At 42.8% G+C, this 288,358-nt stretch overlaps 1 protein-coding gene, 1 long non-coding RNA gene, 1 other non-coding gene and 2 pseudogenes across 12 annotated transcripts, besides 16 other annotated features; 1 reads left to right on the top strand and 4 right to left on the bottom strand.

Moving 5' to 3' along the window:
• Positions 1-51,308: 51,308 nt before the first annotated feature.
• Positions 51,309-74,521, bottom strand: LINC02283 (long intergenic non-protein coding RNA 2283). Its single transcript, NR_147160.1, has 2 exons — positions 74,479-74,521; positions 51,309-51,889 (listed from the first exon to the last, which is right to left on the bottom strand). It is a non-coding gene; the product is annotated as a long intergenic non-protein coding RNA 2283 (long non-coding RNA).
• Positions 81,356-82,013: an enhancer, noted in NCBI's record as "H3K27ac hESC enhancer chr4:55191567-55192224 (GRCh37/hg19 assembly coordinates)". NCBI's record gives its function as "activates a minimal SCP1, AML or CMV promoter by ChIP-STARR-seq in naive H9 embryonic stem cells {active_cell/tissue: H9 hESC(naive)}" and the evidence as "EXISTENCE:reporter gene assay evidence [ECO:0000049][PMID:30033119]".
• Positions 82,014-82,671: an enhancer, noted in NCBI's record as "NANOG-H3K27ac hESC enhancer chr4:55190909-55191566 (GRCh37/hg19 assembly coordinates)". NCBI's record gives its function as "activates a minimal SCP1, AML or CMV promoter by ChIP-STARR-seq in primed H9 embryonic stem cells {active_cell/tissue: H9 hESC(primed)}" and the evidence as "EXISTENCE:reporter gene assay evidence [ECO:0000049][PMID:30033119]".
• On the bottom strand, positions 109,168-178,120 carry PDGFRA (platelet derived growth factor receptor alpha). Of its 10 annotated transcripts, none has more exons than NM_001347828.2 (24): positions 177,998-178,120; positions 167,298-167,375; positions 148,596-148,656; positions 146,001-146,318; positions 143,486-143,746; positions 142,364-142,494; positions 139,953-140,124; positions 139,672-139,861; positions 136,665-136,780; positions 134,893-135,019; positions 133,683-133,876; positions 132,788-132,882; positions 132,440-132,572; positions 129,921-130,025; positions 129,407-129,517; positions 128,898-129,051; positions 126,931-127,097; positions 121,927-122,042; positions 121,450-121,572; positions 119,872-119,983; positions 118,515-118,614; positions 118,299-118,404; positions 116,859-117,100; positions 109,168-112,288 (listed from the first exon to the last, which is right to left on the bottom strand). In NM_001347828.2, exons 2-24 carry the CDS (start codon positions 167,358-167,360, stop codon positions 112,141-112,143), a joined length of 3,345 nt encoding a protein of 1,114 aa, NP_001334757.1. In that variant the 5' UTR covers positions 167,361-167,375; positions 177,998-178,120; the 3' UTR covers positions 109,168-112,140. The 10 variants fall into 10 exon arrangements, with proteins under 10 accessions (NP_001334757.1, XP_047271723.1, NP_006197.1 ...); XM_047415767.1 differs by lacking the exons at positions 167,298-167,375; positions 177,998-178,120 and adding exons at positions 176,807-177,047; positions 177,282-177,546; NM_006206.6 differs by lacking the exon at positions 167,298-167,375.
• Positions 112,329-112,521: a silencer, noted in NCBI's record as "fragment chr4:55161059-55161251 (GRCh37/hg19 assembly coordinates)". NCBI's record gives its function as "represses an EF-1alpha promoter that drives an FKBP-Casp9 reporter gene in an ReSE screen in K562 erythroleukemia cells {active_cell/tissue: K562}" and the evidence as "EXISTENCE:reporter gene assay evidence [ECO:0000049][PMID:32094911]".
• Positions 125,121-126,320: an enhancer, noted in NCBI's record as "BRD4-independent group 4 enhancer chr4:55147260-55148459 (GRCh37/hg19 assembly coordinates)". NCBI's record gives its function as "activates an origin of replication core promoter dependent on BRD2, P300/CBP, MED14 and CDK7 cofactors, and independent of BRD4, by STARR-seq in HCT116 cells {active_cell/tissue: HCT116}" and the evidence as "EXISTENCE:reporter gene assay evidence [ECO:0000049][PMID:35650434]".
• Positions 128,734-129,257: an enhancer, noted in NCBI's record as "OCT4-NANOG hESC enhancer chr4:55144323-55144846 (GRCh37/hg19 assembly coordinates)". NCBI's record gives its function as "activates a minimal SCP1, AML or CMV promoter by ChIP-STARR-seq in primed H9 embryonic stem cells {active_cell/tissue: H9 hESC(primed)}" and the evidence as "EXISTENCE:reporter gene assay evidence [ECO:0000049][PMID:30033119]".
• Positions 150,746-150,972: a silencer, noted in NCBI's record as "fragment chr4:55122608-55122834 (GRCh37/hg19 assembly coordinates)". NCBI's record gives its function as "represses an EF-1alpha promoter that drives an FKBP-Casp9 reporter gene in an ReSE screen in K562 erythroleukemia cells {active_cell/tissue: K562}" and the evidence as "EXISTENCE:reporter gene assay evidence [ECO:0000049][PMID:32094911]".
• Positions 172,881-172,988: a silencer, noted in NCBI's record as "fragment chr4:55100592-55100699 (GRCh37/hg19 assembly coordinates)". NCBI's record gives its function as "represses an EF-1alpha promoter that drives an FKBP-Casp9 reporter gene in an ReSE screen in K562 erythroleukemia cells {active_cell/tissue: K562}" and the evidence as "EXISTENCE:reporter gene assay evidence [ECO:0000049][PMID:32094911]".
• Positions 173,053-173,102: an enhancer, noted in NCBI's record as "active region_21572". NCBI's record gives its function as "activates an Ori minimal core promoter by ATAC-STARR-seq in GM12878 lymphoblastoid cells {active_cell/tissue: GM12878}" and the evidence as "EXISTENCE:reporter gene assay evidence [ECO:0000049][PMID:35858748]".
• Positions 173,540-174,090: an enhancer, noted in NCBI's record as "H3K27ac-H3K4me1 hESC enhancer chr4:55099490-55100040 (GRCh37/hg19 assembly coordinates)". NCBI's record gives its function as "activates a minimal SCP1, AML or CMV promoter by ChIP-STARR-seq in primed H9 embryonic stem cells {active_cell/tissue: H9 hESC(primed)}" and the evidence as "EXISTENCE:reporter gene assay evidence [ECO:0000049][PMID:30033119]".
• Positions 173,610-173,729: an enhancer, noted in NCBI's record as "active region_21571". NCBI's record gives its function as "activates an Ori minimal core promoter by ATAC-STARR-seq in GM12878 lymphoblastoid cells {active_cell/tissue: GM12878}" and the evidence as "EXISTENCE:reporter gene assay evidence [ECO:0000049][PMID:35858748]".
• Positions 173,950-174,059: a silencer, noted in NCBI's record as "silent region_15435". NCBI's record gives its function as "represses an Ori minimal core promoter by ATAC-STARR-seq in GM12878 lymphoblastoid cells {active_cell/tissue: GM12878}" and the evidence as "EXISTENCE:reporter gene assay evidence [ECO:0000049][PMID:35858748]".
• Positions 178,822-179,647: an enhancer, noted in NCBI's record as "H3K4me1 hESC enhancer chr4:55093933-55094758 (GRCh37/hg19 assembly coordinates)". NCBI's record gives its function as "activates a minimal SCP1, AML or CMV promoter by ChIP-STARR-seq in naive H9 embryonic stem cells {active_cell/tissue: H9 hESC(naive)}" and the evidence as "EXISTENCE:reporter gene assay evidence [ECO:0000049][PMID:30033119]".
• Positions 180,476-181,301: an enhancer, noted in NCBI's record as "H3K4me1 hESC enhancer chr4:55092279-55093104 (GRCh37/hg19 assembly coordinates)". NCBI's record gives its function as "activates a minimal SCP1, AML or CMV promoter by ChIP-STARR-seq in naive H9 embryonic stem cells {active_cell/tissue: H9 hESC(naive)}" and the evidence as "EXISTENCE:reporter gene assay evidence [ECO:0000049][PMID:30033119]".
• Positions 180,770-180,957: a silencer, noted in NCBI's record as "fragment chr4:55092623-55092810 (GRCh37/hg19 assembly coordinates)". NCBI's record gives its function as "represses an EF-1alpha promoter that drives an FKBP-Casp9 reporter gene in an ReSE screen in K562 erythroleukemia cells {active_cell/tissue: K562}" and the evidence as "EXISTENCE:reporter gene assay evidence [ECO:0000049][PMID:32094911]".
• Positions 181,302-182,129: an enhancer, noted in NCBI's record as "H3K4me1 hESC enhancer chr4:55091451-55092278 (GRCh37/hg19 assembly coordinates)". NCBI's record gives its function as "activates a minimal SCP1, AML or CMV promoter by ChIP-STARR-seq in naive H9 embryonic stem cells {active_cell/tissue: H9 hESC(naive)}" and the evidence as "EXISTENCE:reporter gene assay evidence [ECO:0000049][PMID:30033119]".
• RPL22P13 (ribosomal protein L22 pseudogene 13) lies at positions 185,941-186,290 on the bottom strand (annotated as a pseudogene).
• Positions 259,952-260,149, bottom strand: LOC124900925 (uncharacterized; annotated as a pseudogene).
• Positions 265,303-265,521: a silencer, noted in NCBI's record as "fragment chr4:55008059-55008277 (GRCh37/hg19 assembly coordinates)". NCBI's record gives its function as "represses an EF-1alpha promoter that drives an FKBP-Casp9 reporter gene in an ReSE screen in K562 erythroleukemia cells {active_cell/tissue: K562}" and the evidence as "EXISTENCE:reporter gene assay evidence [ECO:0000049][PMID:32094911]".
• On the top strand, positions 284,209-284,313 carry LOC124900899 (small nucleolar RNA U13). Its single transcript, XR_007058541.1, has one exon. It is a non-coding gene; the product is annotated as a small nucleolar RNA U13 (small nucleolar RNA).
• The last annotated feature ends 4,045 nt before the right edge of the window (positions 284,314-288,358 follow it).

Genomic DNA, 288,358 nt, shown 5'->3' with positions numbered 1-288,358 from the left:
CATCGCTTATCATTAGTGAACCAAAATCAATATGTCATTAACAAAAGTCCTCACTTTTTCAAATTTTCTCATTCTTCCCTTAATATCCTTTTTCTGTTCAAGGATCCCATCCAGCATCTCATGTTACATTTAAAGCTCACGTCTCTTTAGGCTGCTCTAGATTGTGACAGTTTCTTAGACTTTCCCTGTTTTTCATGACCTTGATAGTTTTAAAGACTACTGGTATTTTGTAGAACATCCCTCAGCTGGAATTTGTCTAATATTTTTCTCACAATTACACTCAAGTTATGTGTTTGGGGGAAGAATATCACAGAGGAAAATGCCAATCTCATAAAGTGTCATTTTTTAAATCCCATTTTTCTTTTTTCTAAAGTAGATATGAGCAGGTAGGAGTGAACATGTACAGAAAAAAATGACTTACGGAGGAATAAATCAAAATGTCACCCATATCACAGGGAGGTGGCCCTCTCTTAGCAGAGTCAGAATATGCCTCCATCCCATATTACAGCTGCTACTTGGTCAATCATCAAACCTGAAAGAAAGCCAGGGAGCAAGTCTGCAAGGGAAGAAGGATGAAAGATTTGTTACAAGAATCATTTCTACTTCAAAGAAAAACCTTCAAGCATAATGGGACCACCAGAGTGTTCCTCTCTTCTTTCTTTCTCTGTCTGCCTGTCTTATGTCTCTCTCTTTCCCCTTGTTTCATTCATTCATTCATTGTTTTATCCTCTCAACTAGTATTATTGAGTGCACTGAAAAATTGAATAGACACCAAAACATCACCCCTATCCTCAAGGTACTTACTTTCTAATGGGATAGAGGTAACTGGTAACAAATAAATGTCAAGAAGAAAAATAAAACAGGAGAAAGAATAGATCTGGGTGGAGAAAAGGGGATTTTTCTGTCTTAAGGAAGGGAAAACTTTCCCTCTACCCTTTAACGGTTTGGTAATTGAGTCTGAAATAAATTGGCAGTAGGCAGATTAGCAGGAAAAAAGAATAAAGATGTATCATGTGCATGGGGAGATCACAGGGAAAAAAAATGAATATCCACCAACCCACTGAGATGTAGATGCTTACGTACGCTCTTCACAGGGGAGAGAGGTTGGGGATGTAGGCAACTTAGGGGAGCAGAAATAATTTCTGGAAAAGATGAATAGGCCCTCCGAAGAACAGGTGGTATCCTGTGACGAAGTCTATCTGGGTGTGGGGTCAATCCTCAGTCTCCTCTCCTGGGAGGCGAGTTGAATCTTCCCTAGTTGATGAGATTCCTTGGGAGGGGACTCATGACAATTGAGATCTTTTTGAAGGATCTGTCTTGAGGCAGACAAAGTTCAGAGAAAAGCCCCTCAAGGCATTTGCTGTTCCCCAAGTGCCCTGAGTTTGAAGTCCAAAGTGGCATATTTGGGGGTGGCATTTCCTGAACGCCTTCACTATTTTAGAGAGTGGTCAGGGAAGTCTTCTCTGATGAGAAGACACCTAAGAAGGGATTAAGGTTCCAGACAGAGGAAATGGCAAGGGCAAAGGCCCTGAGGTAGGATTTGAGGTCTTAAGAGGTGTTTTGGAGAGATGGGGCAGTGACAGATCATGTAGCATCTTGGAGATGGAGATGGTTTAGATGGAAAACCACTGGTGGCTTTTTAGATGAAACAGTGTTATAATCCGAACTAGGTATTTAAAAGATTACTTTGGCTTTGGTTTGGTGATTTGTTTAGGAATAGGAGAGCTGGTGGTGTGTCTTGGTAGGAAAACTTCTTAGGAGATAATTACATTAGGCAAGGCAACAGAAGACCACCAATTGAACCAAGGTGATAGCAATGGAGGTGGAAAGGCGTAGGTAGATTTTGTATATAATTTGAAGGAAGAAAAAAGGGATGTGCTAATTAATTGCATACAAAATGTGAAAGAGTTTCCAGGTTTCACACACGTGAAACTATTCACTACTAAAAAAATAGAAAGTACATTACTTCACCCAAATTTTCAGCCTTTACATACGTCGAGATCTGACAAATTCTCACATGTACACTCTGAGGAAATAATGGAAAGGAAGACTTTTTTCATTTATTTCTCTTTTCAGTTCTCTCCTTTCTCCCCCAAAAGTCATCTACTCTAATATACTTATATTTTTAAACATGCTCGTATCCTTGTTAAATCCATTGTGTTATTTTATGTATATTGTATTTCTAATTTACCAAGACATTGACTTCAATATCTTTTTTTTTCAACCTAACACTGTGGTTTTAGGATCTGTTCATATTGATGTTTGTACATCTAGTTCAAAGATTTTCCTTACTGTGCAGTAATACAGTATCTATAACCTTACTGATGAATATCTAGGTTGTGCACAAATTCGTGCTATTACATCACTTTTAGAAATATCCATGTACAGATTGCATTATGGGCCTCTTTGTGGGTATCTCTGTGATAAGGAATCAATAATTCTCTACTCCTATTCACATCTTTTACTTTTTTTATTTTTGGAGTTACTCATATTCTAGATACTAATCCCAATCAATTAATCACTTATTACATTTATTTCCAGTCTGTCACCCATCTGTTAACTTTATCTATAGTTTGTTCTATTTGAACTGAAATATTTAATTTCAATGTGGTCAAATAATGTTATTTTTTTAAAAAAATCCTTAAAGTTTATAGAGTTCAGAAGAATCTCAAGAAAGGACTTAGACTCCTGGTGGGAATGTGACACAGTAAAAAGAGCATGTTTTAAACTGGCAAGTTGAATTTCCATTGACTGGGGTATGATGTGAAAAACATCAGTATTGTAAATTTCATCCACTTATGGAGTTAGTTATGTTCCACCCTATTCATCTTCCATCTCCACACTTTCTCCCTTGAGGGGTCATATACTTACTCTCTTATTCATTCCGCAGACTCTAGCCAAGACCTCTTTTAAAATTCTAGACTCACATTTTCAACTGCCTGATCGAGGGTGAAGTAGAAATATGTGTTTCCCTTGCCTGTCATTTCTTCTCCTTTCTTCTGACCAACAGAATATAATTACAGCAGTAAACACTTAAATACCACTAATTACATAACAGATTTTGTTTCTGTGCTTTACAAATATAAATTCTTACATTAACCTTGTTTTAACAACCCTGTGACGCCACACTCTTATTATTCCCATTTTATTGATGAGAAAACTGAGGCTCAGAGAAATTGTGACCTGTCCAAGATGATACAATTAGTATGTGGTGGAGCCAGAATATGTCTTTTTTTTTCCTGTGGGGAACCAATTACATATTTCAGGAGTGGAGTTGACACCACACCCCAGGGATATCACCCAGGTCCCCCAGTACGTGATTGGTTCAAGGTTAGTCACGTGATCACACTGAACCAATCAAAGTCCCTTTATGGATGCATTTTTGTCTGAGCCCTGGGGAAATTCTCTATTTCTGCTAATGAAATTGTATTGGTGTGTGAGGCTGCCAAGGGGCTATTATGCTATCCACACAAAAGAACCTGAGGACAGAAAGAGACTGATACCTGATGACATCATTTGAGTTCCTGGATCCAGTTACGACAGGGGCCAGTATGAACCTGGACATTTTGGTTTTGTGAGCCCATTAATTCCCTCTTTTCCTTAACCTACTTTGTATTGGGTTTCCTTTACATGTATTCAAAACAAGTTCTCTCTACTATCAATAACCTACAAGCACTTTTGTCCGGTCCTTGTTGTCACTTATCTTTTTTTTTTTTTTTTTTTTTTTTTGAGACGCAGTCTCTCTCTGTCGTCCAGGCTGGAGTGCAGTGGCTCGATCTCGGCTCACTGCAATCTCTGCCTCCCGGGTTCAAGCGATTATCCTGCCTCAGCCTCCTGAGTAGCTGGGATTACAGGCGACTGCCACCACGTCCAGCTAACTGTTTTTTTGTATTTTTAGTACAGGCGGGGTTTCACCATTTTCTTCAGGCTGGTCTCGAACTCCTGACCTCGTGATCCACCCGCCTCGACCTCCCGAAGTGCTGGGATTCCAGGCGTGAGCCACGGCGCCTGGCCACTTATCATTTAAATAGGCTTCTCTAATGAGGGAAATTCCCACATTATGAATTCAGCCTCATCAATGCAGAATTCAGAACCCAAATTCCAGCTGCTTTGGCAGCTAGGAGGCAGGCATGTGACCCAGGCTCTAGCAACCATCTGACTGTCTGCACACTGGGTCCCACATGTGCATGCAGCCTCCATCTTTGCGGATGCAGGTAGCAGCTGATGAGTTCAGCTTTCAGGAGCGGCAGGGGTTACAAATACAAGTCCTTGGCTCAGAAGTAGCACTGGTGCTGGAGCAGTAGGAGCTACACTAGTCAATTCCTTTCATTTCCTACTTGGCAGCGGCAATAGCAGTGAAGGTGGCTACCTCATCAGCTCAGTTCTGCGACGTGATTTGGGGCGTTGCTCTTGAAAGCTTAGCCTTGAATCTATTTCTCCAGCTCTCCCAACAATTCTGGGGAATAATTCCGGAGAGAACCATCCTTTAATACATCACATTCTACTTAAATTAGGCAGCATGGTTTCTGTTGTTTGCAACTAAGAATGCCGGCTGATATATCCAGTCATAAAACACAAGCTCTAGGAGAACAGAACATGATAAAGTGTTTGACACATAATAGATGATTAATAAATTATAGATAGAATACAACTATGATCATATACGTATTCTGCTCACAGTCTATGAAGGAAGAAAAATAGAAAAATTATGCACCATCCCATCACCAGAGATGATTATTAACCCTTTGGTGACTCTACTTCTAGGTTTTCTTTCTCTATAAGCACAAACATAGATAGACATATATATAAAGAAATGGAATATTTTAAAGCAAAATGTGATTATAAGATACATATTGTTTATAATCTGCTCTTTTTTCCCCTCATTTCTTACTTTTTAAAACCTCAGTATGTCATAGGCATTATTTCACGTAAAAAAAAATTTTCTCTTTTTGAGACAGGGTCTCACTTTGTCACCCAATGGCTTAATCACAGCTTACTGCAGGCTCAGGTGATCCTCCCACTTCAGCCTCCCAAGTAGCTGGTACTACAGGCACATGCCACCACACCCGGCTAATTTTTTGTAGAGACAGAGTTTTGCCATGTTGCCCAGGCTGGTCTTCAATTCCTGGGCTCAAGCGATTCTCTGCTCCAGTCTCCCAAAGTGCTGGATTACAAATGTGAGTCACTGCACCCCCACTTCATGTAAACAAATTTTACCTCCATCATCATTCTTACCAGCTATAGCTGCAGGTATTCCATTGCTTGTATAAACTATATCTTGCATTTTGAAATGTTTAAATTAGTCCCAGTACCTATGTATTACATATGCAATACCTTTTACATATGTATTAAATTATTACATATGCACTTATGCATATTGATTATATATAATTATGTAATAATCAATTCTTTTAGAGAACTATTCTGGACAATATATCTGCGCTCACTTGATTGGAACCTTCTCTCACTTTCTATTTCTCTGCAGGAATTTCCCCCATTTCTATACCTTTTACTCTAAATCCTTAGAATCAAGGCAACAAAAATGTGGAGTATATCAAATTATCCACACTAAGTATTAAATGTTTGGGAAGATTATTTGTTTATTTCCCTGCTTATGAGACCTCCTTATCCATCCCGTCTCATCCCTAAGGCTTTTGTTTGATTGCTTGTTTGTTTGTGAGACACGGTCTCACTCTGTAGCCCAGGCTAGAGTGCAGTGGTGCAATCATTGCTCAATGCAAGATCTAATTCCTGGACTCAACTGATCCTCCCTCCTCAGCCTCCCTAGTAATTGGGACTACAGGTATGTACCACCATGCTCATTTATTCATTTATTTTGCTAGATTTGTAAAAAACCAAAATTCATTACATTTTAAGCCTAGCTTTTCCATTATGTCTTCCGGGTCAAACAAGACGTTTTCTCAGGTGAGTTTTTTAAAAGCCATCTCACTTTTGCATGTAGTGGCATATTTTAGGTGATTAAGTATAATAAACCATGCACTATGAGAAAATCCTGAATCGAAAAGAAAAAGATCTGGTAAAGAAGAAGAAATGTTGGCCTACTCCTGACAACTGAGTTTGATAAGTGAGACTTTCCCATTTCCCTGTTCTGTGGCTAGCAGAACATCTTCTTGGATATTGAAGATTTCCCTGAGGGCTAGGTGGAAAGAGACTGTGCCCCTGGTGATTAGGAAACATGTATTTCCAATTTGGGGCATCTTGTGGTTAATTGTCTCTTTTGTCCAAGGGGTAACTACTTCTCCCCATATATATATCATCCTCTCAAAGACGCCTCAGTATAAATAATAGAATAATTGTAAAAATGAACAAATGTACTCCTCTGCATTCAAGTGGTTACCATGGCAATGAGTGAATCACCAGTGTAAATTTCCTCTGAGCCAGCCATTCTCTGAAGGATCCGGTGCTGCCTCTCTTAACCAGAGGCTGCCTCTGCAGCTGAGCTTCTCAGGCCCTCTCTTCATGGAGTTAGAGGACACTCAAACCTATCAGAGAAGAGCTGCCCACCTTCTAAATCACCGATCTCTCAACATCTCTCTCTGTAATCTCACTCAAATTGCACACCCAATAGGTTTCCTAATGGAGTCAGCAGAGAAATGATTCATTTCAGCCCTAAGTGTTCATTAGAAATATTGGTACTAAACGAAGTGAGATAATTTATCTGAAACGTGCACTTAAAATTACTCTTTTTTTTTCTATTTCCAGTTTAGTGAACAATTTTCCCTTTATGAAACCTTAGGAGCCTTTCCATTCAATTGCCTTAATCCTTTATATTAATATATTTCGGAGCCAGTTTCATATTCTACTGTCTTTATTCTCTTAAATCTTTCTCTTTCTTCTCCTCTTCTTCCAGCTCCTCTTCTTCTTACTCTATAGTGTTGATTACTAAGTGTTTGCCTCACTGTCAGCCATTAATGGCCAGAATATATTAAAGAAATCATTGTTGTCAGAATTCATAACTGAAATAGCTGTTAGAGGCAAAGTCCTGGAGGAAGGCCAATGCCGAACACACTGCAGGCTTGAGTTGTATTTGATAACCACAGAGGTTCTCTGTGTATAACTAGGCCCCAGAGTCTTCAAGTGAAATTGGACTTTGATCTTTGGCCAACTCAGAGCCCTCCTTATCCCATCCCATCTCATCCCTAAGGCTTTTGTTTGTTTGCTTGTTTGTTTGTGAGACATGGTCTCACTCTGCAGCCCAGGCTGTAGTGAAGTGGTGCAATCATTGCTTACTGAAAGTTCAAATTCCTCGGCTCAAATGATCCTCCCTCCTCAGCCTCCCTAGTAATTGGGACTACAGGCATGCACCACCATGCCCAGTTAATTTTTTTTATTTTTTGTAGAGACCGGGTCTGGCTGTGTTGGCCAGGATGGTCTCAAACTCCTGGCCTGAAGCAATCCTCCCAACTCGGCCTCCCAAAGTGCTTGGATTACAGTTGTAAGCCACCACACCTGGCCTCTAAAACTTCTAATGTACATTTCCTCATGTCTGCAAGACCTTGACTGGTTCAAAAAAAGTGCTGAGTCCTTGCACTTTTCATCTGCCAGCACCAAGGGAAAGGAGAGAACTCCTTCCCTGAACTCTTGAGGATTGAACCCCTTTGAATCTGATGCAGGCTGCAGACCGGGCAAACACACACACCATACACCCACACATATTTTCTCACACACACAAACACACACTAAATTTTTGGTGAGTTCACGGATCGCCAATGAAGGTTGGGGTGATAATTGCTGAGCAAAATGCATTATTCAGGATGAAAGTGTGCAACACTAGATCCTACCATCTAGTTTTTTGTCCTAACATAATTCATCCATGAGTGCTGATTAAACACTTCTTTTATGCCTGGATACTCTATCTCTGGCTAGGTACTTTGAAATGAAAAACAAAAGAAAAAGATATAATCCTTGTTTTGTAGTATTCTATAAGTTAGCAAGAGAAATGAGGGGAGACAAATACATGAACGAGCAAATAGAAAACATAAGAGGATAAAGGAAAAAGATAAATCTTTCTCTCTCTCTCTCTCTCTCACACACACACACACACACACACACACACACTGCAGAAAGGAAGACAAGGAAGGAAGAGAAGAGAACTTGTGGACAAAATTAGTCACAGACGCCTTCATAGAAAGAATTATTGGATGAAAATCCAGATTACAGGTCACACTCCAACCACAAATGGGAAGGAAATTGGAAACTTCCAAAGTAGGCTCTCTGAGGTTAATAGTGTGGTCATATACCTTCTTCCTTACTAACTCCAGTGTTAATTTTTCCCACATACAGAACTGGGAAGGAGACAGGATGTACAGTTTAAAGAAAATAAGGAACTCTCTAGTCACCTAAAAGTGGTGTGGTTCTGCATATTTTCTCAATGTTTTAGTTGTGGAAAACCAGAAGTGCCAAGAGGCTATTTCCTTGTCTGTCTTCAGGGTTACTGAAGTCAGAGAACTGCTCTGTTATGGGAAGAGTTCATGAAAGTATTTCTTAGGCAGAGAGAAAAATAACAAAAGGAGTTTTTTCAACCTAAAATATTTATATGAACAGGAATACTGTGCTGTATCACTCAAATGTTATGCTAAACTGAGAATCCAAGCAACCTTCCTCAGGACTGTGCCTCAGCAAAGCAGCTGAGCTATGCAAGATCAAGTTTATATAAAAATGCGTAACCAACACTTGATGATCCATATGTAATGGTCCCAAGAATGAGGGTCTTGCATATGAAGTATGTGCCACTGGCTTTCCAAAACAACAGGAGAGGATGTATACTTTAGATAGCATGTTCTGGTTTCTGTCATTTTTTTTTAAAGATTTTAATACAACTGTCAGAGCTGACCAATGATTTAAACAAATCTATCATGGCTGTAAAAAGAAATCATTGCATTTTAGAGTCTCACATTAAGTTTGCATATCTAAAGTTCAAAAAATGACATTTAAGAAACATGAAATTTTCATAGAAATAGAGGGAAGTGCACACCCAATCTAAAGTCCTCCAAGGCGATATTCTGCTTCCAAATTGTGTGGATTACAGCACTATTAATAGCTACAAGAATAACCTAAAATATCACATGGAAGCAAAGAGGAAAAGGGAACGATATCATTAGAACCTGAACATTTCTGTTTTTTAACCTGATGTTTAAATTGGTGACATTATTGTAAACATGACAAATTGAGGAAAAAGTCACTCCTCAGTATTGCATAAATGTGCCTATTTGATTTTGCATTTAATTAGAATTATATGTGATTATTTGCTAATTATTTGGATAAGAAAGTGGAAAACAGTCAGAAAGCCATTCTGATGGAAGAGGATGGGGGCTGCAAGAAAGTTTTCATCCCTACTGTTCTCCAGGCTGTCTCGTGACACTCGCTGCCACATTAAGTAGGCCTTTGTGATGCTCTGTCTACTCAAGCCCTCTGCAGCAGCTAGTACTATTACTGCTTTCTTGAAGTTACCTTGCAGAGCCTGTCTGCTACAGTCTTTTTTTTTTCTCACTCTGTTACCCAGGCTGGACTGCAGTGGTATGATCTCGGCTCACTGGAACCTCCTTCTCCCAGGTTCAAGTGATTCTCCTGCCTCAGCCTCCTGGGTAGCTTGGATTACAGGCGCCCACCACCACACCTGGCTAATTTTTGTATTTTTAGTAGAGACGGGGTTTCACCATGTTGGCCAGGCTGGTCTCAAACTCCTGACCTCAGGTGATCCACCTGCCTCGGCCTCCCAAAAGTGCTCAGATTATCATGAGCCACCGCCCCCTGCCGTGCTACTGTATTAACTGCTCTTTATCTCCTCTCCATCTCTTGGCTCATCTTCTTAAATCCCACCACAAATGTGGATTTTCACCTGTCTCTATTTTCTACCCTTTCTCCTCTTGTTCCACAATTTCACAGGTTGATCTGAACCATCTCATGATTTCAGCCATCTTATAGACCAATATGTTCACAACTCTATTCCAGCCCAAAGTTCTCTCCTGAGTATCAGGCCCAAATTTCCATGTTCTACATGAGACATTTTCACTTGAATATCCCCTAGGCTGCTTACATTCAGCATATCTAGAATAAAAGTATTATCTTCATCCCCAGATTTGCTGTTCTGTATTATTTCCTTCCTAGTGTAATGTCACCACCATCCATTCATTCAACAAATACTTATGGGGCTCTTACTATGTGCCAGGCACTGTTCTAGGTGCTGGAGCTACATCAACATACAAAACAAGTCCCCTGCCCTAGAGCTGACATTCTAGTGGAACCACCCAAGTAACACAAGCCAGAGGCCTTGGAATCTGCCCTCCTCTCCACTCCAAGGCCCCAGTGAAGGTTATTTCTATCTCTCTACCTCACGTCTTTCAATAGGCCCAGACTGTTTCCTGGCTCCCATCTCTTCCTACTTCGATCCATCCTCCACCAGAGTGATCTTTCTCGATTGCCAAGTGGCTTCTCATTGCCCATAGGATAATAGGATAAATTCGTAGTTAAGCCTTGTGCAGCCTGGCTTCCTTCTTCCCCTTGTGTACACCCTAGTCACTCAGCAACCTGTGTACCCATCCCCAAACACATCAAGTCCTTCCCTACCTCTCTGTCTCCTTCAGAACAGGGACAATGTCCCCACCATCATTTTCTTTCTTAGCACAGAAATGAATAATCACAGTAATACTTACTGTGTATTAAGTGCTCACTGAATTGCCAGAGACTATGTTAAGCACTTCAACATATATTATTTAAACCCATAACACGAGTCTGTGAGGTAGGTTCTACAATTATTAACTCGGTTTTACAGAAGAGGAATTGATGCTCAAAGATTAACTAACTTTTTTAAGTTACACAGCTAAAAGGTATTCCAAAGCCCCTGCTCTCTGCATAAGGCTGAACTCCATGCAACCCAGTACTTTGTACATATTAGACTCACACTTAATTCTAATTAAATGATTTAATTTTCTTATATCTGCATCTTTTGTTGGAAGCTGCTAATTAACATCTTAGGAAATGGATACATAAATAAATAAATTCCAATCAAAATAAGTTTAATTACTAGGGCTATCTTAGCACTCTCTCTTCAGATCCCAGAATGACAGTTCTTTTATGGATGTAGTTTTTTCTTTACTTATCTCCTTCCCTTGTTTCCTTGTTTTCTTAACTTTAGAGTGTGCTTGCGTAGGTTGTGAAGGCCAGAAGCCAGAGATAATGGAGATAGAGATGCAGAAAGCACCCCAGAGACAGAAGAGGAAGAAAGCCCCATCCTATGCCTCAGGAATGATAAACTCCTGCGTCTTGGCCCACACTAATTTTCTCTCTTTGTCTTGCCTTCTCTCCTCATTCCAGTCTGCCTGTCTGTCTGGGTGACAATAACTCTGGGGAAAAATGACAAGGACAAAATATGAGTTTCTCCCCACCCAGTTTTAGAAGCCCAGGTCCCACTGATGACACCCAGAAAGACCCTCTGGGAAAGTTGTCAGACAAGATCTGTCAGCTCCAGGACATAGATTTTCTTCAGTAACATCAAATCCCAATATTTTGTTCTGTTTTTACTCACTCTAACCCAAGCATGATGGAGTTGCTTATGGCCCTGTAGGCAAGTCAGAAGGCAGAAACTTGCTGTTTGTCATTTCCCCAACAGAGGTTGGGTGGCAGCACTTGACAGATATACTTGGAGGATGAAGACCATTTGGGGGATTCAAAACTAATAAAATTAAAAACTAAAAAAAGACATACTTGGAGGGGAGGGTCTCCCAGTGCATGACCAAGAATATATGGCCTGAGACAGCTGAGACAAGGGTGAGGCATGCCAAGGCCAATGTTGGGCACTGTGGGTTGTGGTTTCCCATGCCAAGGTAAGGATAGGGATGAATGGACCAATCTGTTTCTCCCCCTGGATCTGAGTTATCACCACAAACTAAGATGGACCTTAAAAGAGGGGTCTCCCACCTTGTCCCCTGGGACTTAGGGTATGTGAAGGTTTCTCATTACTGAAAGTCCTCCCTGTTTCTGCAGGCTGGAGATGAGGCTGTAACCAGTGTGGAGGCACCAGCCCTCAGGGAGTGTCCCTGCTACTGGTCAGGAAGGAGGGGGAGGCAGCACTGGCCTTGCAAACCAGAGGTCAAGGGTCAGCCAGGAAGTGGTGGCAATTGTGTGAGCTTTGATCTGTGGCACATATGAGCCACTCCAGAAACCCCACCCCGTTTATAGAAACCAAAGTTTCTATAAATGACCTTACCCATGGCTCTGAGGCACAGGCCTCCTCTTCGAAGGAGTCAGCCCCCAACATTGATGGAATAAAACTCTCATCCTCCCTCCACTGCTCTCAGCCTCCCCTGACTCAGAACCTCATTCTTATCCTTGCCAGGCCACTTCCCCTGCTTGAGGAAGAAAGACGGAGGGCTTCTGGTTTTAAAGGAGAGTGTGCAACAAAGATGGGTGGTGGGGAGGGGAACGCTGAGGAGGCCTTCTCCTCCAGGTGAGCACTGAGAAGGTGTCCAGGCACGGCCATGCCTCCTTCCTCCCCTGAATGCCATCCTCTTTGTGCAGGTAGCCCAGAACTCCCATGATTATAGAGAGGCCCTGGCAGGGGCCAGTGGGTTCAGTCTAGTATCATTGGCTGAGTCTCAACCCAAACTCTGCCACATGGACACCTTCCTCACTGCAGCTTCTTGGAGGAGAAGTGAGAGGAGGTGCAGGAGAAGTGGTGAGCAGCACTGAAGGACTCCGGAGAGAAGGGGATGGGACTGGGATAGAAATGTGTCTTCACCACTGTTCAGAGAGGGAGGCAGGGCTAGGCAATGGTTGAACATGAAAAGAAGTCCATAGCTTTCCAGGTAATCTCATTTCATCCTTATTTTGTTGCCCCCCTTTTATAGATTACGGAATGAAGACTTTAAGAAGTTGAGCTTTGATATTTCACAGATCATTGTAAGTCTTTAGGCCCCAATGTCTTCACCTGCCATGAAATAGCACGTTCTGGCCCATGTGCCACAAGGAATATTCCATAAGGCTGAGGCTTTTGCTCAGGCCCCATGGTGTTATCATTTCTACCATGCTTGTTTGCATGACCCTGGAAACCATATCCCATGATGCCATGCCCTGTCCCCCTGCCAGTGACAGACAGGCTGCACCACAGCTTTCCCAACAGCTCTTCTTAAGTTAAGCGTGTTGAGGCCAAGAAGGTAGCTTCTATGTCTTCCATGTTCAGTGTCAATTTACCAGTGTACAAGAACTCTCTCAGGTCTGGGAAAAGAAATTCAAACTCTTTGGCTTTAAGGAAGGGAACAAACAGAGGAAGCAAGAGGGAAAATCAGCTGATTGTGGCAATAAGAAATGTCCAAGACAGCTAATGTCTTATTTTGAAAAAATAATTCAAGACTGTGTGGATAAAATAAATATTTAGGCTGGTAAGAATTTAATCCTGTAAGACCTGTTTGGTGTTGGGGTGGACCAAAATTAAGACAGTATTAACAGAACAGTAAAACTTTCACCTATGTGTTTTGATCATTCTTCAGCTTCCAAAGAGTTAAACATATATACAACTATATGGTTTCAGTTACTCCTTGGCTTTATGAAATAACTAATTGATGGATTCCCTTACTTATGCTGACATTCATGGAAGCTCTGCCTTGAAGACAGGGTTGCCTTAGGCCCTGGGAGAATCAACATTGCATTTTTTTTTGCTTCAATCTTTTATGGATATCATCATGCTGATTTTTAATATAGATCTTTTTATGATGAGTTTGAGGATAGCAGAATGACTTTTATGAGGACAAACCTGGTTACTCTGTATGTAATTCATCGGGGCTTTTAAGATGTAAAAATTTGATTGCCTGCCTAGTGTGGGGGCTTCCTTTTATTGCCCATTCAAGTTTGTTTATGAAATTCTCTGGCATCAGATAATATTGCTGTATGATAAGAACAGGGAGTGTTTGTGTGACCTTGTGGTGATGATGCTGGTTGTGGTTTGAGGGTCTCTTCTGTCAAATTCTCACTTTGCATAGAACATTCAGTCACTCCCTGTGAAGATAGTGTAATCTGATGATACACAGAAGAGGTTTTAACAGCTCCATAATCACAGTGGACTGAAATGAAGGGTACTGGTGTCTTCCTCTTTCTGGAAGCCCGAAAATCCCATGCCCGTTACACCATGAGGCAGACCAGACTCCTCTCCCGACCATGGATGTGCAGGTGCCGAAAGTCAAGTGCACTGTTCAAATGGGCAAGCCCAAGATCAATCGGACAATTGTATGATGGAAGTTGTAGGCAGCATTTCCAGGGCTCACCAGGCAACACCTGCCGAGCCAAGGAAGATAACCGTGGAAAAGGCACATTCCTGGGCTCTGCCCTCTCTCTCCAATAAAATGTCTACTCCCACTAATCTAGCACTCTTCCTGTTTCTCAAACTTTATGTTCAATACTGTGCATGCGTTACCTCAAGTAATCCTTACACAGATCCCTAAGGAAGGGGAAATTGAGGTTTATGGCAGTTAGGTAGCTTGCCTAAGGTTGCACAGTGCCTGTGCTGCTAACTATTAACACTTCACTAATCTGCTTTCCTACTGCCAAATAATAACCTGGCTATCTGTCTTCTTCAAACTAACTGTGTCCATAATCAAAGGCACCATCTTTCCTCCCAATTTGGCAATTTCTTATGACTCCCCTATTGTTCGTGGTCATACTCATTTCCTGCATCATCATCTCAATTCAAGTCCTTACCAAAACCTGGACTTTCACAATCACCTCCTTGTCAAACTCCCCATCAGCAGTCTCTCTTCTCTATGCCACAGTTTGCTTGATCTTCTTAATGTGTTGTATAACTGTGTCATGTTCCAACCCACAGTCTTTGTGGACAGTCAGTGTGGTGTGACAGAAGAGGCACAGCTTTAACACCAGATAGTCCTGGGTCTGAATTTCAGCTCTTTCCCTTATTACCAGATGACCTGTGAGCCTCAATTTCCTCTTCTATAAATAGGGTTATTTCTGCTAACCTCTGAGAGTTGGGAAGAAGCTAAAATATGCTAATATATGTAAGGTGTCTAACATTGGCCCTTAAATGGTTAGTGCTTCATAAATGTTAAATGGTTAGTGCTTCATAAATGTTAAATTGTTAGTGCTTCATAAATGTTTGCATCCTTTCAAAGGCTCTTATTGCCCCTTGGATAAATTCTGCACTGGGAACTACATTTTTCTGCAATGTGTTTCCCACCAATCTTTGTTTCTTTCTTTTTTTCTTTTTTTTTTTTTTTTTTTGAGACGGAGTCTTTTACTGTCGCCAGGGCTGGAGTGCAGTGGCATGATCTCAGCTCACTGCAACCTCCACCTCCCAAGTTCAAGCAATTCTCCTGCCTCAGCCTCCTGAGTAGCTGGGATTACAGGTACCCGCCATCATGCCCAGCTAAGTTTTTGTATTTTTAGTAGAGACGAGTTTCACCATGTTGGCCAGGTTGGTCTCTAGCTCCTAACCTCATGATTCACCTGCCTTGGCCTCCCAAAGTGCTGGGATTACAGGCATGAGCCACTGCTCCCGGCCCCACCAACCTTTCTTTCTAACTACCGCTCACCTATACAAAGCCCTGTTCTAGTTAAACTCTACTTGGGCTTTTCATTTTCCTTTCTAAACACCTTTGCACACGTCATTTCCCATGATGTCCCTTTTCTCCATCAACCAAAAACTTACCCATCTTTTAGGGCTAAAGAGTTTACCTCTTCCTTTTTCACTCCTGGACTTCTCTTACCAGGGGAGCTTGCTTTTCCTCTGTAGCTGCTGTAGGACGTGTCCAAATCACTCACTTAGGCACTCATCATTACTATGTTTTGATCGTGATATTTTCCCTGCATCTCTGTCTTATCTCTCTTAATATCTTATAAGCACCTCGAGGGTGGGCCAGCCCTTTGTTTTGCTGTATTTCCCATGTTGACTTCACTGTTTTCTTGCACTGAATGAGTGCCCAATAAGCATCTGTGGTTGAAAGGCCGGATCATGCTGAAAACGAATCCTCTCAAGTGTGAGTGTGTCCCAGGCATGTCTTATCCCCTCCCTGCTGTGCATGTACCTCCCTGGTTCCCAGGCTCTCCCAGGGAAGAATTCCATCTGCTCCTCACTGGGCCCCTCACACAGACAGATAGATGTTTAAATAAATTATGGGGCCAGTGATGACAGCCTTCACTAGAACTTTAAAAATGATGAGCTATTACTACCCTGGTTCTCGTCTCCCAAATAACATCTTTACAGTCCCTGCCAGACCCCTGGTAATGAATTTTTTCAGTGTTCACAGCAGGGCCATGGGAATTCATCACTCCATTCATCCTCTAGACTCTAAGGAATCCTGCTGGAAGCCCAGAAATCACATCTGCTGTGTTCTACCATCTGCTGTCCTTATCTCTCCAGCCAGATAGTAAGTAACCTGAGGACCAAGGTGGAAGGGTATGTATCATCGTGTCTTCTACTGTGCCTGGCACAGTGCTTTGCATTGTGGTTGCCATGGTAGTTCAAATATGCCCAGTTCTCCCCCTTCCTGGAATTGCACTGCCAGATTCCTTGGGCCTGGGTGGGGCAGGCGACAAGTGTGGTCAGTAAGTGGTGGGCAGAGTGGTGAATGCCCTCTCCAGGCTGAAGTGCTTACCTCATTGCTGGATTGAAACCATCCACAGCTCTTTTCCGTCTGGCCAGGGGCAACAACAACATTTCAGATGATGGCCACCCATTCCCTAGGGCCACTGAGGGACTTCAATGGGCAGAATCCCCTTGCCAACCCCAGGCACATATCATGAACAGAAATAAACCTTTGATGTTTTGCGCTGCTGAGATTTGGAGAGTGTTTGTTATTGCAGAATAACCTGGATCATATCCCTACTCTCCTTGAAAGTGTTTATTGAAGGGAGGAAGAAAGGAATTGGGGTTAGAATGCAGTTGATTTGTTTGTTTTGAAGTCTTTTAGAGAAGTTAAAGGGGCTATTAATATTAAGGAGGGTATTTGTTGCACTGCTTTCTCCTGCTCAAGTTGCCAATGAATACCATCCCATGGAGTCAAGCAATTAGACAAGGCCACAACTGGACTCTGTATAAAATAGAAGTTAAATAATAATAATTGTTATAATTTATGGAGTGTTTACTATCTTCCAGCCACTGTACTAAAGGTTTTGCATAACTCTGCCATTGAATTCTCACTATGACTTAATGAGGCAGTTCTGTGTGCAACTAAATCCCATTCTGCAGATGATAAAACCAAGAGATGGAGAAACTAAATAACTTGCTCAAGGAAAAACAAGTAGTAAATGACAAGACCTTGTGCTGAGTTGTCGAGAGAAGATTTTCATTCTGATTGAAACTACTCAGAATTTCCCTCTGGCTAGATCTAGAGAACATGAAGGTGACCAATAAGGTTAATGCATGGTGAAGAACTCACCTGAATAATTCAGCTCTAAATATGGTGTCAATTTATCTAGATGGCCAATCTGCAGTAAACCCCACCTTTAAGTCATTCCAATTTCTATATCCTTGGGTTTCCCAAACAGAATGATTCTAGGCTGAGATATTAAGGACAAGTAAGTGTCAATCAAGGCACGGGTGAGACAGGCAGGGAGGAGAAGGAGTGAATGGAGGGTGGAGTTCCAGGTGGAACACACGCACAAGGAAAGAGGCGCCTGCAGACAGGAGTTTACAAGCTCATTACTTCTGGGGACAACCTGAGTGAGAGATAAGAACAACAGCTAAATGTGAAGTCTGTACCTCTGTTTTCTCAGCTGTAAAATAAACTATTAGATAATAATAGCCAAAATTTGTTCAGTGTGTGCTATGTGCCAGCCATTATTCTAAGTGTTTAACGTATTTATTGTTCAAATAGCCCTATGAAGTAGGGACTATTTTTAATCTCCATTTTACAAATGAGGAAACTGAAGCACAGGAAGGGTAAGTAATTTTCCCAAGGTCACACAGTTAGTAAGTGATGAAACTAGGAATTGAACTCAGAGCCCACTGTAACCACTACACTCTGCCTTCTAAAATATAAGTTCCATGACAGCAGGAATTTTTATCTATTCAGTTTGCTGCTGAATCCCTGGTGTCTAGAACAATGCCTAGCACATATTAGGCCTTAAATAAGCAACTGTTAAATTAATAAACAACACAAGTAAGTAGTCAAGTAAAACAGTGTAGGTTTTATACCCTAAGAATTCTACAGTTTCTTCTTCAGAGTTACTTATAACTATATTATACGGTTTGGCTCTGTGTCCCCACACAAATCTCATCTCGAATTGTAATAATCCCCATGTGTTGTGGGAGGGACCTGGTGAGAGGTAATTGAATCATGGGGGTGGGTTTTTCCTGTGCTATTCTCATGATAGTGAATAACTCTCACAAGATCTGATGGCTTTACAAAAGGGAATTCCCCTGCAAATGCTCTCTTGCCTGCCACCATGTAAGACATGACTTTGCTCCTTATTTGCCTTCTGCCATGATTGTGAGGCCTCCCCAGCCATGTGGAACTGTGAGTCAGTTAAACCCCTTTCCTTTATAAATTACCCAATCTCAGTAAGCAAAAAGAACAAATCTGGAGGCATCACACTACCTGATTTCAAACTATACTATAAGACCATAGTCACCAAAACAGCATGGTACTGGTACAAAAATAGGCACATAGAACAATGGAACAGAATAGAGAACCTAGAAATAAATCCAATTACTTATAGCCAACTGATCTTCGACAAAGTAAACAAAAATATAAAGTGGGGAAAGGACACCCTTTTCAACAAATGGTGCTGGGATAATTGTCAAGCCACGTGTAGAAGAATGAAACTGAATCCTCATCCCTCACCTTATATAAAAATCAACTCAAGATGGATTAAGGACTTAAATCTAAGACCTGAAACTATAAAAATTCTAGAAGCTAACACTGGAAAACCCCTTCTAGACTTTGGCTTAGGCAAGGATTTCATGACCAAGAACCCAAAAGCAAATGTGATAAAAACAAAGATAAATAGCTAGGACTTAATTAAACTAAAGAGCTTTTGCACTGCAAAAGTAACAGTCAGCAGAGTAAACAGACAACCCGCACACAGACTGGGAGAAAATCTTCACAATCTATACATCTGACAAAGGACTAATATCCAGAATCTACAAGGAACTCAAACAAATCAGCAAGATAAAAACAATCCCATCAAAAAGTGGGCTAAGAACATGAATAGAGAATTCTCAAAAGGAGATATACAAATGGCCAACAAACATGAAAGAATGCTTAGCATCACTAATGATAAGGGAAATGCAAATCAAAACCGCAATTCAATACTACCTTACTCCTGCAAGAATGGCCATAATCAAAAAATGAAAAAATAGTAGATGCTGGCATGGATGTGGTGAACAGGGAACACTTCTACACTGCTGGTAGGAATGTAAACTAGTACAATCACTATGGAAAACAGTGTGGAGATTCCTTAAATAACTAAAAGTAGAACAACTATTTGATCCAGCAATCCCACTACTGGGTATCTACCCGGAGGAAAAGAAGTCATTATACAAAAAAGATACTTGCACACACATGTTTATAGCAGCACAATTTGCAATTGCAAAAACATGGAGTCAAACCAAACGCCCATCAATCAACAAGTGGATGAAGAAACTGTTATATATATATATACACACACACACACATATATATCACAGTATATATATATATCATCATATATATATTTCATCACATATGTATTTCATCATATATATATATGATGGAATACTACTCAACCATAAAAATAAATGAATTCATGGCATTCACAGTGATCTGGGTGAGACTGGAGACTACCATTCTAAGTGAAGTAACTCAGGAATGGAAAACCAAACATCATATATTCTCACTCATAAGTGGGAGCTAAGCTACAGGATCCAAAGACGTAAGAATGACACAATGGACTTTGGGGATTTGGGGAAAGGGTGGGAAGGGGGTGAGGGATAAAACAGTATAAATAGGGTGCAATGTATACTGCTTGGGTGATGGGTGCACCAAGATCTCACAAATCACCACTAAAGAACTAACTCATTTAACCAAACACCACCTATTCCCCAATAACCTATGGAAATAAAATAAATAAATAAATAAATATATAACGCACTCTCAGGTATGTCTTTATTAGCAATGTGAAAACAGACTAATACACTATATAGGCCTATTCTAAATCTTGTCAGAACATACCATTGGGTCTTATCCATCACTTATGGATTTGATGTTATGTCTCTTCTTTAACATTCCATTCCATTCAGTCCAGCAAATGCTCACTGAGCCCCTGCTATGTGCCAGGGCTTTGATGAATATGGTCAGATATCAAGACTGGAACTCAGAGTCCAGCAAAGGAGAGAAGTGTGGGCAAACAGTAACAATGTTGTCTAACAATGTTATAATAGAGGAATTGATAAAGACTTTTGTAACATGCATAGGCAAGCATGAGTTCTCCTGCAGTGGTTTCTCCTAGAGGGGTCTGGATGTGAAGAATGGGTCAGAGGAGGCCAGGCACAGAATGCATGGAACAGCATTCCAGCAGAGGAACAGCATAAGCGAAGACATGTGGTATTAAAATACATGAGAGTCCCAAGTGGTCAAATATAATTCACACACAAGTGAGCAGCTGACAAGGAGCCCAGGAAAGTATGATGAGATGTTAGGTAAAGGACTTGCATGCTAAAAAATTTGTGTTTTTTTTTCTGTGAACACTGAGAACCATCAGAGGTTTTTAAGCAATGAGGTGGCAGAATGAGATCTGACATGTTCAGAGGAGATATATTTGGAAATAAAGATATTTGCAATGACTATTTCTATTCGACTTCTTTTTTAAAAATCTCCTAGGGAGACCAGAAGGCACTGATAAGCACTGTCAGCAGATCTGCATGGGATAGGCCCAGGCAGATTACAGGACTTCTGGTCATTTCTGATAGTTTCTTAATCTTACAGAAAATCACAACAGCCTTTGTCTTTGTCATTCACCATACTTTCTATTCCCTGCTTTGGTGCCTGATTCTCTGCCTCCCTTTAATCTTTTGAAAGATTTATGGCACCAGCACTTTTGCATGTGATGTGCTCATCTGATGTCAGTTACCATAGACGGAGGCTGGCAGAGAGATAGTCGGTTACAGTTGAGGACGTGTGACTCTATGTGAGGGAAACATTTCTCTGAGGAAATAACTTGGCATTTCAGCTTCATACGAGGGCCCATTGGGGAGAAGAGAGGATGAGATGCCAATTCGCTAATGGGAATCTACAACCTTGAGCCCCCCTCTCCACAGAGAGCTCAAACACTCGTTGGCGGGGATCGTTTGCATTTACTTACATCTCAGAGGCTCTGGTGGAAATACAATCTCTAAATATTGAAGGCAGAGCTGGAGACACAAAAATCGCTTTGCTTTTATTTGCCCCAAACCACATACACTCAAACAGATGAAATATGTATGAAGTGAGAACCATCTGTGGCACGTACAGAGTGTGTCCCATGGATGCATCCGGGGGCCTCATTGTGAGATTCGGTTACCTGTCTGACAGAGACAGAGAGCCAGTGGCAACTGCATCTTTGATTTGGGCTTTTTTTTTTTTGTCTTTCATGCAATTTCTCTCCATGTAGTCTTGACAATGCCCTTTAAAAATGTATTTTAATCTTGGATCTCTCTGTCTACAGGATGATCCTCTGAGAGAGTCTCTTTTGGACAGAGGACTTGCAAAGTAAGACTAACACAGCTGGGGAGCACTGGGGATAGGTAAAAGTGGTGATGCAGGTTGTTTGCAGCAGGTGGCTACAGAATGGCTCAAGGCAGGGGTATCTGTCTGGTTTGCACGGGCACCTGATAGCCTAGCAGTGGGGCTGGGGTTTTTCACTCCAGTTGGGTTCCTTATGGTGGGGAGCCTCCTACTACTGTTTCTGCCAGTCTGGCATCAGAAGGTGAAGGGAGGAGCTGGCTATGGGATCACACCTGGTGTATTGGAGGTTTGGGGGTGTGTATGGCACAGAGATAGGGAGGTAACATTACACATCCAATGTATGTGATGAGTCTTCAGGGTACTGCCATCCTTCAGAACAGCCTCCTGGCCTCCTGCCATCCTCTTTGCCTAACACACAAAAGCCCATCTTCTGTGTTGCTCTTTGCTGGAGATGTGTGGAGCTCATAAACTTCTCATGATCCCCAAACATTCTCAGGGCATCTTCAGATTCCATTCTTCAGCATCCTCCACCGGCTCCAGGGAGACAGGGATCCCAGCTCCTCCTCCAGGCTATGCTCTACACAATCTCCCTTCACCTTGCCTCAGGCCCACCTCAGAGTTTGTACAGTTTCCTACCCAGCAAACCCTAAATTGGTACATGCCACTCGGAGAGGAGCTCCACGGTTTCAGGAAAATGAGCAGCGGGGATTCTGGGTGTGTGGGAGAATGACAGAATTAAAAAGGAAAGAGAAGATGGCCTGCCCCTCTACAGCTCTGCCTGAGGACAGGGTAGTGGGGAGGGTTGGAAAACTCACCCAGGTGCATCCCCATGCCTGGCAGTGACCCCAGACCTCTAAGGCCAGACATCTCCCTGCGAAGTTACATGATAGATAAAGAGAACTACGTTGGAAGGAAATGGAGGAAGCATGTCTAAGATCTGAAGACCCACTTACCACTCTGATTCTGCCACCTGCTGGCAAATCTACGATGCCATTGCCCACACAGCCGAGTCTGGACTTCCAAGCGCAGTATACAGGCCCTGCATGATCCCACCCCTGTTTATCTCTCCATCCTTACCTCCTTTGTGCTCCACTTCCCTCTACTCCAGCCATCCTCTCGCCCCTCCTCACTACCCCACCCTGCTCCCATGCCCCACACATACACAAACAATATCAGACAGTTTAGAATCTTTCAAACATCTCACACTGCTTCTGGCCCCAGGACCTTTCTACATACTGCTTCATCTGACCTCTGCGCTCCTCTATTCATACACTCCACAAAGCACCACGGAGGTACCAGGCACAGAGAAAAAGAAGACCTGGTTCCTGCTCTCATAAACTCACAAGAGAACTTTCTCTCTCCTCACCCACTCGGTGAACTCCTATCCATACCTCAGAACGCAGCTTTAACATCCCTTCCCCTGAGACTCTTTGCTTCTGCCTGGGGAAGAGCCTCCTCCCATCTCTGAAGCCCCTGTAATGTTGCTCTTCTCATAGAACAAAGAAGTTCTCTGACTCTCAGAAGCCTGTAGACCCTTCAGCAGACAGCACAGTGCAAAAATCCTGTTTCGGTCTCTGTGGATAAAACTTGGCTCAGATTTTATTTGGGGCCGGTGTTTATGTCTCTCCAAGCATTACATGCACATAAATGTACATTTAGACATGCTCCCATACTTCAAATGCTTCTTGTGAGGATCTGTTGATTTTTTTGGTAGGCGTTAGATGGTAGCATTTTTTTTCATCACAAAAAGAACATGAAATGTAATAAAATTGAACAAGATGCAGCGTACATTTCTCCTTTTCTGTGGCATCTTTTCAGAAAAACTGTGGCCATGGAATTTAACCACCCATCTTAGTCTGTTGGGCTGCTTTTTAAAAATGCCTTAGACTGTGTAGCTTAAACAACAGACATTTATTTCTCACAGTTCTGGAGGCTGGGAAGTTCAAGATCAAGGTGCTAGCTAATTGGGTTTCTACTGAGGGCCTGCTTTTGGGTTCATGGATGGTGCCTCCTCATGCAACCTCACATGGTGGGGAGAAAGAGAAAGAGCTCTCTGGTGTCTCTTATAAGGACACTAAACCTATCACATCACGGCTCCACCTTTATGAGTTTATTTATCTTTAATTACTTACTTACTCCAAATATAGCCATACTGGGAGTTAAGGCATCCGTACATGAATTTGGGGAAGACATAATTTGGTCTATAGCACACCAGTGTTTTTTATTCTTTTGAAGCCCCTGCCTCACAGTAACCTGATCCCATACTGTTCAATTCCCAAATAAAAAGGGCATGCATGCCTGGTGCCTCTGACACTCAGTTATATTTTTAGGGAGTTCTTAAAAAAATTACTTCCAGAAAACTTGAAAAATATAAAATGTACCAAAAAAGAAAATCAAAAGTCACCAACAAATCCCTTAACAACATTTTGATATGCATCCTTCCAGCTAATCTACATGACTAACTAGTTGTCTATCAATATTTTTAATAAATATTGTATCATCCTTTACAATCTTGTGGCTACAGATGGCTTATATACTAATTAGAATTCAGCTCTGGTTCTCTGTGGATGCATTGTGAACCAAATAACATACCCAAGGATCTGATAAACCAAAAACTGTCTTTAACATTAACTTCTCAAAGAATTATACAGATTTGCTTTTTTCTTTCTTCTTTTTTTTTTTTTTTTTTTTTTTTTTTTTTTTTGAGACAGAGTCTCACTCTGTTGCCCAGGCTGGAGTGCAGTGGTGTGATCTCTGCTCACTGCAGCCTCGACATCCTGGGCTCAAGCAATCCTCCCACCTCAGCTTCCTGAGTACCTGGAACAACAGGCGCATGCCACCACTTCCAGCTAATTGTATTATTTGCAGAGACGGGGTTTCATCATCTTGCCCAGGCTGGTCTGAAACTCCTCGGCTCAAGTGATCTGCTTGCTTCAGCCTCTCAACGTGTTGGGATTACAAGCATGAGCCACAGTGCCTGGCTGAGACTCACTTTTTATCATGACATCTGTCACCAGGGACTTGATGTGGATGAACAATCGCACCCCTGCCCTCCCACACACACACATAAAACATGCTCCCCAGTCACTGCTTTGGAATAAAGACCAAATATTTACCACGGTCTGGAAAGCTCTGCATGGGCACATGCTGGCCCTATCTACCTTCCAGCCCATCACACACCAGTCTGCACCCCATCTTTCAGTCTTTAAGACGACAGCATGCAGGGTCCTTCCTTAGATAAGTCTTCCCTGAATCCCTAACTAGCTCAAATTCCCCTTGTATGCACTCCTAACCTCCGTTTCTTAGCATTTATCTAGGTTGTAATTTCACATTTTTGCTTGTCTTCCCAGCTGAGCTATAAACTCAAATATAGTAGGCACTCAATATTTGATAAAGGAACAACTGAAGAGAACAATGCATACTTGATTTTTTACATTAGTGTTTTCTGATGAGATAAAGCAAAACTGAAGCCCTTCGTTTATTTCCTCTCTGAGATCACACAGCCAATTAGACATGTAAGGGGTTTGAGACCAGGGCCTAGGGCACCTCCAGCTGTTTATTTCTTGCAGAATGAAGCTTCCTCCCATAAACCAGTGACTGGGGATGAACTCAGGAGCTGCTTTCCCAAACTGAACTTTTTAAGCAAGGTCAGGAAATTGGGGGTTATTTTCCCAGGGAAATGTGGAAACTGCAAAATTATTGTGAACAGGGTAAAAAGTTATGGCTTATGTTTGAAGGAAATTGCTTTTCACTATAGAAAATTACTGCATGTTCTCTAGCTCTGAACACAATTCCTTCTATGATTATGAAATCATATTCTTTTCTACGTATTTTTTCCCTTTGCTTCTGTCTGCAGTATATATCAAATAAAAGATTTTTTTTAAAAAAAGGGAAAGAAGAAGAGAAATAAAAAGAAGATACAATGACCAGGCAAGTTATTTATGAGAGTTCACCATCTGTTTCTTTCACAAATGCAATAGGCTTTTTTAATATAACATTTATTAATATCGATACTGGTAGTATTGAACAAAAAGAACTTTAGAGGGGAGAAAAATCAAGCAGTCAGTGATAAACATGTGCTAGGAAACAACTGCTGGCATGATCAGCATTTGGCTTGTTGAAGGTGGGAGCAAAAAGAGAGGTACAGACACTAATGACAGGCCTAGTGGCGGGGGCACTGGTCAGAGGTGCAGTGGCAGAAATCTTGGTGCACATGCTTAAGTATACAAGAAACATACCTTTTTAATTATCTCTCAGAACTTTCAACAGTAAACCTCACTTCTTTGTGAGGTAAGCATGCCCTATGTGCCATGTTAGTGCCACTGTCCTAAATCTCCAGGGTGTCAGGGCATCTGGGGGTTGGGGTTGTAGTGCACAGAGAAAGCATCACAGTCCATAGGTTGGCCCTCAGTAACCTGTTGATATGGCTGCTCAGATCCTGCACAGCCTGTGGTCTTTCAAACTGGGTGCCACATCATCGAGACCTTTCTTTCTTGAGTCTCACTGCCATCTTTCCAAAATACCAGGAAGCCAGTCAGTCCAGGAAGGAGGAGTCCACTGTTATGAGTTGAATTGTGACCTCCAAAAAAGATACGTGGAAGTCCTAACCCCCAGTACCACAGATGCAGTGGCTCACACCTATGATCTCAGCACTTTGGGAGAGGTAGAAGGATAGCTTGAGGCCAAGAGTTCAAGATCAACCTGTTCAACAGAGCCAGATCCCATCTCTACCAAAAAAAAAGAAAAAAAAGCCAGGTGCGGTAGTGTGTGCCTATAGTCCCAGCTACCCAAGAGGCTAAGGCAGAAGGATCACTTGAGCCCAAGAGTTTGTGACCAGCCTGGGCAACATGAGATCCTATTATGCGTGCACATGGGCACACATAGGTGCGAGAGAGAGAGAGAGAGAGAGAGAAAGAGGGAACAGAAAGAGAGAGGGAGGGAAGGAAAGAGGGAGGGAAGGAGAGAGGGGAGGGAAGGAAAGGAAGGAAGAAAAGAGGAGCTAGGGCCTGCCACAGTGATTCACGCCTATAATCCCAGCACTTTGGGAGGTCGAGCGGGTGGATTGCCTGAGCTCAGGAGTTCAAGACCACCCTGGGCAACATGGTGAAACCACATCTCTATTAAAATACAAAAACTTAGCTGGGTGTGGTGGCGCACACCTGTAGTCCCAGCTACTTGGGAGGCTGAGGCATGAGAATCACTTGAACCCCAGAGGTGGAGGTAGCAGAGAGCCGAGATCACGCCACTGCACTCCAGCTTGGGCTACAGAGTGATATCCTGTCTCAAAAAAAAAAAAAGAAAAGAAAAAGAAAAGAAAGGAAGGAAGAGCCAGGAAGTCTTTACAGAGCTAATCAAGTCAAAATTAAGTCATTAGGGTGGGCCGTTATGCAATATGATGGGTGTCCTTATGTAAATAGGAAACTGGACACAGAGACACACATGTAAAAGGGAGTATGATATCAAGACACACAGGAAGAAGACAGCCATGTGATTTAAGTGATGCATCATCAAATCGCTTGGAGAAATCAGGAATTTATCACTGGGCTAGTGAGCTGTCTCATGGACTCCAAGAACAGGAATGTGCTTAGGCTTCAGAAGCTCTTAGATCGGGGTCATATTAGTTTGGTAGGGCTGCCATCGCAAATACCACAGACCGGGGTGACTTAAACAACACAAACTTATTTTCTCACTGTTCTAGAGGCGAGGCTCAAAGTCCAAGATAAAGGTGTTGGCAGCACTGGTTTCTTCTGAGGCCTCTCTCCTTTGTTTGTAAGTGGCCGTCTTCTCTGTTTCTTCATGTGGTCTCCGCATTTGTGTCCTAATCTCCTCTTCTTATATGACACCAGTCAGGTTGGATGAAGGTCCACGCTGATGACCTCATTTCACTTTGATTAACCCTTTGGAGACCCTGTCTCCAAATATAGTCACATTCTGAAGTCCTGGGTGTTAGGACTTAAACATAAATTTTTTAGGTGGGGTGGGAGGCAGGGGCGAGGCATAATTCAGGCCATTCTGAACCTCCATCTCTAACCCCTTCTTCTCCATTCAATCCATCTGTCTGAAGTCTTGCAGACATGGCTGCCAACAGCCCAAACTTTTTCATCTTATGGTTTCTGTCACTAGAAAGACTCTCCCATCTTTCTCATCCCAAACCCAGAAACTCCTGGGGAAGATACCCACTGGCCCAGGTGAGATCAGAGCTGTAGGGCACTATTTCCAAACTCTGAGTTTCTAGGGAAACATGGTGGAAGAGATCCCCTGCCCACCCTCAATTTTGTGCAAAATACATGTAGAAAAACTCCAATTCCTCATTTTCTAATTGTCTCACCAAATCCAGCTTTTTATGCCAATCTCAATTCTTCCTTTCAGCAAAGTTGATTAAGAAAACATTCATTTCTCGTGTAGGCTGTCTTGCAGAATGCTTGTTCCCTCATGCTAGGTTATTTTAATTTTGACTAAGCTGAGAAGATGGAATCTGGGAGGCAGGAAGATATGCCTCCAGATGCCCACTCCAAATAATTGTTCTCCACTTGTAAAACTAGTAGAAAGTATATTCTCGCCCCTACCACAGATACATGCTGCCCACTCCACCCTCAACTCACATCTTAGAGCCCATGGGACTTTCCAGTAAGGTCCTGTGAGGTGTCCCTTGTCACACGTGCCACTCCCCACACTGTTTCTGTCCTGCTCTGAGACACAGTGACTGCTCTGAAGAGGACAAGCTTTTCTGGACCCAGAGCATACAGAAGAATGACCATCCCTGGGTTGTTACTACAGACTGAATTTTGTCTCTCTAAAACTGAAACCCCAACCCCCAAAGCAATGACATTTGGAAATGAGGCCTTTGGGAGATAACTAGGTTTAAATAAGTAATAAGGGTGGGGTCCTCATGATGGGATTAGTGCCTTTAGGAGGAGAGATATCAGAGCTTTCTCTCTCTCTTGCTCTCTTTCTCTCTCTGCCATGTAAGGACACAGAAGGCGGCCATCTATAAGCCAGAAAGTGAGCCCTCATCAGAAACCAGCCATGCCTGCACCCTGATCTCAGATTTCAGCCTCCAGAACAGTGAGAAAATACATTTCTATTGTTTGAGTCATTCAGTCTGTGGTATTTTGTTATGGGAGCCAGGGCAGGCTAATACAGTTGTTTTTTCCAATTCCTTCTTTTTACTTTGAAGGATTAAAGAGTTCTTTAGGGATAGAAGAAAATAAATGTAATATTAAATTGATTTCAAGTTTGTGTGTGAGAATGTTTTAACTGGTTTAGTTCCAGATTGTAAAAAAAGAAGAAGAAATGAGAAAGAACTCAGGTCTCAGAGGAAAGGTAACACCCTTCCACAGGGCTCAATATAACTTCTTTCTTTGTTTTCTTTTCTTTTCTTTTCTTTTTGAGACAGAGTCTCTCTTTGTCACCCAGGCTGGAATCCAGTGGCGCAATCTTGGCTCACTGCAACCTCCACCTCCCGGTGATCAAGTGATTCTCCCACCTCAGCCTCCCGAGTAGCTGGGACTACCGGCACCTGCCATCATGTCTGGCTAATTTTTGTATTTTTAGTTGAGATGGGGTTTCACCACGTTGGCCAGGCTGATCTCAAACTCCTGACCTCAGGTGATCCACCCAAGGCCTCAGCCTCCTGAAGTGCTGGAATTACAGGCATGAGCCACCATGCTTGGCCTTTTGTTTTCTTTAAAGCAGGGGTCAACCCTTGGGTGGGTGAGTCATCTGTGATCAGAGCATTATAGTTGAAAGGCAGAAAAGCACAGTATTGGGCTCTGGATCCAGACTACTTGGGTTCAAATCCTAGCCTGGTGAGAAACTGTCACTCTGTGCCTCAGTTTCCTCATCTGCATAGGAGATAACATTAGTGATATTTTAGAAAGTGGCAGCTCCTGTAGGCACCCCATGAATGACACAGGGAACATGGTGAGTCTTGGGAGAAGGAAGGGGTGCTTGATTGGCCATCCTTGGTCATTCCCTATAAAGGCTGAGAGCACCTAAAGCCTATTTCAGGAAGGCTTCTGGCATTCAGAAGGGAGTCCTGATGATCAGAACATAAAGCCCCACAGGGCAGTTATCCAAGGAAACAGGAAAATTGTATATATGCATCCTATTAGTTTACACATGCTTCAACTATTGCTACCCAAAGTGTGATCTAAGGACCAGCAGCATCAGCATCTCTTGAAAGCTTGTTAGAAGTGCAGAATCTCAGAATCTCAGACTTACTAGAATCAGAACCTGCCTTTGACAAATCCCCAAGTCATTCATTTGCATGTTAAAGCATGAGAAGCATTGGTTGCAATGTTTCCCACTATGTTGATAACAACCATTTGCACCACCATTCCTAGAGGAAAGTGGAAGGAGTTTCTCTACTCTTTGCAGCTGATGAGGTTCCTCACACCTGCAGTCACTGGCCACTATGTGTCTGCGGAAAGAAAACCAAAGACACCAGGGGAGCTGCTTCAAAAACGTCTCTTTCCTGTAGGCTTTTGTTATATTCTCAGCAAATCCAATAGCAAGATATTGGGTTCTGAATATTGCAGTATGTATAAAATCATGACATACGTGAAATGTGAAAATCGAATATGCAGTGAAACTTGATCATTTGCATGTAATACAACCCACTGGACCAGGTAGGGTGCACTGTCTTCCCTAAGCTTAATGCCCTCCCCCTTAGCCTCTATACACAAATTACAACCCCTTTATACCTCCATTCTTTCACTCATTGTACTGTTCTCTAATCCTGTTTTACTTACTCTTTGCCCTCAAGAGAGTGAGATCTTTGACAACTGGGCTTGTGACTTTCATTTCACTGTCTCCCACACCTAACACAATGCCAGAAACACTGAGATGTACGGACTAAGCAGTCACCTAAATTTTTGTTGAAATGAAAACTGTCAACATAGAGTATAAGAAGACTAGACCACACCTTGTAAAAGGTGTCATAGGAACCCTAGCATTTGTATTTTTGTGTAGGAAATTAATCTAGACATTGTCTATGTTTAAATAATTGATTTATTAGGAATCTAAGGATACTGAAATAAAATGCATCATGGGGGGAGAACAAGAATATACAATGTGGCAGGGTCAACCAAAGAAGAATTTCTGGATGGAAAGTTTGGGGAAGGGAATGCAATGGAAAACAGAAGGGATGGGTGTGGTCTCTCTCCAGCCTTGGTAAGTGCCATGAAGCAGAGTGGAGTATACCCGTGCTGGGATCGTCCAAATTATCCCAGAGTCTACAGCTTCTTGCCCACGTAGGCAGGGAGCAAAAGACTACCATGGAAGCACTTCAGCAATTCACATCCTTCCTATGATGCATGTCCTGAGCTTACAGGTTCTGGATGAGAGTTGAGGATTTCCTGTAGTCATTGGGATTGTCTCTACTGCTGCAAGGACTGTGCTTAGAATGACTCTGGTTACAACCTTGGAAATGTCTCCTTCATCTGTGAGTAACAGCCAAACCCAAAAGGATCATTCAAGCAATGTACACACTATGATTTTTCTATAGAAAAGAGAACAAAAGATAGACACGTGAGTCAGACAGATGGGGATCCCTGATCCAAAGCTATGCTAGAGGATGTGGCCCCAATGTCTGACCAAGTGGGCCAGCTAGTGGACTCTGCTTCCTTGAATTCAACCAATCCACCAGCCATGGGTAGTGATGGGGCACACAGTATCCTCTGCATGGACAGGACTTGCTTTGCCACACTTACCTGTGGCTGTGCATACATAGTAGAGTGTACCTTCTCAGCAGGCAGGTGGAGCCCAAGAGAGAAGAGCCTGTTCCCAAACTCACCACTCACATAGGGCAGAGAGGAGCTAGGGCTGCTATTTGAGGAAAACAGTATCCTTGAGTCAGTGTTGTTTCCACTTCCATGAAGCAGTACCCCAGTAACCACCCATCACTGCTCCTTTGGGGACCCTCCTGGGTCTACAGGTGAAAGTGCAGATTTACCCACCGCAAGGTTCACAAGTAGATCTAACCAGCACATGAATCAAAATCTCAAATAGGGCATTAATCTAAGGTTGAAAATTCACTCTCTCTTGTGTTTTCCATACCAAAATACATCATCCAATACGGCTCATCAGAGGTTCTGAAATTAGATTTACTGACAACATGAACATATTCCAATAATAAAAATGATTCTTTATTATTAAATTCTTGGGGAGAAATTTAAATCCAAGGACTAAATCCTCTTGTAAATGAAAGTCGAAAGAAAACAAATTTTTAAAACAAATGATGTTGCCCTTATGAGTCCCAAGCCCAAAATTCTTAAGTCGAAATTAGAGAGTTCTTGATTCAAAAAACAAAAACTCAGGTGAGGGGCAGGGAGGGGATTCAGGTTCTTTCTGCAGTGATTCTCACCTTCCTCTCATTGGGATGGATACAGTTTCTTCAAGCCTCAAAGTCTCGCATAATGCCATCTTTTTAGAGAATCCAAAGATGTAATATGACATATAGTTATTATAGCACTAGCTTCCTACCCACAAAATTTGGGAAACAAAAGCACTCTCAGCGATTCCTGGAAAAAATTAGGTTCCTGGAATTAGTGTGTCATGTTGGCAAAGATGATAGCAGAGACTTGGGGGGATATCTGAGGAGGGAAAAAAAATTGCAGAGTTAGTCTTCCCAGGATCTGCACTAAAGGCCCAGAGCTGGAATTTAAGCTGAGTTGAGATATTCTTCCATGCAGGGCATAATGGTGACGCAGTCTTAGGGAGGAAACATCTCCACGCTGAGCAAGGCCTTGTTGGAAATGTGCAGTGGTGGTAGTCTTAGGCACTGGGCCTTATTTGAGAAATTTATTTTCCTTCCAGCATATCTTGAATTTTCATTTCCCTTTGAGTGCTGTGTTTCTGACATCTCAGACGTGAATGGAGCGTAGGCTTTTAGGGACACTGAGCCCCAGATCCTTTCCGAACGGTGAGTAGGGAGTTAGTACTGGGCCACCATGGTGCTTCGCTTGTCTCTCGCTACAGAATTGCTGAGGCCAGAAAACCTGCTTCCTGGGAGATCCCATTCACCTTCATGTTTGCCAGAGTTGGGACTTGGACTAGGGGATTCATGCCCCTAACAGCTCAGGGATGTGTCACCTCTGTAGACCTAGGGTTTAACCAGATGACCTCTGAGATATCCTCAAGAACCAATGATTCTGTGGCTGCCGAGGTAACAGGTCCCTTCTGTTTTGTTCTCCAGACCTGAGCTATTTCCGAGTCTCAACTTTTGCCAGGTAATTCCTGAAGCTCCAAAGGCCCCTGTCCAACCAGCTTCCATCCAGAAAGCTTCACACCTTCCACCTCTAACTCCTGTTGCTGGCCATCCCATCCTAACTCAGCCTCACTCGCTTTTCACTGACTCCTTCCTGCCTTTCCTCTCCTTTCACAGATGTCTCTGGCCTCTGGAGCCTGGTCTCCTTTTAAATTGAAATCCTGGCAATCTCAGATCCTACTGCTCCACTCCAGGAGCCCCTGTTGCTTCCCCATCCCTTCCTCGGGTCACATAAACATCACAGAGCATCTCCAGGCCTCAGGACAGAAAAGGGATTAACCAAAATCCACATATTACACATGCCACTCATAGAAAGACATTTCTTTTTAATCCATGAGCCTGCCTAACACTGCTTTGTCCCCTCTCTGATGGCTTGCCCTGGGGATAAAACTGCCAGCTTCTCCAGTGAGGGCAGTTAAACTTTAAAGACCCTCTCATCTGCGGTGGCGTTGTGACCCCAGGGAAGATGTTATTATTTAACATGAATCAGGGGCCTTCAGCTCCCTCATGCTCCCCACTGATCTCACTCTCACTAGTTACAGGCTTTGTACATCCCCTGCTGGCATTTCTGTATGATATCGCTGCTATACGGATGCTGATAAATGCTACATAAAAGTCTATTAAATTAATCTGATGGCTGCCATGCTGGTCCCCTAATGACACAGCAGACAGGAGGGTCTTTAAAGTGTAAGTGCTTCTAGAAGGCTCAAAATTGTTTCCTCCACTGGACAGTGGTTTAAATAAGCAACCTATAGCTATTAAGGGGATTTTCTCAAAACCTCAATTTTCTGTGCCCAAACTAGAGGCTCCATATAGGGAACCACTTTGCCAGGTTCCTGAAAACAAACTTGAAAAATATTCAGATTTATTAGTTAAATTTTCCCTTTTATGGTTTTTCATCCCCCCTTCCTGTGTCCTTCTCACTTCTGTCATTTTCTCCTTCTATTCTGCCTTTTTATTAATCTACTTTCTGCCTCTATAGATTTGCCTATTCTGGACATTTCATATACATGAAATCATACAATATGTGGTCTTTTGTGCCTGGCTTCTTCCACTTCATGTATTTTCAAGGTCAATCCATGTTGTAGCATGTATCAATACTTTATTCCTTTTTATTGCTTATAATATCTCACTGTATAGCTATACCATATTTTATCGTCCATTTTTCAGTTGATGGACATTTAGATTGTTACCATTTTTGGCTATTATAAATAATGTAGCTATGAACACTTGTGTACAACTGCTTGTGTAGACATCTGTTTGTGTACAGCTGCTTGTGTAGACATCTGTTTTCATTTCTCTTGAGTGTATACCTAGGAGCAGAATTGCTGAGTCATATGGTAACTCAATGTTGAACATTTTGAGGCACTGCCAGATGGCTTTCCAAAGTGGCTCCATCATTATACATTCTCACCAGCAGTGTTTGAGGGTTCCAATTTTCCCATGTCCTCACCAACACTCATTATAATCTGTCGTTTCAGTTCTACCCATCCAGTGGTTATGAAGTGATAGCTCACTGTGGTTTTGAATTGCATTTCCCTGATGGTTAATGATGTTGAGCATCTTTCCTTGTGCTCATTGGCCATTTGCATAGTTTCTTTGAAGAAATGTCTACTCAGATCCTTTGACCATTTTGCAATTGTCCTTTTTTTTTTTTTTGGATACAGAGTCTCGCTCCGTCACCCAGGTTGGAGTGTAGTGGCATGGTCTCAGCTCACTGCAACCTCCCCCTCCCAGATTCAAGCAATTCTCCTGCCTCAGCCTCTGGAGTAGCTGGGACTACAGGTGCATGCCACCATGCCTGGCTAATTTTTGTATTTTTAGTAGAGATGGGGTTTCACCATGTTGGTCAGGCTGGTCTCGAACTCCTGACCTCAGGTGATCCACCCGCCTCAGCCTCCCAAAATGCTGAGATTACAGGCGTGAGCCATCGTGCCTAGTCTGCAGTTGTCTTTTTAGCTAACCTCTTGAGTCCGTCCATCTCTTTTCATCTTCCTAGTCAAAGATGCCATCATGTTTTTGCTGGACCACTACATAAGCAACCCAAATGATCTTCCTGTGCCCACTCCTGCTCCCTTCCAACCTACTCTTCATACAGCAGCCAGAATGTTATTTTTAAACTACAAATCTGATCTCATCACTTTTTATTTAACACCTTTTGGTCATTTCCCATTGCCCTAAATAGAGCCCCAAATCCTTCATGTGGCTCACAAGGCCCAGGGTAACTTTTCCATCCTATTTTGAACCTCTCAACCCCCCACTCTGTGCTCACCAACAATGACCTCCTTTTAGACTCTCAAATGCTCCAAATTCCTTCTGAGCTTCCACACATGTACATTCAATAGGTTCTAACTGAGACCTCACATGTGCCAGGCACTAGGATGGACACTGAACATGTTGCAGTAACCAAGTCCAATACATCCCCTGACCTCTTGGAGTGGGTAGTCTGGATGGGGAGACAGAGAATCAACCAGTAATTAAATAAATGGCTACATAATGCCAGGTGCAAAAGGTGCCAGGAAGGAAGAGTACAGTGTATTGTTCCCTCTGCCTAAAATGCTCTTCTTTCCCACCCTGTCCTGCATAACTCTTCAGCTAATGCATCACATCTTCAGAAAATGCCACCCTGATTTCCAAGTTATGTCAGTTTCCTATATAATGCACCTTGTAACTCTTCTTCACAGCATATGTCAGAAACATAAATCAATTATTGTACTTTTTATAATTATTTAACATCCTTCTGCCCCACTGCATCATAAGTCTTCTTCCCTACTGTGTCCACAGTACCTAGCACAGTCTCTGGAATGAATATTAAAGGTCTTGAACAGATATAAATGAATAAATGAACGCAGTAATAGAATAAGCGAATGACAGCTAGAACCCTAAGTGCCTAGCAACCCTCCAACAGGACATCTGTTGTCTTAGACTCCCCGCTTCTTTCACTGCCACTGTTCAAGTTCTGGAAGTGCCTTCTTTAACTTAGTCACTGGAATTCAGATTGTTCCTTTTTATTCCCTCATTCCTAATATGTGCCCAAGGCAGAACAGTTCATCTGCCCTCTTCGTAGATGACTCATTAGTAATGTCACACTCAGACATACATTGGAGTGTAGGATCAAGGACAGCACTGCAAGACTGGGACAGACACTATATATAGCATTAATCACAGTTGGAGAGCCCAGTACATTCCAGAGACAATCATGAACATGACCTGGGCTTCCATCAGCCTGGCTGGCCAACATATCGTTAGCCTCTTAATCTCTTGTTTCCCCTTTATTCTGGGTCCAACCCAGAACCCTCTGTTGGCAACTATGTAAATAAAAAAGCTGAGATCCTTCCTGCCTAGGTTTCCAGGCATAATTCTTAGGCCAAGACAAACTGGGACCTAGGTACTTATGCCGTTCTCTAGGTTCTCCCATCCTCATGCCCTGAATCCTTCCTGTAGCAGCTCCTCCCTGGCCTTCACCATCCTAACCCATTTAAGGCCACCAAGTAATGCCCCTAGCTGGAGCCTCCCCATCCACTTATCCCCGACTAACCCCCAGTTCCTCTTGTTCCCATTTCTCTGTTTCCTCATGACTTCTCTCACTCTACATTTTTAGGATCTCAAAGTCATCAATCTTTCATTAAATTTTTTTGATAAACCTTACTGGGCTACTTTTGATTAATATTTTGGTGAGTTTTAGCATACAAGAAAAATAGGATTGGGCAAAAATAGATACCCGAGATATGAATATATTTTTTCACTGGGCACTGACTGCATACCTGTTCTCCTACAACTTGTCACTGTCTTCCCAACTTTTGCTGGTTCCTAGAGTTGGTTTTGGTTTTTCTTTGCTGATTCCTAAAGAGGCTGTATTTAGTCTCTGCTCCCCAGTGCCAAACACAGTGCCCGCAGGTGGTAGGTACTTAGTGCAGGTTTAAGGGAGGATAGACAGAGGATGGGAGAGATGAAGGGGAGAGGAAGGGGGAAGGGACAGTCTTAAGCGTATACAGAATTCTATTTCTTAAGTACACTGTCTTGAAACAGTGTAGCTAGTATGACTATCCAATACGGTGGCCAGTAGCCACATGTGGCTATTAATATTAAAATTAATTGAAATAAAAAATTCCATTTATCATCAGTCATATTTCAAATGCTCAATAGCCACAAGTGGCAAGAGCTACTGTATTAGACAAAGCAGATGTAGAACATTTCCATCATTGCAGAAGGTTCTATTGGACAGAACCTAGAAACCTCCTAAATGCCCATAAAAGTTTTGTTTTGGGGAAATAGGGAGGTGCTTGGTGGTGGTTTTGTTAAGGATGTGGTGAGAAAATGAAGACCCCAGATCTTAGACCCTGAATATAATGTAGGCAATTCTCTTTATATTTCTTTGAGAAGACAAGATTTTTGAAAAGAAAAACAAACAGAGAAATAGTTGGCTTATCTGAATTTAAGAAGGTAAAATAAACTTATGATTTCATGGACCTAAGGCACAAACTTGAAAAAAAAGGTAATTACTCCTATTACTCTTAATTTTAACCTATGTTTGAAATGCCATCGCCGCGCCACAGAGACCGTATCTGTTAGGCAAATTAGCAAGCCCTGTAACAGCAAGGGAGCATCAGGCATAAAACCTCATTGATCTTAATCCACTAACACAGACTTTGTGAAATTGCAATTTTTTTAATGTACCAATTTAGTTAATTATATAGAAACTCTAAAGGAAATTCTCTTTTTAGGCAATCTTTAAAAAGCACTTAATGTGCACATATTATATATTTTTACACTTATTAAAGTATATTCCAGCAGAACTTCTGCTTAAAGAATTTTTATTAGCTTAGTTTTTGTTGTATTTACTCAAAAGAAATAAAGTAAAAACAAAATTCTTTAGCGCAGAATTTTTATTAATTAAGTAAGGGCCTCTGTCTCTACCTCCTGACCCCTCTCTCCTGCAAGCTCCATTCTGAAATAGTGAGATTTTTGGCTGGGCACTGTCCTCACGCCTGTAAACCCACCACTTTGGGAGGCTAAGGCAGGAGAATCGCTTGAGCCCAGGAGTTCAAGGCGGCAGTGAGCTGTGATCACACCACTGCACTCCAGCCTGGGTGACAGATCCTGTCAGAGAGAGAGAGAGAGAGAGAGGAAGAGAGAGAGAAGAGAAGAGAAGAGAAGAGAAGAGAAGAGGATTTTATTGTTTTCCCAGACACTGAAAAAATCTGCTCATTCAATTGGAAAGCAGTGCGCCATTTTCTTTTTAGTCAGTATCTTCAACATAGTGAAGTAAGAAGAGCCTCCGCTGAAATTTTAGGAAGAAAGGAGCAGCGGAAACCACACACCAAATAGACAGCAACATATTCTCTGCAGAATAGCAAGAGGATCTGTGACGAGGAAACCAAGAGAACAGTCTTAACAACATATTCCAAACTTCCTGCAGTTGTTTATATCTTCAGACAGATGAGAAGTTTCTATATATAGCTGTGCTTTAGCAAAATACTTTTCAGCTCAGGCTCTATCCAAAGGATGTTAGGTAAAGCACAATGGACTTTTTGCAAATGAAGAAAATGGTTTTTTTTTCAGTTTGATAAATCAGATATGCAAGTCATTCAAGTGTCAGTTTCTTCTCCAAACTATGCCTTCCTCTTCCGTGTGGTGAAATCAAACATTGAATAATTAAGGCAAATATGAACTCATAAATAATTCAATACAGACCCAAGGCTGTGGACATCAGAGACTTGGCTCTGGCCCATTGCTTTGATTCTAAAGGTCCAGAGACATCCTGTTGACCTCTCTGATAGGAAGAATCTACAGTGCAGGGTGACCACTGACCCTTACTGAGATAAGACATACCTAACCCTAAGTCTCAAACCTGAGAAGACATGACTGCCTAGAATATATCTGTGGCCCCAAGGTCCTCAGAAGACTTGGCAATGCTTCCTTTCCCTGTAGTGATTAGAATACCATTTATATCTCCATGAACTTAGCCATTAGCTCCTTCCTGTCTTTTCTGAAATTACATAAGCAATGTGATACATATACTGAACTCCAGTCCAGAACTCTCATATGAACTCCAGGCTGCCCTGCCCTCAAACCCTGTTCCACCAATGGTCTTCCCCATCTCCGTAAATGGAAACTCAATCCTTCCCCTCACTCAGGCCAAAAACCTTGAAGTCACCCTTGATTCCTCTCTCATCCCTCATGCATAAACTCAACAAATCCTGAATCTGATCACTTCTTACATCTTCACTGCTATCACCCTAGTCCAGTTGGTCTCAATCCCATTTGGCAATTTTGCATCTCAGTGGACATTTGGCAATATCTGGAGGCATTTTGGATTGTCACATGGAGAGGGTTCTACTGGCATCTGGTAGAGGTGCTACTGGCATCTAGTGCATAGAGGTCAAGGATACTGCCAAACATTGTGCAATGCGCAGGACAGCCCCCCACAACAAGGAATTATCCAACATAAACTATTAATAGTGGTGAAGAACCTGCCCTGGTCCCAGACACTATCTCTTCCCTGGATTATCTCTGTAGCCTTCTAACAGTTCTCTTTGCTTCCATTCTTGCCTCCTTCTCCATAATTATTCTCTACATAGCAATAAGAGTTATCCTGTTAAATAAGTCAGGTTTAGGGGAGTGGTAGGAATCCCCATAAATGAGGGAGTGCTGAGGTGCCTAGGGGTTCAGTACTATGTACTATCAGGCTTCTTAGAGTCTCTCTCATGCAATCCCACCCAGTCATGCACCTAGAGCTCTAGTCCCCAAACCCAATCCTAGACTCGGGTCCCTTGGCTAGTGGAGCCAAACATCATAGTCCCCCCTCAATCCCAACTATGTGCTCAGGGGAGAAGAAAGAGTCACATAGAGAGACTAAAGGGATTGAAGAAGTGGCTCTCCTTTAATACTGCTTCATCTTGGATCACTAGGGACCAGGTGAGGCTGGAATGTCCTGAGATCAGACCACTAGAAGGGCCAGGGGCACCAAGTCTTCCCCCTCACCCACTACTCCTAGCACAGACTTTCTAGAGACACTCTAAACAATGTGTTGGCTGCCAGCAAGGCTCTTTAGCTGTCTCTGTGAATAATGTAAAATGGAACATTTCCATTTCCATGATATCTATCTCTCCACAATTTGCACCCCCTCTTAGGATATTAAATTTCCTTGAATTCCTTCAAAATAAAAATGAAAGTCATAGTGTGCATTTGGGGAGTCACTGGAAAATTAGAGAGACCCCTGTAAATGCTGCCACCCTCAGGCAAGTTATAAGAAACACCCAGTAATAACTTATAATAACAAATGCTTGATAAATCTCCCAACTGTTGCATTTTAAAATAGCTTGGAAGAAAAGTAAAAGGATCCTTTATAAGCTGCTAATGAGTTATTGGCATCTTTCTTAGAGATATTCCCCGGGCAAGTTAACACCCAAATTAAACAGTGAGCTGAGGTAGATGCATAGTAGCCAATCCGTCAATATTTTAATTATAAATAATGAGAACAGATGAACCTTCCCATCAACAGGACTTTGAACGAACAAATGAAGAAATCTGCATTCATGGCCCTCCTCTCTGCCTCAGCAAGACCTGAACTTAATATGGTTTGGAGGCTCTGGGCTGCTTTCTCCTTTTCTCCATTTTCCCTCCAGGAGCAAGAAATGGAAAAAGAGAAAAAGATACTACCTTCCTCCCCACTCCTGGCCTTTGAGGTGACAATGGGTGTGGCACTCCTGCCACACAATGGTAGAATGATCCTTTTCAGGATTTGCTGCTGGAAGGAGCTGACCAACTGCCCACAGCAGCCCACAGCTGGAGGCAAGGTCCTGAGCCTTCCTTCAGGGAGGCAGTCTGTGCCTCTCCTTAGGTCTTGGAGTGACTGATCCCATAGGGCCCACTTTTTTCTCCCAGTTCTCATTTTGCTGTATGCTATTCCATCCACTTCTCCTTCCCTTGTCCCAAATGTTATTTGCCAATGCTTGAAGTACATACTTTATATTGTTCATTTTTTTCTCAACATGTAGGTGTAATGAGGGGCTGAGTTACTGTTATTATTACTAATAATAAAAAAAATAGCTAACTCTTTTGAACTTTCACTAAGTGCGAAGCCCTGTTCTAAAGACTCATTTAATCCTTATACCGACGCTATGAAGTTGGAATGACACGGTGAGTTTTGAGGAAGTCCAATGATTAACCTCCCTGTTCCCACTGGAGCTGAGAACTAATTGATAGATAGGCATGAGTATCTGGAAAATGAGATCAAAATATCCTTTGTTACAATGTAGCCAATAAGGAGAGCATGGCTTAAGGCTTAGGCTTTCTAATGCTGCAGCCCAGTATTGGACTCCTCACCGAAGCCCCAGCAACAGGGGGTTATCACAGAATTGCTTCCAGATGCCTGGCCCCATAAAACTTAGAACAGAGCTGAATGTGTCTTTCCTGTGAGCAACCAGGTTAGGAGCAGGCAGGGGGATGAGTGAATAGTGGGCAGAAAGAGGACAGAATTACCTGCTTCATGGAAACTCGAGGCCTGAGCAAAAAACATCCCAACACTATTGCTATTTCCAGGGCCATGTAGCTGATACACTACATGCAATGCACTTTTCCTGGCCAAACGCCATCCTTCCTGAGCCACAAGAGGAATCCGCACTCTGAGTTGCATGGGAAATGAATGAGGATGATGCCTCCCTACTCTCACCCATCTGGTTGTCAGAAGCCCTGGGACTTCTGGGCCTGCTCCTGTGTCTATGCAAGTCCATAAGCATTAAGTAGCTCCTGTCATTCTGGAACTGTGTTGCTCAATATTTCAGTCATACTTTTATGAATGAATAAATCTCATGGAACTCATCATTTCTGTTCCTTCAGTTTTTCTCATTTATTTCAGCACCCTCTGTGCCAAATCTTGTTATGACCCAGACTCTGTCTTGGTCAAAGAGCACACTGGGAATACCAGGACTTGCTTGAAATGGAAATGAGAGAAAAGCAACTGAGGCAGCAGCAGAAGGCAAACCCTTCCAGCAGCCCAGATTCAAGGCCAAGGGGTGCAATGAACTCAATTCTGATGTAGTGCAGGACTCAGGTCTGAGCCAAGGGTGTGGGGGCATGGAGAGGGCTTCTGGCAAAAATGTGGGTGCTTCATATTTAGCACCGTAAGTCAGGGAAGGATCGGAAAGCTGGGTCCAGCCCTAGAGAAAAGGGGCTGGAAGAAGATGAGAAGGTCAAGGCGCCAGCTGACCAGGGGTCTGAGACACCTGGGAGTCCCAGAGGAATTTGGAATGGAACCTGGGACAGGAGGATGGACTGAAAGCTAAACAAGTGACGGGCCAAGCACTCTGCTAGTGTAGGGAGGAAGGCAGGCTGCAGCGAATTTAATGGGAAAGGGGTGCCCTTCCCTGGCCCTCTGGGTGTCCCGCTCTCCTGTATAAATAGGGATGAAGCCAGCTCCTGACCCTGAAGTCTTAGATCTCATTGGCTTAGAAGATTCTGAGCTCAGGAAGTGATCCCAGTAAGCAGAAGTGAGGGAGTAGAGGAAGTGATTTGGGAAGAGAAAAGTCCATGAAGGGCACATTATTGAGTGACCTGCTGCTGTGGGCCAGTGGGCTCCGTCCGCCAAGGGTTCCATGGGGAAGCTTGTGCAGCCTTCACAGAGTCACCTATTGGCTCCGAAGATTCTTGTTCTTTTTTTTTTTCTTGAGACAGAGTCTAGCTCTGTTGACCAGGCAAGAGTGCATGGCGCGATCTCAGCTCACTGTAACCTCTGCCTCTTGAGTTCAGGCAATTCTCCTGCTTCAGCCTCCCAAGTAGCTGGAATTACAGGTGTGTGCCACCATGCCCAATTTTTGAATTTTTAGTAGAGACAGGGTTCCACCATGTTGGCCAGGCTGGTCTTGAACTCCTGACCTAAAGTTATACACCTGCCTCGGCCTCCCAAAGTGTTGGGATTACAGGTATGAGCCACTGCACCTAGCCAGCTTCGAAGATTCTTGGCTCAGAACAGAGGTGGACACAGAACACACGTGCAACAAGCTCTTAGTGATGGGAGTGGGAATGGGTGGGTGTGGTCACAGTTACCGTCTAATGGTATTGTGACAATTTATTTTCCAAAGCAGAACTCTTTGGAGAATGGAGGTGTCATTAATAATTACTAAAACTAATGACTAAAAATACTGATCTTTCTTGTGTTTTCCAAAAATAAATTGTCAAGCCTGCCTCAAAGAGACTGACTCCAGGAGCAGATGTTTTTCAATGAAAAACAATGATTTTGTGCTTCCTTCCCCTCCCGATCCCAGAGGCTGGGGTAGCAGAGCCCCTTGCTGCCCACCCCCGCCACATCTCAAGTTGCCTGTGTCCACCTGCATCTACCTGCGTTCACCTGCGGCGGAGGTGGACAACTAGCTTCAGCCTGCTGACAGCTTCCCATCTCTGGCCTGTCACACTCTCTGCTCCTCCGCCTGAGGGCTTCTCACATCCCAGAGCTTGCTCTGATGTCAGGAACAACCCAGAAGTGTGGCAAATTAAGTCCCCAGGGAGGCAACCTTGTTTTTTTGTATTTATTTATTTATTTATTTTTGCAACATATAACCAATGGGACTGGAGTTGGCGAATTTGCCCCAGCCTCCCTGTGTTCTGGTGGGTGACTCTGTGGAGGCTGCACAAGCTTCCCATGGACCCTTTGACAGGACTAAGGCCACTGGCCCACAGCAGTAACTCACACAATAACGTGCCCTTCGTGGACTTTTCTCTCTTCCCAATATCACTTCCTCTACTTCTGCTTCCTGGGATCACATCCTAAACAAACGACCTGCACCCAAGTCTTGTCCTAGGGTCTGTTCTGAGGAGAATCCAAGCTAAGACACTGGATAGCAATGGAAACCCCATTCAAACCTACATTGATTGAGGTCCTGCTTGTGCTGGACTCTGGGGATACAAAGTCCCTGCTCTCTAGAGAAAAAGGAGGCAGCCAAAGCAAATACATGTGCCAGGACCCAGTCACCAGAGCTGGGTCTCCCAGATGGCCTACAGATGGTCCTGCTCTCGTTTTCTTATCAAAGGGTAGTTATGGTTACAGATGACACTCTTGCTGCTAAGACCCAGCTGCTGTGGGCATCCTTCAGTCCACTTCCTCGGGGAATGCTGGGCAGGTCGTCCATCCATAGGATATTCATCACACTCCCACCATGCGCAACACTGCTGGCATACAGAGAAAAACAAAACGCAGTCCTGCCTGCAGAGCTCCAGCAGTTAAACACACGAAACAGGTGGAACCAGTTTGAGCCCAGGCCTCAAGCCTGTCTGATGCATCTATGTGCATGAGCCGATTTGCACGGCAGCAGGGGTCTGCTTGGAGGAGATTAGGGATTGGAGAAGACAGCAAGGGGCCCATTTCCCAACCCAGACTCGCAAACTATCAAAATCAATGAAAGACTAGGTCTTTTAACAAAATAGGACTTGCAATTGTATTACCCTAATCACAACAGTGATTTCCCATCACCTTTGCCATATTCTATTGGTTAAAAGCAAATCCCAGGCCAGGTATGTTGGTTTAGGCCTGTAATCCCAGCACTTTGGAAGGCCGAGGCAGGTGGATCACTTGATCTCAGGAGTTCAAGACCAGCCTGGGCAACGTGGCAAAACTCTATCTCTACAAAAAAACACAAAAATTAGCCAGGTGTGGTTGTGTGCACCTGTAGTCCCAGCTACTAGCGGGGCTGAGGTGAGAGGATCACTTGAACCTGGGAGGTAAAGGCTGCAGTAAGCTGAGATCGCGCCACTGCACTTCAGCCTGGATAACAAAGTGAGATCCTGCCTCAGGAAAAAAAAAAAAAAAAGCCAATCCCACATCCCCACATCCTGCCCACACTCAAGGAGAGGGATTACACAAGAAGGTGAGCACCAGGAATCATTGGGGTCATTTTACAATCCACCTGCCATGAGGGGTAGGGAGGTAGTGCCTGGGAATTTTACTTATAAATGGTACCATTTATCAAAAGAGTGAATTAGGCTGAGTGCAGTGGCTCACACCTATAATCCCAGCACTTTGGGAGGCTGAGGCAGGAGGATTGCTTGAGGCCAGAAGGTCAAGACTAAAATGAGCTATGATTATGCCATTTCACTCCAGCCTCAGTGACAGGGCAAGACCCTGTCTCTGAATAAATTGATGAATTAATTTATTATTTCTTTTAAAAAAAAAAAGAGGGTCCGATTTGAGGGGCAAAGAGTAGGGTGGTGAATCTTAGAGTCAATGGAGATCAAAATAGGATCTGCAGAAAAATTTGGAATTTACCTCAGTTTAACTGTGGAAAAAGAGACTAGGCTGTGGAAAATGAAACTTGGGTTTCTGGGACAGAGGACAAGAGGAGGCCTCAGGGACTCTGAAGATAGTTCTGCTGCTTCTGTTCATTTGTTAGAAAAACCAAGTGATAAAATAGACCTGTGATCAAATCTCTGTAGCAAGGATGAAGGGGAGGAAAACACAGTTGTATTTTCGAGAGCAGGAACTGTGTGTTTTAATGGCTGCATTTCCATATTTGTTGAAAGCAAGAAGCAGGCCAATTGTCTCAAGTTCTGAATTTATTCCCTGAAGAAAAGACTTCAGCTTCTTCTGAGAGAAAATGGATAATCACAGGAGGCTTCAGAGGGCATACAAGTGAGGGCTTTGGGTTCAGAGACAAGGCAGCTGGAGGGCTGAGCAGGGTGTGGGGCGAGAGATGCACTGAGATAGGAGAACGGGGAACCACTGTCCAGCCCCAGCCATGTGGTGTCTTAGCTCTGTGACACCCAGCCTGTGACAAGGCCTCCTCCAGCCTCCATCTCTGGGCCTATTCCATGGAAATGTCATGGAATGCTTATATTTCTGAGCTGTCCTAAGGACCAAACAAGAGCATTCATCCCATAGGATTTTAGAAGCACCTGCAAAGAGAAATATGACTCAGTCCCATCCTCCTTCAGCTCACAGGCCTGTTGATTTGTGTGAACCTGCTTTATCAACCAGAGTGTGGCCAAAACACGTGAGACATTCCCAAAAGACTACCTGTTCCATAGCACTGATACTATTCCCTATCTTGATACCCAAAGCAGGAGTGGGTGGAAAGTTAACTGAAGTGTTCACAGGAGTTCTGTTTAGTAGGACAAAGTCTAAAGTGTTCTAACATGACTGCTTTTTTTTTTTTTAACCAGTACTACCCATTCGTTTCACAGGTATGTCCTAATGTAATTTTTTAAATCGATCTCGCCAGGTGCAGTGGTTCATGCCTGTAATCCAAGCACTTTGGGGGACCAAGATGGGTGGATCATCTGAAGTCGGGAGTGCCAGACCAGCCTGACCATGGAGAAACCTTGTCTCTACTAAAAATACAAAATTAGCCGGGCATGGTGGCGCGTGCCTGTAATCCCAGCTACTTGGGAGGCTGAGGCAGGAGAATCGCTTGAACCCGGGAGACGGAGGTTGCAGTGAGCCAAGATCGCGCCATTGCACTCCAGCCTGGGCAACAAGAGCGAAACTCCGTCTCAAAAAAAAAAAAAAATCGATCTCAATATCATGGAAGTAGAGGCAGCAGAGAACCACCTATCATTGATATGTCCTTGAATCATACCCATAATCTCCTTGCATCTCAGTTTTTCATCTGTAAAATGAAAATAATAACAATAATACAATAATTATCCACTTCAAATGAGAGGCTCAAAGGAGAGAATGGGTATACAGTTGTTCCCTGAACTGAAATGAGAATACAAGCAGAAGCAAAGTGTGCTCTCTGCTGTGTCTGTTTCACCTCAGTCTGAGGATTCTGAAGATCCTAGCACCATGCAGTTGTAGTTGACATTTGTAGAGAACTTCATGATTGTTAAAAGTTATTCTTTCCCCCAAATACTGTGGCATCCTGCTCCTTCTGGCCTTAATGGAAATGGAATTGGAAGCATGAATGCTGAGATAATTGAAGTTAGAGTTTATCAATGTAAGAGCTGGAATTAGAAAACCTAAGACCTGGCACCCTGGTCCAGAGGCTTTTCCTGTGACCGTGCAGCTTTCTGTGCAACCACAGACACCATCGAAGGAGCACATGATCTGCATCGGCTTTCAGTTTCTGCACTGATCCTAAAGATGGCCAATGGTCACGAGGCCCTCCTGAGCTACAACATCTTGGTTCTGAATTTCAGACAAACTTCAGCTGAGTTCTAAAGCAATCTGGATCCAAGTATGCAATTACTATATGGATCCAAATGTATGAAACAATTAAAAATACAATACAGGCATGATACTGTTTATCCTTGGTTTTGCTGGATGACATCATTTTTTTTAATGGTAGGGGAAAAAGGTATGTACTCACTGTTTACTCAAAACCTACCACCTGCAGGCTCAAAGAAAGCTCTGGGCATCTGTCAGCAGTTGCTTTTCTCTAGTGGCCATTGGCTTGCCCCAAGCCAGTCAGTCATACCCTCATCTGGTTCCATTCAGACCAAGAGTGTTAAGAAGTCTACTGCCCCCACTCCCCTCCTCCAATATCCTTGGTCCTCATCTTCCTTTTAGTGATAGACCTCCAGTTACTAAGTTTTCACAGAGCCTACGGCCACTCAGGTAAAGATAAAATTTTGCAAGCACCCTTGGAGCCAGGCATAGCCACATGACTAAGTTTGTGCCAAAAGATTAGGAGCAGAAGCAGTTAATGCAACTTCTTTGAAACGAAAGGATAAGCTTTTGACTTCCTCTCTCTCCCCTCAGACTAAAGTGTGGATATAGTGGTGTTGCTCTCCTTTAGATAGTGTGGACAAAAGTGTCACCCTAGGGAATAGTGGAGCAACAAGAGAGGAGGAACCTGGGCCTCTGGATATCCTTCTAGATCAGAGCCACAAATTCAGCCCAGCCACTTATTCCCAGATTATCATGTAAGAAGACATAAGCTCCTATCACTGAGCTACTGTGTTTGGGAGTATTTTTGTTACAGCAGCTGAGCCTTTGACTAACACACCTGTGCATTGGTAAAGATATGGGCTGAATTATAGTGTGACTCCAATACAAGAAAAATATTAATTGATGAGCTCTTATGGATATTAGATCTGTGACCAGGATATTGAACATAAAAGAACATAATAAATGAGAATGAACTCAGAGATCATAGACTTTATTTTCATAGTCCTCACAATTTCCAGGCAAGTATTAATCTTGTAGACCACTAAGTACCTGAAAACTACCTTTCATAATGGCAGATGTGGAGGAGGGCTGAGGAAGAAGAAAAATGTTGAACGTTCATTGAGCATTTACTATGTACTAAAGACTCTACTCCACATGTTATATCCTGTCAGTGGTGAAGGTAGATATTATCCCCTCATTCCCACTGCCCCATTCCCATCTTAAATGAGGACATGGGCTCAGCAAGGCTTGATTTGCCCAAAGGCAGCAAGTATGAGAGCCAGAATTTGAACCCAAATCCACTGGTGTCAAAGTTGCTTCTCAAGAGTAAAGAATCAATAATAATAAAAGTGGGTTGCCATCTCATGACAACTGTGACCCTTCAAATAATAAGCACTTTACACTCATTTTAAAGCTCTGATAATACCAAAGAAGCACAATTTTGAGCAGGTGAAAGGACCCTGTATTTTTTTCTGCAAAGTGTTGGTGAACGCTACCTTTCTTGTCTCTGTCACCTCTGCTTCAGGATGGGGACCAGGGCTAAGGGCTTTGTGTTCCTAGCACTCCGTCCATATGCCATTCTGTGTGGTCACACATCTCATCCAACTTCCTAGGACTCTCCATTCCCACCATGGTCAGAGTCTGGCACTCCAGTGAGACAGAGGGCTGACTTGGAGAAACCAAATCTAGAACCAGACGCACTCACTGAAACAAGTACCAGGAGGGCCAAACTGCCTGCAGGTGTTGGGATCCTAGATAAAGCCCTCACTCTCCTCAAGCTGGCGTTCAGTGGGGAGAGAGAGACAATAAACAAAACCATATATGCAGCAAAGAAATTACACGGGTAAGGGGACAGAGACTGGGCTAGAACGTGGCTACTTTACATCAGAAGGTCAGGGAGTACCTCTCTGAGGACACCAAGGATGTTTCACCTGAGCAAAATGAGGAAGTAATTTGTGCAAAGTCAACAAGTTCAGTTACCTGAGGTAAAGGTGTGTGGATTGGGAGACATCAGGAAGACCGCCTTAGCACCAGGGCTGAAGGAAGAGCTCCTGGATTCCCTGTTGCAGTCTCTCCTCTTCATGGTCCTGTAGTCCCCGCAGGGTATGAACTGGGAGCACTCTCCAGCCCAGACCAGGATTCCATGACACGTCCCCATTCCCAGGTAGCAGCTGGGAGAGACCAGGCTACAGAGCTGGTTACCAAGACAGGGAATGAGGCTGGGACACCGACACCAGTCATGAGTGCTGGATGGGGAGTGGGGCTCAGGAACCAATAGGTAGGCCAATTAGTAGAACTGGGACTTCAGTGCCAACAAACAGCAGAGCAAACAAACAGCAGTGTCTGGATGTGGAATTTCCAAGGAAATGCATGATTATTTCAGCACAGTTCACACCGCCCTCACTCCCACACAAAATGTGCATTCCCTCTGTCTTTGCCTCCTGCTTCTCTCCCTTTTGTTTACTCTATTCCAGGCACACCTGCCACCTGGCCTGGCTCATGTCTGCCTCCAATGCTTGAACTTGCTATTCCCTCTTTCTGGAATTCCCTTCCTTCAGATGCCCTCAGGGCTCATGCTGTCACCTACTTCAGGCTTTGCACAAATGTCACCCTCCCAATCAGGCCCATGTTGGCCACCCTCTTCCAAACACTAGATTGGAGGAAAATTGCAAACACTAGATGGAGGAAGAAGCTCCCTGGCTAAAGGAGAGGACTTCTGTAAGGGAACCTGGCTCAGCCAAGGACAGAAACTATATGTCACTTAGGTGCAAGTCAGGCAGTTGAGGAACCCATCCTGGCACCCAGCATTCCCTTCTAAGTGCCTTGGGAGAGTTAAGGAACCAAACTAGAACTCCACCATTGATATACCATTAACACTGGGGTCTGGGCACATGAGTTTTGGTTTTTCTTTGTGTGTGTGTGTTTTTAGGGGAATATAGACAATACATTCCCAAAAAGGCCCAAAATTTAAAACATACCAAGGGACATTCAGCGAAAACCCCTCCTGTTCCTCTTGCCTTTTGACTACCTGCTCCCTCCACCGAAAGCCATAAATCTTATCAGCGTCTGGTGTATCTTTCCAGAAATATTTTATAGATAACAAACCAAAGATGTTTCTATTCCCTCTGCCCTTTATCCAAATGGTGGCATCCTATACATAGCCTCTTTGCTTTTTTCACTTAAATGTCTTAAAGATTTCTCCCTCTCAGCTTCTTCACTCCTGTCACAGCAGCTTAGTAATCTCTTTAGGTGTGCTATCATGTTTTATTTAAGCAGTTCCCTTTTGATGAACATGTGGGCTATTTCTAATCCTTTGTTGTCAAAAACAGTACTGCAGAGAATAACCTTGAACACAGGTCATTTCACCTTGGGTAATTCTGTTGGGATTGCTGTACCCAGGGTGTGAGCATTTTCAGTTTTGATCAACAGCACCAATCTGTCCTTCCTAAGGAAGACCCCCTATATAAGCAAGCAACTGAAATATGAGTATTTCAGCACAAAACCCACACTTCAGTGCTCAGGGCTTGGCACCTAGTTGGAGCTTAATAAATGTTTGTTAGGCGAGTATATGGGAGGATGAGAGGATGACTAGATGTGAGGTTGGGTAGATGGATATACAAACTAATGATGAAATTCAAGACAGCGCAAGTACTGCCTCCTTCCAGAAGGTCTCTCTGAAAACAAGCCTACACTTACTCCTCTCTTTTTTGTTTTCAGGGCCACAGAGTTTAAGACTTAATTGTTCTCTGCTTCATATGTGTCCCTTTTGTGTCCTTAAATTAAGGGTAAATTCCCGGAGGGTCAGGACTACAGAGACTGGCAGGAAACAGCAGAGCAGATGGAATCCCAGCTCTACCGTGTACTAGCTATAGGACTCCGGGCAAGTTGCTAAATCGCCCTGGCACCAGCTGCCTTGGATGTCAAATGGGGGTGATTACACTTGTACCTACCTACCCCATAGGTGGTGCTGAGAGAATTAAACATGCTAACGCGAGTAATGAGCTTAGAACATGCTGGGCCAACAGCAAGCCCTCGGCAAATGTTTGCTGCTGATCGTGATCATGTTTCTGTTGTATCTCTTCCATTGCTTACAGTAGTGGTGGGCACACAAAGAGATATTCTGCCAGTATTTCACCACTGATTCTATACACTATTGTGAACAATCAGTTTTAGTTGAACCATGCCATTCTTCCAGCATGCACATTGCTTTTGAATGCTGTTGAATATCTCAGCGCTTATCTGCCTAGCTTGAGTCAACACAAGTATACATTAACTTATTCCATGAATATTTAATATTATCAACCAGGAGCCAAGATTGGAGCCATGAACAGGACAGCAAAATTTTTGCCTTCATGGGGGCTTCATTTTAGTGAAGGAGACACAGCCGAAGGAGCTAAGTGAAAGAGGCAGCCACTCTGGGGAATTCACTGCATGAAATGACTTTGTTTTGAAAGTTTCAGAGGCAAAATTATCCAGATTGTCTGTCAGCATCTCCCAAATGTACCTGGCTGTTTGCTTTGCTCACGAGTTCATTCATTTTAGCTATGAAGCTTTTACCCAAGTGCTTGGAATTTCCTTTCTTGAACATCCCTTTAATCAGATCCATTCCCCTCCTCACCTCCTTGATCATTCTTCTCCAGCATAGTTGCTAATGATGTGTGCATGTGCCAGACTTGCACAAACGTTGGGCTGCCAACCACTCTGTGCCTGTTAATTCCATCCTCAGCTCAAGCCGGGATCCTTGAGTTACAACAGATGCTTCTTCCCTGGGGCTTCAGCCCCCATCGATCAGCTTTGTTGATGAGGAAGAAAAGTTTCCTCCTTGACTGCCATTTGAATATAATTTATTGTGTTCTGAAAGAAAAGTGGAAAGACGAAAAGGTATGGATGGGCAATAATACAAATGAATTGTGATGGATGATACTCAGATTTCAGTTTCAAAGGAATATGCTTTTAAGTCGATAAATGATTGCAATGGTGAGACGAAGTCTCCACAGCTGTGCCAAATGGGCTCCTTCAAAATGGCCAGAGTGCCTATTGGAGTCCATGAGGGAGTGAGATGAACAATTACGATAAAGAAAATAATAAAATGAGCACATGGTGTTTAAGAGAAACAACACCATAAACAGACTGTGAATTTTAATCCAGGCTCCAATCTTGAGCAAGTTACTTAATGGCTCTGTGCCTCATTTTCTCAGGTGTAAAATGGGAATTCTAGTACCTGCTTCTAGCAGAATTGTTGGGAGGATTAAATGAGTTAAAATACAGGAAGTCATTAGAACAGTGTCTGGCATGTAGTAAGCACTAGACTGATGTTTGCTCTGTTTGTTGTGATTAATGGTGAATTTTGCACTCTACCAGGTCCTGAGCTAAGCCTGTCTGTCCACGACTTCACTTCACTATCACCACCACTCTCCCTGTGACTGTCATTGTGCTCACCCTTTACAGGGGGAAATGGGTGGAGAGCTATGCACTTGTCTTCCAAATACAGAAGAATTTCTGACTTTGCTCTTATCCTCGCTTAGGCTTTTGTTGTTGTTTTGTTTTGTTTTGTTTTGTTTTTGGAGATGAAGTTTCGCTCTTGTCGCTCAGGCTGGAATGCAATGCTGTGATCTTGGCTCACTGCAACTCCCACCTCCAGGTTCAAGCGATTCTACTGCCTCAGCCTCCCAAGTAGCTGGGATTACAGGCGCACACCACCACGCTAGCTAATTTTTGTATTTTTTAGTAGAGACAGGGTTTCACCATGTTTCCCAGGCTGGTCTCGAACTTCTGACCTCAGGTGATCTGCCCTCCTCAGCCTCCCAAAGTTCTGGGATTACAGGTGAGAGCCACCATGCCCAACTTCTCACTTAGGTTTTATATGAGTGTCTTCTGTTTATGTATTTGCAGTTCCAATTAGGTATAGGAAAAAATTTTAAACACTGGAAATAAATATTCCAAGCTGTTCATAGTGGTTGTTTCGAGGTGATAGGATTATGAGAGGCTAGTTTTCTTCCTTCTACTTTCTGTATTTTGATAATTTCTAAAACTAGTTGTGTGTGTATATGTTTATGTGTTTATTTACAATAAAATGTAGAAAATGAATGTTTAAATGTAAGAGAAGGGCAGATTTAGTTCACCTCTTTCTTTTCCTGAAATAACTCAATCAACTTCCTCATCAGAGCACGTTAATAAGAAATCAGGAACCTAGTGTCACATATAGGACCAAGACTAGCTCATGCTGGGCCTGGTCGTTGAAGAATTATTGCTATTTCTGGGGAATTTCTTGGTCTATGAGATACCTAAGCCCATACAACAACATAATTTTATATGATGAATTATGTAGTTATATACATGCTGTACTAAGAAATGCTACATCTGAGATAAAGGTGAGTATAATATCATAAATAATTTAAAATTAGAATGAAAATAAATAACAACAAAGCAACAGCATATTTCCTATGTAAAGAGGAATTGCTTACATTTCAGGTGGTTTGTGAGTTTCTTTTGAATTGAGCACTTCTATTATCTGAGTCCTGGCCTGAATCTGAGGTTAATTATATGTTACCTTACAGCCGTAGAGACCATTTCTCCTTTAACAATACCACTCAACTTTTCATTTATCTTTCCTGGTTTCCTGCTCACTTGAAAATCTGTTGAAAAGACATTATAGGTTCATAGATTGGATTAAAAGGAGAAAAAATAAAATAAAGGTAGTCCTACTTCACACTAACCTTATTTAAGAAAGCAGCAAGAAAGCTCTAAGGTCGGCTGTCTGAGCTCAAGAATTCAGGGGCAGGGGCAGTTAGAAGTCCTCCTCATTCAATCTACAGCCTCAAAAAATCTTAGGCCTCTCATGGAATATAAGTAGTGGTAATGGGAGGAAGGCATATTCTCTCTCTCTATGGCCCCCCACCTCAATTTCGCAACAAATAGGAACCCAAGAGGAAAAAAATAATTGTCTAAAATGTGATAGAACCTTTTATTAATATGTATTTCCAAAATACTGCTGTACAGTAAATCACCCAACTACGTAGTCACTTAATAAAAAACAACAACTGTTGACAAGGATGCAGAGAGAAGAGAACACTTTACACTGTGATGAGAATGTAAATTAGTACAGCCTCCATGGAAAACAGTATGGAGGTTTCTCAAAGAACTAAAAATAACTACCATAAAATCCAGCAATTCCACTACTTAAAATCTACCCCAAAAAATTTTTATATTAAAAAAAAGACACCTGAATACACATGTTTATAGCAACAGTATCTACAACAGCAAAGTCATGGAATCAACCTAAGTGTCCATCGGTGGATGATTGGATAAAGAAAATGTAGTGTGTCTACAGAGTGGAACACTATTCAGCCATAAAAAAATGAGATGATGGGTTTTTCTTTTTTTTTGCAGCAACATGGATGAAACTGGAGGCCATGATCTTCAGAGAAACAACTCAGACACAGAAAGACAAATACTGTATGTTCTCATTTGTAAGTGGAGCTAAATAATGTGTACACATGAACTTAGAGTGTGGAATGATAGACAATGGAGACTCAGAAGGGTGGGAGGGTGGCAGGGGATGGGTGATGAGAAATTAATGGGTATAATATACATTGTTTGATAGATACCCTAAAAGCCCTGACTTTACCACTACACAATATATCTGTGTAACCAAAATTACAATTGTACCCCATAAATTTGTACAAATAAAATAAATAAATGCACATAACTTATTTAACCACTTTAGACTGTTTCTAGTATTTTACTATCATAAACAGTGCACCAAAGTCATTGTACTTTGTCATGTCACATGTGTAAATGTATACATATTTGTAAATTCTAGATATGGCATTGCTGGGTCAAAGGGCATAGGCATTAAATGTGTTTCATTAACAAAAAATGGAAAATGAATAAATAATTTTTAAAAACAACGTAGGCTGGGCGCAGTGGCTCACACCTGTAATAGCAGCACTTTGAGAGGCTGAGGTAGGCGGATCACTTGAGCCCAGGAGTTTGAGACCAGCCTGGGCAACATGGCAAAACCTTGCCTCTACAAAAAACACAAAAATTAGCGGGGCATGGTGGTGCACACCTGTAGTCCCAGCTACTTGGGAGGCTGAGGCAAGAGGATGGTTTGAGCCTGGGAGGCAGAGGTTTCAGTGAGCTGAGACTGTACTATTGCACTCCAGCATGGGTGACAGAGTGAGACTCTGTCTTAAAAAACAACAACAACAACAAAAAACACCTACTTGCTTAAATAGCAATTAGGTATGATTTCTCAGCTAGACAGTTCTGCTTACCTGTACTGGGCTTAGCTAAATTTGACTGGGCTCCCCCGGGCATGTGTGGTCAGCAGGTTTGGGGTCTGGGCCTCAGTTCGGTTGACTCGTTCCTAATCCACATGATTCTCCAGCAGGCTAAGGCAGTCTAGTGGACATGGCAGTTAGATAGTGTTCCACCAGGGAGAGAGGATGTGGGCACAATCTCTTAAATTCTAAACTCAGAACTAATCCTCCATCACTTCTAATGCATTCCATTGGCCACCCCAGATTCCAAATGGGGAATAGTCGTAAAGTCATGCTGCAAAGGGTATGGATACAAGAAGGGGGGAAAATTGGGGCCATGTTTGCGATCAATCTACCACAAACTGGAAACATAACGGTACAGGAAATAAGCAACAATTATGAAATATGCTTCATTGTTGTAATTATCCTGAGACAGGGTAGATCATAGGATTTTCACCAAGATGAAAACCAAAAAGTACTCAAAATTTTAATTAAGGACCATCTGAGAAGACATGGGAGACACTCATCAGATCTTGTCCCTGACCCACCCCCTAAGAGGCATTTCCCGCTCTGGAAGAAGAGTCCTTTGATTCCTGATGATTCTATGGAAGATGATTCCAAGTCTGGGGCCCCTTCAGAATGAAATCATAGCAGCCCTGTGAGGGGTTTATTAGGTACCCAAGGTGATCAATTATTTCTGCAGTCCTGAAGGAGCACAGAGCAGTGAGATCATTGAAGTTGTTTCAGATGTCTTAACAAGGTCTCCTGATCTCAGGCTTTGTTTGACATAGTCAAGTTTTGACAAAAGGTAGAAACATGAAATTATGCTGTAGCCTGAAAAAATTCTCTTTTAAATGAAACCCTAAATTTATATTCAAAATTGTACGCATACTGAGATTGAAACCATGTAAAGCTATGTACATAAAAAGACAAAGGTAAACCAGGAACACACAAAAGGGAAAATAATTATATTCTGATGATGCAGTGGTCGTGTTTTTCTCATTTTTCAAAATGTTCTTTAATGCTGGGGTTATACTTTCTTACCATAAAAGGGTGGGGGGCTGTAAGTAAATTGAAAGCAAAGATTAATAAGCATTTATCTTCAATAGTATACACATTGTAGAACAGTGAAAGCTCGGTATTGTCTTTTTATTTTATAATCTTTAGGCTGACAATGAAATATTCAAATGCCAAGAAACACAAAAGCAGTTCAGAATTATACTTGAGGAAGAGTTATGTGACTCCACTATCATTACTTAATTCGTACAAAGTGCCTTAAATAAGTGGTTTTATCTTTATCTTGTGATTTTTTATTTAGTAGATTTCTATGAATCTGTCTAATGATGACAGGCCAGCAGGACCCATGTGCTGAAGCATATCTAACAATGCAATCACAGTAATTTGAAAAAATAACAAAAGAATAATCATAGCTATATATTCTCTGGCTGGTTTTGAATTCAAATGCAAAAATGTGGGTAAATGTTCAAAATTAATGTATCTAAAGCTAAAAAGAAAAACCTGGCTCACTAGGAAACATTTTAACTTAGAGTGTCAAATAATAAAGTTAACTCAACGTAAAAGCAAAGGAAACATATTTTGTGTTTTGTTTTCCAGGGCTGAACACAAAGCTTTTAATATTAGTCAAAAGTTTGATAAAAGGATGCAGCACTATCTGAATCAGAAAAGTAGTTTTTGCTCTTACCACTATTGAATAGTTTGTAAGGAATGAGTTGATGATTCCAGCCTATTCTTAGATCCCTCCCCTGCCTCCTACTTCCCTACAGAGACCAGAAATAACCACAATAGGAACATTTTCTATCCATGCCATACTAGTTCCTTTCAAGTTATTTTTATATACATTTTCTCATTTAAGATTCTTCCAGACCAGTGGACTAAATAGCACAGACATTATCATCTCCGTTTACAAATAAGAAACCAAGACCCCCCCAAAATAAGTAACTTTGAGATTACAAATATTTTAAGAACCCTGATCTGATCACTATACATTATATGTATTGGAGCATCACTATGTACTCCATGAGTATGTACAACTATTTGCCAATTTAAAAAATAAAAATTTTAAATTTTGAAAAGTTAAAAAAAAATGTAAGTAACTAGTTCAAAGACATACAACTGGTAAGTGGCAGGTTAGGTTCATCCTTATAAGCAGCAGAAAAGGAGGGCACTTAAAGATGCTGCCTGTCATTAAGAAAAGATGTATCATATTAGAGAGAAATTTAAAATATTAAAGCAAAAAAAATGCCTGTAATTCCACTTACTAGAGAGAGCCACTTTTAACACCTTGACATAGCTCCTTCCAGCTATAATGGTCTAGCTTTGTATTTCACCGAGCAAACTGAATCAGTAAAAAGAGAACTTCCACATTCTCCCCAACCAGTCTACCAACCCCACATCTGTGTCTATATACCCTGCCTTCCCTCCTGGTACAAGGGATGAACTGACCATGTTCCTACTGTTTATTCTGCGCTTGATTTTATTTTCTTTTACCTACTCAGAGATTCATTATGCAATTAGCTCCTAATCAGTGGTTCCCCCATGCCAAATGATTTCTATCAGTAAGCAAACATAGTGTAATCTCTCCCATCCAGAACAAAGAAACAAACAATGAACAAATCTTTGTGGCCCCCACATCCTTCTTTCACGGCAGCCCTGTTTCTCTGCTCTCCTTTTTAGCACACAATCTTCAAAGTTGTCTAGACTCCCTGGCTCCTGTTGTGCCTTGAACACACTCCACGCAGGCTTGCATTCCTGCCACTCCACTAAAACTGCTTTTGTCCAGGCCAGTGACCTCCCCATGTCCAAATCCAATGGTCAGCCCTCAGTGCTCTTCTTAATCCTGCAGGAACACTTGACATCTATCCCACTTTCTTTGAAACACGTTCTTCTTTTGTTTCCCAGCACACCAACTTTCTTGGTTTTACTCCTATCTCCACGGCCACTTCTCACTTTTGCAAGTTCTTCCTCTCCCCAACCCTAAGATTGGCCCAGTGCTCAACCTTTTCACTTGCTTATCTCTATACCAACTTTCTTGGTGATCTCTTCAGTCCCAGGACCTAAAATTACCACCTATATGTTGATAATCCCCATATTGTATCTCCAGCCCTGATATAAATTTCTCCCCTGAACTCCAGAATTACATATCTCCACTTGGACATCTAATAGGCATCCCTGGTAGGCTCCAATATGGCCTTACTGTTTGTTTATAAGTGGTATCAGCTCTGATTCATTGAAAATCCCTTCTGATTAACCAGCCTGTTGGACACCAGTTGATACTTTTAAATATAGTCCTTTGATGAAGGCATCTCAACTTTAAAATGGCCACACTGAAATCTTGATTCCAGCCCGCTAGTACTCCATTTTCTCACAGTCTTTCCCATTTCTGTAAACATCCTTGGACTTACCGTTCCCTCTGCCTGGAAATCTCTTCCCCCAGATACCTGCTTGGCTTGCTCCTTCACTTCGTTCAAGTCCCTATTTAAACAGCAGCCATGAAATCCTCCCTCAGCACCTACTTAAAAAAGGGGCTCCCCATTCCCCCCTCATTGTGCTTCATCCTTGGCCTTTTCTGTTTTGCTGTGTTGCTCTTTTCATTAAAGCACATATGAGATGATAAAATATGGAGGGAGGTTATATATGATACGGCAGATTTGCTCATTTGGTTGTTTGTTTACAGTCTTCCCTCACTAAAAATTAAGCCTCAGGCAGACAGGGGCATATTTTAGATTTTCGTTCGGTGTTTGATACTCAGGACCTAGAAATATGTTTTATGCACAATAGGCTTTTGTATTCTCGGGGGAGACAGAAATTGAACAAATGACTGGGCAAATGTATCATATTATATGTTATATAATTGAATGATTTCAGCTAAGAAGAAAAAAGAAGCAGGGAAGGGACTACAGAATGAGAGAGACATGGGGGTCTATGTACATACACACATACAACACATGATTTAGAAAAATAGTACCAAAAAGTCCATTTGGTTACCTGCTTTTTTAAAAATAGTATATATATATATATATTTTTTTTTTTTTTTTGGCCAGGTGTGGTGGCTCACACCTGTAATGCCAGCACTTTGGGAGCCGCCTGAGGCAGGCAGATCACTTGAGGTCAGGAGTTGGAGACCAGCCTGGACAACATGGTAAAAACCTGTCTCTACAAAGAATACAAAAATTAGCCAGGCATGGTGGCACACGCCTGTAATCCCAACTACTCGGAAGCATCGCTTGAACTTGGGAGGTGGAGGTTGCAGTGATCCGAGATTGTGCCACTGCACTCCAGCCTGGGCAACAAACAGAGTGAGACACTCTCAAACGAACAAAAAAACAGTATTTTTAATGACTACATAAGGTTCCATTGTATAGATTATTGTTTATTTAACCAATCCAGCATTGTCAAATATTTAAATAGGCTCCTTTTTTCACCTCTATAAATATTAGTTAGGTTTTTTTTAATTTATGGTAATTTTATTTTATAATTTTTTTATTTTTCCATAAGTTATTGGGGTGCAGGTCATATTTGGTTACATGAGTAAGTTCTTTAGTGGTGATTTCTGAAATTTTGGTGCAACCATCACCCAAGCAGTATACACTGCATCATATTTATATTCTTTTATCCGTCACTCCCCTCCCACTGTTCCCCCCAAGTCACCAAAGTTCATTGTATCATTCTTATGCCTTTGCATCCTCATAGCTTAGATCCCACATATCAGTGAGAACATACGATATTTGGTTTTCCATTCCTGAGTTACTTCACTTAGAATAACAGTCTCCAATCTTACCCAGGTCACTGCAAATGCTGTTAATTCATTCATTTTTATGGCTGCATAGTATTCCATTGTGTATATATACCACAGTTTATCCACTCGTTGATTGATGGGCATTTGGTTTGGTTCCACATTTTTGCGATTGTGAATTCTGCTACTATACACATGCGTATGCAAGTATCTTTTTCATATGAAGACTTCTTTTCCTCTGGGTAGATACCCATTAGTGGGATTGCTAGATCAAATGGTAGTTCTACTTTTAGTTCTTTAAGGAATCTCCACCCCATTTTCCATAGTGGTTGTAGTAGTTTACATGCCCACCAGCAGTGTAGAAGTGTTCCATGTTCACCATATCTATGGCAACATCAACTATTTTTTTATTTTTTATTATGGCTATTCTTTCAGGAGTAAGGTGGTATTGCCTTGTGGTTTTGATTTGCATTTCCCTGATCATTAGTGATGTTGAGCATTTTTTCATATGTTTGTTGGTCATTTGTATATTTTGTTTTGAGAATTGTCTATGCATGTTCTTAGCCCACTTTTTGATGGGATTGTTTGTTTTTATCTTGTGGATTTGTTTGAGTTTGTTGTAGATTCTGGATATTAGTCCTTTACTAGATGTATAGATTGTGAAGATTTTCTCCCACTCTATGGGTTGTATGTTTACTCTGCTGACTGTTCCTTTTATCATGCAAAAGCTCTTTAGTTTAATTAGGTCCCAGCTATTTGTCTTTGTTTTATTGCATTTGCTTTTGGGTTCTTAGTCATGAAATCCTTGCCCAAGCCAATGTCTAGAAGGAATTTTCCAATGTTATCTTCTAGAATTTTTATAATTTCAGGTCTTCAGTTTAAGTCCTTAATCCATCTTGAGTTGATTTTTATGTAAGGTGAGAGATGAGGATCCAGTTTTATTCTCTTACATGTGGCTAGCCAATTATCCCAGCACCATTTGTTGAAAAGGGTAGTCATTTCCCCACTTTATGTTTCTGTTTGCTTTGTCAAAGATCAGTTGGCTGTAAGTATTTGGGTTTATTTTTGGGTTCTCTATACTGTTCCATTGTTCTATGTGCCTATTTTTGTACCAGTAGCACACTGTTTTGGTGACTATGGCTTTATAGTAAAGTTTGAAATCAGGAAGTGTGATGCTCCAGATTTGTTCTTTTTGTTTAGTCTTGCTTTGGCTATGCAGGCTCTTTTTCGGTTCCATATGAGCTTTAGAATTGTTTTTTTCTAATTCTGTGAAGAATGATTGGAGGTATCCTGATGAGGATTGCATTGAATTTGTAGACTGCTTTTGGCACTATGGTCATTTTCACAATATTGATTCAGCTCATCATGAGCATGGGATGTGTTTCCATTTGTTTCTGTCTTCTATGATTTCTTTCACATTGTTTTGTAGTTTTCCTTATAGAGGTCTTTCACCTCCTTGGTTAGGTGTATTCCTAAGTATTTCATTTTTTTCAGCTATTGTAAAAGGAGTTGAGTTCTTGATTTGATTCTCCACTTGGTAGCTGTTGATGTATAGAAGAGCTACTGATTTGCATACGTTAATCTTGTATCTGGAAAATTTGCTGAATTCTTTTATCAGTTCTAAGAGCTTTCTGGAGGAGTCATTAGGGTTTTCAAGATAGACGATCATATCATCAGCAAACAGTGACAATTTGACTTCCTCTTTATCGATTTAGCTGACCTTTATTTCTTTCTCTTGTCTGATTGCTCTGGCTAGAACTTCCAGTACTATGGTGAAGAGGAGTGGTGAGAGTGGGCATTCTTGTCTTGTTCCAGTTCTCAAAGGGAATGCTTTCAACTTTTCCTCATTCAGTATTATGTTGGATGTGGGTTTGTCATAGATGGCTTTTTTTTATTACATTAAGGCATGTCTGTTGTATGCCAATTTTGCTGAGAGTTTTAATCATAAAGCAATACTGGATTTTGTCAAATGTTTTTTCTGCATCTATTGAGAGGATCATGTGATTTTTGTTTTTAATTCTGTTTATGTGATGTTATCACATTTATTGACTTGCATATGTTAAACAATCCTGCATCCCTGGTATGAAACCCACTTGATCATAGTGGATTATCTTTTTGATATGTTGTTGGATTGAGGTAGCTAGTATTTTGTTAAGGATTTTAGCATCTATGTTCATCAAGGATTTCAGCCTGTAGCTTTCTTTCTTGGACGTGTCCTTTTCTGGTTTTGGTATTAGGGTGATGTTGGCTTCACAGAATGAATTAGGAAGGGTTCCTTCTTTCTCTATCTTGTGGAATAGTGTCAAAAGGATTGGTACCAATTCTTCTCTGAATGTCTGTTAGGATTCTGCTGTGAATCCATCTGGTCCCGGACATTTTTTTGGTTGGTAATTTCTTAATTACCATTCCAGTCTTGCTGCTTGTTATTGGTCTGTTCAGGATATCCAGTGCTTCCTGATTTAGGCTAGGAGGGTTGTATTTTTACAAGAATCTATCTATCTCTTCTAGGTTTTCTAGTTTATATGTGTAAAGGTGTTCATTATAGCCTTGCATTATCTTTTATATTTCAGTAGTGTCACTTGTAATATCGCCTGTTTAATTTCTTAGTGAGGTTATTTGGATTTTCTCTCTTCTTTTCTTGGTTAATCTTGCTAATGGTCTATCTATTTAATTTATCTTTTCAAAAAACCAGTTTTTGTCTCATTTATTATTTGTGTGTTTTTGTTTGTTTCAATTTCATTTAGTTCTGCTCTGACCTTTGTTATTTCCTTTCTTCTGCTGGGTTTGGGTTTGGTTTGTTTTTGTTTCTCTAATTCCTTGAGGTGTGACCTTAGATTGTCAGTTTGTGCTCTTTCAGACTTTTTGATGTAGGCATTTACTGCTTTGAACTTTCCTCTTAGCACTGCCTTTGCTGTATCCTAGAGGTTTTGATAGGTTATGTCATTATTATCATTCAGTTCAAAGAATTTTTTAATTTCTACCTTGATTTTGTTTTCGACCCAATGCTCATTCAGGAGCAGGTTATTTAATTTCCATGTATTTGGATGGTTTTGAAGGTTTCTTTTGGAATTGATTTCCAGTTTTATTTCACTGTGGTCCGAGAGAGTGCTTGATATATTTTCAATTTTCTTAAATTTATCGAGGCTCATTTTATGGCCTATCATATGGTCTATCTTGGAGAAAGTTCCATGTGCTGTTGAATGTGTACTCTGTGGTTGTTGGATAAAATGTTCTGTATATATTTGTTAGGTCCATTTGCTCCAAGAAACAATCCAATGTTTCTTTGTTAACTTTCTGTCTTGATGACCTGTCTAGTGCTGTCAGTGGAGTATTGAAGTCCCCTACTATTATATTGCTCTCTATCTCATTTCTTAGGTCTGTTAGTAATTGTTTTATAAATTTGGGATCTCCAGTGTTAGGTGCATATATGTTTAGGATTGTGACATTTTCCTATTGGACAAGGCCTTTTATCATTATATAATGTCCCTCTTTGTCTCTTTTTACCATTGTTGCTTTAAAGTTTGTTATGTGTGTACTTTTGTTTTTTTGTTTTTGGTTTTTGCTTTATAACTTGTATTTTTGTTTCATAGGTCCTGTGTGATTTATGCTTTAAAGAGGTTCTGTTTTCATGTGTTTCCAGGATTTGTTTCAAGATTTAGGGCTCCTTTTTGCAGTTCTTGTAGTGGCGGTAATGGCAAATTCTCTCATCATTTGTTTGTCTGAAAAGACCTGTATCTTTCCTTCATATATGATGCTTAGTTTCACTGGATACAAGATTCTTGGCTGATAATTGTTTTGTTTGAGGAGGCTGAAGATAGGCCCCGAATCCCTTCTAGCTTGTAGGGTTTCTGCTGAGAACTCTGCTGTTAATTTGATAGATGTACCTTTATAGGTTACCTGGTGCTTCTGTCTCACAGCTCTTAAGATTCTTTCCTTCATCTTAACTTTGGATAACCTTATGACAATGTACCTAGGTGAAGATCTTTTTGCAGTCAATTTCCCAGGTGTTCTTTGTGCTTCTTTTATTTGGTTGTCTAGGTCTCTCACAAGGCCAGGGAAGTTTTCCTCAATTAGTCCCCCAGATATATTTTGTAGGCTTTTAGAATTCTCTTCTTTTTCAGGAACATTGATTATTCTTAGGTTTGGTTGTTTAACATAATCCCAGACTTCTTGGAGCCTTTGTTCATATTTTCTTATTATTTTTTTCTTTGTCTTTGTTGGATTGGGTTAATTCAAAGACTTTGTCTTTGAGCTCTGAATTTCTTTCTTCTACTTGTTCAATTCTATTGCTGAGACTTTCCACAGCATTTCGCATTTCTAAAAGTATGTCCAAAGTTTCCTGAATTTATGATTGTTTTTTCTTTAAGCTATCTATTTCCTTGAATATATCTCCCGTCACTTCTTCTATTATTCTTGGATTTCCTTGCATCGTGCTTTGTCTTTCTCCGATCCCTCCCTGATCACCCTAATAACTAACCTCCTGAATTCTTTTTCAGGTAAATCAGAAATTTCTTCTTGGTTTGGATCCATTGCTGGTGAACTAGTGTGATTATTTGGGGGTGTTGTAGAGCCTTGTTTTGTCATATTACCAGGGTTGGTTTTCTGATTCATTCTCATTTGGGTAGGCTCTGTCAGAGGGAAGGTCTAAGGCTGAAGGCTGTTGTTCAGATTCTTTTGTCCCACGGGGTGTTCCTTTGATGTAGTACTCTCCCCTTTTCCTATGGATGTGGCTTCCTGTGAGCCGAACTTCAGTGACTGTTGTCTCTCTTCTGAATCTAGCCACCCAGCGAGTCTACCTGGCTCTAGGCTGGTACCAAGGGTTGTCTGCACAGAATCCAGTGATGTGAACCATCTATGGGTCTCTCAGTCATGGATACCAGCACCTGTTCCAGTGGAGGTGTTGGAGGGTGCAATGAACTCTGAGAGGGTCCTTAGCTTCGGTGGTTTAATGCTCTATTTTTGTGCTGGTTGGCCTCCTGCCAGGAGGTGGTGCTTTCCAGAAAGCATTAACTGCAGTAGTGTGAAGAGGAACCGGCGGTGAGCTGGGCCCTAGATTCCCAAGATTACATGCCCTTTGTCTTCACTACTAGGGTGTATAGGGAAGTACCATCAGGTTGGGGCAGGGCTAGGTGTGTCTGAGCTCAGACTCTCCTTGGGTGGATCTTGTTGCACCTGCTGTCAGGGATGGAGGTGAGATTCTCAGGTCACTGGAGTTGTGTACCTAGGAGGATTATGGCTGCCTCTGCTGAGTCTTGCAGGTTGTCAGGGAAGCAGGGTAAAGCCAGCAGTCACAGGCCTCACCCAGCTCCCATGCAAACTGAACGGCCAGTATTACTTCCACCGTGACCCCCAACCAGTATCCCTGAGTATATTTCCAGGTAGAGGGCGAGAAGGGCTTGAAAACTTGCCTGAGGCTATCTGTCTCCAAGCTGTGGGGGAAAAAAAGGGCTTAAGTTCTTCCCCTGCCTATGAAGTCTGTACTCCAGATTTGCACCCTCCCCCGAGTTCTGGCCAGGAGGCTTCCCGCCCGTTCCAATTGTTACAAAGTTCAGCTAGAGAATTCTTTCTCCCTGTGGAGTTTTACCACCTGCCCCTCTGGCCGCCCTCCCTATGGATCCCCGTGGTGCCAGTCAGGAATTGGCTGCTTGGGGACCCAGCGAGCTCCCAGGGCTTTTCTGCTGCTTCCTCTACCCCTGTATTTTGCTCAGCTGTCTAACTTGACTCAGTTCCAGGTAAAGTCGGAAACTTCTCCCGCAAACAAACTTTCAGCTTCTCCAATGGGGGTGTGCTTTCGGGAGAAGAGGGTCTACCTTTCCCACTTCTGCAGTTGGGGCACTCACAGTATTTGGAGTGTCTCCCCGGTCCTGCAGGAGTAGTCCACCTCTTTCAGAGGGTCTGTGGGTCCTCTCGGGATTGCTGGTTTGTTCTTGCAGTCAATCCGGAGCTAAAATTCACAATGCAAGCCTCCACACGCTGCTCTCTCCAGAGGTGCAATCTAGTCCTGCCTCCCATCCGCCATGATCCTCTAGTTCCAATTTCTATTTAGGTTTATTTTAGAGTCCAGACCTGGTATTCAACATGTAGCCACAGCCCCACAAGGTTACCAAGCACTTGAAATGTGGCCAGTCCAAATTAAGATACGTTATAAATGTAAGATGCACTCCAGATTTCCAAGACTTGATGCCAAAAAGGAATATAAAATATCTCATTAATAATTCATTATGTTATATGATAACGTGATATTTTTGATATGTTGGGTTAAATAACATGTTATTAATTGCATATAATACAAAATTTGTTTCACCTGTTTCTTTTTACTTTTTAAATGTGCCTACTAAAAAAATTTAAATTATATAGGTGCTTTTATTATATTTCTATTGGACTAGTGCTGGTCTAGACTCTTAAGGGAGGACACAGAATTTCCATTAATTATTTGCTACTTTGAGCTAACAAGCCATTCTTTTAGAAATCAACACAATTCAAAGCTCTAGCCTTTCAGATTATAGTCTTGATTTGTTTGATTTGATGCTTCCTTCCATTTACCTGGGGGAAACAAGATTTTTATATTGGTATATACTAAAAGTAGTTTTTGTATTTCATGTGCCCATTCTGATGCTGTTTGATCTCTTGGCACCTCCAATCTATAGTCCTGTGGTCCTCTCCAGACAAGCTGGGTGTTCCCTGTATTGATAATTCAGGAAGAGGTAGGTGGGCAGACAGGAGGCTGAAACTTGGAATATGGGCCTTTTGGGCAGATGAGGAGACTTGGTTATTTCTCACTCCCAAAGATACTCTCCTATCAGAGGCTTAACCATGCCCCTTGCCCATCACCAGGGTCAGAGAAAGAGGCATCTCCTTATGGAGTCACAGCTGAATATGAATAACCTGCGATTCACAGGCCAGCCTTTCTAGTTCTTATTACTCTTTCTGTTTGTATTTTTCATTTTCCCTAAACCTATAATATGGTCCAGTCAAATGCTAGAGCTGTATCTTAGCTCTACTGTGGGGTAGCAAGGGAAGGATAAAGTAGCCAAGCTTGAATAAGAGTATATGCTTTTTCTTTGCACTTTAAAAATATATCTTCAGCATTTCCTTGTTATTATGTTATATGTTTTTTCCAAAGAGTGATTTGTAAAGGCTGCATAACATTCCATTATATAAAAATACCACAGTTTTTTAAATCCCTTACTGGATTTCCTGCCTTCCTTTTTTCTTTTTTATTTTGTAGGTATAACTACAATGGCCATCCTTATCTGGAATTCAACAACCTCGAACTGGGCTCAAGCAATACATTCACTTTAGCCTTCCGAGTAGCTGGGACTATGGACACATGCCACCGCACCAGGCTAATTTTTATTTTTTGTAGAGATGGGGTTTACTACGTTTCCCAGGCTGGTCTCAAACACCTGGCCTCAAGCATTCCCCTCACCTAGGCCTCCCAAAGTGCTGGGATTACATGAATGAGCCACTGCACCTGGCTTCGTGCATGATCTTGATTATATATTTTCCTTGAAGAATTGTGGAATTCTAGGATAAAAAGATTTTTGAGTCTCTTACTACATTTTGGAAAATTGACATTCTGAAATATACCAATTTATTCTGCCACTGATATCCCTATTTTCTTATAATTTTAGGATTTGGAAGAACTGGGCCCATATCAAACCCATATCAGCAAATGGAGGAAGTATATGTGGTCCCTATTAGGCCACTGTTTGCTCAGTTCTTGGTGTACCTGAGAGCCCCCAAAAACAGCTTGTTGACATCTCTTAAATTGAACCTGCATTTTTGGTGCAGTAGGAATTATGTGGGCTGGGGAACCACTGAGAACTGAAGAAGGAATCCTAACACATCCATTTGTGAACTGTGTCACTGTGGGCGCAGTATTGAACCACTTGCACCCTTGATCTTCTCATCTTTCACATGGGGATGGCCCTACCTACCTCACAGGACTATGGTAAGGTTGAGATGAAATCACACATGTAAAGCACCTGGGAGGAAGCTTGTCCTTAACCAGTATTAATATTCCACCCAGAACCCCACCCGAACCCCCTTCTCCATTCCACCAGTTCCTCCGTCTCATCCCTGCCCCCACCTCATAAACGACAGCAGTGGCTTCTCTAACATCTTAGGATTCTGAGTTTGAATAAATTACTAATATTTTTATTTGATTTGATGTTCAAAGTCTCTGACCAAAAGTGAACAATTTAATTATTTTATTTTATTCTATTTTATTTGAGACAATGTCTCCCTCTGTTGCCTGGGCTGAAGCTTAGTGGCGCAATTATGGCTCACTGCAGCCTCGAGCAATCCTCAGGCTCAAGCAATCCTCCCACCTCAACCTCCCAATTAGTGGAGACTACAGGCATGCACCACCATGCTTGGCTAATTTTTTAAAAAAATTTTTAGAGATGGGGTCTCACTATGTTGCATTATGTTGTCTCACTAGGCTGGTTTTGAACTCCTAGACTCTAACGATTCTCCTACCTCAGCCTTCCAAAGTGCAGAAATTATAGACCTGAGCCACCACACTCAGCCTGAAGGTGAACAGTTTACAAGTCAAGGAGAGAAATTGTCCTTTCTGTGATATTGCCAGACTCCCCCTGGCTGAAGATTACTATATCAGCCCTGTGAGTGATAATCAGGCTGTTTGGGCCAACAGCCTCTCAAATGAAACTTCTCTCTGGTTTGAAAAGAGCTTTTTTTGGGAGGAATGCCCACATGAATATATGGTTTTCTGTACTGAACATCTATCAACAACAGTGAAATTAAGTCAAGAAATTTTTAGCTATTTACAAAGTCATAACTGAAATTTGTGTTACCATTCCTTTCTATTTGCGGTCATTTAATGCATGAGTTCGTGATGAAGTTATGACCAAATACGACTTGAATTCATGATTTGTTTGGAGGGGAGGGGGCAGATTTTGCTCAACATTTATTACAGTATTCATTCAGTGAGATTTTATTTAGCACTTGCTGCATGCCAGGTGATGAAACAAGTACTGCAGATTAGGGCCAAATAAGGAAGACATGGTTTTAGATTCAGAAGCTTCCAGTCTAAAGTAAAGACAGACAAGAAACAAAAGACAATAAACAAAAATGTTACATAAATTACTGTATATTGTGAAATTATGATAAGAGCCACAAAGGAGGAGAGGAATGCCTTGATTGTATTTGTGTCTGGGGTACCTAACCTAGAGAAATGGGTGAAGTTTAAACTAGACTCTCAGAAATGACTAGTTAAAAAAAGAGTGGCAGATTGTATTTTCCAAAACTAGTCACAACCATAGTCTGCCCCACATGCCCTTCTGGAACCTGCCCCTCCTCCATCAAGTGCCAGAGTCCATGTCCCTTCCTTCTGTCCCTGGACAGATCTTTGTGACTGCTTTAACCAAGAAAGCATATTTGAAATGATGTCGTTTAACTTTGGAGGTAGGTCATAAAAGGTGATGCAGCTTCCAATCAGCCTCCTCTCCTAGAAGCTCACCCTCGGAACCCAGCCACATGGACAGGCCCCTGTGGAATGAACTGAGACCCCAGGCCTAAGCCGTGGCTGAGTTGACAGCAGCAGATTTTTAGCCACATGAGGGAACTGCCTTGAGGGGATGCTGTGACCCTTAGTCAGTCCACCCTAGGTGATGCTGCATGGAGCAGACGAGCCTTCCCTCCAATCCCTGCGAATTGCAGCTGCGTGAACAAAATAAATGATTACAGTTGTTTTCCAACACTAAGTTTGGGGTGGTCATTTATATAGCAATAGGTAAACAGAAGACAGAGTACACAATGAGAGTGACAGACTGGAGGCAGGAAGAGCTTCACCTGTCCAAGGACATGAAAAGAAGCCAGTGTGACTGGAGCACAATGAGCAAGGGAGGTTGTGCAGTAAAAGGAGACAGAAGGGGCTGGAGGAGGCAGGCCAAGGCATCCTTGGAGGCAGGGCTACCAGTCAGCTAATATACAATGGGCTGGATGTACAGAGTGCAAAAATATCAGTTCCTGTCACTCCCACAGCACACGGCAGCTCCTCCAGACTTGTGCCGCTTTTGTCACACCCATCACCAGCCCCACCGTGTCCCACCTGAGGTGCCAGGACCAGTAGGCAGGAGTCTCTCCTCTGAGTTGCTACTTTCTGGCCCCACCTCTTCCCTTTTAATTGCTTCAGTCCTAGGAATGGTAGCTGCTTCCTGAAGTTATTCATATCCAGGCATCTGTGTAACAGATTTCCTGATTACCCTTGTGTTTGAAATACCTAGGGTGATTTTTGTTTTCTAAACTGAATGCTGACAACAAATAGGATGACACTTCCCGACTCCCTGCTGCTGTGGCCCTTCTCAGAAGCCCCTTGGACTCCCTGGGATTAAAGAGGTGACACCAGCACCACAGGCACCCATCTCCAAATCTTGCTCCAGCACCGAAATTAACATCAGTTCTAATTGGTTTGTGCTTCTGCTGTATAGGGGAGTAAATATTTTGAATATCATCCCCCTGCAGAATATGGAAATAATTTTAAACTTGATTCTAAATCTAATGAGAGGCTACTAGAAGATTGTAGACAGTGGCCTGACATAATCAAATGTACATTTTAAAGGATTACTTTGACTACTGTATGCTGAATATACTGGAAAGAGGGCAAAAATGAATGTTAAGAGTCTAGTTAGGAAGTTATTATACCTCCTAACTAAAGTGAGAAATAATAGTGGCCTAGACTAAGCTGATGAATGTGGGCATAAGAATACAGGTTCTGGCCGGGCACAGTGGCTAACGCCTGTAATTCCACCACTTTGGGAGGCCAAGGTGGGTGGATCACGAGGTCGGGAGATCAAGACCTTCCTGGCTAACACGGTGAGACCCCATCTCTGCTAAAAATACAAAAAATTAGCTGGGCGAGTTGGCGGGCACCTATAGTCCCAGCTACTCAGGAGGCTGAAGCAGGAGAATGGCATGAACATGGGAAGCGGAGCTTGCAGTGAGCTGAGATCGTGCCACTGCACTCCAGCCTAGGTGACAGAGCGAGACTCTGTCTCAGAAAAAAAAAAAAAAAAAAAAAAAAAAAAGAATACAGGTTCTGCTAATCCAGTTTAGGTCATCAATAACCTTGCTTTTTTCTCTCTGTCTCTCTCCCCTACATGAAATATAAAGATTGATCTATAAAGGCTATAAACTGGCAAAGCGTAAGAAAAAAATATTTTAAGAGACAGATTGGGTGACTATCACTGCCAAGGGTCAAGACCAATTAAAATGGAAACAAGTCTCACAGCCTCCCTAATTTTTATCGACTATTAGCTGGCTTCGCACACCAGAAAGCATTCCAAGGAAGGTGTAAGTACTTCCTTCCCCACTCTTCCCCCTAGGAAACTTGTCCAGCATGTCAGTAACCAGGTCTTGCTCTACAAGGTGACAACCATCGCTGCCCAGGCCAATGTTAGTAATTCTCCATATTTGCAATATCCTCAGAGCCCGATTCTTTTCTTCTTTCAAGAATAACTACTGTCAGAATTGCCTAGATGATTCTCCAGGCTCCATTGTTCACCCACCTCCTGTCCCTCACCCCCTTTTAGAGTTCCTGCACAGCTCTGGCATCTACTTCTAATCCAGAAGCTTCCAGAAATGTCTTTCTGAACTACTAGGACCTTCTTGAGAACTTGGGACCTGAGTTCTTTATGGAGGGCCTTCAAGGGTAGATATCGAAATGTGTTGAAAAGAACAAGAGGCTTGAATGAATAGCTATGTGATGCTGGGAGAGTAACAGACCTCTCTTAGCCTCTGTTTTCTCACCTGAAAATAGAGAAAACCATCCCTACCTGCCTGGGCTTTTAGGCAGTTCAAATACCTTTACCAAAGCTGTACCTAGCTCACATTAGTTGCCCAATAAATAAATCATCTCATTAAAATAAAAAGAATACAGGTTCTGGACAGATTTATGAGGTAAAGCAGACAGTATCTGGGGACTCATTGAATGTGGGGATGAGAAGGAGGCCGCCATCAAGAAACACCCTAAGGTTTCCGGTGTGAGAAACTTGGGGCATGGACTTCATTTGCTGATAGAAAACTCAAAGAAGCAGGCCGAGGAATGGGTCATAAATTCCATCTGGGCCATATTTGGGTAAACGACTATGAGTCATCCAAAGGCAAATGTTGAATATATGATTTTACACATAGATTTGAAGTATGGAAGACAGAAATCTTTGCAAGAAATAAAAATTTCCAAGTTATCAGACTGTAGAGATGGTATGTAGAGCCTTGGAAATGGGTAAAATAATCTAGGAAGTGACTGTGGAGAAAGAGAGGAGAGTCCAGGTCCAGGATTATGCCATGAAGAAGACCCAGGAAAAATGAAGGAAGGAAGGAAGGAAGGAAGGAAGGAAGGAAAGAAGGAAGGAAGGAAGGGAGGGAAGGAGGGAGGGAGGGAGGAAGGAAGGAAGGAAGGAAAAAAGGAAGGAAGGAAGGACAGGAAGTGTGGTGTGGAAGGAAGGTAGGATTTGTTTTTTCTTTCTTATTTTTTGTAGAGACAGGGTGTTGCTATGTTGCCCAGGCTGGTAGTGAACTCCTGACCCCAACTGATCCTTCTGCCTCTGTCTCCCACACTGTCAAGACAACAGGCATGAGCCACAGTGCCTGGAGAGTAGGATTTTCAATTGGAAATTTCAGGAAGGCATTGGGATTGCTGCACTATCCTTGGCCCATATTTTCAGTCTCATTCCTGCCTTAGTCCTTAGTATTCTAAAGGTTGAAATGGCAGGGAAGATGGTGACATGGAGAGAACTCTTTGGTTCAGACAGACCTGAGCCAGTTCCCAAACAAGTCTCAGCTGCTCTCCCACTGTGTGACCAAAGTAAGCCTTCTTTTTTCCCACTTTCAGCCTCTATTTCCTTTTTTCTCTCTCTTTAAAAAAAAAAAAAATTGTTGTAGAGATGGGAGTCTCACCATTTTGCCCAGGCTGGTCTCAAACTCCTGGCTTTAGGTAATCCTCCTTCCTCGACCTCCTAAAGTGTTGGGATTACAGACATGAGCCACTGTGCCCAGCCCATTTTCTTTTCTGTTTATCAGCATTAAAAGAGTATTGTAAAAATAAAATAACTTGATGTGTATAGATATATTGATATACATTCAGATATATATCTGAAATATATATAGCTATATATCTAATATATATAAAACATATATAAATTGCTATCTATCTCTAGATATACCTACATCCACAAATATCTATATACATCTATATATATATCTATACATATCTATAGATAGATGGCAATTATATACAAGATTTGCATAAAGTTCTCAGCACATGGCAGATACTATACTAATGTTGGCCTGTCACACACACACATACGCAAACACACTCCTGACCACCCTCCTTCTTTCACACTTAAGAAAATAAGAACCAGCTGATTTAAAAGATAATCCTCCACCAGCACTCATGCCTGAAGAATTGGTACTTTCAGAGCCTGAGAAGCCTTTTCAGCCAGCCAGAAGACAGAACCCATACTGTGCGGCTCCCCAGCTCATGGCTTGCATCATGCAGATGCCCACAAACCCTTCATTCAGACATTGCTGAGGCTGGGATTGGGCAGCCACACAGGCAGCAAAGAGCCAGATCTTGCATGTACTGAGACCCTAGAGAGAATTTCTGTAGGTTTTGTTGTTGTCTTGTCCTCTGGGAAGGCTGCTCTTGACTTTCTGGCAATAAATAGAAAAATATAGATAGATGGTAGATAGATAGATAGATAGATAGATAGATAGTTAGATAGATAGGCAGATATCAATTTAGAACATATATGGTCCCCAGGTTTCCCCACTGGATATCCAAATTGGCCTCACTGCATCTGTAATTTAGAAATGATGTTACTCCTAAGGCATTGGGCACAGCAGCTAGGAGGCCAGATACCTCCACTCCAAATACTCTGTCCTGGCAGCCCCCCATTTCAAATGTCCTGTAAGGCTGTGTATCAGGCTCTGTGTCCTGGTTTGGAGCTTTGAAAATATGGTCACCATTTAGAGACATAGGCAAAAGTAAGACATTCTCTTTTTTCCTCCAACTTAAAAGGAAATTATTTGTTACCAAAAAAAAAAAAAAAATTATAACAAGCAACATGACCAGACATTTTATGGAAAGAAAAATTTACCCCTGAACCCTGACATACCAAGAAATCAAAACGTTTTCTTTTTTTGTCATGCCCTTCACCATTCCTAATTTGTGAAATATTTATTATTGTAGCATTAAACAAAAACAAAACGAAAAAAAAAACAGGCAGTGCCAAAGCTGTGTGAGCTCCCAGACCTGCACTCTCCCACCGTCTTTTCCAACTCCTCTACCCAGATACATAGAAGCAAACCATGGGAGGCCTTCTTCTGCTACCCAGCCCACCTGCAGATGGCCCAAATGAAACCCCCCAAACCCTCAATCAATCAAATTTTGCAAACATTACCTACTGCGTGTTCAGCTCTCTTCTAGACACAGAGCAGGGTGAGGAGAAGGGATGTAAGAAAGAAATAGAAGACCTGGTCCTTACTCTCTGGGGCGTTGCCATGGCAACGGGAAGGGGGTGCTGCAGAGGGGGTGGAAAAAGGGCACAATTACCAAGAGAGGCCAGGGCCTAACTGGAGTTCTTGCCCCGTTTCATGTGTGCAGGATGCAGCTGCCTTCTTTGTCCTTTGTGAATGAAGCCACTGATTGTAGCTTCTGAGGCAGTTTCCCAAAAGTGTCATGAGAAAGAGGCAAGATGTTAATGTGTTAAGCAGAAAAAAACAATTCCATGGCCAGATGAGTTGGGGATGTGAGGGTTAAAGAAAAACAAACAGGTTTCTTTCTCCAGATCTCAAAGCATTTACTCTACTCACAGGCAGTGTGAATCTCAACGAGGGCGCGGAAGCCTGCTGCATTTCCCAAGCTTGCGCGGACACAGGGAGGAACACCTTGAGGATCCAGCATCTAAGAAACATACTTTGGAAAATGCAGCTCCAGAATATTCTCTTTTGTGTCTGCTCAAGGACCGTATAGCATATTCTCCCAGATATTTCTAGGCCAAAGGAAGTCATTCCCTCCCCTTCCTTCTCATGCCTGGAAAATGGTAGAATTGAAGAGAAATCCATGGTTGGGCTGGAGGGCTCCCTGTACACAGAGGCTAGGGTGGGGGTGGGGGGCTTGGTGCAGAGAAGGGAGAGAAGGCAACGGACCCAATAAGAGACACCAATTATGGAGGACTTTTGCTGCTTCCAGCACTGGGCTTGCAAGGGAATTATTGAGTAACACCTGCAGTTGCAACCAAGACGGAGGTCAGCTCCTAAACAGAAGGCTCCACGACTCAGTTTCATGGTCACTTTCCTGACATGCAGTAGAAATCCCAGGCTTTTCCTGTTTCCTTTTCTTTGTGAATCCCTTCTCCAGTGTCTATGGGAGTGAGGCGGATGAAGTCACAAAGGCTCTGAGGTTCAGCCTTCTAGGATTACTTAGGCTGTTCAGGTCCCTCCACTTCCTCCCCAAGCTTCCTCCTCTAATTTCCTTAGGCCACTCCATTCTTCCATCCTCTAGTGCAATGGTTCCCAACCTTGGCTGCACATTAGAATCATCTGGAGGTTTTCTGTATGTGGTTGTTTTAATCTCAGTGGCCAAACCTCGTCTCAAATGGATGAAATCAGAAAGTCTAGGACTGAGACTCAGGCACCAGCATTTTTATGGCTTCCCAGGTTATTCCAATTTGCAACTTTAAAAACCGTCCAAGGGTAGAATTCTCTCATTTAGCAACATTGGTCTCCCAGGAAGCAGGTTCCTTTTCATCGGAAACCCAACTCATTCTTTTTTTAAGCCAAAACTCTTCCCTCTAGAGTACCCAAATTCTAATTTACTGGTGTCTCTCATTTATGACCAGATAATTTTCTGGAACCATCATGTTCTGTGCTCTAGGGGATCCAGCTTCACTTCAATTTCTCTGAGCATCTCCACAGTCCATTACTGAGTGTAGTTCAAAGGCAGAACACAGTGCCTACTTCCAACAGGCTAACTGCTAATGAGCATTGGCTCTCCATCATTCTTGCCAATTCTCATGTTCTTTTACTACCCCCAATTTCACCATCTTGGTGCCATTAACCCACATTTCTGCTAGGCTAGAAGTAACTCTCCCCACCCACTCCAGACACTCATCTCCTACCATTTCTCTTCTCAGAGAAGCCTAAGTCCGTAATATAACTCCCCTGCAAGGTTTCAGTCAGTGCTTAGAAGGCTGCAGTGGGCTTCTCTCTGGAATCTCGGGAGATGAACAAAAAATGTCACCTCAGCTAAAATTGAAACTAACGGAATCAATATAAAACAGATGAGGTAGCCCTTCTGCCCTCTTCTAAATAACCTCCCTTAAAAGATGGGCTTCTAAGGCTGGTACAAATGAAAGTAAACCCAACCAAAAGATCAGATGGTTAAAATAGAACTGTAGACCTGAGATGGATTTAATGCAAGAACAGCAACAACAACAAAATCCAAAACAGAGATCGTTAAATGGGGGGAACAAGACTATTTATTTACTTATTTATTTATTTATAGAAATATCCATCTTTAGTTGACTTTGGAAAAAATAAATATTTATAGAAATAAACTTTCATTGAACATATAAATTAATATACAAATAAATTTTAGTGCATGTATATAATTTATAAATAAATATATATGGGATTAGCACTCCCCAAAATGTTTTTGGAAATTACTGTTCTAAATAATTGTGTTCTAAAATTTCAGCATACATAAAAGGCTAGTGCTCAACTTGGAATGAGAAGAAGGAGATGGTGAAAATGGCAAGAGGTGGTCAGTGTTTATCCAGTACTATTGAGAAGCAGTGTCATGACCAGAAGAAAGCTTATCAGGCATATATGGAAGCATGTCCAACTGTTATGGCTTAAATGTCAATTCTTTAAAGTTATCCGGTCCCTTATGCCTGCACTGCAAGGCAATTATCTGATAGTAACCTGACATCTCCTGTACTCTTCCCTACAGGAAGGTCATATGTAAATCAGCCAACTCTGGCCTCCAGGTCTGTTTGGAAATATTATAAAATTATAAATTAGCTTCCTGGTTTCTAAGGTGGTTTGGGTTTAGGTTGGGGTTTCAGTTGAGTTTGATGTGAGTCAGGCCTCCTGAGCCTGATCACCTTTGAGGGAATGTCAGACCCTGAACCTCTCAGGTTCTGCCTGGATCACCATCATTACAAACCACTGCAAGGTACTCTCTAAGCCTCTGTCTTTGGCATTACCTCAAGTGTCACTCAACACATATATAATTTGATTTGTCTGAATTCCAGAGGGAACAGGGTTTCTTAGTCCACCTATGTTTTCAGAAAAGGGAAGTAGGTCTCATTGTTAGGAGCTTAGTAGTAAAACCTCAGATGCTAGGGGACACACAAAATGTAGTATAGGAGGAAACAATCCAAATGTTCATATCTGATAAATGGATAAACAAGATGTGCCATATTTATACAATGGAATATTATTTGTCCATAAAAAGGAATAAAGTTCTGATGGATGCTACAACATTGAAATATTATGCTAAGTGAAAGAATCCAGTCACAAAAGGCTGCATATTATATGATTCCTAAGTATAAAATGTCCAGAACAGAAAAATCTATAGAGATAGAAAGTAGGCCAGGCATAATGTCTCATACCTATAATCCCAGTGCTTTGAGATGCCAACGTGAAAGGATTGCTTGAGCCAAGGAGCCTGAGGCTAGCCTGGGCAATATAGCAAGACCCCATCTCTATAATATTTTTTAAAATTAGCTGGGCATGGTGGCATGGCACTGGAGTCCTAGCTGCTCAGGAGGCTGAGGCAAAAGGATCACTTGAGCCCAGGAGTTTGAAGCTACAGGGAGCTGTGATTGCACCACTGCACTCCAGCCTGGGCAACAGAGGAAGACCCTGTTTCTAAAAAAATAAAATAAATAAAATAATTAAATAAATAAATTTAATTCAATTTAAGCAAATAAAGTAGATTATTAGTTGCCTAGGGTTGGGGGAGGTGGGTCAAGGAGAGGAAAAAAATTATAGCTAAAGCATTACGGGGCTCCCTCTGGGTGTTATGAAAATGTTCTAAAGTTGTGATAACTGCACATCTATGAATATACTAAAAACCATTGAACTGTACCCTTGGTTGAATTGTATGGTATGTGGATTATATTGCAATAAAACCCATTTTAAAAATGAAGTATAAGATGAGGCAATTACCGGCAGTTCATATGGGTCTCCCCTTTGGGATTGTCTTCCACTGGTCACTGGTTTTTCTTCCTAATTACTTTATAAGCACGAAGAAGGAAACCCAACAGCTCATGCTGTCAGAGTTCTCACAGAATTTCACAGAGGTCATCTGTGAAAGCTGATGACCCACCCTCAGCCCACAGTAGAAAAAGGGGCTGTGAGCAGAGGAATACTGATCACTACCTCACACCTCTCTGCAGTGCTCATAACCCCAATGTGACAAACATTTCACAATCAGAAGAAACTCAAAAAAATTTTCAGTAAAGCCAGTATTCTAGATTTCCAAAATATGCATCCAATCTTCGTAGGAAGATTTATCATCACAGAATTCAGGGCTGAAAGATCACACAAGATTTTAAATGTTAACTTAATTATCTTATTGCATAGGCCCAGGGTGTTTGATGAGCTCCATCCCCACAGAGTTTCAGTCAGGGTATGGCATAGACATTTCCTCTCTCCTCTCACCCTCAAACCTGCCTAGGGAGTGTCCAATGCTCACCTTCTCCCAGGGTCATTTGCCTTTTCTTGCTCTCTCCTCTCCTCTCCCTCCAAGCTCTTCTTCCCACTTCAGAAAGTTTAAAATTGCCTTCCTGTGTGGCAGGAAATTGAATTTGTCATATCCTACATTCTTCTAGCTTTTTGGTTTATAGTAAAAAATTTATGCTTGGTCCTCCAAGCTCTGTTACTAAATATTTAAAGAAAAGCTTTGGGAATTTGAAAAATATGCTATTTTTTCTCTCAAGTGTCTGGCTCTTGCAATTCAATGTGTGGCTTTCCCAACTACTATTCCTGAAATGGGCATTGAGAGTGAATTCTGGTTGTCAAAATCTTAACATTGACTTCTTAATTCTCTTCATATCCCAACTATAAAAATCCCAGTCCTCCTTGAGGGACTGTACCTCTAGTTGAATATGTGAAAATAATGTACAAATAAAAACATAGTACCATTTACACATCTAAAAACTGACTAACTAAAGCTTTCTAGTTCAAATGTGCTATGATTCTATGACTTTAACCCAACCAGCCTTGGGTCTTTGGTGCTCCTACCATGGGAGTAGACCCCTAACACCACCAATTTTTGGATTCTTCTCATAAACCCTGATACCTCTTCCTCCTTTCTCTCTCCCCTATCCATTTTCTACATGTGATTAGGTAATGGTCTTCTAATCCCCAAATGGATTGCCAATGATAGAAGGGAGTGGTCACATGGCCCCTGAGTTCTGTGGCACAGGCTAAATCAAGCCTATAAATTCTCTGAAAACACTTGTTTTGTCTCGAAATTTCATGCATGATCCCATTCACCTCCACAACCGATCACTGTTCCTTTTAAATGTTACAAATAAGCTTTAAATGACAAATTGAGCCAGGAGTGGTGACTCACACCTGTAATCCCAGCACTTTGGGAGGCAGAGGTGGAGAATCGCTTGAGCCCAGGAGTTCAAGACCAGCCTGAGCAACACAGTGAGACCGTGTTTCTACAAAAAAAAAAAAAATTCAAAAAAAAAAAATTAGCCAGGTGTGGTGGTGTGCCTGTGATCCTAGCTATTCAAGAGGCTGATGTGAGATGGTTGCTTGAGCCTGGGAGGTTGAGGCTGCATTGAGCCGTGATCATGCCACTGTACTGTAGCCTGGGCAACAGAGCAAGATCCCAGCTCAAAAAAATAATAAAATGAATTACAAATCAAAAGTACTTAGCTTTTTCTAACAATCTTCAAATAAAATTGACCCTCCAGTTTAAAGTGTTGCTTTGATTCTTGTGGCTTCTAACTGGCCTTAACACATAGCCTAGTGGCCCCTGGTAATGGACACACATTTCACAAATATGAGTAGATGATTTGCCAATACTAAGTCTATGTTGACAACCAGTAACAGAAAGTTGAGACAATATTTGTGAAATAAATTAATTTGGAATAGACAATATTAGTGAAATAAATAAATTTGGATTAGTAAGTTTGAGCATCTACTCAGAAAATGTCAAGGAGTAAAACTTGTTTTGCTCCTTGTTCAGACCACCACTTGCAGCATTTGCTGTAATCATATATAACATCTGCATCTTCATAACGTGTAAGGGGGATAGTATTTGGGGAATGGCAAACCACCATATTAATCCTCAGTTATCTTCAATTCCAAATCATGCTAGGGTATTCAGAGCACAGTCATTTTACACCTGGAGGTCTCAAATCATGTACATCTTTGGAATTGTTGAGAAAAGACTCCTTCCCACATGGCAGTAAGGCCACAGGTCTGGCTGTACTAAGGAAGGAAAAGTCTGCCTGTCCAATTGGAAGGATTGTAGGGAAGGAGAAGGGAGAAAGGAGTTGGGGAGAAAGGAATATGTAAAGGTGGTTCCTCTTCCCATCTACGCAAAGAAGGGGCAATGAATTTGTTTTCTGTACCATGTAGAAAATTATCATAAACTTAGTGGCTTAACATGACACATATTTATTATCTCACAGTTTCCATGGGTCAGGAGACTGCATGTTTTAGGTGGGCCCTCAGCCGAGGGAAGAAGGCAGAAGAAGGTGTCAAGAGGCTGTGTTTTCTCTCCCTCTCCCTCTCCCTCTCCCGTCTCCCCACGGTCTCCCTCTCCCTCTCCTGTCTCCCCACGGTCTCCCTCTCCCTCTGTTTCCACGGTCTCCCTCTCATGCCGAGCCGAAGCTGGACTGTACTGCTGCCATCTCGGCTCACTGCAACCTCCCTGCCTGATTCTCCTGCCTCAGCCTGCCGAGTGCCTGCGATTGCAGGCACGCGCTGCCACGCCTGACTGGTTTTCGTATTTTTTTGGTGGAGACGGGGTTTCGCTGTGTTGGCCGGTCTCCAGCTCCTAACCGCGAGTGATCTGCCAGCCTCGGCCTCCCGAGGTGCCGGGATTGCAGACGGAGTCTCGTTCACTCAGTGCTCAATGGTGCCCCGGCTGGAGTGCAGTGGCGTGATGTCAGCTCCCTACAACCTCCACCTCCCAGCCGCCTGCCTTGGCCTCCCAAAGTGCCAAGATTGCATCCTCTGCCCGGCCGCCACCCCGTCTGGGAAGTGAGGAGTGTCTCTGCCTGGCCGCCCATCGTCTGGGATGTGAGGAGCCCCTCTGCCTGGCTGCCCAGTCTGGAAAGTGAGGAGCCTCTCCGTCCGGCCGCCATCCCATCTAGGAAGTGAGGAGCGCCTCTTCCCAGCCGCCATCCCATCTAGGAAGTGAAGAGCGTCTCTGCCCAGCCGCCCATCGTCTGAGATGTGGGGAGCGCCTCTGCCCCGCCGCCCCATCTGGGATGTGAGGAGCGCCTCTGCCCGGCCGCGACCGGGAGGTGAGGAGCATCTCTGCCCGGCCACCCCGTCTGAGAAGTGAGGAGACCCTATGCCTGGCAACTGCCCCGTCTGAGAAGTGAGGAGCCCCTCCGCCCAGTAGCTGCCCCATCTGAGAAGTGAGGAGCCTCTCCGCCCGGCAGCCACCCCGTCTGGGAAGTGAGGAGCATCTCCGCCCGGCAGCCACCCCGTCCGGGAGGGAGTTGGGGGGGTCAGCCCCCCGCCCGGCCAGCCGCCCCGTCCAGGAGGGAGGTGGGGGGGTCAGCCCCCCGCCCGGCCAGCCGCCCCGTCCGGGAGGGAGGTGGAGGGGTCAGGCCCCCGCCCGGCCAGCCGCCCCGTCCGGGAGGGAGGTGGGGGGGTCAGCCCCCCGCCCAGCCAGCCGCCCTGTCCGGGAGGGAGGTGGGGGGGTCAGCCCCCCGCCCGGCCAGCCGCCCCATCCGGGAGGTGAGGGGCGCCTATGCCCAGCCGCCCCTACTGGGAAGTGAGGAGCCCCTCTGCCCGGCCAGCCGCCCCGTCCGGGAGGTGTACCCAACAGCTCATTGAGAACGGGCCAGGATGACAATCGCGGCTTTGTGGAATAGAAAGGGGGGAAAGGTGAGGAAAAGATTGAGAAATCGGATGGTTGCCGTGTCTGTGTAGAAAGAGGTAGACATGGGAGACTTTTCATTTTGTTCTATACTAAGAAAAATTCTTCTGCCTTGGGATCCTGTTGATCTGTGACCTTGCCCCCAGCCCTGTGCTCTCTGAAACATGTGCTGTGTCCACTCAGGGTTAAATGGATTAAGGGCGGTGCAAGATGTGCTTTGTTAAACAGATGTTTGAAGGCAGCATGCTCGTTAAGAGTCGTCGCCACTCCCTAATCTCAAGTACCCAGGGACACAAACACTGCGGAAGGCCGCAGGGTCCTCTGCCTAGGAAAACCAGAGACCTTTGTTCACTTGTTTATCTGCTGACCTTCCCTCCACTATTGTCCTATGACCCTGCCAAATCCCCCTCTGTGAGAAACACCCAAGAATGATCAATAAAAAATAAATAATAAAAAAAAAGAGGCTGTGTTTCTATCTGGTGGACCAACTAGAGAAAGGTTCACTTTCAAGTATGTTCCAGCTGTTAGCAGAATTCCGGAATTCCTTTCCTGGCAGTTGTGGGACTGATGTCTTGCTAGCTTTTGTACAAGGATGGCTCTCGAATGCTAGAGGATGCCCTCAGCTCCTTGCCATGTGGCCTCTCCTTCTGGCTGTTTCACACTTCCAATCTCTCTGACTTATCTGTCCCTGACCTCTGAACACGTATTTAAAGGGCTCATGTGAGTGGGTCTGTACCACCTGGGTAATCTCCCTCTTTTAAGATCAACTGATTTGGGATTTTAATCACATCTGCAAAAGCCCTTCACCACACACAGCACCTAGGTGAGTGTTTGAATACTGGGAGAAGGTGTGTGCACCAAGGGCCTGGAATCCTGGTGGTCATCTTCAAGTTCTGCCCAGGACAAGCCGTCACTGGTACCCAGTTGATGTGTGAGGAAGGCTGGAGACATGTTGCTAGTGCTCGTGTTCCGAGTCATTCTGGGGAGGCCGCAAGCCTTTGGGAAAAGCCCTTGTCTGCCACAGCAGCTTGTAATGGGACAAGAGCAGTGATAGGCATTGTTGTGGAGATGGATGATCAAATGAGTCAAAGGCAGCACTTCCAGCTGCTCAAGTCCTCCCCATGGCGAGCAGATGACTGGGAAGTGCACAGGCAGAGGGAGTGGCCCTGGTGGGCATGAGGGCTGCTGGCCTGGCCAGAGAGCAGAGTTAAGGGGATGGAGTCAGTGGAGACTGAGATAAAGAGCAAAAGCCGCAGACTCTAGCAGTGGGCCCCAGCATGGGAGCCCACCAAGTCTGCAAAGCCAGTCCTGCCACCCTCAAGAGAGGCAGAAAGGGTTCAGAGTTTTGCACAGAGACCCAAAGGTCTGGGCTCTTCTTTCCTGCTGAGAGTCTGGGAGCCACGGCCTTCCACAATTATACCCAGAGCCTTTTTGGAGAATAAATAAAGATGGGGAGGGGATCAGAGAGCCTGAGGAGACTTGAGTTGAGTTTTGGTTTTCCTCGGACTGATGGAGGTTCCAGGGCCCAGGACTCCGGGGTATCAAAACTGGAAAAGTCCTGACAAACAGGAAGGTTGGCACCCTAGCTTTAAAAGGCTATTTCGATTATTAAGTTGACCTAAGATTTAAACTAAATTATGCCAGGCTGAATCTCTCTCACACACACACACGCACCCCCACCTCAGGAAGGTCATGACCATCTACAGTAATGATCAGCTGCGCTGCATTTTTTTTGCTTGCCTGAGTTGTAGGTCTTGTACATTTGCAATACCTCATCACCAGTTTCATATTCTCTTGCTTCATCCTCACAGCAGCACTGTAATAAAGACAGAAAGGGGAATGACAGACGAGGCCAAAAGATGGCCTGAAAAGCCCACGACCAGTGACTGCATTGCAGGGCCCATGTTGGAACCAGATTGTTCAATTCCCAGTTTTCAGCATATGATGAATCTTCAGATCTAAGAATTTTGCCACCTACGCTTATCTTTTCCAGGGCTCTGCTTAATTTCATTAATAAATTAAATCCTGAATATTCATCACATGTCGATTACTATTCATCGAGTGTTCATTGGCTTCATGGCCATATTCAAGACATCAGGTGGGCATGGTCTCAGCTGAACCACAGCCTTCGGCAGTGGGCCCTCCTCACCTGCCTTCCTGGCCCAGATAACAATAGGAAAGTCAGAGCAAAGAGCAGGTCGGCCAGAGCACTATCTTTGTGTGATGCTTCCCCCTTGTGGCCAACTTGCCACTTTGGACAGGAGGTAAAGAATTCTCCAAAAGGTCTTCCTGTTCAGGGATTACCACTTAGGCAGGTAAGATGCCTGGGCTGAGGCCTGAGCCTGGGTGGGCTCTCCCATGCCCCAGGCTCAGAGATTTCACGTGAAGAATCCGGCTTCTTCATCCACTCTCTACTCCTTCGTGGACAAGGCAGGTGGAGGACAGATTGGCCCACAAGAAATCTGGGTGTTTGAAGATTAGGGACCCCAGAATAGTCTCTGACCTCCAAATTCCAGCCAGGAAACTCATCATTGTTTACCACCTGATGCTCTAAGACACATCAGTGCTTGACTGTCAACATATGTTCAGTGCATCTTGAGGGTGTTAATAGGCTGAAAGCAATGGCCAATTGTCCAGGATGACTGGGGAAGAGAAGAGTTGGTGGTTAACCATCCCATAATCTTCATCAAAGCTGCCCTCAGGCCTTCCTTGGTGTTTCTATTCTTTCCTTATGTATGTATAAATACAATTTATAAATTTCATATATATATTTCAGTATATATATATGTATATATATACATATATATATATACTGGAACATATAAATATGTACTTCAGTATATATATACTGGAACACATAAATATATATATAATATATATACTGAATAGAAATATATTTTTACATTCTAAAACTATATTGACCCAATTTGGCAGCCTAAGCGATGATGAAGCGGAGCAGATTTAGCTTGGCACATGGAGTCCTGTTCTACACAGGCTCCAAGACGAGCAGAGCCAGCCTATGATGGAGAGAGTGTCTGAGAGTAGAAAAATAATCAGAAAAATGGTGGCGGGCAAGGTAGAAGAATTAGTGGCAGAACGTTCCTGGATTATTTTTCTGAAGTCAGAAGCTCCAAGGAGGCAGCACTAATGGCAATTAATTGGTTAAAAGAATATTTCAACTAAACTTGTCTCACACTGGGTTTATGTAACTTGGTCTAGTGTAAGGTTCAGGGTGAAAATGGAGATAAGAATTAGAGTCAAGATGGCAGAAAATCTTCCCATTCTTGTTCTTGATAGAAAATCCATCTTCCGTTCTCCTCGCACCTCCTATGTCTTGTTTACATCGTTCATAATGCCTTCTCTTTCTGCTTGCAGGCCTGATTTTAACTCTAACAAATAAACTATTTGGGCAATTATTTCACTAAGTCTTTTTCCACTACCAAACCAGAAATGGGGACAGAAATGACAACAAATGTCTTTGAGTGAATGAGTGAATGAATGAAGGGCTGGATCACTGAATGAATAGGTGTTCAGTGCTGTGTTGGGTACAAGGGGTCCAGAGAGGAACAGAGAGAGGAGGCCTGGCCTCAAGGATCTGACAGTGGAGCAAGTAATTAGAAGGCTGAGGAATGCTTCAAAGCACAAGGGCAGTGAGCTATGAGAGTCTCCAGCAACCTGGCATGGTTTGGGGGTATATGAATTTAATGCCTCAAAAAATGCTTTGTTTAATGCACTAAACAAAGAGGTGGGAATCTGAGGAAAATGAGTGCCAGGCAGACAGAACTGTGTATGCCAAGGCCCGAGGCAGGGAAGGGATTAGCTCATTAGCAAGAGGGAAAGAAAATCACTGTGGCTGGGCCAGAGCGAAGGGGAGAAGGGCATGGAGTGAGGGGGCAGGGGCCAGATCACACAGGGCCTTCAGTCCTTACTGGGCTGGGCTTTTCTCTAAGGGTAGTAAGAAGCCATTGATGAGTAGTAAGCCATGCAGTGACATAATCAGGTTTGTTTTTTTTTTTAAAAAAATGAATTTCTCTGGCTGCTGTGTGGAGAATGGATTGGCCAGAGGGAAGAATAAAGAAGGCAAGGCCCGTCAAGAGGCTGCAGCGGCAGTCCAGGTGAGAGGTGATGCAGGCTTGATCTTGGTGGCAGTCCTGGAAATGAGGAGGATGGGGAGGATCCGGGAGTAATTCAGGAAGAACTTGTAAAGTGTATGAGTCAGAAGAAGGAGTCAGGGATAACACCCAGGTGTGCGGTTTGGGCAGCTGATGCACAGGTACTAAGAGGAGCAGTTCCTGGCTCATTTGGGAGCATCTTGAATTTAGTGTCCTGTGAGGAGCCATATGGTCAGTAATTGCTATGCAAGTCTGGAGCCTGAGAGAGGGCAGTGCTGGAAATAGAGAGAGTGTGAATGGTAAATGAACGGGGCGGGTCCAGGTAAGAGGAGCCTGAGGGAGTCCACCGACAGGCCAGTGGCTAGGCTGCCATGACTGTCTAGGGCAACGCAGCAACTCTGTGTGGTAACTCTTCCTGCATTTTGTTTTCTAGTCTGCATTTTCATGGGCATCAGATAATTAAATTCTCATATGTGGTAGAGGCTATGGTTGCTTACCCCATACCTATTCTCTCCTCTGCCTTGACAACAGACTCCTCTATTGTCAAAGGTCTCAATGTGCCCAGCTAGAAAACTATGCCTCCCGGCATCCTTTGCAGATAAAAATGGCTAGTGGGGTAAAAATGGAAATTGTTGAATGAGACTTTTAAAAAGTGTCCTAAGGGGGGCTGACTCAGCAAGGAGGCATATAACCTTTGGCTCTTCTATTTTTCTTTATTTCCTCCCTGGGACTTGGGCCTAATGGCTGGGGCTTCATTGGCCCTCTTGGACCATGAAGTAAACTTGAGGATGGAAGCTACACACTAAGGGTGGGGAAATGAGCAGAAAGATAGTTTCTGGGTCTCTGATGACTGTGAAGTTACCCTACCAGTCTGGGTGACTTCCAGGTTTCTTTGACATGAAATAAAAAATAAGCTTCTGCATTGTATAAGCCACTGATATTTGGATTTTGTGATTTATGCAGTCAAACTTAATCTGATAGATCATTCATACAATAATCAAACATGACAGTGAATTCAAGAGACTATATAGGAATACGCAAGAAAGGATAATGCAGGTCGGGTTGCTGCATGAAAGAAGAAAATGTTCTGTCTTATATCATCAGGGAAATTTTCCACATTTCTTTCAATGTCTTGAACTGGGAGTGCAACAACCAAAGCAGAACGTCCCAAGTCTCTCCCCTTGGGAGTCTATTAGCAACTGCATCTTTGAAATCACAAGGGCATGTCAATTCCATATACTGAAAGCAAGTACAAAAACTGTGCTCAATGTGATTAAGACCTAACAACTATAATTGAATAATTGCAAAGTTTATTTCAGACAATTTAGAAAGTGCAGGTATCTCAACTGCTTGGAATTCACATTCTGTACAAAGTTTGCTTGCAAAATTTCCAGAAAATTTTATTTATATATATATTTTTTTATATTTTATATATATTTTTTATATTTTATATATATTATATTTTATATATATTTTATATTATATATATAATATATATATATATAAACGTGATTCTCAGTTCCTGTTAGTCCACTAATTCTTCTAGAAGTTGGTCTCCAGGTTGCCTGACAAAGGAGGTATGTGAAGGCCAAAATCCAACCTGGTCTTTCTGCCCAAAGGCTACCTGGGGGTAGGGCCAGTTCCGCCTGGAGGCAGCAGCACTTTTTACAATTTGTCCCCCTTAAGAGGCATCCTTTGGCAATTGACACTGAGATGCTAATGCATTAGCAAGTCCCCTGGTAGATACATGCACTCACGTTGCTCCTCTAAATGGCATTCAAGAAGCTGAGGCATGGGAAGGCGTATCAGGAGTCCCTCCAAACAGCCGAGTAGGCAGATGAGCACTTTGAGGGATTGGTACACAGAAATTTATTACAGGTAGACAGGTATGGATAACCTGTGACCGAGCTGTAGCCACTAATATAAACTCCAAAAAGAGGAAAGCATTTTACTTCCGACCAAGACTAAGGAAATGAGGATGTGACAAAAAGGGGAAATTTTGAAGAAATTTCTTTGGCGCTTCTGTTGCTCTCTAGCAGCCCCTTGTGGTACTTGAAACAATCTGCAGCCCGGTGCCTCTTCCAGGGCCTGCTCTTAGCTGCAAGAGGTTTGAACCCTAAGAAACCGATACCTCAAATGCATTAGAATCCCTCTTCTAGGCACAAGAATCTCATATACCTTTCAAAAAAAAAGTTCACAGTAGCCAAAAAGAAACTAGCAATGCATCAATTTTCTGAACACCAGTGAAGCTCATTCTGTAAGAGAACCAGTTGGGTTAAGAATCTCTCTCTGTCTCCCCCGTTCTCCAAACATTTCATAAAATCTGTGCTCAGGTAAATCAATGGACACAATACCACAGTTCTGTAGGATAGACAGCCAGGAAGTAGGCAAAGGTCGGCTCATGAAGGGCCCTTTGTGTTCTGCTGGGAAATTTTAAGGCAATAGGGAGGTAGGTAGGATGTAAGTAAGGAGGTGACACGATCAAACCTATTATTTACAAAAGATCGTCCTGGAAACAGGGTGCAGCTTGGTTGGGCTGGGGGGAGAATATGGATTAGGAGACTGTGACGTCAAGACTGACTTGGGTCAGGAGACGCTGACCCAAGGCAAGCGTGGAGGCATAAAGACAGAAAAGGAGAGCTTGAAGAGACATGTGTGATGAGAACTGGAAGAGACATGTGTGATGAGAACTGAAGGGCTTAGCAAATGGCCAGATTTCCAACTAAAACAACTCAGTGGCTGGGATCGTCAAGAACTGATACTGCAAACAGGATGTGTGGAGTACGGTAAGGGGTGGAGAGATTGGAAGAGGAGAACTGGATGAGTTTAGATGGTTTCATGGAAAGAGCTTTGCCTCTGGAGTAAGGCTCCTGCCCTGATGCTACTTTGTTCTGTTTTCTATTTGGCATCCATTTCTATGTAGCATCCATTAATCAGAGGGCCAAACTAATGGCCAAAGTTGTTAACATCTCCCCAGAAATCCAGCTTCCACAGGTGCATGAAAATCATTTACAGACCTTCCAACCAGTCCTCAGTCCGTACCCCAAATCACCTCCCCTATCAAACTCACACACCCAAGGGCTAGGCACCAGGTGACTAGAGAATGTCCCAATGCCCCAAAGCCTGCTAGAAGGATGTAGACTAGCCAGTCCTACACTGTTTACCCTGTCCCGCCTTGCCTTTCCTGCAGAAATCCCAGTCCAGGCTGTGGCCTATGCTTTCCCCTTCTGCCTCTTGACCTCTTATGCTTCCCCATGTGACCCTGTGTCACATGACATGCCTTCTCCTCTTGGGAAATGTAGTAAAAATCTTTCAATGGCATTAACTTCTGTGTGATACCACTCAATTCCTTTTATTTATCTTGTTTTTATAGACAAGGTCTCAATCTGTCACCTATGCTGAAATGCAGTCGTGCTATCACAGCTCACTGCAGCCTCAACCTCCTGGGCTCAAACGCTCCTCTTGCCTCAACCTTCTAAGTAGCTGGAAGTACAGGTGTGCACCAACACCAAGACTAGCTAATTTTTTTTTTTTTTTTTTTTTGTAGACACGGGGGTCTCACCAGCTCAGGCTGGTCTGGAACTCCTGACCTCAAGCGATCCTCCTGCCTCAGCCTCCCAAAGCATTGGGATTACAGGCTTGACCCACCATGCCCGGCCTCAATTTGCTTTAAAAATTAAGACATGAGCACAAATCACACCTCTTCCTTTGTAATTCTAGCTATGTTACTACCTTTGAATTTTCTTTTGCTCACCTAAAATATATGAGTAATAAAAAAAATTTATGTGATTGTCATGAGGCTTATTTAAAATATATGATAACAGGACGGGTGTGGTGGCTCATGCCTGTAATCTCAGCACTTTGGAAGGCCAAAATGAAAGGATCACTTAAGACCAGGAGTTTGAGACCAGCCTGGTCAACATGAAGAGACCCCCATCTCTTTTTTTTTTTTTTTTTGAGACAGAGTCTCACTCTGTCACCCAGGCTGGAGTGCAGTAGTATGATCTCGGCTCACTGCAACCTCCGTCTCCCAAATTCAAGCAATTCTTCTGCCTCAGCCTCCTGAGTAGCTGGGACTACAGGCGTGCACCACCATGCCCGACTAACTTTGGTATTTTTAGTAGAGATGGAGTTTCACCATAGTGGCCAGGCTGGCCTCAAACTCCTGTCCTAGTGATCCACCCGCCTTGGCCTCCCAAAGTGCTGGGATTACAGGTGTGAGCTGCCACACCCGGCCCCCATCTCTTAAAAAAAAAGAAAAGTTATAAAAGTCTTTGCACATTATAATCATGTTCATTATTATCACTAACTCTCAAGAATGTGATCTGCTAGTGCCTTTTTCCCAGCAAACTCAGCTTCTTACAGGCACAATATTGTCAATGAATTCATGTTCATGAAGCATCACCCCTGTCCAGATGCAGGGCATCCTATAACCCAGGTAAATTCACTGTGATCTGACCAAGCAACAGATATAGAGCTATGAGAAACAGGATTGGTTGGTCTTACCTAATGCATACAAAACTCTTCACTTAAAAGAGAAAAATTAGTAAAAAGGACTCCCCCTGTGTATTTTTTTAAATGTTATATTTATGATCATTCTAGCTAGAACTTTTCAGGAGTCCAACTATTCAGAACTTGACTATTAAGCCTTTGTTTAAACCCAATTGTTAGTTTATAAAAACTTCCCGCTAGACTCTCAATTATTGTTGTTCTAAACACAATGATTTGAGAACAAAAATGAAACAAAAGATGTTTTAGAAAGAAAAGAAAGGCAATACATGAAAAAAAGCAGACAGAAGGAAAATGGCCTTTTCCAGCAGCAAAATGCTGTTCTTGTTATTCCAAAACATAACAGTAATTCTACAGAGAGCCTCCCACAGTTTCAAGTTGCTAACAAAGAAAGGCTTGTCCAATACCAGTCAGAGAGTATCAGAACCAAGATGGTGACTCTCTTTAAAGGAACTCAGCATGAGAAAATTTCTAGATTTCCCATAGCATTTAATGCTAACTCCATGTGGTTCAGAGTGAGAACAGATTGCAGCAGGATCACAACCAGAATGAGGCATGTGAGATGCCTGAGGTGCAAAATTTAAGGAGGCACATGGACTCCCAACTCTGTTGAGTGTCCCTGGTCCCCACCCTATGGTACAGCTACAAGGATAAAGAATTTCCATTCTAACACCATTAACATAGAGGAGCTCTATCAAGTGGCTAGCCCTCAGCTGTAGCATAGTCTAAATACACACTATTGTATGCTGTACTCCACGCTGAAGCAGGCCTCTATGGATGGACTGGGTCCTTTGCCAAGTAGCTTTCATAGAAATCTAACGACAGTCCTGAATTTGAAGAGGAACTGAAACTAAACATTTGCTTATTCAGACCAGAAGTAGAACAAACTCTCAGCCTCAGTGAGGTACAAGTCAGTGTTTCTGAGAAATTCACAAGTTCTACAAAAACACCTTTTATGAAAGTAGCCACCACCCAAGATCACCCACGTACTTAATTCCAGTAGTGCTTGGGGTAAAAAATTTCCCTATATCTAGTTCTTCCTTTAGCCTCACTCACTCCAGGCTTGGACAGGTTGCCAGTAAAACTCTGGGTTTTTTTTTAAATCTGGGATACAATTATTCCCATAAGTCTGATGGCAAATGAGTGCATTCTGTGGAGTGTTTGGTTTTTCCAGATTCAAGAAAAGCTCTATTTAACTGCAAAGGGTGCTTTTCAGCTGTGTCCCTACTAAAAGCTTCCCATACAGTCACTCTCAAGACTGTTGTTCTTTTTTCACTAGAGACGGCCACAGTCATTATGTTGTAAGCATTCTGAGTTGATGCACATGGGAAGGAACTTCGGGGTCAACATTCAATCTGGCTTCAGGAGTTGCCAGATTTGAGTGTTGGTTTCTCAGTTAGTCTGCTGCCCCGAAGCTCCCCCATAAATCCTTCTGTGAATGGGTAATTTATTCAATCCTGCAACAAATATTTACTGAGCACTTACTCTGAACCAGCACTGTTCCAGGCACCAGGGATGTATCAGTGAACAAAACATGCAAATTCTGTCATCACATAGTTTACATTCTAGAAGGGGAGGCAGAAAATAACCAAAAGCACGTCAATAAACTATACAGTAAGTTAGAAGATTATACGTTGTAGGGGAAGAAAGAGAAAGTTGAGCAGGGTAGGTGGGATGGGATGTGCTGGGGATGGGGGCAGCATAGAGGTGGACATGGTGGGATGGTGCCGATGGCAAGGTTAAATAGGACTGTCAAAGTCGGCCTCTTGGAAAAGATGAAATTAAGGAGATACTTTAAGGAAGTGAGAGGATTATCCAAAGATAACTAGGGAAAGAGCATTCCATACAAAGGGAACAGCCAGTTCAAAGGCCATGACAGGGGTGTGTTCTTGTTGTGCTCTAGAAACTGCAATGAGGCCCGTGAGGTTGGAAGGAAGTGAACAAAGAGAACGGAAGAGAACTTTGAAGAGGTGACGAAGGCCAGATCGTGACAGGCCTTGATAAGTGTAAGACGAAAAGACATTGCACGGTTTTGAGCAGAAGAGTGATCATGACTTCATTTTAAAAGGATTCCTCTAGCTGCTGCTTTGAAAATAGTCTGTTGTGGGAGGGAAAACAGCAAAGTGGGGAGACTTTTGAGGAGCCTACTGCAGTCATACAGGTGAAAGGTCATGATGGCATGGCCCAGGGTGGCAGCACTAGAGAGAGTGAGAGCGGTCAGATTCTGAATAGATTTCAGGTATGCTTAAGGGAGAACCAGAATCTTGGCAGATTAGACACAGAACGTGAGAAAGAGGATTGCCAAGGATGACTCCAAGATTTGGGGCATGAGCAACTGGAAAATTAGAGTTGCCATCAACTGAGATGATGGACACTGATGGTGGATCAAGCTTGAGAGAAGGAAGAAGTTAAGTTTTTTGTTTTTTTGGTTTTTTTGTTTGTTTGTTTTTTGAGATGGGGTCTCGCTCTGTCACCCAGGCTGGAGTGCAATGGCACAATCTCGGCTCACTGCAACTTCCGCCTCCTGGATTCAAGAGATTCTCCTGCCTCAGCCTCCTGCGTAGCTGGGATTACAGGTGCGCACCATCATGCCCAGTTAATATTTGTATTTAGTAGAGATGAGGTTTCACCATGTTAGTCAGGCTGGTCTCAAACTCTTAACCTCATGGTCAGCCTGCCTCAGCCTCCCAAAGTGCTGGGATTACAGGTGTGAGTCATCGCATCTGGCTTGGAAGTTAAGTTTTTTGTTTGTTTTGTTTTGTTTTGAGACAGGGTCTCACTCTAGTCGCCCAGGCTGGAGTGCAGTGGCATGATCACAGCTCACTGCAGCCTCGACTTCCTGGGCTCAGGTGATTCTCCCACCTCAGTCCCCTGAGTAGCTGGGACTGCAGGCATGGGCCACTATGTCTTGCTAATTTTTTGCATTTTTAGTAGAGACAGGGTTCTGCCACATTGCCCAGGCTGGTCTCAAACTCCTGGGCTCAAGTGATGGAAATTGTTTTGAAGGTAAGAGATCAGCTACTTTATATCCTGGCATGCCTGCAGTCCCAGCTACTGGGAAACTGAAGTAGGATGATCTCTTGAGCACAGGATCTCTTTGAGTCCAGCCTGGGCAATGTAGTGAGACCCCATCTCTAAAACAGATATATATAGCTGATAGATAGATAGATAACAGATAGATAATAGATAGATAGATAGATAGATAGATAGATAGATAGATAGATAGATCAACTATTTGACATTCAAATGAAGATGTTGAGTAGGCAGTTGGACACACAACGAGATAGCGAGAGAGAGAGAGAGAGAGAGGCCTGGGTTACAAATATACATTTAGGATCTGCCAGCATATAGATAGTATTTGAAGCCCTGAAGTTAGATGAGACCAAAAAAACAAACAAACAAGACTCTTAGAGAGTCTGCAGCACCTAACCTAGAGACCTGGGGCACTCTAACATGAATAGAGGCCAGGAAAAAAAGGATCAGCAAAGCAACTGAGAAAAAAACAACCTGTAATGCAGGAGAAATACCAAGAGAGTTTGATATATTGGAAGCACAATGAAGAAAGCATACATTAAAAATTAAAATGACAGATATCCCCATACAACTTTTTAGTTTGTTGCAAATAGGTTGTATCGCTTATGCTTACAAATGTTATTTGTTACAAAGAATGGATAACTGAAAATAGTCGCCTAAAGATGTATTTTTCTCATGCAAAAAAGAATCTAGAGGTAGATAGGTCAGGGCTAATGCACCTATGCAAGAATGTCATTTAAAAGCCTGTCTTCTGTCTCCTGGACTGCCACTTTCAGTGTGTAATTTTTAACTTCATGGTCAAAAGATGATTGCTGCAACTCCAGGCAGTAATTCTAAGTTCCAGGCAGAAAGAAATGGGAAGAGCAAAATGAGAAAGACAGAACCTTTTCCTCAAGCTTTTACTTTTTCAGTGCACTAAGGAAGTCCTCCCAAGAAATTGCACCTACATCTTACTGGCCAGAATAAAATTCCATCTGCAAGGGAATTTGAGTACATTGATTTCCAACACTTGCATTAGAAAAAAGTAATAATGGCAATGTTTAGAAAAGATGTTCAGTGAGCCAATCTACTCAGTCATATATACAGCATCTGCAGCAGAGGGTAAGAAATGATACAATAAGGATCTTATGGCTGTAGAAATAAATAGAAAGCTGGAGTGTCCAAGGTAATATCTCTCTGATAAATATATGTATCTAAATGACTTTGTACCTATACCTGAGAGTTATAACCAGACCACTACCCTATTGCTTCCATTTGAACCTCATTTTGTTTTTATTCTGATCAATATCCAAGAATTTCACATGTGAGAATTTTTGTTTTAACTCTATATTGGACCAATACCATTCTCATTTAAAATGAGATCAGCTCAAGAGGATGACTTCAAGAGCCAAACAACCTTGCAGCTCCATCATCACTTTTGGTTTATGGGAATGACTGGCTCCATCCCTGCCTTTCAAAGAGATGTTCTATCTGTAGATTATAGTTATTAAATATTCATGAACCCATCTTATAAGAGAAATATCAATTAATGAATTATGGCTTATTGTTCTTTTGGCTTAGAATACTCTTACCTTCTTCTCTGACTAGAAAAAAATATCCTTCAAAACTCAACTCAAATGCTTCTCTTCAACTTCTCCTAGCCTGACTAAAAGCTCTTTCCTTTGTAGTCTGATAATGCTTTGAATTATCTACCATACTGCATTTAATCAAAATTTGTAGAAGGCAACTAAAATAATGCTTAGACGGAAACATAGCATTAAATCCTTGTATTAGAAAGAATTGGCCAGGTGCGGTGGCTCACACCTCTAATCCCAGCACTTTGAGGGGCTGAGGCGGGCGGATCACATGAAGTCAAGAGTTTGAGAACAGCCTGGCTAACATGGTGAAACCCTGTCTCTACTAAAAATACAAAATTTAGCCAGAAATGGTAGCACACATCTGTAATCCCAGCTACTTGACAGGCTGAGGCAGGATAACCGCTTGAACTTGACTGGAGGTTGCAGTGAGCCAAGATCGTTCACTGCCCTCCAACCTGGGTGACAGAGTGAGACTGTCTCAAAAAAAAAACAAAACAGAAAAATCATGATTTCAAATAAATTATATAAGCTTCTACCATAGGAAAGTAAGGGAAAAATAACAAATTAAGCCTAAGTAGGCAGAAGGAAAGAGGTAATAATGAGTAGAAACCAATGATATAAAATGGGACAAATAATAGGGAATAGATAAACAATGAAACCAAAAGCTGATTCATTGAAATTATCGCTAAAATTAATAAGCCTCTAGGCAAAATCATCAAAAGAAAAAGAGAGACCACACAAATTGTCAGTATCATGAATGAATGAAGGGACACTGCAGATCCTACAATAGTAATGAGTAATAAAATAATGTCATCAACAACTTCATGCTAATAAATTCAATAACATATGAAATCAACAAATTCCTTGAAAAACACAAACTATCCCATCTTACTCATGAATAAGTAAATATCCTGGCTGGACATGATGGCTCATGCCTGTAATCCCAGCACTTTGGGAGGCCAAGTTGGGGGAACTGCTTGAGGCCAGGAGTTTGAGACCAGCCCTGGCAACATAGCGAGACCCTGTCTCTCCAAAAAATTAAAAATTAGCTGACCATGGTGGCACATGCCTGTAGTCCCAGCTACTGAGGAGAGGCTGAGGCAGGAGGATTGCTTGAACCCAGGAGGTGGAGGCTGCAGAGCTATGATTGTGCCACTGCACTCCAGCCTGGATGAGAGAGGGAGAGCTCATCACTAAAAAGTAATTAATTAATCAATTAATTATCCTGAATAGCCTTATGTCTATTAACGAAATTGGACTAGTAATTTATAAACTTTCAACAAAAAATTACCAGGTCCAGGTGGATCCAATGGTAAATTATATCAAACATTTAAGGAAGAAATATCAATTCTACACAAACTGTTCCAGAAAATAGAAAAGGAGGAAACTTCCCAACACATTCTGTGATGCCATTATTACTCTGTTACCAAATGAAGGCAAAAACATGACAAGAATAGAAAACTACAGGTCAATATCAGTCATAAGCATAGAGTTAAAACTCCTTAACAAAACATTAGTAAGTTGAATCTAGCAATATATAAACGTATTATATCATAACTAAGATGGTGTGAACTGGAGAATGCAAAATTGCTTTAGCATTTGGAAACCAGTCAGTGTAATTTACCATATAGTCATCCCTCAGTATCTGTAAAGGATTGGATCCAGGACCCCTCTGCAGATATCAAAATCTGAGGATGTTCAAGTCCCTTATGTAAAATGATGTGGCGTTGTATAAAACCTATGCACATCCTCCTGTATACTTTAAAAATCTCTACATTATTTATACTACCTAATACAATGTAAATGCCATGCAAATAATTGTTATACTAGATTGTTTTATTTGTATTATTTGTATTGCTGTATTATTTTTTATTTGTTTTTTAAAAATATTTTTCACCCACAGTTTGTTGAATCCAGAGATGTGAAACCTGCAGATTCAAAGGCTGATTGTATTAAGAAATGAAAAAATGAAAATTATGTGATAATCTTAAGAGATGCAGAAAACACTTTCCACAGATCCCAACATCCATTCCAGATAAAAACCTCTCACCAAACTAGGAACAGAAAGAAACGTGTTTAAACTGATGAACAATGTCCATGAAAAGTCTATAGCTAACATCATATTGAATGGTGAAAGACTGAATACTTTCCCCCTTAATATCAGGAATCAAGCAAGGATGTGGCTTTTGCCATTTCCATTCCACTTTGTACTGGAGTTCATAGCCAGTGCAATACAGTAAGCAGAAGAAATAAAATACATCCACATTGGGAAGGAAGAAGCAAAATTGTCTTTACTTGCAGTTAACATTGTCTACATCTAAAATTCTAAGGAATATACAAGGTTGCAGAAGATAAGGTCAATTGAATTTCCATAAACTGGATAGAAATAGAAATTTTAAAAATACCATTTACAATAGGATCAGCTAAAAACATGAAATATATAACTTATAAATAAGTTAACAATGTATATATAAGTGCACTAAAAACTACAACATTTAGGAAACCCCAATCTTTTATAATGAGCTGCAAGCAAACCTGACAAACGTTTGTCCCAGAAGGAGACATCATCTTTATTATATTGCACATCAAGCAAATCTGCCCTCTGCTCTAGAGAGAGACTCTCTTTCTTCCATGATAGAGAGAGGACTCTTGTCTGTTGTTATTAATTTCCAAACCTCAGGACCTACTTCAAGCAAATCTGCCCTCTGCTCCAGAGAGGGACTCTCTCTTTCTTCCATGATAGAGAGGAATCTTGTCTGTTGTATTAATTACCAAACCTCAGGACCTAAAGCAGTGCCGAGCTCAATAACATTGAAGAATAGTTAGGGAGGATGGATGTGAAGGTGGCCATGAAAGTATCTGGAATTAAAGCAAAGACAGGGACTGCAGAAGTAAAGCTACCAGGTATGGTTACCCCGGCCTTACTTAGTTCCCTGTTCTCAAATTCTGCAACCATACTTTGTGTTCTCTGGTTGCAGGAATGCTTCAGTTTTATCAGAAGGCTCCAGTAAGCTTTATTCTTTATCCTACTCCATCGGCTTTCTACTTTTTCACTCTAAGGAAGGACTGTGGCCTCCACCTACCACAGTTTTCTTCTCTATGATGTAGTGTTTCCCTCAGGTAATTAGCTGGTTGAAATCAACTGTACCAGCTGTCTCATTTACGCATTTCAGAGATCAGCTAAACAAAGAGGAGGCTGTTCTCTAATAAATATTTGTTGAAGGAATTAATAAAAAGTGACTTTCTGTGACTGGATTATTACAGCGTGTTCTCATGCATTTTCTCCTTTTAGGAAACCAAGTCGTAGTCTTTCTAGAAAGAAAGAAAGGATGTCTAATAATCTCAGGGTAATGAAAGACGAATCTACTCTGGAATTGCCTTCATATACACCTGATATTATATGCAACCCTGTGGGATAGCAAGCTGAACAAAATGAGAAGTCTGATGGAATACTCAGGAAAGAGACCAAAAAGGTTTTCTTTATTTCAAAGAGTTACTTAATTCTTAATCAAGTCTAAAACTTTGACCAGCCACACAATCTGCACCTCAAACACCACACAGAAAATACTGGATCCGATTCTGTTCAGAGCAGTCAGCATGAAATGTAATGAAATTCAAAATAGACAGGATACACATGCTCCAGAGGGAAGTCATTAATACCCATGAATAATGATAAAGCAAAATACCATCTGCCAGCATAATGTGGCAAATCTTTTTAAAATTCCAATTAGCCTATAAACCAGAAACAGGGAGCAAATATGCTCCCTCTGCCATGTGAGACCATGTGTCCTTGATGTCTCCATCACTTTATATGTAAACGAAAGTGTGAGTGATGGAAACATTACCCATAGATGAATAGATTTTGGAGAATATATTCATTATTCTTTAAGACACAGGTGCTATGTATCTAACTGCGTGGAACAGAATGTTATAATCTGCTAATTAAAGCCACATATGTATTTTCACATATATCTTAATGGGAGGGGGTGAAAAATTGTGTCTGTTATAAACACAGTATATTAATTTTGCTATAACAATGTAGTTGGATTTAATCCTTACATGTATTTAGAACGAGAGATAATGAAACATTTCTATCACTGTTATCCCAGGGAAAATTGCCTAGTTTATGATGGATTCAGATATTCTTAGCCATTTTCCTGAACTGCATTTTGTGAAGCACATAGCTATTAAAATCATAATACCCATTATTAGAACTGGTGTATTATACCCTGAAAAGAAATTGTTCTGATTACAAACGTGTAGAATAGTTCCACAGGCTGACTAGCTCATCACTTGTCTTTTGAAATATCTCAAGAAGCAAGCAACCTACTTCTGAGCGCAGATATTTTTCTGTACCTCTTCCTTTTCCCATGGTTTGTTGTAGTATAAATGACACTGGCATTAGTATTTTTGCAGTTTCTAATCCTAGTGCTGTCAGTATTCAGTTACACAATTTTTTAAAAGTCATTTGTCTTGTGCTATCTTGGTTTCCTCATCTATAAAATGTCTTCCCTTCTTTTGTAAGAATCAAAAGAAGTAAATGTGAAAGAATCTTTGAACAAGTTTTAAGTATTCGAAGAGTAAAAGTCATTTTCATTTTATTATGACTAGATAAAGTAGATGGAGTTGTCTGCATTGTATTAAGAAGTAGAATTGTACATTTTAAAAGGACAAAATTATCCAAGCAAGTTTGGAGTACCCTGTGTTGCTGCCGTATTAGGCAGCTATTGTTTAATCAGCAGGGTTCTTGTTCCCAATGATCTGTCTTCTTCCTGGAGCTGGAACTGAGATACAGCCAATATCCCACCTACAGCTAGTTCCTTGGAGGTTTTTATTTTATTTTTCCATAAGTTTTGAAGTACTGGTGGTATTGGCTACATGATTAGGTTCTTTAGTAGTGATTTGTGAGATTTTGGTTCACCCACTTCCCAAGAAGTATACACTGCACCATACTTGTAATCTTTTATCCCTCGCCCCCTCCCATGCCTCCTCCCAAGTCCCGTAGTCCATTGTATCATTCTTATGCCTTTGCGTCCTCATAGCTTAGCTCCCACAGATCAGTGAGAACACACGATGTTTGGTTTCCCATTCTTGAGTTACGTCACTTAGAATAATAGTCTCCAGTCTCATCCAGGTCACTGCAAATGCTGCTAATTCATTCCTTTTCATGGCTGTGTAGTATTCCATCATACATATATATCTCATATATGCATATGTATATATATATATCAGTTTCTTTTTCCACTCGTTGATTGATGGGCATTTGGGTTGGTTCCACAATTTTCCAATTGTGAATTTTGCTGCTATAAACATGTGTATGCAAGTATCTTTTTCGAATAATTACTTCTTTTCCCCTGAGTAGATACCCAGTAGTGATATTGCAGGATCAGATGGTGGTTCTACTTTTAGTTCTTTAAGGAATCTCAGCTGGGCACAGTGGATCACACCTGTAATGACAGCACTTTGGGAGCCCGAGGTGGGTGGATCACCTGAAGTCAGAAAGTTCGAGACCAGCCTGGTCAACATGATGAAACTCGTCTCTACTAAAAATACAAAAATTACTCGGGAGTGGTGGCAGGTGCCTATGATCCCAGCTACTCAGGAGGCTGAGGCAGGAAAATCACTTGAACCCAGGAGGCAGAGGTTGCAGTGAGCCATGATTGCACCAGTATACTCCAGCCTGGGTGACAGAGTGAGACTCTGTCTCAAAAAAAAAAAAAAAAAAAAAAAAAAAAAAAAAAAAAAAAGAGTCTCCACACTGTTTTCCATGGTGGCTGTCATAGTTTACATTCCTGCCAGCAGTGTTGAAGTGTTCCCTGTTCATGGCATTCACACCAACATCTACTATTTTCTGATTTTTTCATTATGGCCATTCTTGCAGGAGTAAGCTGGTATCGCATTGTGGTTTTGATTTGCATTTCCCTGATCGTTAGTGATGTTGAGCATTTTTTCACATGTTTATTGGCCATTTGTGTATCTTCTTTTGAGAATTGTCTCTTCATGCCCTTAGCCCACTTTTTGATGGGATTATTTGTTTTTTACTTACTGATTTGTTTGAGTTGGTTGTAGATTCTGGATATTAGTCCTTTGTCAGATGTATAGATTGTGAAGATTTTCTCCCAGTCTGTGGGTTGTCTGTTTACTCTGCTGACTATTCCTTTTGCTGTGCAAAAGCTCTTTAGTTTAATTAGGTCCCAGCTATTTATCTTTGTTTTTATTGCATTTGCTTTTGGGTTCTTGGTCATGAATTCCTTGCCTAAGCCAATATCTAGGAGGGATTTTCCAGTGTTATCTTCTAGAATTTTTATAGTTTCAGGTCTTAGGTTTAAGTCCTTAATCCGTCTTGAGTTGATTTTTGTATAAGGTGAGAGATGAGGATCCAGTTTTATTCTTCTACATGTGGCTAGCCAATTATCCCAGCACCATTTATTGAAAAGGGTGTCCTTTCCCCACTTTATATTTTTGTTTACTTTGTCAAAGATCAGTTGGCTTTAAGTTTTTGGGTTTATTTCTGGGTTCTGTATTCTGTTCCATTGGTCTATGTGCCTATTTTTATAACAGTACCATGCTGTTTTGGTGACTACGGCCTTACAGGGTAGTTTGAAATCAGGTAGTGTGATGCCTCCAGATTTGTTTTTTGTTTAGTCTTGCTTTGGCTATGCAGGCTCTTTTTTGATTCCACATGAATTTTAGAATTGTTTTTTCTAATTCTGTGAAGAATGATGGTGGTATTCTGATGGGGGTTGCATTGAATTTGTAGGTTGCTTTTGGTGGTATGGTCATTTTCACAATATTGATTCTGCCCATCCATGGGCATAGGATGTGTTTCTATTTGTTTGTGTCATCTATGATTTCTTTCAGCAGTGTTTTGTAGTTTTCCTTGTAGAAGTTTTTTGACTCCTTTGTTAGGTATATTCCTAAGTATTTTTTTTTCAGCTATTATAAAAGGGATTGAGTTCTTGATGTGATTCTCCACTTGGTCGCTGTTGGTGTATAGAAGAGCTACTGATTTGTGTACATTAATCTTGTATCCAGAAACTTTGCTGAATTCTTTTATCAGTTCTAGGAGCTTTTTGGAGGAGTCCTTACTTAGGGTTTTCAAGGTAAATGATCATATCATCAGCAAACGGTGACAGTTTGACTTCCTCTTTACTTGTTTGGATGCCCTTTATTTTTTTCTCTTGTCTTATTGCTCTGGATAGGACTTCTAGTACTATGTTGAAAAGAAGTGGTGAGAGTGGGCATCCTTGTCTTTTTCCAGTACTCAGAAGGAATGCTTTCAACTTTTCCTCATTCAGTATTATGTTGGATATGGGTTTGTCATAGGTGGCTTTTATTACATTAAGGTATGTCCCTTGTATGCCAATTTTGCTGAGAGTTTTAATCATAAAGCAATACTGGATCTTGTCAAATGCTTTTTCTGCATCTATTGAGAGGGTCATGTGATTTTTGTTTTTAATTCTGTTTATGTGGTGTATCACATTTATTGACTTGCATATGTTAAACCATCCCTGCATCCCTGGTATGAAACCCACTTAATCATGGTGGATTATCTTTTTTATGTTATTGGATTCAGTTAGCTAGTATTTTGTTAAGGATTTTAGCATCTATGTTCATCAAGGATATCGGTCTGTAGTGTTTTTTCTGTTTGTTTGTTTGTTTGTTTTTGTTGTTGTTGTTTTGGTTGTGTCCTCCCTGGTTTTGGTATTAGGGTGATGTTGGCGTCATAAAATGAATTAAGGAGGGTTCCTTCTTCTCTATCTTGTGGAATAGTGTCAAAAGGATTGATACCAAATCTTCTTTGAATGTCTGGTAGAATTCTGCTGTGAATCCATCTGGTCCTGGACTTTTTTTGGTTTATAATTTCTTAATTACTATTTCAATCTCACTACTTGTTATTGGTCTGTTCAGCATATCTAATTCTTCCTGATTTAGGCCACGAGGATTGTATTTTTCCAGGAATTTATCCATCTCTTCTAGGTTTTCTAGTTTATGTACATAAAGGTGTTCATAGTAGCCTTAAATGATCTTTTGTATTTCAGTGGTGTCAGTTGTAATATCTCCTGTTTTGTTTTTTAGTGAGGTTATTTGGATTTTCTCTCTTCTTTTCTTGGTTAATCTTGCTAATGGTCTATTTTATTTATGTTCTCAAAGGATCAGCTTTTTGTTTCATTTATCTTTTTTTTGGTTATAATTTTATTTAGTTCTGCTCTTGGTTATTTTCTTCTTGTACTGGGTTTAGGTTTTGTTTGTTCTTGTTTCTCTAGTTCCTTGAGATGTGACTTTAGGTTGTCTGTGCTTTTTCAAGCTTTTTGATGTAGGCATTTATGGCTATGAACTTTACTCTTAGCACTGCCTTTGTTGTATCCCAGAGGTTTTGATTGGTTGTGTCGTTATTGGCATTCAGTTCAAAGAATTTTTAAACTTCCATCTTGATTTTGTTTTTGACCCAATGCTCGTTCAGGAGCAGGTTATTTAATTTCCATGTATTTGAATGGTTTTGAAGATTCCTTTTAGAGTTGATTTCCAGTTTTATTTCACTGTGGTCTGAGAGAGTACTTGATATAATTTCAATTTTCTTAAATTTATTGAGGCTTATTTTATGGCCTATCATATGGTCTATCTTGGAGAAAGTTCCATATGCTGTTGAATAAAATGTGTATTCTGAGGTTGTTGGATGAAATGTTTTGTATATATCTGTTAGGTCCATTTGTTCCAAAGTATAGTTTAAATCCATTGCTTCTTTGTTGACTTTCCGTCTTGATGACCTGTCTAGTGCTGTCAGTGGAGTATTGAAGTCCCCCACTATTATTGCGTTGCTGTCTATCTCATTTCTTAGGACTATTAGTAATTGTTTTATAAGTTTGTGATCTCCAGTGTTAGGTGCATATATGTTTAAGATTGTGATATTTTCCTGTTGGACAAGGCCTTTTACCATTATATAATGTCCCTCTTTGTCTCTTTTAACTGCTGTTGCTTTAAAGTGTTTGTTTGTTTTTTTCTGATATAAGAATAGTTACCCCTGCTCGATTTTGGTGTCCATTTGCACAAAATGCCCCTTTCCATTCTTTTACTTTAATTCTGTGTAAGTCCTTATGTGTTAGGTGAGTCTCTTGAAGGCAGTAGATAGTTAGTTGGTGAATTCTTACCCACTCTGTGGTTCTGTATCTTTTAAGTAGAGCATTTAGGCCATTTACATTCAATGTTAGTATTGAAATGTGATGTACTGTTGCTTCCATCATGCTCTTTGTTGCCTCTGTGGTTTGGTTTTTTGTTTGTTGTTTTTGCTTTTTAAATTGTATTTTTGTTTTACAGGCCCTATGTGATTTATTCTTTAAAGACGTTCTGTTTCAATGTGTTTCCAGGATTTGTTTCAAAATTTAGGGTTCCTTTTAGCAGTTCTTATAGTGGTAGTTTGATAATGGTGAATTCGCTCAGCATTTATTTGTCTGAAAACAACTGTATCTTTCCTTCATATATGATGCTTAGTTTTGCTGGATACAAAATTCTTGGCCGATAAAATGTTTTGTTTGAGGAGGCTGAAGATAGTGCCCCAATCCCTTCTAGCTTGTAGGGTTTCTGCTGAGAAATCTGCCATTAATCTGATAGGTTTTCCTTTGTGCTTCTGTCTCACAGCTATTAAGATTCTTTCCTTGGTCTTAACTTTGGATAATCTGATGACAATGTGCCTAGGTGAAGATCTTTTTGCAGTGAATTTCCCAGGTGTTCTTTATGCTTCTTGTATATGGCTGTCTAGTATCTCACAAGGCCAGGGATGTTTTCCTCCATTATTCCCCCAAGTATGTTTTCTAAGCTTTTAGAATTGTCTTCTTCCTCAGGAACAACAATTATTCTTATATTTGGTTGTTTAACACAATTCCAGATTTCTTGGAGGCTTTGTTCATATTATTCTTTTTTCTTTTTTTTATTATTATGCTTTAAGTTCTGGGGTACATGTGCACAATGTGCGGGTTTGTTACATAGGTATACATGTGCCATGTTGGTTTGCTGCACCCATCAACTCGTCATTTACATTAGGTGTTTCTCCTAATGCTATCTCTCCCCCGGCCCCCCACCCCCTGACAGGCTCTGATGTGTGATGTTCCCCCCCGCCTGTGTTCATGTGTTCTTGTTGTTCAGCTCCCACCTATGAGTGAGAACATGTGGTGTTTGGTTTTCTGTCCTTGTAATAGTTTGCTTAGAATGATGGTTTCCAGCTTCATCCATGTCTCTGCAAAGGACATGAACTCATCCTTTTTTATGGCTGCATCTTATTCTTCTTTCTTTGTCTTTGTTGGATTGGGTTAATCTGAGGACCTTGTCTTTGAGCTCTAAAGTTCTTTCTTCTACTTGTTCAATTCTATTGCTGAGACTTTCCAGAGCATTTCACATTTCTAAAAGTGTGTCCAAAGTTTCCTGAATTTTTTATTGTTTTTTCCTTAAGCTATCTATTTCCATGAGTATTTCTCTCTTCACTTCTTATATCATTTTTTAGATTTCCTTGCATTGAGCTTCACCTTCTTCTGGTCCCTCCCTGATAAGCTTAATAACTAACTTCTTGAATTCTTTTTCAAGTAAATCAGGATTTCTTCTTGGTTTGGATCCATTGCTGGTGAACTAGTGTGATTTTGGGAGGTGTTGAAGAGCCTTGTTTTGTCCTATTACCAGGGTTGGTTTTCTGGTTTCTTCTCATTTGGGTAGGCTCTGTCAGAGGGAAGGTATAGGGCTGAAGGCTGTTGTTCAGATTCTTTTGTCCCACTGGGTGTTCCTTTGATGTAGTACTCTCCCCCTTTTCCTATGGATGTGGCTTCCTATGAGCTAAACTGCAGTGGTTGTTTTCTCTCTTCTGGGTCTAGCCACCCAATTAGTCTACCCAGCTCTGGGCTGGTACTGGGGGTTGTCTGCACAGAGTCCTGTGACGTGAACCATCTATGGGTCTCTCAGCCATGTATACCAGTGCTTGTTCTGGTGGAGGTGGTGGACAGTGCAATGGACTCCATGAGGGTCCTTAGTCTTGGTGGTTTAATGCTTTATCTTTGTGCTGGTTGGCCTCCTGCCAGAAGGTGGTACTTCCCAGGAAGCATCAGCTATAGTAGTGTGGAGAGGAACCAGTGGAGGGCGGAGCCCTAGAATTCCCAAGATTATGTCCTTTGTCTTATGCTACCAGCGTGGATAGGAAAGGACCATCAGGTGCGGGTGAGGCTAGGCATGTCTGAGCTCAGACTCTCCTTGGGCAAGTCTTGCTGAGGCTGCTGGGGGGAAATGGGAGTGAGATTCCCAGGTCACTGGAGTTGTGCACCTAGGAGGATTATGGCTGTCTCCGCTGAGTCATGCAGGTTGTCAGGCAAGTAGGGGAAAGCCGGCAGTCACAAGCCTCACCCAGCTCCCCCACAAACCGAAGGGCTTGTCTCACTCCCACCCTGCCCACCTCAACAGCCCTGAGTCTGTTTCCAGGCAGAGGGCAAGATGGGCTTGAAAACTTGCCCAAGGCTATCCTCCTCCCAGCTGGGAGAGAAAAGGGCTTTAGTTCTTCCTCTGCCTGTGAAGTCTGTACGCCCGATTTGCACCCTCCCCCGAGTTCCGGCCAGGAAGCTTCTTGCCCCTTTCAAATTGTTACAAAGTTCAGCTAGAGATTTCCTTCTCCCTGTGGAGTTTTACCCCCTGCTCCTCTGGCCACCCTCCCTATGGATCCCTGTGGTGCCAGGCAGGAATGGGCTGCTTGGGGACTCAGCGAGCTCCCAGGGCCTTTCTGCTGCTTCCTCCACCCCTGTATTTTGCTCAGCTCTCTAACTTGACTCAGCTTGAGGTAAAGTCAGAAACTTCTCCCGCAAGCAAAACTTCAGCTGCTCCAGTGGGACTGCGCATTCGGTAGAGGAGGGTCTCCCTGTACCACTTCCGCATTTGGGGCAACTCACAATATTTGGGGTGTCTCCCCGGTCCTGCAGGAGAAGTCCACTTCCATCAGAGGGTCTGTGGGTCCTCTCAGGATCTGGAGCTAAAATTCACAATGCAAGCTGCTGCATGCTGCTCTGTCCTGAGCTGCAATCTAGTCTTGCCTCTCATATGCCATGATCTTCTGAATCCCTCCTTGGAGGTTTAACTCCAAAGAAGTATGCTTCCAGCTGCAGGCTACTTGAATTTGGATAAGGAGTTATATTGGAATAGGGTGCTATATTCTGATTATTAACAACATAATCAATTTTCATTATCCGTGAGCTCAAAATAAGGTGAGTTGTACCATTTTTTTAAATTCCTAAAGTCACTTGCTTCAGTATGCTTCAGAACACAAAACCCACATTCTCTCACACTTACCACATTGTATTTCTTCCAATCCTATTTTGAAGACCATGATTCCTGGGCAATGTGGAGCAGAGACTAGAAAACTGCATGTAATGTGCAAAGCCAGTGATTCACGTGCAGATGCTCAAGAACTTATGTATCAATCCTATCTGAAGACTTCAGCTCAACATCAATTTATTTCTGCACACCCTTTGGCCTAGCAATTTCATTTGTAGAAATCCATTCTACAAAACACATTTTTGTATGCAAATATGTATGTTGCAAAAATGTTCATGAAATCATTTTAATAGCAAAGAACTGGAAACTATAAATCCATTTTACAAGACCATGATTGCATAAATTATGGTACATTTACATAATGGGATCCAATGGAGCTAATACCTCTGTATACTTTTCACAGAGATCGCTAAAACAGCATTAAAAAAAAAACAGAACTGTGGACTGTGTTATGGGTAATGATTTGGCAATGTAGGTTCATCAGCTGTAGCAAAGGTGGAGAATGTTAGTGATGGAGATGCTATGTTGGTGTGGGGGCAGGGCACACAGGGGAAATCTCTGTACCTTCTACTCAATTTTACTGCAAATCTAAAACTGCTTTAATAAATAGTTTTAAAAAGGAAAGAAAAAAGAACATTACAAAGGATTACATAAAGTGAGAACCCATTTAGGTAGATATGAAGCAAACGTAGAGATGTGTGTATGGGAATATATATACACAGATGCATACAAAGGGAACTGGAAGTTTAAAAGACACACCAAGTGGTGCAGCTCTGCCTCTTGGAAACAGGACAGGGACAGGGAAGAAGACACGGTGAAAAAAATAATTTAACATTTTACTTCCTACACTTTTACGACAGTTGAATGTTGTACAGAGTTACTGCAGTCCTGTATTCCTTATGCAGGGGAAGAAAACACCACAGGATAAAGATGAACAATCAAAAAAATGATGAGACCAAAGATGAGCCAAGTGCCAATCATCTTTAAGTCAAATACTGTGTCGTGGAACAATCTAGCTCATATAATGTCTTAAACCTTAGATATTCTATTGGTTCATCAAAAGCCTAATAAAGGCCAGGCGTGGTGGTTCACACCTGTAATCCCAGCACTTTGGGAGGCCGAGGCAGGCAGATCATCTAAGGTCAGGAGTTCGAGACCAGCCCGGCCAACATGATGAAACCCCCATCTCTACTAAAAATACAAAAATTAGCCAGGCATGGTGGCAGGCGCCTATAATCCCAGCTACTTGGGAGGCTGAGGCAGGAGAATTGCTTGAACTCGGGAGGCAGAAGTTGCAGTGAACTGAGATCACGCCACTGCACTCCAGCCTGGATGACAAGAGCAAAACTCCGTCTCAGGAAAAAAAAAAAAAAGGCCTAATATAGAGTCCTACAAATGTTGCTAAGAAAGTAAATAGAACAGGATTGCTTTAATTCTTATGATTAAACTAAAAACAAAAATGCTGAAACCTTAGTATAACTTTAAATTATATATCATTTATTGAAATATAAAGATCTTCATTTACACGTTTTAAAACAAAAACATGAACAGGGGCATTCGTAATACATTTTGTATTGGTAGACCCTATCAAGTTAGTTTTTCTCACACATTCACCACACCATTGTTTTGGGAACATGTAAGTATCTTTCTTTTTATTATTTCTAAAATATAAATTTTGGACATTCAAAAGTGCAACAGTTAATGTGCCTGTGGGGATTATCACAGTTAAAAAAATATAAACGAAGGCAGTGATACAGCTTGTCATAAATGTTTTGGCAGTATTCTCCAAGTCTATATAGAAATACATATATACATATTGATGTATAACATCATTTTATCTTATGTCCCTCTTCACAAAAATAGGACCATTTTGTACAGATTGGCAGACCACATTTTAAGGACATCACTAATCGTTTAAAAAGTCACAAATAGTGTTTCTCAGGCCGGCTTTGATTGTCATCATAAAAATAGAAAGTAGGAAAGATTGGCAAATTTTCTTCTGGAGACTTTGCAGGAGGCCAAAAGGAAACAAATCTGGAATTTGCTGAAAACACACACACACACACAAATGCAGTCATATACAAATTCAGGTGGGAGCATTTGTTAGGACTGGAAACTGCTGGACTGAGAAGTTTCATCCGGCCTCATGATGTCATGCAAGGCTCACAGCAATATCAAAATGCAAAGCACCAACAAAATAAGGCTGTACAAGGGAGAGTGAGCGATAAACAGAATGCTTGAGCTGTGATTCTAGAAACACAAACGTATTTCAAGTCTAATTGGCTCTACAGAACCTAGTCAGGTTTTCGTTTTTAATTGGCCAATCTGGCTCAGTCTTCGCACTTACTATGAAAAAGTTGGATAAGAAAGTTGGGGCTTGCATTGAGATTACACCAGTAGGTAGTCAAGTACTTTATTATTGCTTCTGCATCTTCCAAAGCATCATCTGCCGATAGCACAGTGATTGCAGTAATCACAGCCCATGTTTCATTCATATGGTATCAGCAATTAAGCAGTATTGCAAAGAATGCCAATGAACCCACACCAACCTGTTTGACAGTGTGGATAGATGTGACAATTCATCCTCCCATCTAACCTCAAATTATCAGTAAAACTTAAAATGTTTTTTCCACCAAAACACTGAGCTGGTTACACAGAGACTTGGAACACTGAATTGCATAATTTTTGTACATGCCTTTCCTTGGCGGGGTATGGAGTGGGAGGCAGAAGACGGGAGACGGGGAAAGTTCAATCTCCCCCATACAGTGGGAAGTAGCATCTTTACTTTTGGAAAACCTGTCAAAACCAAACTTTAGCTTTCTCAGCCTCAGCTAAGACTGGAAAGTTAAATTAAGGTCGCAATTGCTAGCTAGATGGCATTAAATGTCACTAACCTGAAGCCAAGGATTTAAATAGTAGGCTTCCTGCGTGGTTGAATGCCAACCCTGTTCCAAAGTTCAAATTATTTGTTTCCCATGGCAACTTCCTGAAACCTAAGTCAGTGTTTCCGAAAACTGGCCGATCAGAACAGCCAGGGAGTTTAGAAAAATACAGACTCTGGTTTCCCTCAGACTTCATACTTCAGAATCTCAAGGATGGAAACCCAGGATCTAGTCATCCTGGCTGCCACACACATTTGAGAACTGAGGATCCAGGCTAATGCACATCCAGCCTCCACTAAAGAATATCTTTATGGTCTCGAGTTTCAAACTCTTTCTCTTTGGGGTAAGGGGTGAAAGAAGGAGGCTGATGTCTGGGCATCCTTCTGACCCTTTTCAGGTTCATAGATTCAAAAAATACATATATTGGGGTCGCCAAAGCTTTCATCAGGCATGAAGAAAAAAAAAAAAAAAACTTCTGCAAATCCAGTCTTTTTGCTGATCATTATATTTTCCATTGGGTAATATACATGAGAAGTTATGTTCAGCACAGGTTTATGCCTCTACATTGAGAACTTTTAGGACTTAAGAGTTTTGTTTGTTTCTAATCCCATTATTTCAGAGGGCAGTTAATTGTTTTTTAATACGATGGATTGGGGAACCTATTCAGTACAGTTAAAAATTCTGACTTCCTGGACAACACTACTTTTACTTTGTTCTCTATGCTCAACTAAATTTAATTCACTAAAGCTATTACCATACTTTATAGAGAAACATGTTATTTAATATAAATGTCAAAAACTGTCAAACTCATCACCTACTTAGTAAGGATTGTTTTAAATTGTGCTTTCTCTGGAGGGAAATCATGTTACATTATTACACATTTAGCATTACTGATAACAGTAGTAGTATTATAAACATAGATTACAATATGAAAATGAGTTGTCAGGCTTCTAAATGACCCAAATCTATTAAACAAGGTTGGTTAATTATTATTCTTTATCTCTTTAACACTAAAAAAGATAGCAAAATGCTATAGTACCAGTACCTTTTAAGGTTCAAAAATGGTTTTTCATGCACTTCTTTAAAAAGTTCAACAGCAGCTGACATCAGGTTTCAAGAGGGAAGTACATGGATGGATTGAGTGGTCTCTTCAGAAGTCCAAAGAAGATAGTTAATACAATCTAAACACAGCCTTGGTTAGAGTTATTTACATAATTACAATGCTGAAGTTCTGTCGCAGTATAAATTGTGTCTGTTGGACTCTCACCAATGTCCTTGAAGCACAAAGTTCACCTTCTGTGGCCTATTATTCCCTTATCCATCTATCTCCAAACTTCACACACCACTGAGATGCTACTGAGGCATTGCAAGAGGCAACACTGACAAAGTTCATTTCAAAATATCCCATTCATTCATATTTAGAACGCTCCCCGAGGCCCTTGGCTGGGAACTTCTCTTTAAACATCAACCAAGTCCTCCTCTCAACCTCTGCATTGCAATAAAGTGGTTTTCTGAACGGGATCCAGAGGTGGCCCCAGAAGTGGAAGGAACCCCTCGAATCCGCCAGTTACAGGAAGCTGTCTTCCACCAGGTCTGAAGAGTCTATGCCGATGTCATCCATCATGTCGATGTCTTCAATGGTCTCGTCCTCTCTCTTGATGAAGGTGGAACTGCTGGAACCCGTCTCAATGGCACTCTCTTCAGAGGTCTGCGAGCTGGAGGAGGGAGAGAAGAGCAAATATTACAACTCCTGCACAGAACTAGACCTAGACTGTGGCCCCCCAGAGACAAACGAAAGCCTTTGGCATTCAAATTTGGGCTGCACAGTATGGCAAGATTCTGCCCCCAGGCCTGACATGCTGTGGTAGGCCACGTGGAAAACCAAGGTCCACCCATCATTTTTACTCTTCAGCTTTCCTGCTTTTCTGCTGGGTCTTTCATCAAAGTTACTGACAAGCTGCAAGAATTTCTACTTTCCCTACTCAATCCTAGTGGAAGAGAACATAAGCAATGCCTGATCCAAAGGCCTGGGAAGGCAGAGCAGGGGGTGAAGTCAGGCCCATCAGGGTGCAAGCTGCAGCCAGGCCCATCAGGTGCTCTCCCGGAAGCCTCCTGAGCATCCAAACTGTGTTCTCAGGATCTCCTGCCACTTGCCTGGAATGCCCTCTTCCCCTCTCTCTTGACATCAAATGCCCCCCCACCAACCCCCAACTTGAGGGCCCAGGTGACGGCTCCTTACGTACTAGAGAAGTGGCTGAAAGGGGAGTTCTGGAGTCAGAAAGCCTTAGGTCTGGAATGGTCCCCCCACTTACTAGCTGTGTGATGCCACACAAGTTACTTAACTTGAACGTGAACTTCAACTGAGAAAGTTCAATTCCTGGCGTGTCAAATTCTGCAGCTCAGCCTGTTGTAGCCCTAGAAAACTTCTGGGCACCTTTCTCATGTTATTTATTCCAATGTGACTTTCTAACTTTATATAAAAGCAGAACCCTCTTACAACTCAAATATTATTCAGAGCCCACAAACACAAAGTAACCAAATTGAGAAAGGATCTGAGACAGAGAGCCCTAGATTCACTGCCCAGCCTTCCCCGACCCCCGTGAAGTTCCATCGCAGACCCCCAAAACTTGGAGGAACACCGTATGCTCAAGAGATATAAACACGTTATAAAAACTGGCCTGAGCAAAGCATAATAAAAAACCGAAGACTGATGGGCCACTGTGTCCCATCTTCAAATCACATAACATATTCTAAAACAAAATAGAAAAGCCATACTTTCAAAATTACCCAGTCCATACAAATAAACAAGGGCTGTCTACATATTATACCTAAATTGGTTAACAAAGGTCACAGTCATAAGCCTCCAAAATAATGTTCTGATGGGAAAGAAGAGGAAAACACACACACACACACACACACACACACACACACAAGCAACTTGGACCTTGAACTAGGGGCCACTATCATCACCTTCTCCTACCTCTGTCCAAGGGCCATGCAAAGACAGCGGAGAACTGGGGCATGGTCTCCTCCATCTGACCACGTCAGCCAGTGATTCTCAGTCCTGCCTGGGCATTAGCTCCACCTTGGTGCTGAGTTAAAGAATCTAGGCCGGGTGAGGTGGTTCATGCCTATAATCCCAGCATCTTGGGAGGCCGAGACCGGCAGATCACTTGAGGTCAGGAGTTCAAAACCAGCCTGGCCAACATGCTGAAACCCCATTTCTACTAAAAATACAAAAATTAGCTGGGCATGGTGGCATGTGCCTGTAATCCCAGCTACTCAGGAGGCGGAGGTATGAGAATGGCTTGAACTCAGGAGGTGGAGGTTACAGTAAGCTGAGATCACACCACTGCACTCCAGCCTGGGTGACAGAGCGAGACTCCATCTCAAAAAAAAAAAAAAAAAAAGAAATTCTAGGTAATGATCACCCAATGACTGATAATGTTACAAAAGGCAGACAACTGGACAGTGCATACCTCTTGACAGAAGCACACAGAACCATCTATGAAGCATGTTTGCCAAAGATCTAACCTGAGTCAGGTTAAGTTCCTAGACTAACTACCAGTTTACAACACATAGAGAAGACAGAAGCACCTGAGAAGGACACTTCAAGGATGTAATCAGCAAAATGCCGATTGTGGGAACTCCACAGGCAAACACTATGGTTTCTTCACAAATAATATGTAAGAGGGCAAAAAATAGAGACATAGTGAACTTACAGAGACATAGCAACCAAGTGCAATGTGTGACTCTTATCTGGATCTCAGACAGAACAAAACAAGTGTATGATAATTTTTTTTTAACTTTTATTTTATGTTCAAGGGCACGTGTGCAGGTTACATGGATAAATCACATGTCATGGCGGTTTGATGTACAGATTATTTCATCACCCAAATAATAAGCACAGTATCCGATAGGTATTTTTTCTGATCCTCTTCCTTCTCCCACCCTGCACCCTCAACTATGCCCTGGTGTCTGTTGTTCCCCTCTTTGTGTCCATGTGTTCTCGTAGTTTTAGCTCCCACTTATAAGTGAGAACATGCGGTATCTGGTCTTCTGTTCCCGTATTAGTTTGCTAAGGATAGTGACCTCCGGCTCCATCCACGTTGCTGCAAAGGACATGATCTTGTTCTTTTTTTAATTTCATTTTTGTATTTTCCACTTTTTAAGTTCAGGGGTACATATGCAGGATGTGCAGGTTTGTTACATGGGTAAACATGCGTCATGGTGGTTTGCCGCACAGATCATCCCATCACCCAGGTATTATGCCCAGTATCCATTAGCTATTCTTCCTGATGTTCCACCCAATCCCCAACCCCTGAAAGGCTCCAGTGTGTGTTGTTTCCCTCCATGTGTCCATGTGTCCTCATCGTTCAGCTCCCACTTATAAGTGAGAACATGTGGTGTTTGGTTTTCTGTTCCTGTGTTAGTTTGCTGACGGTAACGGCTTCCAGCTCCATCCATGTCCCTGCAAAGGACATGATCTCATTCCTTTTTACGGCTGCATCGTATTCCATGGTGTATATGTATCACATTTTCTTTATCCAGTCTATCATTGATGGGCATTTAGGTTGATTCCATGATTTTGCTATTGTGAACAGTGCAGCAGTGAACATACACATTCATGTGCCTTTATAATAGAATGATTTACATCACTCTGGGTATATACTCAGTAATGGGATTGATGGGTCAAACAGTATTTCTGCCTCTAGGTCTTTGGGGAATCGCCACACTGTCTTCCACAATGGTTGAACTAATTTACACTCCAACCAACATTGTAAAAGTGTTTCTTTTTCTCCACAACCTCGCCACAATCTGTTGCTTTTTGACTTTTAAATAATAGCCATTCTGACTGGTGGGAGATGGTATCTCAGATCTTGTTCTTTTTTATCAACACATAGTATTCCATGGTGTATATGTGCCAGATGTTCTTTATCCAGTCTACTGTCAATGGGCATTTAGGATGATTCCATGTCTTTGCTATCGTGAATAGTGCTGCAGTGAACATACGTATGCATGTCTTTATGGTAGAATGATTTATATTCCTTTGGTTATATACCCAGTAATGGGATTGCTGGATCCAATGGTAATTCTGTTAAAAGTTCTTTGAGAAATCACCACACTGCTTTCCACAATAGCTGAACTAATTTGCACTTCAACAAGCAGTGTATACGCTTCCCCTTTTCTCCACAACCTCACCAGCATCTGTTATTTTTTGACTTTTTAATAATAACCATTCTGTCTGGTGTGAGATGGTATCTCATCACGGTTCTGATTTGCATTTCTCTAGTGATCAGTGATGTTGAGCATTTTTTCATATGCTTGTTGGCTGCAGGTATGTCTTCTTTTGAAAAGTGTCTGCTTATGTCCTCTGCCCACTTTTTAATGGAGTATGATAATATTTGTGAGATAATTTGAACTTTAACTGGCTGCCTGATGCCTTAACGATTTATTGTCCCTGTTTTGGGTGAGATAACGGCATTGTAGTTATTTTTAATAACTGTTGTTCTTCTTTAAAATAGAGCCCTTATCTTTAAGAGACACACACTGGAATATTTATGGGTGAAATGATAAGGTGTCTAGGATTTGCTTCCAAACAATCCAGAGGAGGCTGAGGAGAGACAGACATGGCCATGTGTGCATCCAGGCTGGCAGAGGGCATAGTCATTGAAGCTGGGTGACGAATACTGAACAGCTCACTATACTATGTGAATTGTGCACACGTTAGAAATCTTCCATAATACAAAATTTAAAAGAAAGAAGAAACAAATCAGCCAGGGAGCAGTTGGCCACCACCCCCAGGGATTCTAATTTGTTGTTTTGGGTGAGGCTTGTAGATCAGCAGTTTTTAAATCTCTGCAGGTGATTCCAATTCACAGGTAGGGTATAGCGTCAAAGGACCCAGTCCCGCCTCTCTTCACTTTTTCCCCAGTTCAATGACTATTTAAGACAATGGCAGGAGAGGCTTATATGATCTCAGTAATCACAGTTCTGTATCAATTTGATCAAATTACCTGAGAATTTAGCTCAAAGATTCTCCACCAGGGAAGCATGTCCCTCTCCCCACAACATGCACATCCCTCTCCCAGCCCCAGGGGGAACATATTAGAATCATCTGGGAAGCATTTTCAAAACCACGTGGACCTCCTGAGGATTCTGCAACTTGTCCCTGAGTACATATTTACCAACCGGGAGTGCACCATTATCGGGAAAATGGGTCCTCTCCTTCAGGGCCTATAGGGGAGGGGAAAGGTGAGACACCGAGGCTGCCCCCACAGCTACCTGTGTCTGTTCCTCTTGCCCAGGTCCTCCTCCTCAGGGACAGGGTCAATGTCAGGCAGAGGAATGATGTAGCCACTGTCAGCGCTCAGTCTCTGCTCATCCAGACCACCCTCCCAGTCCTTCAGCTTGTCTTCCTCGTTTTTGTAGGTGACACCAATGTATGCATTGTCTGAGTCCACACGCATGCGTGCCACAGCAGGATGGTCACTCTTCAGGAAGTCCAGGTGAATTTTTTCATAACTCTATAAACATTCATTGAACATATTTAATCAAGTGTTAACAACCAAACCTCAAAAATGAATAGAGACACTCAGAACTTACTATTATTTAACTGTACATATCTCCAAACTACCTGGAAGATGTGGGACTTAGTTGAAGGAGAGTCATGTCAACTATCCCCAGAGACATAGAACATGAAGAAGGGGCCACCAATGGTAAAGAGCTTCTGCCATTAGGTGCTAAGATACCAGTAGCCCCTTCTCCAAGTCAGTAGCTACAACTGAGAATCCTTCTGGTCCCCATCACGTTGCCTTTCCAGGGCTTGGATGGGTCCCATAGAGAGGCAGTGAGGCCTTCTATTGGGTGGATAATACCCAAAGCCTTCATGATCCTTAAACATTGGAGAGGTCTAACATTGGATGTGAAAAGACCCTATTTTCAACAATAACTTCAATCTCTTCCCACCAACACATTTCCACCAGTCAGAGCATCTTTGACCAACTGAGGGTTAATTTCCTTCTGCCTCCTCACTGCCTCACCTGTGAAAGTTGTAGTGGGCAGTGAGATAATTAACAGACAGAAGCATTTAACTTCCAGTTCGGCACACAATCTCCTAACACTATTCCTCCTTGAGAAGAAGGAAGAAAAATGATAAGTATAAAAAGTCTACACAGGGACTAATCTCAATCTAAGAAACTGAGGTTATGTCTGAGTTTTCCTCTCAACACCTCAGCAGAAAGTTGTTTCATTCATTTACATATCCTGCCTGGTTCCAAGAAATTACATTTGTTCCTTTGAACAATGCTTCCCATTCCACAAAAAACCAGCTGGTGCCACAGATAACAGCTGAGGTTGTTCCTTCCAGTCCGCTGGTAAAAGCCAATTTCGCATGGATTTAAGTGCACTCAAATTAGTGATGTAATGGCCATGGATGCCCTGAGTCTTCTAACTGCACACTAACTTCTGATACTCAAACATCTGGAGAATAGTGCTTACAGGTACTGTACATATAAGATGAAAGGAAAGCCCCACGGGAAGGGGAGGGTTTTCATTCATCATTGCTACTAGGGTCTCGTGGAGCACCGCCATGAAGCCCAGCCACTGGATCACACAGTCTTTTGCCTCTTTTGAAAATGCTCCTCTAGAACTGCGGAACAGCACAGCTCACTGGTATAACTTCCAGCTTTATCCAGACCTTTCCACCCACAGATCCAAACACACCTTTTTATATTGTCCAGGCAGCAGATTCTCCACAATCTCACTCAGGTGGTAAAAGGAGGGTCTCTTCTCCGGCTCACTGTTCCAGCATTTCACCATGATCTCGTAGCTGTGGGGACAGAACTCAAGAGTGGGCACAGGGGGAAGTCTCAGGGCCCCTCCCTCCCCCTAGACCCACAGACTGTGAACACAGGCCCCCGGGATGGGGAAGGAGCTCACACTTCACTGGTAGCGTGGTCAGGCTTGGCCATCCGGTACCCACTCTTGATCTTATTGTAGAAAGTAGAATCCACCATCATGCCGGGGTAAGGGGTGCCACCTAAAAGCCAAACAATAAAACACCAGGACTAACAAACGCTCAGTGCATTGCTGAAACACTTGGCATGATAGAACACTGTTAGAAAACCTTTCAGATCCTATAGCCTTGAAGCACTGGTTTTTTCAAGAAAATTCAGTGTCATCATCTCCTTGACTTCAGAGACCAGCTCAAACCTTAAGTTTAATTAGGACTCCAGGTTGGTCAAGTCCAAGTACCATCACAAAAATTCTACATCTTTAGAAATAAGCGTTCAAGTGTTTTTCAATGTGTATGACTACTGGATCAACACAGACAAAATGAACTAGAAAAGCAAGGAGAAATTCTGAATCATTAAAACCCAGAGAGTCTTTTTCACCAGGTATGTTCAAATAGCTAAAGCAAAAATCAAAGTTGTGGCCTCTCTGCTTTTAAGGGAGTACAGGACTCCATTAAGCCACTGGGGGATGATCCATTGTGATCATCCATGGAGGGAGAACTAGGATGAAAAAGGAGACGGGGCAGGAAGACACACTTTACTATTACATCCTGATCACAGATAAATTCATGAAACATTTCACACTTTCAAAGCCAAGGCCAGGTCAAGTTAAGTTCCCTCTCTGAAGCCTTCCCACACTATTCCAGGACTCCTTTCTCTTTACTCAAGACTCAAATTACAATTTTAAATCAGCAGCACACTGTTTATCCCTAAGTGTGTAAGTCTCATCTCCCCAGATGAACCATCCAGATGTCAGGGTTATGGCTCATCCTTCTCTTAGGGACCTCACCGGATAGCCCAGGGCACCTGGGTTGTTCAGCACCTGGGTTGTCAAGACTGGCCAATGACAACCAGGAATGAGAGCCCTGCCCTTCCCGCCACGTACCCCTTTTCACCTGAGCATCAATCGCCACCAGGTGAGGGAGGGCCCACTCTCCATGGGTGAACCCATGTGACCCAAAGCCCAAAATGAAAAAGCAGCTGGGATGCGAATGTCATTGGGACCACTTCCAGTGGGAGGAAGTCACTCTGGCATAGCCCAAAGGAGAGGAGGGGCAGAGGCCAGGAGTAAGACGCAACCCCCAACAAAAACCCCCATCTCCACCTGCATGGGCCTATCTCAGACACAATAAGGCACAACATGTGGTTTGAGGTGGCTGCAGCATACTGGCCTCACACCAGGTTATCTTAACACTGTCTACATCCTGGGGCTTGAAAGAACACATTTTCCTTCCAGTGGTGTTTCAGAACAGCCCAAATAAGCAGCAATGTCAGGCCCATACCAAGGGAAAAGATCTCCCAGAGCAGAATGCCATAAGACCAGACATCACTCAGTGTGGTGTAGAGGTTGTCAAAGATGCTCTCAGGAGCCATCCACTTCACGGGCAGAAAGGTCTGCAAGGAAGGAGGGAGACAGTTAAACCCATGTCTACTCACTGATGATCCACAGCAGTGGAAATAGAAAAGGGTTCCCCTTGGGCTCTTAATAACTTGTGCTAATTATCTTGTCCCATTTGAGTGTCTTTTACATGTGTTTTGTTCATTACTGAACTCTCAGTCCCTGGCACATAGTAGGTGCTCAATAAATACTAGATGAATGATGAATGGTCAATATTGCCTTTTATGTCCTCCAAAGGAATAATATCCAAAAACATTAATCCTGAATTTTCACCCAAAAGGTGTAAGCCCTGAATGGACCAGTTTCCTATTTTTAGATATTCCTGGGAACAAAACTAAGAACAGATCCAATGATCTATGAGCCGATTACAGCTATCACGGCCACATGAGTACATGAATCACACACAGCATGGATGCAGGCCCATGTCTTTCTCTAGGTGGAAGCAGCAGCTGCCATAAGCTGTCTCACATCCAGTGCAGTGAGGTGATTTGGAATTGTACCTACAGGGAGCAGATATATCCCCACAGGGAGCTATGTCATCTGCTGAGAAGTGGAAGGGATGGGAAGAATGGTTCAAGTAGACAACAAAATGAGTATCTTTAAGGAAACTGTGCCTCCAAGATACATAAACCCAAATGGTTCCAATCTATTTTAGGGGTCACAGATGGCTTTTGAAAATCTGATAAAAGCTTAAAATGTAAAGACACCATCCTTGGGAATGCATGCTTGTCCATGCATACACGCAATTGACATATTAATAGCTAACACTTGCCAGATGCAGTGGCTCACACCTGTCATCCCAGCACTTTGGGAGGCTGAGGCAGGTAGATCACTTGAGGCCAGGAGTTCGAGACCAGTCTGGGCAACATGGTGAAACCCTGTCTCTACTAAAAATACAAAAATTAGCTGAACATGGTGGTGCATGCCTGTAATCCCACCTACTCGGGAGGCTAAGGCAGGAGAATTGCTTCAACCTGGGAGGCAGAAGTTTGCAGTGAGCCAAGATTGCGCCACTGCACTCCAGCCTGGGTGACAGAGTGAGACTCTGTCTCAAAAAAAAAGAAAATAAATAAATAAATAAATAAATAAATAAATAAATAAATAAAATAGCTAACATTATTGAGTGCTGTTTCTATATGCCAGGCACTGTCCTAAGCACTTTACATGAATTCATTGATTTAATCCCCATAGCAACTCAGCAAATAGGTACTATTATCACCTCCCACTACAATCAGGGAGACAGAGGGGCAGAACAGTCAAGTATCTAGCCCCAAATCCAAATTAAGTAAGTGGTGGAGCTGGCACTCAAACCTGGGCAATCTGCTGCCAAGGCAGTGTACTGACCCCTTGAAATCTATTGATGTTTTAAAAAACAGGCACCGAATCTCTAGAAGCAACACCTGACTTTAGAGATTAAAGTGAAGGAGGATGAGCCTGACCAGTGAGGGAAGTGAGGACGTACACTGCCTTTCGACACATAGTTCGAATCATGCATGATGTCTCTGGCCAGGCCAAAGTCACAGATCTTCACAATTTTTCCTTGTGCCAGGAGGACGTTGCGAGCAGCCAGATCACGGTGGACACACTGCATGGAAAAGGAAGAAATGACTCAGGATCAAGCCATCTGTAGCTGAATAGCATCACCCCTGCAAGACTGGCTGATCCATGGTGGCACTTGGAGCTGTCTGCCTGGATATAAAGGGCTGGCCTTCTCCCAGGTTCTCACTCCACCCACTCCCAACAGAGAGAAAGCTCTAGAGAAGAGTAGATGCCTGATGATTTCAGACTCCCTGACCTGCGTAGGGGATGAAGGAGAGAGACAGGTAAGTAAGAGGCCCCTGTTATTAATGGCCTTTCCAACATCTATCTCCTAGCATCTCCGTCCACACTCCACTCACTGAAATCTGGGTCTAAAAAGGTCTGTGTTCCTTGAACTTACATTTTTTGAAGCCAAAAACTCCATTCCTCGGGCAACTTGATAGGTGAAGCTCAACAAATCCAATAAAGTAAGGCCTTCTGAGTTATCATCTGAAAGGAGGTTTTTGACTTCTGAGTCTGCAGAAAAGAAATTAAATGTATTGGTGCTGGCAGGCAGCAGGAAATCATCAGGTTGCAGAGGCATGCCCAAAGAACACATCCAAAAATATTTTCTTAATTTTTTTGTAGAATGTTTAGATCTCACAGATGAATATCACTATGCAAAGATTCTATCTTAGAAAATAGATATATAGGCCAGGCATGGTGGCTTATGCCTATAATCCCAGCACTTTGGGAGGCCGAGGTGGGTGGATTGCCTGAGGTCAGAAGTTTGAGACCAGTCTGGCCAACATGGTAAAACCCTATCTCTACTAATAATACAAAAAAATTAGCCAGGCATGGTGGCATGTGCCTGTAATCCCAGCTACTCAGGAGGCTGAGGCAGGGGAATTGCTTGAATCAGGGAGGAGGAGGTTGCAATGAGTTGCAGTGAGCCAAGATCACACCACTGCACTGCAGCCTGGGTGACAGAGTGAGACTCTGTCTCAAAAAAAAAAAAAAAAAAAAAAGATAGAAAGAATGAAAGAAAGGAAAGAGATATGCAGAAACATATATCTGGTTTAAAAATTATACACACACACACACACGCAATGATATAGTTTGGATATGTGTCCCCACCCAAATCTCATGTTGAAGTGTAATCCCCAGTATTGGAGGTGGGGCCTGGTGGGAGGTGACTGGATCATGGGGGTGAATTTCTCACAAATGGTTTAGCACCATCCCCTTGGTGCTATCCTTGCAAAAGTGAGTGACTTCTTACAAGATCTGCCTGTTTAAAACTGTATGGCACCTCTCTCTCTCTCTCTCTCTCTCTCTCTCTCTCTGTCTCTCTCTCACTTGCTCCTGCTCTGGCCATGTGATATGCCTGCTCCCCCTTTACCTTCCACCATGATTGGAAGCTTCCTGAGGCCTCTCCAGAAGCAAATGCCTGTATAGCCTGCAGAATCCATGTGCCAATGAAACCTCTTTTCTTTATAAATTACTCAGTCTCAGGTATTTCTTTATAGCAATGCAAAAACAGCCTAATAGAGAAAATTGGTATCAAGGAATGGGGAATTGCTGTAAAGATAACTGGGTAACAGGCAGAGATAAGAAGAGTTTGGAGGGCTCAGAAGAAGACAGGAAGATGAAGGAAAGTTTGGAACTTCTTAGAGACTGGTTAAATGCTTGTGACCAAAATGCTGATAATGATATGGACAATGAAATCCAGGCTGCCAAGGTCTCGGATGAAAATGAAGAACTTATTGGGAACTGGAGTAAAGGTCACCCTTGTTAAGCTTCAGCAAAGAACTTGGCCACATTATGTCCATGCCCTAGGAATATGTGGAAGTTTGAACTTGAGAGTGATGACCTAGGATATCTGGTGGAAGAAATTTCTAAGCAGCAAAGTGTTCACGATATGGCCTGGCTGCTTCCAATAGCCTACAGTCAGATGCAGAAGCAAAGAAATGACTTGAAGTTGAAACTTATATTTAAAAGAGAAGCAGAGGCTGGGCGCAGTGGCTCACACCTATAATCCCAACACTTTGGGAGGATGAGTGAGAGGATTGCTTGAGTCCAAGAGTTCAAACTAGCCTGGACAACATAGTGAGACCCCATCTCTTTAAAATAAAAAAAAAGTAAAAGGGAAGCAGAGCATAAAAGGTTGGAAAATTTGTAGCTTGGCCATGTGACAGAGAAAGTAAAAGCTTTTTTGGGAGAGAATTAAAGAGGGCTGCTGGGCAACCACTTGCTAGAGAAATTTGCATAACTAAAAAGGAGGCAAAGGCTGATTGCCAAAACAATGGGAAAAAGGCCTTTAAGGCATTTCAGACACCTTCATGGCAGCCCCTCCCATCACAGGCCCAGAGGCCTAGGAGGGAAGAATGGTCTCATGGGCCAGCCCCAGGGTCCACTGCCCTGTGCAGCCTCGAGACACTGCTCCCTGCATCCCTATGACTCCAGCTCCAGCTGTGGCTCAAAGGAGTTCAGGTGCAGCTTGGGCTGCTGCTTCAGCTTGTGACAGCCATAAACCTTGGCCGCTTCCATGTGGTGTTAGCCTGTGGGTGCACAGAGTGTTAAGAGTTGAGGCTTGGGAGCCTCTGCCTAGATTTCGGAGGATATATTAAAAAACCAGGGTGTCCAGACAGAAGCATGCTGCAGGATTGGAGCCCTCACAGAGAACCTCTACTAGGGCACTGCAGAGGGGAAATGTGGGGTTGAAGTCCCCACACAGAGTCTCCACTGGGGCACTGCCTCGTGAAGCTACGAGGGGAGGGCCACCATCCTCCATGAATAATATATCCACCAACAGCCTGCACTCTGCACCAGGAAAAACCACAGGCACTCGACAACAGCCCCTGAGAGCAGCTGCAGGGGCTAAACCCTGCAAAGCCACAGGGTGTTCCATCCCTCCCAAGAGCTCCACCCCTTGCATCAGTGTGCTCTGGACATGGGATATGGAGTCAATGGAGTTTATTTGGAGTTTTCAGCCCTGCTGGGTTCTGAACTTCTGTGGGGCTTGTAGCCCCTTTCTTTTGGCCGATTTCTCCCTTTGGGAATGGGAATGTTGACCCAATGCCTATAACCCCATTGTATCTTGAAAGTAAATAACTTGTTCTTTATTTTACAGGCTCATAGGTGGAAGGGACCTGCCTTGTGTCAGATAAGACTTTGGACTTTGAGTTGATGCTGGAATGAGTTAAGGCTTGAGGGGACTATTGTGGAGGGATGATTGTATTTTGAAATGTGAGAAGGACATGAGATTTGGGAGGGTCCAGGGTCAGTATGATATAGTTTGAATATGTGTCCCCACCCAAATCTCATGTTGAATTGTAATCTCCAGTATTGGAGGTGGGGACTGGTGGCAGATGAATGGATCATGGGGACAGATTTCTTACGAACAATTTAGCACCATCCTTCTGGTGCTGTCCTCGCAATAGTAAGTGACTTCTTGTAAGATCTGACTGTTTAGAAGTGTGTGGCACCTCTCTCTTTCTCTCTCTCGCTTGCTCTTGCTCTGGCCATGTGATGTGCCTGCACTGCTTTGCCTTCTGCCATGACTTCATGGCTTCATGAGGCCTCTCCAAAAACTGAGCAGATCTACCAGTATCTTGATTCCTGTAAAGCCTGCAGAATCATGAACTAATTAAACCTCTTTCCCTTATAAATTACCCAGTCTCAAGTATTTATTTATAGCAATAAAAGAACAGCCTAAAACACACAGAGACATACACGCACACACAAAACACACACACAGCCACAAGGACCAATCTTACACATAATTATTTTGTTTACCTCCTAAATTTCTTTTTTTCAACCATAATTAGCAAATCATCTCAGCTACCTTTAAAACACACATACACATAAACACACACTAAAATCTTCCATGATGAAATACATGGAGCACACATACAAGCTACATGAAAAAGTAGTTTCTGTGAATTGCTTTATTTTCTTTTTAAAGCCACCTTTGTAGTACTTTGCTTATAATTTGTTAATAAAATCAACCACCAATCACATGTGATAGCATCTTAGAGATCAGTGCCAATGACTTTCCTTTGAGTTTCTTTGTTTGTAACTTGTCCACTTTCCCCAGTTAGTCCCATCTGGAAGGGTCCCAGGGTTTTCGAGGAAGAAGGCAATTTAATCCAGAAGTTCTCAATTCTTTTTGAAAATGTTCAGCAAGTGAAGAGTAGCTCTAGCCATTCACGATTTTTTTCAGATAGTCACGGAAGGCCAGAAAGCAGTGGTCTGCCTGCCAACAGGGCTTGGGCCTGAGCATGACTCAGGTTCCTCTGACATCTCGTGCCAACTCCACCAGCCCAGCCTGGGAAGCAATGTAAACTATTTTTAACAATATGGGAGGGGAGAGGAAGTACTGGTTCCGATAACTCTCACTGGCTAATCTTTTAAAAGCGCTTGGAAGTTCACCCATTTGGCAATGAGAAGTGAATGGAACTTGGAACCGCAGAAATGGAAAATATTGTGTACTGAGCTTTGCAAAACAAACACATTCTTTTTTAAATGGATTGTACCTTTCACTTAAGAACCTGAAAACATTCAGAGCACATCAATAATTTCCAAAACAATGTCCAGGGCAGCTCAACACTTTTTTGCATTGACTAATGGGAAGGCTCAGACCCAAAAAGGCAAGCTCACAGGACAAGCCAATGTCAGACTTCCAGCTTCATGTCTGTGACCAGTTCAGGGCTCTGGAGGAACCACCCTGAGCAGATGTGAAGTGATCCATCTGGTCTGGGCATCAGCTGGACTCCCTGGAGTTTATAAATCAATTTAACCCTGCCACATATTCATGTACTTGAAAAACAGATAGACCCACCTTCAAAATACATTCAACAGAAACACTGGTCCAGAAAATATAACTGCAAATTATCTACTCTAGAGTTCCTATCACAAATTGAATGTTAGGAAAAGTAAAAGCAAGGGTTACTGAACTCATAGACATCAGAGACTTCTAAAACTTAAGGGAAAAAAAGCAAGGTGAGGAACCAACATAAGACAGCCAACTTGTAATTCTGCCAAGTAAGGGCATTAAAAAAAATCAATCACCATATTTTCATTAAAAAAGAAAAAGACAGCAATAAAAAAGGAAGTTCATTATATCAGAATAAATAATTATTTTTTTTAAAAAATGTTTACTGCAGGAACACACCAAGAAAATTCTTTAAAACTATTAAATTTAAAGTTTAAAAAATTTGTTACATTGTCAGCTTTTATTCTTTTCAATTTACAGGCCACAAACCTGGAAACATGTCACAGAACTGGTTGTGCAGACCTGCATTTAGAGACCACGTGGGCTGCCAGGTTCACTTACCATCCCTATACACTTCCCTCTAAATACTTTAAGTATCATATTAAACCACTGGAAAGTCCCAACACCCAGAGTGAGTATAGACACTTTTACCTAACATAGATTTCTTCTTATATGAGGCTGGACGATCATAGAGTGATCTCTGGATGTCGGAATATTTAGAAACCTCTTTCCTTTCTAGCATGGGGACATACTGTGTAGTATCAGCCTGCTTCATGTCCATGTAGTCACCATTGTTTTCAAAAGATAAAATAACATAGCTGTAAAAACAGAAAGAGAAATCTTACCCAGGGTGCCCTTCTGAAGTGGTCATTCCACTTTCAGTAGATGATGATTATGTGCCAGGTACTGAGGTAGGCATGGGAGCTAACTGGGTAAAAGCAAAACCAATCCATACCTTTCACATGAGGTGATCTAGTCAAGGAAATGAGCATTAATCAAATAGTCGCACAAATACATGCATCACAGCAATTCCACTACTGGGTATCTACCAGAGGAAAGGAAGTCATACTAAAAAGATACTTGCACACACATGTTTATAGCAGCACAATTCACATATTGAAAAAATGTGGAACCAACCCCAAATGCCCATCAATCAAGGAGTGGATAAAGAAACTGCAGTGTATCTATACATATGTATGTGTAGGTGTGCATATATATATATATATATGTAACTCAGCTATAAAAAGGAATGAATTAATGGCTTTTGCAGCAACCTGGATGGGATTAGAGACTATTATTCTAAGTGAAGTAACTCAGAAATGGAAACCAAACATCGTACGTTCTCACTCATAAGTGAGAGCTAAGCTATGAGGATGCAAAGGCATAAGAATGACACAATGGACTTGGGGACTCGGGGAAAAATTGAGAGGCAGGTGAGGGATAAAAGACTACAAACTGGGTTCAGTGTATACTGCTCCAGTGATGGGTGCACCAAAATCTCACAAATCACCACTGAAGAATTTACTCATGTAACCAAATACCACTTGTTCCCCAAAAACCTATGGAAATAAAAAAATTTTTTAAATAGGGAAAAAAAGAAATGTAAAAAACAAAATAAATACACAGATCAACTCAAACTCAGCTGTGTTGTGAAGGAAGAAAGGTTTCAATAGCTTGTAAGGAAAATGACTTGATCTGGGGGTCAAGGAAGCACTTTTCAGAAGACGTAGAATGGATCCCACTGACAAAGATGGGAAAGACTAGCGGAATATTTGTCATGGCACCTGGCACATACAAAGGACTCCACAAATGTCAGCTGCCATGATGACTACTGTTCACTTGTTTTCAGAGCCAGTTCCCTGCACATCCTTAGCAGGAGCCCGCACATCCTGAAGAGCCACATCTAAGACAGTGGGGCTGTGCTCCCATGGACCTGTAAGTCCATTACACTTAAAGTTTGAAGAATTCACTACGTTAAGTCTGTCATTATTCTTTCTCAGTTTTTCAACTCACAAGCCTTGGTTGGAACTTGAGCCGTGTGGCCATGTGGCTTGGGCATACAATTCCTTCTACCCAATCAATTTAGCACCCATTTGGTGTCCACCAAGTAATTTATTATGAAGTGAATTCATTGTACTTTCTGATCTTACAGAATTTCTTACCTACAGAGTTCTTTATAGCCACTTGTAGATTTCTGCAGTAGGGATCACTATCATTGACGTCATTTATAGGTCCAGGTTCAGCAAGGACCTCGAGCTTGGAGATCCACAGACAGTTCTTGCAAGGTTCCAGAACTCAAGCATCCCTGGCCAGAGCTGCATTTTATAGGTCTAAGTGGATCACATGTAAATAGCAGAAGAGCTCCCAGAGTCATTCTAACTCACTCTCATTCAAACCTATCAGCAAGGCCTTCCCATGTGACACCCCAGTCCAAAACACCTTTAGACATCATGCATCTCTCTGCATGACCATGGAAAGACTGGACAGGGTGGTTTGACTCTAAGTCTTGCTACCTTGGGCACTGAATCTGCAGACATGATATCTATCAGGACATGGGTCTTTCCATTTGTGATGCCTGTAAGATAATGATAGACAGCAACATCTCTCTTTGCACCCACCTCCGTGTGCTTTCATCAGCAGGGTTCAATCCAAAGATATCCAGCTCTTTCTTTGGCTTCTCTGGGTGGTGGCTCAGGAAGCTATCCCTATTCTTATGCAAATAGTTGACCAAATCTCCATAGAAGCAATACTCTGTGATGATGTAAATGGGGCCTATGGGGACAAAAGCCGTTAGGAGATGGGTATGAAAATGAAGAACAGAAAAGCCATGAATTGTCCTGCAGACCATATGGCACAGAAAAAAATAAGATACCAAAAAAGTTTTTTTTTTTTTTTTTTTTTTTTTTTTTTAATAAAGAGCCATGAATGGCTATGACTGGACTGGCAACAGATTTTGCTCAAAAACCAATGAGCTTCCATCAATTCAAGGGACCAGTCAGCTCCATTCAAGGGACTTCTATTCCCTGCCATGTGTGGGGATGGAGAGTGGAGGATTTAAGCCTGATTGAACAGTTTTCACAACCACATGTGTCCAGTGAAAATCCTCACTCCAGGTCAGTGAGCCCACCTGACTTGGTGCAGGCTCCCAGCAAGTTTACAATGTTCAAATGTGGCCCCAGGTGAGTCATTATCTTCAGTTCAGACATGAGAGCTTGTTTTTCACTGGATCTGGCCGTGGCTGTTGAAAGAATAAATCACATATCAGTCCAGCTGAGCTACCAACTTCCTGTTCTCAGAAAAAAACCAAGAATATGACTAATCCTGTGATTGGATATCATTCTATTTACCAGAAGTCTAAAAGAAGCAGATAGCTACTTGGCCTCAGTGCTAATAACTAATTCCTGGTCTTTCTAGTAAAAAGAAGTCACTGGAAATAACAAGCTCTTAATTTTCCAACATACAGGCAGCAAGAGCAATCTAAATAAACCTAATCTAAATACACATAAAACCTGGAGTCAAAATAATCAGGACCTAGTCCTAAATGTCTTATTTACTAGCTGCATGATTTTGAGAAATTCCCTTAATATCCCCATGCTCAAAAAATCCCCGTGCTCAAAAAATCCCCAGGAAGGAGCACTTACGTTTTAGCATCTTCACTGCAACTTTCATGACAGGTTGGGACCGGCTTAATCCATAGGCTGTTCCTTCAACCACCTTCCCAAACGCTCCAGACCCCAAGACCCGACCTGTGGGCAGGCAGAATCATTAACACCCAAAAACTCCAGACGCCTCCTCAGCTTTCTGCACCGTAGCCAGCTCTCTGCGGGCGGACAGCTGGGCGAGTGTCTTTCCTGTTTGGAGTAATCATAATGACTCCTCCAAGTCATCGTGTCAAAAAAGGAATTGAGCCCACAGGGAAGGAAATTAGCATAATTGCTTTTGTCGAATAACACTTGCAAGGGAAAGAAAACACAGACGGGAGAAAGGAGGGTGCAGCCCTCCCTGGTGTGAGCGCGCTGTCTACCAGCTCCGTGCTGGGCCAGCCCCTGGGATCCTCTTGCCTTCGGGGCTCTCACCCACACCTCCTGGCTCTCTCCCCTTCTGTTTTCCATATGCAAACAGGGGCATCTTTTGTCTTAGTAAATTACTAGCCACTGGAAATACTTCAGTATTCAAAATATCACTGATTCTAAGGAGTGACTAAATAAAAACTTCAGGCTGGGCTCACTGCTCCCTATTTGTTAGGAAAGCCACTCTACCAAGAGCTAAACATGCCCGAGAGCACAGCAATTAGCTTCATGTTGGGAGGAGACATACGTAAAGACACTGAAGCTGTTGTCCCACCCTGAAAGAGCTCACCCTGAGAGAAACATTTCCCGGGGTGTCAGTCTCACCACGGATAGCCAAGCCAGGAAAAGACTTGGCTCATAAAAGACACTAACAGCCAACACTGCCTCTTACTGCACGTCTGTGTTACTGAAAATCGTACCTGGAAAGGTATTGCTTCACCAGCAATGCCTCTTGGTATAATGGGAATTATGCCCTTTTCCCCATATTTTACTACTTTTTAACTCCCTAAGCTCCTCATCCCTTGTTGGGAAATAGGCAGGAAAATAAAGAAAGCTTAGATATAAATATTTGAAATTGGGGGGCAGCTCTTATAACCGCCCCATGGATTCTCCTTGTCCGCTGCCTAGACAGAGCCGATTTACCAAGACAGGGGAATTGCAATAGAAAAAGGGTTTAATTCACACAGAGCCAGCTGTACGGGAGACCTATTCTACTATTACTACTATTACTCGAATCAGTGTCTCTGAAACTGGGGGAATTTCTACTATTCTGCTATTACTCAAATCAGTGTCTCTGAAACTGGGGGAATGGGGTTTTTAAGGATGATTTGGTGGGTAGGGGGTGAAAAGGGGAGTGCTGATTGGTTGGGTCAAAGATGAAATTATAGGGAGCTGATGCTGTCCTCTTGCACTGAGTCAGTTCCTAGGTAGGGGCCCCAAGATCAGATGAGCCAGTTTATTGACCTGGGTGGTGTCAGCTGGTGCATCGAAATACAGGGTCTCCAAAATATCTCAAGCACTGACCTCAGGTTTTACAACAGTGACCCCTAAACCATACTTTCTAATCTTGTAGCTAATTCGTTAGTCCCGCAAAGGCAGTCTAGTTCCCAGGGAAAAAGAGGGTTTGTTTTGGCAAAGGGCTATTATTGTCTTTTTTTCAAAGTCAAACTATAAACTAAGTTCCTCTCAAAGTTAGTTCGGCCTATGCCCAGGAAGGAACAAGGACAACTTGGAGGCTAAAGCAAAATGGAGTTGGTTAGGTCATATCTCATTCACTGTCATAATTTCCTCAGTTACAATTTTTGCAAAGGTGATTTCACTCTGGTGCCTTGCTTGATTTCAGTTTACCTAACTCTCTAAGAAGACTTAAACTCTTCTGTATTTTGCAATGAGACCGGTGGATAATTAAAACCTGCATTTGGCATTCTTTAACATATATACTGTTAGATCATTCATCATAACACAACCTCTACCTCTACTTTCATTTGCCTTTGTCTTGCTTTCATTCATTAGGAATGTGATTTAAAAAAGAAATACTCCCTTGGACTAAAGCTTCATATACTTGGTCTCAGCCCAGGATTGAAATACTTGAAATGCTTGTGATAAGTTGGCTTGCTTATTTTTACATATTTTGCCTCAAAATGTACCTATATTTTTATATTCCATATTCCAAATATGTAAAAAGGAGTATCTAATGCATCTTCAGAATGTACTGAATCAAAATACATTTTGTGGTTGTCCTCATTCATTTCTCATCTGCTCATTTTTAGTCACAGAAATTCATTTTCAATTTGTGTCATTTCTAAAGAAAAGCAATTTTGGTGGGTATCTTTGCCAGCCCTCTTCATATTCTCTTCTCCCTTTGTAAAATTTTCCTTAACTATAATTTGTTATGGAAAGAGATTTAAAAAAATCATTGCAATGATCCAATTAACTTACTGTCAAGACAGAAATGTATTTCTGAAAGCAAATTTCCATTGCCTAGTTCTTACTAAGCACAAGCTCAGATCTCTATTCTGCCAAGGCCTATAAATTGTAAAGTTGTGTGCAAGGGAAAAGGGAGTCTTGGGAGGTTACCCCATGGAACTTACCAAGCACTAGTCCATCTCTTGGAAACTCCCATCTTGAGTCATAAGGCAGCTGCATCGGGTCCACATAAATATATTCATGTCCATCTGGGCTGATTGATTCAATGACCCTCCAGCGAATTTCATACCTCGGTTTCTATAAATGACCAGGACAGGTAACTGGTGAATTACCAAAGTCCCAGTGCACCAGAGCTTCACTGAAGCAGCACAGTGACTGGACACAGTAGAGTCCAACAACGTTCACTCCACATGTAATTGCTGAGCTCCTTCTCTGTGCCAAGCACTGAACTAGGTTGCTATGCTTGTTCTCATTGGCTTCAAAGATCTTTAGTTTTATGAGAAAATATCTACCTGTTTCCAAATGACAACCAGGACAATAAGTGAGATGATCACAATCACCAACAGCACCAGGACTGCAGCAGCCACCGTGAGTTCAGAACGCAGGGCTACGTGACAAGAGAGAGAGGCACAATGAAAAGTTTCCTGGCAGACATGCACAGGGGCAGCAAGGTAGTGTGGCTGTGTCTGAGCCAGGAATCTCTCACTGCTGGTGGGGAAGTGTGAGGGCTGCCTGGTTCATTTTAGGGATAGGCAGTACCATCTCTCAAACCATCTACACCCAGGAAACTACATCAACTCTTTCCTTATACAAGAAGGGGACAAAATTCAATCAGGAGAACTCAGTATTTTCTCCAAAGTTGCTCCAACAGTAACCTTGTGGACAGAATTTGAATAGGATAAATGCAATTGACAGCTACTATATGGGCAGACACCTCTACTTCATATGCTTTATTATAAAGCTTATTTTGTAAGTTGCATTTTGCTTATATTGCTTTTGGCTTCATCTATCTTTTAAGGAGCAATGAGACAGAAGATCCTTCCCCACACTCCATCCACATACACAGACATTCAAAGTAGAGACTGTAGCTATATTATTAGACAAGCAAAATGTTGAGGGGCCTCTGCAAAAATGCAGTTTTGGATCTGAATCTAAAACAACGTCCTAGGTAGAGGTTGCAGTGAGCCAATATTGTGCCATTGCACTCCAGCCTGGGCCACAGAGCAAAACTCTGTCTCAAAAAACAAAACAAAATAAAACAAAGTCCCACATGACTTTAAGAGCATTCATAACTGAATTTCTGCCTTGGGACCTTCATTTCTATATAACCCCTATCTGGGATTCAAAGTTCCGCCTGGGGCAGATGCGGCTCAGCTGATGAGTTGTCCTGACTGTTGAGGAACTCACTGGGAGCCACCAGCTTCAGCTCTCGGTTCTCAGCTCCAAGGAGATTCTTAGCCAGGCATCGCACGGCGATGGTCTCCTCCACTTTGGCGAAAGTCACACGGCCCTCCACGGTACTCCTGTCTCGGGAGTGGATCTCCGTGATGATGTTTGAGACATTGTTGGCCAAAATAGTCCAGGAAGTTTCATTATTACATCTAGAGAGAAAAAGGGCCTAAGTATAGGGCCAATTCCTGAGAGTCATGGCAATGAGTGGAGCCACGGGAACACTCTAAGATGGCAAGGAGTTGGGACCTTGTCTGCATTTCGGGGCAATACACACTGATTTATTTTACATGCAGATGAACATTAAAACTTGTCTGCATGTGCTGAAGAGGGAATAACTCACACATGAACAACTGAAAGCTAAGTGTTTACATAGCAGGCAGAGATAATCAAGTTTAATAAAATATGACTACCATTCCCCAATCTTGAACCTATGAGCAAACTGAACAGTTCAACTTCAACCATATTTAATGATCTCAATCTCCCACCCCTTCAAAAAGGCCTGGAGCCCTCCCTTCTCAACACTCACACTGGGAAGAGCCCCTAGGGTGTCACTAGGGTTGCGATGATCCTCAGATTGAGTTATAAGACCTAGAATCCTGCTCCACACTGGAATCTACTAGAAACCCCAGTCAACATCCAAGTCTGTTCTTAGCCCTAGAAGTTAAGATGAGGAGTCTCTGTCTAGAGGAAGAAACAACTGAGGCTTCTGAACACAACCAGTTACCATGGATGAAGTGTAAACACATTGCTCATGTGCCCATTTAAGAAGGCTGAGGACTCGGGGGAGGGAGGAGGGAATGGCGAATTAACCCACCAAACAGCAGGTGGGCAGATAAGGGACTAAGCAGTCACATTTATGTTTACATGCAGTCCGACTACCAAACAAAGTTCACCAAATAAGATATGTGAGCCAGGGTAGTAAAAATCTTCTTAGAACAGTGGTTCTTAAAATTCACTCTTGTTTTTAGATTGGAGACATTTTGAAGGTCTAATGAGAGCCCTGGACCTTCTTCTCACAGCTATTCATGACAAAAGATACACACCCTGAAGCTATCACACCCAAAACCCTATCTTATAGTCAATAAGTAAAATGTATTTGACATCATTTGTGTCAAGGGAGAAATATTCTGACCACGAAAGAAGAAGACACATCTGTTTTCCATACTTCTTAATATCTTTGCATATCATCCACTCAATATCAGGAAGCGGCGTGCCTTCAGCTGTGCACCTCACCGTCTGTCCCCCAGTTGAGCCATGGTGATCATCGACCAAGTCCAGAATGGATGAAGGAACTGCAAGAGGCAGAAAGAAGTCAGAATGGAATAGCTCGTGTCCCAGAACATATGAGACTACAAAGTGGAATATGAGTTCACAACTCATCTACATGGCATTCAAAACACTCCGGAGGGGCTGAAACCAGTTGTACAAGTAACACTCCAGTTTAGACAGACCCACATGGTTAGCAGCATTTTCACAGTTTTGGTGTTTTGAGATTTATCCCTGTGATGTTTTTAACCTGGAGTGAAGAAAGTGAAAAGTCCATGGTTGTGATGCCTCACACATGTAGCCCCAGCTACTTGGGAGGCTGAGGTGGAAGAGAAACACTTGAGCCCAGGAGTTTGAGGCAAGCCTGGGCAACATGGTGAGAAGAAAAATGGGAAGGGAAGGGAAGGGGAGGGGAGGGGGGGAGGGGGGAGGGGAGGGGGAGGGGAGGGGGGAGGGGAGGGGAGAATGAAGGAAGGAAGGAAGGAGAGAAAGGAAAAGAGAGAGTGAGGGAAGAGGGAAGGAAGGAAGAAAGGAAAGAAGGAAGGAAGGAAAAGGGAGAACAAGGGAGGGAGGGAGGGAGGAAAAGGAAGGAAGGAAGGAGAGAAAGGCAAAGAAAAGAGAGAGTGAGGGAGGGAGGAAGGAAGGAAGGAAGGAGAGAAAGGAAAAGAAAAGAGTGAGTGAGGAAGGAAGGAAGGAAAGAAAAAGAGAAAGGAAAGGAAAAGAGAGAACAAAGGAGGGAGGGAAGAAGGAAGCAAGGAAGGAAGGAAGGAGAGAAAGGAAAAAGGGAAGAGGGAAGGAAGGAGAGAAAGGAAAGGAAAAGAGATAACAAGGGAGGGAGAGAAGAAGGAAGGAAGGAAGGAAGGGAGGGAGGGAAAGAGAGAGAGAAAGTCCCTTGGTTATTTGGCTTGAAAGGCAAGGAGGTTCTTAAAATTATATTATAGCTTAGGATTCAACTAATGGATTCAGCTAAAGTATAATCTAAAGCAGCATTTACCAAAATGCATCTGTGGTATGTTATTAGGTTTTAAAGATTCTTTTCTAAATCTGTGGTCAAATAAATTAGATATACGGTGTTGCTTGTATCACAGGTTTTACTGTGAGGATCACATGAGCGCACCTCAGACAGCACCTGGCTCATGGCTGGGACTCTGGATAGGTGCTGAGCCTGAATGTAAACAGACTTGGGCACTCCCTTCTGGTAAGGACCACTGTACAATGTCTATAAGGAAAACTTGTAGCAAAACTCTCCAGAACAATCTAAGGTCATCTGCTTCTCTCTTCTCAGATTGAGAAGCAGGTGCTAAGTAAGCTGGTGGAGGCCAGGTGCAGTGGCTCACACCTGTAATCCCAGTACTTTGAGAGGCCAAGGTGGGAAGATAGCTTGAACCCAGGAGACCAGCCTGAGCAACATGGCAAGACTCCATCTCTACAAAAATAAAGCTAGCTGGTGGAGCCTAGGGATTCCTCGCCTACTCTAGAGTAACCCAGAACCTCCCAGAAATACCTGAATTCATGAGTCCAGCAGAGGTATTCCCGATATGTGACATATGCAGACACTGCTTCTCCCCTAAGTGCTGCTTTTCTTCCATGACCGGGGAGAAAAGTGCCAGGCTTTCCTTGGAAGACACTCATCTACAGAGCTAGCATTATCTTTATACTCCCTTTACATACCTTGAGTTAACAGTTCAAAAGTATAGCTCTTCACAGCATCTTCATTTTGAGCTACAATAGTATAATGGCCACTGTCTTCTTCCTTAGCACGGATCAGCTTTAATTTGCTTCGATACCTTTTAAAAAAAGGATTTTGTTTCAACAAGCAGTAGCTAAGTAAGTTCCAATTGTTTAAACAATTGTACTCTTCAATTTAAGTTTTATTTTTACTGTAAAAAGTAAAGTCATCTTTTTTTCTTGTCCATATCATCTCTTCTGGAATTCTCAATATATAGTGCACACACTGAAGGTCTGGATCATACACACAATTCTTACAAGAGAAAACCAGACATTCAGAGATGAGCAATGGCCATCTCCAAGAGCTATCAGTTCAGCCACGGCCTGACTTCTGAATGAATAAACACAGCCTACCAACTTTTCTTTAAAAAAATAAAAAATAAAAACCTTTGATTTTTACCTTTTTTAAAAAATACTTGCTTCCCCTAAATATCCATCATTTAGGTGGTTCAGCCAAAAAATGGAATATCACTGGAGGATAGAATGAGGACACTTTCTATGTATTTGTATGTAGCGGTCTGCAGGATATGACAGTCCTACTTGCTTGTATTTTGCTTAAAGAAACTCTGGAAGGTTTCATAAGAACCTAATGAAACTAATGAAGATGTTTCCCTGTGGGGAGGAGGGGAGAACTGGGCAGCTGGGGACAGGAGTACAGTGAGGCTTCTTACAATGCATTCTCTTTTTGTTTGATTATTTTTCAAGCACGGGATTCTATCACCTATTAAAAAAAAGTTATAGGCTGGGTGTGATGACTCACACCTGTAATCCCAGCACTTTGGGAGGCCAAGGTAGGTGAATCACTTGAGGTCAGGAGTTCGAGACCAGCCTCACAAACATGGTGAAACCCCCATCTCTACTAAAAATACAAAAAAAAAAAAATTAGCCAGGCATGGTGGCACATGCCTGTAATCCCAGCTACTCAGGAGGCTGAAGCTGAAGAATCGCTTGAACCCAGGAGGCGGAGGTTGCAGTGAGCCGTGATCGTACCGCTGCACTCCAGCCTGGGTGACAGAGCAAGACTCCATCTCAAAAAAAAAAAAAAAAGTTAGAAAAAATATGCCTCTTCAAAAAAAAAAAATATATGTCTCTTCAAACTTTATTAAAGAGAAACTTCCCCAAAAATATTTTACATGGATTATAAATGACATCTGGTTGTGTGTGTGTGTGTGTGTGTGTGTGTGTGTATGTATGTGCATAAATATAGTATGTGCCCATTTGATTGTCCTTTATAAATCATCACAGTTGAAAAAGCAACTGGAATGGAGAAGAAAAGCATTGGTCATGGAGTGAGAAGATCTCGGGTATTATTACAATGCTCCATGCCTCAGTTTCCTTGTGTGTAAAACGTGATAATTGTACACATAGCACAGAGTCATTGTGAGAGTTAATTAAAGGAGATTGTATGTGTGAAAGCATTTCATAGGCTCCAAAACACTTTGCAAATACTGGGGCACTCAGACCTACGAAGACAGCAGGCTGGACCATACTGGGTGTGCTCCAGGACTGGATTTCCTTAAGAGAGTACCCTGGGGCACACTAGGATGCTGATTACCAAATTATCCTCTGCTGTTTGTTCTCTTCACTTCTTCGGCCAAGAAAACCACTGGTTTTCTTGCTCCAGGAAAGCCAGATCCCCCATCCTGGAGTTTTAAGCTCCAGGAAGCCAGATCCCCCATCTACCATGTTCATCTTTGTATTCACTGGCTCATAACAGGAACTAAAAAATCCACGTTGAAGCATCCTTGAATCACTAAAAGGAAAAGGCAGCTTTCCAGAACCACTCAGTTGGCGAGCCTGTCCTGCCACTGCTATGGATTATGGCTTGCAGACAGTGCTCACACACGTGTTGGAGGTGTTAGCTGTACCAGGGTTGTTACCCTATTCCTCTCTGGCTGCACAGCCTCATGGAAGTTCCTCGTGGAAAGCTGCCCTCCTTGTTGTACACCTTCATTTTGTGTCAACAGAAAGCCTTCCAGATTCAGTATCCCACTTCATTTTTCCTTTACTATTCTATAGAGGCTGTAAAATTCCATTTTCTCAGACATTGCTTCTCAATTACACGTGGAATTTAGTTCACAAAGAAGAAAGCAAATCCTGAGGTGAATGGAACTGATGAGAAAGGCTCTGTTCTTCCTCCTGAAGGCTTGAAATACAGGACTGACTTTGTCTTTCTGAGATGATTTCTGACAAAAGTATAGGGCTGGTTAGCTGGGTGCTGTGAGATGTATCTTCTGACTCTTGGGTTCTAATCACAGCTTAAAACCTTAAGAGGCCTCATGATATCATCTGATCCAATTCCTTGCCTTGAAGGACATAAGGTATTGTTTATCCTACATTGTAGATGAGGAAACTGTGGCTGAGGGGTGACTCATTCAAAACTCCACCACCAATTAAGAGATGAGAGCAATCTACCATTCTGATTAAAAGGTAGGGATCCAAGCAACTCACTGCACATCTCTCTCCTGATTAGCCAGGCTCTACTCTTCTTTCCTGTGGAGTCCTCAATTAGGGCAAATGGGTTCCAGATTAAGCCTATGACGTTAACTTTCACGTAAGGTGATGTGATAACTGCCTCATGGGTGTAATCACCATATCTGTCTACTTGCGATATGGATGATGAACATCAGGGAATATATTCAATCTATTCAATCCTGGTGAGTCCAATTTTACTTCCTTTCTTCCACCCTAGCTGAATCCAGTGACCTGTCTTTCCCCAGGGGCCAGAGCTTTTAGTTCTTTCTTCTCATCTTCTCATTAAATACTTACCAGCATACTAATACCACTTTGCAATGTTATCATTAAAGGGATGTGATTTCAAGCATCTCTTAACTCAGATTGTTACATTTTCTAGACTGACTTTGGGTCTGGGTTGTAAGACACACACAAACCTCAGTCCGCCTCTGATGCACACTAAAAAAAGGCATACTTGGGCAGAGAGTTTCTTTACCTTATTTCCTGAATCTTTTCCACATCAGTGGTGATCTCAGTGAGATTTTCAATCAGAGTCAGATTGTTTTTCAGCCAGGATATCCTGGGAGGTGGGTAGGCCCGCACCTCTACAACAAAATGTTTGACTTCATGCAGGTTGACAGCTTCCAACTGGCTGAAGGTGGGTTTGATTTCAATGAAACCTTTCTCTGTACAGGGAAGAGTTTCCATTAAATAATGATTACCACATATGGATCCCGAGCAGCATGGACAACTGACATTTTAGAAAGCGGAATGTACCATGGACAGAAATAGTGACTTTCTTCATTTCTTTGACCTCCCTGGTAGCCTGGCGGGCAGCACATTCGTAATCTCCACTGTCTTTCACCGTGGCCTCGGGGACCGTCAAAGTGTACACCAATTTGATGGATGGGACTTTGATTTCTTCCAGCATTGTGATGCCTTTGCCTTTCTACAGCAAAAGGGGAAGAAAACCGACTTTTAAAAAGCTCGCTCCTAGGAGTGAACTCTAAGATAAACTATGGACTCTGGATGATATGGATGTGTCAATGGAGGTTCAGCAGTTATAACAAATGGATGGTAGGGATGTTGACAAGGTGGGAGGCTACACATGTGTGGGTGTAGGGAACACATGGGAAATCTCTGTACCTCTCAATTTTGCTGTAAACCTAAAACTGCTCTAAAAGATAAAACCTAAAGAATAAAAGCTAGCTGCTTAGAAAATCATGAGATTTTTTATTTTGTTTTTAATTTTTTTAGAGACAGAATCTCACTCTGCTGCCCAGGCTGGAGTGCAGTGGCACAATCATGGCTCACTGCAGCCCCAACCTCCTGGGTTCAAGTGATCCTCCCACCTCAGTCTCCTGAGTAGCTGGGGCTACAGGCTCATGCCACCACACCTGGCTAATTTTTAAAAATTTTTGTAGAGACGGAGTCTTGATACATTGCCCAGGCTGATCTCAAACTCCTGGCCTCAAGTGACTCTCCTGCCTCAGCCTCCCAAAGTACTGGGATTACAGGCATGAGCCACCACACCCAGCCCATTTTTTAAAAGGACAGTTAATGACACATATAAGGTGTTTGTGCTATACTGCTGAAGGATAAAGAATGTAATAAATTACCATTTAAAGAATAACACCTATTATTCAATGTTTATCTATGGATAAGAAATACTTAAGAGCTTTATCTCAGTCAAGCTCAGAGGCTCACATGTGTAATCAATCCCAACACTTTGAAAGGCCAAGGTGGGAGGATCACTTAAGCCCAGGAGTTTGAGACCAGCCTGGGCAATGTAGTGAGATCCTCATCTCCACAACAAAAAAAAAAAAGAAAAAAGAAAAAAAAAAGAAAGAAATACAAATGAAAAATAAAAGCTTTATCTCCCTAAAATATAAACAGTGATGCTCTGGGAAGTAGCCTTTCCTTTGTCTCTCCATATTTTACAAAGTTTCTGCAATAAACCTGCATTACTTTTATAATCGGAAAAAACATACTGTATGAAACAATACTTTGATTATATATTTGTAAGCCAAATAGCATGTACTTCGGTTTGGAAAAAAAAATTGCTGTCTCCTATAAATAGAAAGCAGTGTTTATGTGTTAAGGATTAAAGTCAATCAAGTATGAACAGAAGAACCAAATCACTTCATATTTCAGGGAAGATGTACATTTGTTGGACTGTAAATGTCCCTTCACTGTGTGAAGTTTGTGAGGCAATAGTGAAAATGCCCAACTTCCTATCAGATGCCCCAGGACAAATGAAAAGCAGCGGCAAATGCATGGGAGAGAGAAACGGATAAAAGGAGGGAGATCAATGGATAGAAGGACAGAAAGCTGTCAAATGCCTAAAAGAACAGGGAGCAGAAATTTACAAGTCAGGAGTGGAGGCAAGAAATATATATATCTCGTTTTTGTTCTCCATAAGAATATTAGTCATTCCTGCATTTGGGCATTCATAGCCTCTTACACATGGCTGTCTTACACACTTAGTGACAATGCATTAGAATGACTGAGACTCTGTAAATCTCCAGTGACCAAGAGGCAGCATGGTGGCTCCCCTTCCCCACTTCCATCTCCCCTCCTCCCTTCTTCCTGCAATACTGAACCAGCTTCTGGTACAGTGCTTGGGATTGAGCAAACTTCATTAAACCTTTGCTGAATGATTACATCATAACGGTTCACTGAAGGTGAGCCATGCAAAGGTCAGGCACATAGGAGGTGGAACAGGAAGACACATTGTCCTGGGTGCCAACAAGGCAGAAGAGGAAGGGGTGCGGGCAATCAACACTATCAGATGAATCAAACCTCAGGGCACAGAAGCCAAGACGATGAGAATCAATCACTGTCTCCGCAATAGTAAAATCCAGTGGTTTTTTTGCTCTTCTAATTTTTTGGTTGATATCTTGTAGCCAGAGAACCTTCCTATTTCTGTCTGACTTCTGAAAAAGAAGGCTTACGGCACACTCTTTATGTATTCTGAAGGGCCTGGTCCAGGAACTATCATTTCAAACTCTCCCATTGATCAAGGAGTCCTAAAGGCCATTTAATCAAATGTGTTCATCCCAGAGGTGGGAAGCTAAGGTCTAGAGAAACTCAGTGATGTGCCCATCAGTGACAGACCGAGCTCAAATGCAGGTCTTCTGAGCCCTGTTGCTCTGCTCCAAGCCATTGCACGTTTTGAGGGTACCTACCACTTCTCCAGGGTAAGTCCATTGAAGGTCAACCACCTCATTGTTAAAAACAGCACAGGTGACCACAATCGTTTCCCCTGACTTATACACGGTTTTAAGAGCTTCCATTTCTAGATCCAGCTCTGATGTTGCTATAAAAAAGAACAAATACAAGGGCCTAAAAATCCACAGGATAGCCAGGATCTTATAAAGTTTGGGTTTTTTTTTTTTTTTTTAAGAAAACCCTGAAAAATAATTTGCAAACCAGTTTGATCAAGATAAAATTTGGAAAATCTCACAAGGCTTGATTGTGAGATGGTGTACAACAATTAGGCATATAGTTATAATACAGAATTACAAAATAATAACAATAAAAATAAATTCCAATCAAACAGAACACCGCATTCCTCAGCAGTGGGTTAGTTATGGTTATACTCGTCCACAATCTCCTTGACTAATAAATTTATTCATTTAATCAACCAACATTTGCTGATCCACACTGCTCTAGACACTTTGTTTCTATCCAATTGTTTCTTCTCTTCTTCTCTTCCACTCTGCTCCTCAGTTATTCTCAGTACTTTCCCAGAACCTAGCACAGTGCCTGGCACAAAATTAGCTGTGCTCTGATTTTAAAACAGTGTACTCTTGCTGCTACCCATTCCTCCATGTAATATAGTGTTCAGGAAATATCTGTTGACCTCAGCATGTATTATACTTCCCCAAGCGTACTAACTGTGGACATCAAAGGGTTGAAGTCTAAACTACTTTCTTCAAATCACTTTTCTTAAGTTACTAAAATTAATCTAGGCATCTAACCCCCTGGGTGTATGTTTGTTTTTAGGGCCGCCATAGTCAGGAATGTGAATGAAAGTAAGAGGCTTATGTAAGAAAAGAATTCCTTACAGTATTTTGAAGTCAACTGATGAAACATGAAATCTTGCATGGGTAATCAAGCTTTGGCCTTTAGTAATTTTAAGCTTATTATTATAGCCACAGACATTGTATTAGCTGGGGTCCTAAATCCCCAAATCAGAATTTAGGATCACCAGTGATGATGATTTAAAAAAAAAAAAAAATCCTACACGCACCTTATGATTTTGCCTGTTACTCTTATTTAAAGAAGGAAGGAGATGATACAAGTACCTTTTAAAGCATAAACATTAAATGGGATGGTCTGGAACTTCTTTCCTTTGACGGTGGCCTCACAGATATAGGGCCCTACAGTGAAGGTCCCATTAAAGCCCTGTCTGCTGTCGTAGGAGGCAGGTACCACCCCCTCACTGTTGTGTAAGGTTACAGGAGTCTCGGGATCAGTTGTGCGACAAGGTATAATGGCAGAATCATCATCCTCCACGATGACTAAATAATCCGTCATTCCTAGAGGTACAAAGGCTACATCTGGGTCTGTGGTTTAAAAAAGAATGAAGACTCTATTAGACATTAATTTCACCTTTACACATAAATCCAGAAAAACTATCCCACTGGCATTATTGATATTAGGTATGAAGTTCACCTTTACACATATATCCAGAAGAATTGCCCCACTGGCATTAGTTATCATGACAGCTACAAAGTGATTTTTAAGTATGAATAATACCAAATTGCCTGTCTCCTGATGGATAATACTGATGATAAATATCAATACTGGACAGGAGTTGTGGCTCATGCCTGTAATCCCAGCACTTTGGGAAGCCAAGGTGGGAGGGTTGCTTGTGTTCAGGAGTTTGAGACCAGCCTGGGCAACATAGAGAGACCCTGTCTCTACAAATAAATAAATAAATACTAACCAGGAATCTAAATCAAAATTTAAACAACTAAAAACAAAAATTAACAATAAAATAATACAGTCCAACTCTGTTTAAAACAGGAAAAAATATTTCGAGTTTTATTATGAAATGCTTTTAAAAACTCTTACCACCTATAGTCAGTATGATTCAAAAATAGCATAGAAATCTGTTTATTAAAAAGTAATCCTTTGAGAAATACATAAAATTTAAAGAAGGAGAAGGAGCCTGAGAATTTCCTTTCCAAAAGAAAAACAGCTACTTAAGCTACGGTGGTAAGAAGTTCTAACAGTCTCAAACATCAGCTGCAGAAAGGGCCCCTACGTCTGCATGATTGCGAATAAAAAGATCTCAGTCAGACAGCGATGCAGGGGCTACTTGGATGGCATCTGTGCTGGAACAAGAAGAATTTTTGGACAATCTTACACGGATTAAAACTTCAGGGACTCGTGTGCCTTTAACACATTCACGTTCCTACCATTCTCTTCACAGCAGGGGAAAATCCCTCCACACCTAGAGGATTTTCCTGAAGGAATCTAAGTGTGAATGAAGTTGGAGTGACATTCTAAATACCTTCCCTTTTCAAAACAAAGTTTTTGGTTTTTTTTAATTGTTAAGAAGGAAGGTTCATATGAATAAGAGTATCATGAAAAAGTAAAGAGGGTCTAGATCCCTGGGGACACTCGTAGTTATAGAGGGTAGGAAGAGGAGCCCATTAAAAACTGAAAAAGAAAAGGCAGAAAGGTAGGAAGACACACCTATGCCAAAACAGCAAGGATGGCAAGAATCATAAACAGTTTAGGTTTTGTTCTAAAACCAAGGATTCTAGCCATAGTCCTTTTTAATTTACCCAACTGCATACTGAAATTGCCATCACTTGTGCTCGACCCTTTTGTCCTTTTAATTAAAATGCAGGAGTAGGCCAGGCCCAGTGGCTCGTGCCTGTAATCCCAGAACTTTGGGAGGCTGAGGTGGCTGTGGATCACTTGAGCCCAGGAGTTTGAGACCAGCCTGGGCAACACAGTGAAACCCTATCTCTACAAAAATAAAAATAAAAATTAGGGCACAGTGGCTCACGCCTGTAATCCCAGCATTTTGGGAGGCCGAAGCAGGCAGATCACTTAAGGTCAGGAGTTCAAGACCAGCCTGGTCAATATGGTGAAACCCCCGTCTCAACTAATATAAAAATTAGCTGGGCGTGGTGGTGCATGCCTGTAATCCCAGCTACTGGGGAGGCTGAAGTGGGAGAATCGCTTGAACCAAGGGAGTTGAGATTGCAGTAAGCTATGATGATCATGCCACTGCATTCCAGCCTGGGCAACAGAGTGAGACCCTGTTACCAAAAAAAAAAAAAATATATATATATATATATATATATATATATATATGTAACTTTTTTAAAAGGAAAAAGAAAATTCCTTCCAACTCTCCAAGAATAAATGTATGTTGATAGTGAATCTGAAAAATCGAGTGTTTATTTGGAAGATATTATAATGAACTATCAGCAACTCCAAGACAGGGCTTACCTATTAATTTTTGTGTACTCAACACTTAGCCCAGTGCTGGACACACTGTGAGTATGTGTGCAACTTGAATGAACTGAATAGAGATGAGTATATTTCAGATTGTTTATACAGTATCAATACAGGACATGTCATAACAAAGATGACTTTCCAAACTTAATACAGCTCTGAAATGCTAACAATGAATATTTCTTGATAATATTACAAATGATTTTTGTGTGTGTTCGCTTACATTTTTCAAACTTCCCGCAATAAATATTAATTATTTATATATATGTTTAAAACCTTAGTACATTTAACAGGAGAGACAGGAAGAGAAGAAGCTTGGTCCTGGAGACCCAGCCAACTCACCTGGCACATAGATGTAAATGTGCCTGCCTTCAAGCTCATTCTCTTCTGTCTGAGTGTGGTTGTAATAGCAAGTGTACAACCCTGTGTGGGCCGCCGAGGCACTGCTCACTTCCAAGACCGTCACAAAAAGGCCGCTGTTGTTTTCTTCATTTCTGATTTCCACATCGGAGCTCTCTTCTTCAGACATGGGGTACTGCCAGCTCACTTCACTCTCCCCAAAGCATCTCAGAGAAAAGGATGAATTCAGCTGCACAACCTTTTCATTTTCATTTGGAAGGATAGAGGGTAATGAAAGCTGGCAGAGGATTAGGCTCAGCCCTGCAAAAGGAAGCACGCTCTGAATAGGATGCAGTCAGAAAGGACAGTCTCATCCCGACAACTGAGAGAAGCAACAGTAGCAGCTTAGATGAACAATGACCATTTCTACACAAAAATCCGTTAGCCTGGATGCCCATGAAAGCTCCCCCATTATAACAGCCACTGCATCTGCTGAGAGCAGCAAATGTTCCAAATAGCTCCACCAAGCCCCACTAGATTCACCCCTCCAAACACTCAAATAGACAGAGGATGTCTGATTCCAATTCCATATTTCAGACTCTTATGTGTAACCATAAAATATCCCAAGATGGCACGGGCTCAAGCACATATGGGTTCTTTATGGTTCACAATCACTGCAAAGGTTTCCTTTAGTTAAAATGAGATGAGGCTGGGGCGCAGAGGCTCATGTCTATAATCCCAGCACTTTGTGAGGTGGAAGTGGGAGGATCGCTTGAGCTCAGGAGTTCGAGACCAGCCTGGGCAACGTAGTGAGACCTGGTCTCCACAAAAAATAAAAAAATAAAAAAATTAGCCAGGTGTGCTGGTGTACACCTGTAGTCCTAGCTACTCTGGAGGCTGAGGTGGGAGGATCACTGGAGCCCAGGGGATTGAGGTTGCAGTCAGCCTCTGCACTCCAACCTGGGCAATAGAGCGAGAGACCCTGTCTCAAAAAAAAAAAAAAAAAAAAAAAAAAAAACCCACATGGAATAAGAATGGAGGCAAGGACACAGACTGAAGAAAACACAAAGCACATCTGTGCTCAAGAATTCCACATCTTCCATTTCTTATAGCCCTCGGGCATGCCGTCTCTCCCTCATGACTTCCAGGGCCAAAGCAGGATGATGTGGATTTATTTGTTTATTTATTTCTTTATTTTTATGAGATGGAGTCTTGCTCTGTCACCCAGGCTGGAGTGCAGTGGTGCCAGATGATACGGATTTTAATTCACAATTGGTAAGTAAAACCCAAGAGTGAAAACTCTAAGTTCATCTTCGAAGCTCAAATTTCAGTCTCGCTTATTTAGACTGAAATTGCACTTACTCCTTTTGCAATAGAGTAAGTGCAATGCAGCAAAGGAACTGAAGGTTTGTGGTCATTCTGGATAACGTCCTGTAGTTTTCTATTTCTTTTCACTCTTTTGGACTGTGTAAGCAGAGTACAGATAATAAACCCATGGAGCACAGAACTTAGAAAACAAGAAACCCGAGACTGATAGAAGAGATATTATGACTTAATTATTAATTAGTGATTTGTAATCTCCCTTGGAACCTGGTGTGAGACTCCCACCCAACTTCAATATATGACCACTATAATTCCTAAAGCTTGTTAAGATAGGATTTGTAAGTACATCTGGATCACCTATTACTCTGTAGATGGGGTATACTTAGTGGAGCTTAGAACTGTTGAATCTCTGGTCTTGCTCAATTCTACCATATCCAAATGGGTAAGACAAAGACACTAACGGGCTGAGCTAACTCCTCAGAATAGAAGAGCACTGGTTTCATGGCGAACATCTGCAGTGCATAAATATCTGGAGGAAAACTAAGACAGTCCAATACACACTTCAACAAATTACCCCAATGATCCTTTTGGTGGGAAAGTTTTTAAGATTTTCCAAGAGCCAAACATTCATCTATCAATTTGATTCCTAGAGAAGATAAAGGTGACTCTGAGATTTAGAAGCAATGTAAGCATCTTTCCTCAAGAGAGTTATGATTTAAGACAAGTATGATTTCTTGGGCAAGAATTTTCTATTATTTATTTCCTTTGAACATTTTTTTTAAATGAGGTCTTGCTATGTTGCTGGAGTGTGGTGGCTAGTCACAGGCATAATCACAGTGCACTGCAACCTTGAACTCCTGGCCTTAAGGGATCATCCCACCTCAGCTGCTCAAGGGGCTGGGACAACAGATGTGCCACCTCCCACAGCTGACCATTCCTGAATTTATCTAATCCAGCTCTAATAGAAGCCTTGTCCTAGGAAAAGGAAGAGAGTAGTAAGTAAATTTAGACATTATTACTAACAACATTTCAATGCCAACATTATATATGTACTAAAACTGCCACTGGAGAGCATTCCTTTTGAAATGGAGTAAGTGCAATACAGCAAAGGGAACTGAAGGTTTGTGGTCATTCTGGATAACGTCCTATAGTTTTCTATTTCTTTTCACTCTTTTGGACTGTGTATGCAGAGTACTGGTAATAAACCCATGCAGCACAAAGCTTAAAAAAACAAGACACCCAAACAAGGAACTCAGAGAGGACTGGGCTCCGTACCTGTGAGAAGACAGCCTAAGACCAGGAACGCCGGATGGGAAGTCCCCATAGCTCTGGGAAACTAGAAAAGTCAAAAGTCAACAGAAACAGCATTAGCAAATAGAAACAACCCTGGAGCCTAGTTCTCTTTGTGTTTTGCACAACAGAAAATATTAACAGCATCATTTTAGTCAAACATGTCCCAGGTTAAAATTCAAGGTTCAAACAGTAAGACGCCTGAAAGATGAAAGAATCAATGGGGCCCCAAGATCATGGCGGGAGCTGCCTGAAGCCAAAACCTTCTGTGATTGCATGCAGTTTTCAATGGTCCTTTAAACCATTTATATTAAGAATTCAAACAACAAAGAAATAAATACATATATATATATTTTTTCTCAGCTTCCAAACTAGAGCTGATTTTCACGTTTCAATTAATAAAGAGGTCACACTCTCTACAACTTTTAGAAAAGTTGCTTGGGTTGGGGTAAATACCTTAATATTTCAGTGCCATTTTGACCTAGAATTTCTGAAACTTCCAACAATGTGTGTCATTTACAGGAGGCCTTTGTGATACTGAGGCACATACCAGGCTCAGACCTGGGCACCCAGCCGGGGTTCTTGCAGGAACCCTTGGAGAACCTGCTGGATCCCAAGCCAGGCTAAACAGGGCATGGAAAAGCAGGTACAAGCATGAAAGGAGGAGCAATAGAGAAAGTGAAGAAGGGAGAGAAAGTGGGAGAGATAAGTGTGACTAAATTCCTGTGCAGGGGGTAGGAGGGATGCAGTAGACTCTAGGATGAAATTAGAAGGAGGCTGATCATTCATTTTCATGTTAAAGTAAAAGCACCCGTGCAAACCAAGTTCAAGAACTTTCTAATTTTCTACAGCCAAATCTGGGAATGAAGAAGTAGAGAAAGAGACGGAAATTGAGTCAGACACAAATAAGGCAAAAAGTGGGCAAAAAGTGGGAAGGGAAAAGAAAATTAAAAGAGAAAGAAACTAAAAGGGGGCTCCTGTTGCCCTGGGGTAAAACCACTGAAGGGACTATTCTGGCAAACTGTGAAAAGACCTCTCTTCTTTATCTCTTCCCCATTCACTTTATTTTATCTCCCCCCTCATTTCTCCCTTGAAGTCACTGATAGTGGTCACTGGTGAAGTCAGTGAGAAGGAACTGTGAATGAACTTGTAGGTGCTAGGGCCAGTAAGTACCCAGGTATTGACTCAAGAAGCCACACTGAGGGGCCTGGGCAGAGCCCCCAGTTTTAACATAACCCCCCAAAAATCACCATGTTAGTCTTGGCCTGGGATGCACCAGATCCCTAAGTTGCTCCTAATGTCACATGGTGAATCCCAAAATTGGAGATCACCATGGGAGGCCACATGGGTTCTTGGCTTTACCCAGGAAGGAATTCAAGCAAATTTATTAAGAAAATAAAGGAATAAAAAAGGGTGGCTACTCCATAGGCAGAACAGCCACGCTGCTTAACTGAGTATACTTATGGTTATTTCTTGATTATATGCTAAACTAAGGGTGCATTATTCATGATTTTCCCAGAAACAGGGAGGAAATTCCCAGAACTGAAGGTTCCTTCCTTTTTCCACCATATAGGGTAACTTCCTGTCATTAATACAACATTTGTAAACTGTCATGGTGCTGGTGGTATCTTTTAGCATGCTAATGCATTATAATTAGCATATAATGGGTAGTGAGGATGACCAGAGGTCACTTTCATCACCGTCTTGGTTTTGGTGGGTTTCGGCTTCCTTCTTCATTGCATCCTAGGTTTTTGGGGTTTTTTAATTTGTTTATGAAACAGGGTCTTGCACTGTTGCCCAGGCTGGAGTGTACTGGCACAATCATAGTTCACTGTATCCTTGAACTCCTGGGCTCAAGCAATCCTCCCACCTGAGCTGACCCCCATGCCTAGCCCAAGAGCTGGGACTACAGGCCTGCACCACCACACTCAGCTCATTTTTAAAAAATTATTTGTAGAGATGAGGTCTCACTATGTTGTCCAGGCTAGTCTTGAACTCCTAGGCTTAAGCAATCCTCCTGCCTTGGCCTCCCAAAGTGCTGGGATTACAGGCATAAACCACCACACCCGGCCCGCATCCTGGGGTCTTTATCACCCGTATCTTGTGAAACCACCACACCCAGCTCATTTTTTAAAAATCATTTGTAAGGCAAATCGCTTGAACCAGGGAGGCAGAGGCTGCAGTGAGCTGAGATCGCACCATTGCACTCCAGTGTGGGCGACAGACTGAGATTCCATTTCAAAAAAAAAAAAAATTATTTGTAGAGGCTGGGCACGGTGGTTCATGCCTGTAATCGCAGCACTTTGGGAGGCCAAGGCAGGTGGATCACCTGAGGTCAGGAGTTCGAGACCAGCCTGGCCAACATGGTGAAACCCCATCTCTACTAAAAACACAAAAAAATTAGCCAGGCGTGGTGGTGTGCGCCTCTAATTCCAGCTACTCAGGAGGCTGAGACAGGAGAATCGCTTGAACCCCTGAGGTAGAAGTTGCAGTGAGCCAAGGTCATGCCACTGCACGCCAGCCTGGGCGGCAGAGCAAGACTCCATCACAAAAAAATAAAATAAAATAAAATAAAAATTATCTGTAGAGATGAGGTCTCACTATGTTGCCCAAGCTGGTCTTGAACTCCTAGGATTAAGCAATCCTCCTGCGTTGGCCTCCCAAAGTACTGGGATTACAGGCATAAGGCACCACACCCAGCTTGCATCCTGTGGTCTTTATGAAACCATTCCTACCCAACTCCTATCTCATCCTGTGACTACAAATGCCTAACCTCCTGGGAATGCAGCCCAGCAGGCCTCATCCTCTTCTTACCTAGCCCATATTCAAGATGAAGTCACTCTAGTTTGACCTCCTCTGATGCTAACTCATGCAATGGAGTGGGCCTAATAGGACTCAATTTGTTCCATCACTGACTTTGGAAGCTAAAATACGTATACATAATTACTGAATAAACTGTTTGTTGTTGTTGTTGTTGTTGTTTTAAAAAAAAAAGGAGGGAAGGGCGCAGTGGCTCACGCCTGTAATCCCAGCACTTTGGGAGGCTGAGGCGGGCAGATCATGAGATCAGGAGATGGAGACCATCCTGGCTAACACGGTGAAACCCTGTCTCTACTAAAAATACAAAAAATTAGCCGGGCGTGGTGGCAGGCACCTGTAGTCCCCGCTACTCAGGAGGCTGAGGCAGGAGAATGGCGTGAACCCAGGAGGTGGAGCTTGCAGTGAGCCAAGATCGCGCCACTGCACTCCAGCCTGGGTGACAGAGCAAGACTCTGTCTCAAAAAAAAAAAAAAAAAGAAAGGGGAGAAATTCAGCGTTTTCTTGTATTCCTGTATTTAGCCTGAGTTGGGTTTGGGTTGGTTAAACAGGATCCAGTAGATAATAGCCTAATTTGGTGGTGCCTGATCATGTATTTTGCTCTAAGGTGGCCTACATTGCAGAAATCAGAATTCTGCTTTATTGAATGCCACCAGGAAAATGGGAGAGGAAGAAAACACAGAGTGAAAGGTAGCAAGCTTCTAATGGGAAAGGGAGGTGGAGTAGATAGAACAAAAAGAAATCATTATTTACTAAGCCAAAGTTTGCATGTGCATGCTGTGTTTCTGAAGAATAACCCTGTGGTTACTTAGAGCTGATTTTAAGAAGGGGCAGTTGAGGCTCAGAGAGGTTTCGCAAATGACCCAAGGTCACACAGCTGGTGTCAGAGCCAAAATTCTAATACAAGGCCTGTGTGATGCAAAAGCTGTGCCCTCTCCACTTCACCATATGGTCTCTCTCAAGGGAAGGTCAGTGTTTTAGCCATGTCGCACCGCCCCCCACCCGGCCCAGTGCCTGTCCCTCCCCCACAATTTCCTAGGGCAAATTACACAACCCTCCCTTCCCTTTTCCCTCTCTGCTCCTCATAGCAGGAGAAGGACAATTACAGTGCTGTGAACCCAAATGCAATTCACACAATGCTGGCTGGCTGATCGCTTCTGAGGAGCCCGGCATGTGCCTGGGATGCAGGGCTGGTGTTAGGCACAGTGGGATCCAGAGCCAGGCTGGCCAGCCTGATTTACCACAATTAGCAGTAACACTTGTGTGCTTCTACATGTAAATATCAGCCTCCCACTGACAATCCACTCAGCAAACTTCAAAGGAGACCTCCAGAGCCAGCTTGATGTCGTCGTGGCTTTTATCACATTTAGATCCCGTATTTCTTTGGCAAGGCTTGCCAATGATGCATCTTTAAAGCATTCTCGAGCTTAAAAGAAGGGTTCACTGCTTTTCCTGCAAAACCTGAGGAGTGTTTTTCACTGGCCAGACCCCACCAGATTTCCCTGTGTGCATCCAGACATGGTGGACCCACTGCCAGGGAAGATTATTTACTGACATATAAAGTGGGCAATGAAAACAGGCTCTCTGAGCAAGCCATCAGGAGGCAAATACTGAGAATCAACATGTGTTTGTTGCTTAAGATTCCAAACTCCCTTCTCTGATAACAGCGGTTCCCTGGGTAGAAATCTAGGCCTGTTTGTGAAGTTTCATGTCATTACTTATCTATAACTCAGACAGTTTACTCATGCATAATGGCAGTGCTTGCCCCACAGGGAGGTAATGAAGAAAAATGGGAAAGATGGGGACTTTCCTCACCTATTAGACCTGTAGTGAGGCTTTCTGGAAGTGAGTCTTGCTGTTCCTGTCACTTTTTCTACTCTAAATGCTCATTCTTAATTAGTAATGCTATTCTGGAGCTCACCTAAAAGTCAGGTGCACAAATATAAGTAATTGAAGCCACAAATTCTGAGAAACATGGCACTATAAGAATCAGTGAGAACAGGCCAGGCACAATGGCTCACTCCTGTAATTCCAGCACTTTGGGAGGCCAAGGTGGGTGAATCACTTGAGGTCAGGAGTTCAAGACCAGCCTGGCCAACATGGTGAAACTCCACCTCTACTAAAAATAAAAACATTAGCCGGGCATGGTGGCACACTCCTGTAGTTCCAGCTACTGGAAAGGCTGAGGCATGAGAATCACTTGAACCCAGGAGGCAGAGGTTGCAGTGAGCCAAGATCACACCACTGCACTCCAGCCTGGGCAACAGAGCAAGGCTCCATCTAAAAAAGAAAAAAGAAAAAAAGAATCAGGGATAACAACCCCTTTACAGAAAAGAACAATGGATTTCATCTAGATTTCTTCAATCATAATTACTTCTCTCATGCCAACTATGTGTTGAACTTCAGCCCCCATTCTCAATAATCACAGCTCAAAAAGCTTTTGCCATAACTTAGAGAAACAAACTGAGAAAGAGACCCCTGCTCTGTTGACTCTCAGGCAGGTGACTTGTGCTTTACCCCCATCCTCTTAGCCTTCTTATGCTTTCTCTCAGAAGAAAGGATGGAAATCACATTGGACTAGCCACTGATCCCATATCTGACACTCTGTCCAAATCTCTGAACCTCAGTCTCTTCTAGGAAGCACGACTAGTAAGGTCTGATTGGTTGCTTGCCCTGTGACATTATCGTAAGGACTAAATTATGGAGATTAATGGAAAGTGCTTTGGTTTTCATTACTTTTTCTGCAGACTCCCATAATATTTCAGAATGATTACTTCAACTTCTCTTTAACTAAGAAAGTGAGGGATGCCCCAGAAGCCACATAACTTGCCCTGCACTTCCTACCTCTTGGAGACATGGATCTGAACTCTGATTTAGCCCACACCAGCAGTCCACTCCCATGACCCTGTTACCTCCAGCCTGGTGTGGCTATAAAGACCATTCAAAGATGAGCCAATATATACAGTCACAGAAACAGAGAAACAAATGACTTTGCAGCTACTATCCTTTCTCTTTAACAGGGTGCCATCTCCTGCCCTGCAAACAGAAGTAAAGAGCCATTGGACATGACTCTATAACCAAAGGCAATGTGCAAAGGTAGTGTAAACGGACAGTAGGCAATGCAAGGCTCTATTTCCAGAAGGACTAACAGCAAGACATTCTTCTCCTAAAGCCAGAGAGTTGGCTTCTCAATCACCAATTGCACAGTGCATCCCATTGCAGAACCACTGAATATTGAATTTCACCCCACCCTCACATGATTAAAGACCACAAGAGACTCTCTCACAGTCCCAAAAGCCACTGGTGACTTCAAGATTCAGATTTCCGAGGCTCAGTTAATTTCAGCTCTCCTAAGTTAATTCTAACTGTGAAAATTACACATCTTCTTTTTTTTCTGCAGCAAATGTTCTACTCAGTCTCCTAACTTCAGCCCAGACAACCCAAGTGCAGGCTTACACTGATGGAAACTTCTCCCTGTTTTCCAGCAGAGGGTGTGTTTACCAGGACCTCTGCACCCTACCAGAGCCTGTTGTCAGTACAGTGAGGACAAATCATAACTCTGAGTTCTGACAAAAGGTGAAATCTGGAAGATTAATAAGTGTTCAATTTAAGAAAATGTTAAGTAAGCTTTTCCTGCATTCCTACACAAAGAGGACAACAGCAATATATTCCACAACAGTAAAACAAAATCAGCACAATTATCCCAAGTAAACTAAATAAGAAGGCTTTCCATGAACTGGGTAATTGTTAAAACCAAGCTGATATGGGGTCACTAGCCAATTCTAATACATGCCTAGAATTAGAATACTAATCCAGATCTTTACGTTAGCCATCCCTCTTATTTCTTCTGAGCAACAGCCATAGATCACTGGTTGATTCTCAGGAATAAGCAGGGTCTGCCTAAATTGCAGAAGAAACTCAAAAACAACAGACGAGACTAGAATCTAATAACTGGTGTATCATAGTTTTTGAAACAAATTCTCTCTCTAGCTTCCATTTTTACCAAAGACAAATCATAGTGGGACAAATTTGTTTGCCATAAAGTTTTAATCTTATGAAATTTGGCCTGATTATTTGTATAAAGTGCAGCAAAAATAATTATTTGCCACATAGGCTCTTGTTAAAATTGGTTTCGATGGAAATTTAATTTAAAAAGAATCTCACATTAGGCTTCTTAAAGCCTTGAGCCAGCCACAGATTTATCTGTGCCTGCAAATACCTGTATAAGTTGGGTGCATTCCTTTCTTCTTGATGTCCCAAGATAACTTGGGGCTCCTGGGCCTGTCAGAAAGTGACATTCTTCACTTACCACAGGTCAGGAACCCCATACAGAGACTGCATAGACAAAGAATAAGGCCAGTTTTCCATAGTGGCTTTTATTGGCTCTATAAGTCAACTTTGATCCCTTAAAGCAGTCTGTTTGTATCTGAAAGCACACCATTCTAGTCAAAGCCTTCATAAAATAAGCAGTTTCTTTAATTGTGTCCTATTACAAAAGAAAAGATTCTTACTGCACTTAGGCAAATAACTATATTGCTATTAGTTAAGAATACTCCCAAATAGTTTTCAAATTCTGGAGAAATCAGGTAAAAAGAAAGACATATGCTCCAAATTTTGTCCATAGTAGTATACTTTTTTCAATTGTTAAAAGCAGTAAATACTTTCCAAAGGAAAAGTTTTCTTGACTCTGAAAAGCAAAACAGAAAGGATATGCAATGTTTTAAGCAAAAAGTCATTAAAAGATTGTTTTGGTCTTTTATTAGTTTAGTCCATGCTGTTAACTCTTGTTTTGCCTGATATTGGGCCACATTCCTTATGAATATATTAAGTTTCTATGAGAATCCTGGAAGTTTATTTGTGTTTTCTTTTCTGTTTCAATGGCACAATATTCTTTTTCAATTTTTTTTTTTTTTTTTTTTTGAGACGGAGTTTCCCTCTTGTTGCCCAGGCTGGAATGCAATGGTGCGATCTCAGCTCACTGCAACCTCTGCCTCCCAGGTTCAAGTGATTCTCCTGCCTCAGCCTCCCGAGTAACTGGGATTACAGGTGCATGCCACCATGCCTGACTGATTTTTGTATTTTTAGTAGAGATGGCATTTCACCATGCTGGCCAAGCTAGTCTTGAACTCCTGACCCCACGTGATCTGCCTGCCTCAGCCTCCCAAAGTGCTGGGATTACAGTTGTGAGCCATCATGCCCAGCCAATGGCACAATTTTCAAAGTTATCAGAGGCTTGCATTTTAGAGTACCCATCAGAGTCCTATAGCTGATTATAAACCACCTTTTGAAAAGGATTAAAACAAGACAATTGTCTGTGGGTGACAAAAGTCTTAGGACAGCTGATTAAAGATGCAATTGACAAAGAAATTTGGTTAACTCTGTAGCACACAATAATGTAACATAAGAACTATAATTATGACTGATAATGTACACTAAGTCATATCAGAATTATAGGAGTTTTGCATAATTTTGGAACATATACCAATAACACATTTATATAAGTATAGTCCAAAGAAAGCCAAATAGCATTTTATATTTGAAAGTGCTTCCTGTATGATTTTAATATATCTAATAAGCCAAATATGTCACTTTTGGACTTTAGGGGACCTAATATCTAGAAGGACTAATCAGGTCAGAAAAAGACTTACATTAGAATTTCAGTTTGGAACGTTTGTCAAATACAAAAGGTTTAAACAGTTGATATTACAAAATAGAATCCCAGGTCACCATAAAGCATTTATTTAGCCAAAATGATAACTCAAAGATTTCAAAAAGGTAAAAACTTTTACTCATTGATATAGGGGAGACTTGGGTTTCCAAATGATCTGTCACTTTTCTCTCCCTTATTTTTCCTATAGTTTATTTAAAAAGCAAATAAAAATCTTTCATTATCTTGTAATAATACATGAAAATCTTATTCAAGAGAGAAAGCCACATTTCACGTTTGCATTAGTGTAGTATTAATGTCAAACCCAATTCTTAATAAAACTTTATAGACAAATCTTCCCAATCTTAACCAGTTTGACCATAAGGTAAGATTCTCATAAACCTTTTAAACCCTTTACAATTTTCTGTTACAGAGTAGATCAGTGCTCTAGAAAACTCTGTTGTGCTTTTTAATCCTAATGTTTAACTTACAAAAATAATAATAATAATATCCCTTTAACTTTATTTTTTAAAAATTTTTTTATTTTATTATTATTATACTTTAAGTTTTAGGGTACATGCGCACAATGTGCAGGTTAGTTACATATGTATACATGTGCCATGCTGGTGTGCTGCACCCATTAACTCGTCATTTAGCACGAGGTATATCTCCTAAAGGTATCCCTCCCCACTACCCCCACCCCACAACAGTCCCCAGAGTGTGATGTTCCCCTTCCTGTGTCCGTGTTGTTCTCATTGTTCAATTCCCACCTATGAGTGAGAATATGCGGCATTTGGTTTTTTCTTCTTGCGATAGTTTACTGAGAATGATGATTTCCAATTTCATCCATGTCCCTACAAAGGACCTGAACTCATCATTTTTTATGGCTGCATACTATTCCATGGTGTATATGTGCCACATTTTCTTAATCCAGTCTATCATCGTTGGATATTTGGGTTGGTTCCAAGTCTTTGCTATTGTGAATAGTGCCGCAATAAACATACGTGTGCATGTGTCTTTATAGCAGCATGATTTATAATCCTTCGGGTATATACCCAGTAATGGGATTGCTGGGTCAAATGGTATTTCTAGTTCTAGATCCCTGAGGAATCACCACACTGACTTCCACAAGGGTTGAACTAGTTTACAGTCCCACCAACCAAATAGTTTACAGTCCCACAAGGGTTGAACTAGTTTACAGTCCCACCAACACTTTTACACCAACAGTGTAAAAGTGTTCCTATTTCTCCACATCCTCTCCAGCACCTGTTGTTTCCTGACTTTTTAATGATTGCCATTCTAACTGGTGTGAGATGCTATCTCATTGTGGTTTTGATTTGCATTTCTCTGATGGCCAGTGATGGTGAGCATTTTTTCATGTGTTTTTTTGGCTGCTTAAATGTCTTCTTTTGAGAAGTGTCTGTTCATGTCCTTTGCCCACTTTTTGATGGGGTTGTTTGTTTTTTTCCTGTAAATTTGTTAAAGTTCATTGTAGAGTCTGGATATTAGCCCTTTGTCAGATGAGTAGGTTGCAAAAATTTTCTCCCATTTTGTAGGTTGCCTATTCACTCTGATGGTAGTTTCTTTCACTGTGCAGAAGCTCTTTAGTTTAATTAGATCCCATTTGTCAATTTTGGCTTTTGTTGCCATTGCTTTTGGTGTTTTAGACATGAAGTCCTTGCCCATGCCCTATGTCCTGAATGGTAATGCCTAGGTTTTCTTCTAGGGTTTTTATGGTTTTAGGTCTAACGTTTAAGTCTTTAATCCATCTTGAATTAATTTTTGTATAAGGTGTAAGGAAGGGATCCAGTTTCAGCTTTCTACATATGGCTAGCCAGTTTTCCCAGCACCATTTATTAAATAAAGAATCCTTTCCCCATTGCTTGTTTTTCTCAGGTTTGTCAAAGATCAGATAGTTGTAGATATGCGGCGTTATTTCTGAGGGTTCTGTTCTGTTCCATTGATCTATATCTCTGTTTTGGTACCAGTACCATGCTGTTTTGGTTACTGTAGCTTTGTAGTATAGTTTGAAGTCAGGTAGCGTGATGCCTCCAGCTTTGTTCTTTTGGCTTAGGACTGACTTGGCGATGCGGGCTCTTTTTTGGTTCCACATGAACTTTAAAGTAGTTTTTTCCAATTCTGTGAAGAAAGTCATTGGTAGCTTGATGGGGATGGCATTGAATCTATAAATTACTTTAGGCAGTATGGCCATTTTCATGATATTGATTCTTCCTACACATGAGCATGGAATGGTCTTCCATTTGTTTGTATCCTCTTTTATTTCATTGAGCAGTGGTTTGTAGTTCTTGAAGAGGTCCTTCACGTCCCTTGTAAGTTGGATTCCTAGGTATTTTATTCTCTTTGAAGCAATTGTGAATGGGAGTTCACTCACGATTTGGCTGTTTGTCTGTTATTGGTGTATAAGAATGCTTGTGATTTTTGTACATTGATTTTGTATCCTGAGACTTTGCTGAAGTTGCTTATCAGCTTCAGGAGATTTTGGGCTGAGACAATGGGGTTTTCTAGATATACAATCATGTCATCCGCAAACAGGGACAATTTGACTTCCTCTTTTCCTAACTGAATACTCTTTATTTCCTTCTCCTGCCTAATTGCCCTGGCCAGAACGTCCAACACTATGTTGAATAGGAGTGGTGAGAGAGCGCATCCCTGTCTTGTGCCAGTTTTCAAAGGGAATGCTTCCAGTTTTTGCCCATTCAGTATGATATTGGCTGTGGGTTTGTCATAGATAGCTCTTATTATTTTGAGATACGTCCCATTTACATACCTAATTTATTGAGAGTTTTTAGCATGAAGGGTTGTTGAATTTTGTCAAAGGCCTTTTCTGCATCTATTGAGATAATCATGTGGTTTTTGTCTTTGGTTCTGTTTACATGCTGGATTACATTTATTGATTTGGGTATATTGAACCAGCCTTGCATCCCAGGCATGAAGCCAACTTGATCATGGTGGATAAGCTTTTTGATGTGCTGCTGGATTCTGTTTGCCAGTATTTTATTGAGGATTTTTGCATCAATGTTCACCAAGGATATTGGTCTAAAATTCTCTTTTTTGGTTGTGTCTCTGCCTGGCTTTGGTATCAGGATGATGCTGCCCTCATAAAATGAGTTAGGGAGGATTCCCTCTTTTTCTATTGATTGGAATAGTTTCAGAAGGAATGGTACCAGTTCCTCCTTGTACCTCTGGTAGAATTCGGCTGTGAATCCATCTGGTCCTGGACTCTTTTTGGTTGGTAAGCTACTGATTATTGCCACAATTTCAGAGCCTGTTATTGGTCTATTCAGAGAATCAACTTCTTCCTGGTTTAGTCTTGGGAGGGTGTATGTGTCGAGGAATTTATCCACTTCTTCTAGATTTTCTAGTTTATTTGCATAGAGGTGTTTGTGGTATTCTCTGATGGTAGTTTGCATTTCTGTGGGATCGGTGGTGATATCCCCTTTATCATTTTTTTTTTTGCGTCTATTTGATTCTTCTCTCTTTTCTTCTTTATTAGTCTTGCTAGCAGTCTATCAATTTTGTTGATCCTTTCAAAAAACCAGCTCCTGGATTCATTAATTTTTTGAAGGGTTTTTTGTGTCTCTATTTCCTTCAGTTCTGCTCTGATTTTAGTTATTTCTTGCCTTCTGCTAGCTTTTGAATGTGTTTGCTCTTGCTTTTCTAGTTCTTTTAATTGTGATGTTAGGGTGACAATTTTGGATCTTTCCTGCTTTCTCTTGTGGGCATTTAGTGCTATAAATTTCCCTCTACACACTGCTTTGAATGTGTCCCAGAGATTCTGGTATGTTGTGTCTTTGTTCTCGTCGGTTCAAAGAACATCTTTATTTCTGCCTTCATTTCGTTATGTACCCAGTAGTCATTCAGGAGCAGGTTGTTCAGTTTCCATGTAGTTGAGCAGTTTTCAGTGAGTTTCTTAATCCTGAGTTCTGGTTTGATTGCACTGTGGTCTGAGAGACAGTTTGTTATAATTTCTGTTCTTTTACATTTGCTGAGGAGTGCTTTACTTCCAACTATGTGGTCAATTTTGGGATAGGTGTGGTGTGGTGCTGAAAAACATGTATATTCTGTTGATTTGGGGTGGAGAGTTCTGTAGATGTCTATTAGGTCCGCTTGGTGCAGAGCTGAGTTCAATTCCTGGCTATCTTTGTTAACTTTTTGTCTCGTTGATCTGTCTAATATTGACAGTGGGGTGTTAAAGTCTCCAATTATTATTGTGTGGGAGTCTAAGTCTCTTTGTAGGTCACTCAGGACTTGCTTTATGAATCTGGGTGCTCCTGTATTGTTGGGTGCATATATATTTAGGATAGTTAGCTCTTCCTGTTGAATTGATCCCTTTACCATTATGTAATGGCCTTCTTTGTCTCTTTTGATCTTTGTTGGTTTAAAGTCTGTTTTATCAGAGACTAGGATTGCAACCCCTGCCTTTTTTTGTTTTCCATTTGCTTGGTAGATCTTCCTCCATCCTTTTATTTTGAGCCTATGTGTGTCTCTGCACGTGAGATGGGTTTCCTGAATACAGCACACTGATGGGTCTTGACTCTTTATCCAATTTGCCAGTCTGTGTCTTTTGATTGAAGCATTTAGTCCATTTACATTTAAAGTTAATATTGTTATGTGTGAATTTGATCCTGTCATTATGATGTTAGCTGGTTATTTTGCTCGTTAGTTGATGCAGTTTCTTCCTAGCCTCAATGGTCTTTACAATTTGGCATGATTTTGCAGTGGCTGGTACCGGTTGTTCCTTTCCATGTTTAGTGCTTCCTTCAGGAGCTCTTTTAGGGCAGGCCTGGTGGTGACAGAATCTCTCAGCATTTGCTTGTCTGTAAAGTATTTTATTTCTCCTTCACTTATGAAGCTTAGTTTGGCTGGATATGAAATTCTGGGTTGAAAATTCTTTTCTTTAAGAATGTTGAATATTGGCCCCCACTCTCTTCTGGCTTGTAGAGTTTCTGCTGAGAGATCCACTGTTAGTCTGATGGGCTTCCCTTTGTGGGTAACCTGACCTTACTCTCTGGCTGCCCTTAACATTTTTTCCTTCAACTTTGGTGAATCTGACAATTATGTGTCTTGGAGTTGCTCTTCTCGAGGAGTATCTTTGTGGCGTTCTCTGTATTTCCTGAATCTGAATGTTGGCCTGCCTTGCTAGATTGGGGAGGTTCTCCTGGATAATATCCTGCAGAGTGTTTTCCAACTTGGTTCCATTCTCCCCGTCACTTTCAGGTACACCAATCAGACGTAGATTTGGTCTTTTCACATAGTCCCATATTTCTTGGAGGCTTTGTTCGTTTCTTTTTATTCTTTTTTCTTTAAACTTCCCTTCTCATTTCATTTCATTCATTTCATCTTCCATCACTGATACCCTTTCTTCCAGTTGATCGCATCAGCTCCTAAGGCTTCTGCATTCTTCATGTAGTTCTTGAGCCTTGGCTTTCAGCTCCATCTGCTCCTTTAAGCACTTCTCTGTATTGGTTATTCTAGTTATAGATTCGTCTAAAGTTTTTTCAAAGTTTTCAACTTCTTTGCCTTTGGTTTGAATTTCCTCCTGTAGCTCGGAGTAGTTTGATCGTCTGAAGCCTTCTTCTCTCAACTCGTCAAAGTCATTCTCCGTCCAGCTTTGTTCCATTGCTGGTGAGGAGCTGCGTTCCTCTGGAGGAGGAGAGGCGCTCTGCTTTTCAGAGTTTCCAGTTTTTCTGCTCTGTTTTTTCCCCATCTTTGTGGTTTTATCTACTTTCGGTCTTTGATGATGGTGATGTACAGATGGGTTTTTGGTGTGGATGTCCTTTCTGTTTGTTAGTTTTCCTTCTAACAGACAGGATCCTCAGCTGCAGGTCTGTTGGAGTTTGCTAAAGGTCCACTCCAGACCCTGTTTGCCTGGGTACCAGCAGCAGTGGCGGCAGAACAGCAGATTTTCGTGAACCGCAAATGCTGCTGTCTGATCATTCCTCTGGAAGTTTTGTCTCAGAGGAGTACCCGGCTGTGTGAGGTGTCAGTCTGCCCCTACTAGGGGGTGCCTCCCAGTTAGGCTGCTCAGGGGTCAGGGGTCAGGGACCCACTTGAGGAGGCAGTCTGCCCGTTCTCAGATCTCCAGCTGTGTGCTGGGAGAATCACTGCTCTCTTCAAAGCTGTCAGACAGGGACATTTAAGTCTGCAGAGGTTACTGCTGTCTTTTTGTTTGTCTGTGCCCTACCCCCAGAGATGGAGCCTACAGAGGCAGGCAGGCCTCCTTGAGCTGTGGTGGGCTCCACCCTGTTCGAGCTTCCCAGCCGCTTTGTTTACCTAAGCAAGCCTGGGCAATGGTGGGCACCCCTCCCCCAGCCTCGCTGCTGCCTTGCAGTTTGATCTCAGGCTGCTGTGCTAGCAATCAGCGAGACTCTGTGGGCGTAGGACCCTCTGAGCCATGTGCGGGATATAATCTCCTGGTGTGCCTTTTTTTAAGCCCGTCGGAAAAGCGCAGTATTGGGGTGGGAGTGACCCGATTTTCCAGGTGCCGTCTGTCACCCCTTTCTTTGACTAGGAAAGGGAACTCCCTGACTCCTTGCACTTTCCGAGTGAGGCAATGGCTTGCCCTGCTTCGGTTCGCGCACGGTGCGCTGCACCCACTGTCCTGCGCCCACTGTCTGGCACTCCCTAGTGATAGGAACCTGATACCTCAGATGGAAATGCAGAAATCACCCATCTTCTGCATCGCTGATGCTGGGAGCTGTAGACCGGAGCTGTTCCTATTCAGCCATCTTGGCTCCAACCTCCTCCTTTAACTTTAGCCAATGTTTACACACAGAATTTCTTTTAAAATGTTAATCTTTCATATACCTTCCACAACTTGCTCATGCTTCAGCTTTCTCCTATCAAACTTAAAACAATCCTTTAACCCATTAAAGTAAGCAAAATAAAAAACTATACTGGCACACCTTCCTATAATCTTTTACCAAAAACACATTTTGCTTTCCTTACATATCTTGTAGGTAAAACTTTCTCCAGTAATCTCAATTACATATGCTATAATGTTAACTCTTAGCAACATTTCATTTTGATTAAAAACCTGATAAGTAAGTGATCTTAATTATGTAGCAGGTGTTGAGCCTAGGACATCAGGCAGAAGTGCATAGAAGTGCACTATGCGATCAGACAGTGCAATGCTTTCACCAAGCATTTCACTGCAACGATGTTCCCCAAAGGCTGGTGGCCAACCTAAAGCAAATCAGCCCATCCTCCATTCATAGGTGGATGCCCAAGAGCATGCTTTTTTTTCATTTAAATGTGAGAAGAAAGAAGTATTGGTCTGTAGTAATAACCACTCATGTAAGCAACTGCAATCCCTAAAAGTACACATCCTACCTAGGTAATACACACCAATGCTAAAGGTTCCCTCATAATGCAAAGTAATTTCTGATGCCCCCAAAAGTCACAAAGGTCAGGTAATGTGACGTAAACAGAGCAGAGCCTTGGATTCTGAGGGAGAACTCTCTGCTTACAGCTCTTGGGGTTCCATGAGGAAAACAGAGGTTTCTCCCAAAACGAGGTCTGTGGCACCTTCTGTTTCCTCCCAAGGAGTCCCAGGCTGTCAGAAATTATCTTAGGTCCTCTAATATGGTCATTAAAGGGGGTAAAAAGACAGAATGGAGAAATAATTCAGTCCACTGAGAAGAAAAACAAACAACAAACACACAAAACACTTTCTCTCAAAAAAATAAGTTCCAAGAAGAAAAAAATCATACAGGTCTTTTAAATATATATATATACACACATACATACATATATATGTGTGTGTATATATATATAAATATGACTATGGAATATCCATTTTTAATTAAGCTGACTTATAACTATAGAGGTCCTTTAAAAAATCCTTTTAAATCCCTTAATACCAGACTCTAGCCAGGACAAATAGCCAACATCTCTGGCTTTTAAGCCTTTTTTTAAAGGTATTTTCCCTAGTGAAACCAACAGGCCTTAACCAAGGTTATAACTTAACCATGGACACAAGAGGTATCTCCAAAGAGATGGCAAGCAATTTTTACAAGATCCAACATTACCCTTAAGGTAGCTCACAGAAAAAAAAATTCAAGTGAGAAAATCAGAAGCTGTCGATGGAGACAAAAAGAATAAATAAATGACAAAAGTCCCAGAAGTAGCAAACTGGAAACCTCTCATTCTCTAAGCCAGGAACTGAACCCAGGCCACCACCATGAAAGAACAAAGGCTTAGCTATTGAGCCACAGCCTGAAACAACCACTGTATTGCTTTTCCTAAAAGGAGTCTAGGGAAGTCAGTTTTGAACTTGCAAAGGCTATACCTTTTCAAGGGAAAAGGAAAAGATATAAATCTGAGAGGCCTTCAAAGGAAACAGATTCTAGAATTAAAAGTCAATATTTCTTGCAATCTTACTGAAAGCAAACCAATACTTGAAGAAAAACTTGTTTTAACATAGGGCACCAAAATTTAGATAGAGTATTATATATAAATTTCCTGGCTGGGTGCATGAGGTGGCTCATGCCTGTAATCCCAGCACCTTGGGAGGCCAAGGTGGGTGGATCAACTGAGGTCAGGAGTTTGAGACCAGCCTGACAAACATGATGAAACCCCATCTCTACTAAAAATACAAAATTAGCCAGGTGTGGTGGTGCATGCCTGTAATCCTAGCTACTCAGGAGGCTGAGACAGGAGAAATGCCTGAACCCAGGATGCGGAGGCTGCAGTGAACCAAGATCATGACATTGCACTCCAGCCTGGGCAACAAGAGCAAAACTCCTTCTCAAAATAAATCATAAATAAATAAATAAATAAATAAATAAATAAATAAATAAATTTCCTTTCAGTTATGGCTAATTACATCTAAATTTTAATAAATTCTCTTGTATAAACTTTATCGTGACTTACATAGGTCATCTACAACATGCTTGGACTTTCTGACTTGTCCTATATTTCCTTCTTTTCTAAACAATCAGTCATTCTACCTTAGGACAAGAATTTATCATATAAGATCCTTTCTCATAAAATTTCTTTATAACATTCCTTACCAAAAATACGTCTTCATATTCATAACTTTCCTCACATCTCTCTCCACTGCTTATTGTTTTTTATTTCTTTCTACTTGTTTTTATTTTCTTTCGAAATTCATATTTTAAACCCCACATATAAATGACATCTGAATTGGCCAAAAAGAATTTATTTTCACTAAGAGCATATCTTCTTTGGCACATTTATACAGAGTTATATATGAATTTTTAGTAACTCTAAATTTTAGTAAACTTAAGTTACATGAGCTTGAGAAATGCTTGGACTTATTTACTCTTTTTATGAGCACTCTTTTATTTATAAGCCAATTTGGTACCCTGTAGATACAATATATAACATAATAAATGTACATACACATAAACACATCTAGACATTTATACACACACATAAACAAAGATCCAATAGCTTTTATCTTTGAGCTCTAGCCATAATGTAGGAACGCAAACGCACTATTTTATAAAAGATAGCTGGACCCAAATTATTTCCCTGACAAAACTGGGACTTATCCAAATGGCCAAACTTAGTTTGCTAATTTGAATTTGCTCCAATTGCCTAAAAGGCACCCTAGTGACGAGTTCTCTGGGACTCACCACTGTCCCTTTGTCTAACAAGGATCTCTACTAGACACAGAAGTTTTTCTAAGTATAGGGAGAGCCCAATTATTTTCCCCTGCAAATTCCCACCTCCTGGAGCAAAGCATTAAACAAAGTGACAATAAGAAAAGAAAATGTTTTTATAGAAAATGATAACTTTAGAGTAGAAAACAAGAAAAGGCAAAACCAAGATTTCCCCTGGGTGGGACTCTAACCCACAATGCTAGAGGGGAATGTCAGTGCCAAACACCCTGGAGCATCCAAATGCCGAAAAGCCCAGAGTATCAGCTAACAAGGGTCCCCACACCAAATGCCAAAAACCCCAGAGCATCTGGGGGGTGGCCAATAGTGAAACCCAAAAGCATGAGACCTAACATAATTGGAGCTACAGAACAATGACCCTGGTGTCCCAGGGTCAACACAACGGGAGAACTCTCAAAACCAAGTGTCTTGCCTTAAACAGTTGCCAAATAGCCAAGGCAAAGACTACAAACATGAAATAAGAATTTCAGCCTGAAGAGCAGAGAAGTCAAACAGCCAGTCATTAAAAACTAAAGAGAGGCCAGGTGCAGTGGCTCACACCTATAATCCCAGTACCTTGGGAAGCTGAGGCAGGCAGATCATTTGAGCCCAGGAGTTCAAGACCAGTCTAGGCAGCATGGCAAAACCCCGTCTCTACAAAAAAAATACAAAATTTAGCCAGGCGTGGTGGTGCATGCCTATAGTCCCAGCTACTCAGGAGGCTGAGGTGGAAGGATCACTTGAGCCAGTGAGGTCCAGGCTTCAGTGAGCCATGATTATGCCACTGCACTCCAGCCTGGGCAACACAGCGAGATGCTATCTCTAAAAATAAATAAATAAATAAATAATTTAAAATTTTTTTTAAAAAAGAAACTAAAGAGAAAAGGTCCCAGAGAAGGGATGACAAGGTGGGTTGCAAAAGATGTGGCCAGCCAGGCGTGCTCCCATCTGGGGCACCCAGACAACAGGAGGCTGCTATCAGGCTGCTAAGCCAGAGGCCTCACAGCCACTTTCCCATCTGTCCAAAATGAAGAACATTAGGAAGGACAAAGGAGCCAAAATTGAAGAGAAAAAAATGTTAGCAAGTTGAATCTGGGCAAGGAGAGACTCACCCACCGGTGAAGCCCAAACAGTGCCAATCAGTTTTAATTTAAAGTCAACGGGAGGTTACCATTGTCCCTTCATTGGTCACCAGAAAAGATGTCATAGGGTGGAACTCAAAATTGGGGTTCAGCCTGGGAGGTCACAAAGGTTCTTGGCTTCATGCAGGAAGGAATTCAAGAGCAAGCCAAAAGAGTAAAATGACAGCAAATATATTAAGAAAGTAAAAGAATAAAAGAGTGGCTACTCCATGGGCACAGCAACTGCATGGCTGCTTGAGTGAGTATACCTATAGTTATTTCTTGATTATACGCTCAACAAGCGGTAGAAGATTCATGAGTTTTCCCTGAAAGGGACAGGTAATTCCCAGGACTGAGGGTTCCTCCCCTTTTTAGACCATATAGAGTATCTCTGGTCATTGCTATGGCATTTGTAAACTGCCATGGCACTGGTGGGAGTGTCTTTTAACATGCTAATGCATTATAATTAGTGTGTAATAAGCAGTAGGGATGACCAGAGGTCACTTTCATCACCATCTTCGTTTTGGTGGGTTTTGGCCAGCTTCTTCACTGCATTCTGGTTTTGCTGGCTTATTTATTTATTTATTTATCTATTTTTGAGACAGGGTCTTATTCCATCACCCAGGCTGGAGTGCAGTGGCCTGATCTCAGCTCACCGCAGCCTCCATCCTCCCATCTCAGCCTGCCACCCAACTGCCCCTCAGACCAGTAGCTGGGACTATAGGCCTGCACCATCATGCCCAGCTCATGTTTTTAAAATTATTGTTTGTAGAGACAAGGTCTCACTATGTTGTCCAGGCTCATCTTGAAATCCTGGGCTCAAGCAATCTTCCTGCCTTGGCCTCCCAAAGTACTATGATTACAGGAATGAGCCACCAAACCTGGCCTGCAACCTGTTTTATCACTGGGGTCTTTATGACCTGTATCTATCAACTCCTATACCAACTCCTTTCTCTCCTGTGACTACAAATGTGTAACCTCCTGGGAATGCAGCCCAGCAGGTCTCATCCTCTTCTTACCTAGGCCCTATTCAAGATGAAGTCACTCTGGTATGAACTCCTCTGATGCTAACTCATACAATGGAGTGAGCCTAATGGGACACAATTTGTTCCATCATTGGCTTTGGAAGCTAAAATATGTGTGCATGTGATTCCTGAGTAAACTGGTTTAAAAAAAAGAAAGAGTGAGAGAGAAATTCAATGTATTCATATATTGCTGTGTTTAGCCCTAGTTGGGTTTGGTTTGGTTGGAGGGGATCCAGGATCCAGAAGATAATAGCCTAATCAAAGTTTTTGGTGGGGCCTAATCATGTATTTCTACCGTAAGGTGGCCTACTTTGCAGAAATCAGATTTCTGTTTTATTGAATGCTACCAGGAAAATGGGAGAGGAAGAGAACACAGAGAAAAAGGTGGAAGGCTCCTCACAGGAAGGGGAGTGGGGTATGTAGAAAACAAAGTAAGAGAAGGAGAAACCATTATTTACTAAGCCAAAGTTTGCATGTGCATGCTGTGTTTGTGAAGAATAACCCTGTGATTACTTAGAGCTGATTTTAAGAAGTGGCAGTTGAGGCTCAGAGAGGTTTTGCAAATGACCCAAAGTCACACAGCCAGTGACAGAGCCAGGATTTGAACACAAGGTCGTGTGATACAAACGCCATGCCCTCTCCACTTCACCATATGGTCTCTCTCAAGGGAAGGTCAGTGTTTTAGCCATATCCCACCCCTGTGTGCCACCTACTTGCCTGACTATTTCCTAGGGCAAATTATACCTCCTCCTTCCATTTTCCTCCTTTGCTCACCACAGCAGGAGAAACACAATTACAGTGCTGTGAACCCAAATGCAATTCACACAATGCTGGCTGGCTGATGGCCTCCGAGGATCCTGACATGTGCCTGGGATGCAAGGCTTCCACACTGCTGCGGTGGCAGGCACAGTGGGCCCCAGAGCCAGGCTGGCCAGCCTGATTTACCACAATTAGCAGTAATGCTTGTGTGTTTGTACATATAAATATCAGCCTCCCACTGACAATCCACTCAGCAAACTTCAAACAAGGCCTCCAGAGCCAGCTTGATGTCTTTGGTTTTATCACATTTAGAACCCATATTTCTTTGGCAAGACTTGCCAAAGATGCATCTTTAAAGCTTTCTCCAGCTTAAAAGAAGGGCTCACTGCTTTTCCTGTGCAAGCTCTAAGCAGTGCTTTGCCCTGGCCAGACACTCCCAGATTTCCTTCAGTGCCTCCAGATACAGTGGACCCTCTGCCAGGAAAGATTATTTACTGACATATAAAGTGGCCAATGAGGCCGGGCGTGGTGGCTCACATCTGTAATCCCAACACTTTGGAAGGCTGAGGTGGGCAGATCACTTGAGGTCAGGAGTTCAAGACCATCCTGGCCGACATGATGAAACCCCATCTCTACTAAAAATACAAAAAATTAGCCAGGCATGGCGGCAGGTACCTATAATCCCAGCTACTCGGGAGGCTGAGGCAGGAGAATGGCTTCAACCCAGTAGGCAGAGGTTGCAGTGAGCCAGGATCTCGCCACTGCACTCCAGCCTGGGTGACAGAGCAAGATTCTGTCTCAAAAAAAAAGTGGGCAATGGAAACAGGTCCTCTGAGCAAGCCATCAGGAAGGAAGAGAATAAACATGTGTTTGTTGCTTAAGATTCCAAACCCCAATCTCTGATAACAGTGGTTCCCTGGGTAGAAATCAGGCCTGTTTGTGAACTTTCTTTTTTTCTTTTTTCTTTCTTTCTTTTTCTTTTTTTAGATGGAGTCTTGCACTGCCGCCTGGGCTGGAGTGCAGTGGCATGATCTCAGCTCATTGCAACCTCTGCCTCCCAAGTTCAAGCGATTCTCCTGTCTCAGCCTCCCGAGTAGCTGGTATTACAGGTGCCCACCATCATGGCCAGCTAATTTCTTGTATTTTTAGTACAGACAGGGTTTCACCATGTTGGTCAGGCTGATCTCGAACTCCTGACCTCGTGATTCACCCACGTCGGCTTCCCAAAGTGCTGGGATTACAGGCGTGAGCCACTGTGCTCAGCGTGTTTGTGAAGTTTCATGTCATTACTTATCTATAACTCAGACAGTTTACTCATGAATAATGGCAGTGCTTGCCCCACAGGGAGGTAATGAAGAAAAATGGGAAACATGGGGAATTTCCTCACCTATTAGACCTGTAGTGAGGCTCTCTGGGAGTGAGTCTTGCTGTTCCTGCCACTTTTATCTACTCTAAATGCTCATCCTTAATTAGTAACTGCTATTCTGGAGCTCATCTAAAGTCAGGTGTGCAAATATAAGTAACTGAAACTACAAATTCTGAGAAACATGGCACCATAAGAATCCGTGAGAACAACCCCCTTTGCAGGGAAGAACACTAGATTTCACCCAAATCTTTTCTTCAATCATAATTACTTCCCTCATGCCAACTACATGTTGAACTTCAGCCCCCATTCTCAATAATCACAGCTCAAAAAACATTTGCCATAACTTAGAGGAACAAACTGAGAAAGAGACCCCCCGCCCTGTTGACTCTCAGGCAGGTGACTTGTGCTTTTCCACCATCCTCTTGGCCTTCTTATGCTTTCTCTCAGAAGAAAGGATGGAAATCACATTGGACTAGCCACTGATCCCAAATCTGATACTCTATCCAACTCTCTGAACCTCAGTCTTTTCTTCTAGGAAGCACGACTACCAAGGCCTGACTGGTTGCTTGCCCTGTGGCATTCTTGTAAGGACTAAATTATATAGTTTAATTGAAAGTGCTTTGATTTTCACGACTTTTTCTGCAGACTCCCAAGATATTTTAGATCGGCTCCTTCAACTTCTCCTTAACTAAGAAAGTGAGGGATGCCCCAGAAGCCACATGACTTGCCCTGCACCTCCTACCTCCTGGAGACATGGATCTGAACTCTGATTCAGCCCACACCAGCAGTCCACTCCCATGACCCTGTTACCTCCAGCCTGGTGTGGCTATAAAGACCATTCAAAGATGAGCCAATATATACAGTCACAGAAACAGAGAAACAAATGACTTTGCAGCTACTATCCTTTCTCTTTAACAGGGTGCCATCTCCTGCCCTGCAAACAGAAGTAAAGAGCCATTGGACATGACTCTATAACCAAAGGCAATGTGCAAAGGTAGTGTAAACAGACAGTAGGCAATGCAAGGCTCTATTTCCAGAAGGACTAACAGCAAGACATTCTTCTCCTAAAGCCAGAGAGTTGGCTTCTCAATCACCAATTGCACAGTGCATCCCATTGCAGAACCACTGAATATTGAATTTCACCCCACCCTCACATGATTAAAGACCACAGGAGACTCTCTCACAGCCCCAAAAGCCACTGGTGACTTCAAGATTCAGATTTCCGAGGCTCAGTTAATTTCAGCTCTCCTAAGTTAATTCTAACTGTGAAAATTACACATTTTCCTTTTTCTACGCAGTCTCCTAACTTCAGCCCAGGCAAACCAAGTGCAGGTCTACACTGGTGGAAACTTCTCCCTGTTTTCCAGCAGAGGGTGTGTTTACCAGGACCTCTGCACCCTACCAGAGCCTGTTTTGTTGTTTTGATCTCCCGGAGCTCCATCAGACATTCCAGTAATGGGAGGGGGCTGGAGTGTTTTTAAACAGGAGCCTTTTATGGGACAATCTGGGCTCATAAACATGCCTGCTCTCCTCTCACCATATATTTAACCACGGGAGAATAAAATGACATATCCTTTTGAATATCACCAAACGGGTGTGACTCCTAATGGCACAACCTTAGGAGTAGCAGTAGCAGTTTGAGCATTCGGCTTGAGGTCACCAAGGCCCCGACATAGGTCTCCTCACTCAGAAACGGGAACATCAATGCCCCCCCACTACCCTCCTCACAGGCCAGCTCTGATAATAAGATGTTCACTATGTAAATGCAAAGCATTAACAACCAAGGAGAAACACAACACAAATTTCCACGAAATAAAAATGTTGTCTTCCAGCAATTCTTGTAGCCTCACAGCAAAAGAAAATCAGTCACCTATTACGGTCCTACTGAGCAAAAAATAAATAAAAAATAAAAAATAAAGCACCTTCCTAATGGTCTCCGCGAAGCCCATTCTCACAGCGGGTCGCAGTAGTTCTTACGAGTGGCCAGCAGATGGCAGTGTTGGTCCAAGGACGTGCGTCCACGGGTTGCGACACAGACGCCGCTGCGAGGAATTCTGAGCTCCACTACCCCAAATGTTAATTTCCAGTCTCTTCCTTCCTTAGGTTGTACTTTTAGCTTTCGTGGTGACCTCAGTTGAAAGCCCGCGGGGTTTAAGCAGAAATAGGAAAACTGCTGTTGAAAATGGCTAAATCTCCTCGGGACCCCAGGAGAATTCGGGGACATCTCCCCATCATCCCCATCATCATCCCCATCACCGGGAGCTGGTGCGCCGGGGCAGCGGGGCTTCGGGAAGACGTCTTCGGAGCCGGGAAGACGACGCTGCTGGGCTAGGCCGCAGAGGCTCAGCCGGACTCGCTACTAGGGTTCTGTGCAACCCACGCTCTCGCCACCTCAGCATTTCCGCCCCCTCGGGGCAGGGGGACCGCCTGGACCTCGACGCCGTTCCCGGGCCGCGCTGTCCTATCTGTCCGCGCGCCACCGCCGCCCCCATAAACCAGCCTGGCGAGGGCCGCGACGGCCGCGCAGCTGATTGGAAACGACTGTTACCGTTGCACAATAACGCAGGGTCGTAAAACAAACAAACAGCAACAGGCCGCCCGCGGGGCAAGGGAGCTGGCGAGGGGCTGGAACGCAGAAGACGGCGCCTGCCCCCCAAGAACGCACGGGACCCGTCCTCCTCCACACTCCCCTGCTTCTCCCACATTGAATTACAAGGACGTCCCATTCTCAATCCAAACCCAGAGACCTCGGCCCCCTCTCGTCCACCCGGCGCCTCCCGGGCCCACACAGAGCCTGCGAGGAGTCCACTGGCTGCCCGGAGGAGGGGAAAGGTGACCCAGATTAGCCTCCGCTCCGGGCCCCCGGGGTTCCAGCGCTGCGCTCCACTGAGATAGCGGCGCCGACCGCCCGGGGCTGGGGAAAGCGGGATGCGTCCCCGGAGCCCACTAGAGGGCGCGACAGCCCCGCGAATCTTACCCGGCTCGCCAGCTAGCTCGCCCGCAGCCCAGGCTCCTGGTCCCCGACAGCGCAGCCGGGAGTGCTGCGCGCAGACTTCGCCCGGGAGGCTCTGCGCTCGGACTGTCCAGCCCCCGCCACTGTCCGGCTTCTGACCCCGGGACCCAGAGGAACACTGCGCGGTCCGCTCTCCCTCCCACCTCCACCAAGTCCTCGGCGGCTTGGTTGTCCCGGGGTTGGCGGCGATGCCCAGCCGCTCCGGGGACCTGCGCCCCTGCGCCCCTGCGCGCCGCGCTCTGAACCTCAGAGCTGCAGAGGCCGCTGCGCCCCAGGCACGACGCTCTGCGTTTGCATTGTTTTCAACTGAGACCCGAGAGGGGGCCGGGCGGGTGTGGAGAGAGGGGGGAGAGCGGGAAGAGAATCCGGGCGGGTGGGGGGAAAGGGGCCGAGGGGTTTAGGGTTACAGGAGCTCGCCAGCGCCTCCTATGGGCACGAGAGCCGCACGGCCGTGGGTAGCGGCTCACCGGGAATGCTGAGGAGAGCTAGCATGCGCCCTCTCGGCATTTAAGAACCGTTCCTGGCCGGGCGCGGTGGCTTACGCCTGTAAATCCCAGCACTTTGGGAGGCCGAGGTGGGCGGATCACCTGAGGTCAGGAGTTCGAGACCAGCATGGCCAATATGGTGAAACCCCGTCTCTACTAAAAATACAAAAATTAGCCTGGCGTGGTGGCGGGCACCTGTAATCCCAGTTACTCGGGAGGCTGAGGCAGGAGAATCGCTTGAACCTGGGAGGCAGAGGTTGCAGTGAGCCGAGATCGCACCACTGCACTTCAGCCTGGGCGACAGAGCGAGACTCTTGTCACACACACACACAAAAGTGCCTTCTGGTGCCACCTTGCCCGACACGCGCCATAGCCGCCTCTGCCCCCTCAAGAGTCCGCGCCCACCCGCGCTTGTCGCTCCCCTTTCGCGGGGGCCGAGAAACTGCAGTAGGAGGCAGGGAAGGAGGCGCCCCAAGTCGGGTTTCCCATTATTCCCTCCTACAATCTACTTTTTCAGCCCATCCCAGGTTCGCTCATTGATCAGTTTAAAACAAAAGGAAATGCCGCCGAGCCACTTCAGCAAACGACAACCATCTGGCAGAACCCGAATTAGGGGGAAGTTGGGAGAAGCCATTTGCCCCCGATCCTGCATCTTGCGCCCCAGGCGAGACCGAAAGATTATCTGCCGCCCCAAGGCTGATGCTGCGGTTGGACCCGGCGAGTTAGACCCGGGGAACCCTGAGACCCACACCTTTCGGTCACCGATCCGGCTTTTAGCTCTTTTCCTAGAATTGTCACTTTTCCACCAGCAACGTATAACCTGGTCGCAGCTCCCCGGAGGTCAAAGGGAGTACTTCCCTGTGGGGTCTGCAGGAAGGCGCTGGCCACCACGTCCCCAAAACGCGTCCCGCCGCTGCGCGCCGCCCACGGTCCGTCCCCAGGAGGCACAAAATGGGCCCGCCTCGGCGCCAGACGTGTTTGCAGCTGGAAAGCCCGGCCCAATGCCCCTCCCCCTGCATCCCTCCTCAGTCCGCGTCCCGAGAGGAAACTGGCCCAGGGGCGCAGAGCTGGGAGCCTGGGATCTCCTTCAAGTCCTTCTCGATCTAAGGATTTAAACAAGAGCCAGGGCACCGGGGGCTAACGACGGGTTCATTCTTGGCTTCCCCTCACTCTTGTGAACGAGGTCCAGCTGCACTTGGGTCAACCCAAAACTGCAAGCTCCGAAGCAGGGCCTGACCAGGGCGTCAAAGCGAGCCTGGTCGGCCTTGCGCCTGTCGGGGAGTCGAGGCAGGGCCTCCTCATCTTGAGGGTTGTGGAAAGGAGGAGGCCGAGGAGAAAGGGAGAAGAGGGGATGCAATTCAGCAGTGCCGGGGTCCAGGTTGACCAGATTAGGGGTCGGGGATGGGACAGCGCGGCGGCTGGGGAGGTGCGCACGCCCGGAGAGCCCCTTCCTCCCCTCCTGTGGCTCCGGGGATGTTTGTCCGGTGAGATGCACTGCGGAGGACTGTCGTGCGTTTGCCCTGGATGCTCCCTGCTCCAAAAATCTGTCTAGTTCTTGTCAGGAGCGACCGCGGCGAGGCGAGTCGGTCCAAAACATTGAGCAATTTGGCCTCGGAGCCAAAAAGCCATTTCCCACACCGCCCAGCCCGCGGCTTTTCGGACGCGGGGCGGTAGGGACCTGATATGGGCCCCATCCATGCTTGCCTCCCACCCAGGAAGATGGAGTGAGTGGCAAGTTCTTCCAGGCACTCCTTGCGCACATCCTGAGGTCTTAGCACAATTCGGGGAGCGAAGTGCGGGACCGGCGCTCTGGCTGCGGGAGGGATGCACAACGCACAGCCTGCCAGGCCAGCAAGTCCTTCCCGACCAAGACGCGAGGCCAGGCCATCGGCAGCTCTCGCACACCTGGCCCGGCCCAGGCTCCTGGCTCCCTCTGGCAACGTACTCGGGTTGGGCCACACTCGTCGCTCCGACCTGGCCGACACCCTCCCGGAATAGAACAGCTGATCCCACATATTCAATGCCAAATGGACGCCGCCCGCTCCCTGGGCGCAGCCGGGCGGAGTTAATTTCGTGTGTAAATCTGGTTTCCATGGGGGTAGACAGCAGAGGAAGGAGAAGTACGCACAGACGGCTCTGAAGCCGGCAGGGAGAGGAATGGAAAAAAGGCCAACTAGAGAGGACCGAGCAGCGCTGGGCGAGCTCAGACGGCAAGTGCCACGCACCCCCGCGCGGAGAAGGGTGCCGGGTAGGGGGTGTCCAGGGCTCGGGTGCCCGGAGGGAGAATATGGTTTACCTCCCACCTTTCTGTCTTACCTGCAAACAAGTTTCCCCAGTTCCAAGTCGTCCCTAACTTCCTCACAAGAAGTTCGGCACCTTCCTGGAGACCTTTCCTCTCTTCCTGCCTGCGGCCAGAACTGAGCGAAAGCAGAGCCCCCGGGCAATGCAGAAATGATTCCACCGAGGAGGGGGCGCGGGAAGACAGGCGGGGGCGGGGGCCACGGAGCACAATGAGGGCCCCTTGGTGTGCGGTTCGAAATTCCTCAAATCCCAGTTGCTGGAATGCGAGGCGACGACGACTTCTTCACTCAGGGCCAAATGTGTTTGTCATTATTCCAGACCGCCCGCCCGCGCCGCCGCTGTCGCCCCCGCGCTAGGGCGTGCAACCCGAGCACACTGCCCGGCAGGCACCCGCTCTCCCTGGCACCTCACTGACCCAACAAACCGCTCCAGAGCGCCCCAAACCCTTGCCCACGCCCGCGCGCCTCTGCTTGTCCCGCAGCCGCCTCACCGCCGCGCCAAATCTGGCCCCGACTCTCTCCCAGAGCAGCGCCGTCCAGTAATCACGCGCATTCGGCCGGCTCCCTGTGCTGTAGGCCAACACCGAGGTCCGGTCTCCAGCCGAGCCCAGCCCGCCTCCTGCGCCCCGCAACCCCTTCGCGCGCCCCCCTCCACGCTCCCCTCCACGCTCCCCTCTCCCCACCTCCCCCTGGTCCCCCAGCCGCGCTCCACACCATGGGCTGCAGCGCTGTCCCGCCAAACCGCAGGCGAGGAATGAAAACACTCATTTAAAACCTGTCGCCTTCCAGGACCCACTGCCAAGAAGAGGGCAAACACCTCTGCCTCCACCCCCAGTTCCTTGGTGTTCGGCCCAGTATTCACGAACACCACCCCCACTCCCAAAAGAAACCTCAAAAATGTAAGCCTAAACAATTTCTTTGGGAGGCCATAGGGTTGTTAGAAAAACATTGTTTTTAAAAATAGGTCTGGAAAATGTGTGTTTAAAAAAAATACCTAGACTTTCTAACTCTATGGTTATCTCCCACCCGTCCCCAAGTGAAGTTTATTCCGAAAAAAAAAAATTACTCTCTGGACACACAACTGGAATCCAGCTCCTTTTTTTTTTTCTTGTCGCCCAAAGTTTGAAGTTACTTCGCTTTCTCCAGTCCCAGAGTCTGATCAGGGACTTCCCTTATAAACAAAAAATCATTTTTTCTTTTCCCTTACCTTCTCCTCCGATGTTATTCCGCAATGAATGTCCCACACATGGAGTAAAGAGCGTGCCCACGGCCTCCAATGATCTCTTGCAGTCTCCTCCTCTGTTTCTCTCCCTGTAGCTCCAACAGTAATGGGCTCAAAAACCGCGTTTTGTAATTGATTCAATGTTATAGTCCATCCTTCTAAAACTAATCATTTGCTCTAAGTAAATAGCTGTCAGGAAATAAGCCCCCCCTCAACCTTGGTCTCTTCAAAATAAAAGTTTCTCTCAAACTCCCTGCGCTCCGAATCTCCCAGTGTCCAGATTGCGCCTTCGCTTTTTGCTCTTACGCAATCAGGGGGTCCAGTCCCAACCCCCAGACTTCGACAACAACTGGGGGGCGGGGAGAAGCAGACCAGATGGGATGGGGGGTGGTGGAAGGGGGAGGTGTTGGTGCTCTGCCGGGAAAGAGGTTTTGTGAAACTACAAACAGCCCATCATTTCCAGAATGAGTTTGCCTCCCCATTTTGGGGTTATTTTCTTAGACTGCTATAGTTTTGTATTCTCTTTGAAAAGAAGAAAAGGAACATACAAAATTGCATTTAATACCCAGAGAGAATATAAATCTAGAATCAAGAAATGTCCCTTCTACAAACTCGGCCCAACGAGAAATAGGGCCCTCGGGAGAAATCTCCAAGCGGTTGCGCCGTTTTGAACTAGGGGTCTTTTAGGGGAAGGGCTATATAGTTGCTAGTTATTTAATAGGATTGGGCAAACTGTTGAGTCCAATATGACAATGATGGGTTTTTGTTTTGTGTGGTGTGTGTGTGTGTACAAGACTGGGTGGTCTGAAATACGGTACAAAGAAAAGAGGGTCTGTGTAGGTTTGGAACGTTCTCCGATAGAACGACCTTTACTCCCTTGAAGTCACTTATCTGGTCGTGCCTTTGTTTTCGGGGTTATCTGGGCGAGGTTGCCCTGGCTTCTATCTCGCATACAAAAAAAGCTCAAGCTTGGGCGTTTGAGGAATCGTACCACCGCCTCCGCGTCGTGGGGGAGGATGCCTTTTGATTCTCCCTCCGTTCCCTCCCGCCGCGTGGGTCGAACCCTACGAATTCCTTGGAATTGACAGCTGAGCCCCAAACCCTGCGCCCAAGGCGAGAGGCCAGTGTCGGGAGGAAACGATCCTGCCGGCGAGGGAAAGGGGGCGCTGATGCTCCAGGAACCAGACCTGGGCAGAGTGGGGCTTCCCAGCGACAGCGGGGGAGGGGAGCGCGTTCACCTTCATCGCTCTCTGATTTTTGAATTCTCCTGTTGGGGTTGGGGGTCATCCTTCATCCTTCTCCCTCAACCCCACCCCAACACACGCACTCTGAAAATGGCCAAAGTGGCCAGGTTGGGACTGGCATGTCCAACAGCCGTCTCCTCCTTCACCAGGAGGGTGGACACAGTGCAGTGGACAGGGGAGAGTCACAGAGAAGTACTCCAACGGGCGCGGTGCTGTGCCTAACCAGGACAGGATCTTGGGATGTCAGCCTCGAAAACAGGGCGCCTGGGGCTGCGCTGGGGGTCCCATTGCCGCAGTTCTTCTACGCGACCCGCTCTCGTGCATCTTCAGCTTGGGTGACTGCACCGCTCGCTATTACTTCCACATGTCCCTTCAGGAAATCATTGAAGGCAAATATATGAACAGCCCCTTGTTCGGAATGCTAACAGGATACCGTAATGTTTGTAGAAAATGAGCGGGAACAAACGATCCCCCCAAAAATCAGAGTGCGGAATAAAAGGCAAAAGCGGGTGCTGGGCCACATGCTGTTAAGTTGAGAACCGGGTTTTTAGGCTAGTTGCCCCAGAGGGTAGGAGGCGAGACAGACAGCCTACCCAGAGGGGCTGCTTTGCTTCGGCGACACTGTTAGTCCGGTCAAGCCAGGGTCTTCCGTCCGCAGGGCCCCAGCGCTCTCCGCCCACAAATGGTAACTTCACAGTTCATTTCAGAGCCGTTTAATGGGGCCCGAGAAGCAGTCCGGGCGGGAGTGTCTCCAGGCAGCGACTCCTCGGGAGTTTAAAGCAGAAAGCAATGGATGAGCAAGCGAGCACCCAGTTGTCCTTCTGGTAGTAATTACCTGCCTAATTTGAATGATGCCTTTGTTATGATCATTAACAAACATTTGCTAAAGGTTTCCATGTGTGACATTCTGGAAGGTTTAAAGGCCTGAGGAGCTGACTCCAGGGATAGTGCCCCGGTGGGGGGTGGCGCAAGAAAGCAAATGGTTGGGGGAAAATTTTGCGGAGAGACTGTGCAAAGAAGAGAGGTCAACATCTGCCTCCTCTGCAAAAGCAAAATAAACCCAGTGGTCAGGAGCAACCTCCGGACAGGAGGCCCTCGAACCGAGGCGGTTGGTTCCTTAAACCGAGTCCTGCCCCCACAGCCCCCGCCCCTACCACTGCTCATAGGCGGGTTTGAATCCTGTTTTCCGCCTTCTAAGGCTGGTCCGAGGCTGGTTCGGGAGAAGTCGGGTCTGCGCCCGGCAGTCAGTCCGGGGCGTCGGGGGAAGGTGGGGCTAGTTCTTGCCGCGCTCTCCCAGTGTCGTTCTAAGATCCTTCGAGATCGGTCCCACGACGCCCCGGGTCCTGGGTGGTCCCGGAGCCGCAGGGGGCTAGAAACCTTGCCCTCCTGAGGCGGGCTGCGGGTCTTTTCTCCCCTTCTTGTGCTTCTCACTGGGCACCGTGTGGGGGGTGGGGGGAGGGGACCAGGCCACCATATGTACCCGGAGGAGAGGAGCGACATGCACTGGCCTGGGCAGCTCTGCGCAGATCTCAACCCGCGCCCGGATTCTAATTTTCAACCTCTTGGGGTTTTTTGTTTTGTTTTTTCCTTGAGGGATTATCAAGGGGTTAAGAATGTGGGTTTTCTCCCCAAAGTGGGAGTCGGGGAGGCTGCGAGCCGAGAGGAAGGAGGCCCAACTCCCGAATTGAGCCGGGCCGAGAAGTTGGGAGAAAAGGGTAGGGACTGTGACAGTTCTGTCCTCCGCCTTGCGCGTCTAGGCCAGCAGGCGACATGAAATTGAGGGCAAGGGTATAAAAAGGTGCAGTCGATTAGCTGACTTTCAAAAAGAAGGCCTCGTAAACTTTTTACAACCAGATCAAAATGGTCACTAAAAACAAAAGCAAAATCTCGCCGTGCCCTGCCCTGCCTCCAGGGCCCGTTCTCCTGGCCCCGACTCCCGGGCGAGGGCGGCCACAGCTCCGAGCGCCACACCTTTGGCTTTGAGGGCGCTTCCCACTGAGTTGGCTTTTTGTGTCTTCTCCTCCTCTGCCCCCCAGCTCCACCGCCAATTCTACTTTCCTTGAAGAATTCAGGTCCGTTTGCCCTAGAAGCCGTACGAATTTAACAGTTATCAAAGCCGTTAGTTGTGAAAATCACGTTTAAACTTGTGAATTCTTTTTTTCAAATGGTGATGGGCGGGGCAAGGGAACGGGGGATGTTTCTGGCTTCACAATTTGAAAATGAAGGGCCCGTTTGGTGGTTTGCAAAAGAAAACGGTGCTAACTGCTCCTTCTCCCACCCCCTTTAACCCTTGGCTGCATCTGGAATAGCCGCCTCCCTGGGTCCAGCGAGGAAGGGTCCTTTGCCCGGAGGTGGTGGAGGTGACGCACAGATGTGGGGGGTCCCCGCAGACAGAGAGACGCCCTGGCCTCTGGTCTGCCCCAGCTGAGGCTCGGAAGCTAGCTCTAAGGAGTCTCTTTGCACGCTCAGAATTCAGAACGGCACTAGTCCTGGAAAAGGAGGAATTCTCTAAAAAGATCGAGATGGGTCTGTGCAGCTTGAGGTGAAAGTTCCCTCCCCAGGACTCCGCACCCACCTTGCTGGCTGGATCTCAAGGTGCAGCCTCTCTTCTGGGTTTGGGGGGCTTGCTCTTCAGGAAGTAGAAGCAGAGGGTTCCTAACAACGCAGCCTGTTTACAGACCTGAGGACAAGAGCTTGTTTCCTGGTCCAGCCCAGCCCGGTGGGCCATACACTCCTTAGAGCCTGGGACAGACTGGTAGGACTGGAACCCTCTGGATCTGGCTTTTGGATACCCCCTCCCTCGCTAGAGAGCCCCCTTCCTCAGTTTAGGGATGTTGTTGTGCCTCTGCCCTCTCCTGCTCCTTAGGTCTTTGGTTTTAGTTGCTTTTAATTTGAAAAACCATATGAGGGGAGGGGGAAGGAACGAGGAGATTGGGAGGTCTGCTCTTTATTAGGGGCCCAGGCCTCTAGCTTTCCAACACACAGCTGTGGCTGGGAGGGGAAGGAGGGCTGGCTCTGTGTAGGTCAGCCTCACTGAAGAGAGGGACTTGTCCTCTGGAAGTCCCAGGAGTCCAGCACAGCCCTGTGATTTTTTTTTTTTTAATCCTTCAGCAGAGACACTGCAGTGGAAAACCAGTGGAACCTCGACTCTTTGCTCATCCATTAAAAGGGGCATAATCGACTAGGCATGGTGGCTGATGCCTGTAATCCTAACACTTTAGGAGGCCAAGGTGGGAGGAACACCTGAGCCCAGGAGTTTAAGACCAGCCTGGGCAACATAGTGAGCCCCCATCTCTATTTAAAATAACAGTAATGACCATTGGAATAATCATGCACAACGTATAGGGTTGTCTTGGGGATTAAGTAAGATAATATCCCAGGTAAATAAAGCGGTTCATATGCAAACTTAAGATGTACAAGGCCATGTGTCAAGGGCTAAGGATACAGCCCTTTCCTCCTAGATTTTATGGACTAGTGGAGCAATCAATTAGACATAAAGTTGCAACTTAGCGTTCTAAGCAATGTTGGAGAGAGACAATGAAGTCAGCACACAGGAGGAGCCTAACCCAATCTGGGAGATGGGAGACGGCTTCTTTCAGGGAAGGCTTCTCTGAGAATCTAAGAGGAATAAGAATCTAGTTGGGGAGGAACCTCATTGCATGGGCGGGGAGGTGAGAGAGAACATGAGATAATCAGAAGTGAAAGGAGTTTGGAATGGCCACAACTTGTAAAGGTCCGGAGCGGAAGGAGCAAAAAAGAGGTGAGATGGAGCTCATGGAGGCCTTCTAGACCATGTTAAATGTCTAGGCTTGCAGAGATGGGAGGATCGATGGAAGGTTCCAGGCCAGAAGTTCAAAACCAGAATGGACAACATAGTGAGACTCCATCTCTACAAAAAATTTAAAAATTGACCAGATGTGGTGGTGCACACCTGTATTCCCAGCTACTCAGGAGGCTGAAGCAGGAGGAATGCATGAGCCCAAGAGTTCGAGGCTGAGGTAAGCTATGATCGCACCACTGCGCTCCAGCCTGGGAGACACAGCAAGACACCATCTCTAAAAAATAATAAGGCTGGGTGCAGTGGCTCACACCTGTAATCCCAGCACTTTGGGAGGCTGAGGTGGGGAGATCACGAGGTCAGGAGTTCAAGACCAGCCTGGCCAACACTGAAACCCCGTCTTTACTAAAAATACAAAAATTAGCCAGGCATGGTGGTGTGTGCCCATGGTCCCAGCTACTCAGGAGGCTGAGGCAGGAGAATCACTTGAACCCAGGAGGCAGAGGTTGTGGATAGCCGAGATCACGCCATTGCACTCCAGCCTGCGCAACAGAGCAAGATTCAATCTCAAAAAAAAAATTAATTAATTAATAAAAAGGAAAACAATTGACAAAAGAACCTGGGCTTAATTCTATGGAAGTATATGGTTTAAAGAGGGGCAAGACAGGAACAGAGTTGAACATTTAGCAAGATCAGCCTGGATGATCTCAGGAGATAGGGAGGCTCCTGCTATAATCTAGCAAGAGAGGATGCTTCCCTGTTCCTGGGGGATAGCAGGAGTTTGGAGAAAATGAAGAGTGAATTAGAGAGAAGGAAGTAGAAAGCCTAGCACTCACTGAAAATGTGAACTGTGAGGGAGAGTGGGGTGCCTGGCTGAGGCCATGGCTGGTGCTGTCTACTCAGCAGGGGGACAACCAGGAACTGGGTTAGAAAGGAAAGGATGGGCCGGGCATGGTGGCTCATGCCTGTAATCCCAGCGCTTTGGGAGGCTGAGGCAGGCGGATCACTTGAGGTCAGGAGTTGGAGACCAGCCTGACCAACATGGAGAAACCCCATCTCTACTAAAAATACAAAATTAGCTGGTAGCCTGTAATCCCAGCTACTTGGGAGGCTGAGGCAGGAGAATATCTTGAACCCAGGACAGGGAGGTTGTGGTGAGCCAAGATCGCGCCATTGCACTCCAGCCTGGGCAACAAGAGCGAAACTTCATCTCAAAAAAAAAGAAAGAAGAACAAAAAAAAAAGAAAAGAAAGGATGAGTCCACTTTTAAACATGACACATTTGAAAAAGCTCAAGAAGGATTAAAATGAGAGAAAGAAAAAGAAACAGGACAGAATTTGGGGTAACTCCAGCATTTTCCAATAAGCAAAGAAGATTGTGAGAAGGAACAGCCAGGAATCTTTATCTCCTGGATAGTCAGCTGTTGTCTCTGAATCCATAGGATGAGAGTTGGTTGAATTTAAAGACCTGTGTAAACTTATCATCTAAATTCAACATTATTTGGGAAGCTGAAGTGGGAGGAGGCTTAAGCCCAGGAGTTCAAGGCTTTAGTGAGCTATGATCACACCACTGCACTCCAGCCTGGGTGACAGAGTAAGACCCTGTCTCTAAAGAGAAAGAGAGAGAGAGAGAGAGAGAGAGAAGGAAGGAAGGAAGGAAGCAGGGAAGGAGGGAGGGAGGAAAGAAAGAAAAAAAAAAAAAAAGAAGGAAGGAGAGAGAGAAAGAAAGAAAGACGGATGTGACATTATACAATATGTCTGGTGACTTTTTACAACAACATAAGAGCTTTAGTGATAATATAATTGGCAAAACTAGATTATTTTTCCCTCATTTGTACTCTTAAATAGACTTTTGTGGCCAGGTGCAGTGTCTCATGCCAGTAATCCCAGCACTCTGGGAGGCTGAGGCGGGTGGATTCCTTGAGTTCAGGTGTTCAAGACCAGCCTGGGTGACATAGTGGAACCCCATCTCTACTAAAAATACAAAACATTAGCTGGGCGTGGTGGCAGGCACCTGTAGTCTCAACTACTCGGGGAGGCTGAGGTGGAAGAATCACCCAAGCCCAGGAGGTCAAGGCTGCAGTAAGCCGAGATCATGCCACTGCACTCCAGCCTGGGTGACAGAGTGAGACCCTGTCTCAAAATCAAACAAACAAAAAAAGTAGACATTTGTATCCACATTTGGATTTCAAATCACCCAAAGACCCAAAGCAGGATTAAAGCCAATCCTTGTCTTAAGGACACTAGCTTTCTACCAGCTACCACTCCCACCCCTCACCATGCCCTGGAGAGACTGAGGCAGGACTCATTTTCAGGAACAAAAAAATATATGTTCAATTCCAGTGAAGTAGATTGCATATTGCATATTGGCCTCCAGTAATCATTCTCCTTTCCTTCTCAGTAATAGAGTCCTTGATTTTTAATTTTAGTTTGTTTTTTTTCCCCCCGGAACAGAAGTCTTCCTTTCACCAACTTTTTTGCAGGTCGATGTGTCATGAAGAAAAGTTCTGGCCAACAAGATGTAAGCACGAGTTGTGGGTGCAACTGCTAAAAAGCGTCTTTAAAAAAAGGATGCATCCTTCTCAGTCTGGTCTTCTTGCTGAGTAGAAAGCAGGTGTGTGAGTGGGGCCTCAGCAGCCAATTTAGACTATGAGGCCACCTTGAAAAGGGAAACTGAGCACTGTGGTACTACCAAGTAGAAGATCCCTCACCCTTAAGCCCCAAACAAACCTTGATAAGCTACCTCCTGCCTTCTTGAAAATGTAACAGAAATAAAATTGTCTCTCTTTTTTTTAAGGGTGCATTTTTTAAAATTCACTGATAAACTAAAAGCCAATTTCTTGGTATTTCTCACATATACTTCATTTATTTTATTAATCAGCAAAGCCCTATAAGGGAAGCCTTTGCCTAGTCCTCCGACTCTGCTTCATCTTCTTGACTAATCTGGAAGTAACAAAGTTTGTAAGTCTCCTGTCAGATGCAACCACTCGAAGCCAATCATGAAGACTGCTCTTCTTAAGGTATTTCTTGGTAAGGTATTTCAAATACCTTTTAGAGAACTGTTTCTCAGAAAGAACTGTGATTTTATTCTTGAAGCGTTCAATGTGAACAACATTCCCGAGATATCCAGCCTTCTCCCGTAGAAATTGTTCAAAATTTCCAGAATCAAAAATTCCATCTTCTGCTGGATGAGTAAGGTCCAAATTAAACTTCCAGGTTGACCTCTTGGGCTTCTTGTCTTTCTGAGATGCCCTCATGAGTCGGCCATGCCAGCAGAGAGAAAATTGTCTCTCTTTTTTTTTTTTGAGATGGAGTTTCGCTCTTGTCACCCAAGCTGGAGTGCAATGGCGCAATCTCGGCTCGCTGCAACCTCCGCCTCCCAGGTTCAAGCAATTCTCCTGCCTCAGCCTCCCGAGTAGCTGGGATTACAGGCATGCACCACCACGCCCAGCTAATTTTTTTGTATTTTTAGTAGAGACGGGATTTCTCCACGTTGGTCAGGCTGGTCTCGAACACCCAACCTCAGGTGATCCACCCGCCTCGGCCTTCCAAAGTGCTGGGATTACAGGCGTGAGCCACTGCACCTGGCCTCTTTTTTTTTTTTTTTTTTGAGACCGGGTTTCACTCTGTTGTCCAGGCTGGAGTGCCTTGGTGAAATCATGGTTCACTGCAGCCTCAACCTCCTGGGCTCCTGCATTGGCCTCCCAAAGTGCTTGGATTACAGGTGCGAGCCACAAATTTAGGCCAGTGCCTGGCCTAAAATTCTACCTTCTCTCTCTCTTGTTAAGCCACTTATTTTGATTTTTTTTTTCTATTACTTACAGCCAACCTTAACAATCCTAACTAATAAAGTCAAAAATGGTTTACTCATTCTAACTCCAAATGCAATCACCCTCACTCAAAAATGAAATCTGGGGTATAGCAGGGCTGAAAACACACACCCAGCTACATAACATCCCAGGAGGCCTACCAAGGCTGGGTGCCTCTCTGCTGACCTACTCACATTTATAACTTTCCTGTGGGATTTTAAATGTATGTGTGTCTTTCCCAGCATTCAATTCATACTTGCTGCCTGTTTAACTAAATTTTTCTTTGGATAGTCAGTGATACAGAAGGAAAGCTGAAGGACACACAAGAAGGAACACATTCGTTCTCTTTTCCGTATCTTTTCTCCTGGCCTCATATTTTCATTCCTCTTTATAGTCTTACCCTTACTCTGTATTCTATTCTTACAGTCTGCACACTTTTGGCCTTCTGTCTTTGTTGCCTCCAGAGCTTCCAGGTATTTTGTTATTGTTTAATTTTCAGTGCTTTAAAAATATGCCTTTAGAGGCCAAGCATGGTGGCTCACACCTGTAATCCCAGTACTTTAGGAGGCCAAGGAGGGTGGATCACTTGAGGTCAGGAGTTCAAGACCACCCTGGCCAACATGGTGAAACCCCATTTCACCTACAAGTAGAGAAATTAGCTAGGTGTGGTGGCATGTACCTGCCATCTCTGCTACTCGGGAAGCTGAGGCAGGAGGATCTCTTGAGTCTGGGAGGCTGAGGTTGCAGTGAGCTGAGATCATGTCACTGCACTCCAGCCTGTTTAAAAAAAAAATGCCTTTGTTAAGGTAAACATCCCACACATATTAAGATAATAGGACAGTCCTGCTGGTAAACCATCCCCCAGAGCTTAGGCCAGTTTCCATCAGGCCGTTGACAAAGAAATGTAGCTCCACGAGCCAGGAGATGGTGATTCCTGCTTGACTTGGGATCTGAGTGGGGGAATTCTGGGCTTCTCTCCTCTTCGCTGCACTGTGGTTACAGATGTGCACTGGCCACCTGGGTGCTAATCTCAGCCCTTCACCTCACTATTCCTGAGTCTTTAATCAGGTATTTTTTTCTGCTTATAATCTGAATGAAGGGTTCCCTCACAGCCCTAAGATAAGAATCAGGCCAGGCACGGTAGCTCACGCCTGTAATCCTAGCACTTTGGGAGGCTGAGGCGGGTGGATTACCTGAGGTCAGGAGTTCGAGACCAGCCTGACCAACATGGTGAAACTCCGTCTCTACTAAAAATACAAAAATTAGCCAGGTGTGGTGGTGACCTCCTGCAATCCCAGCTGTTTGGGAGCCTGAGGCAGGAGAATCGCTTGAGCCTGGGAAGTGGAGGTTGCAATGAGCCGAGATGGCACCACTGCACTTCAGCCTGGGTGACAGAGTGAGACCCTGTCTCAAAAAAAAAAAAAAAAAAAACAGCACCAGCTCTCCTCTGCTGTCTGTCTCCTCAGCATTTACCCCCCTAGATTGTATCAGTTGACAAATATTTATTCAGCACCTCTTATACCAGGCACTGCGCTAGACTCTGGCATGCTGTCATGGACAAACAACCAACCACGGAGCTCAGCTTTGGACAGAGGAGACAGACGGAAAACAAACCAGGCCCTCATTAAATGGCAGGCGTGACTAGTGCTCTGTGGTCACCCAGTGCTGTGGGAGGCCATCGTCACTGTGGGAAGCCCAAGCTGGTCTGCTGCCTCAGGAAATCTTCTCTGAGGAGGTGATATTTATTTATTTATAATTGAAACAGTGTCTCCCTATGTTGCCCAGGCTGGTTTCAAACTCCGAAAATCAAAGCCTAATTCTCCCATTACAGCCTTACCAGTGCTGGGATTACAGGCATGCGCCGCTGCACCCCACAGTAGGTGATATTTAAAGCTTCGTGCAATTCTGAAGAAAGATGCCATATTCAGCTATTATTTTTAAGTCATTCAGAAAATGTATGTTGCATAAGAAGTTTGTGTGTAGGGCAGGTACAAACATAGCAAAGTACACTCCTCTGCCTCTGGAAACGATAGTTTTTATGTCCCAAAGGAACTGTAATGATCTGATATTGAATCAAAAAATGACTGAACTCACTCAACTAAGAAATTGTCTTTGTTCAAAAGAGACAATTCAGTTCCCCAAGGATAGGCTATCATGAAATTTGAATGTAACTGAGACTCCAGACTGGTGACATCTCCAAATCTGATGCTTTTCTGTCATCCTGGTGGAGTTATCTTGGAGCGATAAGAGAACTGCGTGCTCTCATCCCGCTCCACGAGCTAATGTTTCACAGGCTGACAATGACAGGGTGATTGCCTTTGATTAAAGCATATTTTCAATTATCCCTTGGGTACTTACAGCCTGTTAGGTTTGCATTGTAAAATGAACCCAAGGTCCTCCAAGGATCCACAAGACGGTCCAAAGTCCTTATTGTGTGTGCATTTGGTTAATTATTGGATTGCTCAAAAACGTAGTCATGAATTGACTTCACTGCGCAGTAGATGTCTAAATGGTTAATGCGGATTCCTCCTCGGAGAAAAACCAGACCCGTCTTTAACCCGCCTGCAGTGATTTCTAAACCACTAGAGGGAGCAAGAGGCCACCTCAGAACTAAGTCCACCCTGGGCGAGTCCGCATTTGGTGACTGAAACCAAGCCAAGTGTTCCCAAATGTTCTGGAAAGGAACCAAGTCAGGGCGTCTCCCATCTCTAAGCCTCCCCAGGCACCCCTAAAATCTGGTGCAGTTCCAGGCCACTCCTTAACAAGCCTGAGGTTCCACTTGAAGGTCCGACGCTGTTTGGAGTCATCCTCAGGACACTGGGGCTCGTATGTCAGTGCTGGGGGAGGGGAGGAGGGAGTGATGCGATTCCAGCTGCAGCCGCGTCCATTCCACCGCGGGCCAGGCCCTATATAGGCGCACAAGTTATTTGAACAGGAAGAGGGACAAATATAAAGCCATGACCACACGGAATCGGGGCGCTTTACCCAAACTAAGAGATTTGGGGGGCGGGGCGGGGGGCTTCTTGGGCTGCTGTCTGAGCTGTCTTTAAGAGTAAGAAGAACCAGGCCAGGCGCGGTGGCTCACGCCTGTTATCCCAGTACTTTGCGAGGCCGAGGTGGGCGGATCACGAGGTCAGGAGTTCGAGACCATCCTGGCTAACATGGTGAAACCCCGTCTCTATTAAAAATACAAAAATTAGCTGGACATGCTAGCGCATGCCTGTAATACCAGCTACTTGGGAAGCTGAGGCAGGAGAATCGCTTGAACCAGGGAGTCAGAGGTTGCCGTGAGCAGAGATCGAGCCACAGCATTTCAGCCTGGTGACAGAGGGAGACTGTGTCTCATTAAAAAAAAAAAAAAAAAAAAAAAAGTAAGAAGAACGGGCCGGGCGCGGTGGCTCACATCTGTATTGCCAGCACTTTGGGAGGCCGAGGCAGGCGAATCACTTGAGGCAAGGAGTTCGAGACCAGCCTGGCCAACATGCAGAAACCCCGTCTCTACTAAATATATAAAAATTAGCCGGGTGTGGTGTCGCATGCCTGTAGTCCCAGCTACTTGGGAGGCTGAGGCACAAGAATCGCTTGAACCTGGGAGATGGAAGTTGCAGTGAGCCGAGATCGTTTCACTGCACTCCAGACTGGGCGACAGAGTGAGACTCCGTCTCAAAAAAAAAAAAAGAGAGAGAGAGAAGAACGACCAGTGGTGTGTTTCTTCTAGAGGGAACTGCATGAACAAAGGCATAGGGACAGGAGCAGGGAGAGGGGTGGCCATGAACTCCATCAGTGGCTGCGACTGGTGAGTCTTGCTCCTATGGGCACTTTTGAGTAGATTTAAAATGCAACAGGGCCCCAGCAACTTCAAAGAGATAAGGGAGGAGCTGAACTTAAATTCCACTCAAATTAAAATGTCTAAAATTGGCTCCTGTAACATAGATCCGTGGCTCATAATGTCCACTTTGCATCAACTGCTGAAATTCTCAAACATTAAAAAAAAAAAAAAATCTTGGCTGCTGGTAAGAAATGGCATAGTAGGTTTTGCATTTATTATCACAAAAAACAGTATTTTGACAGACTAGCCTTCGTTGTGGAATTAAAAGATTTAACTTTCTGAAGCTCTTCCATAAAAATAACATTCTAAAACAAGCATGCATTATAGAAAATATTTATTATCAAATAATATCATATGGCAGCCCTGTGAAAAACCTGATATTATTGAGGGAAGCTGCATTTTGTTCACTTGAGAAAATAAAGGTTGGCTGAACAAAAATGATTTATCCAACTACAAGATTCATGTATTTGTGGTTGAGTTATGTTGCTACAGACACCAGTAGCACCACACACACACACACACACACGCACACACACACACAAATATTGATAATTCGGATTTAATGCCTGTCTCTATTCTGGTCAAATTCAGGCATGATCGTGATGATTTCCAAGCTTTGTGTTCATTCTCTAACACGTATTGTACTAAATAAGAGTGCAATGACATATTTTTATTTGTAAAGATACATGAAAGTAAACTTGATTTAAGATATACTTCAATACATTTTGAGATAATTAGAGACACACCAGACTATCACACACACAAAAAGTAAGGAATGACTAATATAAATTCTGTCAAAGATTCCTGTAGGTGATTCGCATTTGCCAGTGACAGAACCTGGATTAGATTAGGCAGTTCTGGCCTGTGTAACTGTTGCAGCCAAAAATCCCTTGAATGTCAGCGATTCATTTGGTTTAACCTAATACCCACCCATGAACCTAGTTTATTGCCATAGAAGTTCGCATCAAATCTTTATTCTGCACATTTAATAAACAAGTTGTCTAGGGCTGTGTGTGATAGATTTAAGTTTTTCCCTTAGCATCCAAATGAGATTGAAGGTATTTCCAAATAAAAGGCAATTTAAAACTGCAGGCTCACACTTCAGATAGTGGTTATCTTATCTGCCTGTCTGAGTCCTGTTTGCTTTCACTGAAGCCACCAATAGAACCTGAGAAAGTGGCATTGGAGATTCAAGAGTTCCCTCTTCACCCCACCTGGAGGACAAAGGAAGAGCTTTTCTGATAGGTGCTGCTTAGCACTCCATCTTGGAGCACAGCTTAAAATTCACAGCCCTCTCTGTGACCTTTTCAAGTTTCATTCTAAAGCTGTGTGACAAATAGCTCATCCTTGTGTCACACGTGCAATTACACACACCACTTAGAGGATAAACACCAGCTGGGTCTACATTTTACCTGAAGGTTGAATGAAAAATAAATATTTCAATTACCCTGATACTTCCAAAATCCAGATGGACCAATAGAAGTATACAGGTCATTTCCTTTCAGTTTAGTTTTGCTATTCCATTTTACATGGCCCGGTATTTCCAATGCCATTTTACTCCTTCCAAAGCATATCTGAATATATGAGCTTATTTGATGCTCTTCACAGCCACGGAAAGAAAGGGCAGCATTCTATCACCATTTGCACACAGAAACTGAGTAGAAGGTCGGGCATACTGGCTCATACCTGTGGTCCCAGCACTTTGGGAGGCTGAGGTGGGCAGATCACTTGAAGCCAGGAGTTCAAGATCAGCCTGGCCAACATGGTGAAACCCTGTCTCTACTAAAATTTAAAAAAAAAATTAGCCTGACATGGCGGTGTACACCTGTAATCCCAGCTACTCAAGAGGCTGAGGCATGAGAATCTCTTGAGCCTGGGAGGCAGAGGTTGCAGTGAGCCCAGATGGCACCACTGTACTCCAGCCTGGTGATGGAGCAAGACTCTGTCTCCAAAAAAAAAAAAAAAAAAAAAAGAAACTGAGTAGCAGAGGTCACTGATTTACTCAAGCTACTGTCATACTCAGATAAGGAAAGAACAGGGACCCTCCTGGCTCTCAGCAATGATATCTCAAACATCATTGTGCTCTTTGCCATTTGAAATAACTTATGTGCACATAATGGGGACAGAGTTGCTAACCAAAGAACTCAAAGGAAAACATTCTTTTTCTCCTCTCATCTAAATGGGGTGGGCTTTAGTGTTCCTTTGTCTTTTTTTTTTTTCTTTTTGAGACAAGGTATCGCTCTGTCACCCAGGCTGGAGTGCAGTGGCGCAGTCACAGTTTACTGCAGCCTCAACCCCCGGGCTCAAACAATCCTCTAACCTCAGCCTCTTGGGTAGTTGGGACCAAAGGCATGTGCCACTACACTTGGCTAATTTTTGTATTTTTTGTAGACATGGGGTCTGGCCATGTTGCCCAAGCTGGTCTCTAGCTCCTGAGCTCAAGCAATCTGCTGGCCTCCACTTCCCAAAGTGCTGGGATTACAGGCGTGAGCCACCACGCCTGGCTTCCTGTGTCCTTTTCCTAGCATTATGGTTCAAACTGTATAAAAGCCACTAAATTCAAAAGGTAATTTGGATACAGTACCTTCTACGTGCAAGGCTGAGTATTTGGTGACCAGGAAGAAACAGCAAGGAGATAAGAAATAGAAAGTAATTTCCCAGAACTTTATGAACAAATTAGCATATGAACAAATGCATGGAACCAGTGACTCAGTGCCTGGGTGGGGCATCGATTGACCAGAACAATGACGACTTTTGCAGAAACAGGATTTAGGCTCTCACCAGATCATAGGAGTCAACAAATCCTATTCAAGCTCCTGTAAACCTCCTTCTTGTCCTGTATTATCTCAGTTGTTGATGTCACAGTTCCAAGGGTCCCTTCAGCTTGGACGTTGTCCTTGACTAGCCCATTCCCCTCCCCATCAGAATCTGCCCAGTTCCCTAAACTGGGAAATCTCCAGATTGACTTCCCAAATCATTCTTGGCACCAAGTCTTTCTTTCATTCCTTCTTGCCTCCAGGGCCTTAGTTCAAGTCCTTGCCTTCTCTTGTCCAGACTATGGTCACAGCCTCCTAACTGCATCTCCCAACTCCAATCTTCACCTCTTCTCCTCACCCCCCACAATCTTACCATAAGGATCCTTCTGAAATGCAGACCACACTGTGTTATTCAAAGTTGTTCAATGACTATAAGCTTGAGTGCCGGAATCCTCTGCAGAACCTACCATGCCTACCATATAATATAGGATCCCCGACGCCCTCTCCTGCCTTGCCCTGGACACCCCCGCCTGCACCCTGCAGCTCCAGCATCGCAGCTCTTTCAACATTGTGTTGTTCGGGTCAGAACCCCGGCAGCTCAGAAAACACTCTTCGTTTTCCTTCCACTTTGTTTTCTCTGGTTGGTACTTTTGTTTCCTTACCTTCTTATCCTAGGAAAAGTCTTCTCTTTAATTGCAACACTCTCTGACCTAAAAAGAAGACACGGGAATTTTCCACTTTCTGGCAGAGAGAGGAATGCAAGGATATCCTCACCACTTTTCTGGTGGCAGGAGTTTGCTTGTCAGATCCAGAGCTAAAGGAGTGGAGAAGAGTTGGAGGAGAGACTGTGAAATCCTGGGAAGAAAATTCTTTAGAATGTGAATGTTCCCTCTTTTTGTCCAGAGAGTCCTTGTCAAAGCTGGCAAAGCTATAGGTGTTCTGAGTCATTTTGATTTTCTCCATTTCCTCTAAAATCAGCCTTGCACCAATAGACATGATGGGAAGCCTTGAGTCCTGAACTGTAGATTTTTACCCAAGCTTGATTATCCCCTAGACTTTCCCATCTCAAATGATAACACCACCATTCAGTAACCCAGACTCCAGATCTAGTAGTTTACTTTCTTCTTCCTTTTCTCTTAACTCCCATTCAGGCCAATAGCAAGCTTTAATTTTTTTTTTTTTTTTTTTTTTTTTGAGATGGAGTCTTGGTCTGTCGCCCAGGCTGGAGCTCAGTGGCATGATCTCTGCTCACTGCAAGCTCTGCCTCCCGGGTTCACACCATTCTCCTGCCTCAGCCTCCCGAGTAGCTGGGACTACAGGCGCCCGCCACCACGCCCGGCTAATTTTTTCTATTTTTAGTAGAGACGGGGTTTCACCGTGTTAGCCAGGATGGTCTCGATCTCCTGACCTCGTGATCTGCCCATCTCGGCCTCCCAAAGTGCTGGGATTACAGGCGTGAGCCACCGCGCCCAGCCACTTTAATTTTTTTTTAATTTTTAATTTTTTTTTTTTTTTTTGAGACAGAGTCTTGCTCTGTCGCCCAGGCTGGAGTGCAGTGGTGTGATCTTGGCTCACTGCAAGCTCCACCTCCCGGGTTCACGCCATTCTCATGCCTCAGCCTCCCGAGTAGCTGAGACTACAGGCGTCCGCCACCACGCCTGGCTAATTTTTTGTATTTTTTAGTAGAGACGGGGTTTCACTGTGTTAGCCAGGATGGTCTCGATCTCCTGACCTCATGATCCACCCACCTCGGCCTCCCAAAGTGCTGGGATTACAGGTGTGAGCCACTGCGCCTGGCCTTAATTTTTAATTTTTTGTGTGAGACGGATTCTCACTCTGTGGCCCAGGCTTGAGTGCAATGGCATGATCTTGGCTCATTGCAACTGCCACCTCCTGGCTTCAAGCAATTCTCCTGCCTCAGTCTCCCGAGTAGCTGGGATTACAGGCGTGCACCACCATGCCTGGCTAATTTTTATATTTTTAGTAGAGACTGGGTTTCACCGTGTTGGTCAGGCTGGTCTCGAACTCCTGACCTCAAGCAATCCACCTGCCTTGGCCTCCCAAAGTGCTGGGACTATAGGCGTGAGCCACCGTGCCCAGCCAATAGCGAGTTTTATTGATTTTTACTTTCCAAGAGTCTCTCAAATCTGTCTACTCCTCTGTTGCTCCACGGCATCCACCTAATCTCAAGAGGTTCCTCTCTCAAGGAATCACCTTCCAATTGCTTACCTACATCAACTCCTGCCTTTGGCAATTCATTCTCCACACAGCAATCAGGGGGTACCCTTATTAAAACATAAAGTCTTATTTTTGGCCGGGTGTGGTGGCTCATGCCTGTAATCCCAGCAGTTTGGGAGGCTGAGGTAGATGGATCACCTGAGGTCAGGAGTTCAAGGCCAGCCTGACCAACATGTTGAAACCCCGTCTCTACTAAAAATATAAAAATTATCTGGGCGTGGTGGTGCACACCTGAAATTTCAGCTACTCGGGAGGCTGAAACAGAAGTATTGCTTGAACCCAGTAGGTGGAGGTTGCAGTGAGCCGAGATTGCGCCATTGCACTCCAGCCTGGGCAATAAGAGTGAAACTCCATCTCAAAAAAAAAAATAATAATAAAGTCTTATTTTTTATGCAAGTTATATGTATGTTATTGAAATATAACTTATATACAAAGAAACACAAACCATATTGTATAACTCAGTGGTTTTACATAAAAGAGCATACTCATGTGACCAATGCCAGATCAATACATAAGACATGACCAGCATCCCAGACATCCACTCACGCCCCTTCCACACTCCCTCCTTCCAAGGGAACCACTATCTTTTTACTATTATGATTATTATACTTTAAGTTCTGGGATACATGTGCAGAATGCACAGGTTTGTTACATAGGTATACCCGTGCCATGGTGGTTTGCTGCAGCCATCAACCCGTCATCTACATTGGGTATTTCTCCTAATGCTATCCCTCCCCTAGCCCCCCAGACTCCAACAGACCTTGGTATGTAATGTTCCCCTCCTTGTGTCCATGTGTTCCCATTGTTCAACTCCCACTTATGAGTGAGAACATGTGGTGTTTGGCTTTCTATTACTGTGTTAGTTTGCTGAGAATGATGGTTTCCAACTTCATCCATGTCCCTGCACAGGACATGAACTCACCATTTTTTATGGCTGCATAGTATTCCATGGTGTATATGTGCCACATTTTCTTTATTCGGTCTGTCACTGATGAGCATTTGGGTTGGGGAACCACTATCTTAACTTCCAACACCATAAGATTGGTTTTTCCTGCTTTAAAACTTTATGTAAGTAGAATCATCCCATGCATCCTCTTCTGTACCTGGCATATTTTATTCAACATTTTGTTGATGCAATTCATCCATGTTGTTGCTTGTAGTTGTAGATTGTTTAGTCTTATTCCTGGGAAGTATTTCATTGTATGAATTTACCACAGTTTATTTACCCATTCTACTGTTGATGGATACTTGAGTAGTTTTCAAGTAGTTTTTGACTATTATGAATAATATTGCCATGAGTATTCTCATGCCTTTCTTCTGGTGAGTGTATGTATGCATTTCTGTTGAAATATACCTAGGAATGAAATTGATGGGCATGGGATATGCATACTTAAGTAGATATTGCCAATTTCCCAAGTAGTTATACCAATTTATACTCTTACTGGAAAGATATGAATGTTGCATTTGCTCTGTATTTTTGCCAACATTTGATGTCTTTTTAATCTTAGCCATTCTCATGGGCAGTGTGCTCTTTCGTAAATCTGATTAGTGTCACTTCCTACTTAGTGGCCTTCGATGGCTTCCCATTGAATTTAAAACAAAACCCAGACACCTAAATGTGGCTCTGCCTATCTTCTCCAATGTCATCTCATACCACTCTTTTTCCTTACTACAATGGTCTTTTCCTTCTTAAAATCCATCAAGCTCTTTCCCACCTCTGGATCTGCACACTGCTTTCCTCTGCCTGGAAAACTTTTCTCCATTCACCTTCTCTCCCACCCTTTCGCTAGCCTTCCTCCCTACCCCTCCTATCTCAGATTTAATGTCTGTCCTTAGGAAGGAAGTCCCTGACCCCTCCTTCCTGTTCTTATTCTCATCATAGGGCTACCACATGGCACTCATCACAGTTTATAGGTACATACTCATCTGCTTGGTTTTTTTGTTTGTTCCTCTCTTTAGAGTATAAAGTTCATGAAAACAAGGAGCCTCACTACTTCATAAGCCACTCTAGTGCCTGTGCCTGCCAGACAGTGCTTGGCATATACTGGGCATTCATCAAATGTTTTTTGAAGGAACGAATGAATGAATCCAGTCTATTTCAGACAATGTGTTATATATATATATTTCTTTCTTTCTTTCTTTCTTTCTTTCTTTCTTTCTTTCTTTCTTTCTTTCTTTCTTTTTTTTGAGATAGGGTCTTGCTCTGTCGCCCAAGCTGGAGTGCAGTGGTGTGATCATGGCTTGCTGCAACCTTGACCTGGGCTCAAGCAATCCTCTTGCCTTAGCTTCCCTAGTAGTTGAGACTATGGGCACGAACCATCATGCCCAGCTAATTATTGTTACTATTATTATTTTTTTTTGTAGAAACAGGAGTCTCACTGTGTTGTCCAGGCTGGTCTCAAACTCCTTGCCTCAGGGGATCCTTCCTCCTCAGCTTCCTAAAGTGCTGGGATTACAGGTGTGAGCCACCGTGCCCAGCCAAAATAATGTCAAATATCACCTTTGGGGATGGAGTTTTGACACTCACTGAAGATGCATGAAAAACATTGCCAAAAGTGGACATGGTAAGGGCCTGAGTGGCAGACCAAGCAATGCATAGACAGGCAGCTCAGAGCTTGTCTGTGAGCCAGGAGCCTCGAGAAAAAAGCATCAGGGGGAACCCAAAGAGGGCTCTTGAAGAAGCAGAGTATGGCTTAAGTCCTGGGGGAGGGTTTGTGTCTTCTAGGAAATACATTTTTTGTTTGTTTGTTTGTTTGTTTTAGCCAGAGTCTTAATGCTATTGCTGGGGCTGGAGTGTAGTGGTGCGATCTCGGCTCACTGTAACCTCCACTTCCCGAGTTCAAGGGATTCTCCTACCTCAGCCTCCCAGGTAACTGGGATTACAGGTGTGCACCACCACACAAAGCTATTTTTTTGTATTTTTTAGTAGACACAGGGTTTCAAGATATTGGCCAGGCTGGTCTCGAATTCCTGACCTCAGATGATCAACTCGCCTCAGCCTCCCAAAGTGCTGGGATTCCAGGTGTGAGCCACCACACCTGGCCTAGGAAATGAATTTTTAAAAATAAACGCATAGCCCTCCATGTCTCCAAAAAGCACCCTAATGTTTTCCAGGAGAGAGTGCCCTTAGAAATCAGCTGACTCAGATCCTGAAGCCAGTAACTTTGGTGTGAGAAAGAATATGCTTCTAATATTCTAACATTTCAATAACAATGGAGGCAGAATTTGATAACATGAAAAATAGTATTCCTTGGAAGGAATTTGAGAATACATTAATTATCATAAATTGTTAATTTTGTTCATTTCTGAAATATGGTCATCCTCTCTTGTGTGAACCTGGTTTCCCTCTATTGTCTACTCAATTAAATAGCACCCGTCTGACAACCATGGCTATGTATTTCCTACTGGACTGGAAAGGCTGAACATCCTTTATGTGTGAATAGAATAGAAAAGCACAGAGCATTCAAATGAGAGCAGAAGGAGGATTTATTGTTATTTCATTTAAAATGCCATATTAACTTTCCAGATAATTGGGAAACATTCATCCTCCATGACATATGCATTTAAAAGGTTTACTTTTGCTCCAGTAATCCTACTGATTTTTAGCCACAAAACTGTTTCAAATCCTGAGCTACATGCTCAACAAATCTTAGCACTATATAAATGAGCATTTCTGCAAGGCATCTGGTCTTTTAAATTAACTGTATTCATTTTATTGTGTAAAACATCTAATTTCAGGGAAAAAAATGGTGACAGTTCATATCAGTAAATTTTTTTCTTTTAAGAGACAGGGTCTCATTCTGTCATCCAGGCTGGAGTGCAGTGGCATGATCATATCTGACTGCATCCTCAACCTTCTGGGCTTGAGGTCCTCTCGCCCGGGCCGCCCAAAGTGCTGGGATTACAGGTGCAAGCCACTCTGCCCAGCCCTCAGTGAACTCTTGAGGGTCTCCTGAATGCTCAGGATACAAATATGTCCAAGCAGGTCAAAGAGCTTATATATTTAATGGCCAAGAGACAGATAAACAGGCAATTGCAGTAAAATGTACTTAGGGCTCAAATAGGGGTAATTATAGTTGTTGTGGGATCCCATAGGAGTAGTCTACCCCAGACTTGGTGGAAATGGGGAGTGTCAGTCAAAACCTCTAGGCAGCTGTTCTTTCTTACTCAATCTCACTCCTTGGAGAAGTAGTCCCAATATCTTGGCTGTAATGTACCCACAGTAGTTCTCTTACCCCTCTCTGCAAATTATATTTATATAACTGCTATTTGCACACTAAAGGTGTGAGGTGTAAAGGGGAAAACATAATATAGCAGTCAAGAGTGTAGACTCTGATCAGACAGCCTGAGTTGGAATCTCAACTGCTGCTTATCTGTAACACCCTATTTAACTCTCTATGCCTCCGTTTCCTTGTCTCTGTGAAGATTAAATGATTTTTCATGAGTAAAATCATAGAGTACTGCCTGACATGTAGTAAGTGCTCAGTGAGAATTCTATTATTCCATGACTGTCTTGTCTCTTTCACTACATTGTCAGTTTCATAGCAGCAGTTATTATCATATTTATCTTTGTGTCCTACCCATGGGCTCCATGGGCCTAAACCATTCTTCAACCCCTCCAGTGCCTAGCATGGTCCCCTATGCAGTACAAGTGGGATAAAAAAAAAAGTTCGCTGAATTGGTGAGGGCCTACAGGTGGCATGTGGACCAAATCTGAGTTCCCTAGGATCATTTTTAAAATGCAGAGACACCATCATTTATATCAAATGCTTACTTAGATACACTATGACCAAATGATACCGATTTTTTTTTATCATTGTTGTTAGTTAAGTTCAGTTACCTAATACTTACTGAGCACTTACTACATGCTGGGCACTTAGTTAAGCATGTTACACAAATCATGTTGCTTAAGTCTCACTTAAAATTTATAAGTCACTTTTGTACTCTTATAGGAAGCTGGAAAAATGGCCATACATCCATTTTTCCTGGCACCAAAAATAAAATATTGTTAAATTTTATACTACATATGTACAATACAGCTAGATTATATATTATTTCAAAGCCATTTTGTTCTGAAAACTTGCTATAATTACAGTGGTATTGTAATTCTCCATGTTATAATTGTAAAATTACCATGTGCATAGAGGGGAGATTCCTTTGTACCCTCATAATAGGAGTCTTCTCCAGGACTCTCAAGGGAGCACATACACAAATGCACAGTCAGCTACGTTGCTAGAATATGTTGTACAGGTCAAACCATAATTAAAATAATTATTATTTATGTAGCACCGTAAATGTATCCACTGTTTCAGTCATAATCACAGCAGAGACAGAAAACAGCAATTATATAATCCAGTCAACTCCAGCAAATGCATGTCAGCCAAGATCCTAGCAGAGAAGATCTGATAATTAATGTCAAGCAAAAATAACAGGCATATGGAATCACACTCTATTCCTGGGTTTCCATTCTCTTCATTTTTGTGGGTTTCCATCCATTCATTTACTCCTTCATTCATTCATTCATTCACTCATTCAACCTAGTTTCTATGTTGCTTACCATGTGCCTGCTGTTTGCTAAGAACAAATATCTACAAGAATAAGAAATGGGCTGGGTGCAGTGGCTTATGCCTATAATCCCAGCACTTTGGGAGGCCGAAGCGGGGAGATCACTTGAGGTCAGGTGTTCAGGTCAGGTGTTCCCAACAGTGAATCAACCCAAAAGTATTTATTAACCACTACTAGGGTCTGAATATGTCCCCCAAAATTCATATGTCAAAACTTAATTGCCAATGTGATAGTATTAAGAGCTAGAGACTTTAGGAGGTGAGGAGGCCATGAGGATGGAGCCCTCATGAATATGATTAATACCTTTATAGAAAAGGCTTCAGAAAGCTTCCTGGGTCTTTTGCCCTCCTTCCACCATGTGAGGACGCAGCAACAAGGTGCCATCTTGGAAGCAGACAGCAGCCCTCACCAGACAGGGATCCTTCCGGTGCCTTGATCTTGGACTTCTTAGCCTCTAGAACTGTGAAAAATAAATTTCTGTTATTTATAAATTACCCAGTCTAAAGTATTTTGTTATAGCAACCTGAACTGACCAGCCTGGCCAACATGGTAAAACTCTGTTTCTACTAAAAATACAAAAATTAGCCGGGCATGGTGGCAAACGCCTGTTATCCTAGCTATTAAGGAGGCCGAGGCAGGAGAATCACTTGAACCCGGGAAGCAGAGGTTGCAGTGAGCTGAGATGGCACCACTGCACTCCAGTCAGGGTAACAAAGCGAGACTCCGTCTCAAAAAAAAACAAAAAAAGAAAAGAATAAGAAACAGTCCCTGCCTTCAGGGAGTTCTCAGTTCCAGAAGAAGAAAGACAAAGATAAGTACACTCAGAGCCTGCCCCCAGGGGACTTATAATCAAATAGGACTGACTGGCATATATGCAAATAAACCTAACATGGCTGTCATGTGAAACGATAACAACCAGCAAACTCTTACTACATGTGAGACACTGGGCTGGATGTTTTATATATGTTATTTTATTTTATTTATTTTTATGTTTTTTTTGTGTGTGTGTGACAAGGTCTTCCTCTTCACCCAGGCTGGAGTGCAGTGGTGCGATCGCAGCTCACTGCAGCCTTGACCTCCTGGACTCAAGTGATCCTCCCACCTCAGCCTCCCAAGTAGCTGAGACAACAGATGTGTGCTATGAAGACCAGCTAATTTTTCTTTTCATTTTTTGTAGAGATGGGGGTCTCCTTATGTTGCCCAGGCTGGTCTCAAACTCCTGGCCTCAAGCAATCCTCCCATCTCTGCCTCCCAAAGTGCTGGGATTACAGGCATGAGCCACCATGCCCAGCAGAGGGAAATTTATTTAGAGAGAAAAGAGGACATTCACTTGGTGTTCTTCAACAGCTAACCCAGATGACCAAAACCCTCTTTCAGAAGCCCTTAACATATCCTGCAACAGCAAAAAAAAGGTGTTTATACAATGCCCTGTTTCAAACAATAAGCCTCTAATGCAGAATTAATGTCAAATGAAGTACAAAATATTTAATCACTATCCTTTTCTACCATGTTCTCTCTCAATTTACATAACATCCTGATCTTTTACTTACCAAAATCTCAGTTGACACAAAAAGTAGGCAGGGCAGGTAAAATTATCTTCACATTGGCCGGGTGTGGTGGCTCACACCTGTAATCCCAACACTTTGGGAGGCCGAGGCGGGTGGATCACCTGAGGTCAGGAGTTCAAGACTGGCCTGCCCAACATGGTGAAACTCTGTCTCTACAAAAATACAAAAATTAGCCAGGCATGATGGCGTGTGCCTGTAATCCCAGCTACTTGGAGGCTGAGGCGGGAGAATCGCTTGAATCAGGGAGGCAGAGGATGCAGTAAGCTGAGATCACGCCACTGTGCTCCAGCCTGGGCAACAGAGCGAGACTCTGTCCACCCCCACAAAAAAGAGACCTTTCATGTCATGGATGGGAAAACTGAGGCTTAGAGAAGTTAAATGACCTACCCCAGACACAGCACCAGTGACGATATTAGGCTAAAACATAGCTCTCCAACTCCCCGAAGATTGACCCCTTCCACCAAGTCTGGTGATTCCTGACCCCTTAACTCTGGGATCCAGTGGGGACCCCTCTCTGCTTTTGTATGAATGGTTTACACAAGCATTTGCCCCCTAATGGGCCATCAAAGATATGGCTAACATCAAACACTATGACTTCACAGTTAACCAAATGTAAATAAAGTGGAAATCTGCTACCAAACATCCTAAAAAACAAACACAAACCCAATAACTTTTCAACTCTATTTTTATTCAAAATTGGACTTGAATTTGTTCTCTTATTGAGTGTTCTCCCAACAGTGAATCAATCCAAAAGTATTTATTAACCACTACTAGTGTCTGAATATGTCCCCCAAAATTCATATGTCAAAACTTAATTGCCAATGTGATAGTATTAAGAGCTAGAGACTTTAGGAGGTGAGGAGGCCATGAGGATGGAGCCCTCATGAATATGATTAATACCCTTATAGAAAAGGCTTCAGAAAGCTCCCTGGGTCTTTTGCCCTCTTTTCACCATGTGAGGACTCAGCAACAAGGTGCCATCTTGGAAGCAGACAGCAGCCCTTACCAGACAGGGATCCTGCCAGTGCCTTGATCTTGGACTTCTTAGCCTCTAGAACTGTGAAAAATAAATTTCTGTTATTTATAAATTACCCAGTCTAAGGTATTTTGTTATAGCAACCTGAACTGACTAAGACAACCATTCACCATGCAGGTAGAGAGCCAATTATAAGAAGTCATCCCCGACCTCAAGGAGTCTGAGTCTAATTGGGGGAAATGATGAACACAGAAGAAAGGATCAGTAAGTAATGTCGACTGTGATAGTGTCTGAAGGGAAAACTAGGCTCAGGATGTAGATAAACAAGCCACCCCGCTGAGGTGTATCCATTAGAGCTGTGCTTGGTGAGCCCTCCAGAGGACAGAGATCAGCCCTCTCTACAATAGTCTGTAGTCTTCATGCCTCACTATCCTGGTATACTGAAATCTCCTTAAGTGAGGAAGTACACGTCTTTATTCTCACAGCTTTATTGTAGTGAGTTGTCAAAGAGTGTGGCCTCTGGAGCTAGACTCTCTAGGTTTGAATCCTGGCTCTATAACTCACAGATTCTGTAACCTTGAACACGTTATTTTAGCTCTTTTTTTTTTTTTTTTTTGGAGACAGAGTCTTGCTCTGTTGACCAGGCTAGAGTGGCAGTGGCATGACCTTGGCTCATTGCAACTTCTGCCTCCCAGGCTCAAGCGAGTCTCATGCCTCAGCTTCCCAAGTAGCTGGGATTACAGGCGTGCACCACCACGCCTGGATAATTTTTGGTGTGTGTGTGTGTGTGTGTTTTAGTAGAAATGGGGTTTCACCATGTTGGCCAGGTTGGTCTTGAACCCCTGACTCAGGTGATCAACCTGCCTCAGACTCCCACAGTGCTGGGATTACAAGTGTGAGCCACCACACCCGGCCTATTTAAACTCTTTATGGCCAAGTTTCCTCATCTGTAAAACAAGTACCATTTCACCAGGTTCTCATGAGGAGTAAATGAATTATTAAGTACTACATGTCAAGATTCTAGAAAAATGGCTGATACACATTAAATGTTCCATACATAATAACTAATAATTCAGTGGTTTGTGCTTGGTCAAGTTCTGTCTGTCAAACAGAGTATAAAGTGATAAGAACAAAAGTGTTGTTGTTGTTGTTTGAGATAGGATCTCACTTTGTCACCCAGGCTGATCACGGTGTTATCACAGCTTACTACAGCCTCGAACTCTCGGACACAAGTGATCCTCCCACCTCAGCCTCCCAAGTAGCTGGGACCACAGGTGGCTGCCACCACAGCTGGCTGATTTTTGTATTTTTTTGTAGAGATAGTGTTTCACCATGTTGGCCAGGCTGGCCTCCAATGCCTGACCTCAAGCGATCCACCCACCTCAGCCTCCCAAAGTGTTAGGATTACAGGCGTGAGCCACTGCTCCCAGCCAAGAGCAGGTTTTAATGGCTAAGCCTTTTGAACATACTGATTTAGCAGTCTTTATTGAGCATCTATGTGCCATTGGGAATACGATGGTTAACAAGCTAGACCAGGGCCCTTGAGGAACAAGCAAAGATATGAGATATAGTAGAAGACAGAGTTTCCCTTCATCATGAAACTGATCATTTTGAGTCTCTTTTAAAAAAAAATTATTAGACTTTACTTTTTAGAGCAGTTTTAGGTTTACATAAAAATTGAGCAGATAGTACAAAGAGTTTCCATATACTCCCACCTCCCCTAGTTTTCCCTATTATTAACATCTTGAATTAATGCAGTACATTTGTTACAATTGATGAACCCATATTAATATATTGTTATTAACAAAAGCCATAGTGATTTTTTTTTTTTTAATGGAGACTCGCTCTGTCACCCAGGCTGGAGTGCAGTGGTGCGATCTCAGCTCACTATAACCTCCGCCTCCGGGCTCAAGCAATTCTCCTGCCTCAGCCTCCCGAGTAGCTGGGATTACAGGTTGTGTGCCACTATGCCTGATTAATTTTTGTATTTTTAGTAGAGACAGAGTTTCACCATGTTGGCCAGGCTGGTCTCGAACTCCTGACCGCAAGTGATTCTCCTGCCTCAGCCTCCCAAAATGCTGGGATTATAGGTGTGAGCCACTACACCTGGCCAAGGCCATAGTTTATATTAGGATTCACTCTTTGTGTTGTGCAGTTCTATGGGTTTTGACAAATGCATACCATCATATATCCACCACTGTAATATTACACAGAATAGTGATGCTTCACCCACATCCATTCCTCCCTCCCTCCTCCCCAACCCCTGGCAACCACTGATCGTTGTACTGCCTCTAAGCTTTTCCTTTTCCAGAATGTCGTATATGTGGAATCATAAAGTATGTATATGTAGCCTTTATAGACTAGCTACTTTTAGAAATATGCATTTGAGTTTCCTCCATGTCTTTTCATGAGTTGATAGCTCATTTCCTTTTTATCATCACATAACATTCCATTTTATGGATGTACTACCATTTACTCATTCACTTCTCAAAGGACATCTTGACTGTTTCCAGTTTTGGGCAATTATGAATAAAGCTGCTATGAATATCAATGTGCAACTTTTTGAGTAGACATAAGTTTTTAATTCATTTGGGTAAAAACCCAGGAGCACAATTGCTAGATCATGTAGTAAGACTGTTTAGCTTTGTAAGAAACTGCCGGACTGTCCTCCAAAATGGTTGTACCATTTTGCATTTACAACCAGGAATGAATGAGAGTTCCTGGTGCTCCACATCCTCACCCAGCATTTGGTGGTGTCAGTGTTTTTTAAAATATGTTTTTACCATTCTAATAGGTGTGCAGTGATATCTCATTGTTGTTTTAATTTGCAATTCCTTAATGGCATATAATGTATTGCATCATTTCATGTTTGTTCCATCTGCATATCTTTTTTTGTGAGGTGTCTGTTCAGCTCTTTTGTCCATTTTTAATTAAAATCTTTAATTGCTGAGTTTTAAGGGTTCTTGGTATATTTTGGATACAAATTCTTTATCAGATATATATATATACACACATATATGTATATATATGTGTGTGTGTGTATATATATGTGTGTGTATATATATATATATATATATATATATATATATATATATATATATATATATATGTTTTGAGATGGAGTCTTGCTCTGTTGCCAAGACTGGAGTGGAGTGGCACGATCTCGGCTCACTGCAACCTCCACCTCCCAGGTTCAAGCAATTCTCCTTCCTCAGCCTCCCAAGTAGCTGGGATTACAGACACCCACCACCACACCTAGCTAATTTTTGTATTTTTAGTAGAGATGGGGTTTCACCATCTTGGCCAGGCTGTTCTTGAACTCCTGACTTCGTGACCCACCCACCTCGGTCTCCCAAAGTGCTGGGATTACAGGCATCAGCCAATGAGCCTGGCCTAAATTCTTTATCAGATACATGTTTTACAAAGAATTTCTCCCAGTCTTGTCTTTTCATTCCCTTAAGAGTCATACTGTGGCCAGACACACCTCTAATCCCAGCAATTTTGGAAGCTGAGGTGGTGGATTGCTTGGGCCCAGGTGTTTAAGACCTGTTTGGCAACATGGCAAAACCCTGTCTCTACCAAAAAAAAATATAAAAAGACAAAAACAAAAAACAAAAATTTACCGGGCATGGTGGCACACGCCTGTAATCCCAACTACTCGGGAGGCTGAGGTGGCAGAATTGCTTGAGCCCTGGAGGTCTAGGTTGCAGTGAGTCATGATCATGCCACTGCACTCCAAACTGGGCAACAGAGTGAGACCCTGTTTCAATTTATTTATTTATTTTAAAGAAGAGTGATATTGTTTTGAATGCAGGTTAATAGTCCTTAATCCCCTGAGGTCGGTGTTGCCCAGTGCCATAACTTTAGGACTACCTTCTTTCACAAAATAGATGAGAAAGGAAAAAACAGAGTGGCTCACGCCTGTAATCCCTACACTTGGGAGGCTGAGGCAGGTGGATCACTTGAGGTCAGGAGTTCAAGACCAGCCTGGCCAACATAGTGAAACCCCATCTCTACTAAAAATACAAAAATTAGCCAGGCATGGCAACAGGTATCTGTAGTCCCAGCTACCTGGGAGGCTGAAGCAGGAGAATCACTTGGACCTGGGAGGCGGAGGTTGCAGTGAGCCAAGATTGCACCACTGCACTCTAGCCTCGGCAACGGAGCGAGACTCCATCTCAAAAGAAAAAAAAAAAAAGAAAGAAAGAAAGAAAGAAAAGAAAGGAAAAAACAGAAAAAAATATCCTGAAGAACTCAGAACAGTCTCTAAGTGCTTAGTTGTGTATGTTCATAGCCATGCTGATGCTGACAACAAATCCAAAAGGATCACACCAAACATTTTTTCAATTAAAAATTATAATAAATAACGTAAGGTAATACATAGGCTAATTAGCTTGATTTAGCCACTCCAAATTTCAAAACATTATGTTGTATGCCATAAATATATACAATTTTTATTTGTCAATTAAAAAATAGAAGATAAAATAATTAGGTAAATAGGCTCAAAAACATTTAAGAAATTACACGTGAATGGGGCTTCATTAAAAAAAATTCCATCCTAGCCAGGCACGGTGGTTTATGCCTGTAATCCCAGCACTTTGGGAGGCCAAGGCGGGTGGATCACCCGCGGTGAGGAGTTCGAGACCAGCCTGGCCAAGATGGTGAAACCTCATCTCTACTGAAAATATAAAAATTAGCCGGGCGTGGTGGTGGGCACCTGTAATCCCAGCTACTTGGGAGGCTGAGGCAGAGAACTGCCTGAACCTGGGAGGTGGAGGTTACAGTGAGCTGAGATCGTGCCACTGCACTCCAGCCTGGGTAGTAAAGCAAGACATCATCTCAAAAAAAAAAGAAAAAAAAATTCCATCCTAAGTAAATCTTTGGGAATAAAGGCTAGGTTTTTTCCCCCCTGCTTTTATGTCTATTGAGTTTCTTCGCTTTAGAATGAGCCTCTGCATTAATAAGATCCTCTGGGATCATATCCACAAAAGGGTATTAAATCCTTGAAGGGTTGTTATAAATCTTCTGTCTTGGCCACACTAATAGAAATCCAGCCTAGGAACACCTTCCTCACCCCTGAGCCCCTTCTCTAAGGAACTCTACAGTGTCAGTCAGTCATCCAAATCAATGACTTTACCCATCACCTACAGGCAGCCAGTCTGCCTGGCTGAACCATGGCAGTCATTCTGCCTCAGAAATAACTCTGATGGACAACCCGGGCAGGGAGGAATACGGGAAATTATAAGAAGGACCTAGGCATGGAGGTAGACCAGCTGAAAGTTTTCCAGGAACATTTGAAACACTCTTTTTTACACTTGAGACAAGTGACATGGTTTTCTTAATGAGCACATGCAGCCAAAATCCCAGTTCATATACTGGAAGGAAAAGTCTCATAGAACAAGCAGCAGACCTCTGAGGAATGGATTCAGAAACAATTCCAGACCCAGAATGTGAAAAGTTAGCTTTAAATACCCTGCTCTCAGACCACCCAGGAATGGTATCCAGACCTCATCCTGGCCTCTAGAGAATTCCCAGGGCCACCTGTCAAAGTGGCTTGTCAGGCATGGATAAAAATGCCATTGGGGGAAGGAAAATGCAACATAAAGCCTTCTAGCAGAGGAAATATGAAGAATAGTATTTTCTACACGACTGCGCTAAAGGGTTCATTTAAAGAAAAAAACACTTCTAACTATTAGGGAAAATTCCAGGTTAACTATACTTAAAAAAAAAAAAAAAGCCCAAAAATCTAGTAAATATTTTGCTGGGAAATTCACACTTAAAGAAATGGTCTTTCAGGCCCCTGGGGAGAAGGCATTAAGCTGACACATTTTTCAAATCAAAATGGCTGCTCTAAAAACATAAACCTTCAAAATGAACACCACAGAGAGCCCCTTTCTTCCTGTGCTGAGCACGCTCACTACCCACTCAGAGCGCCCTGTGCCAAGGCGAAGTCAAACCCCATAGAAACCTGATCCCCACTGTGGAGAAAACTGTGCAGCGCCCTTGTTTTCTGTCGTGCTTTGTTTTGTATTTCAGATGTGCTGGTCACATCTGTTCTTTATCTCCCCTCTTCCACTGTGATTTTGTTTACAGGATCCCAGAACAATGGGGACTGCAGAATCTCCACACAGATGACAGGAGACAAGGCTCTCAGGGGGTAGTCACTGTCTGCAAAACGTGGAGCCAAAGGCGTGGTTTTCAGAGTAGCTGCCAACACTCCAAGTTACTCAGGCTCATGGACCAGGAATGACTGGAAAGGAGACTGCCTTGTCTGGGGAAGATCCAGACCCACAGATGCAATTTTTTGAAAGTAATCTCTTTACAATGGCCTGCCCATCTCCTCTCTCTGCTTAGAAGTTTTTGTGTTCTGTAAGGAGCCTTCTAATGGGCTTCTGTCTGCCTGGGCTTCTGTCCCTTTGGTTCTCCCAGTCTGCTCTCTGTCTCTTTTGTTTCTTTCATCCCTGGATTCCAGGAAGTCAAGGTCAGGGCAGCTTACCAGTCCCTAAACACCATTATTTTGGCAGGATGCTTTGGCAGTGGAATGAATGCCTGCAGAAGGCCTCACCTAGTCACCCACAAATTCATGAACACAGCTGTGACTTTTCGAAGCAGAAGCCAGACTCTTAGTCTTTGTTTTTTATCTTTTTTTTCTTTTTTTTTTTTTTTTGAGACGGAGTCTCACTCTGTCGCCTAGGCTGGAGTGCGGTGACACCATCTTGGCTCACTGCAACTTCTGCCTCCTGGGTTCAAGCAGTTCTCCTGCCTCAGCCTCCCGAGTAGGTGGGATTACAGGCACCCACCACTACACCTGGCTAAGTTTTGTATTTTTAGTAGAGATGGGGTTTCACCATCTTGGCCAGGCTGGTCTTGAACTCCTGACCTCATGATCTGCCCACCTCGGCCTCCCAAAGTGCTGGGACTAGAGGTGTGAGCCACCGCACCTGGCCTGTTTTTCATCTTATTTTTAAAAGTCATATGTCGAGCAAGAAAAAATCTAGACTACAGTGTTACTCAAACTGTGGGTTGCTAACAGACAGTGCTCCTCATGGCTCTTACTACTGGTCAGTGGAGAAACGAAGAAATTGAGAGAATGCATTTAGAAAATTTCATAGTGCTTTCACAGAATAATCTTATGTCTCTTGAATCTAATAATAAAAATTGGGGAGCCTATATTTTACATGTCTTTGGTTTGCTATTTCACTTTTCTATTTATTCATTTTTAGTATATTTATAAGAATGTCAGTCCATAATGGCATGGAAATAATTCAAGAAGAAGGAAACCCTATCACACATAGTATGAAAAGCAAACCACAGACGATACAAAAAAAGAAAGAAAAAAAACCCACCAAACACTCATTTAGCCATTACCCAGCCTTTGTCAAAACTTAACATTTTATCATGTTTGCCTTTGCTTTTTTAATTTTTATTGATTGGTTGATTGATTGAGACAGACTCTCACTTTATCACCCAGGCTAGAGTACAGAGGCCCACATGGCTCATTGCAGCCTCAACCTCCTGAGCTCAAGGGATCCTCACACCTCAGCCTCCCAATTAGCTGGGACTAAAGCTCATGCCACCATGTTTGGCTAATTAAAAATTTTTTTTTGTAGAGACAGGGTCTCACTATGTTGTCCAGGCTGGTCTCAAACTCATGTGATCCTCCCACCTTGGCCTCCCAACGTGCTGGGATTATAGGCATGAGCCATCGCACCTGGACATTGCCTTTTTTTCTTTTTTTTTTTTGAGACGGAGTTTAGCTCTGTCACCCCCAGGCTGGAGTGCAGTGGCCCAATCTTGGCTCACTGCAACCTCCGCCTTCCTAGTTCAAGCAATACTCCTGCCTCAGCCTTTCGAGTAGCTGGGACTACAGGCATGCATCACCATGCCCAGCTAATTTTTGTATTTTTAGTAGAGACAGTGTTTCACCATGTTGGCCAGGCTGGTCTTGAACTCTTGACTTCAAGTGATCCGCCTGTCTTGGCTTCCCAAAGTGCTGGGATTACAGGCGTGAGCCACCATGCCCAGCCTAGCCATTGCCTTTTTTAAAGAGATTAAAAATTACACATTTTTCCTCACCTTTCCTCTCTTCCACCCTTCTCTTTACCCTTCCCTCCCTCTTCATTCTCTTTCTTTTCCCCCTCTTCCTCCTCTCTTCCATTCTCCTTCTACCCACCCCACTTCTCTTCTATTCCCTCCCCTCCCTCCTTCATCTGCCTTCCACTTCTCACTTCCCTACACTTCTACCTCCCTTCTCTCTTCTCCCCCTCCCTCTAATTTTTAGGTAAATTGAGCATGGTAGACCTCCAAGGTTGGGAGACAGAGGAATCCACAGTGGCCCAGCATGAGGAAGCAGAGCCTGGGCAGGATGCATAAGTGGGATGCCAGGTGAAGGGATGTGGGGTGTCAGCACCCAGGAGAGGTGAGCAAGTTGTCCATGAAGCAGGGCAGCCTCTGGCATGGGAAGTCAGGACTCAAACAGGAGAGAAAGCCTGTCACATGGGAGAATGAGATGGGATATTAGCCGTACTCCAGAGGATTGATCAAATAAATAAATGCGATAAGAATAATGACAGCCAGGTCTCTATGGAAATAAGGAAAACTAGGATAAATTCTGAATTGTTGAACCAGAATTAGATGTGTTGGTGAAAACTTAAAGTTTATCATATATAGAGATCAACGAATAATATAGTTTTAAATGTGTATATATGCATATACATTTCTATTCCCTAGCTCCGTGTGCCGAGAGCAGCGACACCCCATGAGCAATGAACACACCTAGTGCTCAGATCTGGTTTCTAAATATTGTTTTTCACTAAAAGGAATGAGGACTTCTTGGAGAGCTGGCAGATTCTAGAGTTAAGACTGAGAATGCACACGATGAGCCTGGAACATCTTGTACCAGAAATCAAGACAGTACTCCAACAATGATGAGGATCTGTCAAAGGACACAGAAGTGAACTTGAATGGGCTTCCCCTGGCCGGTGTGGTCAGGATTTGAACATTAAATTAAATAATTATAGTAACAAATTATAATCTATTTGCTAAAATAGAAATCATGAGCCCATTCAGATGTACATTAAAACATGAGTAAATTAAGAGTTTGAAGGGATGGGACATTTACATAGTTATTCATTATAAAGGAAAAGAGAGTCTCTTTACAGTGAAAAAGCGGGCAGACACCACAGTAATCATGTGATCCAGCTGAACATCATCATTGCTTGAGCCCAAGAGTTTGAGCCTGCAGTGAACTGCGATCATGTCACTAGACTCCAGCCTGAGTGACAGACCAAGATCCTATCTCTAAAACAACAACATTATTCTGGTTTCTTAGAGTGTGTTAAAAAAATTATACAAAATGAACATCATCAGTGTTAATTAAATAAAACTTAATAGGAGGGCATTGGTTCAGACTGGGCTCCTACCCTAGGCCTAACAGACCAAAATGGAGTTAAACCAAGCCAAAACTAAGTTGTTTATCTGACCTTCCAAGAAATCAGGAAAGAAAAATAGCCAAATCCCTAAACAGGCCAGTTTTATACAGCATGATAAGGAAGTCCCCTCTGCTTTAACCCTTACAAAAAGGTAATCTGGACTGGGTGTGGTAGCTCATGTCTGTAATTTCAGCACTTTGGGAAGCCGAGGTGGGTGGATCGTTTGAGACCAGGAGTTTGAGACCAGCCTGGCCAACATGGCGAAACCCCACCTCTACTAAAAATACAAAAATTAGCCGGGTGTGGTGGCACACACCTGTAGTCCCAGCTACTGTGGAGGCTGAGGCATGAGAATCGCTGGAACCCAGGAGGAGGAGGTTGCAGTGAGCCAAGATCATGCCACTGCACTCCAGCTGGGCTACAGAGTGAGACTTTGTCTCAAAAAAAAAAAAAAAAAAGAAAGAAAGAAAAGGGAAAAAAGTAACCTGAAGTAACTTGACATTGGTCAATCAGCTTTATTTCTATTGTTCTGTTTCCTTGTTCTCACCTTACAAAACCCACTTCTCTTTTGCCCCCTGCCAATCTATTCTTCTATTTTGTAGAATAGAGGCTATCTTAACTCATAAATTCCAAATAAAAGCCAATTAGGTCTATAACTAAACTCATGATTTTGTCTTTTGACATCAGTAATGGGACAAATTGAAACTGTGCACCATTGGTACCATACAATGAGAAGTACACGACATCACTTCTGTGATCATCCTGCTACATGAATCTAATCACAAGGAAATATCAGAAAAACCCAAATTGAAGGGCATTTTACAAAATAAGCTAACTACAAGCTTCAAAATTATCAGGGTCATAAAAGTCAATAGAAGACCAAGGAATCTTTCTTTTTTATGTATATATTCTCCAATTTAAAACTTTTAATTAAAAAGTAAACTTTAATGTCGAAAATGCAAACTTGGGGAAGACAGAAAAGATCACACACAAGGCTGTCACTTCACACTTGGAAGGTTGCACAATGGCCGGACAGAGGCGCTCCTCACTTCCCAGATGGGGTGGCTGGGCAGAGGCGCTCCTTACTTCCCAGACGGTTGGCAGCCAGGCAGAGGCGCCTGCTCCTCGCTTCCTAGACGGTTGGCAGCCGGGTAGAGGCGCTCCTCACATCCCAGTCAGTTGGCAGCCAGACAGAGGCGCTCCTCACTTCCCAGACGGGGCAGTGGCCAGGCGGAGGCGCTCCTCACTTCCCAGACGGTTGGCGGCCGGGCAGAGGCACTAACCAAGGAAACTTTCTATAATGGAGTAGGTTAAAGGAACATGATAAACTAAACATAATGCTTGATTTGGCATTGAATCCTTTTGATCTAAGTGGCAAAACTTGAATGGGGTATGAATATGAGATACTAGCAATGTCAATATTAATTTCTTCTTTTTTTTTTTTTTTTCTGATGATGGAGTCTCGCTCTGTTACCCAGGCTGGAGTGCAGTGGTGCAATTTTGGCTAACTGCAACCTCTGCCTCCCGGGTCCAAGAGATTCTCCTGCCTCAGCCTTCTGAGTAGCTGTGACTACAGGTGCCCGCTACCATGCCTGGTTAATTTTTGTATTTTTAGTAGACACGGGTTTCTCCATGTTAGCAAAGCTGGTCTCGAACCCCTGACCTCAGGTGATCTACCAGCTCAGCCTCCCAAAGTGCTGGGATTACAGGCATGAGCCATGCACCCAGCCTATTTATTTATTTGAGATGGAGTCTTGCTCTGTCACCCAGGCTGGTGTGCAGCAGGGCAATTTCAGCTCACTGCAACCTCCACCTCTGGGGCTCAAGTGATCCTCCTACCTCAGCCTCCCGAGTAGCTGGGACCACAGGCGCATGCCACCATGCCCAACTAATTTTTGTATTTTTTGGTAGAGATGGAGTTTCACCATGTTGGCCAGGCTGGTCTCAAACTCCTGACCTCAACTGATCTGCCTGCCTCAGCCTCCCAAAGTGCTGGGATTACAGGTGTGAGCCACTGGACCCAGCCCTCAGCCTCGTTTTTTCTTTTCTTTTCTTTTCTTTCTTTCTTTTTTTTTTTTTTTTTTTTAGAGGTGGAAGCTTGGCTATGTTGTCCAGGCTGGCCTCAAACCCCTGGGTTTGAACTCCTGGGCTCAAGGGATCCTCCTGCCTCAGCCCCTGGAGTTGCTGGGACCACAGGGATGTATTACCACACACAGCTCATTTTCTTAATCTCCTCACCTTTAATAATTTTGTCTCTACCCTATCTTAACCATACACTCCCATGGGCCTCTCTGGATTTTGTCTTTCTTAATATTTTCTTAAGCCTTTTTCTATAGCCTCAATCAAGCATCCCATTTTCATATTTCCAGCTCATTCCCATTCCTTTCCATATTCAGACCTGCATTCTTCTGGTTGCTCAGATCAAATACTTTGGAACCATTCTTGATCCATTCCTTGTGGCAGAGGAGAGGAAATGTGTAAAGGAGGGTGAGGCCCTACAGTCAAGAGGTGGGATAGCATGAATGCAAAGAAGAGTAGCACTGGGGCCAGCCACAGTGGCTCACACCTGTAATCTCAGCACTTTGAGAGGCCAAGGCATGCAGATCACCTGACCAGTCTGGCCAACATGTTGAAACCCCATCTGTACTAAAAATACAAAAATTAGCCAGGCATGGTGGCTCGAACCTGTAATCCCTGCTACTCAGGAGGCTGAGGCAGCAGAATCACTTGAACCTGGGAGGCGGAGGTTGCAGTGAGCTGAGATCGCACCACTGCACTCCAGCCTGGGTGACAGAGTGAGGCTCCGTCTAAAAAAAAAAAAAGAGTAGCATTGGATTTGGGAATGTAAGCTTATAGGTGAACTTGCAAACAGGAATGTTATTGGAAGGTGGGGACAAAATCCTGATTTTTTAAATGTTTTGGAGATAGTCTGTCACTAAGGCTGGAGTACAGTGGTGCAATCATGGCTCACTGTAGCCTCAAAATGTTGGGCTCAAGCTATCCTCCTGCCTCAGCCTCCAGAGTAACAGGGTCTACAGGTGCACCACCACACCTGACTAATTTTTATTGTTTATGGATATGGGGGTCTCACTATGTTGCCAAGGCTGGTCTTGAACTCCTGGCCTCAAGCAGTCCTCCCTGTCTTGGCTTCCGAAAGTATTGGGATTACAGGCATGCCCAGCCAATCCTGATTTGAATTGAGGAAATAATCATAGTATTTCTCAAGGAATTGCTTGAATCTGAATACTCAAGAAGCACTTATTAAGCAATCAAATGATGTGGGCTAAGTCATTTTCGAAAGTCTTGAACCTTTAGCCTTGAAAGTCGGACCAATGAGTTTGTGCCTTATTTGTTTCTGAAGGTCTTTTTGAGTCTTGCGTTAGGAAATTAATCCGGCAAAAGCAGGCACAAAAGATCTTGTGGGTTGAGGAGTCAGTAAAAAGACTACTGGAATAGCCCGGGTACAAGCTTATGAGACACTGAGATGGGAGCCGGGGGGTTAGGGGGTGGGCAGAAGCGGGAAGAGCAGTGGCACTGGGAATCAATACAAGAGGAAGGAAAATCAACAACCATACCATAGAAAATGAGTCAGATTTGGAACTGATTAGATGTGGATGGGGAGACAGAAGAATCAGAGAATAAGTCAAAGCTAGCCAGGAGTGTTTCAACCTGGATTCCTGAGAATCCTGTTACCTAGGAGGAGACACTGTTTCTTAGATTTAGTTTGAGGAGAAGATGATAGCTTTGGTCTTAAATTGCTTTTTTTTTGTTGTTTTTTTTTCTCGAGATGGAGTTTTGCTCTGTCTCCGGGGCTGGAGTTCAATGGCATGATCTGGGCTCACTGCAACCTCCACCCCCTGGGTTCAAGTGATTCTCCTGCCTCAGCCTCCTGAGTAGCTGGGATTACAGGCATGCACCACCACGCCTGGCTAATTTTTTGTATTTTTAGTAGAGATGGGGTTTCACCATGTTGACCAGGCTGATCTCGAACTCCTGACCTCGTGATCCACCCGCTTCGGCCTCCCAAAGTGCTGGGATTATAGGCATGAGCCACCGCGCCTGGCCTTAAATTGTTTTTTTGTTTGTTTTTCAGACAGAGTTTTGCTCTGTTGCCCAGGCTAGAAGCTCAGTGGTGCCATCTTGGCTCACTGCAACCTCCGCCTCCTGGGTTCAAGCGATTCTCCTGCCTCAGCCTCCCAAGTAGCTGGGATTACAGGTGCATACCACCACACCCGGCTAATTTTTTGCATTTTTAGTAGAGACGGGGTTTCACCATGTTGGCCAGGCTAGTCTGGAACTCCTGACCTCAGGTGATCCACCCCCCTCGGCCTCCCAAAATGCAAGGATCACAGGTGTGAACCACTGTGCCTGGCCTTAAATATTTTTAATTTTAATTTTTTAAATTTGTTTTTGAGACAGGAACTCACTCTGTCACCCACACTGGAGTGCAGTGGCATGATCACAGCTCACTGCAGCCTCAACTTCCTGGGCTCATGCGATCCTGCTATCCACCCGAGTAGCTGGAATAACAGGTGTGTGCCACCATGCCTGGCTAATTTTTTAATTTTTTGTAGAGATGAGGTCTCATTATGTTGCCCAGGCTAATCTCAAACTCCTGAGCTCAAGGGATCCTTCCACCTTGGCCTCCCAAAGTGCTGGGATGAGAGACGTGAGCCACCTCATCCTCTAGTATTTTTCACTGATAGAGCTAGAAGACAACCTGGGAAAGGCAGCAATTAGAAATTAGGTCATAGAAGTAGAAAGAGTACTTGAGGCTGCAGTCTGTCAAGCTGCATGGAAATGAAAGTTGAAGCCCTAAGATATGATGAACCACAGTCATAACTATAACTTCCTTTTAATAAGGCTTGCTTTCTTCCAACAGCTGCCTTAAATATTTGAAATATTTCTCTCCCAGTCGTTATGGTACAGTGTAAGTAAGTGTTGTTAACTCAGTACTGCAGACCAGAAAGCTAAGGTTCAGGGGAATCAAATAACTTGTCATGTTAACAGAACTCACAAGTAAAGAACTAGATCTTGAACCCAGATCCACCTGATCCCATGCAGTTTGATGTCAGAATTTGGTAGTCAAAGGAGTCAATGAAACAGACAGAGAAGAATTTGTTAGGAGAAAGAAAATTATGTATTTATTTTAATTTTATTTATTTTTATTTTTATTTTTTTGAGATGGAGTCTTGTTCTGTTGCCCAGGCGGGAGTGCAGTGGCGCAATCTTGGCTCACTGCAACCTCTGTCTCCTGGGTTCAAGTGATTCTCCTGTCTCAGCCTCCATAGTAGCTGGGACTACAGGCGTGTGCCACCATGCCTGGCTAATTTTTTTTGTATTTTTAAAAGAGACAGGGTTTCACCATATTGGCCAGGCTGCCCTCGAGCTCCTGACCTCGCGATCCACCCACCTCAGCCTCCCAAAGAGCTGAGATTACAGGCGTGAGCCACCGAACCCAGCTTATATATTTATTTATTTATTGTATTTATTTATTTATTTTGAGATAGAGTCTCACTCTGTCATCCAGGTTGGAGTGCAGTGGTGTGATATCGGCTTACTGCAACCTCCACCTCCCAAGTTCAAGTAATTATCGTGTCTCAGCCTCCTGAGTAGCACAGAAACACCCCACCATACCCGGCCATACCGTACACCATACCATTACAGAAGCACCCCACCATACCCAGCCATACTGTACACCCTACCATTACAGAAGTACCCCACCATACCCAGCCATACTGTACACCCTACCATTACAGAAGTACCCCACCATACCCGGCCATACCGTACACCATACCATTACAGAAGCACCCCACCATAGCTGGCCAATTTTTGTATTTTTAGTAGAGACACAGTTTTGCCATATTGGCCAGGCTGGTCTCGAACTTCTGACCTCAAGTGATCCACCTGCCTCAATCTCCCAAAGTGTTGGGATTTCAGGCATGAGCCACCTAGAAGAAATAAAATTATAACTTTGTGGGGCTACTGAGGGTGAAGAAAGAAACCAAGGAATTTCAAGAAGGAAAAGTTCACCAGTCAAATGCTCCAGAACTAAGAAAACACAACAAAACCCACTGAGTTTAGGTGTTAGTGTTGGTTTCAGTGGATGGAGGAGAAAGGCAGATTCCTAAGGTTAAATCTGAACATAAGCCCAGAGTAAGGAGAGGATCCTCTTGGTATTATGGTCACCAACTGTCCTAATGCGTCTAGGACTGTCCCCTTTTTAGCACAGAAAGTCACACATTTCAGGAAACTCCTATGTCCTGGGTAACCCAGGGCCACCCTACCCATGGCAGCTAGTGTAACCACCCTACCCCCGGCCTCTCCTTTTTTCTGAGACAGAGTCTGCTCTGTGACCCAGGCTGGAGTGCAGTGCAACCTCCACCACCCAAATTCAAGTGATTCTCCTGCCTCAGCCTCCTTAGTAGCTGGGATTACAAGCGTGTGCCACCATGCCTAGCTCATATTTGTATTTTTAGTAGAGATGGCGTTTCACCACATTGGTCAGGCTGGTCTCGACCTGACCTCAAGTAATCTGCCCATCTTGGCCTCCCAAAATACTGGGATTACAGGCGCGAACCATGGCGCCTGGCCTTGGTGTAAACCCCTTTTAAGAGAGGTTGAGCAAGGAAGAGCTGAAAGATAAGGGGGTTGCTTCCAAGTGTAGCAAGGTCAAGGAAAGGTTTTTTATTTTTTTTGATAAAGAAAACTTGCGTCTGTTAATAAACTGGGAGAGGAGATTGGGAAGTACAATCGTCGTTGGACTTGATCCCAGAGGAAGCGAAACTGCATTGTTCTGAAAGGCAGGCGGCAGTGTCCCATGTTTCTCACAGCCCTCACTGTGCTGGCTCAGAGTTGCCCTGTCCTGGGACTCTGAACAGGCAGTGAGTGCTGGATTCCAGCCTCTGTGCATGCCTTCACCCGACAGCGCTGCGGAGCAGAGTGTTGGATAAAAGTCGGACACATTAGGGTTCTGCACTACTGTGACTGTGGCTGTCACACCTTTCTGGGCCTCAGTTTCCTCAACTGTAAAAGCCAATATTACCAGATAAAAGTGGGGAGCACAGTGCCTAACACATGACAGGAACAGGTAGAGTGTCCCTTATTCCCTTATCCAAAATGCTTGGTACTGGAGTGGGTTTTTTGTTGTTGTTTTTGTTTTTGTTTTTGAGATGAAGTCTTACTCTGTCACCCAGGCTGGAATGCAGTGGCACAATCTTAGTTCACGGCAACCTCCACCTCCCAGGTTCAAGCGATTCTCCTACCTCAGCCTCCCGAGTACCTGGGATTACAGATGTGTGCTACCACACCTGGCTAATTTTTGTATTTTTAGTAGAGATGGGGTTTCACCATGTTGGCCAGGCTGGTCTTTAACTCCCGATCTCAGGTGATCTGCCTGCCTCGGCCTCCCAAAGTGCTGGGATTACAGGGGTGAGCCACCCCGCCCGGCCCGAAGTGTTTTGAATTTGGAATTTTTTCAGATTTTGGAATATACATAATGAGATACCTTGGGGAGGGGACCCACATCTAAACACAAAGTTCATTTATGTTTCATATGCACTTTCTACACGTAGCCTGAAGGTAATTTTATACAATATTTTAAATAATCTCTGCTACCTATCTCATGAGGTCAGGTGTGGAATTTCCACTGTGGCATCATGTCGGTGCTCAAAAGTTTTCAAATTCTGAAGCATTGCAGATTTTGGATTTTCAGGTCAGGGATGCTCCACCTTTATTTAATAACTGTTGAGCATTTTGAGAAGCTGAGGCAGGAGGACTTCTTGAGCTCAGGAGTTCGAGACCAGCCTGGACAACATGGAGAAACCCCAAAAATACAAAAATTAGTTGGGTATGGTGTTGTGTGCCTGTAGTCCCAGCTACTTGGGAGGCTGAGGTGAGAGGATTGCTTGAGCCAGGGAGGCCAAGGCTACAGTGAACCATGACTGCACCACCACACTCCAGCCTGGGTAACAGAGTGAGACCCTGTCTCAAGAAACAAACAAACTGTTGCAGTGAGCTAGACTCTAGTTTTCTCAATTCTCTGCTTAAGGTGCACTTATTTCCTCTTCCCCCAGGCAAATCCCCACTGGGCTGTCCCCATCAAACAGAGCCTGCCTCCCAGATGTCCTATCCTGTAACTGATACGGAGATGGGCAGGGCTTATCAGCATTAATAGAATTTAAATTACTCTAAAACAAGTATTGGGAAATCAAGTTGATACTGATAAGCCACCAAGTGTCCTGAGATAAGAGAAGTCCACCCATTTCCTGGAAGAACTGTTTTTTGATTGCTAAAACTCTCTCTGGGAGAAACATATATTTCCTGTGAGAAATTTGAAAAATTAAATATGGCGTCAAATTCAGCTTTTCATTATTGTATAATCAGAAATTGGTATTATCATTTCCACACCTTACAGGACAGGAATATTCAAATTTGTAATCTAAAAAGAAGTAGTACACAATTGTGACTAAATCTACTGGCTTCAGAGTCGGAAAACATGGCTTGTTTTGTTTTGTTTTTCAGAGACAGGGTCTTATTTTTGTTGCCCAGGCTGCCCTTATGCTGCTGGGCTCAAGGGATCCTCCCATCTGGGAGTATAGGCACCCACGACCACACCCAGCTCCATGGCCCGTAATTCTAGCTCCCCCTAGCCGTGTGGCTATGGTCAAGTTACTTAACCACTCTGAGCCTCAATTGCCTCCATTGTGTAAAGGGAATAGAGAATAATAGTACATATCACATTGAATTGTTGGGAGGATTAAATGAGATAGTGCATGCAGGGCATGTAGCATAATGCTATGAACAGTATCAATTATTAAGTTCACAAATACCTAAAATTATGTTTAGTATATTTTTGGCCTTAAATGCAGTTATTATGTACTAAGTTTTCAAAAACTAATTATGTGTATTTGGCATATCTCCTAAAGCTCTGATAACTGGCTAATGTAGGAAATGACTGTTTACTGAGTGAACTGAACAGTGCAATCAGTTTGAGTTTGGGCCCTGCATTCTTCTTTGTTAGCACAGCTTTCGAACTGTAGCTTTTTGAACATGTTCATGTGGCTAGGAAAAGTTAATAAAGGTTCCCAAGAATTTCCCTTTACCACCTAAGAAAAGCTTAGATGCTAGGAGGTTCTGACTCATTTACCCCAAACACAAAGGCTGAATTAACAATCAGCCCACATTTTCTTTTAATAAATGGCATTGATTTTATTTTTAAGTGCAATAAATTAAAATTTAGACTACATTTAAAAGGATCTTATCAAAAGAAACCACATGCAATGAAAATTAATTCAACGTTTATAATTCAAATTTTTAACTTGTAACATTGTCATTAGCAACTGCCTATTTGCATGACCTATAGTACTTAACTTTTTTTTTGTCAGCAATTCTCTCCACTGTGGCAAATAGATACGAAGATAGAAACATGCTAAGAGGTTTGAGAGTTTTTACTTCTTTGCTTTCTCAAATATACTCCTTTGTAAGAGACTTATTTAAATAATGGTTTTAAAATATTATTTTAAAAGGGGCATCTGTATCCGCTTCTTTATTTCACAAGCTAATAATATACTTTGAGAAATTTATTTTATGCAAAACATTTAGCTTCCTTTTTAATTTATTTTCAATCTTCACGCACATGTAAGCATGACATTTTAAAAAGGAAAGACAGAATTTGTGTTTATTTATTTATTTTCAAGAGACAGGGTCTCACTCTGTTGCTCAGCCTGGAGTGCAGTGGCGGCAATCATAGCTTACTGCAGCCTCAAATTCCTAGGCTCCAGCGATCTTCCCACCTCAGCCTCCTGAGTAGCTAGGATGATACGCATGCGCCACCACACCTGGATAGTTTTCTTGTTTTTGTAGAAACAAGGTCTGGCTATGTTGCCCAGGCTAGTCTTGAACTCCTGGCCTCAAGCAATCCTCCCACTTCAGTCTCCCAAAGTGCTGGGATTATATACATGAGGCCAGCACAATGGCTCACAACTATAATCCCAGCACTTTGGGAGGCCAAGATGGGAGGATTGCTTGAGTCCAGGAGATTGAGACCAGTCTGGGCAGCATAGTGAGACTCCTTCTGTATTTTTAAAATTTTAAAAAGTATTTTATGGTGGCTCATGCCTATAATCTCAGCACTTTGGGAGGCCAAGGCAGGCAGATCGATTGAAGCCAGGAGTTTGAGACCAGCTTGTCAAACATGGCGAAACCCCATCTCTGCTAAAAATACAAAAATTAGCCAGGGGTGGTGGTGTGTGCCTGTAATCCCAGCTACTCAGGAAGCTGAGGCAGGAGAATCGCTTGAACCTGGGAGGCAGAGAAGCTGCAGTGAGCCAAGATCACACCACTGCACTCAAGCCTGGGTGACAGAGTGAATTTCTGTTTAAAAAAATAAAAGAAATTAAATTTAAATTAAAAAAAAGTAAATACAGGCATGAGCCACTGCGTCCAGCCCAATTTGTGTTTAGTATTTTTAATTAAGCCCCCCAGTAAATGTTGAAAGGTTGTGGGAGTTGGGAAACCAGTTAGGAGACTATTGAATAGTTCAGGACAGGTGATTTTTGGCTTTTCCTAGAGGGTGACGGCCAGGGAACAGAGAGAAGTAACAAAGACAAGAGATGTTTAGCATGTAGAATTGAGAGGATTTAGTGTTTGATTAGATTTGAAGAATTAAAAAGGTGCAAGAGACCAGCATAATTTCGAAATTTCTGGCATGAGCACCTAGATAAGTGGTGACAACTATGGGAGTAGGAAAGGGGAACGTGGAAAGGCTGAGATGAGGATGTCCAATGGAAAAAATGGATGTTGGGACTTGAAACTTAGAGGAGAAGTCTCAGCTGGAGCCTTGGATTTAGGAGTCATTGGCATTTAAAAGGTATTTTAGCCAGATGTGGTGGTGCACCTTGCCGTCCCAGTGACTCTAGAAGCCAAGGGGCAAGAGGATCACTTGAGCCTAGGAGTTTGAGACCAGCCTGAGCAACATAGTGAGGCCTCATCTTTTTTTTTTTTTTTTTTTTTTTTAAAAAAAAAGTCTGGGCACGGTGGCTCATGCCTGTAATCCCAGCACTTCGGGAAGCCGAGGCGGGTGGATCACCTGAGGTCTGGAGTTCGAGGCCAGTCTGGCCAACATGATGAAACCCCTTCTCTACTAAAAATACAAAAAATTAGCTGGGTGTAGTGGCAGGCACCTGTAATCCCAGCTACTCAGGAAGTTGAGGCAGGAGAATCTCTTGAACCTGGGGGGCAGAGGTTGCAGCGATCTGAGATCGTGCCACTGCACTCCAGCCTGGGTAACAAGAGCAAAACTCCGTCTCAAAAAAAAAAAAAAAAAAAAAAAAAAGCAAGTGCGATGGCTCACGCCTGTAATGTCAGCATTTTGGGAGGCCAAGGTGGGCAGATCACTTGAGGTCAGAAGTTTGAGACCAGCCTGGCCAACATGGTGAAACCCTGTCTCTACTAAAAATACAAAAAATTAGCTGGTGGTGGCATGCACCTGTAATCCTAGCTACTCAGGAGGCTGAGGCAGGAGAATTGCTTGAACTGGGGAGGCGGAGATTGCAGTGATCTGAGATCGCGCCACTGCACTCCAGCCTGGATGAAAAGAGCAAAGAGCGAAACTTCGTCTCAAAAAAAAAAAAAAAAAAAAAGAAAAGAAAAAGAAAGTAAAGACAAAAAGGGGGAATTTTAAGTCATAGGAATAGATGAGAGATGTCCAGAAAATGTGATGTATGTCAACTCAGAAGAAAGCAATACTAGAATACAAACGTGAAAAAGTCCAACATTTAATATTTGAGTAGAGAAGAACAATCTGAATGCTGTATTACAGACACTAGGGAAAAGAACGTCTTAGTAGAGAGCCATCAACAATGCTAAACACTAATGAGCTGTCAAATAAGAAAAAGTTGGCCGGTGCGGTGGCTCATGCCTGTAATCCCAGGCGTGGGAGGCCGAGGCAGGCAGATCATCTGAGGTCGGGAGTTCAAGACCAGCCTGACCAACATGGAGAAACCCCGTCTCTACTAAAAGTACAAAATTAGCCATGCCTGGTGGCACATGCCTGTAATCCCAGCTACTCAGGAAGGCTGAGGCAGGAGAATCGCCTGAACCTGGGAGGTGGAGGTTGCAGTGAGCCGAGATCGCGCCATTGAACTCCAGCCTAGGCAACAAGAATTAAACTCCATCTCAAAAAAAAAAAAGAATAAGAAAAAGTGAAAAGATATTTTCTGACTTACCAACATTGAATGGAGATCATGGGAAGCCTTAAGAATGGCTGGGAAACACGGAGGTGGGCCTGGAATGTCAAAATAAGATGTTTGTTTTTAGTACAGTCCAGTCAGCACTGGAGACCCACTGAAGGTCTTTGAGCAAGGAGATATGACTGTAGATGTGCTTAAGAGATATTAACCCATGGGCTGGCGCAGTGGCTTACGCCTGTAATCCCAGCACTTTGGGAGGCCGAGGCGGGTGGATCACGAGGTCAGGAGTTCAAGACCAGCCTGGCCAATATGGTGAAACCTTCTCTCTACTAAAAATACAAAAATTAGCTGGAATTAGCTGGGCGTGGTGGTGCATGCCTGTAATCCCAGCTACTCAGGAGGCTGAGGCAGGGGAATTGCTTGAACCCGGGAGGCGGAGGTTGCAAGGAGCAGAGATTGCGTCACTGCACTCCAGCCTTGGTGACAGAGCGAGACTCTGTCTCAAAAAAAAAAAAAAAAAAAAAAAATAGATATTAACCCAGTAGGGAAGTAGAGATCTGAAGGTAAAGTCTTGAAATAGGGCCTGTAGTTAAGAGAGTGCAGTAGTCCAGGCAAGAGGAAAGAGGGCCTGAACTAGGGTGCTTGAGGCAAACCTGGAAACTAAGAGGTACAGATTGTTTCAGTGATCTTTCACTTGCAAGTGAGGAAAACAACTCAATTTGGTTTAAATAATAATAGAAATTTATCGGTCTCATCAGCAAAAACTCCAGAGGCAATGTTAACTTCAGGCAAGGCTGTATCTAGCAGCTCGAATAATGTTTCCAAGGACCCATTTTTTTTCTATATGTCTCTTTTCTGCCTTCTATGGTCTGGCTTTACCGTTAGACTCCACTTTGTGGCTCTCTGGCAACTCTAGGATCTCCTTTCCTCTGCTTATAGAAAAATGACTTCTGGCTGGGCCTGGTGGTTCACACGTGTAATCCCAGCACTTTGGGAGGCCGAGGTGGGCAGATCACCTGAGGTCAGGAGTTCAAGACCAGCCTGGCCAACATGGTGAAATCCCATCTCTACTAAAAAATACAGAAATTAGCTGGGCCTGGTGGTGCATGCCTGTAATCCCAGCTACTCAGGAGGCTGAGGCAGGAGGATCGCTTGAATCCAGGAGGCAGAGGTTGCAGTGAGCCGAAATCGTCCCCACTGCACTCCAGCCTGGGCGATACAGCAAGACTCAGTCAAAAAAAGAAAGAAAGAAAGAAAGAAAGAAAGAAAGAAAGCAAGCAAGCAGGGAGGGAAGGAAGGAAGGAAGGAAGGAAGGAAGGAAGGAAGGAAGGAAGGAAGGAAGGAAGGAAGGAAGGAAGGAAACTTCCATAATTCTAGTTATCATTTTTTTTTTTTTTTTTTGGTGACGGAGTCTCACTCTTTCGCCCAGGCTGGAGTGCCGTGGCGCAATCTCGGCTCACTGCAAGCTCCGCCTCCCGGGTTCACGCCATTCTCCTGCCTCAGCCTCCCCAGCAGCTGAGATTACAGGCACACGCCGCCAGGCCCGGCTAATTTTTGTATTTTTAGTAGAGATGGGGTTTCACTGCGTTAGCCAGGACGGTCTCGATCTCCTGACCTTGTGATCCGCCCGCCTCGGCCTCCCAAAGTGCTGGGATTACAGGCGTGAGCCACCGCGCCCGGCGCAATTCTAGTTCTCATACCATGCAGGGAAATTGCCCAGCTTTTCCACAACAGAAGGCCAACAAACATCTCCTGGCATCTTGTTGTCTCTGACTGTGCAGCATATCACCCCAGAACCAACACAAGTGACCATGGGACATAAGCCAATCAGAGCCCACCCCTGTCATTTGGAGTAAAGTTGGTTCCACCCAAATCACATGACCAGGAATGAGGGTTTTACACTGTGGAGGTTTTCACATTGTGGAGTAAAGGTAAAGGGAAAACTGGAAGATAGATGCCAGGGAAGTAACCAATAAATGATCATTACCAATATGAAACATAACTTTTCTTTTTATTCTTTTTTTTTTTTTTTTGAGACAGAGTCTTGGCTCTTGTCACCCAGGCTGGAGTGCAATGGCATGATTTTGGCTCACTGCAACCTCCACCTTCCGGGTTCAAGCGATTCTCCTGCCTCAGCCTCCCAAGTAGCTAGGATTACAGGCACCTGCCAGCACACTGGGCTAATTTTTTTGTACTTTTAGTAGAGACGGGGTTTCGCCATGTTGGCAAGGCTGGTGTAGAATTCCTGACCTCGTGATCTGCCCACCTCGGCCTCCCAAAGTTCTGGGATTATAGGCGTGAGCCACCACACCCGGTGAAAAGTAACTCTTCATTGCTTCACTCTTTGAAATTTTGTTTCAAGAACTTTCAGATAAATTTACTAATGGAGTTAATACAACTCAATTCAGTTATGGTAAAAGTATTCTAATTAAGATGAATTAGCTAGGAAATGAATTAACTTACAGATAAAGTAGTTGAGTGTTTTAGAAGAACATACAGCATGTGGAGCTAACTATTGAACAAGAAGAATTCATTTATAGGAAGGAAGAGTTTTGATAAAGAGATTAGCCTCATTTGTAATTATATTAAAAATATGCCAAAATAATTTAAAATAGATTATCCTCCTCAATAAGTTAATTGTATTTCTATACAAACCCCATGAGTTTTTCCTATTTTGTTTATTTAGAGCCTCCAATCTGCAAATCAAGATCTATCTGTAAATCCCAGCATCTTCTCTTTTGCACTATGTCCCTGCAACTATGCCTACCTCCCTACAGTTCAAGGACAGTAGCCAGAAGTTCCCAAAATCTTTTAGCAACTTTTGTATCACCCTCTCAATCCTAAGACAGGGAGAAATTAAAAGCCTCCTGCTGCAGGCAAACAGCTAAGTAAGGCTGCTTTGCTGATCTTGGCTTGCTGTCTTACTGCTCTAAGATGGCCTTTGCAAGGCTCTCCCCCATGTCATCTCTCCTCCTCCAGCAGAATAATCCAAGTTTATTTACATGGCAGTAGCAAGGCTCCACGAGGGAGAATGAGAAAGTACAAAACCTCTTGAGATCTAGTCTTGGAACTGGCATGCTGTTTCTTCTCCTGTATTCTGTTGGCCAAAGCAAGTTACAAGTTCAGCCCAGATGCAAAGGATGGGCAACAAGACTCCATTTCAGAGTTTCACTCTTTCTCTCAGGCTGGAGTGAAGTGGTGCTATCTCAGCTCACTGCAATCTACACCCCCCAGGTTCAAGTGATTCTCCTGCCCCTCAGCCTCCCAAGCAGCTGGGATTATAGGCGCCCGCCACCATGCCTAGCTAATTTTTGTATTTTTAGTAGAGATGGGGTTTCACCATGTTGCCCAGGCTGGTCTCGAACTCCTGACCTCAGGAGATCCACCGGCCTCGGCCTCCCAAAGTGCTAGGATTACAGGCGTGAGCCACCATGCCCGGCCAAAAACTCCATTTTTTGATGAAAGCTGCTGCAATACCATGTTGCAAAGGCCATGGATAAAGGAAGGGCATTAATTAGAGCCACTAATGCAATCAATCATATTAACTGGAAGGAGTATATGGGTTCAACTTTTGTTGTGGAGTATCTAACATGCAATAATGAGCAAATAGATACCTTGGATGATAGTGGTGGCAGCAGCAGTGATAGTGTCTATTGAGGTTTTGCGCATGTTTTTTGAAACTTAGAACATGCATCCACTTTAAAGAGTTTTATCTTTAAAAAATTATAAACAAATCTGAAGACAGATTAAGCCTTTTAGAAGCACACTTTTCTAAACCATCTACATTCTTATCAATATTTTTCTAAACAGTTTGACAAATTGAGTATTACATTTTTATGGTAACTGCCATACTTCTTTATAATTTGGGACAGAGATTACATCTTTTTAAAGAAAGAAACAGGTGCGTGCTTACCTTCTTCTCCTTGTAAATGGTTCCAGATGGTGACTATTCATTTCAGAAGCTTCTTAAGAAACATCTGTTCATAATATTTATATTTGACTTTATTATATTTTTCAAAAATTGAATTTTAAATACAGTTTCCTTTAAGTTAAAAAACATTCATTTTTCCTATTCATAAGAAGTCTTTCTGTTAGTTTTGTCACACTTTGTGCACAAGTGCTGCATTATTATATCACAAACAAAGCTAGATTTAAATGACAACTTTGTGAAAGGAAAAGGGAAAGAAATACATACAGCCTTTTAAAAATAATATTCTAATATTGTCATGCACACATTAATTATTTCTTGATTAAAAGAATCAAAATGGTTTCAGTTTCTTTATTCAATTTCTATACATATAGTTTTACAATTTATTTTTAATATTTTTAGGGAGGAAAAAAAACAGGTTGTCCTGGGATATTGATCGTGAAGCTGATCATTCCTCTTGCTGTGTGAAGAGCTTTTATGACAAAATGCATTCTCCCAAAACAAAGTACATAATGATTATAAATGCAGCAAAATTGCACACTATGAAAAACCAAAATGCAATGAGGGATGAAAAAAGAAACCCTTTTCAACATTTAAACAATAATGTAGCAAAACCCTGTGTACATTATAAGGAGCAGCTTTACTAAGGATTTGTAAGAATTCTAACTTGTGATATGACAAAGATAAACAGAAAAGTGGACAGTCTACTTAGTACTTGGTTCAGTTAGTCCTTAGGATAAAATGATACTGGGGTTGGTCAAGTATCCAACTTCAACCTGGTTGATCTCATCGTCCCTCTGCCTGCTTAGTCTCCCTTATTCTTCTGAATGAAGAGATTCAGAAGATTCATGTTATAGGATAATGTGGATATTGGTTCACATAGCCCGGCCAGTATTCATTCACTCTTCTTGGAGTTAAGTAAAGGTGTCCTTCCTTTCTCTTGGGAAATTTTGTCCCCTGCCCATTGTCAGTCCCTGTAGCTGAGTAAGTGGGGTCAACCACATTCTCAGCTCCTTTTGTTGACTGTTAACTAAGACCAGACCAATCGGAGCATCCCTTCCCTTAGCCACAGTGACTGATTCAGGAATGGCACCCACCCAATCAGACCCACTCTGAACCAATCCCACAACTATTGCTGAAGGGACCAGAAAAGAGGTATTATTTTTTTTGTTGCTGGATGAAAGTTGTGAAGATTAGGCCAGCTGTTCTGCTGGGCTTCACCTTTCTGACGATGACCTTCCAGAGAGTAAAGTGTACATGAGGGAAATTCTAGCCAAGAGATGGACCTGACTCAGTAACATAATTGAATCCCGAAATCCGGCTGTGTGCAAACTGGTCTGTGTTAAAAGCCAGTAGAGATCCCCATTTTGCTATGGGAAATTTTATTAATAGAGTTTTTCTAGCCTTTGCAACTACAAGAATCCAAACAAAGAGAAGGAAAGGGGAGGCCAAGTTGCATGCCTTGAAGAGAAAGAGCACATTTCTCTATGCCCATTCAAATCTCACTAGGGTAGGGACAGTGCCATTGGTTTCATCATATTCCCTACACTGCAAAGACATTATTTTCTAGAAATTTGATACACGTATATTAATATGACTTAACAGCAAAGCAAGTGAAAGCAGCCATTCACAGTCCATGTGGTATGCAGTGAAGATCTAGGTAGTTGGTTAATACGGGCAAAGTGCAAAAATGAGATAAGAAAATGCAATGTCCAGATGCCCCTGCAGTTTCTGTACCTGCCAGCTAATAATTCTGCCCCAGCCAAGCAAAAGGATCTCCTTCCACTGGGTAGGAGAGGCACTCTCTGATGATCCAGACTGGTTAGCTGCTTCTTTCTTGTGAGGAAACACAACACAAAGCATTTTTTCAACTTTTATTTTATGTTCAGGAGATACATGTGTAGGTTTCTTACTTGACATATTGCATGACACTGAGGTTTGGGGTACAGATAGTCCCATCACCCAGGTAGTAAGCATAGTGCTCTATAGGTCATTTTCCAGGCCTTGCCTCTCTCCATCTGTCCTTCTAGCAGTTGTCAGTGTCTACTGTTCCCATCTTTATGTCCATATCTACCCAATGTTTAGCTTCCATTTAAAGTGAAAACATGCAGTATTTGGTTTTCTGCTCCTGTGTTAACTTCCTTAGGATCATGGCCTCCAACTGCATCCATATTGCTACAAAGGACATGATTTCATTCTTTTTTATGGCTGTATTGTATTCCATGCTGTATATGTATCACGTTTTCTTTATCCAGTTCACTGCTGATGGGTATCTAGGTTGATTCCATATATTTGCTGTTGTGAATAGTGCTGTAATGAACATACAAGTGCCTGTGTCTTTTTGGTAGAACAATTTATTCTCTTTTGGATATATACCCAGTAATGAGATTGCTGGATGGAATGGTAGTTCTATTTTTAGTTCTTTGAGAAATCTCCAAACTGCTTTCCATAGAGGCTGAACCAATTTACATTCCCACCTTCAGTATATAAGCATTCCCTTTTCTCCGCAGCCTCTCCAGCATCTGTTATTTTATGTTTTTTGAGACCAAGTTTCGCTCTTGTTGCCCAGGCTGGAGTGCAATGGCATGATCTCGGCTCACCACAACCTCTGCCTTCCTGGTTCAAGCGATTCTCCTGCTTCAGCCTCCCTAGTAGCTGGGATTACAGGCATGTACCACCACGCCCGGCTATTTTTGTATTTTTAGTGTTTGCGGGATTTCTCCATGTTGGTCAGGCTGGTCTTGAACTCCCCACTTCAGATGATCTGCCTGCCTCAGCCTCCCAAAGTGCTAGGATTACAGGCGTGAGCTGCTGCAACCAGCCAGCATCTGTTATTTTTTGTCTTTTTAATAGTAACCACTCTACTGGTATAAGGTGGTATCTCATTGTGGTTTTGATTTGCATTTCTCTGAAGATTAGTAGTTTTGAGCATTTTTTCATATGTTTGTTGGCCACTTGTATGTCTTCTTCTGAGAAGTGTCTGTTCATGTTCTTTGCTCATTTTTTAATAAGGTTGTTTTTTGCTTGTTAAGTTCCTCACAGATTCTAGACATTAGACTTTTGTCAAATGCATAGTTTGCAAAAATTTTCTCCCATTCTGTGGGTTATCTGTTTAGTCTGTTGAGAGTTTCTTTGCTGTGCAAAACCTTTTTAGTTTAGTTAGGTTCCACTTGTCAATTTTTTTTTATTGCAATTGCTTTTGAGGACTTAATCAAAAGTTCTTTGCTAAGGCCAATGTCCAGAATGGTATTTCCTAGGTTTTCTTCCGGGATTTTTATTGTTTGAGGTATTACACTTAAATTTTTAATCCATCTTGAGTTAATTTTTGTATATGATGAAAGGGAGGGATCCAGTTTCATTCTTCTGCATATGGCTAGCCAGTAATTCCAGCACCTTTTATTTTATTAAATAGAGAATCCTCTCCCCATTGTTGTTTTTGTCAACTTTATTGAAGATCAGATGGTTGTAGGTGTGCAGCTTTATTTCTGGGGTTTTCATTCTGTTCCATTGGTCTGTGTGTCTGTTTTTATACCAGTGTCATGCTGTGTTGGTTCTTTCTAACCTTATAGTATAATTTGAAGTTGTATAATGTGATGTCTCTGGCTTTGTTCTTTTTGCTTAGGATTGCTGTAGCTATTCAAGCTTTTTTTTTCTTTTGTTTTTTTTTGGTTCCATATGAATTTGAGGGCCGGGCACAGTGGCTCACACCTGTAAGTGTGCCTCAGCCTCAGACGCCGAGGTGGGTGGATCACCTGAGGTCAGGAGTTCAAGACCAGCCTGGCCAACAGGGTGAAACCCCGTCTCTACTAAAAATACAAAAATTTGCTGGGCATGTTGGTGGGTGCCTATAATCCTAGCTACTTGGGAGGCTGAAGCAGAAAAATTGCTTGAGTCTGGGAGGCAGAGGTTGCAGTGAGCTGAGATCACACCATTGCACTGAGCGAGACTCCGTCTCAAAAAAAAAAAAAAAGAAAAAAGAAAAAAAAGAATTCTGGGATAGTTTTTTTCTAATTCTGTAAAAAATGACATTGGTAGTTTGATAGGAATAGTGTTGAATCTGTAGATTGCTTTGGGCAGTATGGCCATTCGAATGATATTAATTCTTGCAATCCATGAGCATGGAATGTTTTTCCATTTGTTTTTATCATCTATGATTTTAAATATTTTTTTAGAACAAAGGAATCATTGGATGTCCTGCCAAAACCAGATGGGAGAAAGCCATGTGTATCTATCAATTGTGACTTTGCATTTTTTCTTGTGAAGTTGCTCTTGTGTTGTAAAGAAGAAAAAGGAAAAGGAAATAAAAAAGAATCATGGTTTTGACTATTACAACTGAAACAGAGCTTCATAATCATTTTGTTCCATCTTTTTTCCATCCCTCCCTTTCTTTTCTTCCTCCTTCCCTCCTTCCTTTACTCCCTTTCTCCCTTCATCACTCTCCCTTTCTTTCCCTCTCTTCTTCTCTTTTTTCGCCCACCCTTCCCTCCCTCCCTCCTTCCTTCCTTCCTTCCTTCCTTTCCTCTCTCTCTCTCTCTCTCAATCACTCACTCTCTCTCCCTCCCTTCCTTCCTCTTCTGAGGTCTGACAGTGAGATACGCCCAAGGGCACATAGCTAACTTGTTGGCAGGGCCAGGACTCAAGTGAACTCAGCTGACCACTGATTCTGTTACATTGTTTTCTCCATATTTTGACAGACACTAAGTACCAGAAAAGCTGTTCTAAATGTGCAAATCAACCAGTCTGTTGGTTTATATCCTAATGGTATAAAAGAGTAGGGAACTGGCTGGGCGCCATGGCTCGCACCTGTAATCCCAGCACTTTGGGAGGCTGAGAGGGGCAGATCACCTGAGGTCAGGAGTTCGAGATCAGTCTGGCCAACATGGTGAAACCCTGTCTCCACTAAAAATATAAAAAATTAGCCCGCGTGGTGGTGCATGCTTGTAGCTCCAGCTACCCAGGAGGCTAAGGCAGGAGAATCTCTTGAACCCAGGTGGTGGAGGTTAAAATGGGCAAAGATCACACCACTATACTCCTGCCTGGGTGACAAAAGGAGACTCTTTCAAAAAAAAAAAAAAAAAAAGGAAAGAAAATAAAGAAACAAAAAAGAAAAGAAAGGTCAGGTGTGGTGGCTCACTCCTGTAATTTCAGCACTTCGGGAGGCTGAGGTGGGTGGATCACCTGAGGTCAGGAGTTCAAAACCAGCCTGACCAACATGGAGAAACCCTGTCTCTACTAAAAATACAAAACATTAGCCAGGCATGGTGGCACATGCCTGTAATCCCAGTTACTCGGTAGGCTGAGGCAGGTGAATTGCTTGAACCTGGGAGGCGGAAGTTGTGGTGAGCCAAGATCATGCCATTGCACTCCAGCCTGGGCAACAAGAGCGAAACTCTGTCTCAAAAATAAATAAATAAATAAATAAGAAATAAAACAATAAAAAAAAAGTAGGGAATAGTCCAGTATGATATGTGAGTTGAAAGATTACTAAACTTTTCAACACAGGACAAACCATGATTTCACCTTTCCCTTAATTCCTCAGAGCTGATGATTCCCAGAAGAAAAATCTGGGCTCTACTCAGAGTTCCCCATACCTCACGCATTTCTCTAGGAAATGTTGTCAGGCCACTTACCTTTTAGCACCCATTTCTTTTCTTGCAAGATACAAAGTGTCTTGATCTAAGCATATACTTCCCTTCCTGTCTCATGGGGCTCAGAGTAAGCTTGGCTACCAGGTGTTATGAAATGTATTCAACCACAGGAAAATAAGGCTATTTGTGTTTGCTGGTCATTGAAGGGCTGCAGATGACAAGCATTGTAGAAATTACAAATATTTATTATGGGTGGGTTGTGGTGGCTCACGCGTGTAATTGCAACACTTTGAGAGGCTGAGGCAGGAGGATCATTTGAGCCCAGGAGTTAGAGAACAGCCCGGGCAATATAGTGAGACCCTGTCTCAACAAAACATCAAAAAAAAAAAGAAAATTAGCTGGGTGTGGTGGCATGCGCTTGTAGTCCCAGCTACTCAGGAGGCTGAGGTGAGAGGATGGCTTAAGCCCAGGAGGCAGAGGTTTCAGTAAGCTGGCGTTGCATGCTGCACTCCAGGCTGGATGACAGAGCAAGCTCCTGTCTCAAAAAAAAAAAAAAAAAAATTACTGTATGAACTAGTTTCATTTTAAGGTCTAGACTAATGGGTTGTTGTCATATCCAACTGTGACAAGAATTTTTGTAACTTAATTTCTGCCTTGGCATGTTACATAAGCTTAATAACCAAAACAAATCTTAAATATTAAAATATTTCACAGGCAGTTTCCAAAGAAAATCGTATTTATTAACTGTTGAGAGACTTCTTAGAATGTCAAGACATTTGAAAAATACTACCCACTGCCTTTTTTCCTGTGCAGAGTTTAGTTCTCTTTTTCCTCTGATTTTTTTTTTCAGTGTTATGGTGTTTGAGAGTACTATACATCCACCTTATAATTCCATTTGCTGAAGCTGCCGCTTGTTTTTTGTGTTGTTGTGGTTTTGAGACAGGTTCTTGCTTTGTTGCCTAGGCTGGGTCTCCAACTACTGGGCTCGAACGATCCTTCTGCCTCAGCCTTCTGAGTAGCCGGGACTATAGATATGCACCACTGCACCTGGCCATATCCATCCTTACGAATGGGATTATTGTTCTTATAAAAAAAAAATAAGGGGGTGCTGGGCACGGTGGCTCATGCCTGTAATCCCAGCATTTTGGGAGGTGGAGGCAGGCAGATCACTTGAGGTCAGGAGTTCGAGACCAGCTTGGCCAACATGGTGAAACCCTGTCTCTACTAAAAATACAAAAATTAGCCTGGTGTGGTGGCAGGCGCCTGTAATCCCAGCTACTTGGGAGGCTGTGGCAGGAGAATCTCTTGAACCCAGGAGGCAGAGGTTGCAGTGAGCCAAGATCACGCCTTCAGATTTCAGCCTGAGCAACTGAGGGAGACTCCATCAAAAATAAAAAGGTTGAAGAGAGCACCCTAGTCTCTTTTGTCTACCATCACTTCCACCACATGAGAACATAGTGTTCATTCCCTCTGGAGGATGTAGCAACAAGGCTGCTGTTTCCAAGCAACATCTTGGAAAACAGAGACAGGGTCCCTACAAGACACCAAATCTATCTGAGCCTTTAACCTGGTCTTCCAGATATATATATTTGGAACAGCATTGTATGACCACACATTTGAAAATGAAGATGGAAATGGGAAATAGCAGCCCTTTGATTCAAAATACATGAACAGGGAAAGGAGAACCATCTCTTATCAGATAAAAAGATTAAGAATTTGAAGAAGCCAAGAGAGTAGAGGAACTAGGAAAAAATGAAAAAGGGAAGAGAAAAAAAGGGAACAGAACAGGAAGGGTAAATACAAAATGCACCTCAGTGTCATTAATCTATCCAATAAAAATATGCGGAGCACCATCTAAGTGCCTGGCACTGTTAGATTCTGGGATACAATGCTGTGCAAAATCAGTGTTGAGCCTCACCTTTGCAGAACTTATGAGTAACAAGGAAGACATAAATAATCCAAATAATCACATAAGCAGATGTAAAGGAAGTGCTACTCAGTACCCAGAAGGTCCATCAGAGATAGTGGGAGAAAAGGCAGAAAAACCAACAAAGTGGATCCATCACCCGCCCTGAGTTCCAGGGTGGAATGGAGGCTGGCACGATAGAGCTGCCAAATAGAGGTACTGACTGGACTGGCACAATGTCCAAGAAACACAACGGATTTGGCTCTCAGGGTTTTGTTCGGAAATGGTCAGCTCCTGTGACTTGCAATCCAGGTAGGCTAAATGAGAGGGAATCCAGCCGCAGACACTACACAGAGGGCAGGTGAGGCCAGGGGATCTGGAACTCAATCCCCTGATCTGCAGGGCAAAACTCCAGTGCCCTATGGCAGGACTGGCAAGAGGAAAGCAAAGCAGCAGGAGCTCAATTCTAGGCAGGGATTTGGAGCAGGGTTTCAGTCAGTAGGGCCTGAACCAGTAGGGGCCAGGATCCCAGATACAGACAGGAAAGGATCAGAGGTGGAGGATAGAGACTGGGAGCACTGTGAGGCCAGCCCATCCCTCAGGCCACTGAGTTCAGGACTTTAGATACTTAGGGGTTCCAGGAGGGTGAGGCCAAGACAGGCGGATCACCTGAGGTCAGGAGTTTGAGACCAGCCTGGCCAACATAGTGAAACCCCGTCTCTACTAAAAATACAAAAATTAGCCTGGAATGGTGGCACACGCCTGTAGTCCCCACTACTTGGGAGGCTGAGGCAGGAGAATCACTTGAACCTGGGAGGTGGTGGTTGCAATGAGCTGATATTGTGCCACTGCACTCCAGCCTGGGTGACAGAGCAAGACTCTGTCTCAGAAAAAAAAAAAAAAAAGGGTAATAATAATACCTACCTCTAGAAGACTGTGAGAAGTAAATGTCAAGTGCTTAGAACAGTGAACAGTACCTGGCACAGAGAAAAATACTAAGTAAGTGTCTGTTGAATGAATGGATGAATGAACAAATACATAGATAATATGGGCAGAGGCTTCCAAATGTAAATGGATGAAGCCTTAAGAAAGTCTCAGAATGACTCTGGACTAACGGGAGTTTAGGGATGGGAGCAAATGGAAAAGGAAGTAACTAAACAGCTGAGCTGAGTCATTAAAGCATTCTAGGGTCATTCTAGAAATTGCATCCAAGTCTTAACAGTCTTACTGCTTCCCCGTTGCCCTCTCTAATCCATTTTCTGGTCTGCAGTCACATCATCTTTAAAACATAGGTCAGATTATGTCATCTCAATGAATTCCCATAAAACTTGAGGGAAAAAATCCAAACTATGGGCCATATGAGGCACCAAATAAAAGACTGTAAACTAGTGACCCCCCCCAAGTCATAAAGAGTTCACAAATGGAGTTAAATACTCAGTTTGGGTTTTTTTGTTTTTGTTTTTTTTCAAGGCAGGGTCTCACTCTGTCACCCATGCTTGAGTGCAGTGGCGCCATCATAGCTTACTGCAGCCTCAACCTTTCCGGCTCAAGCAATCCTCCCACCTCATCCTCCCAAGTAGCTGCAGCCACAGACACATGCCACCACACCTGGCTAATTTCTGTATTTTTTGTAGAGACGGGGTTTTGCCATGTAGCCCAGGCTAATTTTTTTTTTTTTGAGGTGGAGTCTTGCCCTGTCACCCCAGGTTCAACTGATTCTCCTGCCTCAGCCTCCCGAGTAGCTGGGATTACTGGTGCACACCACCACGCCCGGCTAGTTTTTTGTACCTTTAGTAGAGATGGGGTTTCACCATGCTGGCCAGGCAGGTCCTGACCTCATGATCTGCCTGCCTTGGCCTCCCAAAGTGCCGGGATTACAGGCGTGAGCCACGACGCCTGGCCACCCAGGCTAATCTTGAACTCTTGAACTCTTGAACTCAAGGGATCCACCCGCCTCTGCCTCCCAAAGTGCTGAGATTACAGGCGTGAGCCACTGGGCCCTGTCAATTTACTCAGTTTTTTTTTTTTTAATCTTTCCAAATAAGTGACCAAAATTTAAAAATTGGGAGAGTTCATGTTAAAAAGTGGGTTTATGGCTTCTCCTGAAACCCTATGAGACAAGTATTATGTTTAACCTCCATTTTATAGATGAGACAACTGAAAAATTGAACTCGAAGCTTACATGAAATCACAGCGTTAGCAGAGGCAGAGTGGAGACTTGAACCAGGTCAATCTGGTTCCTGAGTCTGTACTCTTTAACTCCCATGTCATATCCCTGCCAGTTAGATGGGGTTAGTGCTCTCCAGCCCTCCTCTCTCCCTGTCCCCCCATCCTGGGACCCTCTCATACACACAGTTCTCTCTTTCCTGGGACACTCCCTCTACTCTAAGGCTGCCTGGCTCTTCCTCATCTTTCTGCCAACTTTAATGTCACCTCCTTGGAACACACTTCTCTGGGCAAACACAGAGAGTCCTACCTAATTTTTCTCTGTTGCTGACATTTGTGCTTCCTTGATAAAACCTATCACTGTTTCTAATTAATTCTTGTTTGTGACTCTATTTTATCTGTGTCGGCTCCAAAAAGGTAAACACCATTCCTGTGATTGCTATGGTTTGAATGTGTCCCTCCAAAATTCATGTTGGAACTTAACCCCTAAGGCAATGACATCAATAGGTGGGGCTTGGGCCAGGCTTGGTGGCACATGCCAGTAATTCCAGCATTTTTTGGGAGGCCAAGGTGGAAGGTTTGCTTGAGCCCAGGAGTTCAAGACCAGCCTGGGCAACATAGTGAGACCCCCATCTCTACAAAAACAATTTTTTTAAATTAGCCAGGTATAATGGTGCACATCTGTAGTCCCAGCTACTCAGGAAATTGAGGTAAGAGGATCGTTTCGGTTTGAGACTGCGGTGAGCCATGATCATGCCACTGCATTCCAGCCTGGTTGACAGAATGAGACCCTGTCTCAAAAAAAAAAAAAAGAGGTGGGGCTTTGGGGAGGTGATTAGGTCATGAGGGCTCTATGAATAGGATAAATCTCCTTATAAAAAAAGCTCAAGTGAGTTGCAGAGCCCCTTTTTTGTCCTTCCACCATGTGCAGACATGGTATTCATCCCCTCTGGAAGATACGGCAACAAGGCACCATCCGAAAGCAGAGAGCAGCCCTCGCCAGGCACTGACCCTGCCAGCACCTTAATCTTGGACTTCTCAGCCTCTAGAACTGTAAGAAATAAATTTCTCTTGTTTATAAATTACCTAGTTTTGGATATTTTGTTATAGCAGCACAAATGGACTAACAGTGATTTACTCTGAGCCTCTGGCAGACAATAGACCTTCAACAAGTAACTGTTGAATAAAGCAATAAATGGTCTCATTTAACTGGATGTACAGGTGAGGAATATCATAGATGCAGCGTTAAAGAGCTGGGATGTCATCCCATTAGGGGCAGATTCTCAAGACTAGTTTTTCCCCTTTCCTAATTAACTGAACTCTAGGCAAAAGTCCTCAGAGGCAGGAAAGGGTTTTCCTTCTTTAACACATGAAATCAGCGACATCCAGCAGGCTTTGAGGTATGGACCTTATGAGAAGGGAAGAGAAATGAAAATATCTACATATAAGATTCCCACTTGCCTATGATTTGAATGTGTGTTTTTCTCCAAAATTCATGTTGGAACCTAACACCCAATGTGATAACAGTAAGAGGTGGGGGCCTTTTGGGAAGCAATTAAGTCATAAGCACTCCATCCTTAGGAATGAGATTAGTGTTCTTATAAAAAAGGTTGAAGACAGCATCTTAGTCTCTTTTATCCTACAATCCTTTCCACCAGGTAAGAACATAGCGTTCATCCTCTCTGGAGGATATAGCAACAAGGCGCTATCTTGGAAACAGACAGTGGGTCCCCACCAGACACCAAATGTGTCTGAGCCTTGAACTTGGACTCCCCAGTCTCCAAAACTAGGAGAAATAAATTTCTAATATTTATAATTACTCAGTCTGTGGCATTTTATTACAGCAGCAGGAATGCACTAAGACACGTCCCCCCATCAAAAATAACATAATCTTTAAAAGTTTTACCATCTTTTCTTTTGAGTACTGGGTGTTACCTGAATAGTATCCTCTTTTTATTCTATTTTTATTTTATGTATTTATTTTTATGTATTTTTTTTTTTGAGACAGGATCTCTTTTTGTCACTCAGGCTGGAGTGCGGTGAACAATCATAGCTCACTGCAGCCTCCAACTCCTGGCCTCAAGCAATCCTCCCACCTTAACCTCCCAAGTAGCTAGGATCACAGGCACATGCCACCATCCCTGGCTATTTTGTGTGTGTGTGTGTATTTTTTGTAGAGATGAGGTTTCACCATGTTGCCCAGGCTGGTCTTGAACTCCTGGGCTCAAGAGAATCACCCAAAGTGCTAGGATTACAGGCATAAGCCACTGTGCCTGGCCTTGAATACTATCACTTTATTCTCCAGACATCCATTCTTCACCAATCATCCAGGCTTTGGGAAGTAGACCATGTACTGCAGCAATTTCCTGACTCCTGGAACACCGTCTTCAAGGTAGGGGTCTATATGTACCCATTGTAAATTTGAATTGCAAAAAAAATTCTAATTCATTAGGGCCTGACAATTTTTCCTAACATTCGGTAGTTTAAAAACATCCACACATGTGAATACTGCAGACAAATTCATGAAAAGACTAATGGTTTCTCTAGAGTGACAGAAAAATCAATTGTGAAAATCATGAGTTATCACCTACAAGGAATTTATGTGATTCTTTAGGGGATCATTGGTCAATGTGGAAATGTCAAGTATAAGCCCTTTTCAGTTCCCCTAGGTAAGGTTAGCTATTCTTTTTCTGTCTGTGGCTCCACTAAAGCCATTATCATATTGAATTGCAATAATTTGCCTTTGTGTCTATATCCCCATGTGAGCAACTTAAAAGCAGTGAGCACACCACAAACCAATTTGTAACCCCAGCAGAGGGCCAAAAACATTCCAGAGGTACTCAGTCACTATGGAATGAATAAGTAAATGACATAGTCCCTGACTCCAGGAATGTACAATCTAGCTGGAAACTAAGACATAGAAAAGTGGAAAAATAATTCCAAGACAGTTATTTGCTAAGAAGTAAAAGAGAGATTTACAATAATTACTAAAGAGAGAAAAGAGAGACATCAGTGTGTGCTGCAATCCACAGGAAGATGTGTAGGAGGAGATAGTGAAGAGAGAGAGAAAGGCTGTCCAGATATAGGAAATCGCATGGCCAAGATATTCAGGCAGGAAAACACAAGGCATTTAATGAGTTTAATAGATACAGATGGAGTGGAGTGGATGGTTGACTCTGTTGAGATTAATCAACTGATATGGAAACTAAAAATGTCGGCTAGTGCTGTGGTTTGAATATTTGCATCCCTCCAAAATTCATGTCAAAATGTAATCTCCGGCTGGGTGCGGTGGCTCATGCCTGTAATCCCAACACTTTCCAAGGCTGAGGCAGGTGAATCATTTGAGGTCAGGAGTTCATGACCAGCTTGACCAACATGGTGAGACCCCTGTCTCTACTGAAAATACAAAACTTAGCCAGCCGTGGTGGCATGCACCTGTAATCCCAGCTACTCGGGAGGCTGAGGTAGGAGAATCGCTTGAAACGGGAGGCAGAGGTTGCAGTGAGCTGAGATCGTGCCATTGTACTCCAGCCTGGGCAACAAGAGTGAAACTCCAGGTTGAAAAAAAAAAAAATTAATCCTCATCGTGGTGGTATTAAGAGGTGGGGCATTTGGGAAAGTGATTAACTCTCAAACAATGGAATTAATAATGGCCTTTTACAAGTCCATTAGAGAGCTTCCTGGCCTTTCCATCTCTTCTGCCATGTGATGGCACAGCATTTGTTCCCACTTTTGCCCTTCTGCCATGTGAGGACACAGAGTTTGCCCCTTCCACCGTGTGAGGACACAGCAAGAGATGTCATCTATGAACCAGAGGGTAAGCCTTTACCAGACTCAAATCTGCTAGTGCCTTGATCGGGGACTTCCCAGCCTTCAGAACTGTGGAAAAATACGTTTCTCTTATTTATAATTTACCCAGTCTAAGATATTTTGTTATAGTATTCCAAACAAACTAAGAGTAAGGAATAGATCAAGAGGGCCTCTGACATTTAGCTAAGAATTTTAGAAATTATTTAATAAGCTAGAGGGTATTGGAAAGGAAAGTGACAGAAGATATTTTAAGTTTAGTTTAGCAAGATAGAACAGTATGAATTGGAGGTAGAGGTAAAAATATTAAGAGTCTAAGTTGGAATAATGACAATAAAAGAGATGAAAAGTAAAAGCTACCTTATATTTCTTAAGCCTGAGTTACTGAGGAGTAGGAGTTTCATACAGAAGGACTGATCAGCCATAGCACAACTAAGAAAAGTATCCACTACAGCTGGAAGTGTGGAGATGGAGCTTAGAAGAGAAGTCTTTATACGAGATGTTAGAAAAGAAACTTTGGCCAGGCACAGTGGCTCACGCCTGTAATCCCAGCACTTTAGGAGGCCGAGACGTGCGGATCACTTGAGGTCAGGAATTCAAGATCAGCCTGGCCAACATGATGAAACTCCATCTCTACTAAAAATATAAAAATTAGCAGGGCATGGTGGCAGGCGCCTGTAATCCCAGCTACTCTGGAGGCTGAGGCAGGAAAATCACTTGAACTCGGGAGGTGGAAGTTGCAGTGAGCCGAGATCATGCCACTGCACTCCAGCTTGGGCAACCGAGTGAGACACCATCTCAAAAATAAATAAATAAATAAAATAAAAATACAAAAGTTAGCCAGATATGGTGGTACCCACCTGTAATCCCAACTACTTGGGAGGCTGAGGCAGGAGAATCACTTGAATCCGGGAGGCAGAAGTTGCAGTGAACTGAGATCACGCCACTGCCCTCCAGCCTAGGTGACAGAGTGAGACCTTATCTGAAAAAAAAAAAAAAATCATAGAGTCAAAAAGTGGAATGGTGGTTGCCAGGGGCTTGGAGAAGGAAGGAATGGGAAGTTACTGTTTAATGGGATGGAGTTTCAGTTTGGGAAGATAAAAGTTCTGGAGATGTGTGATGGTGGTGATGGTTGCACAATAATGTCACTGAAATGTATGCTTAAAATGGCTAAAATAGTACATTTTATGTTATATATAAAATACACAATGTTACATATAAGAACACAAACATAGTAAGATGATAGTTCTACCAACCATCTTTATGAAAGGAATCATTGATCCCACGGGAGAGGTGAGAGCTCTGAGGAAGAAAATTAGGAGCAAGAAAAGGACAGAGTCTTAGGGATGCCCACATTGAGGGGAAGGAGAAGGAAGTGGGGTTTAGTCAAACCTTCCAAGATTTGACATCCCTACCAATCAAAGTTCTACCCTACAAGTTAAGAGGAAAATCTGAGTCCTATTGATTATTCCTGAGATGTCCAGTGAAGCACTGAAATGCAAAATTGCTGTGGGATGGAAAAGGATGGTAGTGATTTTAAACTACTTTCCAAGTTGTTAGAGTGGCAAGCTATGAATATGTTTTGAACAAATACCAGTAGCTACTTGGCAAGAAAGGAGTTATTAATGGTCACTGGCTTCTAGACAGTTTTTCTTGCAGAACTTGGAGAGAAAAATAAATACATCATGAAACATATTCATTTCAGTCAGTTGTAAATTTGTGGTTCTGTGCATGAGGGAGGTAGAAAAGGATGAGTATATGTATAGATGTGAAGAGGAATATAAGACAAGGGATGATTTTAGGCTTTAATTACAAAATAAAACACCCAGCACCCATGATTATGTTTATTTAGAAAAAGTTTGTCTAGGGAAGCAGGAGTATTAAAATGGTTTAGTTCAGTTTTCAGCAAGAAAAGCTGGTTCTTTGTCACTCCAACCAGGTAGGCAGCTAAAACAATAGGCCTCTATAAATAGCAAATAAGGCTTTCATATGAAAAGATGAAAAAATTGTCAATTTAAAATACAACAAATTTTTCCTGGAAAACATACTCATAGCTGTATTCTCTGGCAGATCCTATTGCTAGAGAAGCAAGTTGTAGGGAGAAAATGGTTGTGTTTCTCCAAGAATACAGGGCAAAATTCGTATATGTTTGTGTGATAAAAACATTAGAACTTGTATGTTTGAGTTGTTTTGTCTATTTCCTTAATTATCTGGAGATAATACTAATACATCTGTCTTTGCAGTGGAAAATCTACACTTAGACATAACTGTCCTCTAAAATTAATCCACCATGTCTCATTCTACTGGATGAACTGTTTTTATATTTTCTTTTCTTTCTTTCTTTTTTTTTTTTCTTTTTTTGAGATGGCATCTCACTCTGTCAACCAGGCTGGAGTGAAGTGGCACAATCTCGGCTCACTGCAACCTCTGCCTCCCAGGTTCAAACGATTCTCCTGCCTCAGCCTCCCAAGTAGCTGGGAATACAGGTGCCCACGACCATGCCTGGATAATTTTTTTGTATTTTTAGTAGAGATGGGGTTTTACCATGTTGGCCAGGCTGGTTTCAAACTCCTGACCTCAAGTGATCCACCCACCTCGGGCTGCCAAAGTGTTCGGATTACAGGCATGATCCTAGCCCTTTCTAACTTTGGCAAAATATCTGATTAAAACATCTTATAATAAACTGGCAATCAAATTTAAAATTGTATTAACTTTTAAGAATTGATTTTTCTTAGCTTCAGGAAGTCCTCTTTTCTTTTTATTTATTTTTAGTTACTTTACTTATTTATTTATTTTGATACAGTCTTGCTCTGTCGCACAGGCTCCTGGAGTGCAGTGGCGCGATCTCGGCTCACTGCAACCTCTGCCTCCGAGGCTCAAGTGATTCTCATGCCTCAGCCTCCCAAGTAGCTGGGATTACAGGTGCGCACCACCACACCTGGCTAATTTTTTGTAGGAAGCTGTCTTTTCTGAACTGAGTTAGGTTAAGTACTGTTTGGGCCTTATTACCTAACACGAAGCAGCTGGATGACATTGGAGACTGAAAACTAGTGGTCCATGGACTGAATTAAGGAAAAAGATATATTTTGTCAGGCCTGAGCTGTGCTTTGAAAGATTTTTAAATGATTAGCCAACAGAAAATACTGGGAAATACACATAAGGATCTGAATTTCAGGATTCTTTTAGAAAAGAAAAGGAAAATCTGACAACCAGGACTCAAATTCTTGAATGGTGTCAGTAGAATAGAGTTGATTTGTGGTTCCCCCTGCCCTCCAGATCACAATAGTCCCCATCTGGCTGACTTTACTTGTTAAAATTACCTGCTTGACTCTCGTGAAACAAGAAACTGATGACTGGGCTGGAAAGCATAGGGATCTCATGATGCTAAAATTTCAAAGCCCTATCAGAGAAAAGAAACTGGATCATGCCTAAGACATACAATACCATAAGTGGATTGAACTGAAATCAACAAAAGTGGCAACCCCAAGTTCTGATTAGACTGAAGAGATTACCCCCAACCAAACCTAGCTTCCTGATAGAGGAAAGGGAATCATCTTGGTGCAGTGGGGAGCAGGGGTGGTGGTGGTAAATATTATTTATAAATACTCATACACACACGGAAGTCTAAAACAAGAAATGCAAAATATGTAAAAAAAAGGGGGGGAAATATGACCCATAATGAAAAGAAAAAAAACTCAATAAAAGCAGACTCACAGGTAACCCTAGTGTTAGAATTAGCAGACAAAAATTTTCAAATAACTATTACAAATATGTTAAACAATTTAGATAAAAAGATGAGTGAAACAAGAGATAAGAGAATCTCAGCTAAAATAAGAAAATGAACTAAAAAAATAACAATATCTAAAATGAAGTATTGATTGTATAAGTTTAATAACAAATCAATATAGCAGAAAAAAGAATAAGTGAACTGCAAGATAGGTCAGTAAAAATTATTCAAATTGAAAACAGAATAAAAGAATGAGGAAAACAAAAATGGGGAACAAAGAATCAGAGACTAAAAGTAAATATTAGGCAACTGAGTTGTCTTTTAGTCTGTTTTATGCTGCTATAACAGAGTACCCATGACTGCATAATGTATAAATAACAGAGATTTATTTCTTACATTTCTGAAGTCTGGGAAGTCCAAGGTTGAAAGGCCTGCATGAGTTGAGGACCTTCTTGCTGCGTTATTTCATGACAGAAGGTGAAAGGGCAAGAGAGCAGGTATATGCATGAGAATGACAGAGAGTGAGAGAGCTAAAATTGATTTCCTCATAAACTAATGCTCACTATAATAAACCCACTCTCATGATTATATTAGTCCATTCACAAGGGCAGAGCCCTTGCGACTTAATCACCTTGTAAATATTCTACCTCTCAACATTGTTGCATTGGGGATTAAGTTTTCTATTTTCTTTTTTTCTTTTTGAGACAGAGTCTCACTCTGTCACTGAGGATGGAGTGCAATGACACAGTCTCGGCTCACTGCAACCTCCGCCTCCCAGGTCCAAGCGGTTCTCCTGCCTCATCCTCCTGAGTAGTTGGGACTACAGGCATGCACCACCACACCTAGCTAATTTTTGTATTTTTAGTAGAGATGGGGTTTCACTATGTTGGCCAGTCTAGTCTCAAATTTCTGACCTTGTGATCCATCCACCTTGGCCTCCTAAAGTGCTGGTATTACAGGCATTAGCCACTGTGCCCAGCCAAGGATTAAGTTTTCAATACGTGAACTCTGGAGGACACATTCAAACCATATATCTAGCATACAGGTAATTGGAATCCAGGAACAGAGGAGAAACTGGGGCAAAATAAATATTTTAAAAGATAGTGGCCAAGAGTTTTCTAAAATTGATGAAAGATATGAACCCATATATCCAATAATCACAGTGAACACTAAGCTAGATTTAAAAAAAAAAAACTATACCTAGAGATATTTTAAAAGAAGCCAGGGCAGGGGAAAGGATCTATTATGCTTATGAATAGAAAAATAAGAATGTTGGTTAACTTCTTAAGAGAAAAAAAACGGAAGACAGAAAATGATGGAACGACATCTGGAAAACAAACAAACAAACAAAACCTGTCAACCTAGAAATCTATACCTTCAAAAGCACCCTTTAAAAATGAAAGCTAAATAAAAACAGAAACAGAAAAAAATTGTCACTTGCAGACCAGCATTATGAGTAACACTCAACGAAGTTTTTCTCCAGGAATCTGTGAACGCCACCAGAATGGGCAAAGATGTGAAAAAACATAAAGTACTCTTTAGAAACTTTCTTTAGGAGACTATTGACCATTTAAAGCAAATAGAATAGCAAAATAATCGATAATGAAAAAATACATGACATTTGCACAAGGGCAGAAGGGTAATAAAATTATACTGTAGTAAGTTTCTTACATTGTTTATGAAATGATAAAATAAGGAAAAGGTAAGAACACATATTGTAATCTTTAGTAACCACTAAAAAAATACCAAGAGATATTACTAGAAAAACAATAGGTAAGATAAAATAGAATACTGGCTGGGCACAGTGGCTCATGCCTATACTTTCAGCACTTTGGGAGGCTGAGGTAGGCAGATCACTTGAAACCAGGGGTTTGAGACTAGCCTGGGCAACAAAGTGAAACCCCATCTCTAATACATACATATATATATATATACACACACATATACATGAATACTGAATAATCCTTATGTAACATATAATATATAATACTGATATATTGAGAATAGTGAATAATTCTTAATTTTTACTTTTTTTTACCTTTTTTTTTTTTTGAGATACAGTCTCACACTGTTGCCCAAGCTGGAGTGCGGTGGAGTGATCTTGGCTCACTGCAAGCTCCACCACCTGGGTTCATGCCATTCTCCTGCCTCAGCCTCCCGAGTAGCTGGGACTACAGGCGCCTGCCACCATACCCAGCTAATATTATTTTTTGTAATTTTTAGTAGAGACAGCGTTTCACTGTGTTAGCCAGGATGGTCTCAATCTCCTGACCTCGTGATCTGCCCGCCTCCACCTCCCAAAGTGCTGGGATTACAGGTGTGAGCCACTGCACCCAGCCAACTTTTTTTTTTTTTTTTTTTTAATAGAGACAGGGTCTTGCTGTATTGACCAGGCTGGTAGCGAACTCTTGGCCTCAAACAATCCTTCAACCTCAGCCTCCCAAAGTGCTGGGATTACAGGCATAAGCCACCATGCCCAGCTGCCACCGCCTCCTCCTTCTTCTTCTTCTTCCTCTTCCTCTTCCTCCTCCTCCTCTCCTTCTCCTTAACTTAATTTGTAAACAAGCAACAAAGGAATAACAAAGAACATATAGGGCCCATTAAACCAATCATATCTATAGCAAATTTAATGTAAATAGAATAACATCACAGTGGAAACTGTCAAACTAAATTTTAACAAAAACAAGACTCAACTATATGCTGTTCACAAGAAACTCTAAGGACACAGACTGAAAGAAAAAAGAGAAAATATATACCATGAAAACACTAATAAGTGATAATAGTGCAAAAAAATTACAGTATACACTAGGTAACCCAGAACTCTCAGCCCCAGGCAAGTGTAATATAAAGGTACATAGGATTGATTATGGAAACATTCTTAGAGGTGATGAGATTTGAGTCTGGTTTTAAAATAGATGAGGTATAAGTGTATCTTTTAGAAGAATTCTGGTTACAGTAAAAGAAAACCTAATTTAAGCTGGCTTAAATGGTAAAGAACATTTATTGGCTCATGTAACTAAAAAAAACCCAAGGAACATGTCAGGCATGTTTTGATCAGGACTCCAACTCAGTATTTCCCTTTTTTTCACAGCTCTGCTCTCCTCCACAAGTCAGCTTCCTCCTCAGGCTAACTTACCTCATGGAAGCAAAGTGTTTAACAACAAGAAGTCTTCCCTCCAAAGGCCCCTTTCTAGTATCAAACACTGGCACTTCATTCTGATTGGGGCAATCTGGACCAATCTCTGAGGCTAGGGAATTCCTTCCTCCCTCCCTCCTCCCTCCCTCCCTCCCTTCCTTCCCTCTCTCTCTCTCTCTCTCTCTCTCTCTCCCTGTCTTTCTTTCTTTCTTCTTGACGGAGTTTCACTCTTGTTGCCCAGGCTGGAGTGCAATGGCGTGATCTCGGCTCACCACAACCTCCGCCTCCCAGGTTCAGGCGATTCTTCTGCCTCAGCCTCCCAAAAAGCTGGGATTACAGGCATGCACCACCACGCCTGGCTAATTTTGTACTTTTAGTAGAGACAGAGTTTCTCCCTGTTGGTCAGGCTGGTCTCGGACTCCCAACCTCAGGTGATCCGCCCACCTTGGCCTCCCAAAGTGCTGGGATTACAAGTGTGAGCCACCATGCCCGGCTCCCTCCCTCCCTCCCTCCCTTCCTCCCCCTTCCTTCCTCCCCCCCCTTTTTCTTTTCCCTCCCTCCCCCCTTCCTTCCTTCCTCCCCCCCCTTTTTCTTTTCCCTCCCTCCCCCCTTCCTTCCTTCCTTCCTTTCTCTTGACAAGGTCTCACTCTATCACCCAGGCTAGACTACAGTGGTGCAATCACAGCTCACTATAGCCTTGGCCTCCCTGGCTCAAGTGATCCTTCCTCCTCAGCCTCCTGAGTAGCTGGGACTACAGGCGGGTGCCACCATGTCCAGATAATTTTAAAATTTTTGGTAGAGATTGTCTCACTATGTTGCCCAGGCTGGTCTTGAACTCCTGGGCTCAAGTGTTTCTCCTGCCTTGGCCTCCCAAAGTGCTAGGATTACAGGTATGAGATACTGTGCCCAGCCAGGATAGGGAATTTCTATGGGCTTAGACCTGAGTTACTACTTATCTTTGAACCAATCACTGTGGCAAGAAGGATGAACTAGCATATTTTATGAAGAATGCTTCTTTCTCATGCCTAATGTTGTCTCAATTAGTGTAACTCTAGCCTCTCTGGCTCTGGCAAGATATATCAACCCATCTGATTGATAATTTTGTAAAACTTAACTGAGAATGCTCTACACAGTTTTCTTTTGGAAAGGCAGAACTGCCATTCCATTTGGGGAACTTCCCTCAGAGAAGAGGAGTTCTCTTCTGTTAATCCATGTAGCAGGACCTATCAAAGTCCATCACGGCCTATGACTGGGTGCCTAGGTCTGCATTATTTGGAGTTGAGTCCACTTGTTTAACAGATTTGAACCATGTGTTCTAGCTGGTTCAAATTGCTGTATGGCAATAAAAGTGCTGTTTGGGACCTTGATATTACTCTGGTTTATCTCTCAACTGATTGTTCAGAATCTAGTTAGAAAAGAGATGACATTACTAGGGACCACTATGAAGCCTCCAGAAAATATTGATTGACTTCCAACAATCAAAGCCTATGCTTATGGCTACAGGCATAGCCCACACTTGATATGGTTTGGATAATTGTTCTCTCCAAGTCTCATGTTGAAATGTGATCCCTAGTGTTGCGGGTGGAGTCTGGTGGGAGGTGTTTGGGTCACAGGGGTGGATCCCTCATGAATGGCTTGGTGCCTGCCCTGAGGTAATGAATGAGTTTTCACTCTATTAGTTCACATGAGAGCTGGTTGTTTAAGGAAACTGGTACCTCCTCCTCTCTCTCTTGTTCCCTTTCTTGCTATGTGACACACCTGCTCCCCATCAGCCTTCTGCCACAAGTAAAACATCCTAAGGCCACACCAGAAGCTGAGCAGCTGCTGGTGCCATGCCTGTACAGCCTGTAGAACTATGAGCCAAATACACCTCTTTCCTTTATAAATTACCCAATCTCAGGTATTCTTTTTCAGCAATGCAAAATTGACTAACACAACACTACTCAAAGCACTTGACTACTACAAATTCCCTAGGCAGGGAGAAGTAGGTTCCCCAAAGAAATATCTAGGTGCTGTCTGGATAAAGGAAGAGCCTGAATGTAGGCTCTGAACGTAGATACCGATATGGTTTTGAGAGGTGACAGCGTGCTGGCAGTCCTCAGAGTCCTCACTTGCTCTCGGCACCTCCTCTGCCTGGGCTCCCACTTTGGCGGCACTTGAGGAGCCCTTCAGCCCACCGCTGCACTGTGGGAGCCCCTTTCTGGGCTGGCCAAGGCCAGAGCCGGCTCCCTCAGCTTGCAGGGAGGTGTGGAGGGAGAGGCGCGAGCGGGAACCGGGGCTGTGCGCGGCGCTTGCGGGCCAGCTGGAGTTCCGGGTGGGTGTGGGCTTGGCGGCCCCGCACTCGGAGCAGCCGGCCGGCCCTGCCGGCCCCAGGCAGTGAGGGGCTTAGCACCTGGGCCAGTGGCTGTGGAGGGTATACTGGGTCCCACAGCAGTGCCAGCCCACTGGCGTTGCACTCGATTTCTCACTGGGCCTTAGTTGCCTTCCCTCGGGGCAGGGCTCGGGACCTGCAGCCCGCCAGGCCTGAGCCTCCCACCCCCTCCGTGGGCTCCTGTGTGGCCCAAGCCTCCCCGACGAGCGTTGCCCCTTGCTCCACTGCGCCCAGTCCCATCGACCGCCCAAGGGCTGAGGAGTGCGAGCGCATGGCGCAGGACTGGCAGGCAGCTCCACCTGCGGCCTGGTGCAGGATCCACTGGGTGAAGCCAGCTGGGCTCCTGAGTCTGGTGGGGACGTGGAGAGTCTTTATGTCTAGCTCAGGGATTGTAAACACACCAATCAGCACCCTGTGTCTAGCTCAGGGTTTGTGAGTGCACCAATCGACACTCTGTATCTAGCTGCTCTGGTGGGGCCTTGGAGAACCTTTATGTCTAGCTCAGAGATTGTAAATACACCAATTGGCACTCTGTATCTAGCTCAAGGTTTGTAAACACACCAATCAGCACCCTGTGTTTAGCTCAAGGTTTGTGAGTGCACCAATCGACACTCTGTATCTAGCTGCTCTGGTGGGGCCTTGGAGAACCTTTGTGTCGATACTCTGTATCTAACTAATCTGATGGGGAGATGGAGAACCTTTGTATCTAGCTCAGGGATTGTAAACCTAGCACCAATCAGCACCCTCTCAAAACAGACCACCCGGCTCTACCAATCAGCAGGATGTGGGTGGGGCCAGATAAGAGAATAAAAGCAGGCTGCCCGAGCCAGCAATGGCAACTGGCTCGGGTCCCCTTCCACACTGTGGAAGCTTTGTTCTTTCGCTCTTTGAAATAAATCTTGCTACTGCTCACTCTTTGGGTCCACACTGCCTTTATGAGCTGTAACACTCACCGCGAAGATCTGCAGCTTCACTCCTGAAGCCAGAGAGACCACAAGCCCACCGGGAGGAACGAACAACTCCAGACGCGCTGCCTTAAGAGCTGTAACACTCACCGCGAAGGTCTGCAGCTTCACTCCTGAGCCAGCGAGACCATGAACCCACCAGAAGGAAGAAACTCCAAACACATCTTAACATCAGAAGAAACAAACTCCAGATGCGCCACCTTAAGAGCTGTAACACTCACCGCGAGGGTCCGCGGCTTCATTCTTTAAGTCAGTGAGACCAAGAACCCACCAATTCCAGACACAGTTTGATTGATAATCTCTCTGTTTGCTTATGTCAATTGGTCAGGATTAATCAGGGCTCTCCAGAGAGACAGAATCAGTAGGACGTATGGATACAGAGATGTAGAAAAACAGAGATAGAGAAATTAGTTTATTATAAGGAATTGATTCACACAGTTATGGAGGCTGAGAAGTCCAAATCCAGGAGAGCTGATGGTATACATCCAGCCTGAGCCTGAGGTCAAGGGCAGGAAACAACCAATGTCCTGGCCCAAAGACAGGCAGAGAGAGAGAGCATCCTTTCTTACTCAGCCTTTTATTCTCTTCAGGCCTCCACTGGATTGGAGGAGGCCCACTCACATTGGAGGAGGGTAACTGCTTTACTAACTCTACCAATTCAAATGTTAATCACATCCAGAAACACCCTCACAGACATACCCAGAATCAAGTTGGACCAAATAGCTGAGCACCCCATGGCCCAGTCAAGTTGACACAAAAAATTTACGGTCACAGTCAGGAAACATATTCACAGATTTAACGCTAAAAGATTCACTGCCAAATGCTAAAAACACAACTGTTTACATGGTGTCACCTCCCCATGCTCAATTCTTGCCTCTCTTCCCAACCTGGTGCTTCAACCTCACACTAGCCTTTCTTCCTTTAATGGAATTGGCCTCACTTTTCTCTGCTCTAGGGCCTTTGTAGATACTGGTCTACATGCAAAAACATATCCCTCTGCCCCCATTCACACTTACCTAACTCCTACTCATCCTTCAAACCTTGTTTTTAATAAATTAGCTGGGTGTGGTGGCACACACCTGGGTTACCAGCTAATCAAGAGGCTGAGGTGGGAGGATCACTTGAACCCGGGAGTTGAGGCTACAGTGAGCTATGATCATGGCACTGCACTCCAGCCTGGGTGATGGTATGAGACCCTGTCTCTTAAAAAAACAGTAAAATCTTTTTTTTCAAGGTACTTTCTCAAGGGGACTCTGCCTTGTTTACCCAGTCTCTTTCCCCATGATGCACTGCCAAACATCATGTACTTCTGGGTGTGGGTGTGGAGGGACTTAAAACCACAGAAATTTGTTGTCTCATAGTTCTGGAGCTAGAAGTCAAGGTGTTAGCAGGGCCACACTCTCTCCAAAGGCTCTAGGGAAGAATCATTCCTGAACTCTCCCAGCTTCCGGTAGTTGCCAGCAATTCTTGGCATTCCTTGGTATGCCCTCATGCAATTTTTCTTGATAGCACTTTTCTAAGTTTATAATTATATGTCTATTTGACGGATGATTGAATCAGTAATACCATCTTCATTTACTTTCCAAGTGACACGTGAATTGAGGCATAGTTATTAGAAGTAGAACTGAAGCAGGGTCCAGCTGAAACATTTTCTCTGGGTACAATGACATGAATTAAAACCGAACAACAAACAAAAAAAAAGTGTGGAGGCAAGCCTGGAAGTGGACTGTAGGAAGCTGGATGACTGGGTCTCCACAAAGCCAGACTGATCCCCAAAATGCTCCAGAGGCTCCCCATCACTCATAGGAAATGCTGATTTTCTTACAGTGGCTTGTAGGACCCTAAACAATGTCCTCATCACCACCTGTACTGTGCTGATCTCTCCTTGACAACCCTCCTTAGCACTTTCTCTGCTGTAGCCATCCTGGCCTCCTTGATGCTCCCAAACACTCCAGGTATGCTCCTGCCTCAAGGCCTTTGACTGGCTCTTTCCTCTGTCCTGAATGATAACTTCTCAGTGGGAGGATGCCCTGACCACCCTAGTTAAACTTGTAACTCACTCCTCAACACTCCTTATCCCACTTTCCCGCTTTTTTTTTCCCCATCTACTTTCCACAAACATAGGGATTTTGTTCTGTTTTGTTTCTGCTGTATTCCTAGACCCTAAAATAAGGCCTGGCACATAGTAGGCCCTCAATAAATATTTGCTGAATTAAAACAGACAGAACAAACAAATATCCACAAAGACAAAGTAAGGCCAGGAATCAAGAGCCAAATAATCAGTTCAAAATCAGGGAAATCCAGGTGCCAAGGTAAGCAAGGAAGAGGGTAGGACCTGGCATGTTAGAAATGAAGTGTAAAGAGTCTGGACATCTTGGCTCACACCTGTAATCCCAACACTTTGGGAGGCTGAGGCAGGCAGATCACTTGAGGCCAGGAGTTTGTGGCCAACCTGGCTAACATGGTGAAACCCCATTTCTACTAAAAATACAAAAATTAGCAAGACATGGTGGCACGTGCTTGTAATCTCAGCTACTTGGGAAGCTGAGGTAGGAGAATTGCCTGAACTCGGGAGGCGGAGATTGCCATGAGCCAAGATTGCGCCACTGCACTGCATCCTGGGTGACAGAGTGAGACTCCATCTCAAAAAAAAAGTGAAGTGTGAAGAGACAAGACCCAGCTGAGAATTAATCTAGAAAGCACTGCTCTTTGGAGATCAATTATGAGAGCACACTGGACCTGGTTATCATGAACAGACTTCCTTGATGCCACGCTGGATGAAAGGAACTTGGGGAACCAGGATGGGTAAATTTGTGCTCTAGCCAGAGAATGAAGCACTGAGTCAAGAGGCAGAGAAACAAACCAAGCAGACATCAAGACTGGAAAAGCTCTGTAGATAGAAATCTGGAAAGATGAATGAACAGAGTAAGTTAGAATGGAGTGAGCAGAGACAGAGAGGTGTACAAGGTAAGCCTGTGGACAGATAGGGTTGAATAACCTTCATGAGTACAGGATTCACCTAACCCTTAAATGATATTTCCCAGTCTTTCACCTCAAGCCCTCTACCTGTTCACTCCAATCTCCCCTGGGCCAAGTCCTTTTTCAGGGTCCTAGTGGCTGCCTACATACTGGATGACTGAAATCTCAATGTCCAGTCTGACTGCCATCTCTGCCAGCCTCAGACTCCAGCTTCCGACCTATTATGTCTCACAATCGTCTCAAATTCAGCATGTCCCAAACCAGTGTTCTTACCTAATGAGAACCTCTTTCTCTTTCAACCTCAGCTGATGACATTTCCACTCATTCCCCAAAGCCAACAGGTCAAACATGAGGCATTGGCAGAACCTAGATCATCTGCCTAAGAAGCAGAGATTGGGTGCTATGAAGAAGTGACCCCCTCAATGGGCCAGACACTGTGCCTGGTGCTTCTCACAAATGACCTAATTTTGCCCTAACAGCATCCTTGCCAACTGAGAATTATTATCCCCAGCTTACATATGAGAAAACTGGGGTTAGGGAAATTGACCAAGGTCATTTAGCTTCCAACTGCGGGAGACGGGTGGGTTCTCTTTTTAGCCCAGTGTACTCTCGTACCAATAAGCCCCATGGCACCAGCATGAGGACTCATTGCTTTTTTCTTTTTTAATAAGTTATTGAGGTAAAATTCAGATAACATAAATACTTAAAAGTAAACAATTCCATAGCATTGAGTATATTCGCAATATTGTACAACCATCACCTCTATCGAATTCCAGAAACATTTTCATCTCGCCAAAGTAAAATTCCTTACCCACTAAGCAGTTTCTCCCCTTTCCACCTTTTCCCAGCCCCTGGCAGGACTCACAGCTCTGAAGCCAGCTTTTTTCCTACTAGATACCCTACATACCTTCCAGCTAGATCAAAAGCAGATTCTTGTCTGCTTTTGATCTAGCAAGAAGGTATGTAGGGTATCTAGTAGGAAAAGCACCCTGGGAGGCTAAGGCAGGAGGATCACTTGAGCTCAGGAGTTCAAGACTAGCCTTGGCAACACATTGAGATGCTGTCTCTACAAAAAAAATTAAACATTAGCCAAGTGTGGTGGTGCATACCTATAGTCCCAGCTACTTGGGAGGCTGAGGCAGAAGGGTTGCTTGAGACCAGGGGGTGGAACCTGCAGTAAGCCATGATTGTGCCACTGTACTCCAGCCTGCGTGACAGAGAGAGAACTTAAACAAACAAAAACCTCATAGATTCTGACAAAAAAGACACGATGCAAAATAATACTGGTGTGAGGGGCAATTACGGGAGACACTCATTTATGTTTTGTCTTCTCTGTTTAGGAGGTGTGGTGTAAGGAGTGACATTTCGGCCCCTCACACTGTTTATTCTTTTGCAGGTGGGTGAGATAGAAGTCTATAAAGGGGAAAGAGAAGAAGCTGATGCTGAAACTTAAGAGATATTTCTCCAAGACTAGAGAAAGACAAGAAGAAGGAGCCTCTGAGAGTGATAAGAGGCCCAAGGTTTGCATGCATGGAGCACCAGTAAGAGATGGCTTCAGGAAGCCAGAGAGCTAGGCCGGGGACACAGATACCTTGGGAACCACAGCGAGAGTGTCCGTGGGCTGAGGCAGTGGTCAGTGGAGAGACCCATTGAGAGGTGACAACATGCTAGTAGCCCTGCCTCGCTCTCGGCACCTCCTCAAGCCACGGTGTCCACTCTGGCCGCGCTTGAGGAACCCTTCTGCTTGCAGGGAGGTGTGGAGGGAGAGGCGCGGGCGGGAACCGGGGCCGTGCCCCGTGCTCGCCGGCCAGCGCGAGTTCCGGATGGGCGTGGGCTCGGCGGGCCCCGCACTTGGAGCGGCCGGCCGGCGCCACCGCACCAGTCAGTGAGGGGCTTAGCACCCGGGCCAGCAGCTGCAGAGGGTGCGCCGGGTCCCTCAGCAGTGCTGGCCCACCGGGTCGGCGCTCGAATTCTCGTCGGGCCTCAGCTGCCTTCCTCCCCCGGCTCCCCCGACTCCCATGGCTGGCGACTGGCAGCCCGCCATGCGCGAGCCCCGGAGCCCCGCCGCCCCGCCCCCTCCCCACCCCCTGCTCCGCGGCGCCCGGCCCCATCGATGCCCAACGGCTGAGGAGTGCGGGCACATGGCGGGGCACTGGTGGGCAGCTCTGCCAGCAGCCTTGGGGCGGGAATCCACTAGGCAAAGCCAGCTGGGTTCCTGAGTGGAGTGGGGACTTGGAGAACTTTTATGTCTAGCTGGAGGATTGTAAATGCACCAATCAGCACTCTGTGTCTAGCATTGGTGGGGGGCAGGGGTTCGTAGACGCACCAATCAGCACCCTGTGTCAAGCTCAAGGTTTATAAATGCACCAATCAGTGCTCTGTGTCTAGCTAATCTAGTAGGGACTTGGAGCACTTTTATGTCTAGCTAGAGGATTGTAAATACACCAATCAGCACTCTGTGTCTAGCTCAGGGATTGTAAACGCACCAATCAGCACCCTGTCAAAACGGACCAATCAGCTCTCTATAAAACAGACCAATCAGCTCTTTGTAAAATGGACCAATCAGCTCTCTGTAAAATGGGCGAATCAGCAGGATGTGGGTGGAGTGAGATAAGGGAATAAAAGCAGGGTGCCAGAGCCAGCAGCGGCAATCTGCTTGGGTCGTCTACCATGTTGTGGCAGGTTTGTTCTTTTGTTCTTCCTAATAAGACTTGTGGCTGCTCACTTTTTGGAGCCTTGCTGCCTTTATGAGCTGTGACACTCACCTGAAGGTATGTAGCTTCACTCCTGAAGCTAGTGAGATCATGAACCCACTGAGAGGAATGAACAACTCCAGTGCTGCCTTAAGAGGTGTAACACTCCCAGCGAATGTCTGTAGCTTCACTCCTGAAGCTAGTGGGACCAGGAACCCAGCAGAAGGAAGAAACTCCGAACACGTCCAAACATCAGAAGGAACAAACTCCAGTCACACTATGTTTAAGAACTGTTAACAGTCACCATGAGGGTCTGCAGCTTGATTATTGAAGTCAGTGAGACCAAGAACCCACCAATTACGGACATACCATGGGAACAGTGTCCCTCAGCCTGCTGAAAGAATCCCTGTGCAAGGGCAGGGAGGGCTGGTCTGAGTAACAAAGTCCTGTAGCAGAGCAGACTGAGGCAATGAAACCCAATGCTTCCAGTTAAGACTGGGCCCCGCCCCACTGGCTGGATAGGACAACGACCCTTCCCAACTTCGATTATATTTTCTGTATTTATTTATTTATTTTGAGATGGAGTTTTGCTCTTGTTGCCCAAGCTGGACTACAATGGCATGATCTTAGCTCACTGCAACCTCCACATCCTGGGTTCAAGCGATTCTCCTGCTTCAGCCTCCTGAGTAGATGGGATTACAGGCAAGCGCCACCAGGCCCAGCTAATTTTTTGAATTTTTAGTAGAAACGGGGTTTCACCATGTTAGCCAGGCTGGTCTCAAATTCCTGACCTCAGGTGTTCTGCCCTCCTTGGCCTCCCAAATTGCTGGGATTACAGGCGTGAGCCACTGCGCCCAGCTTATTTTGAAGAGGAACTACTCAGACTGTGTTCTCTCCCTTTTACTCTCCCCAAGGAAGCGAAGAAAATTATCAATAGAAAATGGCAGGCCGAGCATAGTGGCTCATACCTGTAATTCCAGCACTTTAAGAGACTGAGGCAGGTGGAATACTTAAGGTTAGAAGTTCAAGACCACCCTGGCCAACAGAGCGGTTTTCATTTAAAAAAAAAAAAAAAGCAAGTTTATTAAGGTAAATGAATAAAACAATGGCTACTCCATAGGCAGAGCAGCTGAAACCCTGTCTCTACTAAAATACAAAAATTAGCCAAGCGTGGTGGCACATGACTATAGTCCCAGCTACTCAGGAGGCTATGGCAGGAGAATCGCTTGAACCCGGGAGGCAGAGGTTGCAGTGAGCTGAGATCGCACCACTGCACTCCAGACTGGGCAACAGAGTGAGACTCTGTCTCAAAAAAAAAAATCAATAAGTAAAATCTTAAAGTAGCAAATGACAGTTGCAGCCAAGTAATTCCAAAAGCCAGCTTCACTCGGAGAACCCTGTGCTTCCTCTTATTTCCAGCGATCCACATATTTAGAGAAACTTTTCCAGTAATAAACCATAGAAATTATACCTGGAAGTAGAGTCTTCAACTTGGATTTTTAGGTGACCCTAACAAAAGGGGGAAATTTCCCAAAACATATCCGAAATGGACTTTCTCACTGCTTTGGCTAGTCGAGGTTAAGAATCAGAGGTAATTTTAGAACATATAGATGAGGTGACAACTCATACACCCAAGTATGTAGAGCAACTCATATCTACCCCACTGCATTTGGAGGGAAAGTGTTTCCCTGGTGAACTTGTGAGTATAAATAGATGGAAGAAGATGTACTCAAAACAGCAAACTTCTAATTATACAAAATGTTATATTTTCTGCTTAGTGAAGCCACATCCATGTAGATTATGATGCTCTAATCATTACACCTGTCAACACAATGAAATAGCTCAAATCTCTGAAAAACTTTGCTTCACTCTTAATGATGTCAAAAATTACAACTCAAATTAAATCTTCATGTCTCTAATGAAACCTCAACTCTGCAAATTTCCTTATTTAAAAATGCTGTTTTAGCCAAAGAAATGTTTCAAAAATTCTGTATTCAGGCCAGGCACGGTGGCTTACGCCTGTAATCCCAGCACTTTGGGAGGCCAAGGTGGGTGGATTGCTTGAGGTCAGGAGTTCGAGACCAGCCTGGCTGACATGGTGAAACCCCGTCTCTACTAAAAATACAAAAAGCCGGATGTGGTGGTGCATGCCTGTAGTCCCAGCTACTCAGGAGACTGAGGCAGGAGAATCACTTGAACGCAGGAGGCGGAGGTTGCAGTGAGCCGAGATTGTGCCACTGCACTCCAGCCTGGGTGACAGAGCGACGCTCCCTCTGAAAAAAGAAAAAAAAATTCTGTATTCACAAATAGCTTGATACTAGCAATCACTTGTTTACATTGTAAATAGGCAGCAGGCTGAAAATTTTTGATGACTTAATTGCAGGTTCACAGCTATGAAGGCAAGCCAAAGGGCTACCTTGCCAGGTCTGTAAAACTGATGTACATAGTATGAGCTGCTTGATCTTTGAGTAATCACAAAAGACAAATCAGGCTGGGCATGGTGGCTCATGCCTGTAATCCCAGTGCTTTGGGAGGCCGAGGCAGGTGGATTACTTAAGGTCAGGCATTGGAGACCAGCCTGGCCAACATGGTGAAATCCCATTTCTATAAAAAAAACAAAAGTTAGCTGGGCATGGTGGTGTGTGCCTGTAGTCCCAGCTACTCAGGAAGCAGAGGCAGGAGAACCGCTTGAACCCGGGAAGTGGAGTTTGCAGTGAGCCGAGATCATGCGACTGCACTCCAGCCTGGGAGACAGAGTGAAACTCTGTCTCAAAAGAAAAAAAAAAAAGGAAAGAAATAAAAGACAAATCAGCAAAAAGAGGAATTCATAAAAAGAGAATAAAGCTTTGCAAAAAAAGAACCTGTCTTTGGATCTTCAGAAGTGACTAAAATATTTTAATAGGTCCCTTTTAGTGCCTCTTTTTGCTTGCCTATGAAATATTGACAGATCTTCCCAACTGGGGGAAAAAAAACCCAAAATTCATTAAACTCACTGTGTCTTATTTGGTTAAATAAAAAGAGGTAGAAAGACTATTATGAGAAAAGAGAAGCAATAGAAACTGTGGAAATTGGAGTTCCAAACATCAATCTTAATTTGATTGAATAGTAGAAAGTATATAAACTATGGAAATTGATGTTCCAAACATCAATCCGCATTCCTGAGCAATTTTCAAATTGGTCACCAGCTCTCCACTCCTCCTGTCATGAGTCACTTATACCTTAAAAAGTATATCCTCTGAGAATTCTGAAAGGTATCCAGACCTTCCATTAGACAACTTCCAATCCATATGTGCCTCAAAGTTGTGTCTTCATTTTCCTCCTGTTCCATTTCCTTCAGATTTCCACCAAGATATGCATGTTGAGCTTTGTTTTGAGACTACATCCAGATGTCACCTACCTCTCCTGTGGCCTTAAAAAGATTCTATAAGCACAGAGAGATCAGCCTGAGACATCTGAAGACCTAAGCCTGCATCCTTCCTGGTTTTTGGATTAAGGGAATGTAAAGATGAGAGGAAAATGAGCAAGGCGAGGTGATAACTCATTTCTAAATAAAACAGGAATATTTTTAAAAATCTGACACTGCTAAAGGCCAAGTCATACAGTAGGATTCCCACCAGGCCAGGCTGTAAATATTGATTCTCCTCTCTGCAACCCCAGTGTTCAGGCTTCAGAGTAACAGTCTTAGTTCCTCCAACCACATTTCTAACCACAAGGTCACTGCACACTTCACCATCCTGGCCATCTTCCTTTAGCACATACAATTGTAAGTTTAAAAATTTTATCTTTTATTTTCAGTCCTCCCACAGCTGTTGGGACTTGGACAAACCTACCTTATAATCAAATATTTGCGGTGTTTTCTAGTTTGAAAAGCACTGTTCAAAAGTTATCTCATTTAATCTTTACAACTGTTGACTTTACAGATAAAGAAAACTGCAGATCAGAAAAGTTAAATAAATGCCCAAGGACACACAACTTGTAAGAAAAGAAGCCAGGGCTAGGCTAGGCCGGCTGCAGTGGCTCACGCCTGTAATCCCAGAACCTTGGGAGGCCAAGACAGGCGGATCATCTGATGTCAGGAGTTCGAGACCAGCCTGGCCAACATGGTGAAACCCCGTCTCTACCAAAAATACAAAAATTAGCTGGGTGTGGTGGTGGGAACCTGTAATCCCAGCTACTCAGGAGGCTGAGGCAGGAGAATCACTTGAACCCAGGAGGTGGAGGTTGCAGTGAGCCAAGATCGTGCACTCCAGCCTAGGCAACAAAAGTGAAACTCCGTCTCAAAAAAGAAAAAAAAAAAAAGAAGCCAGGGCTAAAACCCACCTGTGCCCTTCATCTTCTAGTTCTGGGTTCTTTTCATGCCACCAATTGCACTTCAAAGAAGTGGAAACATTTTGAAGTTTTTGATAAGACTAGTAGCAAGGCTTATTTTCAAATAGTCTATGAATTTTTATAGCTTGTAGAAGGTCTGAGGAAGATATAATTTCATTTGTATCACTTCAGAAGCAATACAAAAAAAAGTATTATCCTATTTCTTTATTTTATATTCTAGGCCTATTAGAGAACAATAAATTAGATAAACTCAAAATCCACTTAGGCCTTCATGTATCCTTTTTTTTTTTTTTTTTTTTGAGACCAAGTCTCACTCTGTCACCCAGGCTGGAGTGCAATGGCATGATCTAGGCTCACTGCAACCTCCTGGTTTCAAGCGATTCTCTCAACTCTGCCTCCGGAGTAGCTGGGACTGCAGGCACGTGCCACCATGCCCAGCTAATTTTTGTATTTTAGTAGAGATGGGGTTTCACAGTGTTGGCCAGGCTGGTCTTGAACTCCTGACCTCAAGTGATGAGCCTGCCTCAGCCTCCCAAAGTGCTGGGATTATAGACGTCAGCCACCACACCCCACCTGCTCTGATATTTATTATTTCTTTTCTTCTGCTAATTTTGAGTTTGGTTTGCTCTTGCTTTTGTAGTTCTTTAACACGTACCATTAGGTTATTTATGATTATTAGATTAGTTTTTCTTCTTTTTAAATGTAGATACCTATAATTATAAAATTCCCTCTTAGTACTGCTTTTGCTGTATTCCATAGGTTTTGGTATGTTCTGTTTCCATTATCATTTGTTTCAACAAATTTTTCAATTTCCCTCTTAATTTCTTCATTGACCCACTGGTCATTCAGAAGCATATTGTTTAATTGCTGTGTATTTTTATAGCTTCCAAATCTCTTGTTTTGTTACATTGTGGTCAGAGAAGATGCCTGATGTTATTTCAATTTTTTTGAATTTTTTAAAGCCTTGTTTTGTGATTTAACATATGGTCTATTCTTGAGAATAATCCATGTGCTGAGGAGAAGAATGTGTATTCTGCAGCCTTCAGATGAAATGCTCTGTAAATATCTATTAGGTCCATTTGTTCTATAGTGCAGTTTAAGCCTGATGTTTCCTTGTTGATTTTCTGTCTAGAAGATCTGTCCATTGGTGAAAGTGGGATGTTAAAATCTCCAGCTATTATTGTACTGAGGGCTGTCTTTTTACCTTAAATAATATTTGCTGCTTCATATATCTGGATGCTCCAGTGTTGGGTGCATATATAATTGTTATATCTTCTTGCTAAACTGACTCCTTGATTATTATATAATGACCTTCTTTGTTTCTGCCGCCTATAGAGACAAAGAAGGTTATTATATAATGATGAAAGAGTCCAGTTTTTTGTTGTTGTTGTCATTTTTTGAGATGAAGTCTCACTCTTTCACCCAGGCTGGAGTGCAGTGGCACAATCTTGGCTCACTGCAATCTCTGCCTCTAGGTTCAAGTGATTCCCCTGCCTCAGCCTCCCGAGTAGCTGGGACTACAGGTGCCCACTACCACACTTGGCTAATTTTTGTATTTTTAGTAGAGACAGGGTTTTCACCATGTTGGCCAGGCTGGTCTCCAACTCCTCATATCAAGCGATCCGTCCGTCTCAGCCCCCCAAAGTGCTGGGATTACAGGCGTGAGCCACTGTGCCTGGCCCATTGTATGTTTTTCAATTTGGGGTTACCATGAGGCTTGCAACTACTGTTTCATAACCCATTGTTTCAAACTGATGACAACTTAACACTGATTGCATAAACAAACAAATAAGCAAAAAGAAAACTAATAAAAACTCTTAACTTCATCCTCCTGCTTTTTAACTTTTTGTTGTTTCTCTTCATGTCTTATTGTACTGTCTGTCATGACAAATTGCTGTAGTTATTATTTTTGATTAGTTCATTGCTTAGTCTTTCTGCTTAAGAGTATTTTGAACACCGTAATTAAAGTGTTATAATATTCTATGTCTTTCTGTGTGCTATTACCAGTGAGTTTTGTAGCTTCACGTGACTTCCTATTGCTCATCAATGTCCTTTTCTTTCAGATGTAAGAACTTTCTTTAGCATTTCTTTTTTTTTTTTTGAGATGGAGTCTCACTCTTTTGCCCAGGCTGGAGTGCAGTAGCATGATCTCAGCTCACTGCAACCTCTGCCTCCCATGTTCAAGCAATTATAGTGCCTCAGCCTCCCAAGTAGTTGGGTCTACAGGCATGCGCCACCACACCCAGCTAATTTTTGTATTTTTAGTAGAGACACCTGACCATGTTGGTCAGGCTGGTCTGGAACTCCTGGCCTCAAGCAATCCACCCGCCTCAGCCTCACAAACTGCTGGGATTACACGCATGAGCCACCACGCTTGGCCTCCTTTAGCATTTCTTATAGGACAGGTCTAGTGTTGATGAAAATCCCTTAGCTTTTGTTTGTCTGGGAAGGTCTTTATTTCCCCTTCATGCTTAAAAGATATATTTTGCTGAATATACTATTCTAGGGTTAAAGTTTTTTTTTTCCCTTCAGCATTTAAAATATGTCATGCTAGTTTCTCCTGGCCTATAAGGTTTCCACTGAAAAGTCTGAGGCCAGATGTATTGGAGCTCTATTATATTTTATTTGTTTCTTTTCTGTTGCTGTTTTTAAGATCCTTTCTTTATCTTTGACCTTTGGGAGTTTGATTATTAAATGCCTTGAGGTTGTCTTTTTTGGATTAAATCTGCCTGATGTTCTATAACTTTCTTGTACTTGAATATTGATATCTTTCTCTGGGTTTGGGAAGTTCTTTGTTATTATCCCTTTCAATAAACTTTCTATCCCCATCTCTTCCTCAACCTCCTCTTTTTGGCCAATAGTGCTTAGATTTGCCCTTTTAAGGCTATTTTCTATATCTTGTAGACATGCTTCATTGTTTTTTACTCTTTCTTTTTGTCTCCTCTGACTGTGGATTTTCAAATAGCCTGTCTTCAAGCTCATTAATTCTTTCTTCTGCTTGATCACGTCTGTTATTAAGAGACCCAGATGCATTCTTCAGCATGGCAGTTGTACTTTTCAGCACTAGAATTTCATTTCTTTTTAATAACTTCAATCTCTTTGTTAAATTTGTCTGATAGAATTCTGAATTCCTGGCCAGGCGCAGTGGCTCACACCTGTAATCGCAGCACTTTGGGAGGCTGATCACTTGAGGTCAGGAGTTCAAGACCAGCCTAGCCAAAATGGCAAAACTCCATGTCTACTAAAAACATAAAAATTAGTTGGGTGTGGTGGCACATACCTGTAATTCCAGCTACTTAGGAGGCTGAGGTGGGAAGATCACTTGAACCCAGGAGGCAGAGGTTGCAGTGAGCCAAGATCGTACCACTACACTCCAGCCTGGGCGTTCATCTCAAGAAAAAAAAAAAAGAATTCTGAATTTCTGTTTTGTGTTTCTTGGATTTCTTTGAGTTTCCTCGACACAGCTACTTTGAATTCTCTGTCTGAAAGGTCACATATCTGTTTCTCCAGGATTGGTCCCTGGTTCCTTATTTATTTTGTTTGGTGAGGTCATTTTCTCCTGGATGGTCTTGATGCTTGTAGATGTTCGTTAATGTCTGGGCATTGAAGAGTTAGGCGCTTATTGTAGTCTTCACAGTCTGGGCTTATTTGTGCCCATCCTCCTTGGAAAGGCTTTCCGGGTATTTTGAAGGAACTTGGGCCCCAAGTCCAATAATATTATGTTTCTTGCAGACTCATAGAGGTGCTGCTCTGGTAGTCTTGGATAAGATCTGGAAGAATTCTCTAGATTACCAGGCAGACACTTTTATTTTTTTCTCTTATTTTTTCACAAGCAGCGTCTCTCCCTGACTCTGTGCTGAGTCTCCTGGAACTGGAGGTGGAGGGACACAAGTACCCTGTAGCCACCACCACCAGGACTGTGCTGGCTGAGACATGAAACCAGCACAGCACTGGGCCCCACCCAAGGCCTGCTGTAACTACTATCTGGCTACCACCTAAGTTCACTCTAGGACCTAGGGCTTTATGATCAGCATATGGCAAAGCCAGTCTGATTTATGTCCCTCCATTCAGGGCAGTGAGTTCCTCCAGACCTAGGTTGGTCCAGAGATGTTGTCTGAGAGCCAGGGATTTAAGTCAAATACCTTAGAAATTTACCGGGTATTCTACTCTACTGCAGCAAAGCTGGCACTCAAACCATAAGACAAAGTCCTTCCCACTTTTCTCTCCCTGTGGCCACCACCATAAGCACCCCACGAGGGGTTCTGCCAGGCTACCGCTGATGTTCACTTAAAGCCCAAGGGCCCTTTTGTCAGCTTGTGATGAGTGCTGCCAGACCTGACACTCACTCTTCAGAGTAGTGGGCTTCCTTCTGGTCCATGGCAGGTCCAGAAATGCTAACCAAGAGCCTAGGCTTGGACGTGGGGACCTGAAGAGTCTGCTTATTGCTCCACCCCACTGTGGCTGAGCTGGTACCTGAAGTGCAAGACGGAGTCCCCTTTACTTTCCCCCCTGTTTTTCTCAAACAGAAAGATCTTTCGCTGTAGCCACCACAGCTGGGAATGTGCTGGGTCACACTTGAAGCCAGCATGTCTCAGAGCCCAAGGCCCATAGTGTATTACCTGGGTATTGCTGGTGGTTATTCAGGGCCTAGGGGCTCTTTTGTCAGCAGGAGATGAATCCTGCCAGGTCTCCACTGTGAGACGGCAGCACTAAGTTCAATGTAAAGTCCCCCGGTTGCTGTGCTCTCCCTCTCCCAAGCACAAAGATTTCTCTGCACCACATGGCCACTGCTGGGGGGTGAGGGAAGGGTGACAAAAGCACCCTCCCAAGCCACCCCGGCTGGTGTCTCAGTAGGTTTCATGCCTGCCCAGTCCACTGGCTCTGAGCCCAGCTCAGCACTAGGACTTGCCTAGGAATTGCACTCCTTGTGACCTAGACTGACCCTTAAGTTCACTTAGTGCCCCAGAGCACTCCAGCCCACGGTAATGAGGCTTGCTGGAACTCAAGCTCCCACCAGTGGGATGGACAATTTCTCTCTGGCTAGAGCTGGGCCAAATGAACATCAGCTGAGTAGAACCTGGTTCTGCTTTCCACTGTAACAGGGGAGCACTGGGTTCAATGAAAAGCCTCACAATTGCTGCACTTTCCCTCTCCCAAGCACCCAGATTCTCTGTGCTACATGGCCGCTGCTGGGGGATGAAGGAGGGGTGGCGTCAGTGCTTCAATGCTGTCTTTCCTGCCCTCTTCAATGTCTCTTTCAGTGATATAAAGTTAAAATCAGGTACTATGATTGCTCACCTGATTTTTGGTTCTTATGATGGTGCTTGTTGTGTGTAGTTAGTAGTTAAAATTTGGTGTTGCTATGTGGAGGATGAACAGTATAAGCCTCTATCAGCCGTCTTGCTCTACCCCATTCTCTGTTAATTTCTCAGGCACCAATAAGTGTGTGTAACTGTAATATGCCCATTACCCAATGTGCACAGCAAGTCAACGTGCTGATATATTGGATTGCAGCAGAGAAAGAGGTTTAAGCGAAGGGTTGCTGAATGAGGAAATGAGAGTAAACCTAAAATCCATCTCCCTGAGAAATTTGGGGCTAGGATTGTTAAGGGTTTTGGAGTTGGCTGAAGTGTGGAGATATTGATTGGTCGAAGAGTGCAGGGTGAAATCATGGCCCAGGAAGATGAAAAAATGTGTTTTCATGCTGATTCAGTTCTGCTGTGGGGGTCTTCAAACTGGTTGGCATCAGCCATTCCACTGGAATTCAGAGTCTGCTTAAGCAATTCTTAAACAAGTCTTATGAATCTAATGTCAGAAATCCTATCTATAGGAAAAACAGGGTTGCAAATTGTGAGTATCTAGTGCTATGTGACTTTTGGTTACAAAGAAGTGGGTCAAAATATAGCATGATTAATGCTTAATTATAGCTATATTTCTGTCCAAAATTCTTATTAACCCTGTGAGAATGGCTTTATTAGTAATTGGTAAGTCAAGTCTGTGCTTTCTAGCAATAGCACTGGGTATTTCTACCCTAGTAGAAGGCACGCACATATAGCCAATGTCTTATCCTTGCTTCTCTGCTCTTCTATGTGTTGAATTAATTTTAGCTGGGCTGGGAACAGTGACCTTCAGCATGGCTCCAATCACTTTATACTTACCAGGGAAGCTTTTTAAACATTTCATTCCTAGGCTTTGCTTTATATGTACATAAGTCAAAGTTCCTGGAGGTGGTGGTCTAAAATCTGTATCTTTATCTTTATCTTCCTGAATAATTTTAGGACCATATTTAGCATTTGAAAACCTCTGGCATAGGCTATGCAAACAGAAACTCTCTTATCCGACCTCTACTTAACTGGCTTTTCAATTTTGTAAAATGTAAGAAATGAGGCTCACAGCATGTTGCTACCCTTCCTGTATTCTCCAGTGGTAATTATTGCTTAGTGTGTATTCTTTCAGGCCACTTCTAATGTACTTCAATGGATAAATATGTGCTTATTAAATATATATAGTAGAAAATATGCTTTTAAGAAAATGGCATGCCTGATGAATCCTTCTGCAACTTGCTTTTTACACCTACCAATGGAATTTGGAGATCTTCCCAGATAAGAATACATGGCTCCATCTCATCCTTATTAATAGCTGCCTAGTTTTTCAAAGTTGGACCTGGTTTATTTAGGTGGTCATTTATTGATGGACATTTTAAGCTTAACATCTCTTCCTATTTTAAACAATGGTCCAATGAATATGCTTGTACATTTTTCCTTGTGTGCATGGAGGTTAAAATGCAGTCATTGAGTGTGCATTTTAAACATTTCAGTAGAATCTGTCAAATTCCGCTTACAGGTTACTGCACCAATATATATTCCCACCAGCAGAGCATGAAATATCTATTTTATCCATGGTCTTGCCAGTATTTGATAATATCAAACTTGATTATTTATTTATTTATTTGACACAGGGTCTTGCTCTGTCACCCAGGCTGGAGTGCAGTGGTGCGATCACTGCTCACTGCAGCCTCAATCTTCCAGGTTCAAGTGATCTTCCCACCTCAGCTTTCCAAGGAGCCGGGACTACAGGTATGCACCACTATGTCCAGCTAATTTTTGTATTTTTTTGCAGAGATGGGGTTTTGCCGTGTTGCCCAGGCTGGTCTCAAACTCCTCAGCTCAAGCAATCTGCCCACCTCAGCCTCCTAAAGTGTTGGGATTACAGACATAAGCCACTGCATTTGGCCCAAACTTGATTTTTTTTTTCTTGCCGATATATCTAATAAGTGTTACTTCATTTTAATAAAAATTTGCATTTTGCCATTTTTAATGAGGCTGTGTTTTTGCATATGTTTATTGACCATTTCTATTTCCACTTTTTTGAACTGCCTGTTGATGCATTCTTATACATAATTGTGTCAGTAATATTTTTGTTTTTGAAAATTAAACTTTTCTCTTAATTTTTAATTTTTAAAAATGTACATTTGGGGCATATGTGATAATTTAATACATTTATATTATTTGTAAAGATCAAATCAGTGTAATTGAGATATCCATTACCTTAAATATTTGTCTTTTATTTATGCTAGAAACACTTGCATTATTGTTTTCTAGCTATTTTGAAATATGCAATAAACTATTGTAAGCTATAGTTTACAAATATAGTCACTCTACTGATCTAGCAAACACTAGATCCTATTTCTTCTATCAGACTGTATATTTGTACCCATTAACCCAGCTTTCTTCATTCCCCTCACCCTTCCTGGCCTCTGGTAATGACAAATTTATTTTCATCTTCATGAGATCCACTTTTTAAGCTCCCACATAAGAATGAGAACATGTGATATTTGCCTTTCTGTGCTTGGCTTATTTTGCTTAACATAGTAACCTCTAGTTCCATCCAAGTTCCTACAAATGACAGGATGTCATTCTGTTTTATAGATTAACAATATTCCATTGTGTATATATACCACATTTTCTTTATCCTTTCGCCCAATGATGGGTACTTAGGTTGATTCCATAGTTTGGTTATTGTGAATAGTGCTCCAGTAAACATGAAAGTGCAGATATCCCTTTGACATATTGATTTTGCTTCTTTTGTATATATACCCAGTAGTGAAATTGCTGGATCATATAGCAGTTTTTAGTTATTTGAGAAACCTCTATATAGTTTTCCATAATAGCCGTACTAATTTACATTCTCACCACCAGTGTATGAGTGTTCCTCTTTCTCCACATTCTCAACAGAGTCTGATATTCCCTGTCTTTTTAATAAAAGCCATTTTAACTGACTTGTGATAATTCATTGTGGTTTTGATTTGCATTTCTCTGATAATGAGTGATGTTGAACATTTTTTTATATACCTGTTGGCTATATGTATGTATTTTTTTTTGAGAAATGTCTATTCAGATTGCTTGCCCATTAAAACAATTGAATCATTTGTGTGGGTTTTTAAATTTAATTTAATTTAATTTTTTTTTTTTTTTACCATTGAGTTGTTTGAGCTCCTTATATATTCTGGTTATTAATTTCTTGTTAGGTGGATAGCCGTAAATATTTTCTCCCATTCTGTGGGTTGTCTCTTTGCTCTGTTGCTTGTTTCTTTTGCTGTGCAGAAGCTTTTCAGCTTGATATAATCTCATTTGTCTATTGTTGCTTTGGTTGCCTGTGTTCTTGAGGTCTTACACAAAAATCTTTGCCCAGACCAATATCTTGGAGAGTTTCCCCAATGTTTTCTTCCAGTAGTTTCATGTCTTAGATTTAAGTCTTTAATCTATTTTGGTTAGTTCTGTTGTATACGGTAAGAAATAGGGGTCTAGTTTCATTCTTCTGCATATGGTTATCCAGTTTTCCCAGCACCATTTATTGAAGAGACTGTCCTTTACCTAAGGTATGTTCTTGGTGCCTTTGTCAAAAATGAGTTGGCTGTAAATGTGTGGATTTATATCTGGGTTCCCTATTTTATTCCACTGGTGTATGTGTTTGTTTTTATGCCAGTACTATGCTGATTTGGTTACTATAGCTTTGTAGTACATTTTGAAGTCAGGTAATGTGATGCCTCCAGCTTTGTTCTCTTTAATTAAAAAAAAAATTTAGAGGCAGGTTCTTTCTCTGTCACTCTGGCTGGAGTGCAGTGGTGCTATCATGGCTCACGGCAGCCTCAACCTTCTGGGCTGAAATATTCCTCCTGCCTTGGCCTGCCGAAGTGCTGAGATTACAGGTTCAAGCCATCACACCTGGCCTAGCTTTGGTTTATTTTGCTCACGACTGCTTTGCCTATGTAAGGTCTTTTGTGGTTTCATGTAAATTTTAGGATTTTGTTTCTATTTCTGTGAAGAATGTCATTGGTATTTTGATTGAGATTGCATTGGATCTATAAATTGTTTGGAGTAAGATTATCATTTTCATAATATTAATGATTTCAATTCATGAGCCTGGAACATCTTTCCACTCTTTGTGTCCTCTTCAATTTCTTTAATCAGTACTTTATAGTTTTCCTTATATATATATCTTTAACTTCTATGGATATATTGGTTCCTAGATATTTTATATTCTTTGTAGCCATTGTAAATGAGATTGCTTTTTTGATTTGTTTTTCAGATTGTTACTGCCCACTTACAGTAGCTTATGTAAGTGCTACTGATTTTTGTATGTTGATTTTGTATCCCACAATTGTACTGACTTTGTTATTTCTAACAATGTTTAGGTGAAGTCTTTAGGTTTTTCTAAGTATAAGATTATATTGGCTAGGCATGGTGGCTCATGCCTATAATCCTAGTACTTTGGGAGGCCAAAGTGGGTGGATCACTTGAACCCAGGAGTTCGAGACCAGCCTGGGCAACAAGGCAAAATCCCATCTCTATGAAAAATACAAAAATTAGCCAGACATAATGGTGTGGGCCTGTAGTCCCAACTACTCAGGAGGCTGAGGCAGGAGGATTGCTTGAGCCTGGAAGGTTGAGGCTGGTGTGCAGTTACACCACTGTACTCCAGCCTGGGTGAGACAGAGAGGGAGACCCTGTCTCAAAAAATAAAAAATAAAAATGAAAATAAAATTATGTCATCTGTGAACCAGACTGAGTTGACTTCTTCCTTTGCCATTTGGAAGCCCTTTATTTCTATCTCTTGCCTAATTGCTCTGGCCAAAATAAAACTCTTTTTAACCTTAGAGAAAACTGAGCAGCCATAGTCTACCAATGAGTTAGGCTTTGGAGATGGTGTGTCCTGTGTTCTGAATATTTGCATCCCTCACCAAATCCAAATGTTGAAATCCTAATCCCTAAGGCAATGGTACTAGGTGGTCAAAGCCTTTAGGAGGTGATTATATTACAAAAGTTGAACCCTCATGAATGAGATTTGTGTCCTTATAAAATAGGCCTGAGACCCCTTACTTCCACCTTGTGAGGACATAGTGAGAAGTTTCCCTCCATTAGGAAGGTGGCCCTCAACCAGACACCAAATCTGCTGTTGCCTTAATCTTGGACTTCCCAGTTTCAGAACTGTGAGAAATAAAATTTCTGTTATCTATAAGCGACCCAGTTTATGATATTTTGTGATGGCAGCCTGAGTGAACTAAAATGGTGGGGTATGACATCTTTGAGCTCATCAGGATATGCTGCAGTACAGTTAAGACTGATTGAATTTGCAACAGTAGGACTGATCCATTGATTACGTGGCCTATTGCAGTATGCAGAAAGACAAAGGGGTAGAATCCCTCACCTTACACCAATTAGTACCTGTCAGGGTTTAGTGCAGGAAAAAGCTATTTTAATCAGGAAGGAACTTAGTAGAGAAAGTTAGATGCTTACAAAACCATTGAAAGATGGTTTTGAAAGGAGCAAAAATTGGTCACTAGGACTAGGCTTTTGGCTTCAAGGTGATACATTGCCACTTCTGGGGTCCAGAGGTCAGGAAGCCACTGTGGCAGTAGAATAGGCAATGTTGCCCAGCACTGCCCACACTCACATCTATTGGAGCCTACATGTGCTCCTGCACCTCCACAGGAATACAATGGCCTCCACCTCTCTTCCGCTTTCTTTTCCTTCCTTCGTCCCTCCCTCCCTCCCCTCTCTCTCTCTTTCTCTCTCTGTTTTTCTTTCTTTCTTCTTTCTTTCTTTCTTTCTTTCTTTCTTTCTTTCTTTCTTTCTCTCTCTCTCTCTCTCTCTCTCTCTCTCTCTATTTCTTTTTTGACAAGGTCTCACTATGTTGCCAAGGCTGGTCTCAGACTCCTAAGTTCAAGTGATCTGCCTACTTCAGCCTCCCAAAGTGTTAGGATTATAGGCGTGAGCCACCGTGCCCAGCCTAGCCACTGTGCCTCACTTTCTTCTATTTTCAAATGTCATGTAACTGCCTCAAGGGCAGAGACTACATCTAAACTCCTAGCTGCAAGGGAGCCTGGATACTGTAGTTTTTAGCTATCAATGCAAAAAATAGAGCATGTGAAGAGAATAGCAGTAGATGCTGAATATCAAAAGTCTCCATCCTTCCAAAATACAGTCATGTGCCACATAACCATGTTTTGGTCAATGATGAACCACATGTATGATGGTGATACCATAAGATTATAATGGAGCACATATAGAAACCTGATACCTGGCACAAGATACTGGCACTGCACATTAAGTGGGGGAAAAGATTGATATTCAATAATGGTGATAGGGCATTTAGTTTTCCATGTGAAGAATATATATAAATAATAATATATATACCTTCTAGGTCTGTGGAAGTACATGCTACGATCTTTGCACAATGACAAAATCTAGTGATGCGTTTCTCAGAATGTGTCCCAGTTGTTAAGCTCCGCATGACTGTATTGAAACTTAAGTTGCCATCTGGCACTTACTAGGTGCCTACCTCCTGCAAAGCATTCTCATTTATCTAATAGATGAATGAATAATCACTTAATAGGTAGAATTTCCATTAAGTGTATCAAACTCTGCTGATAGACAGTACTCAGTATCTGTAGTACTCTGCAAATCTCCCCATTCCCCATTTAAGGTATCAGGGTCTGGCAGGTGCAGAAGTGAAATGGGAGGCAACAGAAGCTCTCTTAGTCCCTTCCTCTCTCAAATCAGATCCCTTTACAGCTGCTCATCTTCAGGTCAGAGGCAGTGCAACTGTATAACTTGAAATCATGATAGTCTATTTTCTAACATTTTATTATCAGTAGATCATGTTTTCTTTACTCAAACACACTATGTGTAATAGTCCTCTTCTAGCCACTCTCATGGCATATTACTCTATGAAACACTTTAATCAAAGATAAAATGTGACTCTTTTTGACATCTTAAAGGCATCTACCCCCAAAAGGTATCTACAGCAAACATTTATTGCTGGTGAAATCTTTCTAGTAGATTACAGTTAATACATTATTGGTTTATTATCATTTGCATATGTATGGGCAACACTACGTTTTTTCAAAAAAGGCAACCTAGAAATACCATTTGACCCAGCCATCCCATTACTGGGTATATACCCAAAGGACTATAATTCATGCTACCATAAAGACACATGCACACGTATGTTTATTGCGGCACTATTCAGAATAGCAAAGACTTGGAACCAACCCAAATGTCCAACAATGATAGACTGGATTAAGAAAATGTGACACATATACACCATGGAATACTATGCAGCCATAAAAAATGATGAGTTCATGTCCTTTGTAGGGACATGGAAGAAATTGGAAATCATCATTCTCAGTAAACTATTGCAAGAACAAAAAACCAAACACCGCATGTTCTCACTCATAGGTGGGAATTGAACAATGAGAACACATGGACACAGGAAGGGAAACATCACACTCTGGGGACTGTTGTGGGGTGGGGGTAGGGGGGAGGGATAGCATTAGGAGATATACCTAATGCTAAATGACGAGTTAATGGGTGCAGCACACCAGCATGGCACATGTATACATATGTAACTAACCTGCACATTATGCACATGTACCCTAAAACTTAAAGTATAATAATAATAAAATAAAATAAGAAAATTAAAAAAATAAAAATAAAAAAATAAAATAAAATAAGATCATATCATTAAAAAAAAAAAAAAAAAGGCTAGCTTGGAACCCAGGCACCACACGCCATTACTGGCTTCCTGAGTACACATCCTTTAGCTCTTACCTACAATTCTCTCCTAGAAATTATTGTTTGAATGCTGTGTCCAGAAGGTAACATATATATGTGTATACACACACACATACACACATGTATGAAAAACTAAATTGCTGCTTAGACATATAGAAAAGTTTTCCAAATTTTTGAATTCATAAAGTCTATCAACCTGATAGCATTTCTCAAAAAATTTTTTCAATGGGTAGAGGACTTGTGCTTTTCTTTTATTCTATTGAGAAATTCTCAAACCTCTAAGAAATTGTGCAAAGGAAATTTAAATCATATGAAGGACATAGTCAAAATGTGTAGCTACAAGGACTACACATTTCAATTGTTGAGAAACAGTTTACTCTCAATAATTTGTGAATGTTTGTTTTAATCTGCCAAATTCTGAGGAAGATAGTGTAAAAAGATATAATTTTTAAGGTATTTTTAATAAATCTGGTAACTTTTTGATCAGAGGACATTCAAATAAAATGTAGAGTATAGAGCAGAAATTCAGATGCAGTTTTTTTAAAATGTAATGTATGGGCCGGGCTTGGTGGCTCACACCTGTAATCCCAGCTAGGAGTTCAAGACCAGCCTGGCCAACATGGTGAAACCCAGTCTCTACTAAAAATACAAAAATTAGCTGGGTATGGTGACGTGCACTTGTAATCCCAGCTACACAAGAGGCTGAGGCAGGAGAATAGCTTGAACCCAGGAGGTGGAGGTTGCACTGAGCCAAAATCACACCTCTGTGCCTCCTGAGTGACACAGCCAGATTCTATCTAAAAAAAAAAAAAAAAAAAAAAAAAAAAAAAAAAAAATCAGAGCAGAAATGAATGAATTTAAAATGAACGAAAAATACAAAAAATTGACAGAACAAAAAGTTGGTTTTTTGAAAATATAAAATCGGCAAATCATTATCCAGACTAAAAGATAAAAAGAAAGAAGACAAAATAAATAAAATCAGAGATGAAAAAGGAGGCATTACAACTGATATCACAGAAATTCAACGGATCATTAGTGGCTACTATGAGCAACTGTATGCCAACACATTGGAAAGTCTAGAGGAAATGGATAAATTCCTAGACACATACAACCTACCTACCAAGATTGAACCATGAGGAAATCCAAAACCTGAACAGACCAATAACAAATAATGAGATCAAAGCCGTAATTAAAAGGTCTCCCAGCAAAGAGAAGCCCAGAACCTAATAGCTTCTCTGCTGAATTCTAGCAAACATTTAAAGAAGAAATAATACCAATCCTGCTCAAAATGAACTGAAAAAATAGAGGAGAGGGAAATACTTCCAAACTCATTCTACAAGGCCAGTATCATCCTGATACCAAAACCAGACAAAGACACATCAAAAAAAGAAAACTACAGGCCAATACCTCTAAAGAATATTTTTGCAAAAATCCTCAACAAAATATGAGCAAGCTAATTCAGCAATACACTAAAAAGATTATTCATTCATCATGATGAAGTAAGATTTATCCCAGGGATGCAAGAATGGTCAAACATACGCAAACCAATCAATGTGATATAACACATCATATCAACAGAATGAAAGACAAAAACCATGTGATCATTTCAATCGATGCTGAGAAAGCATTAGATAGAATTCAACATCTCTTCATGATAAAAACCCTCCAAAAACTGGAAATAGAAGGAACATACCTCAACATAATAAAAGCCATATATGACAGACTCACAGCTAGTATCATACTGCATGGGGAAAAACTGGAAGCCTTTCTCTAAGATCTGGAGCACAAGTATGTCCACTTTCAACAATGGAAAGTACTGGAAGTCCTAAATGGAAAAATTAAACAAGAGAAAGATAAAGGGCCTCCAAATTGGAAAGAAAGAAGTCAAATTATCCTTGTATGTAGATGATATGATCTTATATTTAAAAAAAAACCTAAAGACTCCACCAAAAAACTATTAGAACTAATAAACAAATTCAGTAAAGTTACAGGTTACAAAATCAACATAGAAAAATTTGTAGCATTTCTATATGCCAACAGTGAACAATCTGAAAAAGAATCAAAAATGGAATCCCATTTACAATAGCCACAAATAAAATTAAATGCCCAGGAGTTAACCAAAGATGTGAAAGATCTCTACAATAAAAACTATAAAACACTGATGAAAGGAATGGAAGAGGACACTTAAAAATAGAAATATATTCCATATTCATGTATTGGAAGAATCATTATTGTTAAAATGTCCATTCTACCCAAGGCGGTCTACAGATTAAATACAATCCCTATCAAAATACCAATGACATTCTTCACAGGAATAGAAAAAACAACGCTAAAATTTATATGGAACCACAAAGACCCAGACTCACCAAAGCTATCCTGAGCAAAAAGAATGAAACTGGAAAAATCACATTACCTGACTTCAAATTATATTACAAAGCTATAGTAATCAAAACAGCATGGTACTGGCATAAAAACAGACACATAGACCAATTGAACAGAATAAAGAAGCCAGAAACAAATCTATACACCTACAGTTAACTCATTTTTGACAAAGGTGCCAAGAATATACATTGGAGCAAGGACAGTCTCTTAAATAAATGGTGCTGGGAAAACTGGATATCCATATACAGAAAAATAAAACTAGACCCCTACGACTCATCATATACAAAAATCAAATTAAAATGGATTAAAGACTTGATCTTAAGACCTCAAACTATGAAATTACTACAGGAAAACACTGAGGAAACTCTCCAGGACATTGGTCTGGGCAAAAAATTCTTGAGTAATACCCCACAAGCATAGGCAACCAAACAAAAATGGACAAATGGGATCACATCAAGTTAAAAAGCTTCTGCACAGCCAAGGAAACAATCAACAAAATCAAGAGACAACCCACAGAATGGGAAAAAAATATTTGCAAACTACTCATCTGACAAGAGATTAATAACGAGAATATATAAGGAGCTCAAACCTCTCTGTAGGAAAAATTTAATAATCTGATTTAAAAATGGGCAAAAGATTTGAATAGTCATTTCTCCAAAGAAGCCATGCAAATGGCAAACAGGCATATAAAAATGTGCTCAACATCATTGATCATCAGAGAAATGCAAATCAAAACTACAGTGAGATATCATTTCACTCCAGTTAAAATGGCTTATCTCCAAAAGACAGGCAATAACAAATGCTGGTGAGGATGTGGAGGAAAGGGAACCCTCATACACTGTTGGTGAGAATATAAATTAGTATAGCCATTATAGACAACAGTTTGGAGGTTCCTCAAAAAAAACCTAAAAATAGAGCTATCATGCGATCCAGCAATCCCACTGCTGGGTATATACCCAAAAGAAAGGAAATCAGTATGTCAGCTATCACCTCCATGTTTGTTGCAGCATTGTTCACAATAGCCAAGATTTGGAAGGAACCTAAATGTTCATCAACATATCACTGGATAAAGAAAATATGATACATATGTACAATGGAGTACTATGCAGCCATGAAAAGAATGAGATTCTGTCATTTGTAACAACATGTGTGGAACTGGGGGTCATTATCTTAAGTGAAATAAGTCAGACACAGAAAGACAAACTTCACATGTTCTTACTTATTTGTGGGTGGTAAAAATCAGTACAATTGAACTTGTGGAGATAGAGAGTAGAAGGATAGTTACCAGAGGCTGGGAAGGGTAGTGAGGGGTTGGGGGTAAGCGGAGATGGTTTTTGTTTTTGTTTTGAGACAGAGTCACACACTGTCACAGGCTGGAGTGCAGTGGCATGATCTTGGCTCACTGCAGCCTCCACCTCCCAGCTTCGAGCAGTTCTCATGCCTCAGTGTCCCAAGTAGCTGGGGTTACAGGCACCCACCACTACACCTGCTAATTTTTGTATTTTTAGCAGAGATAAGATTTCGCCATGTTGGCCAGGCTGGTCTTGAATTCTTGGCCTCAAGTGATCTGCCTGCCTGGGCCTCCCAAAGTGCTGGGATTACAGGAGTGAGCCACTCCGCCCAGCCTGCGGATGGTTAGTGGGAACAAAAAGTGTATACAGTTAGAAAGAATGAGTAAGACCTAGTATTTGATAGCACAAAAGAGTGATTATAGTCAATGATATTTAACTGTACATTTAAAAATATCTAAGAGTGTAATTGGATTGTCTGTAATACAAAGGATAAATGCTTGAGGGGATGGATACCTCATTTTCCATGATGTGATTATTGCTTATCGCATGCCTATGTCATGTACCCCATAAATATATACAGTTACTATGTACCCACAAAAGTTTTAACATAATAATTTTTTTAAAAAAAGAAATTAACTACCAGTGGCCAGGCGTGGTGGTTCATATCTGTAATCCCAGTGCTTTGGGAGGCCAAGGTAGGAGGATGGCCTGAGAAGAGCTGGGACCTCCTGGGAAGTGATTAGGTCCTGGGGGATCTGCCCTCATGAATGGAGTGAACTAGCTTAGGTCCTTTTTGCTCTCTTGCTCTTCCGCCTTCCACCACTTGAGAACACAGCAACATGGTGACGTCTTGGGAGCAGACAGCAGCCCTCACAAAATACCAATGCTGGTGCCTTGATCTTGAACTTTCCCACCTTTGGAACTGTAAGAAATAAATTTACACTCTTTATCAATTACTCATTTATAGTATTCTGTTATAGCAGCACAGACAGACTCAGACAGAAATAATAACTAAAATTTTAAAAAATATATCTACTGGGGCCAGGCACCGTGGCTCATGCCTATAATCCCAGCACTTTAGGAGGCCAAGGCAGGTGGATCACTTGAGGTCAGGAGTTTGGGACAAGCCTGGCCAACATGGTGAAACCCTATCTCTAATAAAAATACAAAAGTTAGCTGGGCATGGTGGCTTGTTCCTGTAATCCCAGCTACTCGGGAGGCTGAGGCAGGAGAATCGCTTGAACCCAGGAGGTGGAGGTTGCAGTGAGCCGAGATCATGCCACTGCACTCTAGCCTGGGCCGTAGAGCAAAACTCTGCTTCCAAAAAAAAAAAAAAAATCTATTGGGTTTTAAATTATACAATCATTCTAGAAAATGTCTTACAATACAATGTTGTATAAGCTAAGTATAAAAAGTAAAAAGAGTAAAAATGGCCAGGCGTGGTGGTTCACACCTGTAATCCAAGCACTTTGGGAGGCCAACGTGGGCGGATCACAAGCTCAGGAGTTCGAGACCAACCTGGCCAATATGGCGAAACCCTGTCTCTACTAAAATACAAAAATTAGCTGGGCGTGGTGGCGCACACCTGTAGTCCCAGCTACTCAGGAGACTGAGGCAGAAGAATCGCTTGAACCGGGGAGGCAGAGGTTGCAGTGAGCTGAGGTCACACCACTGCACTCCAGCCTCGGTGACAGAGTGAGACTGCATCTCAAAAAAAAAGGAAGCGTAAAAATTTACAAAATCCACTTCCTTCCAGCCCCAATTCTACAAAGCAAAGGCCACCACTGCTGTTGATATGTATATATAAGCTTCATGAGGGTTTGTCTGTTTTCTTTAACATTATATCCCTAATTTTTGGCAGTGTCTAATGCATAGTAATCATTCAATAAATATTCATTGATTAAATGATTAAAGTAATGTTCTGCATGTATATTTTTTACTTTAGTATCACATTTAGTGTGTATATATAAGATTACATTGTATTCTATATAATTAATATATTATACATTATTTAACCAATGCCTGAACTTTTAGGCTGTTTATAATTTTTCCTATAGCAAACAATGCTGATACAATCAACCTTTTATGCACATCTTTGTACTTGTGTGATTCTTTCTGAAGAACAATTTTTAGAACTGGAATTACAGTGTCAATGTGCAAACATATTAAACTTTTTTTAGTATTTCTTTCCTCTATTTTTCTATTTAGGGGGCTTTTTTTCTAATTACAAAAGTAGTGCATGTTGTCTGTAACAAGTCTAATTATAATGCTAAAAGTTACCAAACATTTATTGTGTACCAGTCACTATGCCAGGATTTTTTGTGTATTACCTTATGTACTGGCTGGCTAGGCCAAGGGAGGGTAGCCCATGGAAAGCCCCAAAGTAAGGAAAATTAAAAAAAAAATTCTTCCGCATGAGAACAGATGAGGAAATATTGTTTCAATGACAATACAGCAAGAATTACATGTTCTAGAATGCAGCCATTTGGTTCGGGGATGATGTGCCTTTCCAAGGATGGTTACTTTTTACAATAGTAAGTATAATTTTGGGAGCTGACCTTCTTGAGGATATAAAAGACCTAAATTCTACATTGTTGTGATTCTCTCACCAGGCAGACATCTCATTCTATATCTATGCTAACAACTAATTGTTAGCATCTCTGACCTTTGGAGACTTTTCCATAAAAAGACAAAGGAGGCAATGGGAAACCACATCTACCTACTTGCATTTTTATCTTACATAGACCTTCAAGGTAACTTAGTTTAAGCAGACTTAAACAGAATCCAGATCATTATTCTCATTCATCTTTTTGTTTTTGTTTTTGTTTTTGTTTTTTTTCTGAGATGTAGTCTCGCCCTGTTGCCCAGGCTGGAGTGCAGTGGCGCGATCTCGGCTCACTGCAAGCTCCGCCTTCCGGGTTCACGCCATTCTCCTGCCTCAGCCTCCCTAGTAGCTGGGATCACAGGCGCCGGCCATCACGCCCAGCTAATTTTTTGTATTTTTAGTAGAGACGGGGTTTCACCGTGTTAGCCAGGATGGTCTCAATCTCCTGACCTTGTGATCCGCTCGCCTCGGCCTCCCAAAGTGCTGGGATTACAGGCGTGAGCCACCGCGCCCAGCCTATTCTCATCCATCCTTAAGACTGGACTCTTTGGTCATTGTTAACTGACTTTTTCGTATAGGATAAATTCTTAAACATGAGATAGTAGTCAATTCTGCCAACATTCAGTTGTTGTTTCTGAATTTCCCACATTGCTTAAGGTCAACTCCACCATGACGCTATAAAAACACTTTTCTCCATTTTTTCATATATTTGTATAGGTTTGTTTTTACATTTAAGTGAATTTTAAAGATAAAACTTACCTATCTATATGGAATGAGGAAGGAAACCTCTTACTTTCATATACATAACCAATTATGTTACACTATTTATTACATAAACCATACTTTATCAATGATTGCAGTGCCATCTTTGTCATATATTAAGTCCTAACAAATACCTAAATATGTTCCTACAATCTCTATTCTATTTACAGATCTACTTGACAGCTGTCGAACCAATACATGCCATTCTGACCATAATACCTTTAAGATAAGTTTGACCATTTAACATAAGAAGTAATAACCAGACCGGGCTCAGTGGCTCACGCCTGTAATCCCAGCACTTTGGGAGTCCGAGGTGGGTGGATCACCTGAGGTCGGAAGTTCAAGACCAGCCTGACCAACATGGAGAAACCCCATTTCTACTAAAAATACAAAATTAGCTGGGCGTGGTGGCACATGCCTGTAGTCCCAGCAACTCAGGAGGCTGAGGCAGGAAAATCGCTTGAACCCGGGAGCCGGAGGTTACAGTGAGCTGAGATCGCACCATTGCACTCCAGCCTGGGCAACAAGAGTGAAATTGTCTCAAAAAAAAAAAAAAAAAAAAAAAAGTGGGGAAAAAAATCTTCCTCAGCTGAAGAAAGAAAAAAAAAACAAAACTGACGTGGTAGACAAAATAGTCTAAAGGAATTCCCTACTACAAAATAATGAGATCCTGCACAAAACAAAATGTTTATTGCTGGGCTTCCAGGAAATAAGGTAAACCTCTGACAGTAGGTCCAAACCTTGAACTGACACCAGAATAGAAGTCCTAAGATGCTTAAAAAGTCAGCTTGTCCTGCAGGCATATGTGATATCAGCTCTGCAATGTAGAGTTCAAATTTTGGGTCAATAGAAAAAAAATAGAAGCTGAAGCTGAGCTTTCCTGATTAAAGAAAGGGAACAAAAGTGACTCCTAGCAGAAGCTATTCCGCTCACAGTTTCATTCGACGGATTTTCTACAAGTTAAGGTTAATGAAATCTGACTGCCAAGCATACGTGTTAATGAGTTTCTTCTGAGTGAGAGCCAGCTGAAATCACAAACAACAGATTTGGACACCCTTAATTATTTTAATTATGTATAAGATGTTTTAAATAAATAGGAGATCTTTTTTGTAGTTCATAAATGCGATGATTGGGTTTTCATGTTTATGTGTGAGATGTGCTTCCCTCAAACCTTGTTATGATGTCAGTACGTTATCCATCTGATGTGGAAGAAAAAGAAAACAAACAAGAAGAAATAAATAGGAGTCATAAAGCAATAAATTACAGAAACACAAATATGAGGAATAAAAGATTATCCAAAGTGGCCAGACTTTAGAAGAAGCCAAAGTGAATTTTTAGTTTTTAAAAATTGTTGAAGTAAAAATTTGAATATATGGATAAAAATTAGATACAGCTTAAAACAGAATTAGTAAACTGGAAGTTGGGTAGAATAAATTATCCAGAATACAGCCCTCTCACTCCCAAATGGATAGTATGATAAGAGATAGAAGTGTATATATCTAATTCAAATCCAGAAGTAGAGAACAGATAAGACTGAGAAGTGGCAATATTTGAAGCTATTTGCCAGGCACGGTGGCTCACGCCTGTAATCCCAGCACTTTGGGAGGCTGAGGTGGGTGGATCACATGGTCAGAGGTTCGAGACCAGCCTGACCAACATGGTGAAACCCTGTCTGTACTAAAAATACAAAAATTAGCTGGGCATGGTGGCAGGCACCTGTAATCCAAGCTACTCAGGAGGCTGAGGCAGGAGAATTGCTTGAACCTGGGAGGCGGAGGTTGCAGTGAGCCGAGATCGCGCCACTGCACTCCAGCCTGGGTGACAGAGCGAGACTCTGTCTCAAGAAAAAAAAATTTGAAGCTATTATGGCTGAGAATTTTCCAGAAGCAATGTATGACATTGATCCACAGATACAGATGGAAAATGAATACCAAGGAAAACAAATAGAAAGAAATCTACACTTAAACATATTTCTGTGAAATACAAAACACCAATGCCCCTCCCTACCACTCCCCTCACACACACAGAATGCAACTACTGAGATAAAATAGATTACCAATAATGGAATGACAATTAGAGTGATAACAGACTTTTTCATAATGTGGGAAGGCAGGAGATAGTGGAATAATATCTTCAAAGTGTTGAGAAAAAATTCTGTCAATCTTAAATTGTATACCCAGAAAAACTATCTAATTTTAGGAAATGCATTGTGAAGTATTTAGAGGTAAAGTACTTAAGAGTACTATAAATCTGTAACTTAACTTCAAACATTTAAGAAAAAAAATACATAAATAAATATATGTGTACACACATATATATTTAAAGAGAGAGAGAAGCAAATAAGATAAAATGTTAACATTTGGAGAATCTTAGTGAAGGGGATATTTGGGAATTCTTTATGCTATTTTTACACCTTTAGGAGTATAAAATGATTTCAAAATTTCAAAAGATAAAACTTACAATAGCAGTAATAAATATAAGTACCTAGAAATAAAAGATATGAAGAAGACTACAAAGGAGAAACACACTGCATTGATGAGAGAACACTTAGTATTATACAATGTATATAATTATACAATTACACACTACACTTCACAACATCCCCCACATTTACCTACAGACTCAATGCTTTTCCTATAAAAATCCCAAAAGGAGTATTTGAGTAACTTAAGCTGACTCTAAAATTTATGTAACAGATAAAAGACCCCAAAATAATTAAAATAGCCCTGAAGAACAACAACAACAAAAAACATGAGTGAGGACATGCCCTGTCAGATAGCAAGACTTATCATAGATGACATAGTACTTAACACAGCTTAGTATCAGTTCAGATAGACAAAGTAATCATCTGAACAAAATTGAAAGCCTGAAAAAAAAGGCCCACACTTACGTGGACACTTGATTTATGACAAAAATGGTGAACTATTCAGTAAATGGTGTTGGGACAATAGGTTATGAAAAAAAACAAAGAAAATCATATACTTATATATCATACACAGAAGCAGTCTCTGCTGTATTATATACAAAACTTGAATTCTCTTAGAGAACGTTATAGGATAATATTTTTATAACCTTAAGGTAGGGAAGTATTTCTTAAACAAGATTGAAAGGCACAGATAAATTCAGCTACATTAAAATTAAGAACTTTTAGCCAGGCACGGTGGCTCACGCCTGTAATCCCAGCACTTGTGAGGCGGAGACGGGCGGATCACTTGAGGCCAGGAGTTTGAGATCAGCCTGGCCAACATGGTGAAACCCCATCTCTACTAAAAAATACAAAAACTGAGTATGGTGGTGCACGCCTGTAATCCCAGCTACTCAGGAGGCTGAGGCACAAGAATCACTTGAACCCAGGAGGTGGAGGTTGCAGTGAGCCAAGATCACGCCACTGCACTGCACCCTGGGTGACAGAGTGAGACTCTGTCTCAAAAAAAGAAAAAAAAAAAGAACTTTTGTTCTTTAAAAGGCACCATAGAGAAATAAAGAAGCTATTTGCTACACTTATAATCATTGAAGGGTTAGTATCCAGAATATCCAAAGTCCAAAAAATTAGTAATCCATAAAACAGTAAATCAGTAAAACACACATGATGCAATATAGTTCTGGACAGGAAGTATGAGCAGGCATCTCACAAAAGAGAAAATATGAATGGTGAAAAGAGATATGAAAGTTCCTCAAACTCACTAGTAATTAGCAAAATAAGACCATAAGGAATTATATTTTACACCCACTGGATTGCCAAAAGTTAAGAAGCCTGAGTCTACAGAGTTGGTGAAATTTTAGATCAACTGTAACTCATATATACAATTGTTGGGGCTGGGCATGGTGGCTCACACCTGTAATCCCAGCACTCTGGGAGGCTGAGGCAGGAGGATTGCTTGAGCCTAGACATTCAAGACCAGCTTGGGCAACATAGCAAGACCCTGTCTCTACAAAACAAAATAATAATAATTTAAAAAGTAACTGGGCATGGTGGTGCTTGCCTGCATTCCCAGCTACTTAGGAGGCTGAGGTGGAAGAATTGCTTGAGCCTGGGAGATTGAGGCTGCAGTGAGCTGTGATAATGCCTCTATACCTCAGCCTGGGTGACAGAGTGAGACCTCATCTCAAAAACAATAAATTAATTAATTAAATAAATAAAACCTCATCTTGGTAAGCTTCTTCTCAATACACAGGTGACTATATTTCCAGATTTTTAAAAAAATGTGGTTTCTTGGCCAGGTGTGGTAGCTCACACCTGTAATCTCAGCACCTTGGGAGGCTGAGGCAGGTGGATTGCTTGGGCTCAGCAGTTCAAGACCAGCATGGGCAACATGGTAAAATGCCGTCCCTACAAAAAATACAAAAAACAAAACAAAACAAAACAAAAAAATTACCCGATCATGTTGGCACGTGCCTGTAGTCCCAGCTACTCAGAAGACTGAGGTAGAAGAATCGCTTGAGCCCAGGAGCTTAAGGCTGAAGTGAGCCATGATCATGCCACTGCACTCCAGCCTGGGGGACACAGTGAGATCCTGTCTCAAAAGAAAATAATATATATATGTTTCTTTAAAGATATCTTTGGATTCTTTGAGGTTTTTACAAATACTAACATAATCTTCATCTCTTTAGCAAGGCTATCCACATTGACTCTGGATATATATCCAGGAGTAATTTTTTAAAGTTTACTTACAATCATAAAACTGTGTTTGCATTGCTCAGTAGCCCTGCATAGTTTACTAAAACAGTTCAAATCATTTCGACATAGTAACACCAGCTAATTATCACAAACTAATCACACTTGGAAGAATTGTTTCCTTGACTAACAATTGCCATATCTCAGAACCGTTACTTCTCAATAATATAAGCTCTTGGTCATTAGGATTGAAAAAAGAGGAGATGAGCTCATCATCATCTTTGGAGAGACAAGCAGGGGGCAAAAGCAACAAGACTGCATGTCCTGGCTATTTTCCCCAGAATAGATTCCAGTTTGCCTTTCTCCTAATATGCTCAGAATATAAACCAACACTTCACATTTGGTCTATTTCTTGCTTCAGTCATTACGCTTTCATTAGTGGACTTTTTAGTTCCTTTAATTCTTTATCTCTCACTAGCACTACTTTTTAATATTTCATTTTATAGTCTTTATTAGCTTATTGGTTGTATCTCTTTTTATTTGTTCTCTTTTGTCTGGGTTTGTGGCTTTGGGGTCTACAGTGTACATTCCTCACTTGTTCTTTTTTCTCTTTCTTTTTTACAGACATGATCTCA

This window comes from Homo sapiens, chromosome 4 (genome assembly GCF_000001405.40).
Source record: "Homo sapiens chromosome 4, GRCh38.p14 Primary Assembly".
In the NCBI taxonomy this organism is placed as follows: domain Eukaryota; kingdom Metazoa; phylum Chordata; class Mammalia; order Primates; family Hominidae; genus Homo; species Homo sapiens.
The sequence above is the reverse complement of the archived record's forward strand: the minus strand, read 5'-3'. Positions and strand labels throughout refer to the sequence as shown.

Bases quoted from the DNA above. Each gene is read 5' to 3' on its own strand.
- PDGFRA (NM_001347828.2), bottom strand. From the start codon at position 167,360: ATGCTGCCTAGACTGGTCTTGAACTCCTGGGCTCAAATGATCTGCCTG. The intron at 132,883-133,682 runs GTGAGTTCCTCA...CTTGTCACGTAG, and splicing joins GCTGAAGCTGGTGGCTCCCA to CCCTGCGTTCTGAACTCACG. The intron at 119,984-121,449 runs GTACGTCCTCAC...CCTTCCTTGCAG, and splicing joins ACTATGTGTCGAAAGGCAGT to ACCTTTCTGCCCGTGAAGTG.